Source organism: Dreissena polymorpha, chromosome 10 (genome assembly GCF_020536995.1).
Source record: "Dreissena polymorpha isolate Duluth1 chromosome 10, UMN_Dpol_1.0, whole genome shotgun sequence".
Classification (NCBI taxonomy): Eukaryota; Metazoa; Mollusca; class Bivalvia; order Myida; family Dreissenidae; genus Dreissena; species Dreissena polymorpha.
This window is the reverse complement of record NC_068364.1, coordinates 56,909,945-57,122,315: the sequence shown is the minus strand read 5'-3', so window position 1 is coordinate 57,122,315 and position 212,371 is coordinate 56,909,945. Positions and strand designations below refer to the sequence as shown.

General features: G+C 37.2%; 6 protein-coding genes and 1 long non-coding RNA gene across 18 annotated transcripts; 3 read left to right on the top strand and 4 right to left on the bottom strand.

The window, feature by feature from the left end:
• Positions 1 to 13,476: 13,476 nt before the first annotated feature.
• LOC127847916 (dnaJ homolog subfamily C member 10-like) lies at positions 13,477 to 69,675 on the bottom strand. Of its 3 annotated transcripts, XR_008034242.1 has the most exons (24): positions 69,561 to 69,675; positions 62,935 to 63,110; positions 52,566 to 52,731; positions 51,475 to 51,525; positions 48,957 to 49,042; positions 43,368 to 43,493; positions 41,809 to 41,974; positions 39,893 to 39,936; positions 37,109 to 37,234; positions 36,484 to 36,573; positions 35,490 to 35,609; positions 33,900 to 34,011; positions 31,617 to 31,759; positions 30,684 to 30,800; positions 29,551 to 29,652; positions 26,137 to 26,292; positions 25,304 to 25,440; positions 23,599 to 23,800; positions 22,775 to 22,897; positions 22,273 to 22,356; positions 21,580 to 21,630; positions 20,477 to 20,524; positions 19,391 to 20,194; positions 13,477 to 19,234 (listed from the first exon to the last, which is right to left on the bottom strand). XR_008034242.1 is itself a non-coding variant. In XM_052380146.1 (22 exons), the coding sequence occupies exons 2-21, from the start codon at positions 63,103 to 63,105 to the stop codon at positions 21,604 to 21,606; spliced, it is 2,349 nt and encodes a 782-aa protein (XP_052236106.1). In that variant the 5' UTR covers positions 63,106 to 63,110; positions 69,561 to 69,675; the 3' UTR covers positions 13,477 to 20,524; positions 21,580 to 21,603. The 3 variants fall into 3 exon arrangements, 1 of the variants encoding a protein (XP_052236106.1); XR_008034241.1 differs by having other exon boundaries at positions 13,477 to 20,194; XM_052380146.1 differs by having other exon boundaries at positions 13,477 to 20,524.
• A 9,028-nt stretch (positions 69,676 to 78,703) lies between these two features.
• Positions 78,704 to 115,482, bottom strand: LOC127846984 (alanine--tRNA ligase, cytoplasmic-like). The gene is made up of 22 exons (XM_052378460.1): positions 115,009 to 115,482; positions 112,422 to 112,610; positions 111,721 to 111,866; positions 111,087 to 111,278; positions 109,203 to 109,347; positions 107,755 to 107,900; positions 105,847 to 105,955; positions 98,562 to 98,600; positions 97,774 to 97,885; positions 95,940 to 96,070; positions 95,141 to 95,258; positions 92,705 to 92,868; positions 92,229 to 92,345; positions 91,185 to 91,325; positions 89,123 to 89,269; positions 87,420 to 87,502; positions 85,586 to 85,694; positions 84,380 to 84,502; positions 83,748 to 83,867; positions 82,802 to 82,876; positions 82,154 to 82,249; positions 78,704 to 80,038 (listed from the first exon to the last, which is right to left on the bottom strand). The coding sequence occupies exons 1-22, from the start codon at positions 115,225 to 115,227 to the stop codon at positions 79,859 to 79,861; spliced, it is 2,901 nt and encodes a 966-aa protein (XP_052234420.1). The 5' UTR covers positions 115,228 to 115,482; the 3' UTR covers positions 78,704 to 79,858.
• A 181-nt stretch (positions 115,483 to 115,663) lies between these two features.
• Positions 115,664 to 162,657, top strand: LOC127846985 (acyl-CoA Delta-4 desaturase-like). Of its 2 annotated transcripts, XR_008033768.1 has the most exons (14): positions 115,664 to 115,814; positions 121,708 to 122,209; positions 132,965 to 133,105; positions 137,557 to 137,703; positions 140,071 to 140,172; positions 144,519 to 144,578; positions 145,708 to 145,773; positions 146,966 to 147,026; positions 148,310 to 148,386; positions 149,464 to 149,561; positions 152,390 to 152,566; positions 154,811 to 154,936; positions 155,840 to 162,062; positions 162,166 to 162,657. XR_008033768.1 is itself a non-coding variant. In XM_052378461.1 (13 exons), the coding sequence occupies exons 2-13, from the start codon at positions 122,027 to 122,029 to the stop codon at positions 155,898 to 155,900; spliced, it is 1,299 nt and encodes a 432-aa protein (XP_052234421.1). In that variant the 5' UTR covers positions 115,664 to 115,814; positions 121,708 to 122,026; the 3' UTR covers positions 155,901 to 162,657. The 2 variants fall into 2 exon arrangements, 1 of the variants encoding a protein (XP_052234421.1); XM_052378461.1 differs by having other exon boundaries at positions 155,840 to 162,657.
• On the top strand, positions 150,488 to 151,886 carry LOC127846987 (uncharacterized). 4 transcript variants are annotated; one of them, XR_008033770.1, is made up of 7 exons: positions 150,488 to 150,542; positions 150,647 to 150,698; positions 150,751 to 150,928; positions 151,137 to 151,240; positions 151,293 to 151,396; positions 151,642 to 151,745; positions 151,798 to 151,886. It is a non-coding gene; the product is annotated as an uncharacterized LOC127846987 (long non-coding RNA). The 4 variants fall into 4 exon arrangements; XR_008033769.1 differs by lacking the exons at positions 150,488 to 150,542; positions 150,647 to 150,698 and having other exon boundaries at positions 150,719 to 150,928; XR_008033771.1 differs by lacking the exons at positions 150,488 to 150,542; positions 150,647 to 150,698; positions 151,642 to 151,745; positions 151,798 to 151,886 and adding an exon at positions 151,501 to 151,625 and having other exon boundaries at positions 150,719 to 150,928.
• A 2,701-nt stretch (positions 162,658 to 165,358) lies between the features above and the next one.
• LOC127846986 (uncharacterized) lies at positions 165,359 to 169,424 on the bottom strand. Its single transcript, XM_052378462.1, has 5 exons — positions 169,257 to 169,424; positions 168,319 to 168,444; positions 167,603 to 167,707; positions 166,245 to 166,300; positions 165,359 to 165,795 (listed from the first exon to the last, which is right to left on the bottom strand). Exons 1-5 carry the CDS (start codon positions 169,342 to 169,344, stop codon positions 165,697 to 165,699), a joined length of 474 nt encoding a protein of 157 aa, XP_052234422.1. The 5' UTR covers positions 169,345 to 169,424; the 3' UTR covers positions 165,359 to 165,696.
• A 6,286-nt stretch (positions 169,425 to 175,710) lies between these two features.
• Positions 175,711 to 190,070, top strand: LOC127848739 (uncharacterized). Of its 5 annotated transcripts, none has more exons than XM_052381350.1 (6): positions 182,251 to 182,448; positions 184,329 to 184,776; positions 186,420 to 186,671; positions 187,621 to 187,800; positions 188,287 to 188,446; positions 189,432 to 190,070. In XM_052381350.1, exons 2-6 carry the CDS (start codon positions 184,697 to 184,699, stop codon positions 189,540 to 189,542), a joined length of 783 nt encoding a protein of 260 aa, XP_052237310.1. In that variant the 5' UTR covers positions 182,251 to 182,448; positions 184,329 to 184,696; the 3' UTR covers positions 189,543 to 190,070. The 5 variants fall into 5 exon arrangements, with proteins under 5 accessions (XP_052237312.1, XP_052237308.1, XP_052237310.1 ...); XM_052381351.1 differs by lacking the exon at positions 182,251 to 182,448 and adding an exon at positions 183,638 to 184,114; XM_052381352.1 differs by lacking the exons at positions 182,251 to 182,448; positions 184,329 to 184,776 and adding an exon at positions 175,711 to 176,147.
• A 3,854-nt stretch (positions 190,071 to 193,924) lies between these two features.
• Positions 193,925 to 207,274, bottom strand: LOC127848228 (uncharacterized). Of its 2 annotated transcripts, none has more exons than XM_052380559.1 (3): positions 207,110 to 207,274; positions 196,740 to 196,927; positions 193,925 to 195,956 (listed from the first exon to the last, which is right to left on the bottom strand). In XM_052380559.1, exons 1-3 carry the CDS (start codon positions 207,139 to 207,141, stop codon positions 194,629 to 194,631), a joined length of 1,548 nt encoding a protein of 515 aa, XP_052236519.1. In that variant the 5' UTR covers positions 207,142 to 207,274; the 3' UTR covers positions 193,925 to 194,628. The 2 variants fall into 2 exon arrangements, with proteins under 2 accessions (XP_052236519.1, XP_052236518.1); XM_052380558.1 differs by lacking the exon at positions 207,110 to 207,274 and adding an exon at positions 200,696 to 200,858.
• Positions 207,275 to 212,371: the final 5,097 nt, after the last annotated feature.

Below are 212,371 nucleotides of genomic sequence, written 5' to 3'. Positions count from 1 at the left end.
GGTAATGCAGGCTATATAGGAGTAAATTTGTTGGTTGGTCTGTAGTCTCGAAAATTTCATCCGATCTTCACCAAACTTGGTCAAAAGTTGTAACTAGATGATGTCTAGGTCAAGTTTGAATATGGGTCATGCCGAGTCCAAAACTAGGTCAAGGGGTCACTTAGTGCGTTTTAAACAGAAAGTTTGTCTGGACCATCACTATGTCATTTATCATTAGATTTTAAAATGACTTGGTTCATTTGTTCACCATCATGGGACGGTGTGTGTCATGCGAAAGCAGTGCGTTGATATCTCCAAGGTCAAGGTCACACTTGGAGTTGCCCATAAATGAGCTTGTCTGGGCCATAACTTTGTCAATTTATTGTGAGACTTAAAAATAATTTGGAACATTTGTTCACCATCATGGGATGGTGTGTCATACGAAAGAATAACGTCCCTATCTCCAAGGTCAAGGTCACACTAGTTTTTTAGTTCAAAGGTCAAAAATGACCATAAATGAGCTTGTCTGGGCCATAACTATGTCATTCATTGCAAGATTTTAAATCATTTGGCACATTTGTTCACCATCATTGAAAGGTGTGTCATGCGAAAGAATTACATCAATAAATCCAAGGTCAAGGTCACACTTCGAGTTCAAAGGTCAAAAATGGCCATAAATGAGCTTGTCCGGGCCATAACTATGTCGTTCATTGTGAGATTTTAAAATCATTTGGCACATTTGTTCACCATAATTGGACGGTGTGTCATGCCAAAGAATTTCATCGATATTTCCACGGTCAAGGTCACACTTTGAGTTCAAAGGTCAAAAGTGGCCATAAATGAGCAGGTCCAGGCCATAACTAAGTTGTTCATTGTGAGATTTTAAAATCATTTGGCACATTTGTTCACCATCATTGGACGGTGTGTCATGCGAATAAATTATGTTGATATCTTCAAGGTCAAGGTCACACTTTGAGTTCAAAGGTCAACAAGAGATGGCCATAAATGATCTTGTTCGAGCCATAACTATGTCATTCATTGTGAGATTTTAAAATTACTCGGTACATTTGTTCACAATCATTGGACGGTACGTCAATTTCTCCAAGGCAAAGGTCACACTTGGAGTTTAAAAGTAAAAAATTGCCATAAACAAGCAAATTCGTTTAATCAATATCCCCCGCCAATGTGCTTCTGGACACAAAAGTTTTCTGGCTCTTTGACCTCAATGTGTGACCTTCAGTGATTTTGGGTGTTGAATGTGAAGTATGATTGAGAACAACTATGGCAAGTTTCATGGCTCTGGCTCATGTGTTTATGGAGATAAAGCTCTAAGGTTATATAAAAAAAGCATGTTTTCAAGATACCAAGGGTCATAACTCCGTTATAAAAAGATGATGTACAATGCCATTTGGTGTGCATCATCCTCTGATCCATATATATACTCATACCAAGTTTCAATGAAATCCGCAAAAGCACTTCCAAGATATGGCTCCGGACGGACAGACGGAAAGACAGACGGACAACGCCAAAACATAATCCCTCAGCCTATGGCGGGGATAAATCAGCTTGTCCGGGCCATAATTTGTCATTCATTGTGAGATTTTAAAATGACTCTGTACATTAATTCTGTACACAGTCATTGGACGGCGTGTCATGCTAAAGAATTCAAGAGTTCAAAAGTCAAAATGGCCATAAATGATTATGGCATAATAATTCTAAACAAGAGCACCGCATAACGGTTGCCACGCTCGGCTACAGGTGCAGTTTTGAATAAATGAAAGCTTTTTTTTTTTTTTAGAGGTCACAGTGACCTTGACCTTTGACCAAGTGACCCCAAAAAGGAAGTGGCGTGTAGAACTCATCAAGGTGCATCTACATTTGAAGTTTCAAAGTTGTAGGCAGAAGCACTTTGATTTGAGAGCCAATGTTAAGGTTTTCGCAAGACGCATACGTCAGACGGCAGACAACACGACGAGCAGGCTATGACAATACCTCGGGATTTCTCTGAAAACGCCGAGCTAAAAATCGCCATAAATTAGCTTCTCTTGTTTTGTGAAGACAGCATGCAAAATATTCTATATCAATGCAGCATGTGGGGGTATACGTCATGTCTGTGACAAAGCTCTAGTTTAACAAGGAAACTGCAGAGGAAACACCGGCATGAAAAAAAAAGAGGGCCTGAAAGGCCCAAAGTCGCTCACCTGAGATAACAAGATATTATTGGGACAAATCTTCTGACCTAGTTTCATGAAGATCGGAAAATAAATGTGGCCTCTAGAGTGTTAACAAGGTTTTACTATAGCCATATAAAGAAAAATGCCCTGCCCCCGTGGTGGCCATTGGGATGAATCTTCTGACCGAGTTTCATGAAGATAGGACTATAAATGTGGCCTCTAAAGTGTTAACAAGATTTTACTATAGCCATATATTGCCATATAAGGAAAAATGCCCCGCCCCTTGGCAGCCATGTTTTTCAAGCAAAGGTTACCATTTTTGAACTCATCCAAGATATCATTGGGACAAATCTTCTGAGCAAGTTTCATGAAGATCGGAAAATAAATGTGGCCTCTAGAGTGTTAAGGTTTTTACTAAAGCCATATAAGGAAAAATGCCCCGCCCCCTGGCGGCCATGTTTTTCAACCAACCAGCATCATTTGCGAACTCGTCCAAGATATTATTGGGATGAATCTTCTGACCAAGTTTCATGAAGATCAGACAATAAATGTGGCCTCTAGAGTGTTAACAAGATTTTACTATAGCCATATAAGGAAAAATGCCCCGCCCCTTGGCAGCCATGTTTTTCAAGCAAACGTTACCATTTTTAAACTCATCCAAGATATCATTGAGACCAATCTTCTGACCAATAGATTTGACATATATGACAAACAGTTTTACCTTATGTACATTATACAGGCCGAATAAAGATACGCCAACTTTTTTTACAGACCTCTTTAAAAAAAATAACAGATTTTAACACTGATAAATATATTATATGTGGGGACTTTAATTGTGTTTTAGATGTCAACTTAGATTATCAAAATTACACATCCATTAACAATAATAAAAATGCAAGAAAAACACTGCAATCTATTATAAGAGATAACAATATAATTGATACTTTCAGATATCTAAATGGCACTATCCAACAATATACATGGAGACGCTTAACACCATTACAACAGGCTAGACTTGATTTTTTCCTAACTTCAAATAACCTGTCATCCAAAATTCGAAAATCTACTATTGATTCATGTTATAAGTCAGATCATTCCATCATCGACCTAGAAATAATTTTTGAGGATATAGCACATGGAAAAGGGCTATGAAAATTCAACAATTCACTTTTAAAGGATATTGACTATTTAAATTGCATTAATACTTTGATAGAAAATATTAAACTACAGTATACTGTATACCTATCTACAACATAGAAAACATAGAAAATATCCACAATAGCAACATCCAATTTGTTATCAACGACCAATTATTTCTGGAGACATTACTTATGGAAATAAGAGGAAAAACTATTTCATTTTCATCATATAAAGCTAAACAGTACAAAAACCATGAATCAAATTTAATAAAGAAAATTGATATACTCCAAAAATCCTTAACTGAAACTAATTCAGACCAGTTACGTGAGCTACAAAATGAATTAGAAACTGTGAGAGAAAATAAACTTAAAGGGTCTCTTATTCGCTCTAGAGCTAAATGGATAGAAGATGGAGAAAAACCCACTAAATACTTTTGCTCACTGGAATCTAATCATTACGCAAACAAGTCGATACCTTTTATTGAATTAGAAAACGGGGCTAAGTTAACAGAGCAAAACGATATTTTAAAAGAAGCTGTTTCATTCTATAAAACATTATACAATAAAAATGACAACGAAATAAAATACAATATTAATGCTGATCTATGTAATAATAATATACCTAAATTGAATAAAGTGCAATCTGACTCATTAGAAGGACTTCTTAATATTGAAGAAGTATCAATAACACTTAAAAATATGAAACATGATAAAAGTCCAGGTTCTGATGGATTCACTGCGGAATTCTTTAAGGTATTTTGGAGTAAGTTAGGCCACTTCATAGTGAGAAGTCTTAATTATGCTTTAATTACAAATTCCTTGTCCATAACACAAAAACATGGAATTATTACTTGTATCCCAAAAGAAAACAAGCCGAGATGTTACCTGAAAAACTTACGACCATTGACACTATTAAATGTTGTTTACAAATTAGCATCAGGTTCCATTTCAAATAGATTAAAGACAGTACTTGATATTTTAATCTCCAAAGATCAAACAGGTTTCATTAAAGGTCGATGTATTGGTGAAAACACCAGATTACTTTACGATATCTTGAAATATGCTGAAGATAATAATTTACCTGGGCTACTTATGACGATTGACTTTGAAAAAGCGTTCGATACCTTGTCTTTCCAGTTTATAGAAACAACTTTTAGTTTTTTCAATTTTGGACCAATGTTCCAAAAATGGATATTTTTGTTCTTGCATAATACCATGGCCTCCATACAAATAAATGGATTCTTGTCACATACTTTTTGTATAGAAAGGGGATGTCGTCAAGGAGACCCAATCAGTGCTTACATTTTTATTATCTGTGCAGAAATTCTTGCTATTAAAATAAGGGAAAGCAAAGAAATTAAAGGTATAACTATAAATGACTTACAATATAAAATATCACAATTTGCGGACGATACATCTTTATTTCTGGACGGATCGGAATCATCTCTTAACTGTACATTAGATATGCTTCATGAATTCTCAATATACTCTGGACTTAACATAAACTATGAAAAAACTAATTTAATTTGGATAGGATCTATGAAATATAGTACTAGATCGATAAAAACTAAATACAAACTGACATGGGGAGCTACTACCTTCAAAGTTCTTGGGATAGTGTTTGATATCAATTTAGATAAAATGGTAATGTCAAATTTTGAAAACAAAATCGAAAGTATTAAAAGATCAATAAGTCATTGGAATCGCAGAAACATTACTCCTCTAGGAAAGATAACCATTGTCAAATCATTGTTTCTACCTTTACTTACTCATTTATTTGTATCATTACCAACACCAAGCATAGACACCATGAACACTATAAATCAACACTTTTATGACTTCATTTGGGCAGGACCAAGCAAAATTAAAAAAACAGTAATTGTTAAGAATTATAACGAAGGTGGGTTAAATATGGTAGATATATGTTCTTCTAAAAATTATATGAAAATAACATAGCTTAAGAGAATAGTGTCAGGCGAAGGAAATTGTTATTCACTGGCTAGATCGTTAATAGATTTTAAAATAGTATTCAATACTGGTAAAATGTATGCCGAAAAAATATGCTTGCACTTTAAAAATAAATTTTGGCTTGATGTTTTGAAAAACTATATATTGTATATTGAAAAGCTGCCAATATTGAATTGTGATGACATTCTGGATATGCCTCTTTTTTATAATCATAATTTTAAAATTAGCAATAGCTATATCTATATTAAATGTCTATATGCAAGAGGTATTCGGTTTGTGAGAGACATTATGGTAGAAAGAAACTGCTTTATTTCCAAAGAATCGTTGGATACACAAGTTGGAACAAACGTAAACTTTCTATTGTACCAAGGATTAATAAACATAATAAAGAAATACATTGACAATTTTGAAGACCTGCCAAACTTTGACAAAAAAACTCAAGGACCTATATTACCAACTTACATAAAAAAATTAGTAACCAGCCCTAAAGAAGAGAAACATATTTATAAAACATTAATTAAAAACAATGACATTCCAGCTTGTAATACTAAATGGAATTCAGAATTTTTAAATATTGAATGGAAAAAAGTACATGCACTTGTATTCAATATAACTAAAGAAACTTATATCAGATGGCTCCAGTTCAAAATAATCCACAGAATATTGGGGACAAAATCCCTAATGTTCAAAATGAAAATTGCCGCTAATAATGTATGTACATTCTGTAATTTGGAAGTTGAAAATATACTGCACTTGTTCTGGTACCCAGGAAATTATTAAATTTGTTGTTGATATTGTTCTTAGAAGTAGACCAAGCATACCTATTCACATTACATGTCAGGATCTAGTACTTGGAATTATTAATCCAAAAATGAATGATTTAAATATAGTATTCCTAGAACTTAAACGATATATCTTTTATTGTCAACGAAAAAACAGAATTCCTTCAAAATACGGACTTGTAATCAGTATGAAACAATCTTTTGAAATTTACAGAAATACAAATAAATCAGAAGAAGAATTAAAAATATGGTCTCTGGTTAAAATATTTACTGACATCTCATATAATGACATAACCAATCATAACACATAATATAAATAATGCTTATAACATATTTATTTGTTGTCGTTGTTGTAAACTCTGCATTACCAGTTGTTCGTTTACAATGCAATTCAGCACTTTCTAATTATTTCTCTTATGTGCAATATTTTATGTTAAATGATATACATACTTATATTCAAAATTAATTTAGTTTGCTACAATATAATTGTACAAACTGGTGTTTTTTTCTGTTGTTGTAAAACAAATTTTTTAAATAAAATTCATTTTAATTATTAAATACTTACCTGTTATCGTATGCTTATACTTTCCAAGGGGAAATAACTCATCCGGAATTTTAACTGGGAATCCGCCACCTCAATACCGTAATACAGGCCAGGTTAAACATAGTGCAATGCAACCTAGCCAAAAATCGGTAACCAACCCTCAATATTCTTTCAATATATATACAAAAATATTAATCGAATAGCGGGGTGGGAGGTGGGACTTACCGATAACAGGTAAGTATTTAATAATTAAAATGATTTTTATTTAAAAAATTTGTTTTAATGTCATAAATACTGACCTGTTATCGTATGCTGATTTTGCAGCTGCGGTGGGAAGGTTCGTATATATTTTCCCAACACAGTAGAACCCATAAACAGGGTTATCAGCTAATGATATCAAGTAATCTTCGTTAAAACGGTATTAATTATGACTTCTCGGACAGAGTAATATGTCTATGTCGTAAAGAAGACACTACCGTTAGTGAAACCACAACAAGCCCAAACGTATACAAATTGTATTGTTGGCACTTCAGAAAACGAAGATAAAAAATGACAAGGTGGTCGGATTCCTCCAGTAAACAGCTTAGAGCACGTCAAAAAGTGGGGTGTGATTAATATATGCCCACAAAACAGACAGAGCTCTTAATTCATGTGGTCAGATCCTAAAAAGGAATGAATCCTTAGATAGGATAAGATTAACTTTCCTTAGTCGAGGTCTAACCCCGAGAAATAGAAGCCGCAGACACATCTCCCCCCCTTTTTTGGGGAAATGAAGAGTGTCTTTGAGAACCTCGAATGGACTTCTGACTAACACTGCTGAGATAGAACTTCAAAGCCCTGATTGCCCAAAGAAGTTTATCCTCATCTTCATGACTACCAGTTTAAGAAAACTTGGAAACTTGAAGGTAGAAGCCATATAGAGGACTTGATATTAAGCAAGGAATCCTGGCTGACACAACAAAGTGAAAACGACAATAGATCCAACTGGAATTGGTCGTATTCAACAGAAAAAGCATGAATTTCACTTCTCCGTATGGTAAAAGCCATAATAAGAAGGAAAACCGTCTTAAAATTATATTGGAACTGTTAATAAGCCTGATGAAAAAGGTTCATAGGGAGCTCATTAAGCATCCCAACATGTTACACAAGTCAAAACCGCTTAAAAAGGTAAAGGAACGAAAAACATAGTGTTGACGTTCCATAGTTTGGATCAGTTCCAAAATAGGTAAGACAGCACAGAGTTGCGATGACTTACACAAAACAAGGTATACGAAAGCATAATCTCTATCCTTTGATGAAGAAAAGAACAAATTTCTTATCATCAAGAAAAAGATGTGAAAAACCTCTATGTATCTAGCAGAGTGATTTAGGTAATAACTATGCTCTCAATTACCCAGTAAAAAATGAATTTCCATAGAACCTTTATACAGTTCTGATGGAATTATCCTTGCACAAGTAACAAGGATTGAAACTCTAACAGAAAAACGTTCTTCTGTAGAGATAACTAAAAGTTATTAATGGCCAGACATGAAGTGGCACATGTTTGGATCAGTAAAAATATGTCTCAGTGAGATATGATATTTGACCTGTGAAGAAGTTTCCTGAAAATAATTGTACAGGAGACTTAAAAGGTCGTAGAACCATAATCCCATGGTTCATTTTTATTTCATGAAATTATGGCAAAAACTCAGTTATTGCAAAAACTCACCAAGAAGGCAAGATATTCCAGTTAAACTTAATGTCAATGGACGAATGTATAACAATCGCACACCCTGCTGGATCGATTTCTGTGAACTGCATTGATGACGTTGTTCAGCATACCGGTATACACTGCGATATACGATCGCATAACGCTAATAACTAGCGTTTGATGATAAACAACATTCTTTGATATACTATGTACACCATGCAACTCGTCTGCAACTTCACTGCCGCGCATGCGCAATTACATTATTGAACCCAACGGAAAAATAATTCGAAAGAAAGAACTGCAGGACAAAACGTCCAACAGGGCGTTGAGACGAACTGGTATGAGAAAGACGATAGACAAAATTTGTTGTTCTTGCAAAGAACGAATAAGTTCCTGATTTCCAGTTACAAGGAGTGATAATATGATCACCTCCGTGTCTGTAAGTAAACCACGACCGATGTGTGATAGTTGAAACCATCACAAAGGAATCGTGAAAATGTGTTGTAAATGAATAACAGCTAAAAAGAATTTTCGCTTTTCAAGATGTAGATGTGCAGGTGATATTCGTTAGGATACCACATAATTGAGAAAATCAAGATACGTTGTTCTATGTGATCGTCCATAACCTTATCTGCTCACATCTGTATAAGATGTAAGGAAGGTCGTGGTAGAATAAACTATATTCTTGCCAAGATAATCTTCTAGTCTAGACACCACTGAATAGTGGTAAATAATGACAAAAAGATGGAAATCTGTGTCATTAAATAATCCCGAGATTTATACAATTATCTTAAAAATAAAGCTGAAACGGACGTAAGAAAAGACGTCTCAGCAGAAGGACCGGTGACCAGACCGGTAAATACCGACCGGTGACCGGAACCATTTATCAAGGATGGGTGGGCAAAGAAACCACGGCAAGCCGAACTTTCCCACTCCAAACACACTTGAAAATTGGTAGAATAGGACAGTGTTTAACACTTATAAGTTTATGACCTATCTACAGAATATAGCCTCTTCTTGAACCAATAACAGGCGCCTTTAAAATCCTGGATAATACAGGTCGCGAAGTCATCGATTTGCGAAGTACGGAAATATGATTGATAGTGGTACCTCCGGAATCGGAGGTGTGATGGCAGAAAAAGGTGAAAACCCTAGGGGTAACCTTAAGCGGGTCCACGCTTGCCGGTAGAATGCATGGAAGTCTTAAATTCTGACTTGATTAATCCATTTACTTCAAGACTTCTAACCGGGACGAATTCCGAAAGGAATACGACCAGTTATAGGAAGACGGCCTGTTATGGCCAGAAGTGTAATAGAAGAATAACTTTAAGATGAGGTCCCTCCAGATCCTAGGATCTAAGATCTGAGTTCAATAGGTCCTAAGCCATCTACAAGACTGTAGCCGCTATGCGGTCAATCTGATAGGCAATCCTATGTATCAGAACTCTTGTTGATTCCAGTAGCTTGAAAATATGCACGCCGTAGGAGCAATAGAAAAGCAGAAGTCGATACAAATGTCGTCTTGCTAATCCTGCTAGCGTCATTAATGTGTCCCAACTGTTCCGTGACACTGACTGCAAAGTCTGTAGCCGACAGGTAAAGGCGGTTAAAACAATTCATTCTTCGGGTCTCGAACATAAATTAATAGAGGTCAAATAGTAATGTTCGACCTCAATGCTAGTCTCCGAGCCCACGTCAGCCGATCTATCTGCAAGACCAGTAGTCTGCATGTAGCCGGTTGAGATAGAAGTACAAATAACAGATATAGCATGATTTGGTAACCGTCGCCAGTAGAACATCAGTATTGAAAAACACAAAAAGTCATGTAGATTGTTGAATCCATAAAATATAGTATTCAATACAATCATAGCCAGGGGTATACAACTATGTAATGTAGACGATACCCGTGATACTAAAAATTGACCGATGAAAACACAGTGGAATACCGGTAATTGGTAAGTGGTGACCGAACCGGACCGGTCAATGACCGGTAACTGTACCCCGGTGAACGGACCAGTCATAATATGACCGGTGACGTTTCCAGTTTAAGACCGAAAAATGGTGGAATCCATATGGTCTGTTATCAATGTCAAGCACTGCTCGGAAAAGAAGATCATGCCAAAAAATCCAATCCGATGGCGATGAGACATCACTTATTCTGACCGATGATCAGTGATCGGTGATATGACCGATGAATGGTGACCGATGTCCGGTGATCGGGACCGGTATAATATAACTGCGTCAGAATGGAAATATCTGGTGCAGAAGAATGGCCATCCACTAAGTCATCTGATAATGTTAACCGGAAAACAACGGTAGATTATCAGTATTAATAGGCATAAGTGTCCTTGTAGTCGTAGTGGAGAAAAGAACAGCTTATCCCGAAGCCTGAATGTTAAACGAACTAGTGTTCGTATACAACTACGGCTCGGTGACTGCAACATGTGTGGATACCATAAGAAGAACCATCACACGTGGAATGGAGACATGATATTCCTAAAGGAATAAAATGGAGAACGTCGATATGACCAGTAGGTTCATTAACGCCTACGTGAGAAGTGGCGACATCCATATAACTTCGACGCCGAAATATTGTTCGGCTACGCTGGAAATATTGTCTTCTACAATATTGTCTCCGTGAGCATTGACATGATCGCTTACGAGCGTATCAACGCCGAGAACTGCTCAATGAAGGAGAGGTATGTTCGATAACTATCCAGTGGTGCTCAATGCAGTCCGCTGATGTCTACGTGAAGGTTGACGACGTCCTCGTTTCCTGCGATGTCGAGATCTGGTTCGGCCGAGATGTGGATCGGCTGCGATGAGACCGAGATCTTCTAGAATAACGTCTCCGTGAGTGACGACGTGATCGCTTACGAGAGCCGCGACGATGAGAACTGCTCGACAAAGAAGAGCGTGTCCGATGTCTAATCCTTGATGAAGACGATGTATTCAACGAAGAATAGGAGAATAATTCAATGAAGAAGACCGAGTTCTTCTTCTTGACCGGTGACTAGTGTTATCGGTGGCAGGCCTAACTGATGACTGTTGACCGGTGACCGGAGCGGTGATCAATGACCGGACCGGTGACATGACCGGTGACCGGACCGGTGACATGACCGGTGACCGGACCGGTGACATGACCGGTGACCAGACCGGACCGGTGACCGGATCGGACCGGTGATCAATGACCGGACCGGTGACATGACCGGTGACCGGACCGGACCGGTGACATGACCGGTGACCGGACCGGTGACCGGACCGGTGACATGACCGGTGACCGGACCGGACCGGACCGGTGATCAATGACCGGACCGGTGACCGGACCGGTGACATGACCGGTGACCGGACCGGTGACATGACCGGTGACCGGACCGGTGACATGACCGGTGACCGGACCGGTGACATGACCGGTGACCGGACCGGACCGGTGACATGACCGGTGACCGGACCGGTGATCAATGACCGGACCGGACCGGTGACATGACCGGTGACCGGACCGGCCGGTCAGACGTCGATCAATGGTCCGTGATCAACGTCCCCGGTGACGTACCGGTCATATCTTGACCAGTGTTGTCACCGGATAATGACCGTATGGCGGATGCCAAATGGTCCGGCATTGGTCGATGTCCTTGACCAATGCCATCGGGCAAAGACCGGCTGACGGGTGTCGCCATATGGTCTGATGTTGACCGACTGTCTAAGAGACTTAGCATAGTACGGTCGCGATCGTGCCCGATACCCGGTGACTGATACTGCAACTATCATCCATGATCTGCGAAGTCACCGGGTATTATCCACTCTTGTTTCTGCGACCATCATGTAGTCGAATATATGAAAAACAAGAGCAAAGCATATTCAACCATAAACTGGTCACAGACCAGATTATCATACGGCACATAAAATCATTATTTGACCATAATGAAAATTATAATAATACTGCCGTAGATCATAAATTAAACAAAAGTTTAATTCAAAACAGATGAAAAATAAAATGACGATCAATAAGATTGTCATACGGAACGTTAAAATCATTATTGCACACAATGGCAAATGATAAACAATCTGTCAATAGAAGAACACGCTTTGCACGATCTCGTAACACATTAGAAGAACATGCTTTGCACGTTCTAGCAATGTATTAGAAGAGCACGTTTTGCACGTGGTCGTTCGCGCCTGAAAACACCCAGCATGGTAGAAATAAACCATTGTTCGATAAAAACAAGCATGGCTTACCTTTTACAAATGAAACAAAATCCATTAAATCCACACAAATTAATCCGAATGAGAAATAAAAAGATAAATAACACAATTTATCTATTCAAAACCCCAATCAACCAAGTGAAAAACAATATTTTAATTCAGAGCCGTAAAAGACACGTATACACCTGGTTGATCCGGAAAGAATATTGAGGGTTGGTTACCGATTTTTGGCTAGGTTGCATTGCACTATGTTTAACCTGGCCTGTATTACGGTATTGAGGTGGCGGATTCCCAGTTAAAATTCCGGATGAGTTATTTCCCCTTGGAAAGTATAAGCATACGATAACAGGTCAGTATTTATGACATTAAAATACTTGAACTATAACACAATTATAATGTGATATGAATGTATGTTGAATGTATTACAATAATATTTATTATATCACATTTATGTACCCATCAAAAAAGCTATACATGAAATACTTTGTGTTATATTATTTTTTTTTTGTAAAATACTTGAACTATAACACAATTATAATATTATATGAATGTATGTTGAATGTACTACAAGTATATTAATTATATTATATTTATGTACCCACCTAAAAAGCTGTACATGAAATACTTTGTTTTATGAAATTTATAATACTTTGTATGAATGTATACAATATTCGTATGTATGTATGTATGTAATATTATGAGTAAATAAAATTTTGCACGGAAAAAAAATAAAAAAATTCTTCTGACCAAATTTCATGAAGATTGGACAATAAATGTGGCCTCTAGAGAGTTAACAAGGCAAATGTTGATGCCGCACAACGCATGATGCACAACGGACGACGAATAAAAGGCGATCACCAAAGCTCACCATGAGCACGTTGTGCTCAGGTGAGCTAAAAATCCAAAGTAGAAATGGTTTTCAAATGTACCAAAAAATAAATATACACTTGACGTAATATTGCATTGACGGTCTTTAAATAAATAAGAAACGACAATAACTTGTTAAACAGAATATTATTTGACGAAGTACTTCTTAAAACAAAACAATTGACCATGCATTTCAGGGACAAATCATCAAATGCTATGTTAACTATCCCTCACATGTTATTATATCATCAAAACACAACGTAAACTATCCCTAACATGTTATCATATCATCAAAACACAATGTAAACCATCCCTCAACAAAACGCTACGTAAACTATTCCTCACAAGTTATTATTTAATTATTTGACAAGTAAGAAGAAAACAAAATACAGTTTTCAAATGCTGCAAAAATCAACACAAAAAACACCACCACACAGCCATGTATACCTTTTTGCTAAGTACAATATTTGATTAAGTAAGTTTTAATAATGTAAATATACCAGTTTACACCAGTTGTCATTCCATACCATATTTTATTGGACTATTTAATGAAGTTTCTTTGTAAGCCAGCAATTAGTAAGCTTACTTACACATTTCCTGGACGAGTTTAATAAAGCATTGTAAGACATAACCACAAGTGTCAGATCATTTTTATCACATGCTTTTTAATTATATATTTACGTAATGGTCATTATAAAAAAGGAAAGGTGAAGGCAAAGTGAAAATGGCTATGTGCAAACAGCATAAAACCAGAACAGCCTGCAGGTCACTCACAGTCTGTTCAGGTTTAATCCTGTTTGCTGCTCATCAGTATCTAAGGGTTGGAGATGAAGCCTTGAAAACTTCAATCCAGTATGAAAAGTCCTAAATTAAATATAACTTTCTTAGCGACTATAAATGCATGAAAATATGTATCTAACTGGTTAAGGGTTAAATTGCATGATGTGGCTACATAATTAAAGCAAAATAACAAAATGGGATTGGTCAATGGTCAATACAACAATAAGTATCCAACCAAAAGCTCAAAAAGCTATTTTACACATGCTTAAGATCAAAATATTCATAAAAGGTTATATAACATTGATAGATGTTTAAACTTTTTCTTCTGACAACATTTGATTTATATGGTTTGAAGATATTCCAAACATGGCACATCAAACATATCACAAAAACACTTTTAGCACTTGGCGTCCATGCAATAAATAAGACAAATAATCTTATACTGTACTAGTTATGGAAGCATTAATCAACACTATAACCCTTTTAGGTAAATTGGCTAACAAACAACGGTTTGCTCGAACTTTTTTTTTAGGAAAAATTTGAAAGCACTTCATTATATGTGTCATGAATGAATGAAACAGAATTCAGTGTAGAACGTGTTCCAACTTGCTTTTAGAAAACTGCGAAATAAATTTTGGAATATTATGCTATGAACAAAATTTTGTCCACGGTATGTCAAACAAAGATGCTATTGCTAAATTTCTTTTTAAAGTTCGCTCAGTACCTTAAATATGGATTTTGCCATTAAATGTATTACTTTGTTAATGTTCATCTTGAGTGTTTACCTCAGATTTTAAAGGCTACAATTCTAAGTCCTATAAATCATGTAACTGTAGTTACCGGTAATACAAATACAAGAGCACCGCATAACGGGTGCCACGCTCGGCTGCGAAAGCTTGTCAGAATTTTTTTTTTTAGAGGTCACAGTGACCTTGACCTTTGATCTAGTGACCCAAAAATGGGTGTGGCATGTAAAACTCATCAAGGTGCAACTACATATGAAGTTTCAAAGTTGTAGGTGGAAGCACTTTGATTTTAGAGCCTATGTTAAAGTTTAATATAAGAGGTCACAGTGACCTTTGACCTAGTGACCCAAAAATGGGTGTGGCGTGTAGAACTCATCAAGGTGCATCTACATATGAAGTTTCAAAGTTGTAGGTGGAAGCACTTTGATTTTAGAGCCAATGTTAAGGTTTTAGCACAACGTCTACGGCGGATGGCAGTTGGTGGACGAGCTGGTTATGACAATAGCTCGGGTTTTCTCCGAACACAGCCTCACTAATAACATATTTTCCTAGTTTAGTCACTTTGGGAAACAAAGTAGACAGTTACCGGTATTTGCAGCAGATTGGAAAAACTAGAGGTAAAACAATTAATATATTATTATTACAATACTTATTATACATCATGCACAAATTAGTTATAAAATGTAAGGAAAAAATAAGTACCCTTAGATAAATATACAGCAAACTTCTGGTATGACAACCAATGTGAATCAATGTTTTTGCATAGTTTCAATTATATTTTATTAATTTTTTTCTGGAGTCCATACTGATTTTAAATTAATCCAAATAAAGAAGTTTTTTTAACAATATGTTTAATTACATTTTCAAAAATATGAAAACATGTAAGTCTCTTGAATGGACTAAGAAAAGGAAAACCGGATTCTTACATTCATATACAGGTTAGTTATTATTTTTTAAATAAAGGAATCTTATTTAAACTTAATCATAAATGAACTTAACTGAAACATAGTGTTAATGTTAATATACTATATAACAAAATTAGAAATATTATAAAAACCCATAAGCAAAAAGTCGGATAAAAACAATCCGAATCCAATTTCAAACTTGTGATTCTAAAGCCATGCAAAGAAATTACGGTGGACATTGCTTTAATCGATTGCATTATCACGCTGGGCAAATAACCGAGTCAAACCAAAGAATGCTCACAAAAATGATATCAAAATTTAAAAATATAGAAGGTCAAAAAGGCCCCATATTGTGATATGAGCTTTCATTTAAGAATGCATACTTTTTGCATATAACATGTTTTAATGACATACTTAAAAGATGTAACTCAAAGTAAATTGTTGTTTGTTGCCCTTTAGGGGCCCTTTTTAATGACATACTTTACAGATGTGACTCAAAGTAAACAGTTGCTTCATCTGTTCGTGATTTCCATAGTAAAAATTCCCTCATTCAGAACACTCGGTGACAAAATGTAAATTTTTAAGTGTGATATTTTTACGTAAATACGACTGAATATTTTAAGTATGAGTTAAGATTTACCCAAAGTGCTGTGAAAATATGGGCCTTTATAAATTAACCCATTGAAAACAAGAGTGCCAAACTGTCACAAGATACGCCCGTTTGAAGGTTTTGGACAACTTGATAACTTTACCATGACCCATATTTGAACTTGACCTACATCTAGACACAACTTCTAACCAAATTTGGTGAAGATCAGATGAAAACTACTTCAATTAGAGAGCGGACACCATGCTAAATGCTTGAAATGCACTAAATGACGTCGTGATCTAGTTTTTGACCCGGCATGACCCATATTTGAACTTGACCTAGATATTGTCTAAACACAACTTCTGACCAAATTTGGTGAAGATCGGATGAAAACTACTTCAATTAGAAAGCGAACACCATGCTAAATGCTTGAAATGCACTAAGTGACCCTGTGACCTAGTTTTTCACCCTGCATGACCCATATTCGAACTTGACCTAGATATTGTCTAGATACAACTTCTGACCATGTATGGTGATTATCGGATGAAAACTACTTCTATTACAGAGCAGACACCATGCTTAATACTTAAAATGCACTAAGTGACCCCGTGACCTAGTTTTTGACCCGGCATGACCCATATTCGAACTTGACCTAGATATTGTCCAGATACAACTTTTGACCAAGTTTGGTGAAGATCGGATAAAAACAACTTCAATTAGAGAGCGGACACCATGCTAAATGCTTGAAATGCACTAAGTGACCCTGTGACCTAGTTTTTGACCCGGCATAACCCATATTCGAACTTGACCTACATTTTGTCTAGATAAAACTTCTGACCAAGTTTGGTGAAGATCGGATGAAAACTATTTGAATTAGAGAGCGAACACTGCTGTGAACGCCGCCCACCACCAAGGTGAAACTATAATATGTCCCGTTTGTTTAAAACGGGCGTATAAAAACCAAACATGGGAAAGAATTTCTCCATAATGTGTAATTATGCACTTAATTATGTACGCTTGCGAAAAAAAATGTGCTGGTATATTTGTTACGTGAAAAATAAGTGTCACCCTTTTCAATGTATTTAATGCGCAATTAACAAAGCAGTTTTGGCAAATTATTTTTACTGCATTAAAAGCGCCTTAAATGCCTTTAACTACACTTAAAAATGCAAAAAAAATATTCACTTTTAACAGAAAACAAGAGTGCCAAACTGTAACAAGATACGCCCTTTTGAAGGTTTTGGACAACTTGATAACTTTACCATGACCCATATTTGAACTTGACCTACATATCATCTAGACACAACTTCTTACCAAATTTGGTGAAGATCAGATGAAAACTACTTCAGTTAAAGAGCGGACACCATGCTAAATGCTTGAAATGCACTAAGTGACCTCGTGATCTAGTTTTTGACTCTGCATGACCCATATTTGAACTTGACCTAGATATTGTCTAGACACATCTTCTGACCAAATTTGGTGAAGATCGGATGAAAACTACTTCAATTGGAGAGCGGACACCATGCTAAATGCTTGAAATGCACTAAGTGACCCTGTGACCTAGTTTTTCACCCTGCATGACCCATATTCGAACTTGACCTAGATATTGTCTAGATACAACTTCTGACCAAGTATGGTGATTATCGGATGAAAACTACTTCTATTACAGAGCTGACACCATGCTAAATGCTTGAAATCCACTAAGTGACCCCGTGACCTAGTTTTTGACCCGGCATGACCCATATTCAAACTTGACCTAGATATTGTCCAGATACAACTTCTGACCAAGTTTTGTGAAGATCGGATAAAAACTACTTCAATTAGAGATCGGACCCATGCTAAATGCTTGAAATGCACTAAGTGACCCTGTGACCTTGTTTTTGACCTGGCATAACCCATATTCGAACTTGACCTAGATATTGTCTAGCTAAAACTTCTAACCAAGTTTGGTGAAGATCGGATGAAAACTATTTGAATTGGAGAGCGGACAATGCTGTGGACGCTGCCCGCCCGCCGCCAAGGTGAAACTATAATACGTCCCATTTTTAAAACGGGCGTATAAAAAGAATAGTATGCTTTCCTGCATTATTTCACTTGAGTGCATAAAAAGTTTTTATCTCCTTTTCAAAATACACTTAACCCTAAAATAAGTAGGCTGGAGTACAATTTAAGGGTGTTTCAAGTATATATTTTCAAGTTCATTGATGCACTTTTTTGTAAACAATCCAGAACAAGTACAGGAAAATTCAAAAGTGCATAAAATGCACATCTGATATGCATTAAATATGGTGACAAAACTATATTAAAAATACACTTTTTTTAGAAGGGCAAAAATGTTTTACAAAAACAATACAAACACATTCAAAACTCAACAAAGCACACAAGGAAATACATACAGTCATACCAAGAAATACATAATAAGTTTATAATGGAGTTGCTCAGACGTCCTCAAAAATACAGTCATACAAATAAATACATAAATGAGTTGAAAATGAAATATCTTTGTAATACTATTATTATTAGTGCCAATCATATATCACCAATCTACTTATAATGATTTTCAATGATGCTTGATAGCTTCTTGAAATAATAACCAGGAAGCTCAACACACACTGTGAAACCAATATTTATCATTGGACACTAATGTTCGTTGATTTTCATTGGACCTTTTTAACCATGAAATCATATGTCCAATGAAAGTTCTGAAGTTGTATATCAGTAATTTAACAACAAGAGCGCCGCATGACGGAGCAATATACGCCCGATTCGTGTGCCATTGGAGATGATACACTGATGATTGATGTATTTGTTTTGGAAATAAGCAAAAAAAAGTGGCGCCGTTGAAAATGCACTAATTGACCCTATGACCTAGTTTTTGACCCGGCATGACCCATATTCGAACTTGGCCTATATATCAACTAGATGCAACTGCTGACCAAGTTTGGTGAAGATCGGATGAATACAATTTGAAATAGAGTCCGGACAAAGTGGCCCCTTTGAAAATGCACTTATTGACCCTATGACCTAGTTTTTGACCCGGCATGACCCATATTCGAACTTGGCCTAGATATCAACTAGATGCAACTGCTGACCAAGTTTGGTGAAGATCGGATGAATACAATTTGAATTAGAGTCCGGACAAAGTGATGCCTTCCGCCCGCCGCCCGCCCGCCCGCCAAGGGGTTTCACATAATACGTCCCGTATTTTATACGGGCGTATAAAAAATCATAAATTAAAGATGAAGAATGCCAGATTAAGTGAAACCTCATATTAACATGTCAATGAAAACAAATTAACCCTTTCAGTGCGGGAACCGAATTTTGAAGGCCTTTGCAAACAGTTTGGATCCAGATGAGATGCCACAGAACGTGGCATCTCATCAGGATCTAAACTGTTTGATATTCTGATAGTATTCTTTGAAAAAAATCGAAGAAAATGCTAATTTTAGAAATTCAGCAGACGACATTTTAGCAGATGAAAAATTTCCCAGCATGCAAAGGGTTAATATACAGTATATCAATGAATATAATTGCCTGAATTAATTCATACAAGCGGAATATACTTTTTTACTACACATTCTGCACCAATTGTTGGATAATTCCAGGTATTTCATACTTTTGTCACTTAGTGAAATGTGGATAATTTAATTGAAAACAAGTTCGTGCAGAGAACAAATAGTTGGAGATCATATAACACATAAATGCAACATCTTCATTTCATTTGATATTTAACTATTTCCCAATCAAAATCAAAGTGAAAATGGCTATGTGCAAATTCAGTGACTTGCAGTCTGTTCAGGTTTTATGCTGTTTGCTTCTCATCAGTATCTAAGAATTGGAAACAGAGCCTTTACAACTTGAATATAGTAAGAAAGGTATATCATTCAATTTAATGGGACTACAAACACTTTGATGTTAATTTATATGATAATATAAATAAAATAAATATTGATTATATGTTATAAAAATCATTTTTTAATGTGACCACAGTTTATTATAGGATACTGAATGTTGCAAATTATATTAATACCTTAAACAAACAGAATGCAAAATATCGAAGCGATTGCCATGGCAAGACATATCACAAAAGTAAAACTAAAATAAACTCACAAGTAAATGTAAATTGCCAACCGTATCACATTATTTATTGCTAATATCCTGCAATCCAAGAAAAAGTACAATTTTAATAGACGCAATCACATGATTACAAAATATATGTAATGTTCTACAGGCCATGAATTCTATTTAAAAGCATAGATTCACATCAAAATTCACAAAAAGCTCTTATTTTAATAAATCACTAGCATCAATTCAAATACAAAGTACGTATTACTTTAAGATATTTGTATTTTATGCTGATTATTGCTGACATATTGACTGTCAAATGAAAAGTGCAGAAACCATACTCCTCCTTTCAGGAGCATAAAATAATGAAGTTTATAAAAACATCTATTGCTTCCACTCTATCTTGCATAGATAAAGATCCTCAAATTATTTAATACATTTGATTCAGAAGTACACTTTTTGTTACAAAGTTGGAAAATAAAAACATAAGAAAAATTTAATAACTACTCATTGAAAAAACAAGAACAACCCAAACCACTATTCCAGCACAAAATGTATAAGCCAGAAAAATACAACGGTTTTCTAAACACCTTGATTTAGATAAATTGAGCGAAAAGCAAGTAATATCAGAAATCACAGCAACTGCAACATGACAATTGATTCCAACGGAAAAGTTCAATACATACAAAATTATACCCAGTAAAAAATAAAGCCACAACAAAAGTACTGCAATTGTTGTAAGCCAACCAGATCACATGGTCAGGGTTGTAACTGTGTAACATGTGCATTGTGAAGATCAATATCATGTTTAGGAAAATCAGTTGATGAGCCTTTCTTTAAGTTAACATAATAAACAGTTTCTTGAAATTTATATCAAAACAAGTTTCTTGAAATTAAGATTATAATGGGGCAAAATCAGCCTTTGTGAAATTCGAACAACGTGGTGGAAAATAAACCATAATACAATTCAAATAAATCCTAATGGAAATAAGCTGTTCTTAAAATACATGTATAATCAATACTGTGGAAAATAGGCCATCCTTAAATTTCAGATCAAACAGGTGAAAAATAAGGTATTTTTGAACTAAATGTAAATATGGTGGAAAAATGAGCCGCTCTTGAAATTCAGATCAATACACTTTACAAACTTCTCATACAGGAGCGACTTTCAATCAGAACTCGTCATGGTTAGGAGCAGCCTGGAAAATAACATGAGACATAAAATTAACATACATACCAGAAACAGTCTAACAGAATGCCATTAATATTTTAAGTGTTTTTTCCCTCATATCATAACCATGAAACCAAAGACACACTGTTGACAAGAAGAGAGGTTAACAATAAGTAAACTATAAGTATGATTTATTATAAACCTGCAAACTCAAGTTTTAAAAGTTTGCAAGTTTGAGCAAGCGGGCCAGGTCAATACAAATTTTGCATGAATTGAGTTTAATTGGTTGAAATTCAAGTGAATATTTACTGCAGAAGTAGAGGCATTTTCGCTATTCTCTTGCAAAGGTTAACAACACAATAATAATGAACAATATAATGGCTATACTGGGTGGGCCACACCTTTTGTTAAGAGGTCTCATGCAAATGTTACTTAATCCTATGGTATTAAAGAATCTACAAATGCTTTTAATGTAAAGCTCATTATATTTTTTTAATTCACTTTGCTCAGCTTCAGACCAAACAAGTCAGAAATTGAAATGAGTACCGTGCAAATTCAAATGATTTCGCAGTTTGCGTTCTCAGTCAATAGATTGCCTTTAATCTCTTGGAATTAGATGAACCCAACAGTACCCAGTTTATCCACTAAATATGATCGAGAAATCACTTACCAGTTTTTGTTTAGGTATATTGTTTTTGACAAATTGAACAATTTCTTCAGCATTCTGACTGACTATGTCCCAGCCATAGTAATTCTGAAACAAGATAACATTCATTCTGCGTATTCAATTTTGTAAATGCAAAGCTAATGACTTTTCATATTTATTATTTTGTAAAAAACAGACTAGCAATATAGTCTAGGAGACAAGATGCCCAATCTAGTTTATGGACCAATGCAAGAAGGGACCAATTTTATTGTTAATGACACTTCATAGTTAAAATGGCTAAAGTGTAAAATTACTTTCCATGCCTGGTATCTTCCACCAATGTTGCGTTGCAACTAGCGAGATACACAGCATTATGTAACAAATCTTCCCTAAATCATGAAACTATAAAGAAGCTTGCAAAAAGTGTTTTATAACCTCAAAATGGTGTCAAAATTTGCAGTAGCTTTCATCATAAATGCTTTATTATCACAAACTGCGTGTTTCTCACTCTTATTATGAAAGGTACCTGATTGTTACTGTCCCCAGGGTAGAACCTCACACTGGGGTAGGAGTTCACACCGGCTTTCTGACATAGATGCTGCTCCTGTGTACAATCCACCTTTCCGGCCCTCGCAATGCCCTCTATACTCTGGAACAAGATTTGTGAAATTTAATTCATCATCACTTGGGGAAAATGGGGCTTCATGCATGCGCGTAAAGTTTCATCCAAGTTTAGCCGGTGAAGTGCAAACAGGTTTATCAGGGAAATACTGTCCGCTTTTATAAAAATTTTCGTTTAAATGAAGTCCCTTTTTACCAAACATTTAGTTTTATGCACATGCATTTAGCCCTGTTTCCCAGGACGAGGCTCAATTTACTTTTAACCCTTTGCATGCTGGGAAATTTGTTGTCTGCTTTAATGTCTTCTGCTGAATTTCTAAAATTAGCATTTTCTTCGATTTTCAGAATAGCAAACAGTTTGGATCCAGATGAAATGCCACGTTCTGTGGCGTCTCATCTGGATCCAAACTGTTTGCACAGGCCTTCAAAATTCGGTTCCCGCACTGAAAGAGTTAAATGTTACAAAATGGTTGCCAATCTTCACCTGCCTGCCCTATGCGCAGTTTACTCTTATACAAAATGAAATGCCAGAAAATTTCAAGACATGATTTCAAACTTCCGAAGTGTCCCATGTGAACTTGACTGTTCAGCTTACGACAAGGTATTTCCACATGAAATGTTGTTATGATATGATTAAATACTACTTATAACATGACTTTACCCACAACACCAAAAGATAGCAGCACTCATGAACAAATCAACAGCTATCTACACAAGAAATAGACCTACATTAGCGACCCTCTCAAACTGGGGCTTAAACACCTGGCAGTGTCCACACCAGGGGGCGTAGAAGTCTACGATCCATGCCTCCCTGCCCTCCATCACCTGGCTGGAGAACGACTGGAAGGTGAGGGTGTCCACTGCCGAGGGTAGGAACTCGTATGCCCACGCCTGGAGGGACTCTGCATCCCTGTGCCACCCATTGTAGATACTGGAAGTGATATTGTAAGCATATAGTATGCATGTTTCGTATTAAAAAAATATGATAAACATGGCCTTTTTGTTCAATTCATTAAAAGAAATGAAGCATTAAGACCTAATAGTATGAAGAGTTGGAAAATGGTTTTACTGGTAAAAAAAATATTTATCTTTTTTATAGGGTTTGAAAGAATGATTAAACAAGAGCTTAGTCACAGACAAAAAATCAGTAAGCTACCATGCTAATGTTGTGAAAGTAAGAACAGGATCTCTGTTTATAATTCCAACTTTAGTAAATAGGGGCTGTGCTCTGTGAAAAATGGGGTTAAAGCATGTGTGTGAAGTGTCGTCCCAGATTAGCCTATGAAGTCTGCACATGCTAATTTGGGACGACTATTTCTGCTTTTATGATATTTTTTGTTTCAAGAAAGTCTCTTCTTAGCAAAAATTAAGTTTAGGAGGAAAGTGTAGACCCTGCACAGGCTAATCTGGGACGACACTTTATGCACATGCATTAAACCCCCTTTTCACAGAGTGCGGCCCATATTTATGTTTTCAATCATTTCTGCAAAACATAGAAACCACAATGTTTGTCTTACTTGAAAACTTAAATCACATGCATTTTCACCATATGGCTTCTCTACCCACCTACCAAGTTTCATCATACATTCTTTTAAAGTTGTCCCAATATTTTGTGTTATTTTTCAAACCAAATCAACCACACTTTTTGTCTTATCAAAAAAAGAAGAGCACATGGCTCTTCATCAACATACTGAGTTCCATCCAATTGTCTAATGTACTTTGTGATAAATCGCAAGGCCCAATTTATCAGACATACAAAGTAACAGACAGACAGAAAAAAAAACACTTAAATACTAATGTGCAAATTGCCCTCTTTTCATACATTTAGTTTAACAACCTATTTCATGTACTTTTTGCAGTGTTGCAGGATATATATTTTGATTTTCATTTAATTCTGTAACCATAGCTATAACAATTTCGGTGTAACCAAAAAAAAGAAAAACATGCAGCATACATATTACCCATAGGACCTTCTATCCACTCATAGAGTATCATTAACTAAGCTTAAGTAATTTTTTAGTGTTTGCTGGAATCAAAATTTTTGGACATAATAAATGATTAACAAAGGAATGACAGACACAAGGATTGACCAGAGTTTACTCTGTAGTTGCCTCCGCTTTTACAGGATAGGGACTAGGTTTCCGAAACTTGTTTATTTAAGTAATACAAAATTCAGGCCATTGCATAAATATATATATTTTTTAATTTAAAACAGAATTTCAAGCTTCAAGCCTACCTGACACCTACAGACAAAACTTAAATAATCCACTTTGACAGGATATTGACAAGAAGTTGCCGAAAATTATTTCAGCTTAGTAATACAAATTAAGGCAATTGCACAACTTTTTTTCCCAAAAAACATCAAATGCATTTTTAAGGATGATTTGATCTTTTAAAATGGATATACTAGCTTCAAGTCCGCAATGTAACCTACAAATGTGATCCCCTGCTAGATCTGGGAGGGAACAGCCGGAGACTGGGGTAGGACGTGACGCCCTGCTGGTTACACAGCTGAGACTGCTCCTGGCACTCCACCTTGGCCACAAACACGTTGGCAGTGCCCTTCAGCATCTGCAAAGAAATTGCAAAGACAAATTTCAATCCGGTTGCGCAAATATTAGCAGAGGCCCTGATGTAAACAATTTGTTACATTTGGGAGTCTTGTTCTGAGAAAACTGGGCTTTATGCATGTGTGTAAAGTGTCGTCCCAGATAAGCCTGTGCAGTCCGTTCGCACAGGCTAATCAGGGACGACACTTTCCGCCTAAATTGGATTTTTGTTAAGAAGAGACTTCATTTAAAAGAAAAAATGTCATAAAAGCAGACTGCACAGGTTAATCTGGGACGACACTTTACGCACATGCATTATGCCCAGTTTTCTCAGAACACGACTCATTTGGTTAGAGCTAGCTAGGCTTCATCTTCAAATGCTTGCACATTTTGCAATCCTTTAATTGATCAATGACCAACAAAAGCACAAAGTTAATTGCTGCTACAAAATTAAGCCTTTGTAGCACTCTTCATGCCAGTAAAGAAACAGACATTTATGTCACAAACTTTAACCTAAGTTTAACATTTCCAACAGCTGGCTTATCATCTCTAAAATAGATGACAATGGCAAAGTTGCGAGTGCATAGGTATGTCTTATTGTATGTCAGAAAACCCATTATGTTTAGGCGTTCCATGCTGGTTTCAGTTAGATACCGACCTTTGCCAGCCTGTTCAGTCAGATACCGACCTTAGAAAGCCTGTTCAGTTAGATACCAACCTTTGCCAGCCGGTTCCACTCTGGCATCATCTGTAGACAGGGCCCACACCAGGTTGTGTAAAAATCTACCAGCCAGATCTCCTCCTCCCCCTTCCCCACCACCAGCTGCTGGAATGAGGTAGAGTCCAGTGTCAGCACCGGGGGTGTCAGAGTGTCCTGCAACAATAGTCCACCATCAACACCGTGAGTGTCTGGGTGTCCTACTATGATAGGATGCAGCATTAAATGAAAACTTCCCTAAATCCAACTTCTGGAATGAGGTAGAGTCTAGTGGCAGCACCGGGGGTGTCTGGGTGTCCTACTATGATAGGATGCAGAGTTAAATGAAACCTTCCATGCTAACAACTGCTGGAATGTGGAATAGTCCAGTACCAATACCAGGGGTGTCAAGGTGTCCTGCAATGATGAGACACAGCCTTATATATGAAACATTCTGTACCAGAAACTGCTGGCATGGTATAGTCCAGTTCCAACATCAGGGGTGTTAGCAAGTCCTGTCCAGAATAGGTTTTCTGGACTACATGTGCGAGAATCAGGTTTATCACCACTATAGCAGAGTTCTCAGGATCTATTCAAAGATAAAAAGTTCTGGTTCTTGCAGTCAATTGACCTGAGTGTCCATATAAGCCTAATGCTTTCAATGCAACCATGCAATAAGAAGAGTATTTCACTGACACAATATGACTAATACCTCCTCATCATTTTGTCAGCTATTTTCAAGGGAAAATAATTAAGAAATTTGCGGATCAGAGTGAATGAAATAAAGGTATTATAAAAGAACAATCCAAACATTTTATTGTTTAAACAAAACAAAGGACCTCCATGGGGGGCATCCGCAGCTTTACTTTAATCTTTACTAGAAACAAGGGCTGTTTGTAAAACATGCATGCCCCCCATATGGGCTGTCAGTTGTAGTGGCAGCCATTGTGTGAATACGTTTTTTGTCACTGTGACCTTGACCTTTGACCTAATGTAAGTTATCATCCGGAAACCATTGTACTATTTCGAGTCATTATGACCTTGACCTTTGACCTAGTGACCTGAAAATCAATAGGGGTCATCTGCCAGTCATGATCAATGTACCTATGAAGTTTCATGATCCTAGGCGTAAGCATTCTTGAGTTATCATCCGGAAAACATTTTACTGTTTCCAGTCACTGTGACCTTGACGTTTGACCTAGTGACCTAACAAGAACTGTCAGAGGACAGCGCACTAGACTATTCGAGTGCTTGACAGTATAACGTAAGCCATCATGAGGAAATTGTTCATATTAAATAATTTATAAGACGATCTTTCAAAAATAAAAAATGGAAAAAAAAAAAAATTAGGGGGGGGGGGTAGGGGGGGTGAGGAGGGGGGGGGGGGTGAGAGGGGGGTATAATGTGGGGTGGGGTAATTTATTAGATGTTTAAAAAAAAAATTGGGGGGGTGGGGGGCAGTGAGAGGGGGTATAATGTGGGAGGTGGTAATTTATTAGATGTTTAAAAAAAAAAAAAATTGGGGGGGGGGTGGGTGGGGGGTAGGGGGGTGGGGGTGAGAGGGGGTATAATGTGGGGTGTGGTAATTTATTAGATGATGTAAAAAAAAAATTGGGGGGGCTGAGGTTTGGGGGGGGGGGGAGGGATTCTGGTTGGGGCGTGGGGTATTGTTTGGGTGGAATCCATTGTGGTATTCAGGTAAGTGTTGTTTTGTCAAAGTAATAATAAAATGTGATCATAAATAAAGAAGTTATGGCAATTTAAGCAAAATGTTCAATTAGCTAAGTGTAAAAGGGGCCATAATTATGTCAAAATGCTTGATACAGTGGTCTTCTCTTGTTTATAGGTTGGGGTCATGTTGGTAAACAAGTATGCAACACAAAAGCAATATGTCAAAGGATATAGGAAATATTTGGGGTAGTACGCAAACTTTAACATAGATTTATCAATAATATGCATATTCTAAGTATAAAAGGGGAAATAAATATGACAAAATGCTTGATAGAGTTGTCTGCTATTGTTTATAGGTTGGGGTGATGTTGGTAAAGAAGTATGCAAAATATAAAAGCAATATGTCAAGGCACAATGAAAAAAATAACAAATAATCTCACACTGACATGAACAAATATCCTCTTTTTATTAAACATGAAATTTAAACTTATTGCATTTGTTTCCCCTGTATATAAGAAAGATATAATAGTGTATTACCTCCCCTGTCCTGCTTATATTTATATTAATCAACAAAATTAAACATTAACACAATATTTAATATACAAAATATACAAAAAAATCACATATTCTGATAATATTTTTACTGATCCACTTTATTTTACTCAAATGATGATGTTTCATTGGACTGATAATTATAGATTTAGGATTACAGATCAGTTGCTTCAGTTATATTGTTCACAGTTCGCCCAATAGGGGTCATCTGCAAGTCATGATCAATCTACCTATAAAGTTTCATGATCCTAGGACTAAGCGTTCTTGAGTTAACATCCCAAAACCATCTGGTGGACGGACATACAGACAGACAGACAGACAGACAGACAGACATGTGCAAAACAATATACTCCCTCTTCTTTGAAGGGGGGCATAAAAAGAAGTTGACAAGAGCACCGCCTTGCGGGTGCTGCTCATCTATTTTCTTTTTAAAGGTGAAGGGACTCTCAATTTCAATCACGAAGGAGGGAGGGTAGAGTGAAGAGGGATGTATAGTGTGGGGGTGTGGTCATTTATTACATTATCTTCCAAAAATGTGGAAAAAAATGAAAAAATAAAAAAATCGGGGGGGGGGGGGGATTCTTGGGTGCTATGGTTGGACTGTATTTCAAAAATAAAATAATAAAAATAAATATTTGTGTTTTTTAACGTTTCAAAAAAAAAAATAATGGGGGGGGGGGTCATTTGTGAGATGATCTTAAAAAATAAATTGGGGGGGGGGGGGGGATTCGGGGGGGGGGGGAGGGCGTGGGGGATGGTTTGGGTTGAGTCTATTGTGGTATGTCAGGTAAGAGTTGTTTTGTCAAAGTATCAATCAAATCTATTCATAAATAAAGAAGTTATGGCAATTTTAGCACAATTTAATAATTTGACCTTGAGAGTCAAGGTCATTCAAATGTCAAGGTAAAATTCAACTTGCCAGGTTCAGTAACCTCATGATAGCATGAAAGTATTCGAAGTTTGAAAGCAATAGCCTGAGAAAAGTGGACCTAAACGTAAAACTTAACCGGACGCCAACGCAGACGCCGACGGCAAGGTGATGACAATAGCTCATAATTTTTTTTCAAAAAATAGATGACCTAATAAATGACATTTCCTCAACTCTTTGTCAGTTAAATGCAAAGGGAATCTCAGAAGTGTGTTGATAAGTGAGAATATAATTTGCCAAAGTGATTATAAAAGAAAGATTTAAAACATAAACTTGCTACTAACTTGAATAAATTCCACCATGGCGTGTACATTATGGTGACCGTGATACTGGTGAGGTATGGACTGGTTGTACAAGATGGTTGTAGGGTAGGAGCGCACATTGTACTGAAACAAGGGAAACAACTCTAATACTACATGGTACTGAAACAAGGGAAACAACTCTGATACTACATTGTACTGAAACAAGGAAAACAACTCTGTTACTAAATTGTACTGAAACAAGGGAAACAACTTTGATACTACATTGTACTGAAACAAGGCGACAACTGTTACCACATTTTACTGAAACAAGGCCAACAACTCTGTTACCACATTTTACTGTAATAAGGGCAACAAGTCTCATAAAAAATGCAAAGATGAGCCTAATTCAGGGAAAAACTGGGCTTAATGCATGTGCATAAAGTGTTGTCACATATTAGCCTGTGCAGTCTACACAGGCAAATCAGAAAAGACAATTTCAACTTTAAAGGAATTTTTCTTCAAAAGAAGTCTCTTCTAAACAAAAATCCAATTTAGGCGAAGAGTGTCATTCCTGTGTAGATTGCACAGGCTAATTAGATATATACACATATGCATTAAACCCCGTTTTCCCAAAGCAAGGCTCAGATAGCCGTCTCCCTGTGATTAACAAAATATTTATAACACAAATGTATGTTCTTCAAGGCTTATATTATCATAACAATTCATATGATTTTTATCTAACTTTAAAGTGATTTGTCTGAGTCTAGTCTAAATAAATTTAAAAGTCCCTAATAAAGCAAACAATTTTATTATCATTTAACACAATGCATCTTCAAGTCAATTACTACCACACCCATTTTTCATTCAAAATAATAACATGCAGATTCAGGAACAACTTTGCTCATTGTTTCATTTCAGTAAAATATACAAATTCAAGTATATACCAGTCTGTCATATATACAGAAGTAATAACAAATCATGCAAAATAGTTTTTAAGCAGTTTTACATAAAATAATTTTCATTACAACTAAATTCATTTAAAATTTACATCTTCTACTCATTCCAATAATTTGAATCAAATATCTGTATTCCATTCATGAAAAAAATAAAATCTCTCAGCTTATGTTAAACTTGTTCGCAGCATAGTTTACATAAACAACTTATATTAACAGTACCATTCTACACAGATCTGCATGGATGGTGCAGTCAACCGTGCCAAAGTTCACCACGTCCCCAAAGTTTTTGGCCGTCTTTCTGAACTCTGGTAGCAGCTTCATACACGGTGGGCACCACTGGAGAATAAAAATGAAGGGAACCGACTAAGATAAAAGCATTTTGTAGTGTTTCTGGGGATGTTAAAAGTGAAGTTGTGCTAAACTTTTTACTCAGGATTTATTCAGGACTTTTTATATATTAATGAGTATTTTCAATAATATTCATATGTGATTTTAAAACATTAAAATTTCCCTAACTAAAAGGAAACAAACTAATTTACAGGAATTGGTAATGTTTACAAAATAATGAAAAAGGCTGAGGATTCGCTTAAACCATTTAAAAACTTTTCTTCTTTTTTTAGTTCTTCAGCCAGATAGATACAGGACTTAACCTGATTCAGTTTTTTCTCATCAAATAAAGAAAAAAATTATTAAAATCAGGTGCCCTCTGAGAAGTATCTTAAGAGAATAGCCTGTGCTGACTACACTGACTAATCACAGATGACACTTTCCACCTGCACTGGATTTATTTATTAAAGGAGACTTCATTTAAATAAAGATACCTTACAGTCAGAAGTGTCACCCGTTATTAGCCTGTGTAGACACTTTACCCACATGCATTAAGCACTGTTTTCCCAGAGCGACACTTAAGCCTTTGCATGCTGGGAAATTTGTCGTCTGCTAAAATGTCGTCTGCAGAATTTCTAAAATTAGCATTTTCTTCGATTTTTTTCAAAGAATACTATCAGAATAGCAAACAGTTTGGATCCTGATGAGACGCCACGTTCTGTGGCGTCTCATCTGGATCCAAACTGTTTGCAAAGGCCTTCAAAATTCGGTTCCCGCACTGAAAGAGTTAAATGCCTCTCGTGTAATTCAAGGAACATAACTCACAGGCGCAAAGAAGTCTATAAACCAGGCCTGTTGACTGGAAGGTCCCACACGACGGGACTCAAAGTCGCCCGGTCCCAAGGCTTCCAGTCTGATCACGGAGGCGTCACGGGCAAACGCTGCTACATCATGGGCCGTGGCTCGACCTGGAAACATTTGGTATCGAGTTATTGGTACAACAATTTTGCTAATTGCTATGGTAAACAACAATAACAGTAAGGAAACACCATAAGATTTTCTTTTCATCAAGAAATTTTCCATACCAGCTTTAGTGTTAAAAAATAACCCATAATTTCTTATGCCATAGTATTTATCATATCTGCTAGGACAATAAAACTTGAAAAATTTATTCAACAAGAGGTCAATGATTGCCTTAAATGCTCATCTGAATTCACAAATTGCTGAAGGATTGTAATGAATTAACAAATTGCTGAAGGATTGTAACATAGTTTTTGACCCGACTTGACATGGACTACTAGAAACAGTCTAACCAAGTTTCATCAAGCCTCAGTCGTAAATGCGGCTCTTCAGTGGTAACAAGGATTCTGGTAACAAAGATTTAAGCTGGTGACCTAGTTTTAGATGTACTTGACCCAGATTCATGAAACATGTGACATGAAAATAAAAGAAGGCAAATTCTGCACCAACAGGGCAATGTATTGTAAAGATAAACATTTTGAGCAACTTTATTCAAAACTGGATAAAAAATGTGGCTTCTATATTTGTAACAACCTAAAAGTTGAAGATGAGAACTGAACTAGTCACTACATAGAGAAATAACAAAAGCTCACCTTCCGTGAGTACTTTGTGCTCAGATGCTCTTAAAACGGGATTTCAGATTTATTGTGGTCAAAATAATGATGATCCATACTAGAACAAGAGCACCGCATAACGGGTGCCAACGTTCGGCTGCGGATGCAGTTTTGAATAAATGAAAGCTTGTCAAAATTGTTGTTTTTTAGAGGTCACAGCAACCTTGACCTTTGACCTAGTGACCCAAAAATGGCTGTGGTGTGTAGTACTCATTAAGGTGCATCTACATATGAAGTTTCAAAGTTGTAGGTGGAAGCACTTTTTAGAGCCAATGTTAAGGTTTTATCATGGCGGATGGCAGATGACGAGCTGGCTATGACAATACCTCGGGTTTTCTCCGTAAACAGCCAAGCTAACAAGGGCTGTTTGTAAAACACTCATGCCCCCCAAATGGGCGTTCAGTTGTAGTGGCAGCCATTGTGTGAATACGTTAGAATCCATTTTTCTTCTTCAAGTCACTGTGACCTTGACCTTTGTCTTAGTGACTTGAAAATCAATAGGTCATCTGCCAGTCATGATCAATGTACCTATGAAGTTTCATGATCCTAGGCCTAAGCATTCTTGAGTTGTCATTCGGAAACCATTACTGTTTCCAGTCACTGTGAGCTTGACCTTTGACCTCCTGACCTGAAAATCAATAGGGCTCATTGGCCAGTCATGATCAATGTACCTATAAAGTTTTATGATCCTAGGCCTAAGCGTTCTTGAGTTATCATCCGGAAACCGTGGACTGACCGACAGACGAACCCACCGACATGTGCAAAACAATAAAACCCTCTTCTTCGAAGGGGGGCATACAAATATCGTTTATTGTAGTATTTTCCATACCGTAGTATATCCTGCAACGTAGCATATTCCATACCATAGTATATCCCTTACCGTAGCATAGCAATACTGTAGTATAGCCCATACTATAGTATATCCCATATTGTAGTTTATCCCATACCGTAGTATATCCCATACAATAGTGTATCTCATATCATAGTATATTCCATACTGTAGTATATCCCATACCATAGTGTATCCCATATCAAGTTATATCCCATACTGCAGTATATCACATACTGTAGTATATCCCATACCGCAGTATATCCCATACCGCAGTATATCCCATACCGTAGTATATCCCATACCGTAGTATATCCCATACCGTAGTATATCCCAAACCGCAGTATATCACATACCGTAGTATATCCCATACCGCAGTATATCACATACCGTAGTATATCCCATACTGCAGTATATCCCATACCGAAGTATATCTCATACCGTAGTATATCACATACTGTAGTATATCACATACCGTAGTATATCCCATACCACAGTATATCACATACCGTAGTATATCCCATACCACAGTATATCCCATACCGAAGTATATCTCATACCTTAGTATGTCCCATACCATAGTATTTCCCATACTGTAGTATATCTCATACCAAGGTATATCTCATATCATAGTATATCCCGTACCGTAGTATATCTCATATCCACCCGACTGCTTGAAGACCAGGAAACTAGGAAACTTGTGAATGTGCAGCTGGTTACAGATGTACCTCACCAACTGACAGTCCACTCGGCCAACCTACCATAGTTAACATTATTGAATGGATGGAAAACAGCAAAGACCGCTAGCCACCATTCTCTATAACTCTTATATCTATCTGTACAATAAGAATTAACAAATCAGGGTAGGCAAGCTTGCCAAACATTTAATATTTTAGTTTTTAATTGTTTTTGAATGAAAATAAAAGCAGATTTATTTCTTAATTAGTCTTAAAATATACAATTTTCAGTCAAAAGTAAAAAAGAGATACAAGACCTACATAAGTGTTATTTGCAGGTTATTGCGTTAGTAACAACAGTTGGAGGTCTGATGTGCAGGAATTAAACAAAGAGGGAAATAGCCCCAGTTGTTTCATAACAAACATCTAAACGACAAACTGTTAGTTTTAACACAATAAAAACTCTTAGCCATAAATTATTTATCATCATCACATGGTCGGTTACGATGGCAGGGATTCCTTAGAGCAATTTCATTAACCAATAAAATCCCTGTATTTCACGGTGCAGATGCATATCAGTGGCCTCTCTGTCAAAATGCTGCCTCTCTGTTCATTCTCGGCTGCCTCTCTGTTATAAACATGAAAAATGGATGATCGTAATTCACAAAACAGATTAGAAAATCTAAAATTAAAACCCATAAACACATTTGTGCATAAAAAGAGGTGGTCCATGAGTTGAAGCATATATCCAGCTAAAGGTTCACAGTATTCCGCAGGTCCAAACACTTATCACAAACTCTATCGAAGATGGAATGATGACGAGGGTGGTGGAACAATCGTGCATACATGCCACTTTGATGACTTTTTAACATAGCTTTTCCGTAATATGTCAAATATCTAATGTCATTATGTCAAATATCTAATGTCATTGATATCAAATTTTACGTTCAATGTACGCTATATAGTAATTTTCGTCAATTTTACTTAAAAAATGCCTACTTTCGCTTTCGTCGTGGCACGGAAAGCCTCTCGATCGGCTCACTTTTCTGGCACGGGAAGCCTATTCGTCGATAAACATTGTTAATTTTCTAAGTACAATTTGTTTAACACTTGTTAAAAGTATTGATAGTAAAAACTTAAATGTCAGAATATTGGATGTAAATATCAAAGGCGAAAGGGGACTTTTAACTTAATTATTTGGACAAACGCTATCGGCTACATATAATCGACGATAAAAGTGGCATGTATGCATGATTGTTCATCCACTCTCGTCATCATTCCATCTTCGATAGAGTTTGTGTAAGTGTTTGGACCTGCGGAATACTGTGAACCTGTAGCTGGATATATGCTTCAACTCATGGACCACCTCTTTTTATGCACAAATGTGTTTACGGGTTTTAATTTTAAGATTTTCGTATCTGTTTTGTGAATTACGTTCATCCATTTTTCATGTTTATAACAGAGAGGCAGCCGAGAATGAACAGAGAGGCAGCATTTTGACAGAGAGGCCACCGATATGCATATACACCGTGTATTTTGAGATTAGATAATCCATTACCTTGATATCCGAGAGCATGGCAGGCAGTTTCCGGAGCTCGAGGTGTCTCCCCTCGTCTCCCTCGACAAAGTGTATGAGCCATGGCCCCTCCTCTCCAGACTTCAACTTCTCACGGATATCCTGGAGGGAGAGAATTCTGGGTAACCCTTTACCTTCAGATATGCACTTCGACGCATTTGTAGCCCCTTTTAAGACCTTCCTTACTTGATTCAAGTCATAAAGGCTTTGTTTTCTAACCATAAGATACTGATGAGCAGCAAACAGAATGAAACCTGAACACACTGCCAATTATTTGTAGTCTGTTCAGGTTTTATGCAGGTTTCATATAGCCATTTTAAATTTGCTTCTGAGTTGGAAAGGGATAACGATAGTATTGCAAGAACAAAAGTTTACATAGTAAGACTTTGAAAAAATTACCATGGTCCTTGGAGAGCACTTATCTAGTATCCGATTCATTTCATTATTTTTTGTCTTATATTTTGATAACTTTTTATAATGCATTTTTAATGCATTAATTTTAATATGGTTTTCATAATGTTGATTCCAGTAAAATATTTTTCAAAATTATTCAGTTCAGTTGATTTGAACAATTAATGTTGGTTCCCCTTTATTTACAGCGGATTGCAACCAAAGATGTCAATGCTTCTTCATTTACAGCGGATTTCAATCACTTATGTACAGACTGATTTATATACAGTGTATATCAACCCTTGATGTAAAGACCACTTTATTTACAGTGGATTTCAATCATTCATGTACAGACCTCTGTATATTAAGTGGAATTAACAGCTTTATTAAAAGTCAATTTCAACCAATCCTGGGATTACAGTTCGGATACCTAATTTGGAAGCATTATTCATAAACATAAAGTACTGGTTCAACCCAGGACACGAACTTCAGAGCATTTTACTAAGCCTTAGGCTTCTGATGCCATTGTTCTAATAAATGTAGATTTAAAATAAAGACCGCTTCATGTATAGATCACATTACTCACCTTGAGTTTCTCCTGATCAAGGATAGTCACGTCAGGCAACAGGGACAGAACCTGATTGGTCACCTCCTGGGCAACCAGACTGCTGATGGACTGGAACAGACACAAGACTTATTTACCTGAAACCACCTGTTTGACCTTGCCATCTGAAACACCTGTTGAATAACATGGCAGAAAATTTCTTTTTACCAGGATACTTAGGGGAAGCGCTTTCAAGTGCATTTAAAGGAGTGGTCATGAAAATCAATTACAGAAGTATCTCTGTGTCTATTTTTGGTAAAATTTATGAAATTTGTGGACCACATTTTATGTTCTCAAAAAGTAAATATTTTTCCCACGTGACTGCCTAAAATTCAAATTGTAAGACATCTAAACAAATATACGTGATTAAATTATTGTTTATGTTTACATGTAATTCATTTTGCTTTCAAGCTATATAATCTGTACCTTAGTAAATATATTCTTAAAAACACCTCAAGTCTTAATGTTTAAGTATTACCAATCTCCCAATTTTAGTCAAAACTATTAAATGTTTCACAATCCAGAATGCGCCACCCCTATTGCCAAAATGCTAAAATACACTGTATCCCTGCAAACAATTGCTTCCCTATTCTTTGTTGACACTCACCATTCCCTGCCCTTTCTGCACGACCCCATCCTTGTAGTAGACAGTGCCACCCTCCACACCCAGGGTTTCACACAGGTTCTCATTGTTACCATGGCAACTCATTGTGCCAACATTCACCAGCTCACTCTGAAGCAGGAAGAGTTTTATTGATTATGTTTATTTGGATTTTTTCTCTTTGTTTGAATGATTTTTTTTTACATAAAGATTTCAGTTATACTGTGAAAACATTTATTTTCTCCAGCACGAAATTTCGTCGTTTATTAAAAAATGACGTTTTCGTCAGCACTTAAATTCCCCAATTCCTGGCTTTGAAAAAGAAAATAAAAAGAAGAAAATGCGTCAGTCAATATCTGATTTCTTTGTCAAACATGTCCGAAATATATCGCGGTTGCGATAAATTGTGGTAGGGAAAGAAGGAGAACACTTGCAGGAGGTGGGGCCAGTTTGTCACATGCCAATATACTAGTCTTTTGTTGATCGTTATTATGATTAGCGAATTAGTGGGACCGAATAATCGTTAACGAGTGTTTGAAACAGTTAAGCCAATTGCCCATTTGTCATTTTCATTTACTATCATGACCTTTCCTTTATCGGCAAAAATTAGAGAAGGTGCGAACATTATTGGTAATAATAAGTGTTAGCAAACTATTTGGTCAGTTTTCGATGAAGTTTCAAGAGTTTTGTATTGTACATATTTGATATCTTTATGAACAGTAATTTGTCTGACATGTAAATTGTAATAATGTCAATGGATTTATCAAATTTAAATTAATACACTAATTCCAATAATAACGCGGATGACGGGTTCAAAGTCGTGATAAATGTGTTCCAACATTTCATTAACACAAACAAACGCCATTTTCAAAAGTGTAAAATTAACACTGCAATATCTGACAGCGGTTTCATAGGGCAAAGTTCAGATTAAATTGTAACAACCAATGGACGAGTGAGTTTAAATTAGATTGAATGCAATGTTTTATTGCGTCATACTCAGTCATTCGAAAATCGTGCTTCTCGGGGATTTCCTGAAAATCGCGCGAAAATGAAAGTGAAATTCTATAAACAATTACCCTTTGTTTGGATGGAACTTATCGTCATAATTGCTAATGTCTCGTTACCTGTTACGTTAATAATTGCTACAAAAAACAATAATTAGAAACATGTACGAAGTTGTCTATGACCTAAAAGATTGATAGCCCAAAAACGAAACACAGGCTATTTTTATTGTAGATAAACGCTCACAACCAAACACAAATCCATATGTTCTGTATTAATTTGTAATAAATGCGGAGAATGTATATCAGTCAGGTGTTGATCACACATCATCATCTTTTAATTACGTTTATTGTCGTTGATCTGGATTCACTGCATGGAAGCTGTATAATCTGCAACAACACTGAGAAACACAATGCACACAATGGGTAATAAAGTTGTTAACAATTAGCGCCAATCATTACTATTCTACCTAAACGTAGTCAACGGAGTCGATACAGCTGTACTGCACTTGCGCTTTACAGCAATGTCATGTGTCAGTTAAGTACACTGTGTAATCTACACCCCTTTGTGTCAAAACCGGATTATCTTGATTACGTAACAGTCGGAGTATGTTTGCATGGATTACGTTGGATTTTAATACCTCGTGCCTTCGGTAATTCAGTCTTAATTTTGTTCATATATGGGACATGATTGTTCGTTAGGATCTTGAATTCGTCAATTGGTCGACTGACGTAATGCACGAAAATTAATGCCTGACGATTATTAATGGTTTCACAGTATAATGGTGCTCAGTAAAACTATTCACTTTTTTTGCGAGCAAGTCAAGCGTACAAATTATCAGACCATGACAATTAATTGATAATTAATGGACAATCAATACTTTATTTTAAATCAATATGAGCCTTGCTCTGTGAAAAGAGGGTTAAATGCATGTGTGTAAAATGTCGTCCCAGATTAGCCTGTGCAGCATGGGCTAATCTGGGACATAGAGAATACTAGGTCTGTGCCGAATAAAGCAAAGTTTATTTTGTGAGGCTTAGAAAATCTGAACCTCAAGCCTTGGCGAGTGGTTAAGATTTTCATGCCGAGCAAAATAAACTTTGCTTTATTCGGCACCGACCTAGTATTCGATTTATCCCATCAATTTTCTTAGTCATAAATTATTTCTTTAAAAATAGAACAGGAAAATCGAACTACACGGAAAATTCCAAAGTTATTTTTAGCAAACATTGTTTTATTATTTTTATCGTGCTGAGCCTAATACATTACTAACCTGTTTTTCTGTTTATAATTGCCCTACGTCCCCGATTTTTAAGAAATAATGAAAAAAACACACTAAACAACTGCAGCTTTAGCGTAAAAGAACATGCATTGTGTCGTATGACGTGTTAATAATGACGTCACAAGTACGCGCACTTTATATTTGTAAATAATGTTTTTTTTGCTTTATAAGTTTCATTATCTTTTAAAATATATTACATCTTGGTATCAAATTGTTTGTTTTGTTGAATCTGATTCGATTTTACTAAAAATGATTACTTTATAGTTGATTCCGAGTAATATGACCATTCTCCGCCGCGCGTGACAGCTATATTTCAGCACTGCCGAAATAGAGGAAAATTTATTCCACAGTGGTTTATTTCGACAATGCACGTCTGATGATGGGATAAAAAACTTTCCGCCCTAAACTGTATTTTTGTCAAGAATGCACATGCTATAATGAACAGCACTTAAGGCACATTGATAAACCCCATTTTCACAAAGCAGAACTCATATAAACAATCCTACCAGCATTCCTGCCACTTTCAGAGCCGTACTGGTTGTGAAACAATCTGCAACAAGATAATAAAGCATTATACTACAATTTATACAAGGGACAAAATTGTCACAAAACCAGGTTTTCATTGTGAAAAAAAAATCTGATAAAGGGAGAAAACTCAAACTGAACTTTTGAAATGACCAAAAAAAATTAACCCCCTTTGAAAGTTTTTTTTTTTTTTTAAATCTATTTTTAGTCGTGGCGACCTTGACATTGGAGATATTGACGTGATTCTTTCGTGGGACACACCGTCCCATGATGATGAACAAATGTGCCAAATGATTTTAAAATCTCACAATGAATGACATAGTTATGGCCAGGACAAGCTCATTTATGGCCATTTTTGACCTTTGAACTCAAAGTGTGACCTTGACCTTGGAGATATCGACGTAATTATTTCGCGCGACACACCGTCCAATGATGGTGAACAAATGTGCCAAATGATTTTAAAATCTGACGATGAACGACATAGTTATGGCTCGGACAAGCTCATTTATGGCCATTTTTGACCTTTGAACTCAAAGTGTGACCTTGACCTTGGAGATATCGACGTAATTATTTCGCGCGACACACCGTCCAATGATGGTGAACAAATGTGCCAAATGATTTTAAAATCTGACAATGAACGACATAGTTATGGCCCGGACAAGCTTATTCAGCCAGCCCGCCAGCCCGCCAGCCAGCCCGCCAGCCAGCCAGCCCGCCCGCATTCGCCAATCTAATAACCAGTTTTTTCCTTCGGAAAACCTGGTTAAAAATCATAAAATACAGAACTATTATTTGGTATCAATTTGAGGGAAGCAATTTTTTATTATCTGATTAATTTCTAGCAGACATTCCCATTGTTTACATTAGCGTTACCTAATGTTTTCAAAGAGACAGATCCTTCTTTACATGATTTCATATCTCTTATTCTAATACCCTATTTTCTCTAAATACCCTAATTACTCTAAATTGCTTCATTTTATCAAAAGGGCACTTTCGAGTGAGCTGTCTATCCGGAATGCTCCCTGAGGCATATACATTTTTATATTATTAATAATTGTTAAAATAAATTATTTTATTTTATGCTTTCCGGTGGTTTGTAGGAAAATATCAGTGGATTAAAACTTATGATTTCACTGTTTCAAACAATGAAAATTATCAGTGAAAATCATCGATAATTTTCACTGTTTACTGTGAAATGACGTCATTTTTTTGACGAAATGACATCATCATTCCAGCGAAATTCTTTAGTGAAACTCTTTAACAATGTATATAAACTGTGAGAAAAGCATAAAATAAAAAGAAAATTTGTTGGATTCGGTGGCATATATTGATTTTAATTCACTCGTGATCATAGAAAATATATATTTTCTATGATCACTCGTGAATTAAAATCGATAATTCACCGATTCCAACAAATATCCTCTATTTGATTATTATCAAACAATGAACATATAATATCTAAAATTAGGAATAAATTAATAACAATGTAATGAGAAATTTATAAATTACAATATGTCTCAGAAAAAAAAAAAACCTTTTTTATTAAAAGGGCAGGGGAGGGGGTAAATAGGGCAGGGCACCCTTCCATTTAGGCCTAGCTGGAGCACTGATGTCATGATGTGGACCGGCCCAGAACTGATGCATTTATGTAATTTCTTTGCTTATATATAAATTTTACTGCCAAAGCCCCGTTTTCTGATGGTGCATTTGGGTGCATATTTAGCTTAAAAGTTGCAAGAAGGAATCTTTTTGAGTGGAATTATTGGAAGACTGATCCATCTTTAAAATGATACCAGACTTGCAAATTTGGATATATAGGGAAAGGCAAGAAATATGCTTTGCAAGTTGGCAGTTTTATAATGGGACCCTATCGGAATTGAAATTAGCGTATTCTTACCTCCACCTTCTCCACAGTAGGAAATCAGCCAAGGGAGACCATTCTCATTCTGGTTTACAGTGCCTTCAAAGTTTCCTGACCACAGCTCAAACACTCTCACTTTGGTGTGTTGCAAAGCGTACTTCACCAACTCCTTTCTCGTCTTGTCACCATGGAATTTCTCTTTCTGATAAAATTGAAGCATTAAATCACTCATTAACTAAAAGGATATGAGATGATTAATACATTTTTAGCAGCCAGCGCTAAATCTGGTTTAAACTCCAAAACCTTTGCATCGACTGTTCAATGGATGTTATCCCAGTTTTAATAATTGTATCTTTAAAGTTTGTATTTTGTTATAAACAAAGTATATAATTACAAGAATTTCTTTCCTAAAAGAATTTATGGAGTTTCATTGTTCACTGTATGTGAACAGAATAAAACATTAAAATAAATGCCATTTAGTGGTACATGAACTACCGAGATGTAATTGCAACATATACAACCATATTGAACACAAAAATAACAATTTCTATAGTTAGTTTTTTACAGTATAAACCAATTTATTTTGGCACCATTGCCTCAAAAAGCATACGACTTACAGAGACCCTCTCGAGTAAGTTTCTTTATAACAATCAGTAATTAGGGAGCTTTTGAAAGATCTTGAGAAAGTTCAAAGGGTGTAATTGGACCTGGTGTCAGCTGGTCGTAATGACATCACATCCATTACACCATAGCTATAGCTAAATTTTAGATGAACTACTAAAACAGCAAGAAAATTCATCCAACTGGTACATAAATCTGGATACATGACCCGATAATTACTAAAGCAGTACTTAATGTTTATAAACAGAATTATCAGAAACAAGAGATGTGTTTGTCAGAAACGCAATGCCCGCTATTGCGCCGCTTTAAAATAAAATTTCAATATATCATTTAGCAGGTTTAGAAATTATCTCCCTTTTAAAGCTTATTACTTCCCTTGGATTGTATTTTTTGACTTTTGACCTTGAAGGATGACCTTGACCTATCACCACTCAAAATGTGCAGCTCCATGAGATATACATGCCAAATATGAAATTGCTATCTTCAATATTGCAAAAGTTATGGCCAATGTTAAGTTTTCGGATGGACTGACGGACAGACAATTCAAATGCTATATGCCACCCTACCAGGGGCATAAAAATTATCTATTACCCATAAAAACTTAGTAATTAAGTTTCATGAAAATCAAGGCATGCAAAATGTATAGGTTCATGATTCTACAAAATATACAAGATTCAAACCAATATACATTAGGGTACATGTACACGACATTCAAAATTGTTAAAGCTCTTTAAAATAAATATGCACATGTACTACAAGAAAATGCAACTAAAACTGGAACATACCTTCGGGCGAAGAAAAAATTATATGTTTACATCATAGAATCTTTTTAAAAGGAAAACACTTATATTGTATCAATTTCGTCCCAGATGGGAACACACAATTAAAACAGGAACAAACTCTGGGTTAGAGTTAAATTGCTATTACTGAATCAATTGCTTTATAAAAGAAGGAAAACGCACACCAGTACATACAATGGGGTACATCATGAGTGAGGGGTATGAGCGGATGCCCTGCATTCTACACAGCTGCCACTCGTCCTCGCAGTTCACTGCACCGATCCTGATGACTCCCTCCAGCTCCCTGGCCACCTCCCGCCACTGAAAGGGACATGCAGTGGTTGATTTTGGAGCGCATCCCAAGTCCTATACCCCTTTACCACATATATACGTATTTTTACACATTTGTAGTCCCTTAGAAAGTTACATTTAATTAAAGACCTTTCTTACTAGATTCAAGTTTTTAAGCCTACATTTCCAAACCTTAGATACTGATGAGAAGCAAACAGCATAAAACCTGAACAGACTGTGAGTTACTTGAAGGCTGCTCTGGTTTTATGCCCTTTTTTGCACATAGCCATTGTTCCTTTCTTCTTATGGGGATAAGGGATACTCATACCATTTTATCCCATTTTCACCGCTTCCGGCGTTCTAAGCCTCGCAACATAAACTTCTCTGTATTCAACGCTAACCTAGTATTCTCTATGAGTTGGAACTCAATGTAATTTTCAAATATTTAATTTCTCACTTTGGGGCTCATTGGTTAATGAATGTAGGGGAAAAAGGATCAATTGCTTCAAAAGTGCAAAGGAAATTCTGTACATAGACTTCATACATACATGGGGAATCATGGTTTTTGACATAATTAACTTGAACATACAATGAAACATACATTTCTGATCCTAAGGCATAATTGTTTTAGTTTGATGTTGAGGTGCTAGTGAAACCACTAATTTGTGGCCAAAAAAAACACTCTTGTGATTAATAAACTACTTATTTGTTGCCAATAAACCCATATTTGTGGCAAATGAACTATTCTTTTGTGCCTAGTAAACCACTCTTTTGTTGCTGAAAAAACACTTTTGCAGCAAAAATAAAACAAGCAAATTCGTTGATATCCCCCGCGATTATACTTCTGGACACAAAAGTTTTCTGGACGGATGGACAAGGCAAATGTGCATCATCCTCTTATTCATATATATACTCATACCAAGTTTCAATGAAATCTGTCAAAGCACTTCCAAGATATGGCTCAGGACACACACAAAAACATTTTTTCAAGATACAAAGGGCCATAACTCCGTTATTATCTGATGGTGTACAATGCCATTTGGCGTGCATCATCCTCTTATCCATATATATACTCATACCCAGTTTCAATGAAATCAGCCAAAGCACTTCCAAGATATGGCCCCAGACACAAAAGTGCAGGCCGGACGGACGGAAAGACGGACGGACGGATAACGCCAAAACAATATCACTCCGCCTACAACTCTTGTGGCCAATAAACCTCTCTTGAGGCCAATATACAACTAATGTGGCCAATAAACCACTCTTGCGGGCAATAAATTACTTATTTATAGCCAAAATAACACTCTTTTGAGGCCAATAAACCACTTTTTGATGTCAATAAACCACTCTTCTATGTTGAATAAAGCACTCACGTGGCCAATTAACCTCTATCATAGGCCAATAAACCACTCTTGAGGCCAATAAAGCACAATTTGTGGCCAATAAACCACTCTCATGTGGCCAATAAACCACTCTTTTGTGGCTCTGATGAGTGGGTACAATCCCTGTGGCTTCATTGTACAAATAACAAGACCTGTGTTTGTGAAACACAATGCCCCCACTTGCTACACTGTCCAAGGCCCATAGTAGGTAGACACACATACCAACAAATAATAAATTATTTATAATCAGCAATTTTAAATTTTGAAACACCTTTATTGAACAACACATAATCTCCAAATTCTTATCCTGGATGCCTTGAACTTGGCTGGAAGGCAATATGTACCCCTGAACTAGCTGCCAGGAAGGCAACTAGCAATGTCCCAGCAAACCCCTTGTGAGATTCAAGCCTTGGTTCCCTTCCACTTTTGCATGAAAACTCCCTTTCCACTTGACAATGGAGTAAAACAAAGAGCACCGCAAAGCGGGTGCCAACGCTCAGCTGTGGTTGTGGTCACAGTGAATTTGACCTTTGACCTAGTGACCCCAAAATGGGTGTGGCATGTAGAACTTATCAAGGTGCATCTACATATGAAGTTTCAAAGTTGTAGGTGGAAGCACTTTGATTTTAGAGCCTATGTTAAAGTTTTATATTTGAGGCCACATTGATATTGACCTTTGACCTAGTGACCCAAAAATGGGTGTGGCGTGTAGAACTCATAAAGGTGCATCTACATATGAAGTTTCAAATTTGTAGGTGGAAGCACTTTGATTTTAGAGCCAATGTAAAGGTTTTAGCACAACGCGGACGGCAGACGCTGGATGACGAGCTGGCTATGACAATACTTCGGGGTTTCTCTGAAAACAGCCGAGCCAAAGAAGAAGCAAATAACACATTATTAACCAAAGTGTTTAGCAACAGGACCCTTAACATCACTGTCCTGAGTAATATGGACCTTTAAAGTTAAATATGAGTTAGTGAGCCTTATTCTGTGAAAACGGGGCTGTATGCATGTGTGTATAGTGTTGTGCAATATAATATGAGATGGTGCAGTCTACACAGGCTTAATGCATGTGCTTAAAGTGTCGTCCAATATAATATGAGATGATGCAGTCTACACAGGCTAATAATTGACGAAACTATTTGCATAGATGGGATTTTTGGTAAGAAGAGACTTCTTATAATAACAAAATAAACCTCCATTGCAGAAAGTGTTGACCATGATAAGGCTGAACAGACGGAGACGGCACTTCACACACATGGAAGGGCTTTTTTGCCTTTTTAGAGAATGGCTGTGATTGGCCATTTCACAATTTTGACACGGACATTTCACAAACCTAGTTAGGCCACTATGCTTGATAAAAATGGCCATTTAAAACAGTGAAAATGGGACTCTCTGGGCTTAAAACTGTCAAAAACGGCCATTTCACAATTCCAAATTAAAATTTGATTTAATATTTTACATGAGCGAGACAAAATATTAACAGTTGTAAGGCTTTTCTATGGTTTTAGATAGAGTTTACCAGTCAGAATGTTTTTGATCTCAATGGAAGTGGTTAATTGTTGTCAAGACAATGAAAATGTGTTTTTAATGCATTATTTTAAGACATTTTTTAATATGATAAAAGTATTAAACATGCTTTTACTATACTTATTCTTAACAAACTTAATTTCACAATCTTTAAACATTCGCAACTTTTTTTCCACAATTTTGAAAAGTTCGCAACTCATTTTATCACAAAGTGAGGGGGCCAGTGCTGCTTCACAAAATCAGGAAAAATAGCCCAGCATGCATTTAACCCAGTTATCACAGATCAAGGCTAAAATAATGCATAGGACCCCTAAAGTTTCACAAAAAACGAATAACCCTTCACAAAAAACGAATAACCCAGGCCTTAGGACCCATAAAGTTTCACATGAACGAATAACCCAGGGACCAGCCAGAGGCATACAAGGTCACTAACAGTTGGTGCCAGTGTGTGGCAGGGTTACTTACAGTTGGTGCCAGGGTGTGGCAGGGTTACTTACAGTTGGTGCCAGGGTGTGGCAGGGTTACTTACAGTTGGTGCCAGTGTGTGGCAGGGTTACTTACAGTTGGTGCCAGGGTGTGGCAGGGTTACTTACAGTTGGTGCCAGGGTGTGGCAGGGTTACTTACAGTTGGTGCCAGGGTGTGGTAGGGTTACTTACAGTTGGTGCCAGGGTGTGGCAGGGTTACTTACAGTTGGTGCCAGGGTGTGGCAGGGTTACTTACAGTTGGTGCCAGGGTGTGGCAGGGTTACTTACAGTTGGTGCCAGGGTGTGGCAGGGTTACTTACAGTTGGTGCCAGGGTGTGGTAGGGTTACTTACAGTTGGTGCCAGGGTGTGGCAGGGTTACTTACAGTTGGTGCCAGGGTGTGGTAGGGTTACTTACAGTTGGTGCCAGGGTGTGGCAGGGTTACTTACAGTTGGTACCAGGGTGTGGCAGGGTTACTTACAGTTGGTGGCCAGGGTGTGGTAGGGTTACTTACAGTTGGTGCCAGGGTGTGGCAGGGTTACTTACAGTTGGTGCCAGGGTGTGGTAGAGTTACTTACAGTTGGTGCCAGGGTGTGGCAGGGTTACTTACAGTTGGTGCCAGGGTGTGGCAGGGTTACTTACAGTTGGTGCCAAGGTGTGGTAGGGTTACTTACAGTTGGTGCCAGGGTGTGGCAGGGTTACTCACAGTTGGTGCCAGGGTGTGGCAGGGTTACTTACAGTTGGTGCCAAGGTGTGGCAGGGTTACTTACAGTTGGTGCCAGGGTGTGGCAGGGTTACTTACAGTTGGTGCCAGGGTGTGGCAGGGTTACTTACAGTTGGTGCCAGCTTGTGGCAGGGTTACTTACAGTTGGTGCCAGGGTGTGGCAGGGTTACTTACAGTTGGTGCCAGCTTGTGGCAGGGTTACTTACAGTTGGTGCCAGCTTGTGGCAGGATTACTTACAGTTGGTGCCAGGGTGTGGCAGGGTTACTTACAGTTGGTGCCAGGGTGTGGCAGGGTTACTTACAGTTGGTGCCAGGGTGTGGCAGGGTTACTTACAGTTGGTGCCAGGGTGTGGCAGGGTTACTTACAGTTGGTGCCAGGGTGTGGCAGGGTTACTTACAGTTGGTGCCAGCTTGTGGCAGGGTTACTTACAGTTGGTGCCAGCTTGTGGAAAGGTTACTTACAGTTGGTGCCAGGGTGTGGCAGGGTTACTTACAGTTGGTGCCAGGGTGTGGCAGGGTTACTTACAGTTGGTGCCAGGGTGTGGCAGGGTTACTTACAGTTGGTGCCAGCTTGTGGCAGGGTTACTTACAGTTGGTGCCAGCTTGCGGCAGGGTTACTTACAGTTGGTGCCAGGGTGTGGCAGGGTTACTTACAGTTGGTGCCAGGGTGTGGCAGGGTTACTTACAGTTGGTGCCAGGGTGTGGCAGGGTTACTTACAGTTGGTGCCAGGGTGTGGCAGGGTTACTTACAGTTGGTGCCAGGGTGTGGCAGGGTTACTTACAGTTGGTGCCAGGGTGTGGCAGGGTTACTTTTTACAGTTGGTGCCAGGGTGTGGCAGGGTTACTTACAGTTGGTGCCAGGGTGTGGCAGGGTTACTTACAGTTGGTGCCAGGGTGTGGCAGGGTTACTTACAGTTGATGCCAGGGTGTGGCAGGGTTACTTACAGTTGGTGCCAGGGTGTGGCAGGGTTACTTACAGTTGGTGCCAGGGTGTGGCAGGGTTACTTACAGTTGGTGCCAGGGTGTGGTAGGGTTACTTACAGTTGGTGCCAGGGTGTGGCAGGGTTACTTACAGTTGGTGCCAGGGTGTGGCAGGGTTACTTACAGTTGGTGCCAGGGTGTGGCAGGGTTACTTACAGTTGGTGCCAGGGTGTGGCAGGGTTACTTACAGTTGGTGCCAGGGTGTGGCAGGGTTACTTACAGTTGGTGCCAGGGTGTGGCAGGGTTACTTACAGTTGGTGCCAGGGTGTTGCAGGGTTACTTACAGTTGGTGCCAGGGTGTGGCAGGGTTACTTACAGTTGGTGCCAGGGTGTGGCAGGGTTACTTACAGTTGGTGCCAGGGTGTGGCAGGGTTACTTACAGTTGGTGCCAGGGTGTGGTAGGGTTACTTACAGTTGGTGCCAGGGTGTGGCAGTGGGAGCAGTGCGGGGAGTAGAAGTTCACAAACCACACATCATCTGTACTCTCAACTGACATCTCTGAAACAACAAATGTTTCAAGTTGACTGTCTCAGTGGTTTTTTGAACAAGACAATAATCACTCAGTAAACATAACTTTTTACACAAATGAACTACAACATGACATAAATACTTATAACAGCAAGTAACTGTTTAGCAAAAGTAAATACATTCAAATTGAAAAATGTTAATAATGACATAATTTATTATTATTCTATATCCAATAAATTCATCCAATCGGCATTCTTCATATGTACCACGTGACCATCCAATATATTCCGGTATTGGATCCAAAATGTCTGTATTTTTTCCATATTGGACAGTTGAGTACAAGTGCACTAAGCAATTGTTTTATAACGATAAAAGCCGTTACCGAGAAAAAGCATCCGAATGTACTATAATCGACTCACACGGGCGCTTGTCTTGAAAATAGCATAGATGCAATTAAAGCATTTTAAAATCAAAATTAAAATGAAACAAAGACCTGAAGAAAGGGATATAGAATAAAAAGCTTATTAGACGTTTAAACTGTACAATGCGTGATATATTTGGACTCGCACACAGTTTGAAGTCATATTGGACTCGCCTAACGGCTCGTCCAATATGACGTCAAACTGTGTGCTCGTCCAAATATATTTCCGTATAGTACAGTGAAACGTCTAATAACCTATAATTATTATTATAATTATAATTATTATTTATTAGTATATTCTATTATTATAATACATCAAACTTCACATTTTCATTAAAATTATATTATATAATCAAATTATATTAAACTTTACTTTTTCAATAAAGAAAGAACAATTTGATCAAAACTAACACATATAATGATTATCAGATAGTTTATCCTCATAAATTGCGACACAACTCGCCTAATAACCTGGTGTTAGTATCTTAGTTACTTAAATGGTTAATAAAATAGCTGAGCCTGGGGCATTTACAATCATAGAAAAATTTCATCTCAGAAACATGTGAAGCTACAACTACATGTGAATTACACATGTGAGAATGGTATGAGAGTGATTCAAATTGGTGACTAGGGATTGTTCACCAATAAAAATATATAATAATACTGCAAGTTGAAAAATAATGAATGAGGTAAATAAAACAGATATGTTCTTCCTTTTTTTCTAAAAGGTTATTTTTATGCTGGTTATGATGGTTAAAAAAATGTTCTCATCAATAAAATGATTTAAAACTATTCTTTTTCATGAAAAACGTTACTTTCTATTTGTTTGTATTTTACTTTAACTGCACAACTCTTTGTACTGAAAAGCATTTATGAAACATGAACATATCAAAGTTAGACATAGAATTGACCTCATGTTACATGCACTCATTGTGGAATAGAAGATAACGTCCATACTATCAGCAAGGAAACAAAAGTATCATGCCTTGTGGAGATATAAGTGAACATTATTGGTGACAGCTGTGGAAGTAATATGAACAAAGTTTTATGGTGTAGTTATTTTTGTGTGTGTGAATATTGATTATAACTTTAAATGATAAAGCTATTCAAATTTGCACGTTGTGGTCATATCATATTCTAACATGGCTTTAGAACTCTTATAACTTCTTAATCACAAAAAGATGTTTAACTTCTGTTCACTGATCTACTATGATCAGTACTTATTATATGTGTCGTGTTCTGATAAAACTGGGAATAATACATGTGTGTAAAGTGTTGTCCCAGATTAGCCTGTGCAGTCCTCACAGGCAAATCAGGGAAGACACTTTCCGCCTAAACTTGATTTTCGGTAAGGAGAGACTTCCTTGAAACTAAAAATACCAAAAAGCGGAAAGTGTTGTCTCTGATTAGCCTGAGCGGACTGCACAGGCTAATCTGGGACGACACTTTACGCACATGAATTAAGCCCAGTTTTATCAGAACAAGACACATTATATTTTTTGTGTTTCATACCATTATCACCCTTAGATTAAAAAAGTTTTAGTTATTAAATTTTGTATTGTTGCATATTTTATCTTTATGTTTGAGAAAGAACTCCAGTTTTCTATTATAAAATAAAACAAGCCAGATTTAATTAACCTGCACCAATATTGTCAGGGATCTGAGTCAAAGATCTTTCCTAAACTTAACAGTCATGTTTCTTCCCAAGAAACTGCAGCCTCTATCAGCCCTATATAGCCCTTGTGTTTTAAATGAATTGTGTTTAAATTAATCATGTTTTGCTTAACCTTTTCCCTCTCAGAAGCAAGGTGATAATGGCTATGTGCAAACAGTATAAAACCAGAACAGCCTGTCAGTAACTGGCAGTCTGTTCAGTTTTCAAGCTGTTTGCTGCTCATCAGTATCTTAGGGTTGGAAATGAAGCCTTTCAAACTTGAATATAACTAAAGAAAGGTCTTTAATTAAATTTATCTTCTTAGGGGCTACAAATGCGTAAAAATACGTATCTAAGTGGAAAAGGGTTAAAAGAGTGGATACCTACCAAAGTCCGCCCTGCTGAGGGTGATGATTTCAGGATCGTCATCATAGATACCTGCAGTGAAAAAGCAAATTGACACGAGCTGACACATATTGGAGGTTTACTAGATATGGCTACATGTACATCAACATGCCTTAAACAAGAGATGTGTTTGTCAGAAACACAATGGCCCCCCTGCACCACTTTTATTTATTTTATTTTTTTAATCATTTGGCAGGTACAGATAATTATCTCCCTTTAAAGCTTATGACTTCCCTTGGATTTATTTTTTGACCTTGAAGGATGACATTGACCTTGACCTTTCACCACTCAAAATGTGCAGCTCCATGAGATACACATGCATGCCTAATATCAAGTTGCTATCTTCAATATTGCAAAAGTTATGGCCAATGTTAAAGTTTTCGGAATGAATCACAGACTGACAGTTCAACTGCTATATGCCGCCCTACCGGGGGCATAAAAAGCATGAATGTTTCATTTGATGACATTGAAGGAAAACGGAGCTGGAACTTAATTTATTAATTCAATCAAAATTAGTTTTGCAGTAAAAGCTCATGGGAACCATATGTAATAAAAAATAGTTAAGTGCATTGACCAAACAGCAGGAAAATGTCGTTACACATGCAGGTGCTTGTTGGAAAAGTAAAAACCAATCAAATTCAATAGTTTTACAATGTCTGACTGCCTATTTATTTAAAGACTTAATTTTTTTTGGAGTATACTTTCATTTCTTTAATAAATGGCAACATTAATATATTCCATGGGCAGACAATCAATGAGATATTAATAACATTCCCAAATATATTTTTACTCCAAAATATTTATATCGAAGATTGAAATATTAAATAATGTGTCAGGACCAAGAAACTAACAGGAATTCCTTGAAACTGATATCCAATGATCTTCTACATGTAACTGAGCTGGACGTGTAAGTAGCTTAGTAAATCAGGGATCAGTAAACTTACCAAACTATTCCTGATAGTATCCGTTATCAGTTAACTAAAAAGCAGGGGTCAGTTAACTAAAATAAGACAGAGATCAGTTAACAAAAATCAGGGATCAGTTAACTTAAAAACAGGGACCAGTAAACTTACCAAACTCTTCCTGATAATATTGCCAGCTCTCATATTTTGGTCGCCCAAAGTTCTCTGACAGACCCTCTTCTCCATGGGTGTCGTACTTCTTTCTCAGATCCTCGTCTTTCAGCACCTCGTAGGCTCGTGTGATCTTCAGGAACTTGTTGTGTGCCTCCGGGTCATCCTAGCAGAAAGAAGATAACATCATTCCTTATGGTTAGTTCAAGTTTTATACAGCGAGCAAAGCGCCGTCATTTTTGTTTACTTTTTCAAAAATATCATGATCTCTTACGCTCTGATAAGCTCTGATACGCTCTGATACGAATTGGTTGCCGCTTTGGGGATGAAATATTTCCCGACTAGTTACAATACCTCACGGCTTTGATCCCGCTTTGATCAGGCTTTGTTACGCTTGAAATCATGCTTTGATAAGCTTTATTACGCTTTGAGGCGATTATGATGCTTTAAATCAGGCTCTGATACGACTATCAAGCTCTATTGTGCATTTTCACGCTTTGTTACGTATATGAAAATGTCGACATCGCCGATGTTAATGCCGCTTTTGATCCAGAGCCTATATAAAGATGCAGCAGATCCACAAAATCATTGCATCTTTGACTCCAGAACACGACAACAGAACAAAAAGATCCAGAAGTTCCAGATGTACCAGAACATGATCTATCTGAAGAAGACATAACGTTTGTCTCCCTGTTGTAAAACTATATCCTTAGTAGCCCTTGAGGCCGATGAGAGGGAGGAAGAACAGCAAAGACAAGGTGAGGTTGACCTACCAGCAGGAGGGAGAAGACCATTTATCTGAAGCTGTTGGATCAGGCCGTGGCTCACTGAAGAAAGAAGACAGCAACATGGTCATTACACTAGCCTCCTGAACACACAACTCAGATTAGAAGACCCTGCTGCCTTCAAAAACTACACCAGATTAAACCCTGAGGTGTTCGATGCTATCCTGGAAAGAGTGGCACCAGTCATCCAGACGCAGCAGACTAATTACAGGCACCCCATGTCAGCTGGCCTCAAGCTGGCAATTACTTTGAGACATCTGGCCAATGGGGACAACAACAGGTCACTGGCATATAGATTCAGATGTTGCATCTCCACCATATCACAGCTGATTCCAGAAGTGTGCACGGCCATTGTACAGGCGTATAAAGATTAGGTTTTCAACGCATCTACCATTCATGAAGCATAGAGACACCTTGCCCAGCAGTTTGAACAGAGGTGGAATGTCCCTCATGCAGTTGGTGCCTAGGATGGAAAACACATAGCCATCCAGAAGCCAGCAAACACAGGCAGCCTCTACCACAACTACAAGGGGTTCTTCTCCATACCAATGCTGGCCCTTGTAGATGCAAAATAAAAGTTCATCTGGATTGAGCTAGAAGGTAAAGGACACATGCCTGACTCCCAGATATTCACAGACTCTGAGCTCTTTGAATGCCTAGAAGATGGGTCCATATCCCCCATCATGCCTTCTCCCTGGGGAAACTGAGCCAGATATTCCATACTTCAACCTGGGTGATGATGCTTTTGCCCTGAAGAGCTACATGATGAAGCCATACAGTAGAAGAGGGATGATAGATGAGCAGACAATCTGCAACTACAGGATCTCAAGGGGTAGAAGAGTGGTGGAGAATGTCTTTGGCTGCTGTGAGAAGGTGGGCATTTGCTGGAACATCTCTTGGCGCTCTTCAGCCTGCCTCTGCCCCTCATGTAGCACTTCCATAAGCTTGATCTGTGTGGCCCGTTTGATGTCCCCAGGAAGCTGTGGCAGGCCCTCATCTACATGTCTGGCAAAGGTGGAGAGACCACCTTTCTTATCAGACATAAAGTCCATCAGACTTTGCTACAAGTCAACACTCTCTGTTGATCAATCAGTTACGGCGTTTTATTTAAAGTTCGTTGGACGATTAATTGGCTGTCCCGGATTGTAAACAAAGAAAACGCAACTGAAAAAGGGTTTCAAAATTGATCCTCAACAATTTAAACTCGCTGTGTAGATATTTATCGATAACACAGCCTCAATGTAAACCATGTGGTTTAAATATGAAGAATAAACGGCAGAAAACACAGTTTGAGTTTGTCTGTTGTGAGCGCAGACAGTTAGTATTTATATAGTAAAGCGATGTTATCATTATTTTCTGGATTAATTTAGCAGTGTTGTTTTTTCTTAAGTGACAATTAAAATTTGCAATTTCTGAAATAAATAGCATCTTTTATTTTTATACGGTACATACATAATAGTGATACATTTCATACAGTATTCTGTCCTATGTTACGTAGAATATAAGTACATATAACAACACAGCTGTTTATACTGTTTTTGACCAAAAAATTATAAACACTAGTCATCCAATTTATTAAAAGTCTAGACAGTCCTTATTGTTAAAGATGTTAAAAGTTCTCTGTTTAAAATGTTATATGTTTCACTGTTTGTTAATGTTATTAAAAGTAAAACAAAGATTTTACTTGCTATAAACCTATTTTAGCTGTAAAATTGCATAAAAGAGCCCCTGGCCAAGGTGTATCATGTTAAGTAGATTATTTGTAACGAATTTACAAAGACACAATCTGGGACCAATTGTGTTCAGTTTGGACCCATTGTTTTTAAAATATGCGAGTCCCAGGGACTAATTGATGTAGATTTCAAAATGAATCACTATGTACGCCCCTTTAAAGCCCCATTAAAGCGCCGTTGGTGTGAACCATGTATTATGGAGATAAAAGTGAACATTATTGATGACAGCAGTGGAACAAATATGAACATGGTCTTATATGAACATGGTTTTAAGGTGTGGTCAAACATTTTCAGAGAACAATTCTAATGAGTCTGGGACAACAGGGCTTAAAGCATGTGTGTTAAGTGTCCTAGCTGGGACAACAGGGCTTAAAGCATGTGTGTTTAGTGTCCTAGCATGGACAACAGGGCTTAAAGCATGTGTGTTTAGTGTCATAGCAGAGTCTGGGACAACAGGGCTTAAAGCATGTGTGTTAAGTGAGACAACAGGGCTAAAAGCATGTGTGTTAAGTGTCCTAGCAGGGACAACAGGGCTTAAAGCATGTGTGTTAAGTGTCCTTGCTGGGACAACAGGGCTAAAAGCATGTGTGTTAAGTGTCCAAGCTGGGACAACAGGGCTTAAAGCATGTGTGTTAAGTGTCCTAGCAGGGACAACAGGGCTTGAAGCATGTGTGTTAAGTGTCCAAGCTGGGACAACAAGGCTTGAAGCATGTGTGTTAAGTGTCCTTGCTGGGATAACAGGGCTTAAAGCATGTGTGTTAAGTGTCCTAGCTGGGACAACAGGGCTTAAAGCATGTGTGTTTAGTGTCCTAGCTGGGATAACAGGGCTTAAAGCATGTGTGTTAAGTGTCCTAGCTGGGACAACAGGGCTTATAGCATGTGTGTTAAGTGTCCTAGCTGAGACAACAGGGCTTAAAGCATGTGTGTTAAGTGTCCTAGCTAGGATAACAGGGCTTAAAGCATGTGTGTTAAGTGTCCTAGTCTGGGACAACAGGGCTTAAAGCATGTGTGTTTAGTGTCCTAGCAGGGACAACAGGGCTTAAAGCATGTGTGTTAAGTGTCCTAGCTGGGATAACAGGGCTTAAAGCATGTGTGTTAAGTGTCCTAGCAGGGACAACAGGGCTTATAGCATGTGTGTTAAGTGTCCTAGCAGGGACAACAGGGCTTAAAGCATGTGTGTTTAGTGTCCTAGCTGGGACAACAGGGCTTATAGCATGTGTGTTAAGTGTCCTAGCAGGGACAACAGGGCTTATAGCATGTGTGTTAAGTGTCCTAGCAGGGACAACAGGGCTTAAAGCATGTGTGTTAAGTGTCCTAGCTGGGATAACAGGGCTAAAAGCATGTGTGTTAAGTGTCCTAGCAGGGACAACAGGGCTTAAAGCATGTGTGTTTAGTGTCCTAGCAGGGACAACAGGGCTTATAGCATGTGTGTTAAGTGTCCTAGCAGGGACAACAGGGCTTAAAGCATGTGTGTTAAGTGTCCTAGCTGGGATAACAGGGCTAAAAGCATGTGTGTTAAGTGTCCTAGCTGAGACAACAGGGCTTAAAGCATGTGTGTTAAGTGTCCTAGTCTGGGACAACAGGGCTTAAAGCATGTGTGTTAAGTGGGACAACAGGGCTTAAAGCATGTGTGTTAAGTGGGACAACAGGGCTTAAAGCATGTGTGTTAAGTGTCCTAGCATGGACAACAGGGCTTAAAGCATATGTGTAAAGTGTCCTAGTCTGGGAAACAGGGCTTAAAGCATGTGTGTTAAGTGTCCTAGCAGAGGCTGGGACAACAGGGCTTAAAGCATGAGTGTTAAGTGTCCTAGCTGGGACAACAGGGCTTTAAGCATGTGTGTTAAGTGACCTAGCTGGGACAACAGGGCTTAAAGCATGTGTGTTAAGTGTCCTAGCTGGGACACCAGGGCTTAAAGCATGTGTGTTAAGTGTCCTAGCGTGGACAACAGGGCTTAAAGCATGTGTGTTAAGTGGGACAACAGGGCTTAAAGCATGTGTGTTAAGTATCCTAGTCTGGGACAACAGGGCTTAAAGCATGGGTGTTAAGTGTCCTAGCAGAGGCTGGGACAACAGGGCTTAAAGCATGTGTGTTAAGTGTCCTTGCTGGGACAACAGGGCTTAAAGCATGTGTGTTAAGTGTTCTAGCTGGGACAACAGGGCTTAAAGCATGTGTGTTAAGTGTCCATGCATGGACAACAGGGCTTAAAGCATGTGTGTTAAGTGTCCTAGCAGAGTCTGGGACAACAGGGCTTAAAGCACGAGTGTTAAGTGTCCTAGCTGGGACAAGAGGGCTTAAAGCATGTGTGTTAAGTGTCCAAGCTGGGACAACAGGGCTCAAAGCATGTGTGTTAAGTGTCCTAGCTGGGACAACAGGGCTTAAAGCATGTGTGTTAAGTGTCCTAGCTGGGATAACAGGGCTTAAAGCATGTGTGTTAAGTGTCCTAGCTGGGATAACAGGGCTTAAAGCATGTGTGTTAAGTGTCCTAGCTGGGACAACAGGGCTTAAAGCATGTGTGTTAAGTGTCCTAGCTGGGACAACAGGGCTTAAAGCATGTGTGTTAAGTGTCCTAGCTGGGACAACAGGGCTTAAAGCATGTGTGTTAAGTGTCCTAGCAGGGACAACAGGGCTTAAAGCATGTGTGTTAAGTGTCCTAGCAGAGTCTGGGACAACAGGGCTTAAAGCATGTGTGTTAAGTGTCCTTGCTGGGACAACAGGGCTTAAAGCATGTGTGTTAAGTGTCCTAGCTGGGACAACAGGGCTTAAAGCATGTGTGTTAAGTGTCCTAGCAGAGTCTGGGACAACAGGGCTTAAAGCATGTGTGTTAAGTGTCCTAACTGGGACAACAGGGCTTAAAGCATGAGAGTTAAGTGTCCTAGCTGGGACAACAGGGCTTAAACCATGTGTGTCAAGTGTCCTAGCTGGGACAACAGGGCTTAAAGCATGTGTGTTAAGTGTTGTAGCTGGGACAACAGGGCTTAAAGCATGTGTGTTAAGTGTCCTAGCTGGGATAACAGGGCTTAAAGCATGTGTGTTAAGTGTCCAAGCTGGGACAACAGGGCTTAAAGCATGTGTTTTACCGTAATTACTCTATGTTTTCGGACACTTAAAAATAATTAATTTTTTTCGTGTCCGAAAACTTAGATACAAAAAATATTCACAAAATACAGGTGTCCGAAAACTTAAGAGTCGAAAATTGAAGTGTCCAAAAATAGCGTCAATTGTATCAACGAATACCGGTAATAGCACGCGCTTGTAAAATACCATGCTGTATAGTATAAATTAGTTATATATAGTTTAAATAATTTTAAATGCTTAATTTATTTGACAGAAAGTTTCTACAAGGTTGTACTTTGACCAACGAGTTCAAAGATGAGCAAGTGATGTACCGATAATCGCTAGTATGAACCTGTAATTAACGCGATAAAAAAGCAATATATGAATTCTTTGTTTGTTCATTTCATTTGCTGTCAAACACCTTCCATCACACTTTGAAGTGTTTAGTGTTTGTCACAGTTATTTTACTGAGAAGGTGTAGAACCATTGCGGTTGATAATTGAAATGTTAATTGGCACTACCCCTGGTAATTGTCACAGCGCTTATGCTATCGGGCGAAACAATTGTTGAATACCGGTTTACAAGGTAATTTACACGATAAAGCAAATGAAATGGTCCGTTGGCCTCAGGCATGCACCTGTCATGTTTTATGATGTGAATCTGGTTGTAAAACCCCATGATCCAGCGATTTTCCTTGTCCAATTGGGAAAAGTTACCGTACCGGTCCGATTGGGAAAAATTGAGTCGTGAAAACCTCAAAATTGGGAAAAATCGAGTCGTGAAATCCTGAAATTGGGAAAATCGCGTCGTGAAGTTTGGGTCTTATTGAATACATCATACAGTTCATACTTTATTGAACATACCCATTTAAATAATCATTTGCAGGCATGCCTTAATGACCATTAAGTTATAAAGTTTATATAAATAACAAAATATTATAAAGAACACACCAAATCAATTACTAGTTGTTTTAATCTCTTTTAAAGCAATGTCTCTCTCTTTCATTTTTGTGAAAATTTCAACAATCTTTGATGTTTGATCATCACTCAGTTGCTTGCATCCCTCCCTGCACAGCATCATTATTGCTGTCAATGTGTCCTGTGATAGATGGTTCCGATTGGTTTTTTGGCATAATATTTGCTATTATGACTCATTTCAAACTACGATAAGGTTACAAACCGACGTCAAACAGTACGCTGGCTGCCTGGCAAAAGAACCGGAAACAGTAACAACTCTATTGATTGAATGCGCTGAATAATAAAACCCGAAATTAATCGAGCGCGTGGTTACACACAACTATACGATTTTCTTTGTTCGCTCGCCAAAAGTTGGTTTTTTTACGAAACTTTCTATCGTTTTGAGAAAAAATTCGGACGCTGATTGGGATTTTTCCAGATGCCGATTGGGAATTTGGGAATTTTCGCTCGATTGGGAAAGTACCGTTTTGGGAATTTGGGAATTTTCGTTCGATTGGGAAAGTACCGTTTACCGGTACTTTATAAAGAAGGAGGAAAATCGCTGTGATTGAAGTGTCATTAGATATCGAAAACAGGACCGACATTTGGTAAAATAGAGCTGGTAAATATACTGTCCGAAAACTAAGAGACATTAATTATGGTCGAAAACTCTTGTGTCCGAAAATTAAGAGTCACGAAAAATAATTATTTTTGCTAAAAAAAGGGGTGTCCGAAAACTTAGAGTGTCCGAAAACATAGAGTAATTACGGTAAGTGTCCTAGTCTGGGACAACAGGGCTTAAAGCATGCGTGTTAAGTGTCCTAGCTGGGATAACAGGGCTTAAAGCATGTGTTTTAAGTGTCCAAGCTGGGACAACAGGGCTTAAAGCATGTGTGTTAAGTGTCCTAGCTGAGACAACAGGGCTTAAAGCATGTGTGTTTAGTGTCCTTGCTGGGACAACAGGGCTTAAAGCATGTGTGTTAAGTGTCCTAGCTGGGACAACAGGGCTTAAAGCATGTGTGTTAAGTGTCCTAGCTGGGACAACAGGGCTTAAAGCATGTGTGTTAAGTGTCCTAGCTGGGACAACAGGGCTTAAAGCATGTGTGTTTAGTGTCCTAGCTGGGACAACAGGGCTTAAAGCATGTGTGTTTAGTGTCCTAGCAGGGACAACAGGGCTTAAAGCATGTGTGTTTAGTGTCCTAGCTGGGACAACAAGGCTTGAAGCATGTGTGTTAAGTGTCCTAGCTGGGACAACAGGGCTTAAAGCATGTGTGTTTAGTGTCCTAGCAGGGACAACAGGGCTTAAAGCATGTGTGTTAAGTGTCCTAGCTGGGATAACAGGGCTTAAAGCATGTGTGTTAAGTGTCCTTGCTGGGACAACAGGGCTTAAAGCATGTGTGTTTAGTGTCCTAGCAGGGACAACAGGGCTTAAAGCATGTGTGTTAAGTGTCCTAGCTGGGACAACAGGGCTTAAAGCATGTGTGTTAAGTGTCCTAGCTGAGACAACAGGGCTTGAAGCATGTGTGTTAAGTGTCCTAGCTGGGACAACAGGGCTTAAAGCATGTGTGTTAAGTGTCCTAGCAGGGACAACAGTGCTTAAAGCATGTGTGTTAAGTGTCAAAGCTGGGACAACAGGGCTTAAAGCATGTGTGTTAAGTGTCCTAGTCTGGGACAACAGTGCTTAAAGCATGTGTGTTAAGTGTCAAAGCTGGGACAACAGGGCTTAAAGCATGTGTGTTAAGTGTCAAAGCTGGGACAACAGGGCTTAAAGCATGTGTGTTAAGTGTCCTAGTCTGGGACAACAGGGCTTAAAGCATGTGTGTTAAGTGTCCTAGCTGGGATAACAGGGCTTAAAGCATGTGTGTTAAGTGTCCAAGCTGGGACAACAGGGCTTAAAGCCTGTGTGTTAAGTGTCCTAGCTGAGACAACAGGGCTTAAAGCATGTGTGTTTAGTGTCCTAGCTGGGACAACAGGGCTTAAAGCATGTGTGTTAAGTGTCCTAGCTGGGACAACAGGGCTTAAAGCATGTGTGTCAATTGTCCTAGCTGGGACAACAGGGCTTAAAGCATGTGTGTTAAGTGTCCTTGCTGGGACAACAGGGCTTAAAGCATGTGTGTTAAGTGTCCTAGCAGAGTCTGGGACAACAGGGCTTAAAGCATGTGTGTTAAGTGTCCTAGCTGGGATAACAGGGCTTAAAGCATGTGTGTTAAGTGTCCTTGCTGGGACAACAGGGCTTAAAGCATGTGTGTTAAGTGTCTTAGCTGGGACAACAGGGCTTAAAGCATGTGTGTTAAGTGTCCAAGCTGGGACAACAGGGCTTAAAGCATGTGTGTTAAGTGTCCTAGGTGAGACAACAGGGCTTAAAGCATGTGTGTTAAGTGTCCAAGCTGGGACAACAGGGCTTAAAGCCTGTGTGTTAAGTGTCCTAGCTGAGACAACAGGGCTTAAAGCATGTGTGTTAAGTGTCCTTGCTGGGACAACAGGGCTTAAAGCATGTGTGTTAAGTGTCCTAGCTGGGACAACAGGGCTTTAAGCATGTGTGTTAAGTGACCTAGCTGAGACAACAGGGCTTAAAGCATGTGTGTTTAGTGTCCTAGCTGAGACAACAGGGCTTAAAGCATGTGTGTTTAGTGTCCTAGCTGGGACAACAGGGCTTTAAGCATGTGTGTTAAGTGTCCTAGCTGGGACAACAGGGCTTAAAGCATGTGTGTTAAGTGTCCTTGCTGGGACAACAGGTCTTAAAGCATGTGTGTTAAGTGTCCTAGCTGGGACAACAGGGCTTAAAGCATGTGTGTTAAGTGTCCTAGCAGGGACAACAGGTCTTAAAGCATGTGTGTTAAGTGTCAAAGCTGGGACAACAGGGCTTAAAGCATGTGTGTTAAGTGTCCTTGCTGGGACAACAGGGCTTAAAGCATGTGTGTTAAGTGTCCTAGCTGGGACAACAGGGCTTAAAGCATGTGTGTTAAGTGTCCTAGCTGGGACAACAGGGCTTATAGCATGTGTGTTTAGTGTCCTAGCAGGGACAACAGGGCTTAAAGCATGTGTGTTAAGTGTCCTAGCTGGGATAACAGGGCTTATAGCATGTGTGTTAAGTGTCCTAGCTGGGATAACAGGGCTTAAAGCATGTGTGTTAAGTGTCCTAGCAGGGACAACAGGGCTTAAAGCATGTGTGTTAAGTGTCCTTGCAGATTAGCCTGCACAGGCTAATCAAGGACAACATTTTCAACCAAGACTGGATTTTGCTAAGAAGAGACTTCCTTAAAAAAAATCCAAAAAAGCAGAAAATGTTGTCCCTGACTAGAGCATTCAGGCTAATCTGGGATGATAAGCCTGTGCGTACTAGTCAGGGACAACACAAGTACTGGTTCTACCCAGGACACAGAGCGGTTCTGTATGACCTAGGTGTCTGATGCAGTTGAGCAACAATAAATACATGAAAGTTTTAAATATTAACCTGCTCTTTGTACAACGGCATTTTTTGTATTAACCTGAATTTTACAAAGAAGCAACTTCCTTTAAACAAACAATACTACAAAAGCAGACATTGTTGTCCCTGATAAGCCTGTGTGGACTGCACAGGCTAGTCTGGGACAGCATTTTACACAAGTGCATTAAGCCCAGTCTTTCCAGAAAAAAGGCTCATCTAGTGGGGCTTTTTTCACATTAATTCACATTTTTACTAGATTCATGTCTTTAAAGGCCCAAATTCTAACCGATAATGAGCAGCAAACAGCATTAAACATGAACAGACTGCTAGTTATTTTGCACACTCTTCCACTTTTATGATGGTTGCATATAGTCACTTTCACTTTGATTCTGAGCAAGGAAGAGTTTACTCACAGGATTTTTATCAGGGTGTTTGGTAACTGCAAGCCTCTTGAAGGCCTTTCTGATCTCCTTATCGCTGGCGCCACGTGCCACGCCAAGTAATTCATAGAAATCCTCGCCCGCCAGGACGCTGCATACCAGTGTGACCAGCGCACCCAGGACCCACAGCCGAATGGACTTCATGGATACTGAAAATTATATGTCACTAGTTCAACTTTTTCATAGTTGACCATGGGTGTAATCCTTATCAATTATAGGCAGTGTTTATGAAGCAAGCAAAGTGTGTATCATGAAATCCCCTGCTGCTAAGATGCTGCATACCAGAATGACCAGCGTAAGCAGGTCCCATACCCGACTGGCCATGATGGATACTGAAAATTGCATAGTTGAATAGTCGCACAATTAAGTGGCGCCAACTTTTTTGAGCCAGCTCAAAGCCAGTCAGGGATTCTAATAAAAACAGAATTTTTGATGCAAGCGCTTTGAAATTTCTAATTTTTGACCCCCGCCTTGCATCATTTTGATACAAATGCAACAGAAAAAGCAAATCAATGTTCTATTTAATGTTAAACAAATAAAGTTAAATTGCACAGAAAATGTGTACTAAAAACATTTGCAGAGCATATAACTAAATTTATTCAAACAAACTACATGTAACTTTATGCTAAAGTATTTTGCCTCATCTGGTCATTTACGTTTTAAAGCATGGGATCATTCCAATATCTTTTGAAATTCCTGTTGACAAAAGTTTTCTATTCAAAATTACAGGTACAAAAGTGTATAATGTACCATTTTTAGTAGATTTTAATGAACTTAAATAAATCAGTAGCATAGTTTGAAAACAATTATGATATGTTCATGTTAAGCTCTTATGATGGCGGTTTTAACACTTTATGACTTAGAAAGGTATTTTGACATATTTGTAGTCCCTTAGAAAGTTAAATTTAATTAAAGACTTTTTTTACTAGATTCAAGTTTTTTAGGCTTCATTTTCAACCCTTAGATACTGATGAGCAGCAAACAACATAAAACCTGAACAGACTGCGAGGAACTCGCAGGCTGTTCTGAATTTATGCTGTTTACACATAGCCATTTTCAATATGCTTCTGAGTCAGAAAGGGTTAATGGCATACATACACGGATCTAACAGTTATTAGCATCCACTTTATGCATTAATTGTCATTTTCCATCAATTCCAAGGTGTAATGCTGAAATTCTGAAGTTTCATGATCCTAGGCATTCTTGAGTTTTCATCCGGAAACCATTTTACTGTTTTGAGTCACTGTGAACTTGGCCTTTGACCTAGTGACCTGAAAATTGATAGGGGTCATCTGCCAGTCATGATCAATGTACTTGTGGAGTTTCATGATCCTAGGCCTAAGCATTCTTGAGTTATCATCCGGAAACCATTTTACTATTTCGAGTCACTGTGACCTTGACCTAGTGACCTGAAAATCAATAGGGGTCATCTGCCAGTAATAATAAATGTACCTATGAAGTTTCATGTTCCTAGGCCTAAGGGTTCTTGAGTTATCATCCAGAAACCATCTGGTGGACGGACCGACCGTCCGACATGTGCAAAACTATATACCTCCTCTTCTTGGAAGGGGGGGGGGGGGCATAATAATCAGGGCCCTCACACTACTTTGGAGGAAGGGGTCCGCAGCCCTTAGAAGGGGGAATTTTTGCGGCGTTTCCCTTTTTGGGGATTTTTTTACTTACTATCTCATTATTTCATCTGTACATGTTTGCACTATATTCATTGCATCTTTCATAATTAAGTATGTTTGAAAATATTAAATTGAGATAGAATTGAGATATAATAATCATGAGACACATCTTTCTATTTTTCTATTAATAAAAAAAAAAAAAAAAAAAAAAAAAAAAAAATTTTTTTTTTTTGTTTAGGGGGAATTTTTCCCCCCAAAAGGGGAAAAAAGTATACTTTTCAGGTGGGGGACTGCCACCGAAATTCGGCGACAGATTTGATAGATTGAGGGCCCTGATAATGCATTAATAATGCATTGCAGCGTGTATAACAATACTTTGCCCGTAAACATTTAGATTTGAACATTACATTTTTTTTAACTAAATAACAGAACAAGAGATGTGTTTGTCAGAAACACAATGCCCCCCCTATCTTTCGATCTGGGGGCATAAAAATCACCGTCTTTTGAAAGTATCTTTTGGTAGATGCTAACCCTTATCGCCCGTTTCCAATCATTGAAGCACAAGTCCACCCAGTAGGCGGAGTTTGGCCCATTGAGAAACCTAGTAATGACCAATTAAAACACTGCTGGTTCGATGACGCGTGTATCAACGTTCCATTATTTATCTAAGCGTGTGTTATCAGCTGTTTACAGAAACGACATGTATTAACAGGGGTTTTTTTGGCCCGATTTTATAGCCGAAATTCAGCTATGTTCCCAATCCCAAAAAGTATACTTTTTTCCCAAAATGTGGCAAAAAATCCCTTTTTTTTTTTTAGAAAGAAGTGTCTAATGCGTATTTTATCTCAATTTTAATCAATTACATCTAACAAAGTATTATATGATTTTGTTCTTTTAATTTGAATGATTATAAAGAGTTATGTCAAATTGAGTATTTCCCTAATCAGTGGACTTTTCGTGTGGAAAAAAAGGCTAATGAATTTATATTCCCAATTTTAATGAAAATGCCGATAAAATTCCCAATTCCAAAGCCATGGGCTATCTTCCCAAAAAGCGGAAAAAATCCTGATTTAAACCACCAAAACAGAATTGACTCCCCCGCGTCAGTTTTAATAATATCCAATATATAATTATAACATCCATATCCACAATATTTTCAGAAACACTTCCACAATACATGTATGTCAGAATGTATTTCCAAATCTGAATTCACCCAACCGTGTTTTATTTCATGTTTGCGCCGTTCAAAGACGCGCGAAAGTTATGCTGGCACATGGACTGTCTACAACTTCATATTACACGCTTTGCATCAGAATTGCTAAAATTAACCATAGAACCGGTATATATGACCTTGTGACAAAGTGACAAATTTGAATGCTGCATGTGCTAATTGATTACAACATAGGTGTAATCATTGACCATTTGAGACGGCATAGAATAACGGCGTGTTTGTCGCACATCTTCGGTGAAGATGGCACATGAAGTAATTAAATCCGGATTTGAGCCGTCCAGAATCGATTATGAGATGAATGTTAATCCGATGAGTTAGTTTAAGGGGGTATGCATTTCTGCTTTTTGATGGTAAACAGCTGGCACTGACATCAGCAGTTACTGACGAAACATCTTCACTACTTTACGAAAACCGTAGGTATCATTCTACGAACGTTGCTAATGTCCGCCATCTATAAATTATCTATTAGTAAAGTAAAGCACTGCAATATCATACTTTAAAACAATATATCGACCAAATTATATATTGATTGCGTATTTGGCTACTTATTACTGGCTTTCCTTTTCTGCAGTCAAACAAAACACATATTTTATTTCATTTGCAAAAGACGTATCTCAACATGTTTTTGGACAGTCGTTTTCGGATATGGTATGGTTCGTCGTTTTTTATTTATTTCCAAAAATCTTTATAACATTTTTATAGAATGAGGAATACACATGCGGTGTTACGGATGGTCTGATGGTTATGGCTTTGACAAGATCATTTATGGCCATTTTTGAACTTTGAACTCAAAGTGTGACCTTGACGTTGCAGATATTGACGTAAATCTTTTGCATGACACACCCTCCAATAATGGTGAACAAATGTGCAAACTGATTTTAAAGTATCACAATAAATGACAAAGATTTTTCTCGGACAAGCTCATTTATGGGCAACACATAGTGTGACCCTGACCCTGGAGATACCGATGTACTTCTTTCGCATGACACACCGTCCCATGATGGTGAACAAATGTACCAAGTCATTTTAAAATCTAACGATAAATGACAAACTTTGGTTCAGACAAACTTTTGGTTTAAAACGCACTCAGTGACCCCTTGACCTAGTTTTTGACCCAGCATGACCCATATTCAAACTTGACCTAGACATCAGATAGTGTCATTTATAAGACGCGCAAATAATTTAGAGATACTTTTTATATGGGCTAAATTCTTTGGAACGTCTCATCGGTGAAGGACCTTTTTTGTGGTGGACACCAGAAAGTTTAAATTTTCATCAATATGCGTAAAATTGCAAATTAACATTACCAACTCATAATGTTTTAGTTCAGAAGTCCATTTTTATCTAAAATATCTTCGAATTGAAGTTAGAAATTCTTCAGTTAACTTTCTGCTTAAATTGCAAAACAATCACTGACCTGTAGCCATGTCATGAAACTGATTTAAATATTAACCAATAAGAAGAAGGCATTACGTTGTAATGTGTAAGCGTAATTTTATTTAACATGAGCTTTTAACACCGACTTTTACCTAACTAGATCTAGTATGCTCATCTTTGTTGATTTAATAAGCATATGTTCAAAACAGATATGGTGCAGTTTCTATTCACTCTTCTAAGTTTCAGCAAGTTTTTGTGCATGTTTTTTTCGCACCTCTGTCTGTGTTGTTTTATGTACTTACATTCTACGTTACATAGGATGGTATACTGTACCAATATTATTTCAGTCTTGGACGTAACCCACTCAACCGTCGACAGAGTCGAGTGATTTTTTTCGTCGGTCAAGTGAAAATTCTAAACCGGTAGCCCGATCGGTCGAGTGCAATTTTTCGTGTCCGCACTTAGTAACATGTCCGAAATAGATTCATATACATGTAGACGCTTATTCAAAACTGCATTTGTTATTTCTCTTGAGCAATCATTGATTAGACGCTTATTAAACAGTGTTGTAAGTAAACCTCGCGAGACGCTATAACTAGTATTATTACTGGGTGGAGAACTCGCAGCAATAAATTTGTTTTAATGTCTTTTCTGCGATATTTTGAGGGCGCAACGTACAAACATTAACTGGAAAATGACAATGAAGGTTGCAACATAAATATTGAACAGCCAATGAAATGAAAATTCCAACCATTACGGAAAAATAATTGGTCATGGCTTCGTTTTGTATTGGGGACTTTGATTCTTAGCCAGCATTGCTGACTGGCTGGTAAGTGCATTTCATACGTAATGTACAAAAGCAACATGCAATTAAATATCATGCTCTAACTTACAAGTATAGATTTTAACAGATAAAATTAATCTGTCAAGGAACGAATTCTGACATTAAAAATTAAAATTCCAATGTGTTATCATACAGCATTTTAGATGCTGGTACAATCGGCGACAAAACAGATATGGCTTAGGCAATGGAACTACTGCTACAAATGCCGTTTTAGATTAAGAAGACTCAGAAGTTAGGGCAGAAATGTTACCCTCTTATTCTACTTCTTACGCACAGCAGCACAGGTATTATTGCTAGTTTGACATTGCATTTACCTTTTTCAGAAATTTGAGTGGAAAATTCATATCATGTTATAACTTTGTTTATGTTTTCAGGCAGCCTTTAAGAGCATACCTGACATGTCAGACCTGGCTGTCGGTGACTCAGACAATGATCATGATGGAATGGAGATGTCTGGAGACCTTGTGTTATTTTTTTTGTCAGACATTAACTGTGAATAAAACTGAATCAAGTGTTTACTTTTTTAATCTTTATTGTTCTATTTTTGTTCAATACAAACATAGTTACAAATGTAAAGAATTATAACTTTTATTTTGGGCTAGTTGAAATTGATCGAGGCTAGTGAAATTTCCAAGCTGGTAGCCCGGCAGTGCTAGTGCCTAAAAAAAAAAATGCCAAGACTGTTATTTATGTACAGTATATAAATAAAAGATGTAATTTATTTCAGAACTTTTTAATCGTCACTTTCGAAAAAAAACAATGCTAAATTAATCCAGAAAAGTATAACATCGGTTTACTATGTAACGCTCTGCACCACAACAGACAAACGCAAACTGAATTTTATGCTGTTTATTCTTCCACATTTAAACCAGATGCTTTACATCGAGGTCGTGTTATCGATTTATATCTACACAGCGAGTGAATCGAGAGATATTGAAAAATTGAATAGTGGTTGGATTTAAATTGCTCAGGCATGCAAAATTCAAAGCGTCATTACATAATTTGTATAGAACATTATCGAGAAATGAATTATCAACACAGGTATGTAAATATTATTGCAAGCCGTTGATATTAAGTGTCATATCGGGGCTTGAATGTTGTGCACAAAATCCTTGCGCAACAATATAGACAAAGAAGGAAAACAGTCCACCATATTTTGAATGCCAGCCTGGTTGGACGCTCCAAATATTACCAATATAAAAAGTAGCTTAATATTTGAGAGCGTCAACAAGTTGGACTAGACATCAGACATCTAGATACAACTTCTGACCAAGTTTGGTGAAGATCCGATGAAATTTTCGGACAGATAGACCGACAGACAAAGTGACTCCTATATAGCCCCTATTACCAATGGTAAAAGAGGTATAATAATTATAATGACGTACCAAAGCAAATAGTCCGAATTGATAATCATCCGAATATATATACAATGGAAATAAAGACGTATATTTCAATAACAATATGATACTGCATGATAACTATGATTGCCTGAAAAAAACATTTCACTGACACTTACAATCAAAGAGTTGTTACTAAAGATATCTATTCGACAAAACTACGAATTAATATATTCCACCAGTATCCATGAGCATCATCTAAATGGTCGCGAAAACAAAATAAGAACGGATGTGCTACCACGTGTACTACGCATGCTCAGTGAAGAAACACTATGTCCAAAATGCGGCTCTCGGGAAGAGGACAATTATAACGAGCGGGGCATGGTATAGGGGAGATAACCCTGGGTTATGGTTAGGTTAGGGTTAGGGGTCGGGTAAGATTTTCTCTAGTTTGATTTTAGGTTTATGGTAGAGTAGAGCTTGTTGATCAACTCAGATTTGATCTGCCTGTGATGATATTTTATCTTCATTTTCTTTGAATTTAAACTCCCTAATTTGGGCCGCATCTTACAAAAATTGGGTCTAATGCCATATCTATAGGGCGGGCGTAGCTCCAGACCATCCTGTGCAGCGGCTCATTTAATGTACACAATTAAATCGCACGAATTGCTCAGTTATTTGCGAAAATTAAAGCACATTCTTTGTTCTATGTTGCAAAATAATAGTGTTTCATATGCGTGTACACACACACACACACGCACGCACACGCACAAAAACACACGCAAATGAATTTTCTATTTATATAACATTGTGTTTTGTCAAGAACTTCAAATTAAAAATCTCACTACATAAATTAAATGAGCGAAATGCTGTTGTTAATGGCGCAATAATCCAAACAAACAAGTCATATATACGATATTATTGAAAGTCTTGAGATAATCACAATCAAAATAATGATTTTAATTTTGTTTTTAGTTCTATGCAGTGTATTATTTGTCTTTTTTATGCAAGTCATATCAAGAAAATGGGTCTTATGCCATAAGTGGCATAGCTCGTGACAAGCCTGCTCAATAAGGCAGTTTGGTCAGGGGCTCCCCTGTCTGCTAACAAGCCTGCTCAATAAGGCAGTTTGGTCAGGGGCTCCCCTGTCTGCTAACAAGCCTGCTCAATAGAGCGTCTGGTCAGAGGCTCCCCTGTCTGCTAACAAGCCTGCTCAATAAGGCAGTTTGGTCAGGGGCTCAGCTGTCTGCTAACAAGCCTGCTCAATAGGGCAGTTTGGTCAGGGGCTCCCCTGTCTGCTAACAAGCCTGCTCAATATGGCAGTTTGGTCAGGGGCTCAGCTGTCTGCTAACAAGCCTGCTCAATAGGGCAGTCTAGTCAGGGGCTCAGCTGTCTGCTAACAAGCCTGCTCAATAGGGCAGTTTGGTCAGGGGCTCAGCTGTCTGCTAACAAGCCTGCTCAATAAGGCAGTCTGGTCAGGGGCTCCCCTGTCTGCTAACAAGCCTGCTCAATAAGGCAGTTTGGTCAGGGGCTCCCCTGTCTGCTAACAAGCCTGCTCTATAAGGCAGTTTGTGCAGGGGCTCCCCTGTCTGCTAACAAGACTGCTCAATAGGGCAGTCTGGTCAGGGGCTCAGCTGTCTGCTAACAAGCCTCCTCAATAGGGCAGTCTGGTCAGGGGCTCCCCTGTCTGCTAACAAGCCTGCTCAATAAGGCAGTCTGGTCAGGGGCTCCCCTGTCTGCTAACAAGCCTGCTCAATAGGGCAGTCTGGTCAGGGGCTCCCCTGTCTGCTAACAAGCCTGCTCAATAAGGCAGTCTGGTCAGGGGCTCAGCTGTCTGTTAACAAGCCTGCTCAATAGGGCAGTCTGGTCAGGAGCTCAGCTGTCTGCTAACAAGCCTGCTCAATAAGGCAGTTTGGTCAGGGGCTCAGCTGTCTGCTAACAAGCCTGCTCAATAGGGCAGTCTGGTCAGGGGCTCAGCTGTCTGCTAACAAGCCTGCTCAATAAGGCAGTTTGGTCAGGGGCTCCCCTGTCTGCTAACAAGCCTGCTCAATAGGGCAGTCTGGTCAGGGGCTCAGCTGTCTGCTAACAAGCCTGCTCAATAAGGCAGTTTGTGCAGGGGCTCCCTTGTCTGCTAACAAGCCTGCTCAATAAGGCAGTTTGGTCAGGGACTCCCCTGTCTGCTAACAAGCCTGCTCAATAAGGCAGTTTGGGCAGGGGCTCCCCTGTCTGCTAACAAGCCTGCTCAATAGGGCGGTCTGGTCAGGGACTCAGCTGTCTGCTAACAAGCCTGCTCAATAAGGCAGTTTGGGCAGGGGCTCCCCTGTCTGCTAACAAGCCTGCTCAATAAGGCAGTCTGGTCAGGGGCTCCCCTGTCTGCTAACAAGCCTGTTCAATAAGGCAGTCTGGTCAGGGGCTCAGCTGTCTGCTAACAAGCCTGCTCAATAAGGCAGTCTGGTCAGGGGCTCAGCTGTCTGCTAACAAGCCTGCTCAATAGGGCAGTCTGGTCAGGGGCTCAGCTGTCTGCTAACAAGCCTGCTCAATAAGGCAGTCTGGTCAGGGGCTCCCCTGTCTGCTAACAAGCCTGCTCAATAAGGCAGTCTGGTCAGGGGCTCAGCTGTCTGCTAACAAGCCTGCTCAATAAGGCAGTCTGGTCAGGGGCTCCCCTGTCTGCTAACAAGCCTGCTCAATAGGGCAGTCTGGTCAGGGGCTCAGCTGTCTGCTAACAAGCCTGCTCAATAAGGCAGTCTGGTCAGGGGCTCCCCTGTCTGCTAACAAGCCTGCTAAATAGGGCAGTCTGGTCACGGACTCCCCTGTCTGCTAACAAGCCTGCTCAATAAGGCAGTTTGGTCAGGGGCTCAGCTGTCTGCTAACAAGCCTGCTCAATAAGGCTGTTTGGTCAGGGGCTCCCCTGTCTGCTAATAAGCCTGCTCAATAGGGCAGTCTGGTCAGGGGCTCCCCTGTCTGCTTACAAGCCTGCGCAATAAGGCAGTTTGGTCAGGGGCTCCACTGTCTGCTAACAAGCCTGCTCAATAGGGCAGTCTGGTCAGGGGCTCAGCTGTCTGCTAACAAGCCTGCTCAATAGGGCAGTCTGGTCAGGGGCTCCCCTGTCTGCTAACAAGCCTGCTCAATAGGGCAGTCTGGTCAGGGGCTCCCCAGTCTGCTAACAAGCCTGCTCAATAGGGCAGTCTGGTCAGGGGCTCCACTGTCTGCTAACAAGCCTGCTCACTAAGGCAGTCTGGTCAGGGGCTCCACTGTCTGCTAACAAGCCTGCTCAATAGGGCAGTCTGGTCAGGGGCTCAGCTGTCTGCTAACAAGCCTGCTCAATAAGGCAGTCTGGTCAGGGGCTCCCCTGTCTGCTAACAAGCCTGCTCAATAGGGCAGTCTAGTCAGGGGCTACCCTGTCTGCTAACAAGCCTGCTCAATAAGGCAGTTTGGTCAGGGGCTCAGCTGTCTGCTAAAAAACCTGCTCAATAAGGCAGTTTGGTCAGGGGCTCAGCTGTCTGCTAACAAGCCTGCTCAATAAGGCAGTCTGTTCAGGGGCTCCCCTGTCTGCTAACAAGCCTGCTCAATAAGGCAGTCTGGTCAGGGGCTCAGCTGTCTGCTAACAAGCCTGCTCAATAAGGCAGTCTGGTCAGGGGCTCCCCTGTCTTCTAACAAGCCTGCTCAATAGGGCAGTCTGGTCAGGGGCTCAGCTGTCTGCTAACAAGCCTGCTCAATAAGGCAGTCGGGTCAGGGGCTCCCCTGTCTGCTAACAAGCCTGCTCAATAGGGCAGTCTAGTCAGGGGCTACCCTGTCTGCTAACAAGCCTGCTCAATAAGGCAGTTTGGTCAGGGGCTCAGCTGTCTGCTAAAAAACCTGCTCAATAAGGCAGTTTGGTCAGGGGCTCAGCTGTCTGCTAACAAGCCTGCTCAATAAGGCAGTCTGTTCAGGGGCTCCCCTGTCTGCTAACAAGCCTGCTCAATAAGGCAGTCTGGTCAGGGGCTCAGCTGTCTGCTAACAAGCCTGCTCAATAAGGCAGTCTGGTCAGGGGCTCCCCTGTCTTCTAACAAGCCTGCTCAATAGGGCAGTCTGGTCAGGGGCTCAGCTGTCTGCTAACAAGCCTGCTCAATAAGGCAGTCTGGTCAGGGGCTCCCCTGTCTGCTAACAAGCCTGCTAAATAGGGCAGTCTGGTCACGGACTCCCCTGTCTGCTAACAAGCCTGTTCAATAAGGCAGTTTGGTCAGGGGCTCAGCTGTCTGCTAACAAGCCTGCTCAATAAGGCAGTTTGGTCAGGGGCTCCCCTGTCTGCTAATAAGCCTGCTAAATAGGGCAGTCTGGTCAGGGGCTCCCCTGTCTGCTTACAAGCCTGCGCAATAAGGTAGTTTGGTCAGGGGCTCCACTGTCTGCTAACAAGCCTGCTCAATAGGGCAGTCTGGTCAGGGGCTCAGCTGTCTGCTAACAAGCCTGCTCAATAAGGCAGTCTGGTCAGGGGCTCCCCTGTCTGCTTACAAGCCTGCTCAATAGGGCAGTCTAGTCAGGGGCTACCCTGTCTGCTAACAAGCCTGCTCAATAAGGCAGTTTGGTCAGGGGCTCAGCTGTCTGCTAAAAAACCTGCTCAATAAGGCAGTTTGGTCAGGGGCTCAGCTGTCTGCTAACAAGCCTGCTCAATAAGGCAGTCTGTTCAGGGGCTCCCCTGTCTGCTAACAAGCCTGCTCAATAAGGCAGTCTGGTCAGGGGCTCAGCTGTCTGCTAACAAGCCTGCTCAATAAGGCAGTTTGTGCAGGGGCTTCCCTGTCTGCTAACAAGCCTGCTCAATAGGGCAGTCTGGTCAGGGTCTCCCCTGTCTGCTACCAAGCCTGCTCAATAAGGCAGCTTTGTCAGGGTCTCCCCTGTCTGCTAAAAAGCCTGCTCAATAGGGCAGTCTGGTCAGGGGCTCAGCTGTCTGCTAACAAGCCTGCTCAATAAGGCAGTCTGGTCAGGGGCTCCCCTGTCTGCTAACAAGCCTGCTCAATAAGGCAGTTTGGGCAGGGGCTCCCCTGTCTGCTAACAAGCCTGCTCAATAAGGCAGTTTGGTCAGGGGCTCAGCCGTCTGCTAACAAGCCTGCTCAATAGGGCAGTCTGGTCAGGGGCTCAGCTGTCTGCTAACAAGCCTGCTCAATAGGGCAGTCTGGTCAGGGGCTCAGCTGTCTGCTAACAAGCCTGCTCAATAAGGCAGTCTGGTCAGGGGCTCCCCTGTCTGCTTACAAGCCTGCTCAATAGGGCAGTCTAGTCAGGGGCTACCCTGTCTGCTAACAAGCCTGCTCAATAAGGCAGTTTGGTCAGGGGCTCAGCTGTCTGCTAAAAAACCTGCTCAATAAGGCAGTTTGGTCAGGGGCTCAGCTGTCTGCTAACAAGCCTGCTCAATAAGGCAGTCTGTTCAGAAGCTCCCCTGTCTGCTAACAAGCCTGCTCAATAAGGCAGTCTGGTCAGGGGCTCAGCTGTCTGCTAACAAGCCTGCTCAATAAGGCAGTTTGTGCAGGGGCTTCCCTGTCTGCTAACAAGCCTGCTCAATAGGGCAGTCTGGGCAGGGTCTCCCCTGTCTGCTACCAAGCCTGCTCAATAAGGCAGTTTTGTCAGGGTCTCCCCTGTCTGCTAACAAGCCTGCTCAATAGGGCAGTCTGGTCAGGGGCTCAGCTGTCTGCTAACAAGCCTGCTCAATAAGGCAGTTTGGTCAGGGGCTCAGCTGTCTGCTAACAAGCCTGCTCAATAGGGCAGTCTGGTCAGGGGCTCCCCTGTCTGCTAACAAGCCTGCTCAATAAGGCAGTCTGGTCAGGGGCTCAGCTGTCTGTTAACAAGCCTGCTCAATAGGGCTGTCTGGTCAGGGGCTCCCCTGTCTGCTAACAACTTCAAGCCTGCTCAATAAGGCAGTTTGGTCAGGGGCTCCCCTGTCTGCTAACAAGCCTGCTCAATAGGGCAGTCTGGTCAGGGGCTCAGCTGTCTGCTAACAAGCCTGCTCAATAGGGCAGTCTGGTCAGGGGCTCCCCTGTCTGCTAACAAGCCTGCTCAATAAGGCAGTCTGGTCAGGGGCTGCCCTGTCTGCTAACAAGCCTGCTCAATAGGGCAGTCTGGTCAGGGGCTCAGCTGTCTGCTAACAAGCCTGCTCAATAAGGCAGTTTGGTCAGGGACTCCCCTGTTTGCTAACAAGCCTGCTCAATAGGGCAGTTTGGTCAGGCGCTCAGCTGTCTGCTAACAAGCCTGCTCAATAAGGCGGTTTGGTCAGAGGCTCCCCTGTCTGCTAACAAGCCTGCTTAATTAGGCAGTTTGGTCAGGGGCTCCCTTGTCTGCTAACAAGCCTGCTCAATAAGGCAGTTAGGGCAGGGGCTCAGCTGTCTGCTAACAAGCCTGCTCAATAAGGCAGTCTGGTCAGGGGCTCAGCTGTCTGCTAACAAGCCTGCTCAATAAGGCAGTCTGGTCAGGGGTTCCCCTGTCTGCTAACAAGCCTGCTCAATAAGGCAGTTTGGACAGGGGCTCCCCTGTCTGCTAACAAGCCTGCTCAATAAGGCAGTTTGGTCAGGGGCTCAGCCGTCTGCTAACAAGCCTGCTCAATAAGGCAGTCTGGTCAGGGGCTCAGCTGTCTTCTAACAAGCCTGCTCAATAAGGCAGTTTGGGCAGGGGCTCAGCTGTCTGCTTACAAGCCTGCTCAATAAGGCAGTCTGGTCAGGGGCTCCCCTGTCTGCTAACAAGCCTGCTCAATAAGGCAGTTTGGGCAGGGGCTCAGCTGTCTGCTAACAAGCCTGCTCAATAGGGCAGTCTGGTCAGGGGCTCAGCTGTCTGCTAACAAGCCTGCTCAATAGGGCAGTTTGGGCAGGGGCTCCCTTGTCTGCTAATGAGACCACAATACCTTGCTTGACTTTATAACAGACATGGTAGCTACTGACCAGACTTCACATAGTCTAGAGCTGTGCTGGCCGCTTATGGTATAAGACCCATTTTTTGCATGACGCCACCTATTTAATGGTCACAACACAACACCATCATCTGCTCATTTATCTGCAAAATCAAAAGCCCATCTTATGTTCTCTGTTGCAAATGTTTTTTTCATATTTGTACATACACACCTATGTGATTTTTATCAGGGTCTTTTCACAATAGCACAATTATCCAAACAAACAGGTCATTATGTATGACATAATTAAATGTTTTAAAACAAACAACATAAACAATATTCAGTTGAACGCCAGCAACTCTGATGCAGTAATAAGACTTCAGTAAATAAGTGACTTAAACCAACTATTGAAAAACACCAACTTAATAATAGTTGAGAAATCGGGTCCTTGGCTTGTTCTATTCCCTTTTGTTGGTCCTTATTCAGACTGAAGTCCATATGCCTCAGTATTACGGATGCTGGTCCTGCTTGGACATGAAGGTCACATGAAGGTTACATGGCTGGAGGGGGAGTTGAACCATGAAAGGCGAGACGAGACGCTGACGTCTGACTATAAACGTGACTCATTTGAATGAACAACAGTTGTTATCAAAATTAAAGTGAAACAACGTATTTTATTAATCAGTAAACTCTTTGTTCAATTCTATCATTACCTATTTTTAGCACGGCTGTTTTCGGAGAAACACCAAGGTATTGTCATCGTCAGCTTGTCGTGTCGTGTCCGTCGTTGTGTCCGACGTCCGTGTGGTGCTAAAACCTTATGTCAAGGTTTTGAACATTGGCTCTAAAATCAAAGTGCTTCAACCTACAACTTTGAAACTTCATATGTAGCTGCACCTTGATGAGTTCTACATGCCACACCCATTTTTGGGTCACTAGGTCAAAGGTCAAGGTCACTGTGACCTCTAAAAAATAAATAAATTCTGACAACCTTTCATATATTCAAAATTGCACCCGCAGCCGAGCCTGGCACCCGTTATGCGTCGCTCTTGTTCATAATTCTTATAATTCCATTATTAAACTTGTGATTTTTTTTTATTCTTAATTTGCTTAAAGGCAATTGCATGCTGATTAGCTAATAAATGTTGTTGTTGCTGTTGTTATTTCACTGTGAAATAAATTTTGTTTAAAAGCATAAAACCAAAGTAGTTCTTTGTTGTGTTAACTTTTCAAAGTACACATTGTAGAATGTATCACATCAATATCTAATGGGATAATTAGTTATATCAAAGATAAACTTATACATGTTTAAATATAAAATAAATAAAATGTGACTAATATGACTAATGACATAAAAAGTATTTTAATAAACAAACATAATGTTTAAAACAATAAGGGTTTTACAGAAATACATTCGTTTGTTTGTATTATAAACCAGATGCACAGAATGCCATTAAAGGGACCTTTCCATGTTTTGCTACATTGACAAAATTAAACAAAATTGTTTCAGATTCAAAATTTTAATTGTAGTTATGATAGATGTGGGGAAACAGTAATACTGAACATTTACCATGCTCTAAAATATCCATTATATGCATCTTTTGACGATTTTAAAAACCTGAAAATTATAAAGCGTTACAATGCAAAACCCCTGAAGACGGCCATGAATATCACCACGTTATCATTTGTCCCTTTGAGATAATTTATTCAGTTTTTACATAAAAAATTCACTCATCAATCGTTCTATAATGGTGGAAAGACAATGGGTTTTATAATGTCCTGAAAAAATATTAAAATAATAAATCACATAATCTAGGAAAAAGAAGCTCAACACGATACTCAAAGCAAAACCCTTGGCCTCAATCAGAGCAGGGCTGCGCTAGCTGCCTTTCATAAGCATCAATCTGACCTTTTCAAATGCATAAGCCCCCACGCTGTCTTATTGATAATGTCTTAATTGCCCCTTGACCAAACTTCCAAACCGACTAGTATCAGAGAATGGCCCCAAGGCAGCAAAGATTCGCGCGGTTGTGAATTAGTCAGAATAACCCCGTGTCAATATTTATTGATATTTTCAGTGGCTTATACCAAGCACACTAATTGGTCCATAATGTGTACTCGTCCACAATAGAATCATGGACATTAACTTTGGAGACTTCTGATAAAAACCTCGATGTTATTCCTCGAGGAAATCACAGGTGGTTAGCGTGCTATGATATTAGTTAGTAAAAACATCATTTTGAATGAAAAATAATCAAATTATAACAAAAAATCAACTTCTCTGAAAAAAAAGGTTCACTATCAAATATATATATATATATATATATATCATTCAATATGGTGTTTTTACTTATTAATATCATAGCCACACGCTAACCACCTGTGGTGGAAATTGTGCATTTCATGCATAATACATGTACAGTAATATCAAGACATTTATTTCTATGCGTAAATTAATTAAAAATACACACAAACAAGTTTTATCTTTATCGGTATATTCTTCGAGATAATTTATTTATGAAACAATAACTGTACCGTATACTAATTAAACAAAATGCATATATTTCTCTGATAGGAAAATAGTAGTTAACTGGCTTTAAAAAAAAACAATAATGGTAAAATCACTTCAATTCATACTACAACTAAAACAATTTTTTGCAACAGTCCTGAGAAATACATTTTGCAAGGATCCACACAGAATCAGGAAAAAAGTTATGCAGTGTTCATTGATTGTTCATGGCCAATAGAAAAACTGTAAAATTACATGGTTCATGATTGTTAGAATCTGCAAAAACCTATGGCTAGCCCACCCTCCGACAAATAGAGGACTTTTTTGAAAATTATACTGATCATATCTGCCTATATCTGCTTAATATTTTTATATCAGAATAAGATATAACAGTTCAATGATCAACCCTCAAAATCTAATGTGGGTATTATCAAATCACACAACCGCCGTGTTTCTTCAAATGTAACACAAATTCAAAGTCTCAACTCCCGTATCATGACTGCAAATCGATGACAACCTTTTAATACATATCTAAGTGGTTAAGGTTTAAAAGTCAAGCCTCCTCAAATGCAAAGTGGGCGGTTGTCAATTCTAGCGTTCTTGATTCTTCTACAGTTATTATCCCTGGTCTGTACACTCCCATATTGGGACTGCGTTATCGTGAACATTTTTTAAAAGCACATGCTTCCACAAATGAAGAAGGAGATTCATCAAATGCTCAGTGAAAAGGGGGTTTAATTGATGTGCGTAAAGTGTCGTCCCAGATTAGCCTGTACAGTCCGCGCAGGCTAATCAGGGACAACACTTCTTCTTTCATTATATTTTTATTGTAAAGAAAATCTCTTCATCCCAAAAATCCAGTTTAGGCGGAAAGTGTTGTCCCTGATTAGCCTATGCGAACTGCACCGGCTAATATGGGGCGACACTTTACGCACATGCCTTAAACCCCTTTTTCACAGAGCATGGCCCATATTTATTCTGTGCCTGTTCTAAGCATCAATATTGTGAATTCATTATGATTGGCAACTTTAAGTAACACATGCTGTCACAAATGAAGTGTACGTTTTATCAAATCGCAAATGGAGGGTACGTTTCATCAAATCACAAATGAAGGGTACGTTTCATCAATTCACAAATTCTTTTCTCCCATATCGCAACTGCAGAACGTTGGCAGCCTTAAGGAACCTCTCAGATTGCTCTCCCCTGGCGGACACCACTGTGTAGTTGGTCTCCTGCTGAGTTACCTTCCCCTGCACGTCAGTACAAAACTCTCCCACAAGGTCATTCAGTGGAAGAGGTGAGGACTGTTAATAAAAACAAAGACATACAATCATGAAACAATTGCAAAAGTACAGTTTTTTGCATTTGTCTAAGCTTGTTGGTCCAATGAATTTAACAGAGGATACCTATTAATTGTTTTCAATATATTTTAAATTTTAATTTACTCATCAAAATTACTTTGAATCTTCTATTAGCACCAGTGGATTAAAATGTATGATGTACTAAAACCAACAAATGCTCTTTTTATTTTATGCTTGAATATTGTTTATTTTCATTTTAAATGTTTAAACTTGATAATTTGGGGGAATAATAACGTCATGACATCAAAATAAAGACATAACAGTGAATTTTTATTATTATTTGTAATAATACCCCTAGCAATTAAGTGCAGTCTTTTAATATATTGTATTTTTGAATTAATTTAAGATTTTATTCGTCAATCAGATGCACTAGATCATTGTCAAATTTTGAACATAATCTCTTCATTTGCAATATTTTTTTTGCAAAATTACTGGTTCGCTTGTTTTAAGTTACTATCATGCTTTTCATTGCCTTAATTGACTAAAGGTTCCTTACTTAAATTAAGGAACAAGCTTGAACATTCAATTTTAAAGATTGTTTGCGTTTTTTTCCTCATACATTTAAGCAATTATTACATTCAATGTACCATGTAAATTGAATAAGTGTATGTGCAATTATCATTTTAATTATAAATTACAAATATACAAAAATGGTGCCCCTTTTTTCAACAAAACATCTTCTTGAACAAGAGCACCGCCTTGCAGGTGCAGACCGCTCATCTATTTTCTTTTTAAAGGTGAAGGGACTCTCAATTTCAATCACAAAGGAGGGAGGGGTGGAGTGAAGAGGAGTGTATAGTGTGGGGGTGTGGACATTTATTACATTATCTTCCAAAAATGCGGAAAAAAAATGCAAAAAAACAAAGTATTTTTTTCGGGGAGGGGGGGGGGGGGGGGGGGTGGGGGGGGAGGGAATTCTTGGGTGCGATGGTTGGACGGTATTTCAAAAATAAAATAATAAAAATAAATATATGTTTTTTAACAGTTTCAAAAAAAAAAATTGGGAGGGGTGGGGGGTGGGTATAGTGTGAGGGTGTGGTGGTCATTTGTGAGATGAACTTTAAAAAAAAAAAAAAAAAAAAATTAGGGGGGGGGGGAGAGCACGGGGGATGGTTTGGGTGGAGTCTATTGTGGTATGTCAGGTAAGAGTAGTTTTGTCAAAGTATCAATCAAATCTAATCATAAATAAAGAAGTTATGGCAATTTTAGCAAAATTTAATAATTTGACCTTGAGAGTCAAGGTCATTCAAAGGTCAAGGTAAAATTCAACTTGCCAGGTGCAGTAACCTTATGATAGCATGAAAGTATTTGAAGTTTGAAAGCAATAGCCTTTATACTTTAGAAGTAAAGTGGATCGAAACACAAAATTTAACCATATATTCAAAGTTACTAAGTCAAAAAAGGGCCATAATTCCGTGAAAACGACAACCATTATGCAACTTGTCCTTTTACTGTACCCTTATGATAGTTTGCGAGTGTTCCAAGTATGAAAGCAATATCTATGATACTTTAAAGTGGACCAAAACACAAAACTTAAGCAAATTTTCAATTTTCTAAGTATAAAGGGCCCATAATTCCGTCCAAATGCCAGTCAGAGTTACATAACTTTGCCTGCACAGTCCCCTTATGATAGTTAATAAGTGTTGCAAGTATGAAAGCAATAGCTTTGATACTGTAGGAATAAAAGTGGACCTAAGCACAAAACTTAACCAAAATTTTCAATTTTCTAAGTATAAAAAGGGCACATAATTCTGTCAAAATGCACGCCAGAGTTATCTAACTTTGCCTGCCCAGTCCCCTCATGATAGTAAGTAAGTGTACTAAGTTTGAATGCAATAGCATTGATACTTTCTGAGAAAAGTGGACCTAAACGCAGAACTTAACTGGACGCCGACGCCAACGCTGACGCCGATGCCAAGGTGATGACAATAGCTCATATTTTTTTTTCAAAAAATAGATGAGCTAAAAATGATTACTACAGCTTGCTACACAATATGAAATGCAGCGTTTGTGGCCATTCAGCGTTACTATGACGGGCTCTATTTACTGTTTACTCACCTTTGGCATAGCTATGTAGGCATTTGTGTTGTTGGTTGCTTTCACCAACAATATCAGGGGCTTCCGTATGTCCAGTCTTTTCATCAACTTGTTGACCTGTTCCAAAAAGAAATTGGTAAATACACAGGTTTTGAACTAAAGCCTAAGTATTGCCTGCTTCAATGACAATTTTGCAACATGATAGGTCCAGTTATTATTCTTGCACATGCCTCAAGCAATACTTCATTTACCGCTACATTTTATTCACAGTGATTATACTTCTACTTATGAATTTCCCAGGCTTGCTAAAAGTCTCTATGGGAAAACTTTTGACAATTATTAAAATAAATATATAAATGAGTAATTATGAAAAAAAACAAGACATACTTTAAAAGGAATCATTCTGAACATATATTTTAAAGGATAATATATAATTTAGAAAATAGAAAAACGTATAAACCATGGAAATGCCCATTTAACATAACCTTACATGATGCAATTTTGAAATAAACTATATGCCATCACAATAATTTATTTAGATGACTTCATTTCAGCGTACATAGGATTTTCAATGGCATGGTACCTTTTCATGGTTTTCAGGAACATGCTTACACTTCACATTTAACTGCTATTAATTAAAAGTAAAACAACTGAAATCTTATTGGTTACCTTAGGAAGGACTTTCACTTCAAACTGTGCCACAATGAAAGACTCCTCACCATTTGCCATCCGTCTGTCTAGCTCCTGATATATAAATCAAAGCTCTGCAATGCCGATATACTATGGTTTCATAGAAAATGTTAAGAAGTCACATTATATATAAATTAAATAATTTGCATGTAATATTGCTGCAAAATAATTGATGTTTTTCACTTACATGTAAAAACACATTATTATATTTGGTTAGTACCAGTATATTGATGTTTGCAAATTCTTAAACTAATTTGTTAACAAGTTGTTTTCTATGAACATATATAAGGAGAAATGCCCCAATCCCTTTTCTTAAGCACAATGAAGCATTTACCGGTATATTCCTATTTGAACAGATCACCTTTAGCACTTTAAACTATCCACATCTAATGTGAGACACATTTTTTTTATTTATTACATCCCTCATGTAAATCACTTTTAATCCTTCTACTCAGATATGCATTTTGAGGCATTTGTATTCCCTTAGAAAATCACATTTAATATAAGACCTTTCTTACTATATTAAAGTTTTGAATGTCCACACATAATGTCCAACCCTAAAATGAGAAGCAAATAGCACAAAACCTGAACAGACTGCCAGTTACCTACAGGCTGTTCTGGTTTTATTCTGGTTGCATATAGCCATTTTTAATATGCTTGTGAGTTTGAGTTTGAATGAGTTAACCCTTTCCCACTCAGAAGCAAAGTGAAAATGTGCAAACAGCATAAAACCAGAACAGCCTGCAAGTAACTCACAGTCTGTATAGGTTTTATGCTGTTTGCTGCTCATCAGTATCTAAGGCTTGAAACTGAAACCTTTAAAACTTGGATGTAGTAAGAAAGGCCTTAAATTAAATTTAACTTTCTAAGGGACTACAAATGCATCAGAATACGTATCTAAGTGGTACTGGGGTTAACTAGATACCTCTTCCAAGTTGGCAAATGCTTCATTGTTGACGTGAGTATTGAGGACAGTGCCTGCCTTGTCCATTCTCTCCTTCAGTGCGTCTTTGTCCGTCTTTGGTAACACTTCTGTTCCTAGGATCTGACATGTAACCAGACTTTAAAGGTTATACAACATTTTAGTACTATAATTTGTAATAATAACTCAATATTTGACTATGTAATGAGCCATGAAAGGAATAAGCACAAATTATTGGTGCCCACTGTGACCTTGAACTAAAAGTTAACAACATGGTTGTTGATATGCTGATTGTTTTTTTAATCTTTTTTAAACAAATATTTTATGTCACTATATGCATTTATAAAATGTATGATGAATTATAAGACATACACGAAATGTCCCATATACACAGAAAAACAGACAGGGGTAACACTAAATGCCCTTCCAACATTATCACGGCAGGAGCATAAAAAATCATCCTATGCACTTAAACTGGCGCATTCATTTGGCTATTGTTGTTGATTTTAAAATTACTTGACAGCTTGTTAAGTGAAACCAATAGTTCAATAAATTGAATCATTAGTATTAAGATTGTTATGTTTAAATTATTGTTAAAATTTTGACACATCTGTAAGAAACACATGTTACCATACATGGTTAATCTCTTTGTGCAGCTGCAAACAGCGTTCAAGGTCAATAGGTTGACCTTGTTGACCTTTCAGCGCCATCTCAAGGCCATTGCACATCTCTGTGGCAACAGCTGCCTGCTTTCTGGCCTGCAAATAATTGACACAAGATGATGTGTGATCTGATAATCTATTTCATTAAGACATGTTTTTCAATTACACTAACATCTTAAAGAGAGTACAAGTTAGTGTCGAGTACATAAAATGTTTACTTAGCAATGCTTAAAAAACATCAACTCAAAGCCTTGGTAAGTGGTTTAGGTTTGTGAGCTGAGCAAAATTTACCGTAATCGAAAGTTCTGTAATCAACACTACTTGGTATTCCATTTATTTGATCATTTTGTGTGTGTGTTTGTTTGTCTTTATTTTATAAATAAACAAAAGAAAATGGCTTAAACCAACACAATGGCCATCATATTATCACCTGAAAATAACCAAATTGTCATCTCTATGTTTGCTGTTAGCAACAATGTGGAATTAAAGCTCAATTTTACCATGGGGAGTTATTTTCTGAATGCAGGTGTGAACTGGGATAATATTTTATAACATGTATTGATTTGAAGAATTGGTCCATAAAAAATCAAGTCAAAGAGAATACCAAGTTGAACAATTAATGAAGATAAACAACAACTTGCTATGAAGATAGACACGTTCAAGCTTACAAGACAAGCATGTACAGACAATCAGACAATATTAATTTTTCACAATTGAACCCTTTACCACTAAGATACGTATTTTCACGCATTTGTAATCCCTTGGACAGTTATATTTAATTTAATACCTTTATTACTAGATTCCAGTTGTTAAGGCTTCATCTCCAAACCTTAGATACTGATGAGCAGCAAACAGCTTAAAACTTGAACAGACTGCGAGTTACTCGCAGGCTGTTCTGGTTTTATGCTGTTTGCATATAGCCATTTTCCTTTTGCTTCTGAGTGGGAAAGGGTTAAGCATGTAATCAAGAGTAAAATGCTATAAAGAAGGTATCATTATCTCAGTTTCCACTTTTATACCATATCAGCAGCGCAGTGCAAAAATTACTGTTATGCCATTTGCAGCCAGACCAGGCTTGTCTGGAGCTATGCTGGCTGTATGTGGCATAAGACCTATTTTCGCATTACGCAGCTCATATAACATGTAACAAACACAAGGCAGTCAGAAGGATCCCCTCACCTGTACTGCTGGAAGTCCAGTCAGGCACACTACAGACTTCACCCCAGTGGCCTGGCCTGTCACACTTGTTATGCAGATTTCACCAAGCTCAGCTATGGTGTGCGCATGCCTGCAGTGTACACAGCAATGGCTGCGGATAATTGGAAAATCTCTATCTAAATTTGAGTGTTCAAATGCTTTTTGACAATGCTGCGAAGCAGCTCATCTAAGTTATCATACCATGAAAAAATTCTTCACAATGGTGACCTATGTAAAAGACCGAGCCAGTCCGATTGAGATAGCTCGGTTTTTCTAATCGGCATTATACCTCGCTGATTATCATTGATAAAGGTATAGGAAGCTCAGCTATAAATAGGACAGCATATTCTGGGAAAAAGATTTAATAATAGTCTGAAAACATTAATTTTAAATCAGTTATATTCAATCCATTAAATGTTTATAGATCAATGAAACAACTATGCATTTTCTGTATTGTATTTGACATTTGTCATGATTTTGTAAATAAATTGCGACTGAAAACGTGTATAATTAACGTTTAACGCGATCATGAGTGTAAAGAAAACGAAATATTTCGAACCTGCCATTTGTAAAAGTTAAAGCGAATATGGTATATAAACAACATAATAGCCATACGATATCTATGAAACTCGCTTTTATGCGTGCTTTCTCATTTTGCATATTTAATCAACTTTTCAAACAGAAATTACAGAGCCACATCAGTACACATACTATGTTTGATAATTCATTCATTTGTTGGATATTGTTTGCTGTTTTAAACACATATTAGGTCATATCACGGAGATATAGTTAACCTTACCATGTGTTCATGGGCGAACTCACGTTTTCAAGTGCTCTTACGACTTTGTGCTCATACATACTTTCGGGAATCATAATAAAAGTATTGTCGTACTTAACGAACAAACATGCCTAAGCTTATTGAATTAGAGAAAAAACAATAATCAAAAGAGAAAAAATTATATGTTCATACACATGTGCATGTGAAATCACATCCGTACATAATTATCATTAACTAAGGAAAGGAAACAACGAAATATAAAGTTTGGTATGATATACTTGTGAAATTAAAGAGCATGGTGTAATTAAAGAGCATGTCAAGTTTTGAATATATCTGCTGAAAGGTAATGTTATAACCCACAAATGTTTTACTGTAACAGAACGTTTTTTTAAGATAAGTGGTACAGAAAATACACGTCGAATATTTTTTTAAAGATACTTCGTAACCAAATTTTTGTTCGTACCCATTTTTTTTTGCATAATTTTTGTACCCAAAATTTTCATACACATTTTTTTTCTTACCCAAAATTTTCGTACCCACATACACAATTGTGGTGATGTAGATAAACTTAAATTGATGCTTTTATATCCATACTTTTCAAAAGCATCGTCACACCAGTACTGTCAGTACTTTGATTCCATCCTTGGTCCTAACAACATAGTATTGAGGGTCTCTGTTAATTGGCCTTCAATTGATGTCAGAGTTGACTAAAGTGCCACCACGCAGCTTCCTGGATGTGTAATCTTTGAATAAATAATTAAGTTTTAATTGACTTATTTATTTTAAGCTTGATTGCATCAAAAGCCTAAGGTTCGTTGAGGTACTTTGGAGTCCGTTTCCTGGGTATAACCAGTACTTGGTGTCTAATGAGAAGTTCTTTAGAATGCTCCCAGAGTAAGGATGGATTTCAGGACCTCCTTATCCCTTAGGGGACACCATATCAATCAAATCAAACTACCATGAACTTAACTAATAAAGTTCATTACATGCTGACCATATTTTACACATTTGACAACCATCAGCACAGCTGAAACTTACGTGCCGCCACACAGCTCTCTGGAGATGCATTCCTTGCTGATATCATCAACTACACTGACCACAGACACTACCTCTGGGTAGACCTACAACCAAGGAAAAAAACATGGCATTAAGAGCTCTACAATAGCAAGGAACTGGGCCGGTATTCACAAGGCTGCTCTAGGAAATCTTAGTTTAAGTTCTACTTGAGTGAAAACTTAATATCAAATTTTCAATCTGAAATCTAAAAGTTTTTTTAGCTGACAAAAATAAAATACTCTATATTAATTAAAATAAATAAAATAGTACTAATTTGACCAACAATAACTTGTTAAAACCATGTTAATGTTAAAAGACCTCAACATGATATAGCGAGAGAGTAAACGAATCATTATGAATTAAAGGGGTTTTCCTGTGTAACATTGTCCCTGATATTAGAAGATATAAGTAATACACCAGATCTTTATATACAGAGGCATACTTATAAAAATAAAATAAGGGAGCTTTATTTAATAATTGCCTGGATATAGCTATCACACAAAGGCCTATTACATCATATTGTTTATTTATATGAAGTCATGTAATGTTTATCATGTTGTTCTGCCATTTAGTTTTAATTATTTGCAAAATAAGGACAGTACAGTTAGAGACAAAGATGACAGGTTTCACACCTGAGACTATAGGGGAACTGAACCATTCTGAGAAACTTTTGTGTTGTTTGGGAAACCAGTTTCCACCTTGGTCGAGATCTCAGTTGAACAAATGATCTCCGCAGGCTTTATAAAGAACTGAGAAAAAAGGACTTCTATCTAGTTTTCAAAATGTTTTACTATAGCCATATTACAAAACTTGTACACCATGCTTGCCATGTTTTTCAACCTGCTGCATCCAATTTACCCTAGTAACCCCAGGGTGGGGCATAGTTTGACCAAAGAGGCATTAGTTTACCAAACTTTGTAGAGAACCACTGATCGACGTTACATGTTAAATACCATGCCTCTGTGTATAGAAATTGTCCCAATTTATTTTACAAGTTTTCAAGTTTTCACTATATACATAAGGAAAGTCAACCATTGTGGCATCCTTTGGACAAATTTAGTTGAGGACAAAGTCTTAAATTGCCAAATATCAAACCAAACTAAATGCCAAACCTGGGCCTTGCGGTTTTATAGGAAAAGTTTTGATTTTAAAAGTATTAACAATATACAATTAAGAGAAGTAACCACAAGGACAGGGCTAGTTTTTTATCCCAGAGGCCACAATATGATGTGACATGCTAAATATCAAACCTGTTGACCTTCCTGTGTGTTCACGATACACACATAAGATAACTAGGATAGCCCCACATATGGTCAACTTTTAACCTGATTTGAGTAAACTTTGTAAAGGACTACCATACAATGTTAGATGCCGAATATTACATCTCTTTTTTTTTCTTTTTTTTTTTTATTATTTTGTTAATGGGTCTTATGCCATATGCGGCCAGCGTATCTCCATACGCACCTGTGCATCTACACAGACTGGTCATGGGCTAAACTGTCCAATAATAAACTGCAAAATCTTGTGTGACTTTATAGCTGATAGGGTAGCATTGTACCAAACTGAGAAGACAGGTCTGAAGCTAGGCTGCCCGTATTTGGTATAAGACCCATTTTTGCATGATGTGTGTCATAAACATATATATATTCAACTCATGAATGACGCAGCGTAGGAATCCTACTTACAACATTGTCAAGGTAGATAATGCCCTCCATCTGAAGAGCTTCTGCCAGGGGAGCTAACTTTCTCTTCACTGACAGACAGTGGGAGCCTCTAACCCAGCCTGAGAGTAGAGTGTCAATGACTTTCACTTCAGCTGCTGTTATTTTAGACTGCAATGACATACACATGCAAATCTTGAAACAAGAGTATTTCTATTTTATAAACAGGTGCCATTTAAGTTTGGTTTATGTTATAATTCACTACAATGTGCAACTGAAACTTTCCATTAAAAAAGAAATTATTTTTACTTTATCATTGTTTATCAGCCGATATGCAACAATACTGTCTAAAAATCTAAACAGCAGCTATATCCTCCTGTCGTGCTACGTTCCCAATGTGGCATAGCGTGACTGCCCCATGCCCTGTTCACATTTGTTTTAAGAATGTTGTATTAATATCCTTCACCTGTCAAGGGACACAGGAGAGCTAAAACAGATATTAACAATACTGGCTCATGAAATATCACTTCATATGTGGCCTTGAGCTTGAGTTGACATGACTGGCTTATAATTTATGCAAATGGTCTCAATGTGGGAAATATTTGAGCAAAGTGTCATGAAAATCCTTCCAGGGATATAGGATAAGGGGACATGGAGGGACAAGATAAGAAAGTTGCCAATGAAATGGAGCCAAATAAATTCAACCTTGAAGTGTTAACTTGACTTAAAGCTGATACGAACGGAAAGATGCTTTTAAATAGCATCTAAATAACCAAGACATTTCAGCAAATTTGTATTAATTTATGGACAAAGGTGTGGACACACATGAATGCTTCAATATTCAACCATGAATTGCTTATACCTTTTGCACAAATTCAAAATGAGCCAAACCATGTGCCAAGTTTCTTGAAAATCCTCAACAACAACAAGACATGTGTCTATAATTCACAGATGTGCCCACATTTGATTTTTTTCTCAAAACTCTACAAATTATATTTAACCTCAAAGTTGACTTTTGACCTCTAAATATGACCTTGAACTTTGAGTTAGCAATAGGGATGATACACACCACACACTCTCTCTTCATGGTGATCTTATTTAATTGCATGATGAATGACACATTTACAGTCTGCAAAATGGTTTTATGGCCATATTAAACATTTGTCAATATATCGCAAAGTTATGGTTGTATGAGAAATATAAAGTAAAACATGGCCAAATTTGACCTATCACAGCAACCTTGACCTTTGCAGGTGACAAATTGTTTGAAGGTGGTTTACATTTTTGCCAAGCCATTTCAAAATCCATCAATATATAGCAAAGTTATGTGTGAGGCAGGTCCTTGACGATACTCAATGCACATGCATTAAGATCCGTTTTCTCCGAGCGAGAATCACTTGTTCACTGAAAAATGTGTTTGTCAGGGATTGACATGAGAAGGCATGGTAATGAATCCAATAAAAATCCATCAATGAACACCGTGCCTTACAACACAGTAGAACTAAAATGATTAGGGACGGCACTTTCTGCTTAGATAGGACATTTCATTTCAAAGAAGTATTTTCTTAGCAAAACTCCAGTAAAGACTGCACGGGCTAATCTGGGATGACACTCCATTGGTAAATGGACAACGTGTCTCACCACAAATAAAAACTCGAAGGTGAGTTTATGAATAAGGACAGAAGATCCACGCTGACACATGTCGGGCCCCAGACCTAAAACCCACTGAGCAGGTGAGTGGGAAAATGAGGCTTAAAGAGATTGCGTAAACAGTTAATCCAGATTTGCGGATGCAAAGGTAAAAATTTTGTTTAAAGGAAATGTCTTCTCATCAAACATCCATTTCAGACACAAATTGTAGTGCTTGATTAGCCTGCCCTGTCTGCAACCAGGGACAACGCTTTACGGCTTAACTGGATTTTTGCTAAGAAGAGAAATCACTCAACATACATCCCTTAAGCTCATTTATTTAAATGTTTGCCTTTAGCTCCTTTGCTAACTGTGAAAACTGTGTTTGCTGGAGATTGACCTAAGAAAGCATGGCCTTGAATCCAATTGAGATTTGTATTAGACCACCCTGTCTTACCACACAGGAGAACTCGAAGCTGAGTTTATCAGGCAGGACTGATGATCCACGTTGACTCACGTCCGGCCCCAGAATGTGTCGTAGAGCCGCGTTGAGCAGGTGAGTGGCGGTGTGGTTGTACGTGCAGCCTTGACGGTGGGTCTACAGATTGGAAAGTATGAAAATTAGTACAACATGAGCTGTGTTTTGGGAAAACTGGGTCAAATGCATGTGTGTAAAGTTTCGTTCTTGATTAATTTGGGATGACAATTTTTGCCTCGGCTCGATTTTCAGAAATCTTTTTGATGAACATTTGTATATAAGTAATCTAGGACTACACTTTCCTTTTTTGTATTAAGCCCAGTTTTTTAAGAACGCTGCTCATATAAATATGACAAATAAAAAAATCCCTCTGACCTTAACTGTTTTATTTTTTATATTGTCATATGAAAGGGCGACAGTTTATTTATACTTTATTTCGTGGGGGCGTAAATGAATGTTTTAATAAATTATATCTTTAAGGATGATACTTGCTTCCTTATGTGAAAATTATAAACTTTGCTCATACAATTTAGGAATCTGTTTGATGGAAGTGAGCAACTGACAAACTGATGAGAAATATTTCAGATATTTAAATAAATTGTGTGGGGCAGTGTGGTAATGCAGGTAAAAATGGGAAAATGGGATGAAACTACTCATGTTTGGGTTGTTTATTTAAATGTAGGGAGCAACTGACAACTGACAACTAGATTATTATTTTATTTAATGATTTGAAAACTAAGAATGCAGCATTTTGTTTATAGTCAATAATTTTGAGCTCGTACATTTTATAATAAATAATTTGATAAATGTGTCATCACTAAGCTATGTTTTCCATATCATTCACTGAACTCTTAAATGTGACTTAACACATCTGGAATTTCAGGCTACTTGCCTTATTTATAAACTTTTTTGTTATTTTTTGTTAATATTTTTCGTGATATTTTTACAAATATTTTCCTTAATGAGCCATTCTAAGCCTCTGAAATATAGTCCCGTCTTTTCCGGCCATTATTTATTACCTACCTGATCGATTTCCATAGTAACCATTTGGCCCGTCTCCATGGTACCCTCCTCAACCACCCCTGTGTGTAGCACCAGGTCATGTATGCTCTGTACATCTGTCACTCGCACTCGGCCTGTCTGAACACAGCAAGCAGTTATGGTAGTGATGTCATAGCGGGTATGGTGTTAACCAAGGGATGCGGAACTGCCTGGTAACCAATTATTCCTCGATCTTTACATTGAAAGTCTTTAACAAATCTTGTATTACACCTCAAAGATTAAGAACAAATTCCATACACAATTCATCAGCAAAATCTTACCGGTACCTATTCTCTAGCTTAGACTGTCCAGAAAATTGGGTTGTTTGAACACTTAAACATTAAACAAGGGATGTCAAATATCTAAACCAATAATTACAGTTTTAGAGACTATCGAAAACAAAAAATGATCAATAATTTATTAATCTTCATTCATCAATGCCAAGCAGGAGCATTTACCTTAGATCTAATCACACCAACATCTGCGGCCTGGCCCCCTTTCTCTGCATAGAAGTTGGTGAGCCTTGTAATGACCCCAACACGCACCCCTGACTTGACAGTGTCCACTAGGGTGTTGTTCTCATCCACAAGGCATGATATACTGCTCTCTATGTCTGGGCACTCTGTTATACAGGTCAAAGGTCTGAGTAATCTTTAATCCTTTACCACTTAGATATGTATTTAACCCTTTACCACTTGGATACATGTTTAAGCCTTAACTAGTTAAACATGTATTTTAATGCATTTGTAGTCCCTTAGAAAGTTAAATTTAATTAAAGACCTTTCTTACTAGATTCAAATTTTTTAGGCTTCATTTCCAACCCTTAGATACTAATGAGCAGCAAACAGCATAAAACCTGAACAGACTGCGAGTTACTCGTAGGCTGTTCTGGTTTTATGCTGTTTGTACATAGCCATTTTCACTTTGCTTCTGAGTGGGAAGGGGTTAAATAGTTCCACATACAAACTTAATTTTAGTTGCACTGAAGCAAAATTTAACAAAAATCTATGAGAAATCCCGTTTTTTATGCTTACTTAAGGTGAAAACAACAATTTTAGCAATATACAAGTGTTTAAAGATGATAATGTAAAAATATCACACAAGCAAGAGACTTAGGGATTTAAATGTATTGTCACCGTGGCGTAGTGGATATGATGTTCTCCTAGCGAACATGAGGTCATGGGTTTGATCCCACTGTGGGAGCTCCGTTCTTAAGATCTCCCCAATAGACACCAAGTACTGGTTCTAGTCCCAGGAAATGGACTCGAGAGCGTTTCAAATAAGCCTTAGGCTTTCGATGCAATCAAGCTAAATTAAATAGGTTTAAACTAAATGCATTGAAATGTACCATCCAAAGGCCAAATAGAGCATACAATTTACCAAACATATTCTTTAAGCTAGGACACAACTCTATATTGTCTCCATATTCATATTTTGGTCTATCATTTGTATAGTATGCAATCAACTTCACAAGCCGCACCATGCACAACGGGTCTTATGCCATATGGGGCCATTGTGGACAGCGTAGCTCCTGAAAGTCTGTGCAAATGCCTCGGAGACGATCGTAATCTTAATGTGTATCAGTGACCTTGACCTTTGACCTAGTGACCCCAATTTCAATAGTGGTAATCTACTGTCCAAGGCCAATACACATGTGAAGTATCAAGCCAATCGCGCAATTGGTTGATAATTTATTGATTGGAAACGATTTTCACACTTAGTGTAATAATGACCTTGGACTTTGACCTAGTGACCCAAATTTCAATAGGGGTCATCTACTATCAAAGGCCAATGCACATGTGAAGTATCAAGCCAATCGGTCAAATTGGTTGACGAGTTATTGATCGGAAACGATTTTCACACTTAGTGTAAGAGTGACCTTGAAATTGACCTATTGACCCCAATTTCAATAGGGGTCATCTACTGTCCGAGGCCAATGCACTTGGGAAGTATCAAGCCAATTGGTCAATTTCTTGACGAGTTATTGATCGGAAACTTTTTTCACACTTAATGTGATAGTGACCTTGACCTTTGACCTAGTGACCCCTATTTCGATATGGGTCATCTACTGTCCAAGGCCCATGCACATGCAAAGTTTCACGCCAATCGGTCAATCCGTTGACGAGTTATTGATAAGAAACGATTTTCACACTTAGTGTGATAGTGACCTTGACCGTTGACCTTGTGACTGCAATTTCAATAGGGGTCATCTACTGTCCAAGCCCAATGCACATGTTAAGTTTCAAGCCAATCGGTAAATTTGTTGATGACTTATTGATCGGAAACGAACTGGTCTACCAACAGACAGACAGACAGACCGACCGACGGACATCCAGCAAAACAATATACCCCTTCTTCTTCAAAGAGGGGCATAATTATATAAAGACACAATAGCACATACTATAGCTAAACAGGCAAATTCGTTGAATTTACATCCCTGGCCAAATAAATTTTGTTTATGGATGGGTACAGATCACTTGATGTTTGGTAGTTAAAAAACATGAAGTTTCATGTTAAAATCTTCAATAGTATCTGAGATATAGCATTGAAAAGTTACATCACACAAAAACAACAAAGGGAAATAACTCTTATTTAACAAAGTGTATGATTATGGCTCTTGTGCATGGCAATTCTTCTCATTGATTATAAATTATATAAAGATTCATGTTTATATCTTATATAGTTCTTGGATTAAGCCCTGAAAAGTTTGTGACAAACGGACGGTCAGACAGACGGACTGCTGACGGACCGATGGACAACACTTATTATATATCCCTGCACCTGTGGCGGGGGATACAAAACTTCACTATGGTCTCTATAGACACATTTTGGGCAATAATCTGTTGGCGGGACATTGCACACACATGACTCTCTCTAGCTCTCACACAACTCACTTTTGTCTCTATACACATATTTGAGGCTATCATCCGTGGGCGGGGCTTTGGTGATTGGCAGGTCGTTGAGAAGCTCAGCAGTGAAGCATGGAAACTCTTCATCCTCTATGTCAGACGCCTGGGGTGAAGCAGAACTCTTGAGTCATCATGATTAACGTGCAAAGTAACTGTAATGTTTTAAAATTGATAAATTATAAAGAGTTACAAACCCAAAACAATTTAATAATTTCATGGAGTGTTTCTGTTGTTTTTGTTGTACTTTTTTTACAAAACATAAGCTGCTTATAAAAAGTATAAAATGTATGATGTCATGCATCAGCTTGATGGCCAACTTTTTCCTTTTCTTTTTTTCGTCAATTTCTTTACTGTTTTTTTCTGGAGCTCTATGCTTTCAACTTTTTAAATTATTATTTTGAGGCAATTTATCGCACTCAAAAACTTTCAAACCCCATGAACATGTTTAAGATCACATTTTCTATATCCGTTTACATGCACCATTCATTAGGGATCATAGCAATCATCAAATTAAGCAGTTTTAATGTAAACTAGGCTTAATGCATGTGCGAAAAATGTCTTTCCAGACTGTAGAGTCCGCACAGGCTATTTAGCGATGAAACTTTCCACCTAAACTAAATCTTTGTTTAGAAGACACTTTCTTCAAACAAAAATAGTCCTTAAAAGCGGAAAATGCTGTCCCTGATTTGCCTGTGTGGAAAGCACACGCTTATCTGGGACAGCACTTGACACACATGCATTAAGCCCAGTTTTGACAGAACATGGCTTATACTGATTCACTCACAGGCTGGGTGTTGAGGGAATGGATGACATCCCGATCCACTGAGAGCCCGTACTGGCCGGCAATCAGCTCTATCAGGTGTGTTGACATCGGCCTCCCATACCAGCCGTCTCGCAGTCGTAGTATCTGCTCCTCTGAAGTAATTTAACCTTAATAGATAGAGTCATGTTCTCCACAACTTTGGAAAAAATCATCTATGTTGGTACAAACAATGCTGAACCCAATAATAATATATCAATGGTAGTTTCCAATCTGTACATTTTAATATAAAAATTTTGAAAATATTTTAATGGTTTACATGTATTCCCCTGATTAGTGTTTGTTTTTCCCAAATCAAGCAAATGGCAGAGTAAGTCTATTAAACCCAAACTTTATTTCTTATGTTTCATTTCTTAATAAACAAGGGCTGTTTGTAAAACATGCATGCCCCCCATATGGGCTGTCAGTTGTAGTGGCAGCCATTGTGTGAATCCGTTTTCTGTCACTGTGACCTTGACCTTTGACCTAGTGACATGAAAATCAATATGGGTCATCTGCAAGTCATGATCAATGTACCTATGAAATTTCATTATCCTAGGCCTAATTATTCTTGAGTTATCATCCAGAAACCATTTTACTGGTTCGAGTCACTGTGACCTTGACCTTTGACCTAGTGACCTGAAAATCAATAGGGGTCATCTGGAGTCATGATCAATGTACCTATGAAGTTTCATGATCCTAGGCGTAAGCGTTCTTGAGTTATCATCCGGAATACATTTTACTGGTTCGAGTCACCGTGACCTTGACCTTTGACCTAGTGACCTGAAAATCAATAGGGGTCATCTGCGAGTCATGATCAAATTTACTTATGAAGTTTCATGATCCTAGGCGTAAGCGTTCTTGAATTATCATCCGGAAACCATCTGGTGGACAGATCGACGGACCGACCGACATGAGCAAAACAATATACCCCCTCTTCTTCGAAGGGGGGCATAAAAAGTATTATTTTTATTTCTTTATGTTTTTGCATTACTTGCTTTGTCAAAAATGTCCCTTTCTGGGCAAAACAATTCCAGAATTCCCCTGCCTTACAGTTCATTTACTATTGCCCATAGCAGAGAGAGACCCCTGTCAAGTCAAAGTGTCCTAACCTCACTAACTTGTCTTTGACATCATATGCTAATATTTACAAACTACTTACATTTATTAACAATTATCATCAATATTGGTATGTTTTAACAAGCCTAGGAATATCAATTAACCTTTCCCACTTAGAAGTAAAGTGAAAATGGCTATGTGCAAACAGCATAAAACCAGAACAGCCTGCAAGTAACTCGCAGTTTGTTCAGGTTTTATGCTGTTTGCTACTCATCAGTATCTAAGGTTTGGAGATAAAGCCTTAAAAACTTGAATCTTCAAAGAAAGGCTATTAATTACATATAACTTTCTAAGGGACTACAAATGCGTGAAAATATGTATCTAAGTGGTAAAGGGTTAACCATATAGGGTAATGCGAGCCTCATTTTTTAAAAACTTACAAGCCATTACATTGACTTGTAAAAAGTAGATTTAGCAATTGGCAATTTACATTGAAATTATATGTATTTTTTCATAGAATCAGTAAGATTGGCATTACACAACACAATTTGACATAATGTCTTCTATAAGTAGTTGAATTTAGGGAGAGGCTAAAATATAATATTCTCAAATTTGCTCGAAAAACAACTTACCATTTACTTGTGGGCGATCGTTTATTTATACCCCATGAAGCCACTTTAAATACTGTCAAGGTTAACACTTAACATTTATACAGACAGAACTTAAGCAGAAATATGATTTTAAACTATTGTGCACACACCATCCAACGTCTTTATATCTGGCGTTTTTCTCAGTAATTTTGTGAAGTTATATTTGCCGTCTTCATAGAGCTCCAGATACCTGTCTTCAGCCTCGCACACCACATCTCGGATCTAAAAACAAACTGGGTCACTTTCATTGATCAATTATTATGTAAATATGTTGTGATAGAATTGAAAAAATCGTGTTCATGTACTCTGTAGTAATTATGAGTTGCTCGAATTTGATGTGCATCTTAATTTATTTAGATGGGCGCTTTATCCTAAATCATTGTTCAGCAGAAATTCCATTGGTTCCATGTTAAAGTCAGCAGGGAAAGTCAGCCAATAAAACCACATACATGTAGTAATATAACAGTTTAACTCCACACAAGAAACAGTCAACATATCTTATTACGACCTTAACTGTATTTTAGCCCCCTAAAAGACAAATATAGCCATCTGCAAATATTGCTATGTTAATCATTAAATGAGATCCACAATTTAATGGTTATGAAAAAATGGTCTAAGTATACTCAAAGAAATTTAAACCAATACAACATTATTACAAGAGCATTCAATTATACTGATACCATCAATTTCAATATAGTGTAAAGAATATCTTACCCCCTTGCGACTAAGAGGTCAGGTTTGGATCCTTACTCACGATCTAAGCCAAAGACACTAAGTACTGGTTCTACCCAAGTTTGAGACTCAAAAGTGCCTATTAAAGCCCAAGGCTTATTATTTAATCGAGCTAAAACTCAACACCGGTAGGTGTACCCTAACCATCTCTGCGCAGTTGTCTCACCTTGTTTTCTTGCAATGACAGCTCAGGATAGGCATCACCCTAAAATTGTATTCAACAAAGCAATAAACACAGCTTCCCACAGTAGTGACAAATACCCCTAGACCACATGATACAGCAAGTAGTAAAAATCCTGTCACAAAAGGGGGCAAAGGTCCAAGGCCTCTCGCCACTACTGAAGGAATTTTGGAAATGTTTCAAAACTATTTAAATCATCCGCAGATATAATATTCAAAACAATTCTGAGCAAATTTCATAATGGTTGGACCAAACATACTACATCTACTATAGAGTAAATAAGGTTTCATTATGGCAATACATGGAATATATGCCCTGCCGCCTCGGTGCCTTTTTTTTTTAACTGACCAACATTATATTCGAACTCGGCCAAGAACAATCATTCTAAAAAAGTGTCATAATTATTGGACTTAAACAGTGACTTTTAACATGTTGAGATGGTTCAATACAGTCACACAAATAGGACAGCCATGCCTCCTAAGGGCCTTGGTTTTCAATAGACCGGAACCATTTTCAAACTTATCAGACACAAAACAAATTTTCTAAACAAGTTCCATAAAGCCTAAAAATAAATAAAACTTATAACAAGTTAACAGGTTTTCACTATAACGAGAGTCCTGTTTTTCTTTTCATGGACCAGAACTAATTCAAACTCTTCAAAAATATCATAACAACAAATGTTCTCGTCAAGTTTCAGTGGAATGTTAACAAGGTTTAACTAAAGCCATATTAGGAAAACTGCCCAAAATCCCCTGGTTGCCATATTTTCAACGGACCGCAATCATTATTCGAACTCTGCCAAGATAACATAAGAACAAATGTTCTGAGTAAGTTTCATGATTTTACCAAAAATGTGACTTCTAGAGTGTTTAATAGCATCTTCTTTTATTTGGCCTAATGACCTAGTTTTTAACCGCATATGACCCAGTTTCAAACTCTGCCAAGACATCATTGGGAGACATGATCTGACAAAGTTTCATGAAGTTTGGACAATAAATGTAGACTCTTGAGTGCTAAAAAAGCATTGTGATCAGGTGAGCTTAAAATGTAGAGATACAGTGCATCTGTTACATAGAGCATTGAACACATGACAAACTTGATGTGGTTAACACAAATACATACATATTTTGTTATTATAATGCAAACTTTATGATGACTGTTTTTTAAATGAATAAATATGGGGGTTTCCCTTACCTTAATCCTTTCCCACTCAGAAGCTAAGTAAAAATGGCTATGTGCAAACAGCATAAGACCATACCAGCCTGCGAGCAACTCTGAGTCTGTTAAGGTTTTATGCTTTTTGCTACTCATCAGTATCTAAGTGTTGGAGCTGAAACCTTTAAAACTTGTATCTAGTAAGAAAGGCATTTAATTAAATTAACTTTGTAACGGACTACACGTGCGTCAAAATACGTATCTAAAGGGTTAATTCCATCTTGGCCTGGACATCATCAATAATCATTCAAATCAATTGTCATCGAGATTAAGTCCTAAAGTTTTTCTAAGATTTGACCTGGTTATCTAGATTTTTAATGCACATGACCCAGATTAGTATGTGGTCCAGATATTGTTAAGATAAACATTCTGATCAATTTTAAGTAAAATTGAGTCAACAATGTGGCCTGAAGTGCAGTTACAAGGTTTTTCTAAGATTGGTCTGGTGATCTTGTTTATGGGCGCACAAGACACAAGATTGACTCATAAATATGGCCATTAGTGTTTTTTTCCTATTAATATTTAACCTGGTGACCTAGTTTTTGAGCACTTATCAATTGTAACAATTATGATATGTAATCATAGCGAGGCAAATTTTTTCAAATATCTGATTAAACAAAACAAACAAAAGACTCTCAGGGGTAAAGGGAGATTTATTCTACCAAACAAACTAACAAACTCCTGCTAATTAAGCGCGCACAATGTTTAGCTAAATCATACACATAAATACACAATTAAATAGTGCGCGTACCACTGATATAAAATACAAATACAGTGTATCATAATTTGACAAAACATACTCTTACGTAATCAACAATTGTACATATCAAAGTTCAAAATGTCAAGCTTTCAAACCACATAGCTAACAACATAGAGTTAACAAATTTATGGGGAAGGGAGGGTAGGAAGCAATTACGACAAAGAAAGCCGCGCAACTTACCAAAAAGCATGTTGTTTGTAGTGTTTAAACGATATTAAATTACTTAATACCACTCAAATGTTTGCCATTCAAATAAATGAAGTTCATATGAATATTCACAAATTTGTATTATTAGTAACCCCCCCCTCAAAAAATTTCCACTTGAAGAAAGTAGTTTTACTCAACTTTAAGACAGTTTTTCACCAATATACCATGATTTCAACCATATTGTTCAGTGTTACATTTCTTGGATATTAAACAAGAGATTGCCAAGCAATATTGTAATCTTCCGGTGAAACTCCACCATTGTCAGTAAAAAAAATAAAAATTATTTGTTGCCATAGCAACCAGAATTATTGACGTATGAACAAAATGAAATGATGTGCATACTGTCCATATTGCCATCTATCCATTTTTCAAGTTTTGTGAAAAAATATTAAGAACTTAAAGTTATCGCAGGATCCAGAAAAATGTGACGGACTGACAGACTGACAAACTGACAGACTGACACACAGAGCGCAAACCATAAGTCCCCTCCGGTTTCACCGGTAGGGGACAATAAACAGCTAATTGTCAATCGTCATTAATACACAAGTACATCTGACAGTAGTAAACCTTGACAGTTCATTGGTAATTTAAAATATCCATTTTTTGAGTTTTTATTTATATGTGTAGCTTGTTTTCCACATTATAAGTGCAATATTAATCAGGTTTAGCATTTGTTAAATAACAATGGCTGTTTGTAAAACATGCATGCCCCCCAAATGGGCTCTAAGTTGTAGTGACAGCACTTTTGTAAATATGTTTTTTGTCACTGTGACCTTGACCATTGACCTAGTGACCTGAAAATCAATAGGGGTCATCTGCGAGTCATGATCAATGTACCTATGAAGTTTCATGATCCTAGCCATAAGCTTTCCTGAGTTATCATCAGGAAACCATTTTACTATTTCTGGTCACTGTGACCTTGACCTTTGACCTAGTGACCTGAAAAACAAAAGGGGTCATCTGCCAGTCATGATCAATGTACCTATCAAGTTTCATGATCCTAGGCATAAGTGTTCTTGAGTTATCATCCGGAAACCATTTTACTATTTCGGGTCACCGTGACCTTGACCGTTGACCTCGTGACCTGAAAATCAATAGGGGTCATCTGCTAGTCATGATCAATCTACCTATCAAGTTTCATGATCCTAGGCATAAGGGTTCTTGAATTATCATCCGGAAACCATTTTACTATTTCGGGTCACCATGACCTTGACCTTTGACCTAGTGAGCTGAAAATCAATAGGGGTCATCTGCTAGTCATGATCAATCTACCTATGAAGTTTCATGATCCTAGGCATAAGCATTCTTGAATTATCATCCAGACACCATTTTACTTTTTCGGGTCACAGTGACCTTGACCTTTGACCTAGTGACCTCAAAATCAATAGGGGTCATCTGTGAGTCATGATCAATGTACCAATGAAGTTTCATGATCCTATGCCTAAGCGTTCTTGAGTTATCGTCTGACAACCACCTGGTGGACGGACAGGACCGACAGACCGTCCGACAGACCGACATGAGCAAAGCAATATACCCCCTCTTCTTCGAAGGGGGGCATAATAAGAAAAGTAGTAATTTTAAACGCATATAGCAGTCATACAATGTTATTGCAAGTTTGATACTTATATACAAAAAAGTGTCTCCTATGCACAAAGTATCAAACAACAAGAGATGTGTTCGTCAGAAACACAATGCCCCCTATAGCACCGCTTTGAAATAAAATTTCAATATATCATTTGGCAGGTTTAGAAATTATCTCCCTTTTATAGCTTATTACTTCCCTTGGATTGTATTTTTTGACTTTTGACCTTTAAGGATGACCTTGACCTTAAAATTTGTTTTTTATTATATCCTTTAAAAAATATAACTTCCCTTGTGAAATTGATCTGTACCTGCCAAATGATATAAAATAGAAATTATCTCCCTTTAAAGCTTAATGTTACTTCCCTTGGATTTTGTTTTTTGACCTTAGACCTTGAAAGATGACCTTGACCTTTTACCACTCAAAATGTACAGCTTCATGAGATACATATGCATGCCAAATATCAAGTTGCTATCTTCAATATTGCAAAAGTTATGGCCAATCTTAAAGTTTTCGGACAGACGGACGGACGGACGGACTTATCAAAGTCTTGAACCCGGGTTTAAGGAATTAATGTGCAAACGGCACTTTGAACCCGGGTTCAAAGTCTCTTAACTATATAGTAAACTGTTAAACCATGGTTAAAGGAATTAATGTGCACTTCGCTTGCCATACCTTGGTATTGCCAAAGTAACTAATGTGACTAAGTTTTACATCCAGATTGCGTCATACATGTGGCTTCCAGAGTGGTAAAATAGATTTTCTAACAAAGTCTGCATATAGTACAAACCAAATTCTAGACAAATATCTTTCCAAATATGTATGCCAATTTGGGTATAATTTTTTTGTCACCACAACGCTCAATAATCAGTCTATAGCAGCACTAGAATATAATTAGCAGATGATTAAAAATATCATATAGCTAACGTGTTAACATGCCACTCTTTTGCCAGAGGTTTTATGGCATGGGCTGGTGTTTCTTATAGAGGAAAAATTCAGATTTGATTTATCACAAAAGGAACAAAAGTTAATAGCAAGCTCTGTATCAATAAGTTATTGAAACCATTTTTTCAAAAACATTTCAAATCTGTTTCCAGAAGGTGAGAAATCAATGGTGTTCATTCAGGACATTGCCTCAAGTCTTCAGTTTCTTAAGACGGGAGACAGTGAACTTAAGTGACGAAAGGATGCCTAAGTCTCCGTACGCTGCTCAAATGGACGACTTTGGTTAAGGAGGAATCATTAAACACTGTTGAAGGTATTAAAAAGCTGTCAAGGATGAGTGGAGAAAACTCTAGCAAAATAATATAAACAAGACTCTTAAATTGGGTCAAAAAATAAGTAGGCTTATAAACTGATGTCATGGATCTCATAATGAACCTTTATTTTAATGAAGGTTCTGTTGAAATTCTTGTTTTGCATCATTATTTTCTTCAAATATATTCTAGGCGCCTCTCGTAATGTGCATATAACCGGTATGGTGACCTATCAATATATATACAAAGTTTCATCCTCATGCCTTGCATATGCTAAGAGTTATTGCAGGATCCTGACTTAATGGAGACATGGACATACATACCGAAAGGGGGTTAAACCTACAGTCCCATCTGGATACACTGGTAAGGAACTGATGAGTAGGTTACTGGCAAGGTGACCAAATAGAGGTATACTACTACTGATTAAGACTAATGAATAAAGGGTAGGGTGACAATTTCCACACAAATTATTTCATGGAACATGCCCTTCACCAGTAATATGGCTCTAAACGAGTTATGTCCAGCAAACTTGGAGCTTAAACTGACTAACATCGGACAATCCAACCTTTAAAAAACTGAGCTTTTCTGCTTTATGGAGATTGAAGATGGTCTAAATGACTGTCTACTTTTTACACAAAGAACTTGTTATGAGATTTGAAAGAAAAATCCACAGATCCAACAATAACATTAAGGGGACATTGGCTTATAGGCCCCTGCTAGTGTCCACCCAGTTCAATACAATCACGCCATCAAGTCCAACACAATCACACCACACGGTCAAACACAATCACACCATCCAGTCCAACGCAATCACACCAGTCAGTCCAACACAATCACATCACCCGGTCCAACACAATCACACCACCCAGTCCAACGCAATCACACCACTTTATCCAACACAATCACACCACTAAGTCAAACACAATCACACCACTCAGTCAAACGCAATCACATCAACCAGTCAAAAGCAATGACACCACCCAGTCAAATGCAATTCCACCACCCCCAGATAAAAATCACACCACCCAGTCAAACCCAATCACACCACCCAGTCAGATAAAAAATCACACCACCTAGTCAAATGCAACCACACCACCCAGTCAAATGCAATCACACCATCAAGTCAAATGCAACTAGAAATGGCGCAGCAGAGGCCGACGCGTATCCCCACGCCGAATGTTTGACCTAGGTGTGCCCCAGGGTTGGTAATGGGGCCATGCATAGCTGAGATTGACCGTATTGTCATAAGAGAGGTTCAGTATCAATTTGGAGTGAATCGGTGTAGAAATGAAGAAATTATAGTAAAAGGCAATTTTGGGTGGGTGTGGTCTATGTGGGCGGGGCGCCCCAGGGTTGGTAATGGGGCCATGCATAGTTGAGATTGACCGTATTGTCATAAGAGAAGTTCAATATCAATTTGAAGTGAATCGGTGTAGAAATGAAGAAATTATAGTAAAGGCAATTTTGGGTGGGTGTGGTCTATGTGGGCGGGGCCCCAGGGTTGGTTATGGGGCCATGCATAGTTGAGATTGACCCTAATGTCATAAGAGAAGTTCAGTATCAATTTGAAGTGAATCCGTGTAGAAATGAAAAAATTATAGTAAATGGAATTTTTTGGTGGGTGTGGCCTATGTGGGCGGGCGCCCCAGGGTTGGGATTGGGGCCATGCATAGTTGAGATTGACCCTAATGTCATAACAAAAGTTCAGTATCAATTTGAAGTGAATCCGTGTAGAAATGAAAAAATTATAGTAAATGGAAATTTTTGGTGGGTGTGGCCTATGTGGGCGGGGCGCCCCAGGGTTGGGAATGGGGCCATGCATGGTTGAGATTGACCGTATTGTCATAAGAGAGGTCCAGTATCAATTTGAAGTGAATCGGTGTAGAAATAAAGAAGTAAATGTAAAATAACCTAAAAAAATGAGTGATAATTTCTGACGCGGCCCCACCCCAAACGCTATAACTTTTGACCCAGGGGTCAGATCAAAATTCCAAATAGTGCAGGGTCGCACATATGCTCATAGCTACCATGTGTGTAAGTTTCAAGGTTCTAGTGCTTTTAGTGTAGGAGGAGATAGTGGCCAGGACGGACGGACAGACAGACAGACAGACAGACGGACGGACAGCGGAGATAACCACAATATCCCCACCTTTTTTTTAAAAAGCGTGGGGATAATCACAAAACCCAGTCAAATGCAATCACATCACCTGATCAGTATGACGATGGCAGCCATATCAGTACAATGCTTACCAGAGTCTCAACAACGGGCCGCACAAGTTTGCCCATCAAGCCAGGTCGAATATTCAACACATGATGACACTGATGTAGGGCCCTGTCTATCACAAAACGCACTCTTGATCTACAAGAAAACATTCCCATACTATATTACCAAAAAAAGTCTATCACTGCATAATTGCAAGAAAACCTTTGTTTATAATTACCATTCAAAGTCTACCACTTTACAAGACATAGTATTTGCCTGTAACATAATATTTCATTGTTTATTAACAGACATAGTCTTTGCCTACAAGAAAAAAAATCATTATTAAATAGCAGACATTATTTTCCTGCGAGATTTTTTATTTTATTTCTGACATAGCTTTGTCAACAAGAATACTTTTCATTATTTTAATTGCCAGACGTTGTCATTCTCTAAAGGAGAACATTTATTTGTTTGTTAATTACCAGATATAGACTTTGTCTGCAAGAAAACATTTTTTAAATAAATAACTATCAGATGTAGTCTTTGCCTGCCATAAAATATTGTGTTGTAATAATTGAAATTGATGTTTAAAAGACTATTTTCTTTATCAGCAATCTGCACATTTAAACAATACATTTTTTTTATAAAACAGACATCCAAACAATAATATTTTACAATACAGACATCCAAACAATAATATTTTACAATACAGACATCCAAACAAAAATATTTTACAATACAGACATCCAAACAATAATAAAGAATTATACCTGATATTGTGAAGAAAATTATCAGGATGAATAGTTTTTGTTTTACAGTCTAATGAAACTGGCTGTTATTTGCACATAAAAAACACATAAATGCACGCAAAATATTGTTATTTGTAAATGACATCTTTTACTTGAATTCAATCAAGTGTCCTTGTGATAAACTTATATAAACACAAACTATTTTCAGTCAGGTGAATATTACTTAACAGCATTGAATATGATATATGCTTTGTGTCTGACCATGATATCAACAAATGGGAAGCAGTTAATTTCCAGGCCATATAATTTTTAGTTTTCAACAGTATTTCAGTGTTTCACAAAGATCACTTAACCTTGTCACGTTTGTACTGGGTTATCTGGTCTACAAGTTTTAACCCTTTACTAATTAGATACGTACTTTGATGGATGTGTAGTCCCATCAAAAGTTAAATTTTATTAAATACCTTTCATACTAAATTCAAGTTTTAAAGGCTTTCATTTACAACCTTAGATACTGATGAGCAGCAAACAGCATGAAACCTGAACAGACTGCGAGTTACTCACAGGATGTTCTGGTTTTATGCTGGATGCAAAAGCCATTTTTAATATGCTTCTTATGGGGTAAATGGTTAAGTGCACATATTTTCTCTCTTGGATGACAAATGCCCTACTACAGTAAGAGGTAGGGGGTAAAGAAATAATACCAATCACCATATAAGGAAGTTTCAGGTATATTTCCAACAGTCCTTTGCTTTGCAGTTAAGTGTCTATAAACTAAGCTTGCTGGCCAAGTTTGTTATAAAGCTGTCAAATATTAACCTGACCCTACTGACCTTTATGCATCAATATACTAAAATACTGTTAGAATTGCCATACAGTACTAGTTCTGTAACAGTAGTGATTTAAATAGATTGAATGGTATGGTAATACGGTTATGAACAAAACAGAAGCATAACAAAATCCAAATGAAAGCATATGCATGCTTATGGAATTGGCAAGTGCAATCTAAATATTGTCAAGCTATAATAAATTGGAAAAAAAAAACGCCTGGCCACCAAGAGGAAATGTTTCGATTCCCACTCTTTAGATCTACCATTCATCAATTACAGGTTCTACCCAGAAAATGGACTTACGCACATTTTAATATGCCTTAAGCTTTTGATGCAAGCGAGCTAAAATAAATAGGTTTAAACTAAACTAACATACTCGAGACCCTGTCTCCCTGGTAACAGCCTGTCAGCAATGCACACAGCGGCCATACGAGTGTGGTCGGCCAGGATACGGTAGCCTGTGTCTACACCCCCTGTGTCATCTGTGCCTGTCTTGTCACCATACTGAGGCAAACCCGTTTCCTGCGGGATTTGGAATATGTAAAAAAAGTGTGTTTTTACAAAAAAGGTCATCAAAACAGCAAATTTACATAAATTCAATTACAAGGTGGTAAGTCTATATGTGCCAGTTTTGTCATCATATTGGGGCAAACCTGTTTCCTGCAGGGTTTAAAGAATATGAATAAAGAGGGGTTTTTACAAAACGGTCATTAAAGTAGCAAATGTATACATATATTGTAAACTGGTTAGTCGAATAAACTTAGTTTAATTACCAAATGTAGAATTTTTCTATAAGAAAATATGTCATTGTTCAGTACAAGACATAGTTGTTACCTGCAAGAAAACATGTATTTTTTCAATTATTACACTGCAACATTTTCTTCCAGAAAACATTAAATTATTAATTACCAGTTTTTTCTATGGAAACAGACAAACAGACATACAAACCACCCAATACCCCCCCCCCCCCCCCCCTCCTCTGAAACTTCCTTTGCACAGTATATCATGATATAGTGCCTTACCTACCCATGGTCATAAAATTGCATTGCTTAATGCTTAATTGGTTAATTAACATTAAAGTATATTTCAAAAAATTATTTGTATGTACATTAATAGTGAATGTATCGGTATATGATACTCGAGTATGTATATTTATTTTATGCTCTTCGGTGGTTTATAGAGAAATATCAGTGAATTAAAACTGATAATTTCACTGTTTCAAACAGTGAAAATTAACAGTGAAAATTATCGATAATTTTCACTGTTTACTGTGAAATGACGTCATTTATTTGATGAAAGGACGTCATTATCCCAGCAAAATTCTTTAGTTAAAATCTTTGACAATGTATATAAAGTGTGAAAAAAAGCATAAAATAAAAAGAAAATTTGTTGGATTCTGTGGAATATCGATTTTAATTCACTCATGATCATAGAAAATATATATTTTCTATGATCACTTGTGAATTAAAATTTATAATCCACCGAATCCAACAAATATGCTCTATATATTAATTGAGCAAATCTGTTATGTGTCTTCATATTTACAACCACGCTGTCCTTTAGGTATATGGCGAAAATCAATAAAAAACAAAAAAACAAACATAGTGAGCCACACTCTGTGAAAAGTGGGTTTAATAAATGTTCATAAAGTGTCATCCCAGTCTGCACATACTAATCAGTAAACAAAAAACATCATTACAGCAGAAAGTGTGATCCCTGATTAGCCTGTGCAGACAACACTTTATGCACATTAATTAAACCCCCTTTTCATTAAGCACGGCCCATATCACCCATCGGTACAACAGACTTATTATTGGTACCCACCTTGTGCATGGCGTTGAATATTGGCCAGAACAGATCAGTGTTATAGTTGGACCTGGTTCCCTGTAACACTGCACAGAGCCTCTCCAGCCCCATACCTGTGTCCACATGGCAGCTGGGTAGTGGAACTAGCTGTGTGGAGCTCAACCTGCAATCAGGGATGCATGTATCAAGGACTATAAACCATGTTCTATGAAAACTGGGCTTTATTCACTTACATAAAGTGTTGTGTAAAGTGTTACCACAGATTAGCCTGTGAGATTCTGCACAGGCTAATCAAGGAGGATACTTTCTGCCTAAACTTGATTATGTTGAGAAGAGACTTACGTTTAAGGAAACAATCCATACCAGAGGAAAGTGTTGTCCCTGATTTAACAGTGTGGACATATGTGAAACTTGTGTAAGTGCATTCTTTTTTTAGGCTGATTCTGGCCATAGAGTGTGGTACACTTGCACCTTATCATGGCCAAAATTCCAATTTACTCACCAGTCACAGCAAATGAGTAAATAACCTGAATATTAAATTGGCAATTAGGACACGCATTCTGGAAATTATTCCAATTTATTTTATGCTTTTCGGTAGTTTATAGGAGATATCAGTGAATTAAAATAATTCACTGTTTCAAAAGTGAAAATTAACAGTACAAATTATTGATTATTTTCACAGTTTCCCTGTGAAATGACGTCGTTTTTTGACATCATGATGTCATTTTTGTTATACGCAATTTAAAATCACTTGAAAACATAAAAGAAAAAGAAAATTTGTTGGATTCGGTGGAATATCGATTTTAATTCACTCCTGAATTAAAATACCTCGGGAAATTTTACTAGTGTTCTCTGTGGGCAGATGGAGTTATGAGCAAACTGCAACTGATAGTCTTACATTGTTGATTGGTAGAATTTGTTGAATATATTGACGGTATGTTTAATACATGTATTATGTTTGTACCATGACTTGGACTCATTATATGTAGCCAGATATTACATTTTTTTCAGTAGCATATTTTGTTGTTATAGTTACATGACCACCTCTCTGAGGTTAAAGTAAGAATCTTTTTATAACATTTAGTGCCAAACATGCATTTGAGAAAATTTGAATGATAAATTAAAAATTCCAAAACATTTTGGCCGTGCTCTGTGAAAAGGGGGTTTAATGCATGTGTGTAAAGTGCCACACAGGCTAATCAGAGACAAAACTTTCCGCTTTTATGATATTTTACATTTCACGTAAGTCTCTTCTTAGCATAATAAATAAAGTTTTTCGAAAAGTGTTATCCCTGATAAGCCTGTGCGGACTGCAGTGGATACACTTTACGCACATGCTTTAAACCCCCTTTTCACAGAGCGAGGCTCATTTGTTTGTGTGTGCATGTGTGTTTGCTTTCCTTTTTGAAGGTTGGTCAAAAGAGCATGTGAAAAGCAATGAAATAAAGAAAAGACTACTTAACAATATTGTTGAAATTTAATCAAAAATTTAATACAAATTACCGGCAAATATAATAATTTTTACAGAAATGAGCATGTTTTCATAAACTTAGTTCTTCAATATATTGCTTAACAAAGACATTAAGGAGAAACAGAAATATATCACATGCAATAATTTTTGTACAGATAGCTTAAACCCTTTCCCCCATAAGAAGCAAAGTGAAAATGGCTTTTGCAACCAGCATAAAATCAGAACAGCCTGGGAGTAACTCGCAGTCTCTAGTTTTATGCTGTTTGCTAGTCATCAGTATCTAAGGATTGGATATGAAGCCTTCTAAACTTTAATCTAGTAAGAAAGTTCTTTATTAAAAATTAACTTTCTAAGGGACTACAAATGCGTCAAAATACATATCTAAGTGGTAAAGGATTAAACCACAAAAGGAGATACTTGAAGGCAGTTACCTGTTAAACTGCATGAACACAAGGTTCCAGATCTCAATCACGCGTGGGGAACCAGTGTTCACCAGGTGGGCACAATTACCCGCCCCTGTGTGGTCGTAGTGGATTTCCGTGCAGGGCCCACAAGGTCCCGTCTCGCCCATTTCCCAGAAATTGTCACGCATACCAAACGGTAGAATATGGTCAGCTGGTATCCTGGAGAACATTTAAACCGTTTTCTGGACAACTGGGCTTAAAGCATGTGTGTAAAGGAATGTCCAACATAAGCCTGTGCAGTCTGCAGAGGCTAATCAGAGACAACACTTTACCCTGCTACTGAATTGTAAGTTTAAAGAATAATCTCTTATTAGCGAAAATCAAGTTAAGGCGAAAAGTGTCGACTGCACAGGCTTCTATTTGGCTGCAACTTTTCCTTCATAAATTCGCATACAATAACCAAATTTAGAATATTTTGCATAAAAAAGTCAAATTTGGCTAACAAAAATGATAAGCCAGACGAGGCCCTGCTTGATTTCCCAAGTTGACGAAGTTGTGAGCTTTCAAACAAAATAGAATGCCCTTACAAATTGTATGGGCCATTCACAATCAGGAAGTTTATACTTCCATCTGTAGAACTACATGCCCATTGTCCACTCACCCTAATTGTCTCCATATTTCAGCTGTCTGAAGATCAGGTTCCAAGGCCAGGTCTGTATCACCCTTGAAGTAGCTAAAATACAGGCAGTCCTTCCTTAACTTGTATACGTCAAGGAGAAGATGTAGGGCCATGGCACAGGCCTCATCCTGTAAAGTTTTCATACTTAAATGATTGCTTGTATTAGAGCCTTGTTTTGAGATATGGGCTTATATGGGCTTAATGCATGTGTGTATTTTTTTTATTTTTTTTTTAACCTATTTATTTAAGCTCGATTGCGTAACAAGCCTAAGCTTATAAATTATGAAACGCTCTCGAGTCCGTGTCCTTGGTGTCTATGGGGGAGATCTAAAGAACACTCCCACAGTGGGGATCGAACCCATGACCTCCCGATCGCTAGGCGGACACCATATGTGTAGTTTCATCCCAGATTAGCCTGAGCAGTCAAATAATAAAAAAACACACACAAAAATTACACACATGTTACCTTAATGTGTACACTTCTTTTACAGATTAATCTGTTATATTATGATATAATAAGTTTTACTGGAGGTCAGTTCTTCTATATTATGTGTGCATTGACTCAAGCAGAAAAAAATAACACTCCACATTGTTTAAGTTAGTTAAATTATGATCAGTTACTCTGCCAATACATATCTAATGCCGATATGTTTATTGAATCCAATTAAAATCATACAACTCACTTTGAAGTAATCTCCAAAAGACCAGCTGCCTAGCATCTCAAAGAATGTGTGATGAGTCAGGTCATACCCGACATCATCCAGGTCATTATGTTTACCCCCGACCCTCACACACTTCTGACTGTTAGCCACCCTTTGATAGCCGGCAAGCTCTGAGGTGATGGGGGCAGTTCCTAGAAAGATTGGTTTGAACTGAAAAATACAAACAACATGGCCATGATGGCTCTAGAAAGCTCACTTGTAATTACAAAATACACCAATTGTTGATGACTGACCAGGTCACCTTTGTTTCACGTGGCCTTGATATCGTCAAAATAAATCTGAAAATGTTTCATCAAGATTATGTTATAAATGTAGCTTCTAGATTGGTAGTAAAGATTTAGTAAAACCTTGGTTTTTGAATGCACATGACCCTAGATACGTGTAAATTTGCATATATATCGAATAATCCAATAAAATTACATCAATTAAAAAATATTAATTCTGGTAATTTATAACGATAAATGTGTTAAATAATTTCATAAACACAAACATAGGTCTTTTTTGTACACATGTGTAAAGTGAACAGTGCATAATGGAACAGAGGTTTGATTGGGCACTCTCCAGATTTAATCATAACAACCAATGGACGAGGAAATTTAAATTAAGATTGAAAGCAATATGATTCAAAGCAATGTTTTATTGCATCACATGCAGCCATGCAAAACAATGCTTCATGGGGAATTTAGGAAAACCAGGCCAAATTGAAAGTGAATTTTTGTTACCAAATACCCTGGGTTTCCATGTAACTAAATTAATCATCTGGATTTCTTGTTTAATTTCTTTTTCCCAGTTACATTTTGTTTTGATTGCAATTTAGCAAAAAATATTTTAATACATGCCGTCTACATAACACTGAAATGAAACATGCCTAGTGAAATTTTTCAAAGATGTCATTTCAAAAGATCGATAGCACATAGTAACGGCGAGTGAAACACATCTAAACACATGCTATCTGTCCCACCATTATTTAAATCAAATTATAAATAATCACATTTAAACTGCCAAATGCCAAAATAATGTTTAAAAAGTCTCTAATCGATTATAATTGAGCAATTATGCAATCAGTAAAATGGGAGCCGCCATTTTTGAATCACAAGAAAACACTTGAGACCAAAAAACTGGAGCCAAGACCCACTTGTGTTGCATTGGATTCAATTAAGGAGTGCCTTGTATTGGATTTACAGTGATTGAGGCTCTTGTTATGTGATTACTATTTGCTTTTTAAATATCACCAAAATAAAAACTTGAATTGTTTTTCATCTTTTCTACCATCTGATCTTGGAGACAGCATTGAAGCCATACATGTCTAACATAAATGGCACTTTGCATCAGCTAATAACCCCCCCCCCCCCCACACACACACACACACAAACACACAGCTACCCCCCTCACCCCGGTTGCTAGCCCTCCCCCCTCCAAAAACATACATGCCAGAACTCCCAATCTCGGCGGGACAGTCCTGCATTTTGGGTGTTTGTCCCAGCTTACCAATATGAGACAATTTGTTATTTGAGCTCTGTGTGGCTTAAATTTACCATTGCTTACCCTATTATTTTCCCCAATTAACAAACCATTTCTACTACTCGAGAGCACCAATGTTGTTTTTGACACCTTATCAGCGATTTATTGGCAAAGTATTGATTTTATTAGGCATTCACACCAAGGAGTTTTTACGATAGGTTTTCTAATTGCTATCAATAGATGCATCGTAGTGAAATAAAAGCCCATTGCTTTTGTATTTAATGGCCTAAGCAAGTCCAAAGATATTAATATGTGGTATTCTGTGTAGTATACCACCTGAGGCTAAACAAACTGTAAAAGCACTGGTTTTGTATATCTGACAATCTAAATTCAGATTAATTGAGGATTGGTTTAATAAAAACAGTGCTGGATGCGCTTATCATGTTACACCATTTACACATGTTTAATTGGGACCTCTAGCTGTCTCCGTTGGATGTCAAATAGATATGTGCCCAACATTTCACTTATGGTCATCTGCATAGTACACAAATGATAATGTGTTTACTGCCTATAAATGGAGAACGTTTGTGTTCATTAAATTCTTTAACACATTTATTGTCAAAATTGGCAAGATATTACAAGTTTTTGTAAGTAATAAACTGATAACTGACTATAGTAAAGATAGCATGATTGATTGCTTTAGGTGTCCTGCTTATGGTCAAATGTCTCGACATTTTTAAAGTATTGTCCCAATTTGGACCTGAAAAATTCTGGAATGAATGTCCCAACACACCTGTCAATAATACCCACAAGGGGAGTTAGACAGTATAGATAGATAAATAAACATTACAAATTGTCAATTTGTTATACAAAATAAGTGAGTCGAAAAACTGAGGCTTTTGGGAGGGGGGGTAAAAGCTTGGGAAAGGGGATAGCAGTTGGGGGGGGGGGGGGATAGCAGGGTGTCTTATAAGGGCAAGGTCATTTGTAACTTTGTAAGGACAATACACCTTTGTTTACATTAATAAATGAATTGGTGCAACTTTGAGTCAATTTTGTGTGTGTGTGCTGCTATAATCATTGCTACCTGATTCATTCCAGCATTGGTGAAGTATGTTCCATCATTTGCATCTGGAATCACAGAAGATGACTTCACAAATTTGTGTCCATGGCTGTTGCAGAAGTAGTCAATGAACATACTGCGAACTGCTTTTGATTGACATTCATGTTTGTACCTCTTCACAATTTTCTGTAGAATTATTTTTTTAATCCTTGGCTCAAGCAATTTTTGACGCAGCAATGACATTTGTGTGATTGTAAAACATTAGTTTGTCCTAAAAAAATAATATCCGAAATTGATGTCAGGTTGTTAATTTGCGATTTTCAAATGATTTATACAATCGTTAGATTTGTTAAGTATCACTTATACGAAAGAATCAAGTTAGATTTGTTTTGTTTTTATAATATTAATTATTGAAATAATGTCTTTCAACAATAAAACGTCTCAAAAACTGTTTTGTCTTTTTTGCTTCTGCTTGTGCTAAAATTTATAATCAGAGTAGTCATTCCTGAAAATAGGTTACATTACAACACAATTCGCATCTGTACGGTCAATTATATTCTTTTCAATTATACATTAAGATATTTCATCGAACATTTTGTAGTTATTCTCATCATTTTTATTGATTCATTCTCTTTTAAATAAAGTTGAGCTTTACGGATAGCCAGTATTAATAGTATTATTATTAAATATCAGTGTAGCCTATGAAGCAGACTGCCGGTTTGCGAAAATTACAACTAATAATACTCACAGAACATATGACATAACATTACAGTTGCTACATACGCATGAACATTATCTTTAGATCTCTCGTGACTGTTGTATGGCAAAAGGTAGGATGCTTAATTTCTTTTGATAGCAAATACAAATTTTGTTCTAAACGTGTTATTTCGAGGTTTGCTTTTTTTGCAGTGACAATGACCTTTAGCATTTTTTGCAGTGTAAACACAGGGACATTAAAAAAAATTGTGTATCCCGGTGTGACCCAAATTCGACGATATAACGGTTACATAAAGCAATATTAAGCAAATAATGAAATAACTTATGTAGCACAAAATAATAATTTTGAACTCGGCTATAATACTTTTGAAATGATTCCAAGACAATAGTCATCCATTTAAATTTAAATCGATAAAAATGGAACATCGTCGAATTAAGGTGTCGTCGAATTTGGGTTACGGTAGGACATATATACTATACATATATATGCATATTACATATATACAATTTTTTAATGTCCCTGTGGTGTAAAATAAAATTCCAAATGCAAAGCTTGGCTACATAGTCATAACATAGGCCTTGACAGTCATTATTCACTGAGCATGGTGACATGCCAAGACTGTTATGTAAGGCTTACATAACTTTCTTTATTCAAATATCTCGCTCCTTTGTCATTTTATGTTTAAACAGTTACACTTTAGAAGACATCATACTTATTCATAGGAAGTGAGAGCTACTAAAAATCAGTTTGAAAAGAAATTTCCAAATTAACTTCTTTACTTTTTTTAGATTTTTTGTTGACATCTGCTTGAGGGCTCTTGGGTCATACATTATAATTCTTGTTCAAATGTGTGGGGTTGCACACCAGCTATTCATTATCACCTGCTTGTGGTGGAGGTTAAATAAAAAACACATGTGAATTATTTTTACTTCAAGTATGTTTTCTAGCTAGTTTTACTTTAAAATACCATTATGTAGAACTTTTTATGCCCCCCTTCGAAGAAGAGGGGGTATATTGCTTTGCACATGTCGGTCGGTAGGTCTGTCGGTCCGTCCACCAGGTGGTTTCCGAATGATAACTCAAGAACGCTTGGGCCTAGGATCATGAAACTTGGTAGGAATATTGATCATGATTCGCAGATGACCCCTATTGATTTTGAGGTCACTAGGTCAAAGGTCAAGGTCACAGTGACCCCAATAGGTAAAATGGTTTCCGGATGATAACTCAAGAACGCTTAGGCCTAGGATCATGAAACTTGATAGGTAGATTGATCATGACTCGCAGATGACCCCTATTGATTTTCAGGTCACTAGGTCAAAGGTCAAGGTCACAGTGACCCGAAATAGTAAAATGGTTTCCGGATGATAGCTCAAAAACGCTTATGCCTAGGATCATGAAACTTCATAGGTACATTGACCACGACTGACAGATGACCCCTATTAATTTTCAGGTCACTAGGTCAAAGGTCAAGGTCAAAAAACATATTCACACAATGGCTGTCACTACAACGGAGAGCCCATATGGGGGGCATGCATGTTTTACAAACAGCCTTTGTTCTGTCTTGAGCTTACATGTTTCTCCAATAACATATGAGACAAAGCTTTGAAACTTAAAACTTACCACAGTTGTTCACGATCATCTGAGGATCAGTCACATTATCTCACATATAAGAAATATAACCCTAGAAGTAAGGTAAAGGTCATACATTGAGGTTAAAAATCCCATATTTGTTGATTTGATGATTTATTCATATCACTATGCATCAAGGGATTCTGTAATATTTTCTACAATTGTTAACATTTGTCTTCTTGTGTGTCAACGGTAAGACTCAGATCTCTTGGGTCAAGGTCAAGATCATACACCCAGGTCAAATGCTACAACTTTGCAACTTCATATTTAGTGTAAAATAACACCTGATTTTATTATAATCATGGGCATTTAAGGTATTTCTTTTTCAATCCATCTCTTATCCCTGTCAGGTTCAGGTAGATTTTACTGTTTTGTCTGGCACAAACACAACTTCATACTACTCTAAGGAAAGATGGTCAATGATGCCATTTCAATTATCTCTCAGTTATATAAGAAACATGTATGTAAACAATAAGAATCAAATTGAAGATATCACAGCGATGTTTCTTCCTTCTTTATAAAGAACCGGAAAACGGCACTTATACCCAATTAGGAAAAACCTTCAAATTTCTCAATTGCCGTCAAAAAAATTGCCAATTGAAGGTTTAAAAAAATAAAAAATGCAACAATTAGTTAGTTTCCCTATGCAGCTCTATGGCTTGAACCTAAGTAAATATAATATGGACAACTTGACAACATTTAGCTTTAAGGTAATTGGGAGCAAAAAATCAAATACACCAATTTCCCAAAATGAAGACTTAACAACGTGCATTTTTCGATTTTCATGTTTTTTGCCCGCACAATTTTCCCAACTGGTCTGGTACCGGAAATTTTTCCTTTTGGGTAAAAAAATGGCTGTATTTACCAGTTCTATTAATAACTTATCTAGATAACCAGTATGTAACACTCGTATTTTAACACTCATCAGTGAGTACAATCTGATTATATAGTTAACATTGTTTATGCGTATCATATCACTTGTATTCATTTTATTATCTCAAGTTATCATTTATTGAGCATGTGTCCTCTAATGAGAACAATTGATTGCATAAATTTTACAGTGCACATGTCTCTGGTTATGAGCATTATTGGTTTTATAATCTCTTAAAGTCATCATGGCCATTCTATGGCCTTTTACAGGTCAGTGTTTACGTAAAGATTTGAGTTTCACATTCCCAGAGGGCAAGTTATTTTGAACGCCTGCTTCCCTCATGTTCGGAAAGGGTGTCCAAAATAATCGGGCTTTATCTTAATTTTAAACATTTGCCTTACAACAAAATACAGGTATTTAAGCAAATGACTACATGTATCAAACTTAATTACTTTTTTATTATGTTTTTTTAGCAATTTGCTGAATTTGGCAATGTATTATTTTTGTAATGATCAGTTTTAAGTCTTTAAATAAATACTGATGTAAACCAAAAGAAGAACATAAGTGCCAAGAAAGATGAAGTTGTAATGGCATTCTTCTAATTGAGTCACCCATGCTACCTGCAATTGAAATTGACTTGCCCCCAAGAATTAGAACCTGGGGGCCGTCTTATCAAACATCGTACGACATTCTTACCGTACGATGCAATTTTCGAAGCGCCATATATACGTAACCGTCGCATTTATAATTAATTTTGTTGAACATTTCCCTTCATTTCCAAAGAAGCTGTCAAATATCCATTATATTTGAAACATATAGATCATATTCACTTACATTTTTAAATTACAAAATGCAATCGTAAGTTTACAATGTCGTACGATCTTTGATAAGACGGACTCCTGATCTGTAAGAAGTAAAAGTTAAATATTGCAGATGACTGCTTCCTTTCAGACATTTAGTTCTTCACCATTTAGTTGTCTGTGAAGAATTCCTTGACCTCTTACAGTTTTATGGTGTGAGGGTGACAGAGACTTTCACAAAGACTTATTTTGTGTGAAGCCTTTTTAAAATTAATTATTTTTTTGAGGGGCTTTTATTAGGATTTATGTGAGAGGCATAGGAGTATTTGTCTTGGTAGAATGGTCAATCAACATGTAACACATTGCCTTTCCACCCTGAAAAGCCCTTCATGTATCTGTGTTTTTGTATCTATTTCGGGAATGGGGCCGGGTCCCTTTGGATTCGAAAAAATCACTGCATTTTTAGTGTTTTTCCCAGGAGGGCAAAGGGGCATGGCGCATTACTTTCAAAAAGGGCATTTTAGCGCGCAGTTTAGGCAAAAAAGGGCAAAAACGTTCCCTGAATACCTGAATTATGGGGAAACATGTAATCCTATCAGAAGCAGTTGTGGAAAAAAATAACATATAAACAAGCACATTTAATTGTAATTGATGTATTTAACTTATTATGATTTATATTAATATATTTACCTAGCAATATACATTTAAGTTCCATGCTGTTTCAATTAACTGTACAGCACGACAAACATAATAAAGCAATATATGCACATGAATATGATTATACACAGATCCACTAACATATAAATAAAACCATGTTTGTCTTATCCCATTTTCTAACATATAATCTTGCCAGATGTTTAAAATAACATTGCGAGTAAATTGATCGCTAACAATATGCAAACACTCGTTTCCGTGACATACATCCACCGAGTAGATTACAAATAAATAAATAATGTTGTTGCTATCTAAAACATTTTTATGCATCGTTGATTATCACAGACATTTCATTAATTCCTTCTTAATGTATAGTCTCCATCGTTAATTCAATCGTTTACGACGTTATTTGCCATTTTTGCTGAGTCGCAATTTAATTCTGTATAGTCCGCCATGTTGTTAAAATGTCAAATGATGTAAGCAACAGGTTCGCATAGCAACGTTTAATCGTATACGCGATTCACATTTTGTTAAATTAGTATACAGTGTACGTCTCAGTAATTATTTCAATAATTAGATCTAATTATCTTAAAGGGATCTTTTCACGCTTTGGTAAATTGACAAAATTGAAAAAAGTTGTTTCAGATTCGCAAATTTTCGTGTTAGTTATGATATTTGTGAGGAAACAGTAATACTGAACATTTACCATGCTTTAATATAGCCATTATATGCATCTTTTGATGATTATAAAACCTAAAAATAATAAAGCGTTGCAACGCGAAACGATTGAATAATTTGGATAGTTCTGTTTTTGTCGTTAAATTTTGTATAACTACGAAGATTGCTTATATAAGGTATAAAATACGTGAAGTATGTGTACTCGGCGGAATAGCTCAGTAGGCTAAAGCGTTTTTACTTCAGGACTCTGGCAGGACTCCAGGGGTTACTGGTTCGAAACCTGCTCCGAGCAATGTTCTTTTCCTTTTTTAAATTTTATTCTTGATTTTTTACTGGAGCTTTTACGATCCAATGTTTACATTTATCAATATAAAGCATTTAATGAATAAGTTAAAAAATGCCAAAATCTGTGAAAAGGCCCCTTTAAAGACGAAAGCGATAAATAATAAATTTGTTTGTGTTTTTAAATGTAATTATGCGTAAAAATATATGTTTTGATATAACTGAATAATGCATGCAACGCACAATTGCCACGAAAATAACATCGAGTTTTTCATCAAAAGTCTCCGAAGTAACGATTTTATCATGGAGGAGTACACATTGCCGACCGAAAAGTGCGCTTGGTATAACATAGCCTCTGGCATTATCGATTGATACTGACACGGGGTTATTCACGCACGACTAATTCACAGCTTGAGCAGTCTACCTATAAATTGAGCACTGTAATAAATTAAATCTGCTCCATTTATATAGTCGATTAGATGTTAACGTCTCTCGAGTAAATCAAGTACAGTTGGAGCGTCACAGACAATAAAGGACGCTGATTTTGCGGACCAAGTTAGGTCATAAGGCAATAAAGATGTTATCGATAAGGGCGCATGGCGAAATTTGCCTTTGAAAAGGGCAGAGTGGCTATCAGTGAGGGCGGCATGGCTTTTCGCCACGCTAAAATGACCTGGGAAAAACACTACATTTTGACTACAATTTGGATATTAACAAAAAACAAGTGCTTTAACATTGAGAAAAAAGTGTTTTAAATATCACAATGTATATTTAATAAGGTTCAACATAAATAGCTGGACGGGAGATGAACAAAATGTTGAGATGTAAACAAATAAAAAAATTATATATTTTTGTGGTTAAGTTCAATTGGGAATTTAAAGATCCCAAAAGGGCAAAAAATTATTTTTCCCATTGTGAATGGGGCAACATACCGGGCCAAAAATTTGAACGAAAACAAACACACTGTGAATATTTTTGTTGTCCTTTGAATCAGTATCATGTATGAAGGATTTGTCTGATATAAGTTCAATGTGAATGGATGCTGTTGTATAAGACAAAAATTACTATTGTATACACAATCTCTGCTTCAGGTCAACTTTCACATGCTACACTGTGGACAACCTCCCTGAAGTGTGATGTTGTCTGCCCTCAGTGTTAACTGGTAGATAACTGAAACTGATATTGACTGAAGTGTGATGTCGTGTGTCCTAAGTGTTAACTGGTAGTGTCCTAAGTGTTAAGTGGTAGATAACTGAAACTGATATTGAAAACTGTTGCAGCCCGACTTCAAGAGTGGATTAAAAACTAGGATATATATTCAAGACACTTTATATAAGCAGGGTGCAACAGTGATTGAAGATATTACCAATTTTTTTGAAACACTTTCTCTAATATTTCTACTACAAGACCATGGGAAAAGGTGGCCGAAGGTCGGCTAGTCAAGAGTTGACCTGGTCAGAAGTCCAGAAGCATGTTTCGAGAGATGACCGGTGGATTGTGGTGGACGGAGAGGTTTACGACGTGACACACTGGTCCAGGAAGCATCCGGGGGGGTCCAGACTGATAGGCCATTATGCTGGGCAAGATGCTACAGTAAGAGCTGTTTTAACCAATTTGAGCAGTGAGCTTAATAAATGACATTCTGTTATTTTACAAAGTGTTCTAGACACTAATTTTTTTGGTATTTGTTGTGCTTTATAGTAATTATAGATTATAATGTGATTTGATGAGATATTTAAACTTGAATAAGTGATCAACAATACATAAGATGTTCAATATCACATAAGATTTCTAATACATGTGTACCAGTGTTTTTGTTCATCATTTTGGGAAAGGGGCCGGGTCCCTTTAAATTGGGAAAATTCGCAGCGTTTTGACTAAAATTGGGAAATAAGTGTTGTTATTGTTTTGCTAACAAATGTTTCAAAATTGAAGATACAAGTGTGTCAACTAAAATTATATTTACTATGGTTGATCTTATATTGATGGGGGTTGAACAAAATATTGAGATCTAAAAAAAAAAAAATTTTTTTTTTTTTTTGAAACCTTCCATTGGGAATTTTTAGCTCCTATTTGGGAAAAATATATACTTTTTTCCATTGGGAATGGGTCTGGTTACCGGACCCGATTTTGAATGAAAAAACCCCACTGAATACCACATAAGATTTCCAATACCACATAAGATTTCTCTTAAGAGTGTAATTAAAACCAGCTCAGAAGAGGTATTCACTTAGGTCCTTAGGAAAAATTCATTCAAAAAAATTCCCAAGTGTCTGGGCTGGTTATTTGATTCACATTTATTTATCAATAAAATGTAAGCAAATATTGCTGAAGTGATTACCACTAATATTTTATCTTTTTGAAAGCAGACAGCATTGGATTTCACATATTATATATGAAAAGACTATTTATAATTGTATTAAGAAATCACAGCTGTGCTACATGTATATAAAGGTGTACAAATTATGTGGTGATGCAGGTTAGAGTGGAAACATATTCACTTTTTGATTACTGGTATCATAAGGCCTACTCACTCACCCTTCACATGAATATTTATAACATTTATATTAATATTGGATAATGTATGTCAGTTAAAGATGGTTTTAAAGTGGATGCCATATCTGCAAGACTTTAACATTAATTTAATATGCAAAATACATGTATAAAACTTTTATTATTAAAAGACAAATAATGTTAAAAACCTCTCAAGCTTATTAGTTACAGTACACTCCACGCGTTTTTCCCAAAAAACGCGCTCCCTCCGCGTTTTTTTTCTGCTAGCGAGTGTTCACGCGGCGTTTGGAGAGCGAGGTGAACTCGATAAAACGCTCGGCGTTACGCCGCATTCGCTAATTCCCGCGGCGTGTATTACTTTAGCCTAGTCGGTAAATGCAGACAATTTCCGTTCTTATCAGTGACCGCCGCGCAACGCCGCGTTAGCAGTGTGCGACTGGGCATGCCAAAAAATAAAAACATTGTTATAATAAATTGTTTAAATACTGTAGTGCATGTATAAAAAAGGAAATTGTATAGAAATTAATGTATGTTTTAATTCACAGGTACGTCTACAATATGAATTAATACGCCAGGTGATCGTTTATAAGGATAAATGTTCCGCAAAATTTCCAAATGAGAATAATAATTAGTAATCCGAAACACACTACGATTTTAAATGTTAACACAACGTTTACAAATGCTTCCAATATACAGTCATCATGTATATTTCCCGACAAAAGCGCGCGAGAATTATGCTGCAATGTACAAGGTCAAGGTATACTCCTGCAAAGGGTGCGTGTATTGATTTTTTGATACGCAGAGAACATTTAATACTGTTGATTTCGGTTAAAAGCTGCTTTGGTATTTTTTAACAAAATTATATTGCGAATAAGTTGATATTTCCTACAAAATAATTTCAAATCGAGCACGCCGAATCTTTATCGTTACGGTATTTTAGTAGAGTAATTATTTTAACAGTAATTGTACTGTAAACTGATTAAAGAAGACATCTGGGCGGAACTGGATTAAGTGTTCGACGTTATGAAAACACGCAAAGCTTGTCTACCCAAACCAAAATCGCAAGCTCTTTTAACATGCTTGCGGCAAGCTTGTCGCAAGCTTGCGGCAAGCTTGCAAAGGAAGCTTGCGCAAGCTTAGAATTGGAACCTCGCAGCAAGCTTGCGCAAGCTTGCTGCTAATTCTTGTTTTGCAAGCTTGCGCAAGCTTGCGATTCATTAAGCTTGCGCAAGCTTAGAATTGGAACCTCGCAGCAAGCTTGCGCGAGCTTGTGCAAGCTTGCTGATGATGTTTATTTGCAAGCTCGCGCAAGCTTGTGCAAGCTTGCAGATTCCATAGAATAGTACTTTCAAGTTTGTTCAACCTTCCAATCAGAAAAAAGTAAAGAGTACAAATGAACAATTTATATTTTACAGTTTATATAACATAGTATATACATATCTACATAATTGACACATTTGAACATTTCAACAAGTTAGTGCCCTTCTAGCATTTGCACATTTACTGTTAATTATGTCGTTGAAAGCTGAATCGGACAGGCACAGTGTACCATTGTCTTTTTTAAATGCATTTAACACAAAATGTTTCACAGCCTGTGTGGCAACACAAGGCAAACATGTTGTTGATATTAGAGTATTATTGGCCTTCCCAGACCCATTGGCGCTGGACTTTGCAAGTTGTTCCCAGCTGAAAAGGACATCCAGCAGAGCAATTGTTAACTTTTGTTGATATAGGCTCCAGCATGCCGTTCTTGTGAAAGTTGCCTCTGAGTAATGTACACTTCGTGTTCTGGATGAAGGTGAACCTTTTAAACACCAGAGCTCTGAAAAAAAGAGAAATCAATACCACTGAAATGTATATAATGTTAATATTTTTTATATCCTTTTATTTCAATAAATGTGACTGCAACCATAATTAGCAGGAAGCAATTTTATGAGTTAAAATATTAAAAGATTAATTGATATGTTTCATAATGATGCTCTGAGGAATCTGCTATTCTGCTTTTTTTATGAAACTCATTGCAAGTTGAAAATTAGCTTTACAGTTCAGAGCTAACAGTTTATTTGTAAAAACAGGGTATAAGCATGTTATAGCATAGTGATATTATTATTTACTTGTGATAAAAGAAAACCTGATAATTTCTACATGACTAGATCATGACATGAAATTGATATGCTACAGAAATCAACAAATATCCGCTTTTAAACAAAAATGTAGGTCAGCTTTGAATTGGTATTTTAACAGATAAGGTCAATGTCATTTGGCAATTTTCAGTTTCAATTTTTTAATATATTCTGTGTGCTTGTTGTTTTACCGTTTCACATTCCTCCCAATGATAAGTCCCTTGCAGACTTTGATCACAGTGGTCCAACTCAAGCCATTAGCTGGAGACTTCATGTTTATTTTGTTGGCTTCCACTACACCATATGTAAGCTGTACTGGTGTTGGTTTGTACACTGTCTGCTTTTGTGCTGCTCAGCTGTTGCAGTCTCCCTTTTTCCCCCCATCCTATGATATGATCTGAAATGTTGTTTTATATAAGTACTAACTATATATTTAAAAGCAATATTTGTATTCTTATCTATTATTGTTAGAAATTGTGTTGTTTTTCCTTCAAATTGGCACACAACATTGACTTTCCATGGATCGTCCTTTTACATTTCCCACTGGAACACAGTACATCAATATAATTCAAATTATATTATTCAATAATCTAAATTAAAAAGAAATGCAGAAATCAAAATACAAACCTTTTATGCTGTTCTGTAGTATTCCAGCAACACAGGAATTTGGTGAAGAATTCCAAAACACAGTAACCAGCCACTTTGAACCTCTTTTGAAACAAACTTATTGTTCATTTCCACACTGTATTAATTACACAATGTTTTTTCACACAATACTCCCTTGCTATCAGAATTGCATGGCAATTTTCTACACTACAATATTGCTTGGAATTATACCTTCAATTTAGGTCAGTCAGTTGTTTAAACACTCTTGATTCAAATACATATAAACAACTTCCTGTGAATTACTAGTAACCAATCCAAAGCCTGTTAACCAGATGGTTTTATAATCCGGTTCTTGTATGAGGGCTCAGCATTGTCAGGGAATATTGGGGCAGCAGAAAACCAGGTCCAGGTCAGCTGAGGGTCAGTGTTTATCTGATTAAACATTGTCACTTATGTATCATTTCATGGAGTTTGAGACTGGAAAAATGTGTTTTAGAAATTTAAACTACTATACATTTCTATTATAGTTTATCATGCATAGAAACTTGATTCATTTTGATAACATAAAAATATAATTAAAATAGTATTGTGTGAAACATTTAAAAGGATGAAAAGCACCAAATCTTGTTATTTATAAAATTTTAAAGAAATAATAATTACAGAAGAACAAAATTAGCAAAAAATAAGATAAATTCAAGGTGAATTGAAATATCAGCAATAACAATGTTTATGTCCCCCAGTCTATACTGGGGGACATACATGTATTGTTTTTGCCCTGTCTGTTGGTTTGTTGGTTTGTTGATTTGCACAAACTTTAACATTTGGCCATAACTATTGCAATATTGAAGATAGCAACTTGATATTTAGCATGCATGTGTATCTCATGGAGCTGCAATTTTGAGTGGAAAACGGTCAAGGTCATCCTTCCAGGTCAAAAGCCTCAAAAGGGGACATAGTGTTTCACAAACACATCACTTGTTTTACATATATCTTTATTTGTGTCGCATACAATATGGTGGTTATTATTATCCCCCGCCAATGGCAGAGGAATACTGTTTTGGCGTTGTCCGTCCGTCTTTTCGTCTTTCCGTTCGTCCGGCACTTTTGTGTCCGGAGCCATGTCATGGAAGTGCTTTGGTGCATTTTATTGAAACTTGGTATGAGTATATATATGGATATGAGGATGATGCATGCCAAATGGCATTGTACACCATCTGTTATTTACGGAGTTATGGCCCTTTGTATCGTAACACAAATGCTTTTTTAGCTGAGTGTCAAATATAACACTTTTGTGTCCAGAAGCATATTGGCGGGGGATATCAATTCAACGAATTTGCTTGTTAAATATGGAAACATAGCCTTGAATGCAAGTCCTATTTTCAACTTCACCAGACGATGTTGACCCATTTATTGATTTACACAGCAGAGAAACACTGGCCAATTAAGCCTTTGCAAAGAGATCATTTGGAAATCGTATCACAGAATGCCTATTCATTTCGAAGGTCAATGTTTCAGGGGGCATTTTCTCGAATTAGCCAAGAGATTGTTTGATTTTATTCATTCAGACATACTGGCGGGAAATTTATTTTAAATTTGATTGGCTTCTGAGAAGGTCGTGAAAGGTCAAAATTTATGTCATGTTAAACAGCTAGGCCGAAAAAAATGTTTACCTGATTATTAAGATTCTGTGTTTTATGCCATTAAATTTGAATCCCAATATGCTGGGAAAAAAAATCACCTTCTTTGCAGTAATGATTTTTGTTAACTTTTTATATATTTTTGTACTTTGAAATTTTTACTTATTTTCAGCTGACATGCACTACTTTGAAATTTTCAAAGTCCAACAGTTACTAAAAAGCTTGCGCAAGCTTGCATCCAAAAAAGCTTGCGCAAGCTTGCACAAGCTTGCAGAAGCTTGCAGAAGCTTGCAGAAGCTTGCAGAATTTTGTATTAAAATACTTGCAAGCTTGCGCAAGCTTGCCGCAAGCTTGTACAAAGTAAAATTTAGCTTCGCAAGCTTGCGGCGAGCTTGCCGCAAGCTTGCCACGAGCTTGCCGCAAGCATTCATTTTGGTTTGGGTACTGACCTATTGTGTAGACTGCTATCTAGTGCTGCAACAATATACCGGTATATCGGTATATATCGCAATACGCAATCTGAATATTGTATTGCGATGCGATTTTCATCATACCGGAGTAGCGTTGTTACATCGGAGCATTCGTTCGATGCTTTTGAACAGATTATCGTTGAATTAATTGCAAACGGCTGTAAATGTTTCGTTCGATTCTGAATTGAGCATTATTAAATTTGTAATCCGAATTTCGGAAATACGCTTCCAAATTTTACTGCTAATGCAACAATAAAAAATTCTAGCGTCAAATAAAAAGTGCTTTATCCTTTGTCTCAATAAAAAGCGCGCGAAAATTATACAGACATGTAGAACGTCGCATGGAAAGTATGGGTGTATTTTGTGTTGTATAAAAATGGGAACATCACGTCAGGTGAATTACGCGTGTTCAGTGGAAAAAAACGCCCCGGTTGGACGTTATTTCATCACATCTTCAAATATTAACAAATGCCAAAATGTATTTGATACTTAAGAAAATTTGCAAATGTTTGTGTTTCTTGTTATTCTTGAGCACATTTATAGTAAATATTTACCAGAATTTGCTTTAAAACTGGAATATACGGGATTATCGGGTAATTGGCAAGTTATAATTTTGGTACAAGTTAGCAATATATTGCGATATATTGCAATACGGGTTTTTGAACTAACAATATATTGCAATACGGTTTTTGGCGTATTGTTGCAGCACTACTGCTATCTGCGGTGTTTTGACAAAAGGGATTAACATGTGTGAATGTCACTCTGCCGATTTGGTCCATAATTACTGGTAAACATTGTTTTGAATGTCGGCGCATTAGAATACAACTGTGAATATTTAATGCAACAATCAACTCAATAGTTACCACCTTCTTTTAGCAATCAATGGAATAACCTACCTACAAAGAGAAAATAAATGCATTAGTGAGCAGAGAATCGACTTTGTTCCGACAATTAAAACCATTCCTTATGCACTCGTTGAACGTGTTTACTTGAGTAAGTTATGCCTTCAAACAGGAAGCGGCTTTTCTTTGATAACGTCAAACTGTCAATCCACACAGATTTGCGAGACTTTCATGGTCCTTGGTCATTTGTTTACATGTTCAGTATAGAAAAAACACCTGCTTACATGAAAACTTTGGATTAAATTATCAAAATAAAAACAATGTTGCAAACTGTGATTATATTAATTGGTAAGTATCAGTTAAAAGACGACGTTTTGTTTGTCATAAATCAATGAGTTTTCTATACAACTACTTCTACAACCACGTGGGGATCGATCTATCTTGGTTGTTTTTTTAATGGTAAATTATATATATATATATATTTATATATATATATATATATATATATATGTACTTGTAATACATGTAAATGTAATTTTATTTGAAAATCAGGAAGTAAAACAAAGTTAAATTGATCGTTATTTCGTAAAACGCGGAGTTTCCCCCGCGTTGCCAACGCCGAGGGCCGCCGCGTCAGCTTATCAGTTATGCCGATCGTTAACCACCGCGTCCAAAATCATGCAAACGCCGCGTATCGCGGGATTTTCTTAATCTCCCTCCAGGTCAATCCCCGCGGAGTAACGAGGGAAATTGGGGAAAACGCTTGGAGTGTACTGTAATATGAAATGTTCAAATCTTCAGTTGGGCATTTGTTTAGGATAGTTTGGCAATCCAGAGTTTCTAACATACATGTAGAAACTAACTTATATTTTGTATGCCTAAGCCTTATTAAAACAATTTTGTGCTGCATTTAAGCTGCATCACAAGGTTGTATTGAACATGTAATCCCTATTGACTGACAGAATTACAAGCATGGCTGGTACATATTTTTCCTCTTATGTTTGAACTTATATACATATAATCTGAACCCTATAATTATTTTGGTATTTAGCTTTCTCACACAACTTAATACAAATCTTTTTAATGGGTATGGAATTTCATTTAAAGTAACACATACATGTAATGACATACATGTACAAGTGTAAATACTGTAATATGCATGGGAAGATATAAATTACTTATTAGCTAGGGCTATGAAAATACATTTATTTATCAGCGCGGTCTTATCAAGTTAGCTCCCTATTACATATTAGTTTTCATATTATTAATAATTGTTTGAATATATTATTTTGATTATTATTAAATAGTATCATTAGTATTAAAATAAAATGTCTTCGATGAGGAATAAATTAAAAACACTTTAAAACTTAGCTGAAGTATTTTGACCCCTAAACATTTCATTCAACCCTTAAAAATGTCAAGCACGGGGCTATTTGACTCCAGGTTTTAAAAATCTATTGAAATCCATGACACAAAACTTTCAATTGGCAGCTTTTTGGCTGTCTGAAATGCTTCAATCTTTTTTAGCTTAACCCTTTCCCACTTAGAGGCAAAGTGAAAATTGCTACGTGCAAACAGCATAAAACCAGAACAGCCTGCAAGTAACTCACAGTCTGTTCAGGTTTTATGCTGTTTGTTGCTCATCAGTATCTAATGGTTGAAAATGAAGCTTTTAAAACTTGAATCTAGTAAGAAAGGTTTTCAGTTAAATATTACTTTCAAAGAGACAGAAAACACGCCAGAATATGTATCTAAGTGAAAAAGGGCTCACTGCATACTGTGTTCAGGGTGAGCTGTTGGTTGTAGAACATCCTAACCAATAGGCTGATGACACTTCACCTGAATTAATTTTTTTCGTTGGCCCTCTTTTTAAGGTGTCAGCTGTAAAGTTACCAAACTAAAAGATTTTGGTATATTTTTTTTTAATCGAAAATCCTCTTTGAAGTCCAGGTCAAGTGATGATTACTTGGTGTGTAACATTATTGGACCTCTACTATCGGTATATTTGTGCAAAACTTGCTTCTGGTGTCAAAATTGGTCACACCTCCTGATGCGAAGCAGCATCATGTGATGTATACAGACTCATACAATAAATGAGTGAACATCTCTGAAACTGCAAGTCAAGAGTTTAATATTTATGATGATTTGTATGCACTTATTTAAAGACTATAAGACACTATATCAGGGGTTTTTATCTGATTTTGGGGAAAGGGCCTGGCCTTATTTGAGGGGAAAAAATCGCGCGAAAAGCCGGATTTTGGGGGGAAAAATGACGCGAAACGCCAGATTTTGGGGAAAATAAGGAAAATTTTAAATAATCACTTCAACATATTTTACTGTTTTTAAAACAAATTCAAGGCAACAGATAATTTAATGATGCAATATTTTGTATTTTCTACACTGGATCAGGTTAACTTATGTATTTAAAGGTTAAAAAAAAAAAAAAAAAAAAATTTTAGGGGAAATATTTCTGTCAGAGGGGGAAAAAAAAATCTAGGGGAAAGGGCCGAAATTCGGCGGGTCTTTCAGAAGGAAAAAAAACCCTGTATATGTAGTCATAAAGTGACTCTGGGGCATGGCCAGTTTTAACCAAAGAGGCATGTTTTGAACCATCTTGGCACTTTTGTTTAGATATTTTGAGTATATACATTCATGTATGTACATGTAGGTACGTGTATGAAATTTATGACTGTTTGTATTGTTTATCTGTCAGGTAGTATTAATTATTCTTCTACCTTATGAGAAAATATGACATTTCTGCAGGGAAATAACAGCAGTGAAAATAAACAAATTGTTCTTTTCACTGGTGAAAAGAACACATTTTCGGAACTCCCTTTGCTATTTTTAGATTATCATAAATACTTGATTTTTTTTCAATGATCACGAGTAAATTAAAATCGACATTCCACCGAATCCAACAAATTTTCTTTTTATTTTATGCTTTTTCAACGTTTATTTACATTTTAAAAGAGTTTAACTGGAGAATTTCACTGGTATAATGATGTCATTACGTCAAACTAATGATGTCATTTTGTGTTTTGAATTGTATTGAGGCAGGCCACGGGAAAAAGTAACTTTTCAGCCAAAGGGAAACAGCTGTTAATTATTTTCTTGAAAAAAAGGGGCATAAAAGAAACAAAAAATGTGTTCATGTCAGTGTAAGATCGTTTGTTATTTCACTCGTGATCATAGAAAAATAATGTTTTCTATGATCACTTGTGAAATAACAAACAATCTTTCACTGACATGAACAAATATCCTCTATTAGTTTAATAAGATAAGTTTTTATAACGAAATGTAAGTCCTTGGTGTGAATTCAAAAAGTACTTAGATTATGCAAAATCTAATGTATTCTACATAAAAAATGATCAAAAATAAATGATCAAGTAAGCAATATTTGATTTCATTTAGGCCAACATACCTTAAGACACGGTAATTTATCAATGCATAGAATTTTCTTAAAGGTTTCCTACAAAGCTTTTTGAATACGGTCTCTGGCCCACACTTGATGAATATATTTGTTTATTTAATATTTTTTAATGGTTTATTATAATATATATAATAAAGAAAACTATCTGTGATTGAAAACACTAATTCACTTTTCATACTGAGTGAAGCATAACAACAACTTTTCAATAATTTGTTCACTGTTAAACTGTTAATATTTTTCCTTAATAACTGCTTTACATTCTGAATTTTTATTGTTTTGGTTCTTATCATGCAACATTTAGTTGATTTCCCTATGCAGCTTTATTAATTAATCCTTTCCCACTCAGAAGCAAAGTGAAAATGGCTATGTGCAAACAGCATAAAACCAGAATAGAGTAACTTGCAGTCTGTTCAGTTTTATGCTTTTTGCTGCTTATCAGTAACTAAGGGTTGGAAATGAAGCCTTTTAAACTTTAATTTATAGTAAGAAAGGTATTTCATTAATTGAATGTTACTTTCTAAGGGACTACAAATGCCTCACAATACATATCTAAGTGGTAAAGGGTTAATTAAACCTCAGTGTAAATTATTTTGAAAACACTGATTTGATTTTATTTTCTTACGAAAAAATACCAATTTCCAAATTTTAGTCAAAACAATGGGATTTTTCCTAGCCAAAATGGCCCTGGCCCTATTCCCAAAATATCTACATGTATATAAATTTCAGGAGGCCTTCAGTGCCTTCCACAATGAGCTGGACCAAGTGCGCAAGTACCTGAAACCCCTGCACGTCGGTACACTCAAGAATCACGAGGACAACGAGATGAACAAGGACTTCCGTATGTTGAAGCAGGCAGCCATCAAGATGGTGAGCATGTTATCAGTGTATACCACCAAGTTAGCGTTTAAATGTCATAGATAACATTTGTTATGTACAAAGATATGCCCTTAAAGTACTGAGTTTGGCGATATATAACATAGCAGACAGCTTCATGTATCAAAATGGTGAGCATGTCATTAGGGTATACCATGATTTAAGAGTTAAAAGGTCTAAGATATCATTTTTTGTGACCAGACTGTGGCCACTCATAGTAGCAAGTAAACAATCTTGATAACAGATTGTTTGATACAAGTATAATTTGTTGTACATGATGTCCTGAATTTAAATTATCTTTTTGATGGCTTGAATTGGTACATTTGTATTCTCTCATTCATACACATTGAAGCAAAATATTTTCCCCGTGCCATGCCTGTTTAAGTGTATCTTCCCTGGTCCTCGGGGCTGATAATGTCAAGTTCTTCCTGTTCAATGGCCAGTTTAGAGCCAAGTGTTAATGAATGGTTTTACTTCCTGCTTTATTCAAGTGTTCTCTTAATTCAAGGGCAAGTTTAAGCAAGTGTTCGAAGCATTATATTACCAGTTTGAATAAAGTGTTATTTTCTATTGATGGCCTGTTTTGATCAAGTGTTTTCTCCATTCCATGTCCTGCAATAATCAAATGTGTGCTCCTTTCCTGGGCCTGTTTAAGCCAAGTGTTTCTCTATTGCACCTGGGCCTGTTTAAGCCAAGTGTTTCTCTATTGCACCTGGGCCTGTTTAAGCCAAGTGTTTCTCTATTTCACCTGGGCCTGTTTAAGCCAAATGTTTCTCTATTGCACCTGGGCCTGTTTAAGCCAAGTGTTTCTCTATTGCAACTGGGCCTGTTTAAGCCAAGTGTTTCTCTATTGCAGAACCTTATTTAAGGAGGAAAGTTTGTTCTACATTCCAGGGCCTGTTTGTGCAAAATATTATGTTCTCTTTTTTGTGCCAATTTTTTTTCACAATTCCATGAACAATTTTAGCCAAGTTTTTGTCTATTGACAGCCTGTTTAAACTCTCAACCACTCAGATATGCATATTGATGTGTTTTAGTCCTTTAGAATTTTTTTTAGCTCACCTGATTGCTCAGTTGAGCTTTTGTGACCGGTCTTTGTCCGTCTTACGTCCGTCCGTTAACATTTGTTCATAAACACTCTAGAGGCCACATTTATTGTCCGATCTTCATGAAACTTAGTCCGAAGCTTCGTCCTAATAAAATCTCGGTCGAGTTCGAAACTCGGTCATGTCGGATCAAAAACTAGGTCACTAGGTCAAAAAAAAGAAAAAACTTTTAAACACTGTAGAAGTCACATTTTCTGCCCAATCTTCATGTAACTTTGTCAAAATGTTTGTCTTAATAATATGTTGGTTGATTTCAAAAGTGGTTCAGGTGCGTTGAAAAACATGGCCGCCAGTGGGCGGGGCAGTTTTCCTTATTTGGCTGTAGAGAAACCTTGTAAACACTCTGGAAGTCACAATTTTTGCTCAATCATCATGAAAATTGGTCAAAACATTGGTTTTATTGATTTCTCAGACAAGTTTGAAAATGGTCCAGATCGGTGAAAAAACATGGCCGCCAGTGGGCGGGGCATTTTTCTCAATATGTATAGAGTGAAAACATGTGAACACTCTAGAAGTCACATTTTGTGCCCAATTTTCATGACATTAGGTCAGAACATTTGTTTCCTTGATACGAGAGTTTAGTTGGAAAATGGTTCCGGTCAGTTGAATAACATGGCTGCCGGGGTGGGGCAGTTTTCTTATATTTATATTGTAAAAAAAGGCTTGTGAACACTCTAGAACTCACATTTTTTTGCCCAATCATCATGAAACTTGGTGAAAAGATTGGTTTTATATATATCTCAGATGAGTTTGCAAATGGTCCCGATGGGTCAATAAACATGGCTGCCAGGGTGGTCGGGCAGTTTTCCTTATGTGACTATATAGAGAGAAACCTTGTGATAGAACACTATAGAAGTCACATATTTTGCCTAATCAGTGTGAAACTTAGTCAATACATTGGTTTTATTGATTTCTTGGACAAGTTGGAAAATGGCTCAGATTGGTAAAACACACTTTTTAGCTCACCTGATTGCTCAGATGAGGTTTTAGGTTTGGTCTTTGTCCACTGTCTGCTCGTCCACATTAGTTTGTAAACACTCTAGCATTCACATTTCTCAAGCATTCTTTATCAAAGTTGCTGAAAAATCTCAGTCAAGTTTGATGATGAGCAAAATCACATAATTAATGCCATAATTATTGCCCTTAGATTGTCTAAATTTTCATTATATTATACAAAATCCTTGTAAGCAAAGTTTGATGTTTGGTAAGGGGGTCAACTCAAAATATAGGTCACCATTTCAAATCTTACAAAAACAAAAACACTCCCTATGCCAGAGTTTTGGTTCAATAATGATGAAACTTGACCAGGATGTTTGTCTGGTCAATATCTAGGTCAAGTTTGACATTAGGTTAAGATTGAATGAACTGACTCCTCTCAGGTGAGCAAACTAGGGCCATCTTGGCCCGCTTATTATTAAATTTGACCTTTCAAGTTTTAAAGCAAGTGTTAAGACAGCATTACTCACAGGCTGTTCTGGTTTTATACTGGTTGAACATATGCATTTTCATTTTGATTCTGTTTGAAAAAGGGTTAACTAAGTGCTCTCACCTTCCATTGCAGGGCCTGTTTGAGCCAAGTTTCACCTTCTACTCGCTGATACTGTCCCACATTGTGCTGTTACTGGCCGGCTCCTATGTGGTCCTCTACATGTACTCTCTCCTTACATTGCAGGCCCTGTTTGAGCCAAGTTTCACCTTCTACACACTGATACTGTCCTACATTGTGCTGTTACTGGTCGGCTCCTATGTGGTCCTCTACATGTACTCTCTCCTTACATTGCAGGGCCTGTTTGAGCCAAGTTTCACCTTCTACTCGCTGATACTGTCCCACATTGTGCTGTTACTGGCCGGCTCCTATGTGGTCCTCTACATGTACTCTCTCCTTACATTGCAGGCCCTGTTTGAGCCAAGTTTCACCTTCTACTCGCTGATACTGTCCTACATTGTGCTGTTACTGGTCGGCTCCTATGTGGTCCTCTACATGTACTCTCTCCTTTCATTGCAGGCCCTGTTTGAGCCAAGTTTCACCTTCTACACACTGATACTGTCCTACATTGTGCTGTTACTGGTCGGCTCCTATGTGGTCCTCTACATGTACTCTCTCCTTACATTGCAGGCCCTGTTTGAGCCAAGTTTCACCTTCTACACACTGATCCTGTCCTACATTGTGCTGTTACTGGCCGGCTCCTATGTGGTCCTCTACATGTACTCTCTCCTTACATTGCAGGCCTTGTTTGAGCCAAGTTTCACCTTCTACACACTGATACTGTCCTACATTGTGCTGTTACTGGTCGGCTCCTATGTGGTCCTCTACATGTACTCTCTCCTTACATTTCAGGCCCTGTTTGAGCCAAGTTTCACCTTCTACACACTGATCCTGTCCTACATTGTGCTGTTACTGGCTGGCTCCTATGTGGTCCTCTACATGTACTCTCTCCTTACATTGCAGGCCTTGTTTGAGCCAAGTTTCACCTTCTACACACTGATACTGTCCTACATTGTGCTGTTACTGGTCGGCTCCTATGTGGTCCTCTACATGTACTCTCTCCTTACATTGCAGGCCCTGTTTGAGCCAAGTTTCACCTTCTACACGCTGATACTGTCCCACATTGTGCTGTTACTGGCCGGCTCCTATGTGGTCCTCTAAATGTACTCTCTCCTTACATTGCAGGGCCTGTTTGAGCCAAGTTTCACCTTCTACACACTGATACTGTCCTACATTGTGCTGTTACTGGCCGGCTCCTATGTGGTCCTCTACATGTACTCTCTCCTTACATTGCAGGCCCTGTTTGAGCCAAGTTTCACCTTCTACACGCTGATACTGTCCCACATTGTGCTGTTTCTGGTCAGCTCCTATGTGGTCCTCTACATGTACTCTCTCCTTACATTGCAGGCCCTGTTTGAGCCAAGTTTCACCTTCTACACACTGATACTGTCCTACATTGTGCTGTTACTGGTCGGCTCCTATGTGGTCCTCTACATGTACTCTCTCCTTACATTGCAGGCCCTGTTTGAGCCAAGTTTCACCTTCTACACACTGATACTGTCCTACATTGTGCTGTTACTGGTCGGCTCCTATGTGGTCCTCTACATGTACTCTCTCCTTACTTGCAGGCCCTGTTTGAGCCAAGTTTCACCTTCTACACACTGATCCTGTCCTACATTGTGCTGTTACTGGCCGGCTCCTATGTGGTCCTCTACATGTACTCTCTCCTTACATTGCAGGCCCTGTTGTTTGAACCAAGTTTCACCTTCTACACACTGATACTGTCCTACATTGTGCTGTTACTGGCCGGCTCCTATGTGGTCCTCTACATGTACTCTCTCCTTCCATTGCAGGGCCTGTTTGAGCCAAGTTTCACCTTTTACACGCTGATACTAGCCCACATTGTGCTGTTACTGGTCGGCTCCTATGTGGTACTCTACATGTACGGGAATGTGTGGTGGGCCGTGCTTCTCTCCCTTGCGATGTTCTCCGTTGCACAGGTAATATAAAATGGCTTAATCCTATATTACTAATATCAGTATTTTGAGGCCATTTTTAGTGCCTTTTCCAACGGTAAGATACTGATGAGTAGCAAACAGCATAAAATCTGAATGGACTGCGATTTACTCACAGGCTACTCTGGTGTAAAGATGGTTGCAAAAAGCCGTTTTCACTTTGCTTGTGAGTTGGAAAGGTTGAAAAGGTCAACTGCTTAGCGGAAAAATATTGATCTGAAAGTTGAAAATTCAGATTTATTTAATCAATGAATATGTTTTCTTTGTTTTGCTGTTTTACTTTTTTGAACATTCTACATGTATGCTTTATACTTGTGTTTTTTTTTGCATTCAAAAATTGAAAGTGAATGTCTAGTATGTTTTAAATGAATTTTTTATGTTGTATACAATTGCAGAAATAAATAATAGTCCTATTGTGTTTGGGTTGCAAGAATGTAGAGATTAATTGGTAAAACATTCTTCATTGCACAAATCATTGTGCTTTCTATACTCTGAAATGATAAAAACATGTATGTATTCCACAACAAGGAGAAATCACATCCAGCAACTGTGAAACTTTGCATTAGTTAAGACGAACAATGATTTTGTAAATATGCTCATGTGATGAACAATATTTGTTTAATCTTTAATTATCTGGTGTAGTACCCATTGTGACCTTTTGTGTATTTGTTCATATTCAATAGAGATGTTACAATACTATGTACTCAGTCCTATGTCATTGTTTACATAGCAATCATGTGAACATTGTTGTATTTGTTAACAATGTAAGTTACGCATTTCATAAGTTTGAGCTATTTTTGTGCAATGAAGGGCAATTTTAAACTGTGGATTGACGAGGATCATCTTGCATTTTTTTTACATGTGAATGTTCGAGAAAGGTCTTCAGCTTTGAGGAAAATATTACAATTACGGCAATTAGGGAATACAGTTCATGTGCCTATTAGTTTTTTTTATGCCCCCGAAGGAGGGCATATAGTGATTGGACTGTCCGTCTGTCTGTCCGTCTGTCCGTAACACTTTGTGTTTAGGTTTCGAAAAATGCTCATAACTTCTATGTCCCTTGAGATGTAACCTTCATTTTTGGTATGCATGTGTATATGGACAAGGCCTTTCCATACACACACAAATTTTGACCCCTGTAACCTTGACCTTGAACAATGGGTCTGTGTTTAGGTTTCAAAATCTGCGTTAAGGTTTCCAAAACTGCTCATAACTTCTATGTCCCTTGAGATATAACCTTCATATTTGTTATTCATGTGTATATCGACAAGACTTTTCCATGCGCACACAAATTTTGACCCCTGTGACCTTGACCTTTAACTTGGGGTCCGCGTTTAGGTTTTGATAAATGCTCATAACTTCTATGTCCCTTGAGATATAACCTTCATATTTGGTATGCATGTGTATATGGACAAGGCCTTTCCATACGCACACAATTTTTGACCCCTGTGACCTTGACCTTTAACAATGGGTCTGCGTTTAGGTTTAAAAATCTGTGTTTAGGTTTCGAAAAATGCTCATAACTTCAAAGTACCTTGAGATATAAACTTCATATTTGGTATGCATGTGTATATGGACAAGGCTTTTCCATATGCACACAAATTTTGACCCCTGTGACCTTGACCTTGAACTTAGGGTCCGCGTTTAGGTTTTGAAATCTGCGATTAGGTTACGATAAATGCTCATAACTTCTATCAAAGCGTTTATAGGGGGCATATGTCATCCTATGGTGACAGCTCTTGTTTTATCTGCATTTAAAACAATACACGGACTCAAGAGCGTATCAAATAAGCCTTTGGCTTTAGAAGCAATCAAACTAAAATAGATGGGTTTGAACTAAAACAATACATGTTTTTAGACGAATTATATATTATATGTGTCTGGTGTATTGTTATACCCCATTCAAGGAAGTAGAAATGGATACACCAAATTGATTGGATGTTTCAGTCTTTCAAGAGATAAGACATTAAGACCAAATCTCCTACTATTTGCTATGCAAATGTTTAATACTTGCCTGCATTTGTCCACTTTTGTTCTATATGCTGTGAAATTGTTTAAAGTTTCCCTGTTTGCACTCTAGTATTTAAATATCCAATTAATACAGCTTTCTTCATATTATGCCATTCTGCGTCTAATAGGGTCAATGTGACAATATTAGTGCTTTCCATGTCTAGGCCATGTGTCTAAGGCCTGCTTTCGGTAGTTAGTCGTCATGGTAACAATATGAGCCCCTTTCTGGGAAAGCTTGGCCTAATGCATGTGCTTAGTGTCATCACAGTCCAGTTTTTCCAGAACAAAGCTCAATTTATCAAGGGTTGTTTTGATTCCCTTTTTTCTATTGCTGTCCCACAGGTGCAGGCCGCATGGACCCAGCATGACTTTGGACACCTGTCTGTGTTCAAGACGTCCACCCTGGACCACTTCATGCACCATCTTGTCATGGGCCTGATGAAGGTAGAACAGGGCCTGTATTCACCTAACAATTTGTAGACACCAGTGCTTTAATTTTGAGTAAAATCCTGGACCACTTCATGCACCATCTGGTCATGTGACTGATGAAGGTGGAACAGGGCCTGTATTCCTCAAACAATTCGTTGAAATCAGTGCTTTAATTATACCCACATTACCATTGGTAATGGGGGCTATATAGGAGTTACTTTGTTGGTTCGTCGGTCTGTAGGTTTGTCAGTCTGTCCCGAATTTTCATCTCATCTTCACCAAACGTGGTCACAAGTTGTATCTAGATGATGTTTAGGTCAAGTTTGAATATGGGTCACGCCAGGTCAAAAACTTGGTCACGGGGTCACTTAGTGTGTTTTAAACCAAAAGTTTGTCCGGCCCATAACTATGTCATTTATCATTTGATTCTAAAATAACTTGGTACATTTGTTCACCATCATGGGACGGTGTGTCGTGTGAAAAAAGTACATCGATATCTCCAAGGTCAAGGTCACACTTGGAGTTCAAAGGTCAAATTCTTGTTTGGGCCATAACTTTATCATTTATTGTGAGATTTTTAAATCATTTAGCAAATTTTTTCACCATCATATGCACCAAATGTGCCTTATTTGTTCAAGTCTAATCATAATGAGGTAACTGGTCAGTGCTATTAACACTAACAGCACCTTTTTTCAAAATTTTCTGTCAAAAGTTAGCCTGTACTGTTAGTCCAACAGGTATTCAATCAAATCTTTAAACACGTCTTCAGTGTCATTATGTGTGGTCAGTAGATGTAGAGTATATGATGTAGAAATGTAGATGTCAGAAACAGGAGACCCACACATTTACAGAACTGCTTGCACTATATTTATGTTAAATTGATTGTTCATAATTCTCAGGTTAAAACAGTTTTTTTTTTAGCTCACCTGAGCGATAGCTCGAGGTGAGCTATTGTGATCACTCAGCGTCCGGCGTCCGTCCATCCGTCTGTAAACAATTTGTAAACATCTTCTTCTACTAAACCATTGAGCCAATTTCAACTAAATTTCATGTGGAGCATCCCTAGGTCATGGGACAAAAGAATTGTTAAAAAAAATTTGATCGCATAACCAAGATGGCCGCCATGACCATATATGGTAAAAACCTTAAAAAATCTTCTTGTCAGAAACCGCTCATCAGATTTTCAAAAAATTTCACAGGGATGACCTTTGAAGGCTCCCCTGAAAAAGTTGTTCAAAGAAATTTGATTTGTCAAAAAACATGGCCGCAGGAGCTCGTTGAACTTTGCATGTTTATTCGTGTTTGCCTATTTTGTGAAAACTTTCGAAAATCTTCCACATTTTTTGTCCGATCCTTTCTAAATTTGCACAGTGTCTTTATATCAATGAGGACACGAACCCTACAAAAAATGAGCATTATTGGTCCATGAAGTACAGAATTACCTCCCCTTGAATTGAGAAAATGGTGTTTATGCAATGAAGTCCAAATTTTTCATCCAATTCTTTCCAAACTTGTAAGGATTTAGCATGGTTCAAACAAGGGAAACAACTACGGTTTATGCATGTTCTTTTTATTACAGATTTGCCTCCCTTTAATTCATTCAAAATCTCATTTACAGCAGAGATTCCAATCTGACCTGTAAATGAGCCCCATATTTACTGCCAGTGCTAGGTTACCTTTTCCCATTTGATCATTCTTATGTATTGGTTTTGTAATGCTGCTACTGCTTCTGCTACTGCTACTGCTACTACTACTACTACTACTACTACTACTACTACTACTACTACTACTACTACTTCTACTACTACTACTACTACTACTACTACTACTTCTACTACTACTACTACTACTTCTACTACTACTACTACTACTACTACTACTACTACTACTACTACTACTACTACTACTACTACTACTACTTCTACTGCTACTACTACTACTACTAGTACTACTACTACCACCACCACCACCACCACCACCACCACCACCACTCTACTATTACTACTTCTACTACTACTGCCACTACTACTACTACTTTTAACCACTACTACTACTACTACTACTACTACCACTACTACTACTACTACTACTACTACTACTACTACTACTACTACTACTACTTCTACTACTACCACTACTACTACTACTACTTCTACTACTACTACTACTTCTACTACTACTGCTACTACTACTACTACTACTACTACTACTACTACTACTACTACTACTACAACTACTATTACTACTACTACTACTACTACTAATACTACTACTACTACTACTACTACTACTACTACTACTACCACTACTACTACTACTACTACTACTACTACTACTACTACTACTACTACTACTACTACTACTACTACTACACCACCACCACCACCATTCACAGTGACAAAAAACGTATTCACACAATGGCTGCTACTACAACTTATAGCCCATATAGGGGGGCATGCATGTTTTACAAACAGCCCTTGTTTCTATGGGATTTTAACCACAACTGTTCATGTTTATCTCCGACACCTGTCATGAAGTGACACGGTGAGCTTATGTGATCGTGTGATGTCCGGCGTCCGTTGTGCGTGCCTGCGTTTGTCTGTGCGTCCGTCCGTCAACAATTTGTTTGTGTAGACAGTAGAGGTCACAGTTTGCGTCCAATCTTGATGAAATTTGGTCAAAATGTTTATCTTGATGAAATCCGGTTTGGGATTGTATTTGGGTCATCTGGGGTCAAAAACAAGGTCACTAGGTCAAATAATAGAACAACCTTCTGTAGACAATAGAGGTCACAGTTTTCATCCAATCTTTACGAAATTTGGTCAGAATGTTTATCTTGATGAAATCTGGGTTGGGATTTTATTTGGGTCATCTGGGGTCAAAAACTAGGTCACTAGGTCAAATAATAGAAAAACCTTGTGTAGACATTAGAGATCACAGTTTTCATCCAACCTTTATGAAATTTGGTCAGAATTCTTGATGAAATCTGGGTGGGATTGTATTTGGGTCATCTGGGGTAAAAATCTAGGTTAAATAAATAGAAAAACCTTGTGTTGACTATAGAGGTCACAGTTTTCATCCAATATTTATGAACTGTGGTCAGAATGTTTATCTTGATGAAATCTGGATTGGGATTGTATTTGGGTCATCTAGAGTCAGGAACTAGGTCACTAGGTCAAATCATAGAAAAACATTGTGTAGACAATAGAGGTCATAGTTTTCATCTGATCTTAATGAGTCAGGTGAGCAATTCAGGGCCATCATGGCCCTCTTGTTTTGTCTAGTAGCAACACTGTAACGCAACACTTGAATACTGACACAGTATCCACTCATATCACCTTTGCTTTAACCTTGACCTTTCCCCTGAAACAGGCTATCCTGTACCAGTCAGGGGCATGTGTGATTAAAAAACACAAATTCTGGTTAGTAAACAGATTTGTATACTCTTCAGGGAGAAAGTATAGAAGAGTCACTCTGTTGATAGATAGATGTAGGTTTGTTTGTCCTCTGAAGTTTGTGGATCAAACTACTCTTACATTTCTCAAGTGATTACATTGAAATTTCACATACCTGGTATGTTATCACCATGAAGTGTTGATGTGTTCAACACCTTTTTGCTAGGGCGGTGAACCATACACTCCTGACATATTTTGCATCAAACATAGTTAAAAAAGAGGTGTGAGTCTCGTTTGTGACTAAGCTGTAGCTGTTTCTAAACCACAACTACTGCGCACTGTGAACCAACTTTTTTTGTCCCCCACCACTATATTGGGGAAAATATTGTTTTTGCCCTGTCTGTTGGTTGGTTGGTTGGTTGGTTTGTGTGTTTGTTTGCTCCAACTTTAACATTTTGCCATAACTTTTGCGATATTGAAGATAGCAACTTTATATTTGGCATAAATGTGTATCTCATGGAGCTGCACATTTTGAGTGGTGAAAGGCAAAGGTCAAGGTCATTCTTCAAGGTCAAAGGTCAAATATATAGCTTCAAAGCGGTTCAGAAGGGGACATACTCACATAGTGTTTCTGACAAACACATATCTTATTGTATAATAATATATATAATAGGTACTCTATTTTATGACATGTCTTGCAACACATTTAAAGTTACGACCAAAATTGTATGCCCCTTAACTAAAGAGCATGTACAAGTTTAAAAAAATGAATGTCATCTCTAAAATTAAATTATCATGGAAAATGATGATTGACAATTATCCATCTTCTAAATGTGCATTCTACATGTTCCGCAAAATAAGCAAAACAGTTGCTGGCCTTAACGTCTGGTTAATTTTCACCTAATACTGACCCAAAGTCAAATAAATTGACCAGCAACCTCACATAAATATGCCCATGTGTTGCAGGGAGCCTCTGCAAGCTGGTGGAACCACATGCACTACCAGCACCACGCCAAACCGAATGTGGTGAGTAACGCCTTGGTGTGATAATCAGTCTTTTAACCCTTTACCACTTAGATACGTATTTTGATGCATTTGTAATCCCTTATGAAGTTAAATTTAATTAAGATTTATCTTGCTAGATTCAACTTTTAAAGGCTTCGATTCCAACCCTATGATACTGATGAGCAGCAAATAGCATCAAATCTAAACAGGCTGCGAGTTTCGCGCAGCACAGGCTGCAAGTTTCTCGCAGCCTGTTCTGGTTTTATGCTGTTTGCCCATAGCCATTTTCACTTTTCTTTTGAGTGGAAAAGGGTTTAAAGACTACTATATTCCTTATCTGTACGTTACTCAAGCACCATTGCAGTTTTAATTTGAATATAATATCATTAATGATATTAATGAATTTGCATTTATATATAGTCTATGTTATGCTTCCCTGCATTTCGAAAAACCCTCTAATGAACTACATGTTTGTATATTAAAATATTTTACTTTAATTCTTCATATATTTCTGCAATTTTTTATGGTGAGGCTTCTGAAACAGGGCAATGAACAGTTTATTGTTATCCTCACTGTTGATGTCCCGACAGTTCTTAGGCTGATGAAATGCAGAAAATTGCTATTAATAAATTAGCCATGCTCTGTGAAAAGGGGGTTTAATGCACTCCGCACAGGCTAATCAGGGACGACACTTTCGGCCCAAACTGGATTTTTGCTAAGAAGAAACGAACTTTAACAGAAAATATCAGCGGAGAGTGTTGTGCCTGATTAGCCTGTGTGGACTGAACAGGCTAATAGGGGATGTCACTTTATGCATATGCATTAAACTCCCTTTTCACACAGCACGGCTCAAATGTACTTATGAAGGGCACTTTTCATAGGCAAGTATTTGTTTGTAGCTGACAAAACGGTGCAGTATTACATAAGCCATGGTTTTTACTGCCATTTTCGGAATTGTAATACAGCGAAAAGATCCTCCAAAATGCCAAATTTATCAATTTTAAAAACGGCATAACTTGTTTCTATTTAATATGTTTTTAATATTCAAACTTTTCTAAATTAATTAACATGAGAACAACGTTTCTATTAACAAACTATTGATATATAAAGTGTTTGAACATTTGATTGGGTTGCTATTGTATATTCACAGATTGACAAAGACCCTGATGTCCGCATAGATCAGCTGTTTGTCGTAGGTGAGGTGATGCCAGTCAGGGTAAGTGGTAGAAGTCAAATGAGTTGTGCTCTGGGAAAAAGGGGTTTAATGCGTGTGTGTAAAGTGTCGTTCCAGATGAGTGTGTGCAGTCTGCACAGGCTAATCAGGGACGACACTTTCCGCCTTAACTAGATTTTTGCAAGAAGAATTGTTTTTTAAACAGAAAATATAATGAAAGCGGAAATTGTTGTCCCTGTGCAGACTGCACAGGCTTATCTGGTATGACACTTTACGCACATACATTTAACCCCCGTTTCACATTTCACAGCCCAAATAAAGAGATTGATGTGAACTTGTGGCATAGCTATATGTACACTAAGCATTCCCTTGACTCTTTACCACTCAGAGACCCTATTTTACACGTTTGAAGTATCTTATAAAATCAAATTAAATTATAGACCACTTGTACTAGATTCTAGTTTTGAAGGGTTCATTTTCAACCCTAAGATACTGATAAGCAGCAAACATCTTATAACCTGAACAGACTGCGAGTTACTCGCAGGCTGTTCTGGTTTTATGCTGTTTTCACAAAGCCATTTTAATTTTATTTCTGGGTGGAAAAGGTTAAAAGGAAGCTTTTGTATTGAAGGAAAGATTTAATAATAGGAACATGATCCTTTTTCATAATTGAAAAGTTTTACGGTAGTCAATTTTAGCAAAGCAATAAAAAAGACAAGCGAAATCAGGCGTAAAGCTATTGCCCTTATCTTAGTGCAGTCAAAACATCCAGCATTAATATACATGTATGTGACATACTTAATCAATATTGTATGTTTTTTCTACTAAAAACGTGGTGATTTTTTAAAACAAGAACACAATTATCACCTATGAAAATAGTTAACGATCCCAAGTGCTTCATAGTTAAAAATACCAATGAGGCATTATTTTAGAGTCAAAGTATTGCTCACATTATATTTATACCAGCCCTTAAACAAATATTTTTCTTTTTAATGAATACATATTTAATAGCCAAGTCCTATGTACTTTTAATTTTATATTATATTTGATATTATAGCCCTATACCAGCCCTTTAACAAATGTTTGTCTTTCTAATGAAGAACTTTTCAATCACGAAGTTCTATATATATATAGCCCCTCTTGGTAGGATTTCTGTGCATCAAAACCCTTGGTATTGTTCATCGGCCAATAGACAACATGAAATAAATCATTATTTACAAGTTTTCTTTCACAGGTTGCCCAAGAGAGAAAGAAAAGCATGCCATTTAACCTTCAGCACAAGTACTTCTTTGCCTGTGAGTTGTATGTTTATACATTTGTGATGAGAAATCAGTACTGAGGCTCTTCCAATTAATTGCCCTCTTTAGCCCTGTCAGTGCGGGAACCGAATTTTGAAGGCCTTTGCAAACATTTTGGATCCAGATGAGACGCCACAGAATGTGGCGTTACATCAGGATCCAAACTGTTTGCTATTCTGATAGTATTCTTTGAAAAAATTCGAAGAAAATACTATTTTTAGAAATTCAGCAGACGACATTTTAGCAGAAGACAAATTACCCAGCATGCAAAGGGTTAAGCATCAATGGGGCTCTTCCATTTTATAGTCCACTGTACACGGTAGAGGTGGGTATACTTGAAACACCCTTGACTTCTCTCTGTCCATCTGCCCATAGACAAAAACTTACTTGTCCTATTAAGGACTGTTACAACAAACAGCATTCACATTTGTTTTCATGTTACTTATGATAAAAAGTTGTGCACTGTATTGTCTAACATAAGATATTAACAATTTCAAAAGTTATTCCCCTTTTGTGACTTAGAATTTCTGTAACATTATTATTAGAGCTTGTGATATTCGACTCATCTGTGACATGCTATTATTTCACCTGAATTCACTTGATAAAATTTTGAAACCACAAATGTATCAGATCTTTGTGACATACAAAGTTATGATATGTTTGTTGTGGTGGTTGCTTATGATCTGGCCACTTTTACTGCTGCTGGTGTATTCAGAATACCCATGACAAAAGGGATTTTTACATAAGCTGCTGATGTAAATGAGCTAGCTGTGGAAAAAGGGGGCTAAATGTATGTGCTTAAATTGTCATCCCAGATTAGCCTGTGAAATCTGCTAAGGCTAATCAGGAGAAACATTAGCCTGTGTGGAATGTACAGGCTAGTTTGGAAGGATGCTTTATGCACACGTTTTAAACCCCACTTTTTGATAATACGGATCAAATTGTTAAATACAATTAATATCAGATTATAAGTCCCCTACCGGATATCACCGGAGGGGACTAATGGTTTGCGCTTTGTGTGTCTGTCAATCTGTAACACTTTTCTGGATCCTGTGATAACTTTAAAAGTTTTTTTATTCATGAAACTTGGAACATTGATAGATGGCAATATGGACATTATGCACATCATTTCATTTTGTTCCTACGTCAAAAATTCTGATTGCTATGGCAACAAATAAAAAAATATTCTGACAATGGTGGAATTTATGACGATGGTGGAGCTGGTCGGGGACTTTTATTGCTTGGCAATAGTCTTGTTATTTTTTCTTTACCTGTTCCAGTGGGACCTCCGCTGCTCTTCCCAGTTTACTTCCAGTATATGTTGTTTCGGCATGAAGTGACCAGAAAACTTTGGATGGTAAGTTTCCCTACCATTGATAATAACTTTGAAGTTTATTTAACAAAATGCATGTTTTGATACTTTCTTACACAACAATAATTACATGCATTACAACATTGTCAATTATATCAATATTCATTTATATTTATGCCCCCCTTCGAAGAAGAGGGGGTATATTGCTTTGCTCATGTCGGTCGGTCTGTCTGTCTGTCGGTCGGTCTGTCCGTCCACCAGGTGGTTGTCAGACGATAACTCAAGAACGCTTGGCCTAGGATCATGAAACTTCATAGGTACATTGATCATGACTCGCAGATGACCCCTATTGATTTTGAGGTCACTAGGTCAAAGGTCAAGGTCACGGTGACCAGAAATAGTAAAATGGTTTTTGAATGATAACTCAAGAACGCATACGCCTAGGATCATGAAACTTCATGGGTAGAGTGATCATGACTTGCAGATGACCCCTATTGATTTTGAGGTCACTAGGTCAAAGGTCAAGGTCACGGTGACCCGAAATAGTAAAATGGTTTCCGGGTGATAACTCAAGAACGCATACGCCTAGGATCATGAAACTTCATGGGTAGATTGATCATGACTCGCAGATGACCCCTATTGATTTTGAGGTCACTAGGTCAAAGGTTTAGGTCACGGTGACCCGAAATAGTAAAATGGTTTTCGGATGATAACTCAAGAACGCATACGCCTAGGATCATGAAACTTCATAGGTAGATTGATCATGACTTGCAGATTACCCCTATTGATTTTGAGGTCACAAGGTCAAAGGTCAAGGTCATGGTGACCTGAAATAGTAAAATGGTTTCCGGATGATAACTCAAAAGCACTTTGGCCTAGGATCATGAAACTTCATAGGTACATTGATCATGACTTGCAGATGACCCCTATTGATTTTCAGGTCACTAGGTCAAAGGTCAAGGTCACAGTGACAAAAATCGTATTCACACAATGGCTGCCACTACAACGGACAGCCCATATGGGGGGCATGCATGTTTTACAAACAGCCCTTGTTCTTTTTTGCCATGTTTATATCATTTTTGAAGCATCATTGCCATGTATACATGTTCTTGTTTTTTTCAGGAGCTGTTTATTACCCTTTGCTTTGTTTTTGGCTTCTACTACCTGACCATTCCGATTCTTGGATTGAGTACCAGTATAGCCTTCTACTTCTCCTTTAGGTAAGACTTAGGTGTTTGTAACCCCTTAACATCAATAAGTGTAACCCCAAACATGGCTGTGTGTAACCACTGATTGATAAGCCTCCCTTATGTCAATAATTTAGGCTTCACTATATAAAGGTATTCAACTCAAAATGACCCGAAAACAGAGTGCATCGCTTTGAAAAGCTATTACTTCATCAATTGTGCAGCGATTTCCACGAACTTGGTGTTATTAAACGCAATAATGAATTTCCTTTCTGGAAATGTACATATCTTGCAATATTTTTACAAATGCTGGGTCATATTAATAGAAATAACACAATACACAACTAGTGTGACCTACGTGTCATTGATCTAACCCGATCCAAGACTGAAATCTTTATGGAGTAAAAGGCAAGTTCATGGACATCAGTACCATAACTCAATAAAACTTATGAAAAAACATTCTTACCGTTCTTGCCATTACATGATGCATCAAAATTCAATGTCCAGCGCCAATTAAAACTTTTGTTCAAATGTATTTCAGCTTGCTAACATTTTAAACACATGAGCAATTTCATTGGTCAAACGCAAAGGTGTGTCTTTACTCCCTGAAGATTTCATAATTGAACCGGGTCAGATCGTTGATATTTAAAGGAGTGACGAGTAGGTCACAGGCTAACCACCTGTGAGTAGAAGAAGACTTTCCACAAATATAAAAATCAAAATGTTAAAAAAATGTAACATTATTACATCAAAATTTACAAATATGGTCTTCATTTACTGTTGCAGAGACATAAGTTCGCTTTGGGTGAGTCTAACTTCATTTCACAAAAGCTTGACTCAATTAACAGTAATAGGATTAATGAGGGGGACACTTTCCGATTAATGGTATTTTCCATTTTTGTAAGTGCCTTTTTAGTGAAAATCAAGTAAAAGCGGAAAGGTTCATCCCTGATTAGCCTGTTCAATAAGCCCAGAAGGTTGATCCCTGATTAGCCTGTTCAATAAGCCCAGAAGGTTCATCCCTGATTAGCCTGTTCAATAAGCCCAGTTTTACCAGAGTGTAAAGGTTCATCCCTGATTAGCCTGTTCAATAGGCCCAGTTTTACCAGAGTGTAAAGGTTCATCCCTGATTAGCCTGTTCAATAGGCCCAGTTTTACCAGAGTGTAAAGGTTCATCCCTGATTAGCCTGTTCAATAAGCCCAGTTTTATCAGAGTGTTAAGGTTCATCCCTGATTAGCCTGTTCAATAAGCCCAGTTTTACCAGAGTGTAAAGGTTCATCCCTGATTAGCCTGTTCAATAAGCCCAGAAGGTTCATCCCTGATTAGCCTCTTCAATAAGCCCAGAAGGTTCATCCCTGATTAGCCTCTTCAATAAGCCCAGTTTTACCAGAGTGTAAAGGTTCATGCCTGATTAGCCTGTTCAATAAGCCCAGTTTTACCAGAGTGTAAAGGTTCATCCCTGATTAGCCTGTTCAATAAGCCCAGTTTTACCAGAGTGTAAAGATTCATCCCTGATTAGCCTGTTCAATAAGCCCAGTTTTATCAGAGTGTAAAGGTTCATCCCTGATTAGCCTGTTCAATAGGCCCAGTTTTATCAGAGTGTAAAGGTTCATCCCTGATTAGCCTGTTCAATAAGCCCAGTTTTATCAGAGTGTAAAGGTTCATCCCTGATTAGCCTGTTCAATAAGCCCAGTTTTATCAGAGTGTAAAGGTTCATCCCTGATTAGCCTGTTCAATAGGCCCAGTTTTATCAGAGTGTAAAGGTTCATCCCTGATTAGCCTGTTCAATAAGCCCAGTTTTACCAGAGTGTAAAGGTTCATCCCTGATTAGCCTGTTCAATAAGCCCAGTTTTACCAGAGTGTAAAGGTTCATCCCTGATTAGCCTGTTCAATAGGCCCAGTTTTACCAGAGTGTAAAGGTTCATCCCTGATTAGCCTGTTCAATAAGCCCAGTTTTATCAGAGTGTAAAGGTTCATCCCTGATTAGCCTGTTCAATAAGCCCAGTTTTATCAGAGTGTAAAGGTTCATCCCTGATTAGCCTGTTCAATAAGCCCAGTTTTACCAGAGTGTAAAGGTTCATCCCTGATTAGCCTGTTCAATAAGCCCAGAAGGTTCATCCCTGATTAGCCTGTTCAATAAGCCCAGTTTTATCAGAGTGTAAAGGTTCATCCCTGATTAGCCTGTTCAATAAGCCCAGTTTTACCAGAGTGTAAAGGTTCAACCCTGATTAGCCTGTTCAATAAGCCCAGTTTTACCAGAGTGTAAAGGTTCATCCCTGATTAGCCTGTTCAATAAGCCCAGTTTTATCAGAGTGTGGCTCAATTAATAACATGGTCTGCATTTATCATCACAGGTGCATAGAGACCCGCTGGTCCACGTGGGTGTCGTGTGGCTCAAATAATAACATAGTCTGCATTTATCATCACAGGTGCATAGAGACCCACTGGTCCACGTGGGTGTCTTGTGGCTCAAATAATAACATAGTCTGCATTTATCATCACAGGTGCATAGAGACCCACTGGTCCACGTGGGTGTCTTGTGGCTCAAATAATAACATAGTCTGCATTTATCATCACAGGTGCATAGAGACCCATTGGTCCACATGAGTGTTGCAGTCCAACCACATTCCTATACATAAAACATAAAATTTAAGAATCTTGCTCTTGGAAAATAGGGCTATAAGTATGCAGGTAAAGTTTCTTCCCACTGTTGTGGACTTTGGATTAATTTGTTGAAACGTCCAGTCTAGGGGTAAAGTGTAGTCCCACATTGGCCTGTGTTGACTTCACAGGCTTATAGGGACAACACTTTACGCTAATGAATTAAGCCCAGTTTTCACAGATTATATTCGCATCACAGGTGCATAGAGAGCCATTGGTTCACGTGGGTGTCACAGTCCAACCACATTCCGATGAATATCCGTAATGACGAGGCCAATCCCTGGCTGAAGCTGCAGATACATGCAACCTGTAACATCGAGAAGTCTGCGTTCAACGACTGGTTCACCGGACACCTGAACTTCCAGATTGAACACCAGTAATATTGGATTTTTTTATTTTTGTCTAACCAGTCTAAATGTATGATGGACATGTTCAAGAAAACATAGTTTGCTCTTCCTTTCTGTTTGTGTTGATTGTTTAAGGATTTATAAGATTAGTGGACTGAATGGATTCAGGCCAAGGTTTTTTATCGATACTACCGAGATGTAAAAGGCTAATTGACCATCACAATACCGTAATTAATAAACAATTTGCGTCCAATCAAGGGCCCAGAAACTCTTTACAACTGGAAATTTTAGCAGAATCTTACTTATTTAAGCATTTTTAGCTCATCTATTTTTTGAAAAAAAAATATGAGCTATTGTCATCACTTCGGCGTTGGCGTCGGCGTTGGCGTCCGGTTAAGTTTTGCGTTTAGGTCCACTTTTCTCAGAAAGTATCAATGCTATTGCATTCATACTTGGTACACTTACTTACTATCATGAGAGGACTGGGCAGGCAAAGTAAGATAACTCTGGCGTGCAATTTGACAGAATTATGTGCCCTTTTTATACTTAGAAAATTGAAAATTTTGGTTAAGTTTTGCGTTTAGGTCCACTTTTCTCAGAAAGTATCAATGCTATTGCATTCAAACTTGGTACACTTACTTACTATCATGAGGGGACTGGGCAGGCAAAGTTAGATATCTCTGGCGTGCATTTTTACAGAATTATGTGCCCTTTTTATACTTAGAAAATTGAAAATTTTGTTTAAGTTTTGTGTTTAGGTCCATTTTATTCCGTAAGTATCAAAGCTATTGCTTTCATACTTGCAACACTTACTAACTATCATAAGGGGACTGTGCAGGCAAAGTAATGTAACTCTGACTGGCATTTTGACAGAATTATGGGCCCTTTTTATACTTAGAAAATTGAAAATTTGGTTAAGTTTTGTGTTTAGGTCCACTTTATTCCTACAGTATCAAAGCTATTGCTTTCATACTTGCAACACTTATTAACTATCATAAGGGGACTGTGCAGGAAAAGTTATGTAACTCTGACTGGCATTCGGACGGAATTATGGGCCCTTTATACTTAGAAAATTGAAAATTTGGTCATGTTTTGTGTTTTGGTCAACTTTACCCCTAAAGTATCATAGATATTGCTTTCATACTTGGAACACTCGCAAACTATCATAAGGGTACAGTAAAAGGACAAGTTGCATAACTCTGGTTGTCATTTTTACGGATTTATGGCCCTTTTTTGACTTTGAATATATGGTTAAATTTTGTGTTTCGATCCACTTTACTTCTTAATTATCAAGGCTATTGCTTTCAAACTTCAAATACTTTCATGCTATCATGAAGTTACTGTACCTGGCAAGTTGAATTTTACCTTGACCTTTGAATGACCTTGACTCTCAAGGTCAAATTATTAAAATTTGCTAAAATTGCCATAACTTCTTTATTTATGATTAGATTTGATTGATACATGTACTTTGACAAAACTACTCTTACCTGACATACCACAATAGACTCCACCCAAACCATCCCCCGTGCCCTCCCCCCCCTCCCCCCGAATCCCCCTCCTATTTTTTTTTTTTTTTTTAAGATCATCTCACAAATGACCACCACACCCTCACACTATACCCCCCCCCCCCCACCCCCCCCAAATTATTTTTTTTTGAAACGGTTAAAAAACACAAATATTTATTTTTATTATTTTATGTTTGAAATACCGTCATCCTTCGCACCCAAGAATTCCAACCCCACTCCCCCCTACCCGAATCCCCCCCCACTAATTTGTTTTTTTTTTGTTTTTTTTTAAGATCATCTCACAAATGACCACCACTTCCTCACACTATACCCCCCCCCCCCCCCCAATTTCATTTTTTTTTTAAACGGTTAAAAAACACAAATTTTTATTTTTGTTATTTTATGTTTGAAATACCGTCCAACCATCGCACCCAAGAATCCCCCCCTCCCCCATGTTTTTTTTTGTTTTTTTTTGCATTTTTTTTTTCGCATTTTTGGAAAATAATGTAATAAATGTCCACACCCCCACACTATACACCCCTCTTCACTCCACCCCTCTCTCCTTTGTGATTGAAAATGAGAGTCCCTTCACCTTTAAAAAGAATATAGATGAGCGGTCTGCACCCGCAAGGCGGTGCTCTTGTTTGCATCCTGAATCCACTCCCCAACGTTAACAAAAAAAAACCTGAAATATTTGCAATTTGAACAGATGAGATCAGAATTTTTACTACAGCTGGAAGTGTTGAAAAACAAGTTTGCTGATTTCAGCCTTTTCCCCACCATGCCACGGCACAACCTGTACAAGATAGCTCCTCTAGTGAAGTCGTTGTGTGAGAAACACGGCGTGCCATATATTGTCAAGCCTCTCTGGACTTCCTTTGTAGATATCTACAAGTAAGTTGCCTTGTAGTCAACATATACAAGTGAGTAACCATAAAGTCAATATCTATAAGTGAGTAACATTGCAGTCAATATCACTCCTTTTCCATGCCATTTTGGGAAAACTGCAATTTTGGGATTGGAAATTTTTTGCGAATCAAGTCCACTGATTTGGGAAAAACCAATCCAATATAACTCTCAATAATAATTCAAATTATAAGGAAAAACTTCTATAAATGGTAGTTTAAAACATTTTTTGATGTAATTAAAACAAATGGGCCATCATTTTTATTTGGGACTCCTGTTTTTCTGAAAGTGATTTTTTTAAATTGGGTTTAAACAATTTTTCTGTGGGAATGGGTCTGTTTCTAGATCCATGAATATGCCTGGAAAAGGCCTAAATATTTACAAGTAGATAACATTCTAGTCAATATCTACAAGTGAGAAACGTTGTAGTCAAAATCTAGAGGTAAATGGCATTGTAGTAAATATGTACAATTAAGTAACATTGTGGTCAATACCTGCAAGAAATTAATATTATAGTATTTATCTACAAGTAACATCATAGTCAAAATCAGCAAGTTACATGTCAATCAATATCTACAAGAAAGTAACACTGTAGTCCTTATCTCCTAGTAATACAGATTTTAGTCATTTAAATTTAAGGTATCTTTAAGTAAGTAAAAGTTTGCAGTGAAATAAAATTATTCTAATACATTAAACTCGACAATTTGATTAAATTAGTGTAATTTAAAAATCGCTATCAACATTAAGTTTTAAAGATTTAAAATTAAGAAACATTTAGAAAATTCAAAGTAAATGGAAGTAGTCAACTGCATTATTTTGTCTTAAAAAAAATGTTCTAGGTGACAGCACAAAGGTACGACTTACATGGTTTCCGTAACTCCCTTATTTTAGGACCCTAAAGACATCTGGAGAACTATGGGAAGAGACCTATCAGGCATTCCACAGTGGCTAAGAGACAAAAACAAGAACAACTTTAGCCTCCACCTGCCACGTAACTTACCATGGATTTTATAGTCAGCCAACTGAAAGCCTAAATTCTCTGAAGAAATGCAGTCAAAACTTCATTATTTCAGTCTTAAATTCGGTCTCTCTTGTATTAAGCAAAACTTTTCTTTCATAGGACATCATGGCATAATGGAATTTTGTTTGTTGATGTGATATACCTTCGTGTATTGTTTGATGTTTATTTCACAACACATTGCTGTGTTGCAATTAAAATTTTGTCTTCGATTCACTTAAAAACCAATATTTCAAACGATTAATTTTTGGAAACTATCATGAAAGACATTCAGAAAATGAAAACATGAGTGAATACTACTAACATTCTTAGAGTGTTCTCATGTGTTAAGAATCAGAAATCTATTTAAACTATTTAGAACTTATTTAAAGTAGAAAAAGAAACGAAAGAAATGTGGTCCATCTTTTAAACTATCAAGTTAGCGTTGTATCTTTAGAAAGTTTTCAAACAAACTAGGTGCGAGAGAGATCATAATTATATGTTACTAAAAATACCAAGACTAATATAGTTAAATCTAGAAACAATAACCTGTTGTATATTTAACCCTTTCCCAGTCTTCGAAATTAGCTTTGAAAAGTTACATGCCAGTCGGGCCAGTTACTTAAGAATTTTTACATGCCCAACATATTTTTTACATGCCCAAACTTTTTTAACCAAAATTATAACTAATCACAACATTTTAACACTTACATGCTACACATAGTAAAGCAGAACATTTGTTTCAATAGTAGTGAATACAATTACATCTAATCAATCACTAGAATTAAGACGGTCGATCGTTACACCAGTGCTCTTGAAAAGAGCGTTCTCTGGTGTCCTCGTACCATTTCTTGGCTTCCTTTTTCTCTAAATCATTATCAATTTTCTATTTTGGAAGTGCTTTATCGGGCTTAGCCCCATCAACATATTTAAGATACTTCCTCTATGTCGACAATGACATTTGTTTACATTGACAAAAACGGAAGCGTATTACTTGATTGAAATGATCGATTCAAAAAGCATCTTCTCGATTAATGTCTAGAGAAACCGTCGATAAGAACCGAATGTGACCGAACTGCATCGGTCAAAAACAATAACAATGACGTGTGCAAGCAGGTGCGTGTTGTTAAACCAATCGAATTTCATTGTTTTACAACTTACGGCAAGGTGTTTGTTCGCAAAATTGAAAAATAGGTCTGCAAATATCAAGAACCGCTTACGATTTTTTTATTTACTGTCAATTGGCTTCAATAATTTACATGCCCGGCGGGCCACAAACGTGAATTTTTGTTTGTGCCCGGCAGTAATTTTACTCGCCACGGGCGATAGGGCGTGTGCTAATTTCGAAGACTGCTTTCCCACTCGGAGGCAAAGTGAAAATGGCTATCGTCAAACAGTATTAAAGCAGAACAGCCTGCGAGTAACTCGCAGTCTGTTCAGGTTTTTTGCTGTTTGCTGCTCATCAGTATATAAGGGTTGGGAATGAAGCCTTTAAAACTTAAATCTAGTAAGGTCTTTAATTAAATTTAACTTTCTAAGGGAGTTCAAATGCATCAAAATACGTATCTAAGTGGTAACGGCTAAAATAATTTCATGTAGCAATCTTAATTAAACATTTTATACCATTAAGTTTTAATGACCTTAATGCTTTTAGTAGAGTTTGTAACATTTGAATTGAACAAACGAAATGCCTAAAGTTAAAAAATATAGAGATTGTATGCTTAGACCATTTGTTGATCAAATGAAGTGATTGTAGAAGTTATTTATCAGTATATTTTTTTGTTGCAACCAATGTTAGGGATTTCCACTGATGTTACTACAGAGTTGTTTACTCTTGGATATAAACGTTTTAAGGTGTAGTTGAATTCTGTAGTTTTGCTCTTTTAATGTGTTTTTGAAGTGTGTGTTTTTTCACAAGATTGCACCTATTTTTTCTTATAAATTCTGTTGGCTTTAGAATGTGTTTTTATGTCCCCCACCACTATAGTTGGGGACATATTGTTTTTGCCCTGTCTGTTGGTTTACTGGTTTGTTGGTTGGTTGGTTTGTGTGTTTGTTTTTGCAAACTTAAACATTTGCAATAACTTTTGCAATATTGAAGATAGCAACTTCATATTTGACTTGCATGTGCATCTCATAGAGCTGCACATTTTGAGTGGTAAAAGATCAAGGTTATCCTTCAAGGTCAAAGGTCAAATATATGTGTCAAAATCGCTAATTTAATGTACACTTTTGCAATATTGAAGATAGCAACTTGATATTTGGTATGCATGTGTATCTCATGGAGCTGCACATTGTGAGTGGTGAAAGGTCAAGGTCAAGGTAATCCTTCAAGGTCAAAGGTCAAACATATGGGGATATAGTGTTTCACAAACACATTGCTTGTTTTCTTTCTTTTTTTGTATTTTTTTAATACAATGATATGATATTAAGTTTAAGGAATAGTGCATATTACATGTGTTGCTATTAAGAGAATATGTTTATTTTGATATAATAATTAACACATTTTGAGAAAAATATTGAAATTGTTGTCCATTTTGGCTTAGTCTTGTGACTTAATTCTTCTTTAAATGTGGAGACAACATCCTAGGTCTGCAATGGATCAACTATCATGTCTAAAGTTTATATATAATAAACCTTCAAATATGAAGTATAGCCACATATGAGCATTTGCTTTTTGTTGCAAAGCATAGCTTTACATTGTTTGGTGTCACATTTTGAACAAACTTTTCAACATTTCAAATCTTGCAATTTCATTACTTTTAAATACATATGCATGTTTAGACACAAAAATGCTTACATGTTTCATCATTTTCCTTCAAATTTATGAGCAATTATTAGTTTATTTTCTTTCAATTTTTTTATAATGTGATTGATGTCTTGAAACTTGCCATTAGTAGTCTACATGTAACTCTAGCTTAACTTTTAGCATACCAATATATGTCTGTTATGTTAACTCTTTCAGTGCTGGAACCGAATTTTGAAGGCCTTTGCAAACAGTTTTGATCCAGAAGAGATGCCACATAACGTGGCGTCTCATCAGGATCCAAACTGTTTGCTATTCTGATAGTATTCTTTGAATTTTTTTTAAAGAAAATGCTATTTTAAGAAATTCAGCAGACAACATTTTAGCAGACGACAAATTACCCAGCATGCAAAGGGTTAACTAAATCAATTTTGTATTAAAACAATTATTTTGATGATATAATTTTTCATAACAGTTCAATTAACATGTTATATTTTATGAAATCCATGACCATTTTGCTTCTTAATGGGATCAAAATATTGCAGTTTAAAATTAGTGAGTGTTTTTTTATAACTCTTATTTTGTGCATGTTTGTTTGTGACAGAAAAATACATTATTTGGAAAATGGTTGTATAAGTACTTTGAAAATCATTTTACTACGAATTTTGTTGTAGTTCAGAGTTGAAATCCATTGTTTTGATTTTGTTGACTGTCTTCATATGCGATAAGTGAATGTATTAGTTTTTGAACAAATTTTCTTTAAAATATGTGTTTAGAATTTAATGTTGTTTGACATGTTAAGTGTGCTTTGATTTTGTGATTTCATACAATGTGATAGTAAGTGTTATTTAAGTACAATTTTTGTTAAATGAATGTTTGTCAGCATAATGAATTCCTATAAAATAAAAAGTGCTATGATTATATACATATAGTTTTATGTCTTGAGATTTTGTATGAACATATTTATTTTGTGTATTGTAAACTTTGTGTAATATTATATCTTCATAACACTTAAACTATATTTTATTACAAGTGATTGGACAGATATTCTGCTACCTTCCATACAATAATTTTTATAGAAATTTGTTAAGTTTTGCTTGTAACCTTTGCGGCCAGTTCAATTAAATTGTATTATGTACTTTCTCAAAGTAAGTGAAATTATTGTATAAATAGTTAGTTTGTCTGTACAATATTGTTCTGTGCTTACATTAAATTTTAACCCTTTGCATGCTGGGAAAGTTGTTGTCTGCTAAAATGTCTTCTGCTGAATTTTTAAAATTAGCATTTTCTTTGATTTTTTTTCAAAGAATACTATCAGAATAGCAAACAGTTTGGATCCTGATGAGACGCCACGTGGCGTCTCATCTGGATCCAAACTGTTTGCAAAAGCCTTCAAAATCCGGTTCCAGCGCTCAAAGGGTTAAACTGGATGTCTGAGTATCCTAGGCTGATATTCAACTTAAGTCTAAAAAAAAAAAAACGAATATTCTTAAAACATTAAAATGCTAGTATTATTGAAAGTAAATTGTAGCATGACAGTGAAGACTTTAAATATATATTTTTTTGTTAAGAGCAATATGTTTTTGACTTAAGCACCGTTTTCACCCTGTATGTATGCAAAGTATGAGGGTTTTTGCCCCATTTATTTACCATTGTGTATTCTAAAGTCTCAGAATGGGTTGGCAAATGGGCTTTCATTTTTTAAGTTTAGATTGAAATATTTAAGTATTTAAGTATTGAAATAAAGTAAACATTAAGGTTTTAAGTTGGATTGTATCAAGAAATCAGTATTTTAATTTTGGAAATTTGCATTCACATGATCTGAGTATTTTATAATTGAAATGAAGTGAAAATTAAACGAAGTTCAAGGTACGATTTTATCATACATAGTAAGTCATACATACAACTGTGTTTACACAAAATAAGTAAGAAAGACAATATATTTAACATGTTGCCCCTTAAATGATGATACGCCTATGACTGTTATTCTGAACATTCTAGAGTTTCCATGGCTGCAGTTGTGGAAATACTGTGGCAAAAACTGAGAGCAACCGACTCAAAATCTTCTTTTCACACAAGCCATGTATGTTGCAAAAACTGGTAACTAATAAGATATTTTACTTATATCCATGACATGTGGTGTTCTATTGGTGTCCAATATTATGCTTTTATATCTGCACTTGTACATGTATATCATGCGGTGATTATTGACTTGTGTTACTTATTAAACTAACAGGGTATACAGTCTTCATAATAAATGACAATGATTATCAAATTACGCTCATATCTCAAGAAGTAAACCATATAACAGCTTAAGCTCATGATAGTTGGTTAATAACTTAATATATTGAGTACCAGGCTATATAATCTTTCTGTCTCTGTATTTGTTATGAATATACTCTCTTTGCATTGGCTTAATTTACACATAATCTTTGAACAAAACACATACTTACTATGTTTAATCATTATTATATTCTGTGTTTTTTAAACTATTATATTAATTAATCTATCATATTAATTAAATATGTATTTGTAGATTTTGGTGAGTTTTGAAGACGCTATTTGCTTCTGTCAATTTGTTGTTGAGATTTTGTTAATAGGTCTATTATTTGAAACACCCCAGCATTTTCATAAAATTTTAATTGACTTGATGAACTTACTTTTCCTTAATCATTCTTACTTTGTTGGTGTGAAATTTGGGCATTCTAACAGAAAATAGAGTTTTATTTTTGGCATGTCATTTTCTGCTTGGTTTATTCACAGCTGTTATAGTTCTAGTTGCGCTCTAACCAGTATTTATTAGCTGTGTTACTTATCATAAAAATGACAGCACGTTCATTTGTTAATTTATATTACCATTTAGGGTTAACCCTTTCCCACTCAGAAGCAAAGTGAAAATGTCTATGTGCAAACAGCAATAAACCAGAACAGCCTGCAAGTAAATCACAGTCTGTGAAGGTTTTATGCTGTTTGCTGTTCATCAGTATCTAAGGGTTGAAAATTAAATCTTAAAAACTTGAATCTAGTAAGAAAGGTCCTTAATTAAATTAAACTTGCTAAGGAACTACAAATGCCTCAAGATATGTATAGAAGTGGTAAAGGGTAAAAATGTGCTTTTGGCTCCACTCAGTTGATGTTTTAGGGAGTTATTACCTGTAATTTTGTTTCACGTTTAATCTTCTACACTATTTCTTGTATTATGACAGTTTATATGCATCATCCCTCCTGGCTTGACATGTTTACCTTTTTAGGTTGTACCACACCAACAATTTTTCAGGAGTTATTGCTCTTTGGTTAATACTGACGTTTTCTAATGAATTTTACATTTGGGTCATGCTCTGTGAAAAGGGGGTTTAATGCGTGTGCATAAAGTGTAGTCCCAGATTAGCCTGTGCACTCCGCACAGGCTTATGAAAGATGACTTTTTTTGTCTAAACTGTTTTTTTTAAAGAAAAAAATCATAAAAGCGGAAAGTGTTGTCCCAGAACAGTCTGTGCTGACTGCACAGGCTAATCTGGGACAACACTTTATGCATGTGCATTAAACCACCTTTTCACTGAGCGCGGTCCATTTCTTTGTGAGATCCCAGGCACTGAAGATCCTAGCATGATGAAACTGTATTATGCAGTAATCCTAGGGGGTGGACATGTACAATTTATCTTGTCGTTTCGCTCCAGTGAGTTTTAAAGGAGTAATTTCCTTTTTATAAATACGTTTCCAAATAACACATACATCGACAAAGGGCATCATCCGGGAACATCCAGGTGTTTCACAGATATTCGTGCTTCTATTCTAAATCACCAAGCTGTCATGCCTATTAGTATTTAACGATGATAAGGCAACGGCATCAATTTGTTATTGTACTAGAAGCCTTTTTGAAGTCACGTATCGTTTTGTGTGCACTGAGTCACTAGTTTGTAAACGTTCGTTTTTCTGCAGTGTAGCAATAAATTTCATGAGATTGTACTGTTTTTTTGTCTGCTGGTCTAGTTTGTATGCCCCCGGAAGGGAGACATATAGAAGTCGCACCGTCCGTCCGGCATTCCGTTTTCCATGGGTTTTTTTACGCAACGCTTTAAGATATTTAGCCGATGTTTGGTTTGTGAGTCTACCTACATGACCTACAGATGTAGTGTAAAATTCGTTCCATTCTGTTGATATTTCACGTAGATACGGGCCTTGGACTGATCTAAAAAAATGCCAAGGGAAGCAATAAGCTTTAAAGGGAGGTTTTTCATTATGCAGGTTCACTGTCTATTTTTTATAAGGGTAGTAATATTTTGTAATTGGATATAATCCAAGGGTGGAGCTTCTTAAAGTAGGAAGAAAAAGGCATGGAGATTTTAGACAGAAGTTAAGATAGAAAGTTTCTATATAATAACCGTTGTCCGGAGATTTTTTTATGCAACACTTTCAGATATTGAGCTGGTTGTTGGTATGTGAGTCTGCCTTTATGACCGACAGATGAAGTGTGAGTCCGGTTAGTTGAGTTTTATGCCCCCGGATCGAATGATCGGGGGTATATTGTTTTTGGCCTGTCTGTCTGTCATTTTGTCTCCAAACTTTAACCTTTGTTAAACTTTTGCAATAACTTTTGCAATATTGAAGATAGCAATTTGATATTTGGCATGCATGTGTATCTCATGGAGCTGCACATTTTGAGTGGTGAAAGGTCAAATATATGGCTTCAAAGCGGCGCAATAGGGGTCATGGTGTTCTGACAAACACACCTTTTGTTGGCTTAGTTATGGACCTTGTTTTCTCTAAAATAGCTGCTGTGGGACTTCAAAGCACAGTAGGGGGCATTGTGTTTCACAAACGCAGATCTTCTTGTTGTTGTTTTTCTCGGTCTATATCTGTACCCGCATTTACGAAAAGGATTTATGGGATATTCCATTTGACAAACAAATACAACAGCGGTATATGCACTGTTTTTCGTCATGCATTTGAGTATACATTAGGTAATTATTAAAATCTTTTAAAGATTGTCAATTTGATCATTGTTTTCTGAACATGTCTTCGTAACATGACGTTCAAGTTGGTTCGATTATGCGGTTGAATTCGCGGCAACAAATCTTAGCTCTCGCCTTTTTAAATTACTACACAGCATTTGGATGTATAAGGAAATGTGTATTTAACAGACAAATCTGAAGCTTTTGTAATTGATTCTAAGTAACTCCATTAAAACGATCAGCATAGTTATATAATGGTCCGATTCCACAATCTGGACTCGTAATAAAAGTATTACAATTTCTGGGCACCATCGTAGCCAAATAGCAAAATATGACAAGAGCAACAACTGCACAAAACGTGTATCACGTACGATCAGTTGCCTCCCTTGAAATAATACTTAAAACTTACAAATGCGATTATAACGTGTGCCTATTTAGTCCACCTTCTTACGTCGGCTTTAAACAGTATACGTTACAAGGTTAGGAAGTTATAGATTTGCCGTTCTTATTTTCTTGAGAAGGCTCAAATTGAAGTTACTAAAAGTGAAAAAAAATCATCGAAACATCTCGGTTATGTCCTTAAAATGTAAATAAATAGATGTAAACTCTATGAAAACAAAGCACCTCTTAAGTCAGAAACAACTATTTTATGTCCCCCACCAAAGACCTATAGATCTATAGGTCTTTGCCCCCACCGATATAGTGGGGGACATATTGTTTTGCCCTGTCTGTTGGTCTGTTGCTTTCTTTGTTTACAAATGCAATTTTTAACATTTGCCATAACTTTTGCAATATTGAAGATAGCAACTTCATATTTGGCATGCATGTGTATCTCATGGAGCCGCACATTTTGAGTGGTGAAAGGTCAAGATCATCCTCCAAGGTCAAAGGTCAAATATATGGGTCAAAATCGCTCATTTATTGCACACTTGTGCAATATTTAAGAAAGCAACTTGATATTTGGCATGCATGTATATCTCATGGAGCTGCACATTTTGAGTGGTGAAAGGTCAAGGTCAGGGTTATCATTCAAGGTCAAAGGTCAAATATATGGGGACATAGTGTTTCACAAACACATACCTTGTTTAAGTATTATTTTATTCTTTGTTGTGTTTTTTTTATGGAAATGTAGGTAATTTGAAATAAGTTATCCATAGTTGAAAACAAGATAAAATTATATCGATAATTTGCACCGTTTTAATTTGAAATATTTATTGAAATAATTATATATTTGTATCAAAATTATCCCGTCAAACCATTCAACAGTGTAAACGAGCGTTGTTAGAGCAATAAAAAAGTTTTTGCGAATCCTGACCATCGAAACCATGGAAACCAAAACATATTTTTGATATCGATAACGGAGGAAAAAATACAAACTCAATAATATGTAGGACCTTTATGTTGTGCTAGGTCGGGTAAACTGAAAATTGTGTACGCCTTATACGGAACATATTCTGTGATTAATAAACCAATTGTATTCCAACCTTCGCAATTGATGGTGTGTCAATACCGTTGAAAAATCAGAAAGATGCAACAACTAAATATTCAAAATAAAAACAAGCTGTTTATTTTTAATGAACGAACCAACAGTTGAGAATGCAACTGAAGGTATTATGTGTTCTGTATAAAGGATATCTCTATATTAAAGGAGGAATAAAGGGGAAAAGTTGCTTGCGTATTTAATTTTAATAATGCATATAAATAAATGGAAAGTATGACCATGGACATTCTTTATTGAATCGAAAAACTAAAACAAAAATCAAATTCGAGCCTCCACACTCAATAACACAAGGCATTATGAATGTGTGGTAACATATATAAATAAGGCTAAAATATAACCATTTACTATTGTTTATGCTTTATAAATTTCATTAATTATCAGCATTATAAATAATTTTACACATAGTTTACTTTTATATAGTATAACAGTAAGCAGTTGAATTAATCTATTAAATCAATTTGAGATAATCTATGATGTTTATGGTTGCAATGCACATAGTTATCTCCCCAACTTTCCGGTGACGTCAGCAACCCTGGAGCTGTCTTATGACGTCTACAGCGGAAGCTTGAAGCAGCCCATGGGCACGCGGTGGGGTCTGGTTATACGAAGGCACCCGTAAAGAAAGTCGCCCCCGTCGTCATCTACCTCGACCTTCAAGGTTATATAAAAACATTTAAATGGACATGTTCACATATATTTTTGTGTTCGAACATTAGAGAGAGAAAACAAATGTCGATGCATGTACTTATAAGCAAAACTACACTATTTTGATTCATATAGAATATAGTTGAATATATTTAGCCAGGAAATATCGATTTTGAAAGAGATTTAAAAAAAAAAATTATAAAATAAGGATAATATCAACAAACAGTTGAGAACACATTTGTGCTTCTTCAAAGTTTATATTCCATTCGAAAATAACTTTCAAAAATAAACATAATTAGATGTTTTCCTTCAAAACGAGATCAGTTTACGTTAGAAAAAATCATTTTCTTTTCTTTAAACGTATGCCCTTAAAAATACATTGAAGTATTATCGATGAATTCGGCCTTTAGGGTCAAAATAATAAAAGGGAAGGGTTGAATGGAAACTAATCTTACCTTGAAGCAGAAACGCTTTCCTTTGTATAATTTGCAAAAGCTTTTCACTTTGTTAACTGAAAAATAAAATATGGAAATAGTAAAGGTATTAAATTTATTAGCTGAAAATGTCGATTATGTTTAAAATATGTGCCGCGTCAATTCTACAATGGGTCTTATATTATATGAGGCCAGTGTATCCCCAGTCCTGACCGCGCAATTGCGCTGCCCGCTATAGATTCAGATTCACGCAAGGTTTCGTTGGTCGTATTAGCGAACAGGGTAACACACCAGTCTGCGCAGATGAACAGGGTAACACACCAGTCTGCGCAGATGAACAGGGTAACACACCAGTCTGCGCAGATGAACAGGGTAACACACCAGTCTGCGCAGATGAACAGGGTAACACACCAGTCTGCGCAGATGCACAGGCAGAGCTGACGCTACGCTGGCAGCATATGACGTAAGACCACTCACCAGTCGTCACCAGTAAAATCCTTCAAATGTTAACATTTCATGTTTTAAGTTGTAACTTATTATTTTAGTTTCCTAATTTAGTCAAATTCGGTGTACTGTTCACCATAACTGTAAATCGATTAGAGTACAAACAAGAAACAGAAAATAGAAGCTATCTCATTAAAAAATTATGTATTATATAACTAATAATAGAATCAGTCATCGTCCCATGGTTTGTGATGACCGCAGTGATTTGATGAGCTACGCTCGGAAGCAGTCATATGTCCATGCGTACGCTCTGGACCAGTCAAATGTCTGCACGTACGCTCGGAACCAGTCAACTGTCTGCGCGTACGCTCTTACCAAGTCAAATGTCTGCGCTTACGTTCGGAACCAGTAAAATGTTTTCGCGTCTTAACCCATCAAATGTCTGCGCGTTCGCTCGGAACCAATCAAATGTCTGCGCGTAGATTCGGAACCAGCAAAATGTCCGCGCAGAGGCTCGGAACCAGAAATATATATGGACGTAGGCTCGGAACCAGTCGAATGTCTGCCCGAACGCTCGGACCTGGTCAAATGTCTGCGCATACGCTAGGAACCAGTCAAATGTCTGCGCGTAAGTCAAAACCAATCAAATGTATGCGCGTTCGCTTGGAACCAGTCAAATATCTGCGCGTATGCTCAGAACCAGTCAACTGTCTGCACGTTCGCTTGAAACCAATCAAATGTCTGCGCGTAAGCTCTGAACCATCTAAATGTTCGCGCGGAGGCTCGGAGCCGATCCTATGATTGCGCGTAGGCTCGGAACCAGTCAAATGTCTGCGCGTATGTTCGGTACCAGTCAAATGTCTGCGCGTAACCAGCCAAATGCGTGTAGGTTTGAAAAACATTTAATTTATAGTAATTGTATTAATTCTACTCACCGCACCAGATCTTCTGGAACGTCATGTCCCCCACCCAGAACCGCCCCACCACGTGGCCATGGTCGCTTCCGTGGCGCAACTCGTCATAGACCAAACTGGCGTTCACTGAAATACCATGGAGAAAAAAAACAACATAAATGAAACGAGAATGTTCGAAATCGTTCATGAATAGACTTACGTTCGCTGAAACACCGTCAAGAACAACAATAACATTAATGGCACAATAATGTTCGGTTTCCGAGTGTCGACTGATGATAAAAATGAACAGTCAGTCCGGATATTGATCCCTATACCACTCACAAGCGTTCGAATAAAACAAGCGCACTGTGGCCGCAATGGGGCTGATAAAAAATCATGGTTGAAAAAATATGTGACAAAATCATACTTAACGTCTAAATTTTTCCATATTTTGTAATTTGCTGATAAGAAATACTTTTTTGTTTTTAACTAATTTCAACATAATCATTTCGAAATATTTGTCTCTTTCATTTGTCATGCCCACGTGCTGCGTTTAGTTTACGTTTAACGCATATTCTGTTCTCACTTATTATTAAACAATACCAGAAACCAGTATCGCTTAATAATAATTAATAAAATACAACTTTGGATCAAAAACGCAAATTCCTAATGCACGTTGGTTCCTATAAAATAGACACTGAAGCAACATTCAGGAATTGGCCTCAAAACATCACACGGGAATTCATGAGAACGCTTACCCGAGATGTCGCCGTCTCTTCCCCAGCATTCGCAACCCACCCTGCTGCAGCTGCATCCGGAATCGATTTTCTGGTCCCCGGTCTCTTCTGCGCTGACATCTTGACGCGCATTCAGCTGATTTTCAGCTGGGAACAAATAATCATACTAAGTGCTTTAGTGATTTTATATACTCCCTTAAAAACAATATAAAAACACCAACTGACTCCAGATTCTTTTAAGATAACATCTTTAATACTTACTGTGCGAGACCAACAACATTTCTTTTATAAAAGTTCAAAAAATATTCGGTAATTTAAAAAATGCTTAGTTATCTCTCACAATGTGTACTGATTTATCAATTGAATGTTTTGGGAAATAGGTCGTGCTCTGTGAAAAAAGGGGTTTAATGCACGTGCGTAAAGTGTCGTCCCAGATTAGCCTGTGCAGTCCGCTAATCAGGGACGACACTATTCGCTTAAACTTGATTCTTGCTAAGAAGAGACTTTCTTTAAACGAAGACTATCATACAAGCGGAAAGGGTCGTCCCTGATTAACCTGTGCGGACTGCACAGTTTAATCTGTGACGGCACTTTACGCACATGCATTAAACCCCCTTCTAACAGAGCACGACTCGAATAAATTTTATTTAAGTGCACACATTCATATTTTAATTCCATGCTTCAGATAGGCAAAGCGTTTTGTATTGGGCGATACAGAACGATAAAGCGAAAAAAATTCCATTCAGAAAAGGTTTGATTATTATGTGTGCAAAATAAATGAGCACTTCAATTATTTATTTTACTATGCTCCGGTTCGTTACTTCTGTTGCGCTGTTAATGAACAGTACAAACACGCGTTGCTAATTTTTTTCTCTAATAAGTTGGTTAAGTTTCATGTTATAAACGGAGATAAGCAGCGCAATTAGTTTTAAATAATTAATATAAATTAAAGTTGATACCAGAAAGAGCCGCTGTCATCTCCTCGGTCCAAGTTCCAGCGGTCGCGAGTCCAACACAAGCGGCTACAATCAACAATAACGTATTCATGTTGGTGTCTTTCCTAGTGAGTAAATCAACTGGCAGCGGCGCTTTTATGACGCAGGGCAAAATATAATTAATTAACTGTATATTGACGCATTTCATGAGATAAGCCGAGTAGTTACGATTGGTGGAAAGTACACATTCGTACATCCGCAAGTCGCATCAAAAACATCCGCAAGTCGCATCAAAATGGATTCGAGGCCCGTAACTTCGACCCTTACTTTCAATCTCCACGAAGAATTGTCGTTCCTTACTCTCACATACAATCTCTGCCATCACAAGAAAATCCTATCAGATTTGGTAGGATTTTTTTGGTGTAAGTATTACATTATGAAAAGTAGTATCATTTTCTTCTATATTTTGAAAATAGTGTATAAGTTTAGGTTCACAATTAAAAGATAAATTACTTTAATAAGAAAAAGTAAAAATAACAACTGTAAAATTATTGTACCACGTGGCTGGGCTATCATCACGTGGTTGGTTATGAAGGGTGGGGGTTTGATCCAGCTATGCTGATTTTAGTCAAATCTCTGCGCGGAGGTTGCCTTACTTTATGATATAAAATTGAACTTACTGTTTACAGAAGATGATTCTATTGGTAGGGCCTCAAATGGTGTTTACGAGGATGATATTGAATAATTATTTAAGTCAAGAGTCATGTAATTATCAGAAGTGATCAGATTCGAAATAATCGAGTCTGAAGAGCAGACTAGCTCTGCCATGAAGATAAAGCCAAAAGCGGAAAGAAAACCCGGATCTATGAACTATTAATCGGAAATATGTAATATCTCCATTTACGCGATCAATATAAAGCAAGGATACTGGTGAAGCGTTTTGCTATCTATGTATTGTTGTACTTTTGCACACGTACTGTTAATTTCCTGTTTTCCAGAAAGCAAAAATAAGGAAGCAAAACGACGCAGAAATATACAGACAATAGTTCGTTGTTTATGTAGGGATTTAGCAAGAGTAAAAATGCAATAGACCTATAAAGGGGCGCAGGGGTCGCTTTTTCCATTTGAGTTATTATATTTTAGCATTCATTCAGTTTATATTCCATGAAGTTTGTTCCCATTTAAACACAATATGATAATATCAAGTTAAATTGTATATTGCTTTATACAGTCGTCAATAGCCAGTAAAAAAACGATGGGTGAATAAAGCCTCGTTCTGTAAAAAAATGCTCTTAATATAAGTGCGTAAAGTGTCGTCTCAGAATGCATGTAAGGTCTCCACAGGCTAATCAGGGATGACACTTTACGCACATGCATTAACCCTTTGCATGCTGGGTAATTTGTCTTCTGCTAAAATGTCGTCTGCTGAATTTCTAAAATTAGCATTTTCTTTGATTTTTTTCAAAGAATACTATCAGAATAGCAAACAGTTTGGATCCTGATGAGACGCCACGTTCTGTGGCGTCTCATCTGGATCCAAACTGTTTGCAAAGGCCTTTAAAATCCGGTTCCAGCGCTTAAAGGGTTAAGCTACGTTGTCCTAGATGCTGAAGAGAAAGAGGAATATGTTGTACCACAGCAACCACCTTCCATGTAATAATTCATTCTCATTATTTCCTGTCTTGAGTAATTTAGCATACATACAGAATAATGCAAATATACATCTATACATATATACAAGTAAATTCATCTACTATGTATAAAAATATTATTAACATCTGAATACTATGTATAATGAGATTAATGAAACGTCGGTTTGTTGTAACACGATAACTTGAACATAATACTCATATGCATGCACGTACATATACGTTTTGTTGTCTCATCATTGCGAGTGTTTTGACCGTAGATAGCAGTTCTATCATATGGATTATTATCTGGAAGGATGTCACACTCACGTGGAAGTGGTACACCCAACGAATTTAGTTCAGAGTCTTCGTAACTCATTAAAGCGCTCATATTTTAAAATCGCACGGACACCAATGCGCAGTTCATTGGCGTTTTATGTATCACCTTATTCGTTAGCTCCATCATGCTCGCGAATATTTTATGGTCATTTTCGTCAATATTCAACTAGTCTAGTATATACGGAAGCGTACATGATACACCCCAATAATATGGTCATGCCGTATTAGGTAATATCGACCTACTGTCAAATAACATGGTATGTCGTCATAGTTTTATAGGTTTTTCCCTCTTAATTGTAATCGCCATTACGACATTAAGTTAAAGTCTCGACGTACATGTTTCCGGCTTTTCCCGAAAAAATATTTGGTCGACATGATCTAAGTCGACAAATCAACATAATTTTTGGCATCATGCTCTTGTGAAAATAACTTACCATCCTAGTTTTAGTCGACACGATGGGTTATTTTTGACGCCATTGCATCTTTTTCATATCATGCCCTCATAGAATAGGGTACACCGCAATAATATGGTCATGCCGGATTAGTTTATATCGACTTATCATGCCGTCATAGAATGTTGACAGCATCACAGCATCAGGGTGTACCATATTCACGTTTCTAAGTAACATAAAAATCGGCACAGACTGGCCATGGAAAGAATTCTCTTACAAACAAGTAGTTGATGTTGACCATTGTCAAAATGGTTGATTTTGATTTTCAATCAAAGTCAGCTCATTGAAATTGAAAAGTCAAAATCAACTATTTGTTTGATAGAGAATTCCTTCCAAGGCCAGTCTGTGCAAATTTTTATGTTACTTAAATACGCTAAACAGTAAAATCACAGAAAACATTAGGCAATCTAAACAAAAATAAGCTCAAGTTTAGCGACGTCATTTCAAATTAGTTTTTCTCATTATGACGCTTGTCGAATTAGCACCAAAAGTCTCAGAACACGCAACATGAATATTATACATAAAACCCCCATATACACTTATTAAGACATCATTTTATGTACCTAACCAATTAATTTATGTGACAAAGCAGTCAAGTCTTTCTTTATATTTTCCAAAATAGTGTTGGTAAAACGAAATAAAACTCGAGAATGTTGAAAAGGCACTATTGATAATATATAAGGCATTAAAAGTACATGTGTATGCATGTGTGCCCACATACACTTACTATAGACCTCTACAAAGCAAAGGAATTGCAACAAAACGGCTGATAATTTGTTTTTTTGTCGCAAAAAAGAATTAAAAAGTCACTGCCCACATAAGGTTTCCTGGTCTTCCCCAGATGGTACCCATGTTTTCCCAACATAGTCATTAAAAACGCAAATTTCTCCACACTAAATAATTTTCTGGAGAAACCCTGCTGAGAGATTATGGCAGACATGTGAACGTAACTATAATTCCTTTAATTATTGTAGTTGCTTGCAAAATTAAAGCAGTTTTTCTCCCCTAAATGCCTGAACATGGCCCGTTTTGCCCAATCTTCTACTTCAGGGAGCCACATTTCGCTCATTTTTTAAGAAAATGTGTCAGGATTTTTTCTACATGTAGGCCAATACCTTTGTTATCAATGTTAATACAGTTGTTTCAAATTGGACTTTGAAAATTTTAATTTTTCCAATTTACTTACCATTTGTAAGTTCATGCCAAAATACACCGCACTGTCCCCTATGGTATTACACGACTCACAAGGAATCGGGTTTCCTGGGGTGATATACGCTTCAGTAGTTGCTACACTTGATAAACACTGCACATTAAAATGGCGACATGGCGTTTAGAAAGAACAAGAGATGTGTTTGTCAATAACACAATGCCCCCTTCTGCGCCGCTTTTTTTATCATTTGGCAGGTACAGATAATTATCTCCCTTTAAAGCTTATTACTTCCCTCGGATTTGTTTTTTTTACCTTTGACCTTGAAGGATGACCTTGACCTTTCACCACTCAAAATGTGCAGCTCCATGAGATACACATGCATGCCAAATATCAAGTTGCTATCTGAAGCGATATAGAAGTTATGAGCATTTTTCGAAACCTAAACGCAAAGTGTGACGGAAAGACGGACAGACGGACAGACGGAGAGTTCGATCACTATATGCCCTCCTTCGGGGGCATAACAATCACCATTACCTTTTTAAATGCGTTGAGTTTAATTCAAATTTTTGATTTAACAACAACAACAATTATTTTAAAAGTGACTTGTGCCCGGTGTTATCCAATAGCGAAAAACTTCAATGACAGTAGCGCGTTAATCCTGATATTGGCGGGTAATGGTCCGCTGTTTAGCACACAGTGACATTTTGAACTTATGATGCGCGTTACTCGAAACCTATTTCTCTGAGAGTGATGAAACCTTACAGTCATTTTCACCAGGTCTTGAACCCACGCACCATGTTTTTTTGGGGGTTCCGTTTATGTTCAACCAGAAGGCAATGTCCACCGTTTTAGTTAAGTTCAAATGTTTGAGATTTTAGCGAGCGTAACTCGAAAAATGGTCTTGCTTGAGCTTTGAGACATTACATACATATTAACCAGCATGTTCAATGTATTACAAATGCTCTCTAAAATGGTGCTTTAATGCATGTGCGTAAAGTGTCGTCCCAGATTATCAGGGACGACACTTTCCGCAGAAACTAGATTTGCTAAAAAGAAACTGTCTGTAAACGGAAAATACCATAATAGCGGAAAGTATCATCCCTGATTAGCCTGTGCGGTCTGCACAGACTAATCGGTGACGACACTTTACGCACATGCATTAAACTCCCTTTTCAGAGAGCGAGGCTCATCTGAATGTTAGTGCTTTTGTTTTTCGTCCTACACCCCCTACCCAGTCGCCTTTGTCTTAAAACTCCACCAATGACGAAAAGTCACCAGGTCAGGTCTTCTACAATTTTGTCTTGTTCTGTGAAAATTGGGCAAAACGCATGTGCGTAAAGTGTCGTCCAAGATTAGCCTGTGCAGTCCGCACAGGCTAATCAGGGACGACACTTTCCGCTTTAATGGTATTTTTCGTTTAAAAGAAGTCCATTTTCACCGAAAATTTAAGCGGAAAGTGTCGTCCCTGATTAGCCTGTGCGAACTGCACTGGCTAATCTGGGACGACACTTTACGCACATACATTTTGCCAAATTTTCACAGAAAAAGACACAATTGGTGAACATTGAACTCAGATGAGCGCTGTAGGGCCATCTTACTTCTGAGGTTTTTCAGCATAACCTCAATTTCGACTCGAATTCGCAGTTCTCTAATTGTTACAGTAATGTTATAGCCGTATTACGTGTGACCTTGTTGGTGCTACTTTCATGTATAATTGTCTTATGATATTTTGCTTTTAACTCTCGCGGGGATTTACATTAAAATTTTACGAGTGGATTTAATGCATATGTTTTTCAATAATCGATTTTTGAAAACAATGGATTTCGTAGTTGATACACCAATCTCACGAATATAAATTTCCATTCTATTTATCGCAGGGCAGGTCGTGGAGGCAATTAAATGTTATGTATGCCAATAAGCATGCGGTTTGTAAAGGCTCTCGTTCTTTAATTACTGGTATTCCGAACCTCGCTGTTTTCCAGTAACTTAATTTCTGTGTGTTTTTCAATTGTACGTTAACGAGTTCACCGAGCTCAGATTGATAAACGCCCTGCACTCTCGAACTCAATAAATAAATAAGCGTTAAATTAGCGATTAACCCCTTTATGCCTATTGGGCTCTCCCATCCTTCTAATTGGATTAATTTATTTCCAAAATTAGGGATGTCTAGTATACTTATTTATATATTTAGAATATTTCTTACAGAAATTCCTTCAAGCAAACAGCGCAGACCCTGATGAGACGCCGCAGTATGCGGCGTCTCATCTGGGTCTACGCTGTTTGCCAATGCCTTTTTTCTAGGCGCTAGGCATAAATGGGTTAATTATTTTTTAATTGTTATTAATCGGATTTGTGCGTGCACGGATATTAACGTACACAAATACAAATATTTATAACGATCTTACTAAAGACTGGTTTCTTAATAAAATAGACGGGAAAAGCTAATATTGTCGAACATGATTCACATGCAGTGGTTACGGTAATGTATTTATTTATTATTATATATAAATAAACCAAAACGCCCGTAAAACATACGAAATATGCTTTCAAGATAACACTTGTCATATGTATGGCTGCAAACAGTAAGAACATGCAACATTGATTATTTTAATCGTAGTTTCATACAGTAAACGTCTGCCCTAGTACAGCTGGACATACCTGCGTAAGTCATACCCTGACAAAATATTTGGATTTAATAAGTATTAGGCGACTATAATCGCCTTAGAAATAATCCTATTGGGGGCTTTTTGACTAAAAACTTACAAATACACACTTGGATTTGCTTATCGCGTCGTACCATTTTTGTTATGACAATTGTTCTCGGTGTTTTAAACAAGCACCGGTTTTGATAAGGTGCAAACGTAGATTTTTTTAATAACAGCATTATAAAACAAAAATCGCTGTCAGAATGGTAGAAGTCATTGTCGGAATATTATTTGATAGAATAATGGTTAAAACATTATATAGTTTTTAGATTAATAAACATAAACCATGTTGGTAGTTTCACAAAATCGATAAGCACATGTTTATGAACAACGAGCATCTAAGCCCGAAAGATCTAATTGGAATGAGTACACATTTATTTAATGAAATGATATGGAAATTTTAGAAGTGAATCAACTGTACCATAAAGCATAGACCGGCGCATTATTAATTCTAGTACTACAGTATATACTATACCATACAACAGTGGAACAATATTCATGTAACAAAGTGCGCTTTTCATGTGAAATTAATTGGATTATAGGATAACCTTTTTTACAAATGTGTCGTAAAGACATAATAATGCCGACGACGACGACGATGAACATATAAGAATGTCTGCTTACAGTCGACGAACTGTGAGGTAAATAACTTTTCTTAATACATATAAGCCGCGTTCTAGGAAAATATGTGACGATACTTTCTGCCAAGACTAGATATTTTATTAAGAAGAGAATTCCTCTATTTAAGAATAACATAACAGTGGAAATTGTAGTCACTGAAAGAAAGTGCGGATTGCACAGGCAGGCTGATCTGGGAAGACACTTTACGACCATGCATTACGTCCTGATTTCACAGAGCTTTGCTTATATGATGTCTGTATGTATCAGAGTTAATTTGTCGTAATTTGACAGATCTGATACTGATATTAACAATTGAATTCCTATCAGCATGCATTTGGGCGGTGCTCTGTGAAAAGGGGTTTAATGCATGTGCTTAAAGTGTCGACCCAGATTAGCCTGTGCAGTCCACACAGGCTAATCAATGACGACAATTTACGCCTAAACTGGATTTTTGATAAGAAGAAACTGTCTTTAAACGAAAAGAATCATAAAAGCGGAAAGTGTCGTCCCTTCTTAGCCTGATCGGAATGCACAGGCTAATCTGGGACGACACTTAACTCACATGCATGAAACCCACTTTTCACAGAGCACGGTCCATTTAATCGTGACCTAAAGCCGTGCTTGCATCAGTCTGGCTCTTTACGTCGTTATGACGCCTTTCTATTATTTTAAGTGTATATTTATCCGCCGCGTGTATAATGTCAATGCAAATAACTGTAATATGTGATATATTAAATATGATATTTTTCTACAAATTTCATTATTCGCGAATAAAGTCGGATTGAATTGGTGTTGACACTGAATAATGTTAACAATAAAGTAGCACCTGCAATGATTAAACATGTCGAGGAGAAGATTCTGTTTATTAAAACGAACCTGATACTTTTCGGGTGAGGGCGTTGTTTGAAGGAACACTAGCCTTTGACATAAATAAGTTCGATTCTAAAGGTATTACAGCTCAAATGCCACTATAAGATTTCAATTAAACTTGATTTTAAGCGGTATCGCATTGAATTTCATGACATTATGAATGGCAATTCAGTTTAAATGCTTGCAAGGTAAATGCACTTGCGTTTTGTACATATCCAGATTGAAACTACACGTTTAGCATTGAGTGCTGATGTTTCACAGATAATTTATTTTATTTCAAACTTTGAAAATATTGTCATACCATCTGTCAATATAATTAATAAAAATATCGACCAATCTTGGCGCATTAAATAAATTTTCAAAAATAAATATATCAAAAACGTTCTTACAGCAGCATGAGAAATTGTCAAAATGCTGTACTAAGTACACTTAAAGTGGCACTTTACTGTCAAAGGACGCGGTTAATCTTAAAATGCCAATAATCTAAAGAATACTCACGTTAATTGATGACACACGGCCGTTAATTACGAGCGCCACCTCTTTTTTGAGATGCAAGAAGAAACGAGCCAATAATAGGAGACGCTAAGTTTTTTTTTTAAATACACGGACAATGTACTGGGTGATAATGTTTTACATTCTTATATAGAGTAAACCTGATTTCTCCATTATTTTAAAATCTTCCTGCGCATAGCGCTATCTCGGAAGTATCTTTTGGATCATGTATGCTTTAAAAAAAATGCCCCCCGTGATTAACGACCTTGTGACATCTGTTGTCAGATCATTGACTTAAGCATGGCAGTCGTCTACACAACACTTAAATGAAATGGCACTTACCAGATGCAAGGACAGTTTTTAGCGAATATCATTTTTTTCTATAAAAATCGGATAGCCGAATCGGTATATCGGATTCGAATATTCATCTGGTTTTCCAATATTTGAATATTCGTTCCCACCCGTAGAACAAATAAAAATAACAACAACTCGATTAAACTTGCTTATTGGACAACGCAATATTAGATACTTATAAATTCAAAATACATTCTTACATGGCTCGAATGAATTACATTGTTCTTTACATTGGTGAACGGACTATTTACTTAAGTAGGCAATGCATTCAAACAAGAAATCCTATAATTATAAGTAAACACAAGTACATGCATTTTCTTTACCTACTTGAAAGACCAAGGCATTGCATTTAAAGAATAGATAATGAAATTTAAAACTTCAAATATCAAAGATTGGAAAATAAAGCCCTAAGCTATTGTTTGTTCACCCTTTGACACGTTTCAATTAAAAAAAAATATGTAAGTTACCTTTTAAATATTGTGATTGTCAGTCATTGCAAAAGTTTCGTGATTGTGTAATTTAGAGTTGTCGAGAATTAATACCAAGTATATTTAAATCTGGATAATAATTTTAAGTATGACTTTGATCGTGTGTGCTCTAAATAACACCAGCGGTCAAATCTTTATGCTTACAAAATGAAATACCTTTGTCTGTTTTTAATTTAATAAAATGATATATTTAAAATCGACTGAAGTTTCTATTTGTTGACGAATATTAAACAAATATTCGTACAATGGTCTGTTTTAATTACTTTTAAATAACACCTACTCTGATCTACATTGAAACACGTTTATGACGTAATATATTTGATAATCGGTATTTAAATAAATAATGCTACTTATTTATATTAACGCTATGCACCTACTTTAAACATGTGAAGTTTATTCTGCACAACAATTGTGCGTTATTAGAACGTAATTGGCAGACAAAGAGAATATGTGATCATTTAGCATATGATCGGATATTAACAAACGGATATTAACACTTTTATTAATGGTATAATACTTTAATATCACTTCAGCTTTAGTAACGAAACAAACGTTATGAGTTTGAAACAAATCAGGGTTTACTAAGGGACACAGTTACGAACAAAACAGCACAAACAAACAAAACCAAAAGACACTATTGAAGCACGTGCGCGTTTCTCGACACGTGCGCGTTGCTATGGCAGTACAGTTGTGCTCAGTGAAAGATCTGCCGCTAGGGGGCATACAGGAGGAGGATACTGGAGACAAATGGAGGGATGGACCCATCTATGTGTACATAACGAAATCACAGCCTAAATTGCCTAAGTATGTATATATTATGCGAACCTATAAAACCCCGAAGAATTTTCACGTTATTAACCCATGTATGCCTAGCGTCTAGAAAAAAGGCCTTGACAAACAGCGTAGACCCAGATGAGACGCCGCATTATGCGGCGTCTCATCAGGGTCTGCGCTGTTTGCTTCAAAGAATCTCTGTAAGAAATATTCTAAATATAGAAATAAATATATTAGACATCCCTAATTTTGGAAATAAATTGATCCAATTCAGAAGGATGAGAGAGTCCACTAGGCATAAATGGGTTAAGACGATAGTGGTATGAAGTTTTACGTACTCAACCGAACGATACATAGTACATGTATACATGTATGCTCATTAATGGTATTATTATTGATTAATATTATTAGTATGTAACTTACTGACAGCGTTAAACCACGACACAGTTTATGTATATTGGATGAGAGCGTAGCTTCAATCCATTTTAAAGTCACTTCCCTGTACATATTTTAGTTCATTTTATGCGGTGAAGTATTACGATGGAAAAGGAGGTAAATACTTCAAAAATCGATTATTTTAACTGTTATTTTCCACAATTAAAACAGTGAACAATTGCTTTTAAATTTACATTTCCCTTCCAAACACAGAAAGGCATTCATTAAAACGCGATAACGTTGCAGAACATAAGGGATAATTGTGTTTTCAATGCAGCGGTAGAAAACATATTTGTACAATTACGCCTTTTCAAATTGATTCCATTGCCACGAGTGAAAGTTGTTCTGATAACCAAGAGTGAAATAAATATTTCATCTTCACCGAAAACATCAAATTGTATGTTTATTGAATGCACCCTTTTAATGAATAACCAGAATATAAACAAAACAGGATTTTTAGGCAATGTAGTAAACAATGACATAAATTAGTAATGTGGAAGAACGTGTCATATTGTGTTCGTAGTTGTATCTAAATGATAGTTTGTTGACATCCTGTCGTGGTCTTGTATCTACATGATAGTTTGTTGACATCCTGTCATGGTCTTGTATCTACATGATAGTTTGTTGACATCCTGTCATGGTCTTGTATCTACATGATAGTTTGTTGACATCCTGTCATGGTCTTGTATCTAAATGATAGTTTGTTGACATCCTGTCATGGTCTTGTATCTACATGATAGTTTGTTGACATCCTGTCATGGTCTTGTATCTACATGATAGTTTGTTGACATCCTGTCATGGTCTTGTATCTAAATGATAGTTTGTTGACATCCTGTCATGGTCTTGTATCTAAATGATAGTTTGTTGACATCCTGTCGTGGTCTTGTATCTAAATGATAGTTTGTTGACATCCTGTCATGGTCTTGTATCTAAATGATAGTTTGTTGACATCCTGTCATGGTCTTGTATCTAAATGATAGTTTGTTGACATCCTGTCATGGTCTTGTATCTAAATGATAGTTTGTTGACATCCTGTCATGGTCTTGTATCTAAATGATAGTTTGTTGACATCCTGTCATGGTCTTGTATCTAAATGATAGTTTGTTGACATCCTGTCATGGTCTTGTATCTAAATGATAGTTTGTTGACATCCTGTCATGGTCTTGTATCTAAATGATAGTTTGTTGACATCCTGTCGTGGTCTTGTATCTAAATGATAGTTTGTTGACATCCTGTCATGGTCTTGTATCTAAATGATAGTTTGTTGACATCCTGTCATGGTCTTGTATCTAAATGATAGTTTGTTGACATCCTGTCATGGTCTTTTGGTAACAACAATGTTTGTGACATTTCTACATTGGTCTTATAAGTGACCACTTACTGCTCGTTAGTACGGACCACTGAGTCATGTTTTGTTTTCTGCTATATACAAACGATTCGCTGTTCAATTAAACGTTAGATCAAACTCACTTAGGAATATCGTTGCTTTAAAGAGCTTAAACATCTTTGTTGCGAGGAGCTAACGTTGTTTTCATGAAGTGTTTGCTAAGTTCAAGGGTATATGTAAGTTTGCATGCGCACGCCTATGTTATACCAATTCAATTCTGGAAGTAATGATAACATAATACGTATAAGTCTAAATGAGCCTCGTTCTGGGAAAACTGTGCTTAATGCATGTGCGTGAAGACCACCACAGATTAGCCTGTACAGTCCCTACAGTCTCATCAGGGACGAAACTTTCCGCTTTAAGGGTATTTTTCGGTTAAAGGAAGTCTCTTCTTCGCGAAAATCTAGTTAAGGCGGAACGCGTTGTCCCAGATTAGTCTGTGCGGACTGCACAGTCTTATCTAGGACGACACTTTACGCACATGCATTAGTCCCAGTTTCATAGAGCGCAGCTCAAATTATAACATTTAGGTCGTTGGTGCTTATTAGGCCTCGGAACGGCTCATATATTAGTATATTCTGACTATTATTGCAGATTAACCTATCTCCATGTAATGTCAAGATATGAGTCGCGCTTTGGAAAAGGGGGTTTAATACAATTGCGTAAAGTGTCGTCCCAGATCATCCTGTGCAGTCGGCACTTTCCGTTTATTGTATTTTTCGTTTACCGGAAATCGTTTCGTAGCAAAAATCCAGTTAAGACGGAAAGTGTCGACCCTCAATAGCCTGTGTGGGCTGCAAAGGCTACTCTGGGACGACACTTTTTGCACTTGCATTAAGTCCCATTTTCCAGGAACGAGGCAAAAATTGATGTTGATGAATTACAACATATCGTTATTTTAACCACAACATAAGCTTCTTAATACGCGCAAAAAGCAGGTGCTTTTATGAAATGGCATTCACCTTTTAATCTCATCTCTCTATTTAATATGCGCGTTTATTACCCAAGTTATGGAAAGAAAAGTCGATGTAGATAATCCAGGTTTGCGACAAGGCGAAGTAATTATGTCTATAGATATACGAACAATTTTTATGTACAATCCAATTTTCAAATAATTAACACAAAAGGCTGAGCTGTTAGCACTTCATTTAGCGTCTCTGTGGGGTAGCCATGGTTTGTATTTGCACACGTTATTACGCTAATAGGAAATACTTCACTGAAAGTGTTGAAGAGTTTCTGGAGTGTATGCGACAATGCGAGCGCTATTGACGTTTTAACGTGAATTAAAAGTTAATTTATTGCCTTGAACGCTGAACAAAAACAAGCATTTTTTTTTAAAGATTGTGTTATTGCACGTGTTAAGTATGTGGATTATTTCCAGTTGCATTTAGTGAGAAATAACGAAAAGATTGTGGCTAAAGTAAACGTCGATGTTGGAAATAATATCTCTTAGTCGTCGTGATGGCAATGCAATTTGGGCATATTTTCAAGTGGATCTGAGTATACAATTATTCCTACGAAGTAAATTGTTAAGCAATTTCTTTTTCGCATTTATTCGAAAACGTTTATGTTACTTTCGAAGTGTTTTGTCTTACGTTGTTTTAAAAGAGTTTTCTTCTGATGAAAATACATCATAACTTAATTGGAATTAAAGAAAAAAATTGCAAGTAAAATTATCAACGATGGATAAACAAAATGCTGTTTTAAGATTTATTTTTTCTTTAAAAAAAAGACTAAATAACAAAGAAACTATTTATTTTGGAAAATCGAAGTGCAAAATTGCTCACACACTGGTTATAGAAATGTGACAAAGAAGGGCGTGAAGAAGCAGCTTTAATACCATAGCTTTTGAAGTAGTGGAATGGTGAAGCAGCTTTAAATCCCTAGCTATCGTAGTAGTGATGTGATGAATCAGCTTTTAAACTTAACTTATCGTAGTAGAAGCGTGATGAAACAGCTTTTTATCATAGCTATCACAGTAGTGTTGTGATGAAGCAGCTTTACAACCATAGCTTTCTTAGTAGTATCATGATGTAGCAACCTCAAAATCACAGTAGTCGTAGAATTGGCATAATAAAGTAGCTTCAAAGACATAGCTATCGTAGTAGTGGCACGACAAAGCAGCTTCAAAACCATAGCTCTCGTAGAAGTGGTGTTATGAAGCGGCTTTGAAACCATAACATTCGTAACAGTTGCGCGATGAAGCAGCTTTAAAACCACAGCTATCGTTATAGTGGCGTGATTTAAGAACTTTGAAACCCTAGCTGTCGTCGTACTTGCGTGATTTAGCAGCTTTGAAACAATAGCTAACGTGGTATTAGATTGATGACGCAGCTTTAAAACCATAACTATTGTTGTGGTGTGACGAATCAGTTTTTAAACTATAGTTATCGTAGTATAAGCGTGATTAATCAGCCATAAAACCATAGCTTTCGTAGTAGTAGCATGATGAAGCAGCCTTAAAACCATAGCTTTCGTAATAGTAGCGTGATGAATAAGCTTTTGCACTATAGCTTTCGAAGAAGTTGCATGGTGAAGCAGTTTTAAAACCATAGCTTTCGTAGAAGTGACGGGATGAAACAGCTTCAAAGCCATAGCTGTCGCATTAGTGCTATGATTAAGCAGCTTTAAAACCACAGCTATTGAAGTAGTGGCGTGATGAAGAAGCTTTTAAACATAGCTATCGTAGAACTGTCGTGATGAAGCAGCTTTTAAACCATAGCTAGTATAGTAGTGTCGTGATGAATCAGCCTTAAAACAACGGCTTTATTTAATAGTGGAGTGATGAAGCAGCCTTACAACCACAGCCATCGTACAATTGGTGTGATGAAGCAGCTTTAAAACCCTGGCTATCGTATTAGTGGCGGCAGTGTTTGAATGTTATCTTAGACATTCAATCACTGCATAAAAGAACCATTGATTGAATAATTAATAGCAACTGTAGCAAATGGATCATTTAATGTCAGAGTGTATAGTAGCTAATGTGCGCTCTGACAACTAAAAAGTTCATATTTCGACATAAATGTTGACGATTTATGCGTTTACACAAATTGAATCGCGGAATTAGTATTTCTTCTTCTGATAATGTTTGCGTTATTCGCGTTTGGAGATTGTGCAACAGTAAAATGTTTACTTCTAGGTTGTATTTGAAAATAATAGTGCTGAAAAGATTACATGTTATACTAAGGTATTAGGTTTGACAATCTTAAATCAATTTATCGTTTGAATAAACATAATTACTAATTTCATATAGGTACTTCTCATTTTAACACTGACTTTATATAGATTTTTTGGATATATGTTTTTTACGAAAGTCTAATTGCCTGAAGTATGTCACCCATGGGGACGAACGGTTTAGAACGAAGTGCTTGTAAAAGCGGATGCTTTTTGATGTTTTACAGGTTATTTCGAATGAACATTCACACCATGGATTTCCGAGGTTAAAGTGATTGAATGTCACAGTGTCTGTATGGTTCAATCTCAATCAAAATCTTTCAGTGATTGTATCCAGAGAGAAAGTAACCATTTATAAGGAATTGAAATCAAGGTTGCAATGTAGTCGCAATTTAATGTAACCGGCAAAAGGTCTAAAAATATTTTATAACGTTAAGATTAAAATTTAGTCTGGCCAGTATTACTAAACACACCATGGGAAATAATTTAAAATTGTTTCTTAACACTCTGGACTGAATTATTTTATTGTGATGTTGCACGGAACGAAAATTCATCAGTACGGAGTATGTGCATAAAACACTGAGTGGCAATAAAAATGACAGTTGATTTCCGATTACCCCCAATACACACTCCGGTGATTTTGACTGACCCATATAAAGGCAGCCATGTATTAAGGTTGGTATTTTATGTTCATATTTGGTTGAGTTTCTATATGTGTGAAATATGTGGTTGTTTACAATCGAAATTAACTATTATTACATGTTTGTGTGATTTTTTGTGATTTGTGATACAACTTTAATGGTTTGACGGGCAATAATAATACATGATAAAATAGGTTATTTATCAAGGATCAATTTCGTAGTATTTATTTGACACATTAAGTTATTGAAACCTTTTGACAGCACACTGGCATGATGTAGCATGGGTGTATATGACCCAATGACAATTTAGTACTATAATTAATTTGGTTTTCATGGTAGATGAGAACTGCACTGTAATACAATCATTAAATGGTTACCAAAATTTTAATGACACATAATGATTATCGAAGATCAAATAGCTTTAAGCATATTGTTTTATGTTATGGTATATTCCACAAAAAACCTTTATTGAATAACACTTACTTTGAGTATATTGATACATTTGACAATCGGTGCCTTTCTGCTTTATCACCAATCAACGCAGACCATATCAGCTAATTTTGTTAATAATAATCGATAATCAATAACCGATAATCAGTCAGTCATGTAATTGGTGTTTTGTGAACTTTGATTTATGTGTAAGACAATCCGATGTATATTATTGGCTTTTTTACACACCGACTGTATCCATATTGTAAATGTACCTCATTTCGTTTTGCCATTCTGTTTCCATACTCCATTTGTTTTCAGCTTAATCAGTACTTATCAAGCTAAGTCGCGAATGCCGTCAAATAAATTCCTCAATAAACAACTATTTTACAAGAGAATGAACCTATACTTTCGGGCCAAGAATAATATTAGCCGTGTTCTGTGAAAAGGGGGTTAAATGAATGTGAGTAAAGTGTCCTCCCAGATTAGCATGTGCAGTCCGCACAGGCTAATCTGGAATGACACTTTCCGTGTGTATGATATTTTTAGTTTCAAGAAAGTCTCTTCTTAGCAAAAATCAAGTTTAGGCCGAAAGTGTCGTTCCTGACTAGCCTGTGCGGACTGCACAGGCTTATCTGGGACGACACTTTACGCACATGCATTAAACCCCTTATTCACAGAGCACGGCTAATATGATTCGAAAATAACAAAATAGTACAACCCACATCGATGCAAACGATGACGAACATTTAACTTCTGTGCTTCTTAAATGTTATTTTGTGGATTTTTTTGCAAAATATAAACATCACACACCAATGCATTTCCTTTTAAGAACCTACTATTGTTGGAAATTACGTAAAACGTGAGTCATTTTTTCTGCGTATAAAACATGCGACGACGAAACGTCGGTTTTCTTAAATCGGACGGATGGCATACGTCCGATGGGGGATCATCCTGATACTGGGCAGATTAGTATGTGATAGATACATATAGTATTTTAGGTTATACAAGAGTGCAACTAGATTCTCTACTATCTTCTCTCGAGTTGTGTTAGTTAGGTCACGGGGACCGTGCAGGTCAAAATTGTGAACGCTGCATCTCAATTAATGTCGCTTTAGTACGACAGGTCGATATATTCGGTCTATGAATTGACTTATCATAAGAAGATTGTGGAGCCAGTGCGATATACACCACTACGGATCCTCAAACACAGATTCATGTTCATCACCTTCTTGTGTATATTTACAGATGGAGCAAGTCGCGTGGCAATCCTGGCGACATCAGCGTGCGATCCCAACATCCGGTAAGTCGGGAGGCATCGTTCACAATGTCCCTGGACGACGACGACCTCTGCTCCACAAGCACTCCCTACCGGCTGCCCCGCTTGTCCCCCGGAGGCGCCGACAGCCCCTCCCCCGACCTTGACCGGACCCAGGAGGATCTCCGGTCGCCCGTGCACGATAAAGTGTGGAGCCGGCACGGATATGAGAAAATTATCAGGTAAATCTGGAGCCCTTAGTCTAATAATTCGTACACGAATCATAAGTAAGGATATGCTTTAAACTATGATGGCGAATGCGCAGACTTGTCTGGAGCAACGTATGCGGCATATGGGATAAGACCCATTTTTCTCAAGAAGCGGAACATATTAAGTTTTCCAACGGCCAAATCATCGCATCGATTAAACGATGAATAATATGTAAACGACATTTCGCAATGGTTCAGCGGATATCATCATGGTTTAATGACTTTGACCGGGAAATCCAGGGTTCGATTCATAATCAATGACGGTTCTAAATCATTCCATAGACAACAGAACTAGCATAGCGAGAACAATTAAATACTCAATCTTACAGTAAGTCTCAACTTATTAACCATGACATTCTTGCGTTTTTTCAATTTAAGCTTCACTTTCCATTGGTTGAACTGTTAAGTTTAAAGCTAAGATTAAGCTTATTTCATTTTTTAAGTATATAATAAAAATGAAAAATATGAAACAAATGCCATTATAGAGCTCAAACTCGAACCTTTCGAAAAAAAAGCAAAACCTCTTTTAAAGTTCATCACGAGGTCTATTAAATAAACGGGGTTGTTTTAACGCTATATTGGTTTTACACGCTTTTGCTAAATTATAGATGAAAGGCTCTTCAAACGCGTTTGTTTCGATTTCGATCGAAAATTATCGATAAAGGAACCTACATTTTTAACAGTTTTCATAGTGAGGAATGATACTTTTCGGGTTAAATTATAATCCATTCATTTAAAAACAAAAACTTTGATAGTTTTTTATTGTTATTTTGCAAAAGCGCCAAGAAAGGTGTTCTAGGTCGCGGAGCTTTTTTCTTCACATGCAACTACTCGGCTTGTTCCTTGTCAGCGAAATACTTTAACTTGAACGATGTATATAATAATTTAAAAAAGGAAATTAAATCTCGTCGAACCTTTTCAGAATTCCAGAGTTGGGACCGCAGGTTCGAATGCTGATCCCGCCCTCAAAATTGCAGGCCAGTCACGTGCAAGCGCCCTCAAAGACGCCGCGTTTCAAAAACGCCGCCATCACGCCGTCGGTTCGCTCCCTCGCATGGAACGCAGATCGACCAGAAGATGTGCACCTGCATCTGTGTGACGTGTAAGTAGAGCTTCAATATTTTGTTCACATTACGCATTAGGTTTTCTATGGTACGTCCACGACCGGAAGACCGGATGACATGCACCTAGACATGTGCGAAGCGTAAGTAGAAACCTATTTTTTCACAAATCATTGGTTGATCTTAAAAAGGATAACTCAAAGCCATCGTGTTTCCACGTCGCGTCTACCGACGGATAACATGCGCCTAGGTGACGTTAAGTTATGCCCTTTTTCACGAATTCATTTCTCTACACATATTAAGGACGTTGTCGGTACTGTCATGGAATAACACGAACCAAACAACATGAACATGGCGTGTGCGTGATGTGTAAGTATTTCACAAATGTTGTTGTTCACATTGAAAACGCGACCATAAAGCCGTCGATTAAGCAATTGATGGTCAGTCTTGCGACGGCATGCTACTACAACTTCATTTATATAGAGCTCATTTTTCTCGCATCATTTGAAATGACCTCTATTTTACAGAAGTCGTATATCACGTGGTCCCGAGGACGACCTTATACCCCGCTTCTCTCGCCTCGAGCCGACGCCGACGCCAATCTCCCGAAGCCAGTCGCCGGCGAAATCTGTGAAGAGCATACACTGGATACTCGGACACAACAGATATCACACGTTTGATAAGAAGGTACTTCAATCTGTACTCGTAGGGCCATGTTACTTTAATCTGTACCCAAGGGAGACATGATTTCTCATTGTGGAATATTGTGTTTTTTATAAGGAAATTACGCAGTTTATTTTAAGAAACAGTTGTTTTTCGTTACCATGATCATCATTTTTAGCTCGGCTGTTTTCGAAGAAAACCCGAGGTACTGTTATAGCCAGATCGTCGTGTCCGTGTCCTTCGTCGTGTCGTCCACGTCGTGTTAAAACCTTAACATTTTGTTAAGGTTTTTAACATTTGCTCTAAAATCGAAGTGCTTCTACCTACAACTTTGAAACTTTACATGTAGCTGCACCTTGATGAGTTCTACACGCCACACCCATTTTTGGGTCTCTAGGTCAAAAATCAAGGTCACTGTGACCTCTAAAAAAATAATTTCTGACAAGCTTTTGCAGCCGAGCGTGGCACCCGTTATGAGGTGCTCTTGTTATAATTATTATCAACATGACATAATAATTATTATCATTAAAACCCTCCTCCGCCTGCTCCTCGTGCTCCTCCTCCTGCTTCTCCTACTTTTCCTGCTCCTCCTACTTTTCCTGCTCCTCCTACTTTCCTGCTCCTCCTACTTTTCCTGCTCCTCCTACTTTTCCTGCTCCCCTGCTCCTCCTCCTGCTCATCCACCTGCTCCTCCTCCTCCTCCTCCTCCTCCTCCTATTTCCTGCTCCTCCTGCTTCATCTGCTCCCCCTCCTCCTGCCCTCCTACTTTTCCTGCTCCTCCTCCTACTTTTCATGCTCCTCCTCCTCCTACTTTTCCTGCTCCTCCTCCTGCTCCTCCTGCTCCTGCTGCTCATCCTGCTCCTCCTCCTTTTCCCCTTCCCCTGCTCCTCCTTTTCCTCCTCCTCCTTTTCCTCCTCTTCCTCCTTTTCCTCCTCCTCCTCCTCATAATCATCATTATCATCATCTTCGTCATCATCATCATCATCTGATACCGGATTATGCATTTCAGGGTCGAGGTCATATACAAGGCCCCTATTCGCGTGAATTCAACGTCACGTGTATGGCCCCTCAGAACTGGCTCAAGATGAAGTGGGGGCGCTCTAAAACCATGATACACTAGCAGCGAACCGTGAGGCAAACTGGATCACTGATGTTCCGTTTTTAGACATCGCGGAAAATAACTTTGGGACGACTTATCCGGTAGATTGCCATTCACTTCCAGAACTTTTATACAGATGGAACACCTTAGGTTTAGCACTTCGATTCCCATTCGAAAAACAATGCGCTGTTTGCACTAGTGTTATACGAATTACAACAAAATGGAACAACACGTGGTAGAAATATTTTGACGTTCTAAACTGCTCATGCAAAACGCCGAAGGTTTCAATTGGTTTAATTACCGGATGAATGAAACTGTGCATTTTCATGTTTATCTATTGAACAAAACGTGTTCACCAATTGGAATACCATTTCTTTTACTTGGAGCGTTTTGTATTGAGAACAACGAGAACAAATGCCTACAATCAGTAATAACATGTGAATGAGCGAATTTCCAATGTATTATTAGTTTTGCGTTAAAAAAATGTGATTGAATGATTGGTATTGTTTAAAAATAATAGCGCTGGCATGGTATGTTGGCGTCGAAGTGTTTCGTGTTTGCCTGTGTCACTGCCAGTGTCATATGGTCAGCATTATGCATCGGCTTTTTCGAATCGCCGAACAGAAATATTTTGTAAGATTTGTATTTGAATTGCTATCAATTCGCGAAGTTCTTTACATACTCATATAAGCAACGTTATGGATCAATTGGGCTTAAATCATGTAGGCCAAGTGACGTCTTATATTAATTAGCATGCGCCTTTTGCACTGGCTTATCAGGGACGACACTTTCCGCCAAGTCTGGATATTCTTTCAGAAGATACTTCTGTTAAAGGAAACACTCCATACCAGGCGGAAAGTGTCGAACTTTATTAGCCTGGGATGACACTTTTCCGACATGCGGGACGCCAAGTTTTCACAGAACGCTGTACAACGCTGCTCATATATGAGTCGTGTTCTGAGAAAACTGGGCTTAATGCATGTGTGTGAAGTGTCCGCACAGGCTAATCGGGGACGACACTTTCCGCTTTTATGACATTTTTCGTTCAAATGAAGTCTCTTTTTAGCAAAAATCCAATTTAGGCGGAAAGTGACGTTCTTGATTAGCCTGTGCGGATTGCAGAGGCTAATCTGGGACGACACTTTACGCACACGCATTAAACCCACTTTTCACAGGGCAATGCTCAAATGTATATGTATCATAACTGAAATTGGTAAATTTCGGGCAGTTGACGTTATGTAAATATTCCTTTAAGTATAATGATTGTAACATGAGCGTTGTTCTTATGCACAATAGTAAGTTCTTGTAATTATACAGCTCTGTGCCAATACTGAACCATTTTGTACATGGTATTGGTAATGTATAGTTAATTTCAAAATGTTGATTTATATAAATCCTTTTAACATTAAACTCTGTTATCTTTAAATAAGTGGATAAAGTACAAAATTCGCGCTGCAAAATATGTCCCAATACGGTAAAATAAAGTTCTCATAGATATAACTCAAATAATTATCAAAACATGCTTGAATCGAAATATTTTTGTTCGTTATCGGTATTTAACCAACTCGATGCCCGCCCGATGCAACTCGAGCTTTTTTCCTCGTTGTTAATCGCTTACGCATATGAGGGTTCCAAAACGTTGTTTATTGACCGTTAAGCAATTATAATACTAATACATCAACTTATTTTATTATTACCGTAAATTCACTGTTGGTCTCAAGCTCAAGTTGGCTTGGTATTTGTTTCAACAATATTCACAGAATAAATTTAAACTACACTAGACTTTCGATATAAAAAAACGACAGCTATGTTAGTATGCTCATGTATGATTTATGCGGTATAATTGACCTTTCGACAGCGAGAGTGAAGCCACGCCCACCGATTTCAAGGGGGGTCACTCCGCCGAAGTCCGTCATAAAAATGGCTACGCGAATCGGCCGCATAAGTGAACCAAAAAGGCCTCATGGTATACCAGAAAGGCCATACACTAGTTTTTATTATCATTGAATAGTGGTGCTGAATATAATTATCATATCTATTAAATAGTCAAAACTTTTTTATTAGTCTACTTAAAAGCCGTTAAATTTATCATCAAAGTCGGCAAAATTATCGCCAATTATCGCATACAGTATGAATTGTTCGTTAGTCACAATATTTTTCCTTGAGTAATAGATGTTTCAGTTTTTTAATTAAAAGCCGTTAATTTTTGCAACCGATGGCAACATCGCAAATGTGGCACAGGTAAGTAAATTTATTATAATAGAAGACGAAGAACGTTTCTATTGAAATCCGATATAACACATATCTACAATGCGTTTGGTCAAAATGACCCATGCGCATTGTTATAATCGTATAACAAAGTCAAAGTCGTCAAAAAAGTAACATACACAATATATTATTATATATTATTATTTCCTCGAAAACTATCTTCTGCAATGTTTAAAATATAAAAAGTTGAAAGAATTTTCATGTACAAAAAAACTCGCTAATCAGACCGGGTTTTCAAAGGGTCATTCACAGTTTGCGGCATCTGTTTTGATAACGGATTAGTAGAAAGCCCACATATGGTGTAAAATGACACTTATTGGCCCCTATTGATAATTACTTGCGCATTTGAAAATAGTTTCTTAACGACTGCATTAGAATGTCAAATTTATTTAACGTTGGCCACCTTTGAAAAATGGTTTTAAATGTTCCTTTCTAATTTGTCTATATAGAGGATAAACAAGTACAAAGTTATACTCTTTTTTATAACGTGTCCGTTGCAAAACTTACATTTTCTATTTTCGCGTAGTATCTTATTATAACGACTGTGTTTTGCTTTCGGGCGATCGCTTAATATGTTGAGATTAAGCTGTTCGTGTGGACGACCACAAAGACGAATCCAACGTTAGAATTTTTCAAGATTAGTACCCGGTTGAGGGAACGGAAAAAACGTACTTCCATCTTTTAACCGTTCTGGATACCTTGTGTCTGAATAACAAGTGCCATAACAGCACCTTTCAACCATTTTCTTTGTTTAAAACACAGAATTACGTATAAGCTTATGTGTCGGACAACGGCGAGTTTGACGGACAAAATGGCGAATAGTAACGGGCCTAATCTATGCTGTAATCTGATTGGTTAATAAGCCTGTCAATCAATCGGCTGTCGAAAGGTCAATTGATATTGAGTAATTCAAACCATACTAAAAATAGACGTTTAAAAATAATCATAATTCAGGGGACACAAATACAAGTGAAGCAAAACTTGAATAATAAGAGGATTGTTCCCCTTAGTTGTTCATTAGTCCGCTACCAAGGCACAGCAAAATACTTTGTTCGTTGTACACTACTTCGGAGACGCAAACTATTACGTAGTTTCAATCTTGATCATTTTAATCGTCTAAAAGATTGTTTTAACCCATTTAAGCCTGGTAGACTCTCCCATCCTTCAAAATTGGACCAATTTATTTCAAAAATTAGGGATGTCTAGTATATTAATTTCTATATTTAGAATATTTCTCACAGAAATTCCTTTAAGCAAACAGCGCAGACCCAGATGAGACGCATCATGCGGCGCCTCATCTGGGTCTATGCTGTTTGCCAAGGCCTTTTTTTCTAGACGCTAGGTATAAATGGGTTAATGATATTTGATTTATTTTACATATAGTACATAGCATTTCCCACATCATTAATACACTGTCGTCATTTATTAAATCAGTAACTTGTATAGAATGTACTTGTTGATAAATTGTATGTAATGTTATCAATAGTTTTTAAGTTTCATGAAGACTGGGATCTAGTACTACATGAACACGTTTACGTGGATAAATGAACAACAATGCACGGTATATTGAGCAGGTTGCAGCAGCACTATTTTAGTCCTATCTAATAAAAAAGCATATTTTAATTAAAAAAACGAATTATATTTTGTTAAAAAAATATGAATAGTCACTATGAATCACATGTAAAAATAATGAATACTCCACTCGTAGCATGCATAGGTAGTGCATATTCAATCCGCACCGAGCGCCTTTAAACGCTAGTGTATTTAATTAAATCGCAGTAAAACACGTCATTCACTTTCATAAGAAGTAATGCCTTTAAAATACATTTTAGCATCGCCCTGGGAAAATGGGGCTTAAGTCACGTGAGTTAAGTGTCATTCATAAAAGTGCCTGTTCAACGCACAGGCTTATATGGGACAACACTTTCCGCTCTCATGTTTCGATTTTTGTTAAAGAAGACATCTTTTCTAAACGAAGATCAAGTCTAGGCAGAAAGTGTCGTCCCTGATTAGCCTGGTTCTTACAACCATAACTATGGGAAGATAACAAGTCAGTTGAAACTGTTTAGCACAGCTAGACTAAAAATTAGTCCATTGAATGATTTATTTCAATAAAAAAATAAAACTAATCAAACTATCATTCAACGACTATTTATTGAAAATGTAAAAATAAATAAAACATTAACAAATTTGTGCCACGTACATATACAAGTAACGTTAATAAAACTAACACATACCAACAACAGTTGCCAAAATGTGTATTGCCACCGATACTTAACAAGTACAACAGCCAATCTTCACTTGCTAACGATGTATTGTGACATTTACTGCATATTTAAATGCAATAATCACAAAATCATTGAAACTGAGATAAAACGGAAGCATGATATACATTTAAGTGTAAACTAAATATGTATTAAGTTTCCTAAGAAGACTCACAAAAAACGGATAGCAGAAAAAAACAATAATTCGATAACATTTTACGTGCACAGATAAACCTTCAAATATTCTAATTATAAGTAAGCGAATTTTATTTAACTTGTATATATTGCTAAATATTGATGACAATTGGACACTGCTTATTGTCAGTGAATTATTAAGGATAAACAGATAAAAATATTTTTTTGTTCTTTAATATTGAAGCAGGTATATTGGAATTGTGTTGAAAAAATAGGATTAGTTTTTGGAAGATTAAAATATAGAATTACACAATTGACTAAAGTAAATTTTTCCGGTGTATTTGGCAGTTACGTATACAGAAAAGATATGATTTATAAATAAAACTATAACTTTCTAATTTGTCATGGGTCCGCATTTATCCGAAATCGTACTATAAAAATCACGGATATGAACTTAGTTCCGGCGTAGCTGTCAAACTCTCCGATATTTTATTCAGTTCCCGTACATCCTCCATAAGGTTACACAGCTCCCTCTGACGAAGTTCCTTCTGCTTGAATGCCTTTGTGAGCGGAATCGGAACACCGCCACCGAGGTCAGGACTCCGAGGTTCCGGCGAGTTCACCGTGTTAAACACTATCGCCGGCATGTTGACGTGTATGTGCATCCTGTCATTCGAGTCCACGACGGTGAAGCTACTCGAGTTTTCGTTTCTATCGGCGCTGCGTTTCCGCCGCTTTCCCTTTCCGCGCGAGCTTTCTCGGCTCGACGTCGGCGCCGGCGGTTGCGTTTTCTTCTGCGTTGCCGGTAACTGGTGATTGCATTCCGGCTCGGTGCAACCGTTCGCCTCTTGGGTACGCCGGATAGCGTCAAAGCTCATGTCGTTCGCGGAGTCGAGTCTGTTTCCGGCAACGTACATCCGGCAGTTACAGTTACACACGTGGGCGGGAACCGGATGATCCGATGCTATACGAAAGCCTACTGTTTTGCCATGAAGACTTCGCGGTGAACTGTTATTGTCGCTGTCTATCGAATTCTTTGTTTTACCAGTACTTATTTTAGGTAAATGGATATGCATTTGGTTATCCGGCTCCCGAGCAGAGTTCGCTGTTTCCGGGATGTAATAAATGCAGTAATAATCCTGTAATTTCTCTAGGTTCATCCGGTCTTCATCACTAAGCGTGTCTATCCGGAAGCTCTGCGGCATGAGTTTGAGTTTCTCCGCCTCGCGCGCCTCTTGGCGCATTTTCATCAACTTCTGTTTCTGCTTCTGCATCTGCGATATCCGGTCCTCCGACGAGTTGTTCGAGTCGCGCGACGTATAGGCGCGTTTGACGGAGTTGCTCTCCAAGACGAGATCCCGGTGTGTGCTGCGTCGCCGACGCGGCGGGATGCTCGGAATGGCGGTCTGATGCGTGAGCCGCTGAAGATTGAGCCGCACATTCTCATCGACGGAGCGCTCGGAACTGAAATCCGTGTTCTGGCTGTGATGATCGTTGTCCGCCGCTGCCGATGCGGCCGCCGCCGATGCGGCCGCCACCGTCCGTCTCTCCGGACGCGCTCTCTCGTAGGAAGGGCCGCTTTCTATGAGCGATTTCCCTTCCAGAGGCATGATGGCGGGCGGCTGGCGCTTGGGACGCATGCGCTGAAACTTTTCGAAAGTTGTAAGCAGCGTGGTGCGTTTAGACTGCACATGCTCGGGTTGTGCGGAGAGACGCTGTTTTACTGCTTTCTTTTCGCGTGGAGACTGGCTATAAACAAATTCACGACCTGTAAGTAATAAAAGGTCAATCAGTTTAAATGTAATGTCCACATACATTGTTGGCATTAGGTTTGTTTAAAGTGGTCAATTTTATGTTATTTATTGAAAAAAATGATTTTAATACATATTTAATTATTTATCGTGTTGTTTAAAAACAAAACAATAGTAAAGCTTTTTTGAACCGATTATGTCGCATCAAATATGTCAAGTGAGTGAAAAATTCGACAAAATGCATCGCATGTTATTATTCTGTACTTCTGATGATGACGATGATGATGATTATAATGGGGATAGTTAAGTATGATAGTTGTGTTGTTTTATTACAACGTATTTGAAATATACGTGTATGCTTTTCTGTCAAACTGAGCAAACGAACAAGACAACTTTGACATGCGTGATTTAACCGCTCGGATATATCCAACACGTCTTACATGTTCGATCCGTGACATATACTGTTCAACGTAGCTGAACTACGTATGCTCGTTTATGATCAACATTAGTCATAGTTGTGTTTTGTGTTGCAAATGACTGTTTAAATTGTAACTTCACGCGAGTAAATATTAGCAAAAAATGTTCACCCATCGCCGCGCTAACAAGTTCATTTATAATGAATGCAACCTCTACATATTAATAATTATGCATATTTGTAGGAATACTTTTGTGCTATCGTTATGATCGAAGACAATCTTGACTTTTTAATACATCTTACTATATTTTAGTAAACTTTGCTAAGCATAGGTAATTTTAAGTAATTCTTATGCAAATACAAATGTGACTCCAGTCAATCATACCATAAGAGCGCATGCGCAGTCGATCCAAAGCGTTCGCGAGATTGTTCTGCTCCTGCATGATCAGCTCCTCGCGGAGCTTGGACAAGCGCTTGAGGTACTCGGCGTGGTGCTGGAACGCTTCCTGCTCGTTCTCCGCCCACGACGCCACCCGGGCGCTCCGAGAGCCGATCCCAGTCCGCTCGGCCAGTCTGCAAATGAAATAACTTATTAAGGCTCGTCCTGAGAAAACTGACCACAATGTATGTGCCAATCTGGGTACACAGTTTCCGCCTTAACTGGATGTTCGAAAATACATAGACTTGATTTAATGGAAAAATAAGCATGTGTCGACACTTAACGCGCATGCGTTAAGGCCAGTTTTCCACTGAAAACGGCTCAATTAACTTGTCATTACTATATTAGAAACGGCCGCTGGTTAAATATAAAAGGTCAATCAGCCTGCGTATGGAGTGGTGAAATTATTAAGTGAGTTTATATCTATCTTGCGCGAAACGTTAACGCAAAATTAATTATGTAAATAACAGCAATGTAATGTGACCCACTTTCTATGAAACCCAACTTGAATTTCCAACATAGAAGTTGCAGAGATTTGCATAATTGTATAAATGATAGGGTGTGCAATCTTGAGATGTAGAAGTTATTCATAGTTTTAATTGATGGTTAAATTAAACACGGTTAACGTTTTGGGACAAAATGTTTGTCCTTAATGATGAAATAGAAGACTTCACCGTAAAGGCTTTAAACTTAGAAACTCGTTTAACGGATGTGTTCACAGTTTGTCGAAATGAAAAAAAATGTCATGGATTCAAAAAATAATGTATGCATTTTATTCCAACAATAAAAAATACCATCCTGACAAAGAAACATGTTTAAAAATATAACGTTCGCTTATTGATGGTAATCAATCGAAATCTAAAAAATTATAATGCGTCTGTTACACTTGGGATCGTTAAGGTAGCAAAACCGTGTATTGGCTATAAATAGTCTTCACTACGCTCTTAATCCACAAGCCTGCTTTTGCTTATAGGTGTCTCGGGTTTAATCCTCAGGGCAGGCAAATACTTTTTTTCTGTTATCATAATGAATAAAAATAATCGAAATATTACAGTTTTTTAAGTATTTACTTAATGATATTTTTTCACAAATACGAAGATCTGCAACAACTCATTTTAATAGGTTGGGCCGATGTTTGACCGTAGACTATTTAAAATAACATGAGCGTTGGAAAACTGACCATGCTACCATATACTATTGGTAAACAACAAATGGGTCCGAAGGTCGGAATTTTGATCCATACTCATGTTGGTTAGATTTAACTTTCACGAAAGACCTGGTTTATTGTCCAGGAAATTGACCCTAGATAGTATCAATAAGCCTCCGCCTTTTTATCCACAATCAAACTAGAATTAATAAAGATGTTGAAAAAAGAAAAACTCGCAGGAGGTTGTGAGTGCTATATTAAGATAATTACATAATAACAATAAAGGCACTGAATTGTGGATTAAGCAATTATAAAACTAATATTTGTTTCCAACACCGGGAGTTTGCGAGACATTAACGAGGTTTTGGTGGATTCAATCAATATGTAGCCAATTTACAATGAGCACTATGGGCGATCCATGAAAAGTCTCCCGTTGTCTGCTCCGCAAACTATTTATGAAACTATTGATTCCATATATTGTAATTCAAAAATCGCGTGTCAAAGATATCCGTTTATGGCAAGTAGTTAATTTGAAAGTGCGTCGTTTGTACCGGAATGTCCAGGTATTAATTACGCGGAATTCCGGCAGTCGACTTAAGATGACTGGTTTATTAAATGCAGGAACTTGCGCTGAAAGGAAATGGGAAAAGCGTTGAAATCGAGGTTTAATACATTCTTAACCTATGAAAGCACTTAAGTTGTATATAAACGAAACTTTTTTAGTAAAAGCCTTTTAATGTTTTTTTTTAACAAAAGCGATGGTAGGTATAAACTGATAAATACACATTACGTACACTTGACAATAATAGCAAGTCGATTAAAAATATATGTCTATTAATAAATACTTGGAGCTAAAAAATTTGCATACTGGTTAATGAATATTTAAAAAGGGCGGACAGATATTGTGGCACTAAATATTTGGTAATTGTCAAGCAAAAAGCAAAAAAAAATAATCATTAACTACCTTTTAAGATACACCATTAGAATTTCGAGATAAAAGAGAAACGTTAACTGTGTAAATAAATCATTATGTAAAGTACGTACATGCAGTTCATTCAATGCCACTGTACTACGACACACGTTGATCTAGTGAGGTGCTGTATTTGTAAACAGGGAACCTGCTATTTTGGTGCATATCTCAGTATTGGAATTAATTACCTATGCACTGTATCGGTAATCATTTATCATGACTAAAAGTTTTTCATTAACATAAACAAATTATTTAAATGTTTATTGAACACACTTAAAAGTAGTATTTCAAATCGGTTTTGATGTCTAGAAAACTTAATCAAGCATTAATTAGATTAACGAAACGGACTGAAACTGAAATAAATTATCAACAACAATCATTTAGAGTTAATAGCGTGAATGAATCTTGCCTTCGACCAAACGGTGTATATAGTTCAGTTTGATTACTACAATATAGCAATAATACTAGATAATATGCGTTGCGTTCTGGGAAAACTGGGCTTAATGCATGTGCGTAAATTTTCGTCCCAGATTAGCCTGTGCAGTCCGCACAGGCTTATCAGGGACGACACTTTCCGCTTTAACTGGATGTTCGTGTAGACGAGACTTCTCTTAAACGAAAAATACCATAAAAGCGGAAAGTGTCGTCCCTGATTAGCCTGTGCGGACTGCACAGGCTAATCTGGGACGACACTTTACGTACATGCCTTAAGCCCAGTTTTCTCAAAACAAGGCTCATTTGAGCAAGGTCCACATTCACAAAGCTCCTTAGAGAAATATTAACTCAAGTAGTATATAAGGGAAATTTTAAGATCAAGTGTTTTGTGAGAAATTTGATGTTGTCGTTTTTTTTGGCTTTTTAAAGGTTAAAGCATTAATGACTGCACTGTAGCAACAGTAACATGTCTCAAACATATACATGTAAAAACATAGCCAGAAACTTAAAGAATATTGTATGAATGTAAGGAAATTTCGAAGGTTTTACTTGAGCATATCTTTGTGAATAATGGCCCAGAATACCTTTTCCGACCCCAAGTGAATCCGGATATGATTATAAAACATAAACATGAAAGCAATGGATATTGCATAAACAACAACAGCTAAAAAAGAATACAAATATTGGCAAAATATGCGCAACACGGTGAAACAACAGCGACGTTAGAAGCTCCATACGAGTAAAGCATTTATTAACTGTTTAAGCAAGAACAACAACAGAACCAACAATAATAATAATAACAACAACAACAACAACAAATCTAACCAAATTACCAATTACACTAAAAAGATGTGATGGCAAAACACCAACACGACTATAAAATAACAGCAAGTCATCAGTCATCAGTAATTGAACTTCGACAAGCCAAGCAACAACAACTGCGCGTTGTTTAGATAAAGACTGACACAATATTTGCGATAACAAACGACCTTTAATGACTACAAACTAACTGTCTAAGTACGGTAGGCAAGCATTTGCCCCAAAACAACAACAACAACAACACACAACAAACAAACACAACAGCAAACAACAACGACATAAGAACAACAACACAAACAACAACAACAGAAACAACACACAAAAACAACACCCCCCAGATGGAATGACACAACATTAAATGCAATACGTTGCAATCATATGCAAGCTCACGCAATCGAATGATTTGTAATTAAAAAGAAATGCAATGAAATAAAATAAAACAAAACGATTACAAGATCAATATGACGTTAAAAAAATAAGTAAACTTCAGAACGATGGAAATAAAATAAATAAAAAAAATGTTTTCATAACCTTGGGGTGGACAAGTCCAACTTAACATCCATGTTCTCTCCACCGTGATATGTGAAAGATCTCTTCATATCTGGATTCACCACCACTCGCATTTATATAGTGTCTTTCAACTTATAAAAATAAATCGATCAAGTGGAATTTAACCGGTATATCAGTGAGTCTTAACCGATCCAGCCAACCGATGTAACGAGGCGGAATTCTGAATACTTAATATCCATTTAGTTACATGGTTATAACTTTCCATTCAGAAGCGCCATTGATTTCGAATCTTCACTGGCGACCTCCGGCATCATTAAGCCACGATCCCTGGTGTTTATTTAATATCCGCCGTCTATAATATAAAACATTAAGAACTGCGACATTAGCTCCTTCCCACAGTAATAAACACTTTCGCATCTATAGAATCTCGAGGACAAGCGTCGTAAAGATATGAATTATGTTCTTTTCAAGATGTAGAAACGGTGGCGTTATTGTAAGATAAATTAATTCCACTTAAGATATAATTTAGAACGTTCAAATACGGGTCTTTGTGTATCTACGTATTTCACATTTTACATTACCGACTATTCTTCGGCATGCAGACGGTTTACATGATTCCTTAACAGTTTGTCAACAAAGACTGTCATTTGATAAAATACTGTTTGCAACCTCTGTCATTCTTTTAAAGTTTGTCAATGTCTCGTATTGTTAAGCGATGAAAACACGTAGACAAACAATTGTCCGTATGTGTCACAAACGTTGGTTTAACATTTACCAATAATCGTAAATATTTGCATTTGGTAATAAGCTGTTTTTATATAGATAAGTCATGTTAATATCCATAAGTGCATTTTTGTAATTATTACCGCTACAACGAAAACATCCCATACGAACACGAATATATCGCATATATGGTGTGAACATGAGACGAAATAACCCCACTGAGATATGATAATATGGGCCGTGCTCTTTGAAAAGAGGTTTTAATGCATGTGCGTAAAGTGCCATCTCAGATTAGCCTGTGCAGTCCACACAGGCTAATCAGGGACGACATTCTCCGTTTTCATGATATTTTCTGTTTAAAGAAAGTTTCTGTTTTAGCAAAAATCTAGTTTAGGCGTAAAGTGTCGTCCCTGATTAGCCTGCGCGGACTGAACAGGCTAATTTGGGATGACACTTTACGCAAATGCATTTAACCCCTTTTTCACAGAGCACGGTCCATTTGTCGAAAGTTTAAGTAGTTTTAATTTATTATTATTTGAATTATGCAGTTTAGCATTTCAATCGTTATGCAGGTCAAACTGAAATTTCAATATGAATACAAACTTAATCGACAAGTTTTGTTAGATATCAACATTTCAATAACTTCAAAGATATTGAATAATAATTGATCTATATATAAAATCCACAATATTATTGTGAAATTATAATATTTATTTTGAATTTTTTCAGAAGTTGTCATTCATAGCAAACATGACTCGATAGAATGTATGTGAATATCCGTATGATACCATCGCATCAAAGAAATAAAATCCGAGACAAAATCAAGGGTTCTTACACACTAAAGACGAATTTAATCCATTAACTTTCTGACAGTTTACAAACTTATTGTTTTCATAAAATCAATACAATTAAAATAGCCATTGAGGTTAAACATAATATAATCGTATTACATTTTGGCCAGCATTAAATATTTCTTTGTGCGTCGATTGTTGAAAAATGGTTAAAACTTTTTTAAACGAATCGAATCATCTATCTAAATTCAAAGGACAAGCACACTTCCGTTAAAAGCAAAACAACCGTAACTAGCACGACATTCGACGCAGCAAAGCAACAAAACACAAAACATACACAACAGATATAAACAACATCATCACCAACAACAAATAGAACCGCTGCTTGAACCGCTGCTCACGTAAGGATTAAAATATGTAAACCATATAATGCAATATATGAACAAGACTGAGCTTGCATCATATACTTAGTAACAACATCAAGCAACACACAAGGAACGGCAATTCCATAGAATCAATTAATACATCGAGTTACCGATAAGAGGTTTAATTTGTTAGACAAAAATCTAGATGAACAAAATGACATATCCTGCAAGTAAATGGGGATATAACAATATAAGTTATGTACGATATAATGTCAACGTACACAATAATTTTGGATTCGAAATCGCATAGTATTGCGGTAGTTTGTGTTTTATCATTTTTTTTTACGAGAAGCAATGCGTCAAAAATAAAATGTTAGACAATCTATAGTTGCTCGAACAAATCCGAAACTAAAAAGTCCTACAAGTAGAAATGTTCACTATATGTGATCACATATTTTGTGGTCTTCGTTTGGCAAATACCAACACGCAGTTTTCTATGGCCTAATCCCATTTAAGTCCCGACCTTACTCAGGTTACGACCTTTTGTTCTGACATGAACACAACAATCACCTCCGTACAGAGCTTTGACTGGAAACAGCATAGCTGGATCAAATACTTGCTTTCATAACCAACCACGAGATGATAGCCGAGCCACGTGGGACAATCATTTTCCCGTTCAGGGGACCGTCCATAAAGTATGTCACGCTTAAAAAAAAACAATTTTACCCCCCCCCCCCTTCTCCCTGTCACACAAACTGTCACAAAATCTTAGACCCCCACCCCCCCCCCCCCCCCCCCTTAAAGTACGTCACAAACTCACACTTTCGAACATATTTTATTTAAATTAATACCTATTTCAAATTTAATCTAAAACACAATTAACTATTAAACCATATTAAAATTTCACTTAAAAGAACTTTCACATTACAGGCTTTTATGACTGTAAAGTATTTACGTTTGGCAGTATGAATATTTATCCATTTGTTAACCTCTAATAAAAAAGAAATTATAATTAAGATTTGCTTTCAACCCTTTACTAATTAAAAAATGGAACAGTCCAATAAATTATTTCGTCGTATTTACTAATGAAATCTCCGTGGAGCTTGTGCCTATTGAATAAGCCGGCCCAGCCAAGGTGCCTATTAAAAGTTCGAACAACACATTCAGGAGATACGCAATTCGTCTTATTTTGACATAAAACTAATTCAAATGTATTACTTTTTTGAAAATTATTTGTAGATTCTAATAAAGAAATTATAAAAATAATAGACATACTTTTTTAAAATAAATGTGTGACATCACACATGGCCTGACCCCCCTCCCCCACGTCACAAACTGTCACACTTTCTTACACCCCCTCCCACCCTCCTGGAGCGTGACATACTTAATGGACGGTCCCATTGTTATTTTTCCTTTTTCTTAAATTAAGGTCATGTATGTTTTTCATTATGAACCTAAACCTATACACTATTTTTAAAATATAGAAGAACATTATACTTCTTTTCATAATATAATTTTTAAACAAAAGAACCTACCAAAGCTGGTGGCAGGGATTGTTTGTGAAGGCATGGGACGACAACTCTGCGTGGAGATTGAACAAACACAAATAACGTTACTCTATATTACACTAGCCGCACAATACACACGTGCAATTATTAAAAGAGAGTTATTTCCCTTAGCATGAATGACAGTTCTGAAATTTTGAAGTTCTGTTTTGTTCTTTTTAATATGTTACATAGTCTTCTACAAAATAATTAATCCAACAATTGTTATACCACAAAATAATCAAGAATATTCAGTAAAATAATCAAATGCAAAAGTAGAATATAGTGTATGCAAATAATGTACCATAAACTTTTATATGCGTGCTTTAATTGGAATCCAAATAATAATATAGGGAAGAATATCTTCCACATTCCATGGCTCTCTAATTGCTGTTTTTCGCTGCCGTTACATTGAAAATTCGACTATATAAAAAGTAAATTGAAAACCTCCCAAAATATAACATAAAACATGTATACATTCATGCGAAAATTGTATTGGCTTCTTCACTGCGATGAAATATATTGACTAAAATTGTTCGTTTTATTACTGTTTTAACGCGAAAAAGTTTCATTAAAATACAAGAACGGATGTAATATATTTCAACACAGACCTTGCGCTAAAATAAATCTACTTTATATCATTGAACCACCTTTGTTTAAAAGTTCAACATTCTGCCGTTCTGTCAAAACGTGAAATATTTTACATAGACGGGATATATGTTTTAATTATATTGATGATCATGAAATATTTCGCATGAAAATTGTCCAACAGTCTTCCAACAACTGTAACGATAGTCGTTATAGTTTTTGAGACACAAAATTGGAGCCTCCTACTTTTGACTTTCCAGTATGGCCTACATGCAAAGTAAAAACAGTTTCTTTTCAAACACAAAGTCTCAGCCACGTGAGGCCTACACGCCTCTTTGTAAGTCTTTCCAGTGCGTTCTGTCAACAACACTGATTGCGTGCATAGCCCCACACGATGCTACGTGGATCAGATAAAAACGAAGAGGAAAGCTTCATGTTTACTTCTTTTGCGGTCGATTTAAGTCATAATGATTTAAATAAACCCTCAACACAAAGCCGTTCGTTTAGATTTAATCAAACATGCATATGTTTTTTGTTAATCTTTTTTTAAACAAAAGTACACATGTATTTACAACTTAAAAAATCACAAACTTCGCCTTTTTCTACCATAAGTGGTTTGGTATTGACATGGACGGTAAGGTAAAGCATGGTCGCACACGTTTGTTAGGTGTATTAATACGTTTACGGTAAGGTAATGAATTTATGTGTACGATAATATAAGGAACTTGCGTGTTTGCTAACGTGAGGAATTTACGTGAACGTAAAGATAACATAATTGACATGCCAGGAATTATGTTTTATATTTAGGGACACAATATTATTTATATATTGAGAAAGACACATGCATATCTTTTTTTATCTTTTACGAAAAAATAATTTTGGATAAAATTGATTAAGTGCCGATTTGATTAAATTGCAACTCGATGTTTGAATGAAATACACTCAAGTACATCACGGGCGTTATTTTACAAGTAGAAGTTAAGACATTGTTACAACAGAAAGAGTCTCGGAGGGAAATATGAATAAAAAAAAAACGAAACCTCTTGCGCATTGACCCCCACCCCTATGATTGGTAAGAACCATTCGTCACATTTTCGAAATTATACTCACAGGAACGGCATTTTGTTGCAAATCCCAGATTTCCTTTGCGTGTTGGCTAGAACGATATCACCCTTTTAGCACTTGAAGGAAGAACATCAGTGAGCACAATTTGAAAGTTTAATCATACAAAGACTCTACGCAACTGATGCGCGATTTGATTTTTCAAAGAGATCAGACATAATAAATGAAAATAAAACCCGAAAACACTTCCATAATTACACTCTCGTAAACAATATGTAAAACGCGTTTTGAGTTTTCACGAAAATCAATTATCAGTCATTGAATGTATTAGTAAATATTTGAAATTCGACCACGCGATCATTTAACCTATTGTTTAAAGTTTATATCGATATATCTAGTTGAGCTAACATTGGAAAGTTACTTTATTGTTAATAGGCCAACAATAAAATGTTCTTTGTTTCCCATAACATAGTTAATAAAGGAGGACGGGCGATTGAATTTTTTGTGCAATTCAAAATAAGAATGCGCGAAGACAAACAGGCATCTTCACACTCTCTCTTTACGGTTTTGATTATATTTTTGTGACTTAAAGTAACATATTTTTTGTGTAAATACAATAGAACGTACCAACAATTTATCGCAATTTAAACGTTAAATTTAGTGATTTTGATCGATTTTAACCTTTTTTTCTCGAAAACTCAACCTGTAATACAAACTGTTTTAAGGGACATTTCACTAACGTGAAGACGGTCGGGTAAATGCAAACACACACTTTTTTCGCTTTACATGGTTTTGATTCTTCAGTTGATTTTGTTTGTGCTTTCCTAACAATTGTCGGCATTGGACACTTAGATACGTATTTTGACGCATTTGCAGTCCCTTAAAAAGTTACATTAAATTTAAGACCTTACTTACTAGATTCAAGTTTAAAAGGTTTCATTTCCAACCCAAAGATACTGATGAGCAGCAAACAGCATAACACCTGAACAGACTGCGAGTAACTCGCAGGCTGTTCTGGTTTTATGCTGTTTGCCCATAGCCATTTTTCACCTTGCTTCTGAATGGGAAAAGGTTAACTTATGATGAGTTTAATTGCTTTAAAAAACAACCGTTTGCAAAAAACTATTGATTAGAAAAGCCGCTGGTCTTTGGAAAGTTATACAGACTAACACAAATCTTTTTAATCAATTCTTAAAACAACCCTTAATACAACAATTGAAATTTGTTTGAAACTTTAATATATTGATAAACTACCAAATAAACCTAAGTCAAAATAAAAAAATAAGGCAGAGGAAAGCTGAAATTACTAACAGAGGCGTGAATAAGCAGAAGAAATTGAAATAAAAGAACAATAAACATTACCTCATATCTGGCAAATTAAGACGATATGCCATATTTGTACGTGCTTGACTGGTTTCTTCCGTTTTTTTACTTTTTTATTCCAAGTTTTGTTGAATAAAGATCGGCTTGTAAGTTAACCAACGACCATGCCGTTGCAGCGTTACTAGCGTCATTTTACGTCATGACGTTATTTAACGAACCGTCGTTATCGGCGTAATTTTATGCAGCGTCGTGACGTTTTAATGTAAAAGTATATAAAAAAGGAAAAGACAACTTTACTCAACCAATTAACAGTGTTTATGAACAGTTGAAGTGTTACCTGTAAGTAGACATGGGGTGGTATTCCAGAAACATCTTAAGTCATTTCTTAAATAATTTCACTTAAGTTCAAAATTACAATGTTTTGTATTTCTTTACTAGATAATACCTCCGATGCACTCGATGCACTCGAAGTACGTTCTGAAAAATTGACTTAACGGGCTCGAACTGTGTGAGAACGGAGTGATCGTAGTAGCAACGTGTTACGAACTCTTTTCGAACTTAGTGGACGGCCTAGAACGGGATTGAACGGGATAGGTGTGTCAGAACTTTGAGCCTACTCTAAACTTTCTTTCGATCATCCCGTTCTACAATTAAACGTAATAACAACGTACTGGAAACGGAATGGACGTACTGAGAACGGACAGGTCGTACTAAGGTCGGGTTAGGAACGTGCCAGAACGTAGAGCGATCGGACTGAAATTACCTGTACGATGCCACACCGATCGAGTCCGTTTCAAGTCCGTTCAATCCGTTCTCAGAAAGACCGACCCCGTCCGCACTACGTCTCAAGTACGATCTTGTTTCGTGTAAATAAATATAAACTAAAAGATAAGTTCTTACAACGTTTGCAATACGTTCTATAAGTTCTCAGTAAGTTCTTAGTACGTTGCACTCGTTTGAAGGAGTTCGCAGTAGGTTCCAAGTACGTTGTACTCGTTCGAATTGATGCAGTTGTTACAACGTTCAAACCGTAAATATAATACGTTCAGAAAATGTGCATATAATTAGCGGTCGTTGTCTCAAAATTCATCATTTGAAATATTTAGTTGAAACATGGACAATCTTGGAGCTGTAAAGTTTTTAAATGTTGGCTTCGTGCAATTTATGTTAGAAGCAGAGCAGCAATAAAATGTTTTGTTGGGCCGAGCTAGAAGGCGGAGACGACACAGAACTTGTTGGGTGAGAAATTGGTTAAATTTGATTTTTTTTTTTTTTAAATATTTGCGAAAGCCTTTAGCCGCACTGCCAATTTGGCGGAATTATTTCTTGGAGGCATTACAAATGTACGTCTGGTCGGCTCAAAGCGTGGAAAGAGAATTGGCATGAACGTACTCGGTTTTATAATCGCCGTGCAGAACGTGGCTGCAACTACGTCCTAAACGTACTAAGAACGTAGTAGGACGGAGTGAGAACTGCCTTTTAACGAGTTACCACTGCACAACGAATATAGAAGAACTGCGTACGAACGTGATCGTACTGGCTGAGGACGGGCTCGGTATGACTGGAAACGGTATACCAACGGGGACAATGGACTGGACTGGCAACGGGATAGGACGGAATAGGAACGAGCTGCACGTAGCGCGAACTGTGTATGAACGTCATTCAATAATATTCTTGATTTTTTTTCTGACCAAAACTACACGTTCAAGCAAGTTCACATCCCGTTCTGCATTTTCTTCAGAACGTGGTCGAACTGTCTAAGAACGTGCTTGGTGTATGGGCTCCTAATTAAAAGGAATCTCATGTTTCTTTTGGTATTCATATAATAACATTGACATAATGATGTTATTTTGATGAAATTATTGATGCCAAACTATTGCAATAGAAAATGAAACAATTTCCCAAGTTAAGGATTTTTTTAAACTTAAGATGCTTCTGTAATACGACCTCTGTTCAAACCGGGTATTCCAATTTGTAAATAAAAAGTCGAAATGATACATGTTAGAAAATACAATTAAAATCGAATGCTAAATGGGTTCATAGTCAAAAAAATTTATCTAAAGGAATAAACTGATTAAAAATGATCCGTTTAAAAATATATTCATCGTGAAATAAGCTTTCTAAAAAAATATACTTTGCACATAATGTGTGTACGGATGAACGGTGCACACAAATAAGTTACTTTTCACGCAATAATGTCATTAGAGCGGAGACTTCTTAAGCAATAATAATATGTCGATTTTTTTATTGGAATAAACATATGCAACGATTTTGCAAACCAAAATCTGAATACCAATGCAAAAAGTCAATGACTGCGCATGTACAATACAGTAATTATTATGAATGATGATTGTTAAACTTCTTTCATATATTGGCTTTATGGCGATGTCTTCAACTAGTAATGACCAGCTTTGAGATTATGTATGACTATGTTACCTAAACATCCACGCCATCCTTGGCGCAAGTCCGTACGTAATTTCCGGTAACATTCCGTCGTCCGTCGGCGAAGGCACCCGTCGTTCGTCGAACGAACAAGACCCAGTGTCACTGTTATATGTTGAAGCATGGTTATCGGAAGTGGGCCGCAGCTCCGGAAGCGGATCCGTATTACAGCGGCCCAAAGTGGTCCCGAGTGACTTGATAATCACACTTGGCTGCATATCGTTTGTTTTTCTATTTTCTAGAAAAGTTTCAAGTACTTCTATTGATCCCTTTTATGAATTGATGCCTTATATAAATATTTTTTTCTATCAATTGTACATTTAAAAAAAGATCTCCTTAATATCCCAAATTTGTGAACAACCTCGTTTTATTAAAGTCACCAGCATGCTGTCTTATAATATTAATTTCTTCTGTAGTCAACAAACTGGTTAATCTCCATTAGTCGCTGGGTGTACATGTACAACGGAACTGCATTTCATCGTCACGATATTTGCCAGAAGTTTCTTCAATTTAACAATTTAACAAAATTTTATGATTCCATTTCAATAAACTGGTTTCTGTTTCTTCATATATATTATCGCTCTGTTTTTATCCAATTATTTGTTTATTGATCACCTTTTGAACAACTAGTTCTCCGTAACTTTATTCAACCATCTCGGTATAAATCGAGATTTTACCACCCGTAACTTTCGTTATTCAGTCGATTCTATGAATGGACGATTCGCACTTTCTGCCTGAACTTCTTTGTCCCATGTAGAAAGTTGTAAAAGTTTATAACATCAATTCCTTAATGCATTCCTCACCCTTCACATGAATAAGTTATGAGATTTTGGTCCAGTCATTAAAGTAGTCTGGAAATAGCCCAAAAATATTCTCATGGGTGTCTACTCTTCAACGTAACTATCGCGTATCAACAGCGATCGATCACGTTTTATGTCGTTCCCATTATATTATTATGTTGTTCATAACGTTTCGCACTGACGATTCAGGTATTTTATCTTTTTTCCTATCGAAGTGCTCTCGAAATGTCCAAACATTTCCATGCAGTGCAACTTGATATCCTCTGGTAGGTAAACCTTGCACATTAATTGCTATCCATCATTTGCCATCCGTTGGAAAATACACTTAACCAATAATATTTAGTTTTTCCTAATATAGCGTTATACTTTTCTCCTTTTATGAAGTATCTAAACTTAAGATTTCTTAAAAACATTAACGAAAAAAAAGAACAAAATATAGCTTTTAGCTAATCCGGTCGTATGACTATGTACCAATGTTTATAAAAAACACACACAAATAGGTAAACTCATTAGTTTCATTTTCTCAGCAGGTATAGAAAATATGCAGACATCGTCCCCCACTTTGTTAATTTCGACTCTCGTTCACATAAATCGCGACAATTTATGGTCTATAGTTTTGAGCATATCTACACAGACACTTCCGAACCCATTATGCGGAACACTCCTGTTCAATGCTTATTATGCATCCATGCAGAAACAACACCGGAACAGAATATTTGCTAAGGCAATTACGGGCCATTGTTTTGCGTTGTTTCGCCTGTTATTCAGACTCTAGATTATCAAGAGTTCCATTGGTAAGTTATCTAGACACGAGGTTAATATTTGATAGTTAACATCTCCTAGAACATATATCAAGCGCTATTACAAGCGCTATTACAAGGGCTATTTTTATGAACTCGGCGAGGTGACATTGGTGCAAAATTATCAGGTACAAATGAAACTACTTTACAGATCTTGGTCTGCATTTGGTACAAACAGAAAAGTAGACATTGGGGCTTTTAACAAAACGCGAACATCTTCCTTCTATAATGAACTTTCACAAACTAAAATGCCGTAAACAGAAAGATAAACATATTATTTTATGTTTTTAACATCCAGTCATTCAGATAAGCGATGATACAACGAATTGACACAATACTCCGCATACATTTAATCCAAATGAAAATAGGCCGCTTGGAAGGCTCACTGTCTCAAATACATTACGAATTTACTAAATGAAAGTTTATTAAATTTCAAGTATTTATTTGCTCCGAGTAAATATTACTTTTTCATTTAAAATGTCACTAGTGAGACTTCGATTGATATGAAGAACAAAAACAAGCAGTTTCATGAACGATATAAAAGAAGTGGAACGAACGCAAGAAGGGTACGTAATTGGGACATGTTAAAAACAAATAGCAAATAGCGTGAAGAAAAAGCAACACCATTTTTTTCATGTTTCCACCCATGAATTAAGCATATATTGTACCTTTTCTTTAATATGGTTAATAAGCATTAACAAAATTTTGAGTTATTTTATGGTGTTATATTTAAGATAATAAATGACAACTCTATGACCCTACGAGCTATAAGCGGCAATATAAATATTTTTTTAGAATGAATCGTCATTATTTCATCAATTATTAGTGAACATAAAGTAAAATATGATAAATGACATAATTAATTATCGAATTTACTTCACACTGTAATGACTCTGTTTAATCATTACAACACAGTTGAACTCATTTTCAGCCGAGCGATTGCGTTAAAATGTTCCGTTACACTATACACTATGGCAGACAGCTAAAGTACGTGTTTAATATGACAAACAAGTTGAAAATTTAAAACCACTTCAATAATATTTTAAATGCACCAGTTTAAAGTGCTTTTTCTTCATTAAAACCCGGACTAAATCCTTATCCATTTGTTTGCACATAAACACACACGGAGCGAATTTCCACCCTTTTAATCACCAACTTTAAAGTACCTTAAAATGAATAAAAAATATATTTACATGGACAAAAACTAAAACGCGTATCGACGACCAATCATTTACTATCAAAATGCACTTAAATACCAG

Coding starts and splice junctions, on each gene's coding strand:
- LOC127847916 (XM_052380146.1), bottom strand. CDS start 63,105: ATGAAGTCCATTCGGCTGTGGGTCCTGGGTGCGCTGGTCACACTGGTA. Junction 30,801..31,616: donor TTATAGACTTCTTTGCGCCT/GTGAGTTATGTT, acceptor TTTATTCTCCAG/TGGTGCCCACCGTGTATGAA. Junction 21,631..22,272: donor ATATACCTAAACAAAAACTG/GTAAGTGATTTC, acceptor GTTATTTTCCAG/GCTGCTCCTAACCATGACGA.
- LOC127846984 (XM_052378460.1), bottom strand. CDS start 115,227: ATGTCATTGCTGCGTCAAAAATTGCTTGAGCCAAGGATTAAAAAAATA. Junction 111,279..111,720: donor GAAATATGGAGACAATTAGG/GTGAGTGGACAA, acceptor AATGTTCTCCAG/GATACCAGCTGACCATATTC. Junction 96,071..97,773: donor AGATATAAAGACGTTGGATG/GTGTGTGCACAA, acceptor AAATTACTTCAG/AGGAGCAGATACTACGACTG.
- LOC127846985 (XM_052378461.1), top strand. CDS start 122,027: ATGGGAAAAGGTGGCCGAAGGTCGGCTAGTCAAGAGTTGACCTGGTCA. Junction 145,774..146,965: donor GTGAGGTGATGCCAGTCAGG/GTAAGTGGTAGA, acceptor TTTCTTTCACAG/GTTGCCCAAGAGAGAAAGAA. Junction 152,567..154,810: donor AACTTCCAGATTGAACACCA/GTAATATTGGAT, acceptor TGCTGATTTCAG/CCTTTTCCCCACCATGCCAC.
- LOC127846986 (XM_052378462.1), bottom strand. CDS start 169,344: ATGAATACGTTATTGTTGATTGTAGCCGCTTGTGTTGGACTCGCGACC. Junction 167,708..168,318: donor AAGAGACGGCGACATCTCGG/GTAAGCGTTCTC, acceptor ATGGTATTTCAG/TGAACGCCAGTTTGGTCTAT. Junction 165,796..166,244: donor GAAAGCGTTTCTGCTTCAAG/GTAAGATTAGTT, acceptor ATAACCTTGAAG/GTCGAGGTAGATGACGACGG.
- LOC127848739 (XM_052381348.1), top strand. CDS start 179,008: ATGGCAGTACAGTTGTGCTCAGTGAAAGATCTGCCGCTAGGGGGCATA. Junction 179,136..186,419: donor TCACAGCCTAAATTGCCTAA/GTATGTATATAT, acceptor GTATATTTACAG/ATGGAGCAAGTCGCGTGGCA. Junction 187,801..188,286: donor CACCTGCATCTGTGTGACGT/GTAAGTAGAGCT, acceptor TCTATTTTACAG/AAGTCGTATATCACGTGGTC.
- LOC127848228 (XM_052380558.1), bottom strand. CDS start 200,787: ATGCGAGTGGTGGTGAATCCAGATATGAAGAGATCTTTCACATATCAC. Junction 196,928..200,695: donor TTGGACTTGTCCACCCCAAG/GTTATGAAAACA, acceptor TTTCATTTGCAG/ACTGGCCGAGCGGACTGGGA. Junction 195,957..196,739: donor ACTGCGCATGCGCTCTTATG/GTATGATTGACT, acceptor TATTACTTACAG/GTCGTGAATTTGTTTATAGC.